Here is a 271,605-nt window from a genome sequence, read left to right as displayed (position 1 = left end):
AAATGAGGAATGGGGGGAGGGCAAGGAATATGGAAGATGAGTGTAGAGAGGTTGGCAGGGGCCACATCCCAGGGGTTCCTGTAGGGCCGGCTAAGACGCATGGACTTTATCCTGAGCCCAGAGAGGACCAATCGAAGGAGGGGCGTGACATGGTCAGAGTTGCTCTTTAGAATAATCATTCTGGCTGCCGTGTGGAAGATGGGTTGGAAGGGGACCAGACGGGATGCATGGAGTTTAGCAGGGGGCTGGGACATCATCCAAGATGAGAGGGCCCAAGGTAAGGTCGTGGAAGAAGGGAGTGGGGATGAAATAAGACAGGAGGTGGCATTGTCAGAATCTGGTGATTGGTTAGAAAACAGAGAGGCTAACGGTAGAGAGATGAGGAATGAAGTGTGACCCCAGGGTGCTGGCTTGGTCCTCGAGTAGATAGTGGGGCCATTACTGAGCTGAACGGGGGGGTGAGGAGTGTGGGGAGCTGGTGAGCTGAGTCTGAGGTGCCTGTGGGGACCCATGGGTGTTGATGAAGGTAGCATCCTCCCTGAAGCTTGGGAGGGCGATGGAGGCACCCTTGAACCCCACAGTCCTTGGAGGCGATCATTTAGGACCTGGTGAGGAAAGAGAGGAAAAGGAAAGTGAGACTAGAACCCCAAGAAGCCCTGAATCTAAGGGACACGCTGAGATCCAGGGCGATAGACTGAGGACCGTGACCCCGTTTCCTTCTTCCTGTGACTCGTGGGCTTCCAAGTCTGGCTTTAGCTACAGTACAGCGGGGCTGGGTGACCCATGAGCTCTGAAAATATTCATCATTGCACCCAAGGACTGGCATAGAGCCTGGAAAATAGAAGGATTCATCTGATGTGGGTTGGAAAAAAATGATTGAATGAATAAGAAGTGTGACTATAAAGAACCAAGACTTTCAAAGCAATATCCCAATATTTATATACAACAATTACATCCCAAATCCTGTTGTTCCCTGCAAAGCGATCTCCTTAATGAACAATTACCTCCATGGAGGAAAAGGCTTTTAAATTATACCAACAAAGGGAGTGGTGGCATAGTGGTTAGGATTCAGGGCTGGTACTGTCATGTGGTCAGGGTTAGATTCCTGGTCAAGAACTGAGCTCTTGTAAACTGCGTGGCATGGCCAAAGTACGAAGAAAAAACAGCTATACCAGAAAGAAAGATAACACATAGAAAAAGATCTATACATTTGACTAAATGAAAGTAAAAAACATGACTTTTAAAATCATTCAAGATTGAAAAAAGTGACAAATTACGGAGAATGACAAGACATACAAAGAGTTGGCTTCCTTACTATGTAAGCATTCTTACATTTTTTCTTTTTTCTCACAAAAAAAGAAAAAGCTAAATATTTCAGTATAAAAAACAGCCAAAGTTATAAATAGGCAACACACAAAAGAACAAATACAATAAACCTATTAAAAAATTCCATCTTATTAATAATTCAAACGTTCATCTTAAAATAAAAAAAGTCTTCACTAACCAACTTGGCAACGAATTTTGAAAGTTTTAAACATATACATACTCTTTGATCCAGAGGTTCTATGCCTAAAAATTTTTATTAAGGAAAAAATCAGAGATGTGCAAAAAATAGATATATAGGGGAGTATTATTGCATCATAATTTTATTAGCAACAAAATTGGCAACAACAAAACAATAAGAGAACATTACAAATAATTTGTGCTTTTGTTTTCAATCTTTTCTATTTTCTACTTTCTGCAGTAAAGATAAATGGCCTTTGCAATTCAGAAAACAAATAAACGCTGCTTTTCTGAAAAAGCAAAAAAGAAGTCACCTTGACTACAAATATTCCTTTGGAAGGCTGCCACTACTCAAAATCTGCCGGAGCCCCCTTGCTAGCAATCTTAAGACCTAATTTCTGAGATGCCTAGGAAATTGATCATATTACTCTGTAGTCATCATTTCATTTTGGATCCATAAAAAAAAAAGCCATGATTCAGTGTCACCGCCCACCTAATTCATCTGCCTCTATATCAAATGACTTTAGGGTCTTGTGAAAAAAGTCATTCTCCCAAAGTATGAAAATGTTCCCTTCTTGAAGAAATTGCAAAGGAATGTTGTTTAGACTTTTGGAATATATATATATTGGAATATATATATATATGCTTATCACGGAGCTTGGCATATGGAGCTCAATAAATAGTAGCAGTTGTTATCCCCATTTTCTTATTTGGCTTTATTTATTTCCGCAGTTGTCTAGGAGGCCAGATTGCTGAGGCCAGATGGGTGAATTCTCCAGCCAATGCTTTTGATAAAATACTGACTCATTCCATCAGGGTTTTTTTTTTGGGGGGGGGGGGGCGCGGACATTCTGTAGCCTCCCACCTTAAAATGTCAAGGTTCCAGGACCCAGAGAAGCAAATGAATAACGTCCAGTTAACTGCCTTAGCAACCTCCGTGGACTGTGCGAATGGGCGTCGTATTGACAGCTCCTTAATGTATGTTAACATGCGGTCTTTGAGATCAGGGGCTGGGTTCGGGGCTGAGCCTTGGCCGGCTCTCCACTGCCGCCTAGGGGCAGGGAGGGGACGTGCTGCCTCTCGGGCCCGGCGGTACCTTCTGGAGAAGAGGAAGGATTGCATAGTGTCACCTCTAGAGGGAGCGCAAGCTTGTCTTCCCCCGACACGAACGCGGGGTCTGGATGAAGATGAGAAGGTAAATGGAATCAAAACCCAGTCCTCGGAGTGTGGCAGACCTCCTTCGTATCCAGGCTCTGCCACTCACTCACAGCTGCGTGACTTGGAGCCGTCGCTCTCCCTCCCTGAGTTTCATCCTCTGTTACAATGGGGATATAACGATATTTCATAGGCGTGTTCGAACTGAGACGGCAAAAATAACCACTTAAAATGAGGTCTGATGCATCGCAGGTGCTCCACAGATGGTGTCTCCAGATTCAAAGCATGTGATTAGTATATACTGCCAGCGCGGTGTAAAGAGATCATTGAAAGAACTGGCTGTGGGAGGAAACCTCTTAGATTTTTCTTTCCTTGGAATTTCAGGATTACACTACTCTCTTCTTCCTACTGAATCCAGTGCTCGGCTTCCGCCCCTGCAGGCAGGCTCTGGCCCCTTGGAATGGAAGACCTGTCCCTGCAGGAGAGAGCAGGAAGGAGCGGGCGGAGTGGGTGAGTCAGGGCAGCGGCTCCGCCCAGAGTCAGAAGATCCAGGATCTGAGTGTGGGGCTGGAAAAAGGGAACCAGGGAGGCCACATAGCTTTCCTTCTGCACACCCGGCCTGATGCGGGGAGTAGCTGGCAGTGCTGAGAAGGGGTCTGGGATTGCCTTCCAGAACCAGTGTTGGCTGTGGACGAGAAACTTGAGGGCAGGTATCTGCCAAGTGCTCGTCAGCCAGGGTTCCTGGACCAGGGCTGATCTGTAGGCTGTTTGAAACCGGTCTTCTGACAAGGCAAGAACTGAAATTGAGAGTTAAGTGTTCAAGAAAAATTTGTAGTAACTGGACAGAGTAACTTTATTGAATCTCATTGAATCTATTGAGTTTGCTGAATCTAGTAATAAAATATTCAGGCTCTTCTTTGCATGTTTTTCTTATTTTTTTCTAGTAATTCACTTTTATCGTATTTTATCAAATTATCAGTCCGTGATCGATGCAAAGAGGGAAGAAAGGAAGTGGTCCTTCAGCAGAGAGACTTTGAGAAGCACTTACTGTGAGCTGCTGGCAAAAGGAGTCGTCGTTTCTGCTCCTTAACTGACCAGGGAGCTTATTAGAACCGGAGACAACAAAGTCACGAGGATCAGTTACTGCTGACATTTCTGCAACTCTCCCTCAGGAACCTGTAGCCGTGAGGGGTGGTGGAGAGTCCAGAAGCTTGAGGTCCTGACTGCCTTTTGCCTCAGATAATGGTCCAGAAACCAGATACTCCCGTTTGCTTTTTTTTTTTTTTTTTTGCCTTTTGTTCTCCCAAAGGTTGATTTGTTTTTGGGAAAACCGAGGCAGCTCCACAAATACGACATATGTTCTCACAGAAAGTTTCCAAGGTGGGATGGTTGACACGGACACTCCAGGTTCCCGTGGAGACTCTGCGGAGGGTGTTTGCAGGCGTCCTGAGTGGCTGGCCCAGGGATGTGCCCTGAGCAAATGACATGATGCACGTGTGGAGGGCTGCCAGCTGGCTCAGTCCTAAGGGTACGTTTACCTCCTCTGTTCAACCTAACTGTAGATTTGGGCGATCCAATTTGTGTAGCAGCTGAGCACTATAGGGAATGACAATTCCCAGGAAATCACTTATATGGAAATCATGAAACAAGGAGCTTATGGGAGGGGAAAGCAAAGAAAAGCCAAATGCTTAGCAGAAAATTGTGATCGTGTAGGCAGTTGATGCACGGGATGGGTGAGTGGGTAGATGACGGCCCTGCCCCTCACCTGGGAGCTCTTTCTGGTCCCCCAGAAGCAAGAGCATCTTGCCTGCAGCCAAGGCTTCGCACACACCCCCAGAGGCTCCATCCTCAGGGGGTGGGGGACCAGTAGTGGTAGAGGCCACCTGTTGTGGTCCAGAGCCTGGGAGGGAATCGGACAGACCTGGGTTCAAACCCCAATCACTGCTTACTAACTGTGCCGTCATGGGCAGGTTGCCTCACCTTCGAGATACGCAGTTTCCGCATCTTTGACTTGGGATGGCATTGGGATCCTCTCAGGGTCCTCGGGATCTAAGCTGACAAACCCCGAGGGACAGTCACCGAGGGCTCACCGGCCTGTAGCCCCTGCACGTTCTCATCGGGTGGGGTCTGAAGAGCTGACCTGGGCCGAATGTGAGAGGCCGTGTGGGCCAGCTCTCCTATATTTTCAGAGGGGGTCCCTGAGGCAGAGAGAGGGGCATGGAGTTGCCTGAGGTTAACATGCCAGGACTGGGCTCAGACCCAGATTTCTTGACTTTCCAGCTTACTAAAACAGAAACAAACCAAAAAACCCCCTCAGAACTGCTTTGTCATCCAAGTTCAAAAGTGCTCTAAAGCTGAAATGGCTTCCTACTTCTTAGCTTACTTTTGTGAGTAGCTTGGGTCCTAGTTCAAGCCCTAGTAGGGGTTCAGATCAGAATCCTGGCTTCCTGGAATACCAGTGCCTCCTGGGAGCGAAGCTCTCCTTAGGGGAGAGGGTGCCTGGCATAACAAGCTTGCATGTGTGCATGCTCAGTCGTGTCCAACTCTTTGCGACCCCATGGACTGTAGCCCAGGCTCCTCTGTCTGTGGGATTCTCCAGGCAAGAGTACTGGAGTGGGTCGCCATTTCCTCCTCCAATAACAAGCTTGGCTGGTCAGCAAATTCTTGTCTTCAGATGGGGCTATGTACACGCATGGTGGTTCCCCCATCACTCTGGCTGGACCCCAGACACTCCTCTCAAGGTCCTTGCACAAGAGGATTGTAAGTGACCTGTTTTACTACAATTCTATGATGTTTGGTGTGTGATCAGCACCCTCTGTGACAATTTCTAACAGAGGGTGGCAGGAAGGGAGGGGAGACGCGTTCACTCCACTTGGCTGCTACACGCAGGGCAGCTCTTACCACCTGGAGATTTCGGTCGTGGCAGGAGATGGTGCTGTGAAGAGACACGGAGACAGGGCAGGCGGAAGCCTGTTACGTGCAGGTGAGTCTGTTCGAGTTGCAATTGACACAGCTAGTTGTCTATCCAGTGCCATCTCCTCTTTGCCGAATGAACCACCATCTTGTTCAAAGAGGCAATGAACTTGACCCGAATGACGGATTGCTGATAAGTCCATACCCTACTTAAGGAATGACTATGTGCCCTAGTCTGGCCAATGTGCCCTAGACGGCAATCTACTGTAGATACTTCTGAGAAAGTATACAGAATATAAGCATTGAGGGAGGGGAGAGGTGACTTGTCCTCTTTCTTCTTCCTGCCTGAAATGTGATTTGATGGCTGGAGCTGCAGCAGCCATTTATTTACAATCTCCATTAGGTAGTTCAGGCAAAAGAAAAGAAAACGAACACTCTCCTATTTGTTTATGCCACAAAGGTCAGGTTTTCTGTTCCTTGGGGGCACCAAACATTCCAAACTTGATAAGTGAACACAGGAAAAGAAGACCTGCTTCAGAGTCCAAAGGATGTTGGACTTGAGAGGAAAGCAGATCCTACAGAGAGTTCTGTTGTTCTATATAGTAGTTTGGGTTATAGCATGGTACTTAGGTAAAGAATTCTGAAGCAAGAAAGATTAAGAGGCATGGTTATTGGAAAGGAAACAACAAATATGTGATCATTTGCAGATACTGTAATTGTGTATGTGAAAAATTCTAAAGGATTTACACACAAATGATTAAATAAATAAATGAATTTAGCAAGGTCTCTGGATATACAGCCAACGTATAAAAATAATCTTATGTCTAAACACTAGCAACAAGCAAATGAAAAAAGAAATTTAAAGAATCTCTTCATAAAAGCATAAAAGACGTCAAATACCTAGAAATAAATTGAATGAAACATGTGTAATACCTTAAACCCTACAAAACATTATTGAAGGGGAAAAAAATCTTAAAAAAAGAAAGGATGTTTCATTGGAAAGACTCATTATTGTGAAGATGACAATTCCTACCACATTTGTTTGTAATTTTAATGAAGCCCAGGGAGGACAAAAAGAAAGCCTAACAAGTATTTTGGTAATTATTGACAAGCTTGGCAAAGAGCTAAAAATAGCCAAAGCAATTGTGAAGAAGAATAAAGCTGTCTTCAGTATTATAGCTTTTTGTTACATTCAGGTGCACACGCATGTCAAGTCCCTTCAGCTGTGTCCGACTCTTTGCGGCCCCGTGGACTGTAGCCCACCAGGCCCCTCTGTCCATGGGATTCTCCAGGCAAGAACACTGCAGTGGGTTGCCATGCCCTCCTCCAGGGGATCGTCCCGACCCAGGGATCAAACCCAGGTCTCTTAGGTCTCCAGCACTGGCGGGCAGGTTCTTTACCACTTGTGCCATCTGGGAACCATCAGATGTAAAAAAACCACAAAAGATGATGGTGGTTAGGACTCGAGGACAGACAGGCTGACAGAAGGAGAGAGAGGCAAGTACCTGAGTGAATCTCACAGTTATGGAGGACGAAGGAAGATAAACATGAAAGGTTACATATCGTGAACGTAGTTGGAAACGGGCAAAGCGATTCATGGTATTAAATGAGGATTGTAGTACCTAGGCAGCAGGAAGCGGGTGGGGCTGAGCAGGCAGGCACTTCTGGGGTCTGATCGTATTGTTTCTTCTATACGATGTTCACCAGTTAAAATATTAGAGCGTGGCCTCTGGATTCAGATTGGTCAGCCTGTTATCATCTGTGTCCTTGGAGAAGTTACCTCGGGTCAGTGTCTCGGTTTCTTCACATGTAAATTAGAATGAAGAAAGGCAAATGAGTTAATATCTATAAAACTCTTAACACTATCTCTGGCAAATAGTAAGACTGGCTATTACTGGGACTTCCCTCATGGTCCAATGGCTAAGACTCCATGCTCCCAGTGCAGGGGGGCCCAGGTTCGATCCCTGCTCAAGGAACTAGATCCCACATGCCACAACGAATACCTGGTGCAGCTAAACAAATATTTTTTCAAAAAGATTGGCCACTATTATTTCAAACGAGAGTGGAACTCAGGACTGGTGATAGCTAGGGGAAGAACTGGTAAAGGTTAATGTTTCGTCTTCCCTGGTAGCTCAGGTGATAAGGAATCCACCTGCAATGCAGGAGACCAGGGTTCGATCCCTGGGTTGGAAAGTTTCCCTGAAGAAGGGAATGGCTACCCACCCCGGTATTCTTGCTTAGAGAATTCCATGAACAGAGGAGCCTGGTGGACTACAGTCCATGGGGTCACAAACAGTCAGACAGGACTAAGCGACTAACACTTCCACTTTGTAGCCAAAATGATAAAAAAAAATCAAGACGGTCCCTCGGACTATTTGCTTGCCTACTTGCTACCTAAAGTGTTTCCAAATCAAGATGAATCTGAGCCAACAAAGAGCTGGAAATCCACGGTGGGGTCCAGTTATTCCCTAGCTTGTTGGCTATCTCTGAACTTTGAAGGAAGAGGTTTCCTCATTAGTGTGCAAGTTTAAGAAAAAAAAAAAAGAATTCAATGTCTTTGCTCATTAATTTGTCAGTCAGCTGAAAGCCTGCGCTTGAAGACTGCTCCCAGCTTTTTGCTTACAGTTGTCGTCCCAAGATATTCCGGTTGTCAGCTGCCAAAGGGCAGACTCGGGGTTCCTGATAATTCTGGGTCTCTGCTGGTAGATAGGCTGGCAAGCCTTCACCTTGTCTTTCTCCTGGCCATCTGCCTGTAAGCCTCATCGCTCATTATAGAAGAAAAGCTTTTGTCCTCCCGTGAAAGGGTTTCCAGGCTTCAGCAATCAGAAGGGGAGGTAGACAGTCCTGTATCCTGGGAGTCACCTTGGTGGAGGGCAGAGAACCAGGGTGTGCCCTGCGGGGAAGAACACAAAATAAGAACTAGTAATGGTCCTGCTCTTTAGAACAAAAACCTGCCAGCTGGTTCAAAATGTCACCTGATATATATACATGTATATATATTTTTTTATGATAGGAAATTAAATGACCACACCTGCCGTTGTTTCTGCATGAAACCTTTAGAACAGAGGACTTGTCTTTCCAGATGCCCCGGGCAAATTAAAACAGCAGAAAGCTCTGATGAAAGACTGAAGGCAGAGGCTCCACACAACCTCACTCTCTCTGTTACTGGTGCCCTTCAAAGCCGAGTATTTTCATCCATTTCTCCCTCTGGGGCCCCGAAGGATGGATGGCAAAGCCAGCCCCTTTCCTGGTTGGATAGCAGGCACTCAAGAGAGATGGATGAAGGTCCAAGGAGCAGCTGGGCTCCGAGTCTCCTAGGCTTAGCAGGAATGGATAATTATTACGCTGCAGAGTCGGGGAAAGAATATTTCCTTCTTTGTTTAAAGGCCAAAGTAGGCAGTGATCTATGAGGCCTGGCTTCACAGAGTAAGAAGGAAGATACAAAGTGGATAAGAGCAAGGGTGGGGTTTAAACCTGCAAAACACAGCTCTGTCACTTACTAGCTATGTGACCTTGGGGCTTGTGAACGTGAAACTCCTCTCCTATTCAGAGGGTCCCAGAGTACCTATTTCACGGGGTGCTGGTGAGGATTAAATGAGATAACGCGTGGAGAGTACCTAGCCTGGAGTCTGGCGCCTGGTAGGCCCTCGATAAATGATAGCCGTTATTTGTTATTACTCATGTCAAGTGGTACCACTCGTGGCTTCTGAAATTACAGTCCATCTCTTTTGACATCCCTTCTCTATTGGAGTGTTCCAAACAAATTTTGTGGTTGGAATGTTCGTCTGTCTCCGGTGGTCTGGCGTTCTAGTTCATCAGGCCGCGGATGTCTGTACCTTGGAGACCTTTTGCCTGGATAATTGGTAAGAAATTGAGTTAGGGGCTGAGGTCCTTTTCTCAGGCTGACCAGGCCCGCTTCTCATCTCAGGGGCCGGGCAGCCTGGCTTTTGTCTCCATCCTCAGGAAACTGTCAGCGTGGGTGTGAGTTGAGCTCAGGCCTCAGCTGCCGCTGATGCCTTTTGGAGGGTTGCCAGCCGGAGAGGGGGTGGCCCATGCCCACGTTTGTCTGCTTCTGTGCCCGCAGCTGGGAGAACCAGGGCAGGGCGCTGGCTGCCAGACCGTCCGCTGCTCGAGCCCCTTGCCAGGCCCACTTGGTGCCAGCCAGCTCCAGATTCTGCCTCCAGCCTTAGGATAACTTTTTAGGCCTTATTTCTGGGGTTCCCCCCAATAATGACAATATTAGTAACATCGGTTACCATACTGTGTACTTGTCTCACAAGATACATGGCTTGCATTTGCAGAAACACGGATGGACCTGGAGATGATCCTCCTAAGTGAAATAAGTCAGGAAAAGAAAGATAAACACTGTACAGTATCACTAGTACACAGGATCTAAAGTACGACCCAAATGAACTTATCTGTGAAACAGAAACAGGCTCACAGACGTAGAGAATGGACCTGTGGTTTCCAGGGGGACAGAGGTAGGGAAGGGAAGGATTGGGAATTGGGGAATTAGCAGATGAAATGAGCATATGCAGGATGGATCAACCGCACACTCCTACTGCATAGCACGGGGAACTATATTGAATATCCTGTGATAAACCATAATGGAAAAGAATATAAAAAAGAGTATGTGTGTGTGTGTGTGTGTGTAACTGAATCACTTTGCCGTACAGTAAGAATTAACACAACGTTGTAAATCAACTATACATCAATTTAAAAAAAAAGGAAGACACTTGGCTCAGCCATTTATTAGCTCTGTAAATTCAAACTATATGACTGTTGCTGAAGCTGGTGGTTCTCAAACTTTGCGAGAGAGTAGAATCACCTGGGGGAGCCAACCAACCCTGGGTTTTTCCCAGCTTCCCTTGAAGCTGGGGTAGCCATGTGACCCAGTTTTGGCCAATGAGATGAAAGGGTAAAGTTTTTGATTTTCTGGCTCAGAGGAACAGATGGGGCTCGTGCCATCCCTTCTCCCTTGAATGTGGGATGTAACGTGTGGTGTTGCAACCATCTCGAGCCCACAGAGAAAGGCCGAGGGAACTGCACAGATGCTGGCCCTGACAGTGTTGGGCTGATGAGTTAATGCCAGCAGCCACCCACTTCCAGACTTCTCATTTTGTGAGAATAAACCCTCGTTATTTTAAGCCACTGTTAGTTGGATTTTCTGTAACTTTCATCATAGCTATTATTTTAATATACTCTCATCATCCAGGGATCATAAATGATGACATCCCAGCATGCATCTTTTCAGATCTTTTCTGATGCCTATGCAGCAGAAAAATATTTTGAGAGATAAATATTTCATTTCCTCCTAACACACGCTACTTTGTACCTTGTGTTCTGCACCCACCATTTGGACATTTTCCAGGCATTACCCATGAGGGACAATAAATAGTTTAGAAAAACAAAAAGCCCAAATCTTGGCTACTCTGAGGGTGACTTGAAAACTTAAGAGCAGAGACAAAAGCTTAGAAGCCAGAGTACATTTGATTCAGAAGAGCCAGGATTTTGACAGAAAACAAAAAACTTATCTTCAGATTTGCAATAGCCTGACTTTATATATGAAAGAAAAACCTGGGAGCTTCAGAGCACAGTGCTTGGAAGATAAGCCCCAGAATGGAGAAGAATGCAGGTCTGAAGAAAGAGAGACCAGGTAGAATATCTGGAGAGAAAAGGGAACCTGGGAAGGCTGAAAAGAGAGCTGAGCCTTGCCTCAGTTCTGAGGAGGGGCTCAGAGCTCTGCCCCACACCCAAGACTGGCCATGTGCCTTAGGAATCCTGAGTAAGTTTAGCGAGAACAGGAAAACAGGAGGCACTTGAGCTTCTCCCCCTAGGATATGAGTCCATTAAAGTTTCTCCATGTCAAACCTGGTGCCTTGAGAGGCAAAGTAGCCATTGCTTGAGTGGAGGTGGTGAGACACAGGGCATCCTTTCAGATGTGGGAAAGCATCTAAGAATCCCCCCCTCCATGGGCCCCTGTGAAGGATACCAAACGGGCTGAAAATAAATTGGGACCAGGAAGACCAGGGGGTGCATCCATTTCTCGACTAACAATTAGGACCAGACCAGAGACTTAAGTAGCAGATGCCAGAGCTTAGTGATGGGGACCAGAAAAGATGACCTGCAGAGGCCAAGGGAAAGACAGAGAGAAGGGTGGGACCAGATGTCACTTCTCTGGATTCCAGAAGAGCACATCTGTCTACAGAAGAGCTAGAGAAGCAGGGGAGGAGGAAGAAATGGAGAGGATCTTGAACCGATCATCTTAAATTAGGAAGTGTCAGAGTTACTCTGAGTTATAAGATTAAGTTTTCTATAATCAGCAAGAATGTAGGATAGTAGGATTAGTTGGGTTTTTAGGAATAAAGTTTGTTTTTGAGGGGTGGGGCTCCCAAGTATATATTCTGTAAATTTCAGCTCACCACCATTCATACAGTGAAGAATCTGCCTGCAATGCAGGAAACCTGGGTTTGATCCCTCCATCAGGAAGATCCCCTGGAGAAGGAAAAGGCAACCCATTCCAATATTTTTGCTTGGAGAATCCCCATGGACAGAGGAGCCTGGCAGGCTACAGTCCAGAGGGTCACAAAGAGTTGGACATGACTGAGTGACTGAGTACCATGCATACATTTATAACATATATTCAATTTTTCTCAATATGGAAGAATATTGAACATGCTGCTTTGTCAGTTTCTGTTCTCCCAATATATTGTGAACATTTTTCTATGCCTACAAATATTAATTTGAAAAAGTGATACTTAAAACTTTTTCTGAAAATTTTGAGAATCTGAAAAGAATTATGCACCCAGTAAAATCATATGCAAAAATGTTTGTCTGTCTGTCTGTATTTGTTTATTTATTTGAAATATTTATTTGGCTGTGCCAGATCTTATTTGTGACAACAGGACCTTTGATCTTCGTTGCAGTGTGTGGGATCTTTAGTTGAGGCATGCAGGATCTAGTATTGATGTATTTAAGGGTACTTGTTTAAGAATGCATATTTAACAATCCTTTGCCTGCTACAAAATTTTCAGTCCTTGAATAGTATATACTATAGTCACTCTGCTATCTATTCCATCAGCCTCATATTGTTGCACATTGAGACTCCAGTTTTCCTCTATTATAGGTGCTCTTTATGATAAATTCCTAGAAGTAGAATTTCCAGTTATGTTAGGAATGTTTCCACTGCATAGACCAGAAAACTCAAATAACAATGGTTTGTTTTTCTCCACAGTATAAAATATTCAGAGGAAATGGCCTGGAGTCAACTCAATAATGCCATCAAGGATATCATACTCATCAATAATGCCATCAAGGACGAATACTTTTGCTCTCTTTCTGCTCTGCTCTGCTTTACTTTTTGGTTTGTCACCTCATGGCTACAAAATGGCTGTTGCAGCACCAGACATCATATCCTTCTTTAAGGCAGGATAAAGAGAGGAAAAGGTAACACTTTTTATCAGCAAAGTCGATTATTGCTTAAGTCTACATAGCCAGAGCTAGATAACATGTCTATAGGTCTCTAAGGGAGGCTGAAAAAGTAAATATTCCACTTGCCCAGACTTTTTTAGTGGAAGCAGTTAAGGGAGAAGAATGTCAGTGGTGGATCTTAGGTTAATCGGTATGCCACACAGGGACTAAGTCTGAACATTTTAAAGGAATTGATCTACAGAGGCAACATACTTGAAAAGGTTTTATAAACCAACCAAATATTCTGTGCAAATGTAAGGTATATAATTTACTAGAAATGATGCTGTGTTTTCCCAGTAGATTGAATATGTAGTATTATTGCTAATCTCCGGGCAGCTGCCTTTCTAATTGGCCACCTCTGTTCAGAAATAAACTGTTAAAAGCTCTTTCTTATAGAAACAGCTTTTCCATCCCCAGTGACCAAATTACTTGTTTAGACCCTGTTTTGATACTTCAGTCATCTCCTGCTGAGGTGTCAGGGAAACGACTGTAGGCATGGGGTCCAAAGACCTGACTTGATTTCTGAGTTTTGCTTTCTGACCACAAGAAAGCCATTTCCCATCCCCCCGCCCCACCCCCCAGGCCTTGGATTCCTTATCTATAGGACATGAATAATAATTTCTACTTTACAGCATTGCTAGTGGGGCAAGGTGCCGTTCTGAGTAGGAATATAAATTTTGGTTACCTTTTTTTTTTAGCACTCATTCTCTCTCTCTCTCTTTTTTTAAAATTGTGTATTTATTGTTGGCTGCACTGGGTCTTCGTTGCTGTGCTCAGGTTTTCTCTAGCTCTGATGGGTGGGGCTCCTCTCAAGCTGCGGTGCTCGGGGGCTTCTCATCGCAGTGGCTTCTCTTGCTGCTGAGCATAGGCTCGAAGGCAGAGCTCCGTTACGGCACAACAGGTACAATCTTCCCGGACCAGGGATCAAACCCACATCCCCTGAATTGGCAGGCAGACTCTTAACCACTGGACCCCCAGGGAAGTCCTGCACTCAGTCTTGCTGGCCATTTCCAGACCTGTTGAATCAAGGTCTGAGGTTTGCTGGTAAACTCTCCAGGGGGAGAAAATTAACTTGATTTGTAGTGTTTGGTGATAGGCACGGCAGATTTCAAACTATCAACGGTTTAGCAACTAGCTACAAAATTTCCAGATATTTAACAAATCCTCCTGTTAGCTGGGACAAGCCAGCTCTAGCACATCCTTGGCCCAGAGCAGACAGTCAGCCACTTTGTAGCCAGCTGTGCTGGCTGGGCCATAATCAGCATTGGATCCACCTGGCAAGGGTGGTTGGCTTTCCCAGTGGCTCAGTGGTAAAGAATCCACTTGCAATGCAGGAGACACAGGAGACTCAGGTTTAATCCCTGGGTCTTGGAGATCCCCTAGAGTAGACAATGGCAAACCACTCCAGTATTCTTGCCTAGAGAATCCCATGGACAGAGGAGCCTGGCGGGCTACAGTCTGTGGGGTCACAGAGAGTCAGACACAACTGAAGAGTCAGCACGCACACAGGGCAGGTGTAGTGATCCGCTCTCGTATGTTCTCCCTGTCTCCAATATCTCTCTGCACATATACCTCTGGATTTTTGAAAGATGTCTATAAACTCCAGAGGGAGTTTAAATGCAAGGTGCTTGAAGAATTTATTTCTAGTAGTGAATAGTTCTAGGCCTGCAAAGAAAGGACCCGAGTTACACAGGGAGAAAAGCTATTGAAAACTCTCTCACTCTTTCTCCTCTTCCTGTTTATTTTTGTCTGGAATCAGGTCTCAGTCGATTTCACATCATCTCCACCCCTATGTGGCATTCGTTTGGTTGATAAGCGACAGAACCCCAAGTCAAACTGATTTAAGAAAGGAGGAAAGTTTATGGGCTCACATCAACATGATACTCGGCATTACGCTGGCTTCAGCAAGGCTAAATCCAGCTTCTCAAACCATGTAACCAGGACCTCAGCAAGGCTTTCTCCAGATGACAAAATGGCCATCAGGAATTTGAGTTTAGCAACCCTGTGTAAGGAGAGCACGTCTTTCCTGGTGCAGCCTGTCACATTCCCAGGAGTTGCTGATTTGCCCAGTTGGGGTCGTGTGCCCGTTGCTGAGCCATCCATAGTCAACAGAGAATGCAGTGCTTTCAATGGAAGGCTGGAGCCTCGTACTCACTCCTGGAGCTGGAGTTGCGGTCTGCCCGTCTGAAACCACATGGGCGGGACTTCCCTGGTGGCCCAGTGGTTAAAAGTCTGCCTTGTGACATGGAGGACAATCCCTGGTTGGGGAACTAAGATCCCACATGCTGCAGAGCAGCTAGACCCACTGTGCTTTAACTACTGAGCCCGTGCGCTCTGAAGCCTGCTTGCCAAAACTAGAGAGCCCGTGGGCCTCAACGAAAAACCCCGCATGCCGTAAATAAGATCGGATGCAGCCAAAACAATCAATCAATCAAGAAGCCACATGGACTAGGAATGCTGGGAGGTGGGTCATCCAAAGAACAGTGGGATTCCACTAACAGAAGAAGAAGGATCAGTATTTGGTAGGTCAAAATACCAAATGTCCACAACAATTCTGGTGTGCTTCCTGTTACCCTGGGGAGATCTGTGTGGCATTAAAGACAGAAATGACAAATATAGCTAAACATCCCTGGGCTTCATCAGCCTGTGATTCCCAAGGAGGTCATATTAACACTAATATTCATAATTTTTTTTTCATTAAAAAAGAACAGATGGAGAAATGTACCGTGTTCATGGATTGAAAGACTCTATTGTGAAAATGGCTATACTACCCAAAGCAATCTATAGATTCAATGCAATCCCTATCAAGCTACCAACGGTATTTTTCACAGAACTAGAACAAATAATTTCACAATTTGTATGGAAATACAAAAAACCTTGAATAGCCAAAACAATCTTGAGAAAGAAGAATGGAACTGGAGGAATCAACCTGCCTGACTTCAGGCTCTACTACAAAGCCACAGTCATCAAGACAGTATGGTACTGGCACAAAGACAGAAATATAGATCAATGGAACAGAATTGAAAGCCCAGAGATAAATCCATGAACCTATGGACACCTTATCTTCAACAAAGGAGGCAAGGATATACAATGGGAAAAAGACAAATTCTTTAACAAGTGGTGCTGGGAAAACTGGTCAACCACTTGTAAAAGAATGAAACTAGAACACCTCCTAACACCATACACAAAAATAAACTCAAAATGGATTAAAGATCTAAATGTAAGACCAGAAACTATAAAACTCTTAGAGGAGAACATAGGCAAAACATTTTCTGACATAAATCACAGCAGGATCCTCTACGACCCACCTCCCAGAATATTGGAAATAAAAGCAAAAATAAACAAATGGAACCTAATTAAACTTAAAAGTTTTTGCACAACAAAGGAAACAATAAGCAAGGTGAAAAGACAGCCCTCAGAATGGGAGAAAATAATTGCAAACGAAGCAATAAAGGATTAATCTCAAAAATATACAAGCAACTCCTGCAGCTCAATTCCAGAAAAATAAATGATCCAATCAAAAAATGGGCCAAAGAACTAAACAGACATTTCTCCAAAGAAGACATACAGATGGCTAACAAACACATGAAAAGATGCTCAACATCACTCATTATTAGAGAAATGCAAATCAAAACCACAATGAGGTACCATTACACACCAGTCAGGATGGCTGCTATCCAAAAGTCTACAAGCAATAAATGCTGGAGAGGGTGTGGAGAAAAGGGAACCCTCTTACACTGTTGGTGGGAATGCAAACTAGTACAGCCGCTATGGAGAACAGTGTGGAGATTCCTTAAAAAACTGGAAATAGAACTGCCATATGACCCAGCAATCCCACTCCTAGGCATACACACCGAGGAAACTAGATCTGAAAGAGACACGTGCACCCCAGTGTTCATCGCAGCACTGTTTATAATAGCCAGGACATGGGAGCAACCTAGATGCCCATCAGCAGACGAATGGATAAGGAAGCTGTGGTACATATACACCATGGAATATTACTCAGCCGTTAAAAAGAATTCATTTGAATCAGTTCTAATGAGATGGATGAAACTGGAGCCCATTATACAGAGTGAAGTAAGCCAGAAAGATAAAGACCAACACAGTATACTAACGCATATATATGGAATTTAAAAAGATGGTAACAATAACCCAATATGCAAAACAGAAAAAGAGACACAGATGTACAGAACAGACTTTCAGACTCAGTGGAAGAAGGCAAAGGTGGGATGTTCAGACAGAATAGCATTGAAACAAGTATACTATCAAGGGTGAAACAGACCACCAGCCCAGGTTGGATGCATGAGCCAAGTGCTCGGGCCTGGTGCACTGGGAAGACCCAGAGGGATGGGATGGGGAGGGAGGCGCGACGGGGGATCGGGATGGGGAACACATGTAAATCCATGCCTGATTCATGTCAGTGTATGGCAAAAATCACTACAATATTGTAAAGTAATTAGCCTCCAACTAATAAAAATAAATGGAAAAAAACCCTACTTTATTTATTTATATTCTTTATTTTACTAAAAAAATTTTTTTTTTAATTAGAGGATAATTGCTTTACAAGGTTGTGTTGGTTCCTGCTGTCCAACAACATGAATCAGCCACACGTAAACACACACTCCCTCCCTCTCGAATCTCGTTCCCCACCCCTACCCCCCATCCTACCCCTTTAGGTTGTCACAGAGCACCAGGCTGGGCTCCCGGTGAAAAAAACTGCTTTTAAAGGCGGCCTCTATGATAATTCAGAGCGTCTCTCTGGGTGGATTCACCTGGCCTCATGAATCAGTCTGGGGTACTTACTGCTCCAGCAAAGTGGTCCATCCAGGGCCCTGCTGATCACTGCGGCCTCCAGGGCTGTCAGGATAAAAGGGCGTGGGCCCTGCGCCTGGAGCCCCAGCCTAGGGGGCAGCTGAGCTGAACCACAGCTTTGTATATGAAACAGGGACTACAGACCCGGTATTTTACATGTGGCTTCTCCTTTAATCCTCTCAACAGCTCTTTTGTTGTTCAGTCGCTCAGTCGTGTCTGACTCTTTGTGACCCCACGGACTGCAGCACACCAGGCCTCCCTGTCTATCACCAACTCCCGGAGCTCGCTCAAACTCATGTCCATTGAGTCGGCGAACCCAACCAACCATCTCATCCTCTGTTGTCCCCTTCTCCTCCTGCCCTCAATCTTTCCCAGCATCAGGGTCAGGGAATCTGACTTTGAAGGTCAGCGGGATTCAATTACAGAGCTTCCACAGGACTGTGCAGAGACTGGGAGGGCACAAACAAAACCTTGTGTGATCCAGGACCCAGGAGAAAGGACCGGTGACCCTGCAAGAGACTGAGCCAGACTTGCCTGTGAGTGTGTGGGAGTCTCCGGCGGAGGCGTGGGTCGACAGTGGGTCAACAGCCCTTGGAGGTGTGTATTGTCTCATCCTGCCCTTGATGATAAAGCTGGAGACGAAAAGTCGTGTTCAGACTAAGTTCACAGGGCAGGGAGTCAGGATTGGATGATCAGGTGTTTTGATTTTCACTCTCTCACTCTTTCTCCTCTTCCTGTTTATTTCTGTCCAGAATCAAGTCTCGGTCAATTTCACATCATCTCCACCCCGAAAACAGCGCTCCCCTCCCAAGGGAAGCTTAATTAAGTTGGTTGAATGTAAGAATCTGTCCTTGTCCCTCAGAGACCACTGGTCTGAATGGGTGAGTTAATCCGTGTAGAGCCGGGTCATGGGGTGAGCTGCATCCTCCAAAATTCACGTGTCCAAGTCCTGACTCCAAGGCCGCATGAAGTGAAGGTGTTTGGAGATAGGATCCGAGAAGAGGTAATGGAATTAAAATCAGGTCTTGTGTATGGGCCCTAATCTAATACAATATAACTGGTGTCCTTATGGGAAGAGATTAAGATCCAGACCTGCACAGAGGGAAGAGCAGCTGAGGACAAGGTGACAAGACAGCCATCTACAAGCCAAGTGGAGAGGCTTCCGGAGAAGCCAACCTTGCAAACACCTTGCTGTTGCACTTGTTTTAGCTTCCAGAATTATCAGAAAGTACCTTTCTATTGTTCGAGGCACCCGGTACTTTGTTATGGCAGCCTAGCAAACTAATAAAGCCAAGAGTATCTTTGAAGAAAAGAGAAATCAGAATTAAACACTGCTGAGATGGGTGGTGAATGTCTTCTTTTTTTTTTATTAAAAAAATAAAATTGTCTAGGACTTCCCTGGTGGTACAGTGGATAAGAATCCACCTGCTAGTGCAGGGGACACGGGTTCAATCCCTGGTCTGGGAAGATCCCACGTGCTAATGAGTAACTAAGCTCGTGGGCCTGTGGCTCACAAGAGAAGCCTCTGCAACCAAGAGTAGACTCCGCCCCCCCTGCTCCCCAATACAACTAGAGAAAGTCCTCTCACTAAGCAACAAAGACTCAGCGCCGCCAAAATAAAAATAAATTAATTAAAAAAAATTGTCTGGGTAATAACACACCCACAGGCAAAATGCATAAAGTCTCCTTCCTACCTCTGTCCCTCCCTTAAGCCACCTGGTTTCCCTTCTGGAAGGCGAATGGTTACCAATCGCATATTTCCTCCCAGAGTTATTCATTCTGTCTCTCTCCACACACAGGCACAAATGTATATTTAAACAATTTTTTGTTTTGCACCTTGTTTTGCACACTGTTTTGCACCTTGGTTTCTTTGTTTAATAAAACATGCTAAAGATCCTGCAAGAATGACTTTAACCAAGCATGTCGGGAAAGTCAGAGAAATACCCTGCTGAATCACCAGCGTGATTAAAAACTAAAAGCAACACATTAAAACAGCGCTGCCACCCTGTCAGATATTTTAAGCCTGCCACCTTCTGCAGAGGCGGGAGGGAGGCCCCAGAAGCTTCGGAGAGGGAAACTGACCGAACCATTAGCGGCTGGAGTGGAGCCTGGCTTGTTGGGGGAGGGCAAACCTTTGGTTATTCGCTCCCGCCTCAGGCATCCTCTCTGCCCTTCTCTCCCCCAACACACATCAAAGTAGGTCAACCGGAGAGATGCTGCCTCGAGCGGGCGGGAGAATGGTCCTGCTGAGTGGGAGGGCCCGCTTCTGGGCCCATATTGGGATGCCATCTGTAATCGTAGACTCTCGGAGCTGCGAGAGATCTTAAAGATCGTCTGTCTAATTCCTTCGGTTTACAGATGGGGAAGCTGAGCCCAGAGTGAAAAAAGAACTTTGCTAAGGTGGGGATGGAGCAGGGCAGAAAGCCAAAGTCCTGCACCTTTCACAGCTCAGTCCGGACCTGCGGTCCCCAACCTCTTTGGCAGCAGGGACCCTTTTTGTGGAAGACAATGTTTTCCCTGGACTGGTGGGGGTGGAGATGGTTTTGGGATGATTCAAGCATGTTATATTTATTGTGCACTTTATTTCTATTATTACTGCATCAGCTCCACCTCAGATCGTCAGGCATTAGGTCCCGGAGGTGGGGGACCTCTGAACCGTAGATGACACATGAGTGGTACTCCCTGTGGTTGTGCAGTGCAGACTGGGAGACCACACATGGGACGTGGCAGGCAGTGACGAGCTAAATGAAATTGTGCTTGTCTAGGTGAAAATTAAATGTTGGTTATTGTTATCATTATCATTCTTATCGTCATCATGAAGAACCAACTGTCTTGTTTCTAGAAGCAAAAAGGAATAGGAGAACTGAGAAGAAAAGTCATCTTTTCATGTTTCTTTTCTATTATAAAGGCTTAACAAGCATTCAGAATAGAAAGCCTTGAAAGCTCATAATAAAAACAAACCAAGTAGCAAAAATAATACAATTCCACCAACCGGAAATAGCCTCTTTTGACATATGGTGTATGGTTTTGCAGATCTTTTATTCCTACCCGCTTTTTAGCTTACAAATACATTGGGGGAACAATTTCCCCCGTCAATAAATGTTCATCTACAATGTCAGCTTCAGGGACAGGACTACAGCCTAGTGGTAAATAACATGGACTCTGGATCTAAGTGGTCTGTGTTCAGTATCAGCTCTACCCCTTACTAGCTGTGTGACCTTTGGCAATATAATTAATTTCTCTGTGCTTGAGTTTTTTCATCTGTAAAATGGAGCTAATAATAATAATATCTACCTTGTACAGGGTGTTTTCCATAATAGTGTTCTTAGATCAGCCTGTTTTGTGAAAATACTATAGTTTACAAAGCTGGTCCCCTATTGTTGGCCCTTTAGATGGTTTCCAATTTTTCCCTGTCCTAAATAATGTGGCCACAAATATTCTCAAGCATGTTTCTTTGAGCACATCTATGGTTATTTTTATTAAATTCACAGAAATGGAATTGCCAATGTATATGGGGCTTCCCTGGTAGCTCAGGTGATAAAGAATCTGCCTGCAATGCAGGAGACCCAGATTCCATCCCTGGGTCAGGAAGATCCCCTGGAGAAGGGAATGGTAACCCACTTCAGTACTCTTGCCTGGAGAATCCCATGGACAGAGGAGCCTGGCAGGTTACAGTCCAAGGAGTCGCAAAGAGTTGGACACGACTGAGTGACTAACAATTTCTTTTTTTTCCCCACCAGGGGATATATTTGCCAAATTATCCAGAGTTTGTGCCAACTTACAGTTTGGCAGCATTTGGAAGGACTAAAGAGCAGCGTGAGACCCTGGGGTTCTAGAAACAGGACAGGGGTCTGTGGGGACACAACTTAGGACATGTGATTTATTTATTTATTTTTAAATTTATTTGGCTGTACCGGATTTTAATTGCTGCATGCAAGATCTCCGTTGCAGGATCTTTTAGTTGTGGCATGTGGTCTCTAGTTCCCTGACCAGGGATTGAGCCCCAGTCCCCACTGGAAGCGCAGAGTCTTAACCACTGGGCCTCCAGGGAAGTCCCTGAGACATGCGCTTTAGTTGTCAGTAGACCCATGCAGTTCACTGGAGAGGCCAAGTCTGCTCGTGCAGCCTAATACCGTGCTTCCCACCTTCAGGGTTTTTTCCATATCGAAGAAGGTATATACCTTAATATGTTTAATATTGAAAAGAAACTTACTTTAAAGACACCATTTACTTTAAAAGAGAACTTTTGTTGTTCAGTGGCTAACTCATGTCTGACTGTTTGTGATGCCATGGACTTCAGCATGCCAGGCTTTTCTGACCCTCACTATCTCCCAGTTTGTTCAAATTCGGGTCCATTGAGTTGGCGATGCCATCCAACCATCTCATCTTCTGTCGCCCCCTTCTCCTCCTGCCCTCCATCTTTCCCAGCATCAGGGTCTTTCCAATGAGTCGGCTCTTTACATCAGGTGGCCAACAGTATCGGAGCTTCAATAAAAGAGAATTGTAAATGCCTATAAATGTAAAATCAGAATCACTCAAGTAAAAAATAACTGTAAAAATAAACATAACAGAAGCAAAATATTATTGAATTGTAGCTAGAAGCTTTTGCCTGGGAGGGCTCTGACTCCAGGCCCTGCTCTTGGCATCTTTGGAGGGGGATTAGCAAATTAGTAGGAGCCAGAGAGGTGTTAAGACATTAGCTCCAAGCTGACACTTTCTGTTTGGTATAGTCAGAAAGATCAAGACAGCATTGAAAAGCGATTTTAGTGGGAGTAGACGGGACATTGATTTTATGTTGAAGGGCCTGGGAAGTTACCTTCTAAAATTGCCCTGTAACCATTTTCTTCAGTTTAGGAAACATGAGCCAGAAGTGCTTCACCAAGGACCAACTTCCCAGGTGTGAAAGAACTCTTTCCTGCACACATCCATCCTATCAACCAGGTGTTACAAGTACTTATTGACTCTGTTTTACAGATGATAAAACTAAGGCATAGAAAGGTTAAGTAACACAGTCAGGATTGCTATAGCTAATGGCCAGCAGGGCTGGCATTTGGAATTCAGGTATTCTGGCTCCAGTGTTTAAGCTCCTAAATATCACATGATACTGGCAATGGCTGAACCTATGACTAGTTACCAGTTACATCGCCATTTGCATCTCATTCTCAGAGAGGAGAATGTTTAGACAGCAGGACTCACCTTGGACCCCTTTAGCCCTGCTTTAACTGGCTTCTCACCTTGTTAGACTGAGCTCTGACTTGACTCTGAACTTTCCTTGTTACCTGGCCTGATGATGGGGACTCTGCTATCCTCCCCTGGCACTGATGGCTCTAGGCCTTTTTGCACCAGGGACACTTGGGTCTAGAAGTGAATGTTACATTGGCATGCATGGTGTGGGGGCTACAGTGTAGAGAGGAGTTACTTTGCCAGGGGCTGCAGAGTGAGCTCTTGTGAAGCCTGAGCTAGAACCCTGATCTGCTGAGTCCTATGTGCTCCACCACATCCTGCATGTTTCTTAACTACAGAAACAATTTGTCTTCGTAACACTGGTTTCTTACTTGCTTTTCCCAGCAATCTTGGGAGACAGGTAAGTGTTGCTGTGAATGATTTGTAAATTGGGGAACTGAGGCCATGTCCAGATAAGAGCTAGTTCTGTATACCAGAGGAAATTCTATCAGAGAGGGGCATGGGATGAGAACCCAGTCCTGTCTGGCTTTAAGTTCAGATCTCTTCCTATTAATACAAATGACCCATCACCACCTCTGTCTCTCCAGTTTCCCAGGTCCTCTCTCTCATTTCCTAAGACTTTTCATCTTGTCTCTTTTCTTGTAAGGATGGTGGTGCCAAAATATGGGTGATTCATACTGAAGTGTGAATGACTATACCTAGGTCATATGTTTCTCCATCTGGGTGTGTTTGCACTTACAGAGATTGCTCTCTACTGCAACGGAGGGTTTTATTCCTGTATTTGTAATCTACTGCTATGTAACAAATTACCCTAAGACTGGTGGCGTGATGTTAATACAAGAGCAGTCATTTATTATCTCTCACAAGCTCTGCGTGTCAGAAACCCAGACAGGGCAGACAGGAGAGATCTTGACTCTGTTCCACAACGTCTTGGTCCTCAGCTGCGAGACTCAAAGGGTGGGGGCGGAATGAAGACATTCACTTATGCGTCTGTGGTTGGAGCTGGCTGCAGGCTGGAAACACCCCTCATGGCCTCTCCATGTGTCCTAAACTTCCTCTCAACGTGGTAACTGAGTTCCCAGGGTAAGTAACCCAAAAAGAGAGTCAGACAGAATTCACAGCCTTTTTTTTTCTTTTCATATAATAAAAAATATATGTATATTATTTTGGCTGCACCCAAATATTACCTTGACTACTGCTCATTTGTGGCATGTGGAATCCTTCCTTGTAGCAAATTGGATCGAGTTCCCTGACCAGGGATTGAACCCAGGCCTCCTGCCTTGGGAGAGCAGAGTCTTAGCCACTGGCCCACCAGAGAAGTCCCTGAACTCCTTGCCTTTTATAATCTAGCCTTGCAGTTCATGCAGTGTCGTTTCTGCCTAATCCCACTGGTTGAGGCTGTACCCAAGGTCCATTCACTTCCCAGTGCAGGCATGTCAGCGTCATATTATGAGAAGGGCATGTGGGATGGGGCACGTATCGGTGTAGCATCTTTGGAAAATGCAGTCTGTCGCAACTCTCTGTCGCTGGGATCTCAAGCACAAGTCTGTGGGAACAGCTCTTAGGCACTTGGTGGGGAGGGTCGCTCGCTGTGTTTCCCATCAGACTCCCTTGCTCTTGGGGTTCTCTTTGCTCTAGCTTCCTGCATTCCAAATTCTGCTTTGCTTTGCTCTGCATTTATACTGCAGTTAGTTTGTGATACGTTATTTCTTAAAAGGTTCAGACAGCCCTCTCCACTGATAGGCAGGGGCGTGATCCTGTCCGCCAAGAGGAACTGACATTGAAAATAGAGAGGAATAAAAATGCTGATGCAATTCTGTGCCATTGGATGGAGCCCAGCCAACAACGACTATAAAGTTTCCTCTCTGGAGTAAAGGCCTTCCCTGGTCCCAAAGGAGGAATTTAAAGGCTGAAGGTGGGCTGAGCTTTAGGTAAGGGATCATGTATACTGAGTGTGCTCGTGTGCATGTTCAGTTGTGTCCAACTCTTTGTGACCCCATGGACTGTATAGCCTGTTAGGTTCCTCTGTCCATTCTCCAGACAAGAATGCTGGGGTGGATTGACATTTCCTTCTCCAGGGGATCTTCCTGATCCAGGGTTCTAACCCACGTCTCCTGCAGCTCCTGCATTGGCAGATGGGTTCTTCTACCCCTGAGGGTGGAGGGTATCAAGATCTGTCCAGCAAAGTGGTAGCAGTTCCAGAATTCCTAATTTGGGGTGGGAGGTGTTTTGGGGCAGCAATCTGTTTAGCAGAAAGGTTTGGAAGTTCCATTTGCATAACATTTTACAGATATTTGAGAGAGCATCAGTTGTCTATTTCAAGGGTTTGGAAGGTGAGCTGTCTTAGTTTGAATTTGACCGCAAGCAGACTCTGAGATAGATTCAAGAATGTAGAAGTGAAACAAACAAGGGGAGGAGGGCAATCAAAAGCATGTTTTCAAGCCAGCTACCACTGTGGGTGAATGGAGCTGAGTTTGCTAGGGAAACCACAGGAGTAAGTGCAAAACTCTCATCTCCAGAGGTATCCCACCCAAGACGGGACAGAACTGGGGTACTGATATTCCAGTTGCCATCAGGGCTGCTCTTGTAGAGCAGGGTTTAATTCCATCCTGCTGTTGGGAGCCGACCAGACTTTCAAGGCTTTCGAGAAAGGCTATAATCAAAGAGATGCAGGAACTGGCGGTGGAAAGGCAGCTGGTACACACCCAAGTGGAAAGGATTACAGGCATGACATTGACAATGTACCCTGCAGGGAAGGCGAACACCCAGCATTAAGAGGGTTCTGGGAGGTAAGACTTTCAGTATTAAACTAACAAGCTCCCAGACAAACAAGGATGAAGGGGTCACTCTAGCTCTGTGTGTGTGTGTGTGTGTGTGCGCGCGCGCGTGTGTGTGCGTGTTCAGTTGTGTCCAAGTCTTTCTGATCCCATGGACTGTAGCCCACCAGGCTCCTCTGTCCATGGGATTTCCCAGGCAAGAACAATGGATTGGATTGCCATTTCTTTCTCCAGGGGATCTTCCCGACCCAGGGATCCTACCCACATCTCCTGCATTGGCAGGTGGATTCTTTACCATTGCACCACCTGGAAAGCCCCACCCTAGCTTTGAGGGCAAAGAAAAACAAGGAACCCATCACCCAAAACTACTGTCTGGAGAGAAAGGATCAGCAAATGATTTACAAGTGATAAAACTGTTCTGGAATTAGGCAGTAGTGACGGTTGTACAATTATGTGAATATTCTAAAACCCACTGAATTGTACACGTAGGGTGAATTTTATGGTGTGGGCAACCTACAAAAACCCTTTGAGCCTCTGTGTTCTCTTTATGAGAAAGGAATGATAATATTATCAATTCCTATCTCAGGGGGTTGTTGTGAGGCTTCAGTGAGATAGTGCTTCAGACACTCCTGTTGAGATCCTTTGTATTCTTTACTCTGCTTGTTGGTATAGACAAGCCCAGGGGAAAAGCAGGTGTTAGGGCTGAGCTGATTGAGAATTTCTCAGAGGGCAGCAGCATCAGTTTGGAGAGAAGAGCTTATTTCAACGGCCCCTCTAGGCTGGAGGGAGGAGAGTTTTGGCTGAATTTCAAGCATTCGCTCTCACTCACTCAGCACAGTCAGAGGCTGCCTCCCGGGTGGAATTCTGTACTGCCGTAATCGCCTGTCTGGCTTTCTGCCTCAAATCCTTCTCATACCCACAGCTGAGATCTCTGTCACCCCCCGTGGCCTCAGCATCACCCAGACTTCAGATAGAATCTAAGGAGACTGAGGCAGAGCAGGAGCATCATCATTAACCAATGAAATAGCCTTTCCACAGCTTACATTTATCGTGTATTGGCTACACAGCGGGTATCATCCTGGGCTTCTCTGGTGCCTCAGACAGTAAAGAATCCAACTGCAATGCAGGAGACCTGGGTTTGATCCCTGGATCGGGAAGATCCCCTGGAGAAGGGAATGGTTACTCAGTCCAGGATTCTTGCCTGGAGAATTCCATGGACAGAGGAGCCTGGTGGGCTACAGTCCATGGGGTCACAAAGACTTGGACGTGACAAAACAATGAAGACTTACAGGTATTATGCTTAGAACTTCACCTGTGCTGTCTCGTTTCATCCCCCCTGATAAACTTACAGGGAGGTCTTACTATGATCCTCATTTTACCAATGAAGAAACTGAAGTCTCAGAAAGTCATATAAATCGCCAAACCCCTTGCCCCTGCCCGCCCCTGAGCCTTAACCGTCTGGATCGGGATTGGACAGCTGATCCAAGCTGGTGACTCATTCTCTCTCCCAGAAAATTTGGGGATTGGATTTGGATCCTTGCTAGTGTCCTTTGGCCACTCAAAACGACGACATATAAGCTAAGGAGTTGAAGGGGAGGTGCTTAATAGTCATGTATGTCTGTTTAGTCGCTAAGGCATGTCTGACTCTTTTGTGACCCCATGGGCTGCAGCCCACCAGGCGCCTCTGTACACGGGATTTCCTAGGCAAGAATGCTGGAGTGGGTTGTCATTTCCTTCTCCACCTTAACGGTCATATGTGCACACAAAGGTGGGAAAGAATGAGGCAGACATGCAAAAAGACACAGAGATGAAGGGGCTTTTGGAGAAAGAGAAAGTGAGAGAGAGAGAAGTGCTTTCTAGATTAACCAACTATACTTCTTTCCTGTGTTAGTCAGGACTCTAGGAAGTCAGTGATAGAGGTCTGACTCCTTCTGACTTAAATGAAATCTATTGACTCTAGGAATAACACTGGCCCCAGCAATGGCTGGATTGGGGGATCCTGTTTTCTTTTTGCTGATCTTTATTTCTTATAAAGAAACTGCATTTACTTGTGAATTAAAGAGAAGATATAGAAAAGAAATCCACGACACTGTAGGGAGCTCACGTAAGAGGAGACATTTTAAAATATGATAAACATGTTAATTTTTTTTGGCCGTGCCCCACGGCATGGGGGATCTGCGCCCCCTGCATTGGAAGCACTGAGTCTTAACCACTGGACCACCAGGGAAGACCCAAAACATGCCACCCTTTGATGAATAAAATATACACACAATTTTCCGTTGAATAGTTTCTTGACTGTGGTTTGTGCTGAATTATCACAAACTTTTGAGCTGTAGAATCCAACCTTATTCCCAAGAAGACTACATAAAATGTGATATTTTCCTGCCCCCTTGTTAATTAAAGAACTAATCATGTTACAATGCTTACCAGGTGTGACATATTGATTTTGCTTTAAAAATACTTTCCAGGGAGCTGATTATGAAAACATAAGGAGGATAATGTGCTTCTTTCAATACTGAACCCAATTAATTTTGGTGACTCATAAATGCTAGGGTGAAAAATTAGAATACTAAAGCTCCATTTGTTTAAGAAAGGAACTATTTTCCATGTACTCAGTAGACTTTCAGTTGTCTTGAACATAAATTTCTCTCTCAAGTTAGGTTTGATAATTCACTGAAACTAAAGGAAAGCTCATCCCCAAGTGTTATTGAAAGTATATCCAACTATCAGGTGACAGACTGCTGGCTGAAGAAGAATTGATCACCCTGTAAGGAAAGAGAGGCAATGTCTTTGTGGCCCCATGGACTACACAGTCCATGGAATTCTCCAGGCCAGAATACGGAGTGGGTAGCCTGTCCTTCTCCAGGGGATCTCCCCAACCCAGGGATCAAACCCAGGCCTCCTGCATTGCAGGCAGATTCTTTACCAGCTGAGCCACTAGGGAAGCCCAAGAATACTAGAGTGGGTAGCCCATGCCTTCTCCAGCAGATCTTCCTGACCCAGGAATCGAACTGGGGTCTCCTGCATTATAAGCGGATTCTTTACCAGCTGAGTTACCAGGGAAGCCCAATGATTATCGTAACTAATACTTATTGAACCCTTTCATGGATGGACCACACAATTTGTTGAATTTTTCACAATACTGTGAGGCAGGTAATTTTTTTTGACAATTTTGTTTTTTTGGGGTGTGGATCATTTTTAAAGTCTTTGTTGAATTTGGTACAATATTACTAACGTTCTTTTTTTTTTTTTTGGCTTCAAGGCATGTGGTATCTTATCTCCTTGACCTGGGATTCAATCCTCATCTGCTGCATTGGAAGGTGAAATCTTAACCACTGGACTGCCAGGGAAGTCCTCTGAAGCAGATATTTAATTCCCATTATACAGAAGGGGAAAATAAGGCTTAGAGAGGTTTAGTGAGTTGAGAAGTTCTTCCAGATGGTAAGTAATAGACATGACACCCTAATCTAAGTCTATTTGGAGAGCTGTGATCTTTAAAAATCCACTACTAAATTCTAACATGTCAAGGGGAGATTGTAAGATACAATCTCCAATGCTTACATGAGGAAAGCAAAGTTTCAGACGATTCCTGGTCCAGTGTGGTTTCTAATGCACCAAATGCCTTTTACTGAAACGGGCCCACATCTATAAAGCTGGTGAAATTGATCTGTTTGTAACGCATAGGTGATTCCCTATTGGTATGACTCTGAGAGCCCTGGGAAGACTTTGTTTTCTCCAAGATAAGATTTCCCCTCCATTAGATGATCTGTGAGGTCCTACCATTAATTCCTCCAACTTAAGCCATTCTCATGTTTTTCTTAAAATGCAGTTGCTCAAGCATTCCAGTGCCAGTGTGTGCACCCTTTCGTGAGAGCGGATTTTAACTGGAGAGAGGGAAACAGGAGAGAGAAGAGGAGCCAACTGACGTGAGTCCTGGGACAAGAGAAAGAAGAATGAAGAAAAACATGAAAAAAAGGGAGGTGGGGTCTGAGGATCTGGATGGCAAATCTCTCTAACTACTGTGCTAAAGAACTGCTTTTGGCTAAAGGGGGACACTTAGGGTTCATGATACATTTTTGTTTTGAATGGGGATAAAGACGACATTGAGCAGATCTGCTTTCTCACACTAAAGTCACTTACAGATATAACACGAATGTGGAGCACAGCTTCAAAGAGCTGGAATCGGAGACTTCGTTGTTCTTGTGACCTTGAGCAAGTCATTCCACCCTGCTGCCACCTGGCTTTAGTTTTAAGACTTGCTGTCAGGTGGGGCAAGTGAGCAAGGGTCAAAACTGAGAATTGTTTTGGCTGCTGAGTAGACATATTTTTGAAGCATTTGGAATCTCTTCTGTGTTCCTCCAATAGCTTCTCCACTCTGCATAGGGTTCAAACAAGGTTGACATTCAGTTCAGTTCAGTTCAGTCACTCAGTCGTGTCTGACTCTTTTCGACCCCATGGACTGCGGCACGCCAGGCCGTCTTGTCCATCACCAACTCCCGGAGTTTACTCAAACTCATATCCATTGAGTCAGTGATGCCATCCAGCCATCTCACCTCCATTAAGCATTAAGCATGCTCAGTCACTCAGTTGTGTCCAACTCTTCATGACCCCGTGGACTGTAGCCCATCAGGCTACTCTGTCCATGGGATTTTCCAGGCAACAATACTGGACTGGGTTGCCATTTTGTCCTTCTAGAGAGTTCTCAATTCCCAGCAGCTCCTCTGGTTCATTTCCCTCTCCTGCTTTGTGGTCATTAGTGGAGCAGACTCGGTTGTCCTTCAAGTTCTTATTTGGCCAGAGAAGCCTCTGCTAAGGTCCTTTTCCTGGAAGGGTCCTTTCTCACCCCTGGGTGAAGCAGCAGGAGAAAGAAACAGTTTATGTAATGGTGTGATTGCACGAATGCCTCAAACTCATTTTTTCTCCAATTACCACATTTTCTGACAGCTAGTTTGGAAGTTGTTAACCAAAAAAATTTTTTTCCAGCCAGAGAGCTTCCAGTTAGAGATCCAAGTTTATCAGAGCATAACTTTAAAGAACACATTGAAAGAGAAATTCAGGTTTTAAGAGCGAGACAATGAGTGCTTTTTCATGGATGACACAGAGTGGGAAGAGGATGACTCTAAGAAACCTAGTAAAAGATATTGGTGTTCGGTTGCTCAGTCATGTCTTTCCCTCTGCGACCCCATGGACTACCGCATGCCTGGGTTCCCTGTCCTTCACTGTCTCTTGGAGTTTGCTCAAATTCATGTCTGTGAGTCAACGATGCCATCCAACCATCTCATCCTCTGTCACCCCCTTCTCCTCCTGCCCTCAATCTTTCCCAGCATCAGGGTCTTTCCAATGAGTCGGCTCTTTGCATTAGGTGGCCAAAGTATTGGAACTTCAGCTTCAGCGTCAGTCCTTCCAATGAATATTCAGGGTTGATTTCCTTTAGGATTGACTGGCTTGATCTCCTAGCAGTCCAAGAGACTTTCAAGAGTCTTCTCCAGCACCGCAGTTCAAAAGCATCAATTCTTCGGTGCTCAGCTTTCTTTATGGTCATTTCCCACATCTGTACATGACTACTGGAAAAACCATAGCCTTGACTAGATGGACCTTTGTCAGCAAAGTGATGTCTCTGCTTTTTAAAACGCTGTCTAGGTTTGTCATTGGTAACTTGGCTGCTAAATTCCTTGAACATTTAATTTGTTAAATATATGCTGCTTCTCAAAGGACTGGATGAAGAGACTCCTTCAGGAGAGCCTGCTGTGGGAAGCAGGGGTGACTGAAAGGCCTCACTGTTCTCCCCTGGACCCATAATTGCATTTTGCTGAGGCCACATTTTCCCTAGACTGTTTCGAGGCAATAGCTGAGCAGGTGGGGGGGGGTCAATATTGGACCAATACTCTATTGGGCAACTTTGGCTTGGTGACTCCCCATAGGGCTGGCCCAAACGTTCTTAGAACTGTGCTGTAGTCAGAGACATTCCTAACCAGTCCTCTCTCCTTCCCTGTCTATTTTCATAGGTCAGACCTGCACTGCAGTCCAGGCTCTTCCTGCCCTACTCCTGCTCACTCCCCACTATCCTCCATGGGGGTTTCCCTAAGGAATCCCTTCTATGTCTAATCCCACTTGGTATTCGCTTTTCAAAAGATGAACTAACATAAATAATAAAAAGGGTTGCCGGTAAGTCTTGTATTTTACCTTAGAATTTCTATCCACCATAAAGACTATTGTTCTTTAATTCAGTTTCTTTCTTTCTTTCTTTTTAATCTCCAAGAGAAAGACTAATTGACTTGGCTTGAGCCAGGTAAATCAATGAACTGTGGTCAAGAGAGTGAGTCATGTGGACACATGGCAGTCATGTGGATGGATCAAAGGGGAAATTCCCAAGAAAAGGTTGGAGGAGAAGATACCAGATGGTAATACGATAAAAAATTTCCCCAGGGTCTTGAAGGCATTGCACGTTTTCAGAACTCTTTGGAAAATCCAAAATCAGAACTCTTTGGCAAAAGGTTTGGAAAGAAGCATTTGTAAACCTAATCAGCTGGTGTCTTAAGGGTGCTGACTGTCAACACAGAGAGACGCTTTATGGAAAATGCCAAGAGGAGAACAGCATCTTTAAGTCTGGGCCAAGGGCCCTGGGATGGGTGTGGGAAGGGGTTAGAGGCAAATTTGTATCTTCTTCCCAATTCCACTAGCCTTATCTGGGTTCCCCTTGCGCAGGGGCAGCGATGGAGGTACTTAACAACTATAACGGCTATTCAGATAACAAATAATTTAGGAACCCTGAGGTCTAAATGCCAGGGGAGACACAAGATACAAAAATCTAGAAGGAGCCAGAGGCAGGGATCGAAACCTGGGAATGGAGCCAGGGGTTCAGACCTGGGAGGCAGATAGATCAGAGAGCATTGTGGGATTGCCTGACTTGTCAACCGCCATTTATAGCTTGCTTTTAAGGTCTGGCAGGAATATGAGGAGTGGGTGGGATGGCCTTATTGAAAAGTCCTGGGGTAGAAAGGCCGACACACAGGGTAAAATGCACATGTTGAATTCTTACCATGAGCTGAGTTGAGCCACAACGACAGATTAGTGTCCATGGAGCCTTAATGGAATTTTCCAGGAGAACTCAGGGCCAGAGAGCACCGTGTAGGTCAACAGAAATCTGTAATTCTTGGATATCAGAGGCTTTGAGAAATAAAGAAAATAACTATAGAAAGGGATTTGGGGTATTTGGATCTTCTGAGATAAAGGGAGGTGACTTTGTGACAGTCAGTGGAGTGCAGACACAGCCCGACAGCAAACAAGTTGAAGGAGTCAGAGATCTAACACTCTGTACTTATCCTGATTCTGCCCAACCACGAAGCTGTCACACCCACTCTCCTCTGAGCACACGCCAAGTGCCCTTCTTGCATCTACTGTATGCCAGACACTGCCCTGAGCATTTTTTGTGTATTTCCTCTTTGAACCTCAGAAAATCTGTGATCGTTCCCATTTCACAGAGGAGAAAACTGAAGGTCGTAGGATGAAGTCAACTGCCAAAGCCACACAGCTAGCACAAAACAGATCTGGACCTTGACTACCAAGCTCAAGTCCAGAATGAGCAGCCTACTATATTCCCCCTCCACCCTCGGTTTTATAACTCTCTCAGTTATCAGCTTTATTACTCATTTCCCCACATAAGCCTTTGATGCCCACAGTGGTCCTTTCAACTAGTACCCAGAGTCTTATTGAGTATTATTTTAAAATAGTTTTTGTTTGTCCCCCTCCCCCCTTTTTTTTAGCTCAGTCTTTTTTTTTTTTTTAACTGGGTAATATAGCCAAATGGTACAAAATTTAGAGACACAAACGAGCATACAAGTGTTATTTCCCCAGTCATTTGTATTTTCTTTCTTTCATGTCTATTACCACCTTCGCTATAGAATTGTTTTTTTCCTTATTGATATGTATTATAGAAGCTTCTAATATATGAAGGGAACTAGTCCTATGCTTGTGGTATGAATTGCTAGTATTTTTCCCAGTTTATCTTTTGCCTTTTGAAAATGTGAAGGTTTTCTCCATCGAGAAACATTGTGGCAGTCAAATCTGTCAATTTTTAAATTTTATGACTGGGATATGCCATTCTCACACAGCTATACCTCACCCCAAGATTATAAAACAAAATTCCCTTCGTTTTCTTCTATTACTGTTCTGGGTTTGATCCGTCTGAAAACTTTTTGCTGTAATGAGATATGGATTCAATTTAAGTTTTTCATAATAACAAGCCAGTTATTCCAACAATGTTTACTGAATAACCTTTGTTCCTCACTGATTTGAAATGCCACATTTATTCTGTGCTAGATCTCTCAATATATTTAGGTTTACTTCTGAGCTATATGTTATGGATATGCTTGTCTCTTGATGCAAGTACCACACTGTTTAAATTACTGCAGCTTAATATCATGTTTTAATAGCTGGGAGACTCAGTCCCTTTCTTTCTACTCTTCCTTTCAGAATTCTCCTGCCTATTCCTGATTGTTTGTTTTTCCATGTGAATTTCAGAATTCATCTCTCTAGTTCTCCCCATGTCTAGCACCCACCTCAAAAGCTGTTGGTTTTTTTTCCTATTGGAATTGCACTAAATTTACAGATTAATTTAGGTAGAAATGACTTCTTTATGAGTTGAGTCTTCCTATTCAAGAAAAAGTTGTAACTTTCTGGGACTTTCCTGGTAGTCCAGTGGTTGAGAGTCTGCTTTGCAGTGCAGGGGACCTGGGTTCAATTCCTGGTCCAGGAACTAAGACCTCACAGGCCACAGAGCAATTAAGCCTGTGTGCCATAACTACGGAGCCCAAGCATCACAATGAAAGATCCCACATGACACAACTAAGATGCCACGAGCCACAACTAAGACCCAATACAATCAGATAAATGAATAAATATATGTTTTTTACAAGATATAACTTTCTTTTTTAAGTGTGCTCTTTGATGTCCCTCGGGAATGTTAATTTTTCAAATAGAATTTGCATGTGTCTTGTTAAGTTAATGAATGGATCAATTCAGTTCAGTTCAGTCACTCAGTTGCTCAGTCGTGTCTGACTCTTTGCGACCCCATGGAATGCAGCATGCCAGGCCTCCCTGTCTATCACCAACTCCCGGAGTCCACCGAAACCCATGTCCATTGAGTCGGTGATGCCATCCAACCATCTCATCCTCTGTCGTCCCCTTTTCCTCCTGCCTTCAATCTTTCCCAGCATAGGGTCTTTTCAAATGAGTCAGTTCTTCACATGAGGTGGCCAAAGTACTGAAGTTTCAGCTTCAGCATCAGTCCTTCCAATGAATAGTCAGGACTGATTTCCTTTAAGATGGACTGATTGGATCTCCTTGCAGTCCAAGGGACTCTGAAGAGTCTTCTCCAACACCACAGTTCAAAAGCATCAATTCTTCAGCGCTCAGCTTTCTTTATAGTCCAACCCTCACATCCATGCATACCCATGAGGCTCAGTGGTAAAGAATTCACCTGCCAAGCAGGAGATGTGGGTTCGATCCCTGGGTCGGGAAGATCCTTGAGAGAAGGAAATGGCAACCCACTCCAGTATTATTGCCTGGGAAATCCCCTGGACAGAGGAGACTGGTGAGCTATGGTCTGAGCCACTAAACAGGAACAGTGGTAGTCTGGCTTTTGAGCTAGGCTTTTGGCTTTTGAGCTAGGCCTTAAAAGGTGAGGAACAGTTAACCAGTTTGGCAAGGGTGGCAGAGGGTACTAGGACCTATGTATGGGCTTTACCTGAGAGCCACTGGTGGGGGCTGGGCCTGGCTCTTGCCCAGGGCAGGGTGTCAGGGGAGGGGTGGTGGTGGCAGTTAACCTTCCCAGGAGCAGAGCTCACCAATCGGGAATGGGATAAACGCCCTAATCCTCACCCACCTAGTGGGACAGCTCCAAAAGGTGTTCTACGATACTGCTCAGTGGATTGGGCACCGGTTGCCCAAAGGGGAACTTGCTCCCTAACACACATCTTCTCTGCTTCCTTGCCTCTCTGTCCTACTTGTCCATGTCCCCACTGGATCCCTTCCTGGGATCGCCTCTTCAGCAAACTGCGTGCTTGCGTGCTAAGGCGCTTCCGTCGTGTCTGACTGTGATCCCATGGACCGTAGCCCTTCAGGGTCCTCTGTCCATGGGATTCTCCAGGCATGAATACTGGAGTGGGTTGTCATTTGTGCTCAAATCCTAACGTCATGGTGTGCATCTGGGCAACTAACCCCATACAGCAAAGGATGGGCAGAGTGCATTACTGGAAGGAAGAATGGTGTCAGCAAAGGCACAGAGGTATGGCAAAGCATGACTTGTCTGGGGACCAGAAAGAGGTTAAATACTGGATGGCTGAGGAGTCGCTCAAGGAAGCTCAAGGGAGATGAGCTTGTCAGGCAGTGTGGAGAAACATGGGTGCCCGGGGAACCCCAGTGGCTTGACCCTTTGTGGAGAAAGGATGGTGGGATTAAAATGAAATGTTGTAGAAGTTCAGGGGATGATTTGGTGGTGGGCGGGGGCACTGCCTGGGGGCTTCCCGGGGGCTCAGAGGTAAGGAATCCGTTTACAATGCAAGAGAGTCTGCCTGCAACGCAGCAGGAGACGCAGTTTCGATCTCTGGGTCAAGAAGATTCTCCTGGAGAAGGAAATGGCAACCCACTCCAGTATTCTAGCCTGGGAAATCCCATGGACAGAGGAGCCCGGCGGGCTACAGTGCAGGGGGTCGCTAGGAGTCAGACACGACTGAAGCGACTAAGCCACCAGCACCCGGGCACTGCCTGGGGAGCAGGGAGGAAGAAGACCCTGCCCTCCTCTTCCTCTCCTCTCTCTGACGCTTTTGCCCGGGGCTCGGGGCTCCCAGCACCAGCTCTGGGGCTCAGCACACTCCACCCCACGTGAGCGAGCCCCCTGCCTTCCTGGAGAGATGCTGGCCGCCTCCCCCACCTGCGGCGCCGAGCGGTCGCCGGGGCAGCAGCGCAGGTACCGGAGGTGGGCGGGGCGCCGCCTGCAGCCCCCACGCGCCGCCGCCGTTTCCAGGCCTGGGACGGCTGTCTGTCCCCAGCGGCGGCACAGACGGAATTTTCCTTTCTGCAGCTGCGCCTCCCCGCCGCCGGCCCCACTCTCTGAATGCCGGGCTCATCCGAGGCCTCCTGCTCAGGCGGTCATTGATATTCTCATCCTGTTGCTGGCTCCTGTCAATGCAGGATGGAAGAACCGGGAAGGGCTCCCAGAGAGGCTGGGGGACCAGGTGCCTTTCCTGTCTGCGTGGACGCAGGGACAGGCGTTTCGGGCGAGCAGGTGGTCATAAGCAGACCTGTGCCTTGTTCTCTTATCCTTTTGTCTTTCCTTTTTCTTTCTTTCCCCCTTCCCTTCCCCCTAGGCTCTGAACTAGGCATCCCGGATTCAGAAATGACTCAGTTGGAACCTTTGCCCTCACAAAGCTCCCAGTTGAATGAGGGAAACAGAACATGATGACCCAATACTTACCGTTTTGTGTGCTGAGTACTGTGATTGAATTATTTATGTATTTCAAATATTTGTTGAATGATGAAAGGAAAAAATTGAATGAATGTTAGGGCATGGAGGAGGGAGGTGTAGTCAGGGAGGTGTCTTTATGGAGACAGTGGTGTCTGAGCTCATTGGGAAGGGCTGGTTATAATCACTAACTCTTGCTAACTGCCGGGTACCTCACTAGGCCCTTTTAGCTGGCATCCTCATGACAAAACTGTGAGGCAGACAATCCTACTTTACAGAGGAAGAAAACCCCAGAGAGGTTGGATAAATTGTCTGAAATCATAAAGGATTCCAGAACAGCTCCGTCTTCTGCAAAGCCTGTGGTTTTCCACCAGGCCCAGGGAAGCATATCCCAAACAGAGGGAACAGCTTGAGCACAGGCTTGGGGGGCATACTATATATGACACGGGAGCTTATTCTCTGAAACCCTTGGCTGTCACGCTCTCTGATATACTTGAGCACTTTCCAAAGCACTCACTGTGGCTTGTAGGAAAAGCAATTGGCAGGTGAGTGTTCAACACTTCCTCCTAGAGTTGGGAATTCGAGTCTGAATCTCAGCTCTTCTGTGACGGGCTGTGTGACCTTGGGGAAGTCCCTTCCCCTCTCTGAGCCTCTTTTCCACCATTTCTTTAAATGACTCTGTGATTCTTACCCTGAAGAGTTGTAAAAATTCAAGGCAATATGTGAAGGCTTGAATTACAATCTATCCGTTCAAGGTGACTTTGGGATACCCAGGACTGGCTCTTGATGAAGGGTTTGGCTGAATCACCAGGCAAGGGGACTTTTAGATAATTGGATAGGGAATGCCTTCCATCTTCTAAGAAATGAGGGTGCTGGCAGACAGCCTGCTGCTAGCCTGCTTCAAATGGACCAGATGCTATTTTGGAGATGAGAAAAGACTTTCTCTTGACAGTGGCAGTGTAGAGAGAAGATAAAAACCAAGAAATGGAAATACTGACTGACTCCTGATCAGGAATGGGAGACATGCAAGCCAGCCAGGTGTCTCCAGCCCTTGAGAGGGCCTCTAGTCCTGGCAGCATCCTGCAGATGTTCAGGGTAAAAGGGAGGGGATGGAGAGAGAATGCTGATGGACTCTCAGGCTGAATCATACTCATGAAAACGACAGTCACATGTTTGACCTTGGACTATGACTGTTTTTCTCCAACCCTGGAGTTGGTTGTTTTCAAGAGAAGAAGAAATGGGGCCATCTGCTCAGAGCTGGCCCTGGCACTGAGGAACCTTTCCTTGGGGACACACATGCAGGAACTCACACAATGTGGTGTCAGGGTGGGGGTGGGAAACGTCCTTCTCAATGTACAGATATTTACATTAAGGAGTGAAGCCATTAATGCCTCATGCCATCTCACCAGTAAAGAAGAGGATGTCTTTTTTTCTTTCTGGCCCAAATCCTAAGGTTCTCGGCAGACATATTATAACCATACTTTCAAAATAAAATCTTCACAGAGTCTATGAATCGCATCCTGACCTCTTCAAGAAATGGAAGACTAAAAAAAAAAATTGACTCCAGAATATTACATACCTATTAAGTTATTAAGTGGTAAGCCACAGATTCAATTATTAGTCTGTTTCCAAATTGGAACATAAGTTTCATTACACTCTTTTTTTTTTTTTAAGAAATAATTGCAAAAAAAAAGAGATAATTGCTATCATGAACATGTCCTTACCATGTGCCAGACACTGTATTGGGCACAATTTATATATGATCTCTTAATTTTCTTCAGTAACTCAGCAAAGAATGATTAACCCCACTTTACAGATAAATAAACTGAGTCTCATTACAGAAATTGCAGGAGGCTGCCTGGCTAGTAGGTGGCTGAGGCAAAGGATAAATTGCTTGGGTCTGACACTAAGGATCTAATTGATCCTCAGTCTAGGAGTGATGGAGCAGGATGGGGAGTCAAGAACTGCCCACTGTTTCTATAAACAGCTCATTTACAGGCCTCTTGTAAATATCTCGTCCTACAGCCTGGAAGGCACCACCTTGAAGAGGAACTGTACCAGAGGTAGAGAGAGGGGGTTGCCTCCTGCATGGGCTTGGTACAGAAGGCTCAGCTCTGATCCCTGGGATGGGGTTAAATGCTAAGTGGAAGGGATGCTCTTTTACTTATCTGTGAAGTGGTGTGCAGATGCTGCTACAAAACAACCTCTGATGAATTCTCTGAGTTTCCCAGGCAGGGAAAACCCACTCTGTGCTGCTCCTGCATGCATGACAGAAATGTTCCTCTATCACCATGGCAACAGCCAATACACCCGCATCCCACAAGAGGCCAGAGCTGCTCTGTGGGGAGCTGTGGTCCAAGCTTGGTGGGAGTAGGAGTGGGGTGTACGGGGGGGAGGGGTGTCTCATCAGCTAGATTTTTCTTGTTCCTGGAGCAGGAATGTTTATACAGGATTCTGAGCCTCCTATGTCTGCAGAAATTTGGGCAAAGGGAGATAGATGGCAGGGAAGCTGAGGAGAGTCCAACAGGCCTATTATTTTTTCTATGGCTTCCAATAAATGTGTTTATCAGGCAAGCTGCTGATGAATGCCACCCTTCTAAAGATGCCTGTCAATACGCCCTAATGCAGAATCTCATGGGCCTTGCACAAAAGCAGACATGACTTATACCTTTGTAACTTTTTAGTTCTAAGAGGTCACGTTGGTTGGCGTACCCTCTCTGAAGTCTAATTGCTTCATTGGCAAAAGGGGGATATTTAACACCTCCATTATGAGAGGTTAAATGAGATGACACATGGGCAGTTTCTGGTATCCGGTCAGCATCTAATCAGTTGCAGTTATTATTATGTCCCCAATACTGTCAGAGAAATGGAGACTTGGCGAGGGGACCATTTCTGACTCCCTTAAGTCAGGGGCAGACTTGGAATTAGAATTCATGCCACCTGCGTTGCTTCTGGGTGTCCCAGCTTCTCTCTCTTCCTAAAGCCATCTGCCAGCGTTTAGCTTCTGTCCCTGTGTTCCCCAGCTCAGCATGGTGATGTCAGGTGCTCACTTCCCCCTGTGGGGCCCCGCCCAGAGAATCTCACAGCACCGGACCTTAGGGATCACTCAGCTTAGCTCCCTCTCCTTCATCTTTTCCAGGCCAGGAAATAGAAGCCTGGAGACAGAAGTGAAGTTCCTTCTTCAAGGTCATCCAGAAAGGCAGAAGTCATTAATTAGAGTGCTTGTTACCTTTATTTTGGCAGCTATAATTCAGTCCGGGAGTAGCTGCAGAGGTGAATCTTGTGCTGTCTATGAATTCCCTTAGGTATGCAATGTGGTGATACGTGTGTATGAGAAGAGGTCTTATTTTGCATTTTAGTTGTGCTAGTGGCAAGTTCTATGATTCCCCCGGCATCAGAAATATTAATAGCTAACATTTGCACAGCGCTTTACAGCTGATAAAATACACTCACATACTTGATCTTATTTAGGCCTCCAAATAGCCCTTCAAGGTCGTTGTGATAATTATTGCCATTCTTTTACAGATCAGGAAACTGAGGCTGAGAGTGACTTCTTCAGAAGGACACAGCTACAACAAGGCAGGTTTAGGAGTTGAACTTATGTTTGTGAGATTCCTAAATACAGCAAAGTGGCCCAGGCGATGTGCCACCTTCAGAGAATTAAAAAATGGGGACATAGCTGTCTTCTGTGCCGGGGTGGAGGAGAAGGGCATCCACAGGGCTGATGGTCACGAAGGCCTACCGGAATGCAGATGACAAACCCTCAGTTCAATCAGGTTCTCCAAATGACAGGTCACAAGATAGTATGGGAGGCAATCAGGATGCCTCTTCCAGTAAAGCTTTGTCACCTTCAGAGTGTCCCCATGTTATCTCATGAGAGGCCCAAGGAAGACCTGTTCCTTCCGGTTTACATAAGAGGCCCAGGTTGCTGAGCAGCTTGTTGAAAACTGCAAAGCCAGTGAGTGAGTGAGAGAGTCAGGACAAGGACCTATTATACTTTCTGAACCCAAACTCTACCTCGCCTTAGGGCAGCTGGGTCTGAATGGGGTCCCAGATCCAAAGGCATGAGGGAGGGACAAGGATAATATCTACGTTTCAACAAACTTCTGTTTGGGAGGAACCGAGACAGTGCACCAAGGTTTGCCTTTAAGCTCTGTTTTTTGAGCTCTGCCTACAAAACGCTCCTGTAGCCAGCCTGGCTGCCTGTGAGCCTTCTCCACTGCACTGTTGCTCAAGGGAAAGAGAGAAATCCAAGAGGCGGTAAAGCATTTAAATTGGTTCCTGATTTTAGCAGGATTCTTTTCATCTGCCGTCACCAGATGTTTGCTTGTGTTTACAATTCAGTGGGAAGATAAAGATTACACAGGGAAGGACCTCAAAGAGTCCCAGGCTTCCAGGCTTGGAAGAGACATCCAAGATTCTGACAGTTGGTTTAGTCAATCCCTGAATGATTAAGAAAGATGGGGGAGACACCCCCACCTCCCGCCTTCCTCACCAATTGCCCTGGGAGAAATGCCGTCCCCCCGCAGATGAGGAATGGTGCTAGTTGGTTTCAGAGGAAGATAGGTAGAAAAGGGCCTAAGCGCACCAGAATTTTCTATTTTACAGCATTTCCTAATCCTGCTCCTCCTTCAGTTCCAGACAAAAGACATTGGTGCCTCAGATGGTCAAGAGTCTGCCTATCAATACTGGAGACCTGAGTTCAATTCCTGGGTTGGGAAGATCCCCTGGAGAAGGAAATGGCAACCCACTCCAGTATGCCTGCCTGGAGAATCCTGTGGACAGAGGAGCCTGGTGGGCTCCAATCCATGGGGTTGCGAAGAGTCAAGACACGACTGAGCGACTAACACACAAGATAGATGAAGAGCACTATGTTCTCCTTGCATCTGGATCCGGTAAGGATAAGGGAAAACTTTGAATTACAGCTCATGAAAAACCCCAGCCCATTTATAATGCAGCATCTTTGCACGCTGCAACGACACTTCTTGGCAAGGACTCAGAGGAACACAGAAGATGTTGGTTTAAGCAAATGTGATTTATAGTTGTGCCAGCAAATGATAATCTTCTGACCTTATTCACCTGATTAATAACCTCCCATGCCCAATCATAAGAAAATAGTCTGTTCTTCTGCAAGAGTAATATCTTATAAAAACCAACCAGAAGATAATTGTGAATGAGTGGAATGTTTGATAAATATTTTTACTGGTCTTGTGAGCCTCCATTGTATCAGTGAAGAACTCTCTAGGTAAGCAATTCTCTGGGAACATTTTGATCTAACAACCAAGACTTGGAGACTTCCTGTGTGTTGGATATTATATCAGGCTTTGCAGATCATTCTAAGAGAACTAGGAGACAGAATTCCTTACTGGGATTGCCATCTAAAGAAGTAGCTGGATAGGGACTTTGCTGGTGGTCCAGTGGCTAAGACTCTGTGCTCTGAATGCAGGGGGCCTGGATTCAATCCCTGCTCAGGGAACTAGATCCCACATGCCTCACCTATGAGTTTATATGCCACAGCTAAAGATTCTGCATGCCACAAAGAAGACAGAAGATCCCATGTGCCACAGACCTGGCACAGCCAAACAATAAATAAAGATATTAAAAAATTTTTTAAATAGCTGGATAGACAGTAACAAAATAAATATATGCATAACTACAGCCCCTCAGAGCACTCTACAGACATTTGAGTGCATTCCACATGCCAGGTGCTATTCTAAGGCTTAAGGAGTATAATGTTAATACGGGGAAGATCTTTGCCACCAAGGAATAGATCTCTACATTCTTATGACTTACCCAGTGCATCATCCCTGACTTTGCTCTTGTCATTGCCTCTGTCTTGATTGTCTCCTCCAGTCTGTCCTGGTTATCTAAATTCTACCCATTTTATAAGCCCTCCCCTGTGAATCTTTTCTACCCCAGAGATCTCTTCTTCCTCTGGCTCCTTTGACACTCACTGCCTGCTCCACTTTCTGGTCACACACAGTTGTTGTTGTTGTTGAGTTGCTAGGTCATGTCCAACTATTTGCAACCCCGTGGACTGCAGCACACCAGGCTTCCCTGTACTTCACCATCTCCTGGAGTTTGTTCAAAGGTATGTCCATTGAGGTGGTGATGCCATCCAACCATTTTATCCTCTGTTATCCCCTTCTCCTTATGCTCTCAGTCTTTCCCAGCATCAGGGTCTTTTCCAGTGAGTTGGCTCTTCACATCAGGTGATCAGTTTTGAAGCTTCGGCATCAGTCCTTCGAATGAATATTGAAAGGTCACACACAGACTTCTCTGCTATGGTTAGTTATGTGTTCACCTGTTTCAAAGTTTTCTTATGGGCTGAACTTGTATTTTTTTCATCCTTGAATCTCCTCTACCCTCCAGTGCCTAGCATCATGATTTGTGTGTATCAGTTTCTCAAAACATGTTTGTTAACTGGTTGATTTTTCAATATTATACATGCACTACAAGCTTAATGGTTAGGGGGAATTACTTAGTGAAATATGAAAAGAAAGATAATCCATTCATCAAAAAAAAAAAAAAAAAAAAGTGATGCAGTGTCTGAAATCCCATGATTAGAGATTCATGCCTTTGAAAAGATTCCCCTCATTTTCTAAAACAGTACTTCTAGGAAGGACAATATACTAATCAAAGTTTATTTACTTAACATATTAATGACTTACTAGTTTTATTCTGCAATAGACTCAAGAACTAAGTTGGGTACAGTTGGATTGTAAAAGAGCAGAGTCCTTGCTATGTATCAGGCAGTGTTCTTGATGCTGGGGTCTAAAGATGACCACAACCCAATCCTATCCTTGAGATGCTTATACTCTAGTCACCAGAATATTTTGTTATCATTTCTTCAGGGACTCTGATGAATGAAACACAGCTCAACGTGGGGACTGAGGAAAGGCTTCCTGGAGGAGTCATCAAGGTGCATTCCTCCAGGACTTCGCTGTCTGCATGCTTTCCCCACTTCTCTGCTGGTAAACTCTTACAGATGTCATCACAAATGTCACCTCTTCTGGGAAGCCATCCCTAAGCCTAGAAGGCAGAATGAGTCCCTTGTTGTATTACAGCGTTTCTCACATCTTTATGTGGTGATTGATCCTCCCTACTCTCCCCGCTAGCCCACATGGACAATGAACTGACAAACAGGGGCCACTTCCTAATCACGTCATTAGGGAGATGGGTGAAAGTCGCTCAGTCATGTCTGGCTCTTTGGGACCCCAAGGACTATACTGTCCATAGAATTCTCCAGGCCAGAATACTGGATTGGGTAGCCTATCCCTTTTCCAGCAGATCTTCCCGACCCAGGAATCAAACCCAGGTCTTCCATATTGCAGGTGGATTCTTTAGCAACTGAGCTATCAGGAAAGCCAGGGAGGAGATGGGAAAACCGCTGTATTACTACAGTTGACCGAAGATCTCTCAGGCATCACTGGGTCTCTGGCTCAGGGCTGGATGTGCACCTCCAGCTCCCAAGCTGAGTGCCAGCTGGGATGTAGGAAGCAAGGACTGCCTGCCAACATTAGCACCAAGCTGCTCAGTGATTCCATTCAGTCCAGTACATACTTAACTTACTGAGTGCTGAGTTCCAATAAGAATAAGAATCCGGCCACCACTCCTGAAATATTTACTGTGTGCCAGGTGCTTTACATACATGATCTCCCTGGCTCTGTGTAACACTTTTGTAAAGCGTGATCTCCTTTTACTAGCTGAGGAAAATAGACTGCGAGGTCTGATTTTGCCGAAGGTCACACATCACTCAGAGTGGTCTGAATGTAATGTGCACCTGCCGTGCCCTGCTCCAATTCAATGTGGGGATTAAGTATATCTCCTGAGAGATGAAAACAAAGGTCTGGGGGTGGGGGGCATACAAGATTTAGGGAGCGTCCACAGGAAGGCACTAATCAGAAAGACTTCATGGAGGTCAAGGCAGATCTGGCCAATAAATGAGCTGGAAAAAAGACATTGATCTTAAACAGGTGACTTTCTTGGTACAACACAGGATGTACGAATATCTGTTAGCAAGGATAGAGAAGGGGTGGGGGAGTCTTAGATGTCTCACTTTGGGGGGAATAGATCTGGGGGGAGGGGGACCTCCAGCCTCTCAAGTTTCCTCTCTCTTATGGAAGAGAAGGAGGAGAGGATAGGTGCTCTGAGGTGAGGCATCTCTAAGGTGCAGATGCTGAAAGTGCGTCTCACACACCCTTCTAAGACAGGTGCAGAGAGCCTATCCCCCACCCCCTTACTCCCCAGAGTGGAGGAGATGTCCCTTGGCTTCCTCACCAGGTCTTGTCACCTTAGGGTGTGTGTGTGGGGGTGACTTTCTCTCCCAGCACTGAGCAAGGGATAGTGTGTGTGTGTGTGTGTGTGTGTGTGTGTGTGTTACTGGGGGCGGATTATTCCTTTCTCCCTCACCTGGGGGTTGGGGAGATGGCACTTTCTCCCTGCTTTGGGAAGGGAGGTAGTTCTTGTGTGTGTGTGTGTGTGTGTGTGTGTGTGTGTGTGTGTGTGCGCGTGTCCGCGCGCGAGAGAGGAATGGCTCCTCTTTCACCTCAGGGTGGGGAAGCTGACATTTCTCTTCGCTCCCAATGGGGACAGTTTCCCTCGCCTCCATCTCGGGTGGAACACGGATCTTTTCTCCCCCAGTCAAAAAAGGGGTAGGGGCTCTCGGCTCCCCTTACCCACTTCTTGGGGAGCAAGACTGGCTTCCACGCCCTCCCCACAGAGCCACGCCCAGGTCGCAGGAGCCCTGGCACTCCGCGAACCTTGAGTCTCCAGACCCCGCAGACTCGGAGTCCCCAGACCCCGCAGACCCGAGGCTCCCAGCCCGCAGCAATTGGCGGCGAGTCGGGGGCGGTGCCGGCTCTGCGGAGAGGGGCGGGGCGATCCGTGGCCCCGCCCCGGCCCCGCCCGCTTCCTGGCGCTGAGCCTCGCACCGCCCCGCCCGCCTGGCCCAGTCCTCCGCGGCTGTCTGCTGGGCTCGCGCGCCGCGGACTGAGCTTGGGCCACCTCAGCCACCTCAGCCTCTCGCCGCCGCCTGCGTCTCGCCCTCTGCGCCGCCCGGCCCCGCCGCCCCGCGCGCCCCCAGCCTCTCAGCCAGATGATGAACTTCCTGCGGCGCCGGCTGTCGGACAGCAGCTTCATCGCCAACCTGCCCAATGGCTACATGACCGACCTGCAGCGGCCGGAGCCCCAACAGCCACCGCCGCCGCCCCCCGGCCCGGGCGCGGCCTCGGCCTCGTCGGCGCCCCCAGCCGCCTCACCCGGCCCGGAGCGGAGGCCGCCGCCCGCCCAGGCGACCGCGCCGCATCCCGCGCCGCAGCCGGCCCCGGCGCCGTCGGTGGGCAGCAGCTTCTTCAGCTCGCTGTCCCAGGCGGTGAAGCAGACCGCAGCCTCGGCCGGCCTGGTGGACGCGCCCGCGCCCGCGCCCGCCGCTGCCAGGAAGGCCAAGGTGCTGCTGGTCGTCGACGAGCCGCACACCGACTGGTAGGTGCCCGGCCGCCGCCGCTGCCGCCAGGGGCTCGGGGCTGGGGGCGCGGGGGTCGCGCGGAAGCTGCTCCGGGGCCCAGGGAGGTGTCACAGCGACGAAAACCAGGGTCTGGGGTCCCGCGGTGAGGAGAGGTCCTGCGAGCGCGCGTGTGTAGGGGCGGGGGAGGCACTGATCAGCCTCGAAAGGTGAAGTCTGAGGTAAAACAGCCCCTCAGTTGACTCAAATCCCTCATAATATGCTGGAGCTACTTTATCCAGTAGAGAAGAGTCGTAGGAAGTAGTTGGTTTTTTTTTTTTTTTTCTTTCTGAGGGGTCGCGGAGGGGACAGACTTTTCTGCCTCTGTACATCAAAAGCTGAGGTGAAAAGGGTCCCAAAGCCCCGGAGGGACATTTAAGGCCAATAAAATGGGTTCTGCTTTATGGGGGGGGGGGGGGAGTCAGGAATTAAAATAGGTATTTTGAGGGGCAGGGAGGTGAGGTGGAGAGGGCAAAGGTATTTTTTTCACCTGGTCGGTTGAAGGCTGATGTCAGTATTGACATCAAGGTTGACCAGATCACAGATGTGGGAGCCCAGGTGTACACGGACCTGTACAGCATGGGGAAGTCGTTTGAGAATAGTACGGTTCTTGTATTTTGTGCAGCCCCAGGTGTATGTGTGTGAGGGGGAGTCGGGATATGTGGATTAATCAAATCGTTTCTGGAAGGGGGTATGTGTTTTGGGGTGGAAGTGATAGTGGCTTTTTCCAGTCGAAAGGATGATGACCGAGGTAAAATATTCTGAATCATTAAAGGATCACTAATGAAAAAAGATCTGCCTTGCTGCTGTAGATGGGGAACTTAAATTTTTTCGTTTTCTTTTTTTCTTTCCTTTTTTTAAAAAGGGATATTCCAACTTGGAATGGTGAAGGTTGGGGGAATATGTGACCTCTGGTTGATAAAAGCATGAATGAGGTCTATTTAAGACAAATTGGTTAAAAGAGGTTCTAATTTATGGAGGAGGAAATTGACCCAGGGGCGCATGGTTGGGGTAGGAGGTATAGTGAAATTGACTGGTGAGGGTCTTGAAGAAATGAAAAGGTGAGAGAAAGGGGTTGCTTTTTCTTGTGGACCATGGAAAGGGTTTTGTTTTGTTTTGTTTTTCTGGCTTGTTTGTTGGTGGTTTTTCCTTTCCTCACTAGAGTTGGGGTTGGAGATTAGACCTAAGTCCTCCCAAGAGGCAGGCACAGAGGGACCACGGAGCTATTTATCTCCATTTCCTCTTCTGACTGCTTCTCTGGTTTTCTCTATCATTTTCCTACTGGGAGACCTACAGGGAGAGATTGCTGGCGTGGGGGTAATGAAAGTGAGATGTAGATGTGGAGATGCCGTCCTGCTGGCCTGTAAATACGACCATTCTGAATAGTCACTTGGGTGACTTGTGTAGTTGGCTTTTTCTTAGGACAGCAGAGTAGAAAATCTAAAGGGACCTTGGTAAGGAAACGACAAAGGCACAGGAAGAGTGTAATGGGGAAGGTAAGAGAGTGTACGACGGTGCCATTGGCAGTCCCCTAGGCGAATTACTCTAACTCAGTTCAAAATCAACAAGTGCTTAATAAGTGGGAAGGAAAGGTAACTAAGCTTTTTGAGCATTGTTATATGACAAACCCTGTGCTAGTTGTTCGAACAGATCTCTTGTCAAATTTTTACCACCAAATTGAGGCTTAGAGAAAGTAAGTAATGTGTTCACATTCAAATGGTAGGACTATAGACCTATTTGACTCCATTATTGCCACTCCATTATATTACCTCCTATTATTATTATTTTATTAGTAGTAATATTATTAGCTCCCTCTAGGGGCTAGGCAGTGTACCCACAGGGTACTCAGACTCTAATTTGAGAGACAAAACGAAAACAAAACAGTTAACAAAAAGGAATCTAGAATAATTAGCTGAGACTAGTGTTTCAGACATTTAATAGATGTAATGATTAGTGAGAGTTAAAGTTATTGGAGAAAGCTTCACAAAGGATGAGCCTTGAAGAAAGGCCAGGAAAAGGAGGGGAGAAACGAGAATGAAATCACTGCTTCATTTTTTATGCAAGAATCTGATCCTCCTGTACATGCTTCTGCTCTCCTACCCTGTTGAAGGCATTTGTTTTGGGTCTAATTACCAGTTAGGTACCCACAGGTAGGAAGATACTCATTTGTATGGGTATGTGTTTACAACTGCTTCACTGGCTTGAGATTTGAAACTCTCCTAGGAAGACTACCTGCCTGGCATGAACCACAAAATTTACCTTGCCCTGGAGACTAGACTTCTGATGAAAGTAATAGAGGCCATTTTCCTATGGACTGACTCCCAAAGGTTTTCTCTGAAGTAATAACGTGGATTTATTAAAACTCGTAAACCCAGTTTGAGTCTAGCGTCTGACAACAGTTCTGTGCTTCTGTGTTTCTGTGCTTAACAGCAGTTCTCAGACTTGCAGAGTCTGTCTTCTTTAAGGTGTCTGTTTGTTAAAAACATCTCAGTTAAATATTGCTGAGTGGTTTTATTGAAAGGTTTCTATGAATTAAGAAGCAGATGTCTATTTATGACAAGCTCAGTGACTTTAAAAGGTGTTTTTTGTTCTAAAGGTTGATTTTAGTAAATTTGTCTCACAGTTTAAGCTGCCTACATAGTATTCTGTGAGCAGGTGTCATACATGCCTGATACTATTTTCTTGGTGCTTGAATAGGAAGTCAAAGTATATATAGCCTCCCAGTAAAATTTAAGAATTTTGGTCCTATTTGAATTATGGAGTTTTAACAAGTATTTCAATAATTGGAAATCTAAAGGGGGGCTTAGAATAGGCAGCCCTGATACACAACCGATTCTTTTGAATTTCTGTAGCATAATTGTGGGCAATGGAATTTGGGGATCTTATCACTAACCAGGTTGATGGGAAAATTGGAGGGTGTTTCTCTCTCTCTTTTTTTGGGGGGGATTTGAAATGTGTTTTCATTGGGTTCCTGAGGCCTTGAGATTAATTGCACATTAAAGAATCATTGAAAAATGTTTCTATTCCACTAAAAAGTGATATCAAGCTCATTATATACCTTTTTAGTTAATTATTACTATAATTATAATATATAATAATAATTTTATTTTATGAAACTACTATTATATAATAATAACTGTATTAATATATAATAATATATATGTATATTGTGTGTGTATACACACACACACACGCCTGAAAATGCGTGTCTTCTTTCACAGTTTGTACCTGAATTTGAAGGCCAGTTAAGATTGCATTTTAATGACCTTTGTGCTTAAACAAGGAACAAGCATCCATTTGTATATATTGTTTTTTCTGTGTTTTATATTCTCACTGGTTATGAGGTAAGTTTTCTCTCAGATTCTTCCCTGCCTCTGTTCCTGTGAGCCTAATTCCAGTGACCAAGTGCTTTTTCAACTTCAAATGTCTTAGTGTTTGAAAATCAGAATGGTATAGATGTTCTAGGGAGTATCTAGAGACTGCGGATTGGTAAATCCACAGATGTTTATTGAACAACTCTGTATAGGGTATATATGCTAAGAAAAATGAGACATAGTATCTCTCTTCTAAGATCTTTCTGTCTGGGTGAATAGACAAGATAAATACATTTTAAAAAGTTTCCAGAAACTTCCCCTCCTATTAGAACTATGGTCCTTGGATCAACAGAGTTGGCTTCAACAGGAGCTTTTCTTTTTTTTTTTTTTTTTTTTTTAATTTATTAAGGGATCATTTTACTACCTCTACTTTTGTCTTTGTTGTTGTTTTTAATTTTTTTAATTATGAAAGCATGATAACACATTTACAGGAGACTTGGAAAATACAGAAGGTTACATATAGTTCCACTATGTATTACAATTATTTTTTTAAGTAGATAAATTAAGATTTTAGTTGAAGTTTCAGTATCAAACACTCAAAAATTAATAGACTGAATATATAGATAAATAGAAGGATATAGTAGACCTGAAAAGTTAAATTGGTTTAACATAATTTGATGTGTACAACTTTTACACAACAACAGAATTTGTAGGAACTACAATTTCTATTAAGTTCCCATAGACTGTAAACTGGGAGACACTGGAACATATCCAGGAATATAAAACAAGGTGCAAAAGTTTCATGGTCTAAGTGTATTAAAATCATATGGAGTCTGTTCTCTTTATCACTATGGAATTATGTTAGAAATCAGTATCAAGAGATTTGAAAATAATCCACATATTTTCAAGCAAAATGTGACATTTACCAAGAAAGATCTTCAACTTAGCCATCAAATGTCTCAATAAAAAAACTGAAAAAAATAGGGTAAGTGCAAAGAATAAAGGAGTTACATGAGAAATTAATATCAAAATGAGAAGTTAGTATTAAAGATACTTTAAACAAAATCCCATGTATTTGGAAATTAAATGTCTACTTTTAAATGATGGGTGTATCTAAGAAGCCATAACAAGGAAAATTAGAAACTATTTGTAATAGAATAAAAATGAAAAGAGAATTTATCAGAATTTGTTGCATGCAACTGAAGCTGCTCAAAGCAATTGAATACAATATGGAGGCTTGAATAGGGTATGAAAACAAATAATGGACACTAGCATAAAATTTTGTGAAATTTGAACAAAATGTATACTTGAGTTAATAATACTGTATCATTTTTTAATTTCCTGGATTTTTTTTTTTCAGCATAGTATTTCTTTATATTCTCAGAATTGGATTGGAAGTTTCAAGCCTCATTTGAATTTTTTTCAATCACTAAGATAATAAATTTTCTCTACTTTTATCAGTAATGCTAGATGCCAAAATACATAAAACTATATCAAAGTTTTACATGAATATAAATTAGAAATCTAGCATTCTATTCATACTAAGTAAAACAAGTGGAATCAAAATGTCATAAATTGTTTTAGCTAGGCAAAAATTCATAAATTTTCTAAAATATATATATTATACATTATATAGACTTCCCTGATGGTTCAGATGGTAAAGAACCCGCTTGGCAATGCAGGAGACATAGAGACATGGATTTGATCCCTGTGTCAGGAGGATCCCCTGGAGAAGGAAATAGCAACCCACTCCAGTATTCTTGCCTAGAGAATCCCATGGACAGAGAAGCCTTGCAGGCTACAGTCTCTGGAGTTGCAGAGTCGTGCACGACTGAGCGACTAACACACACACTCACACACATGCATTATATATACATACACACACACACACACACACACACACAACCTCTACTTTTAATATACTTTGGGCATTAGGACTTGCTTATTCTTTAATACACAGCAATATTAATTAAAAGGCACAAATAGACAATGGTTAGGCAATGAACTTGTCTGAAGACTGATGGGCACAGAACCCTTCTTAAGCAGGAGCTTTTTGAACTACAGATTATCAGGTCCCACTTGACGCCTACAGAATCATAATTTGCATTTGAATAAGATCTCCAGGTGATTCACAAGCACATTAAATTTAGGATACACTGAATTAAAGGTTATGTGATTAGTGCTAAAGTGTGGTAAAGCACCAACTACTGTCCTTTTTTGAGCCACTGCTATATGTCATGTGTGGTGCCACGTTCTTTACAGATATCGTTTAATCTCTACCACAACAGTGTATTGTATTGTGGATGTTTGAAAGAGGGAGAGATGGATGTGGGCTAGAATGGAAATAGTGAGATTTGAACTGAGCTGTAAAGAATTTAAATCAAAAGAGACAAGTTGGCTCAGTCCAGACAGTGGATGGCATAAGCAAAGTGCTCCAGTAGAAAAGATGGAGACCATCATGAGACCAGCTTGATGTGTGGTCTGGGAAGCACGTGTTTCCATTCCTCTCTGGTCAGTCTTTGGGCATTTCATTAAGAATAGGGAAATTCAAAGTACAGTAGCCTGGACCAGTGCTTATGTGTAGTTCGAGAGAAATATTTGAATTGAAACTTGGGGTGGGAAGCTCAAGTGAGGTCTGAGGCTTCTCTCTGCCAAATGTTTTATCAATACGTCCTATTTCTAATACAAACATACCAATTTCATAGAATTTCACTGTTCATAGCAACAGTAGCCTATAGCTTAGAATCCTAGGTTGTTAGAGCTGTTATATCATCAGATTATTTTATAAATGAGGGAAATGTGGATCTGAAGAGGCAAAGTGGCTTGTTCAAGTTTACCGAGAACTAGGATCTAGAATTTCTAAGTCTTTCTTCTAAGCCCAGAGAAATGGAATGGTTTGCCCAAGGTCAAACAAGAAGTTAGTGAGAGAATGGAGACCAGAATTCTCATCTTCTGACTCTTTAGTTACTCTATCAGTAGATTCCTTAAATTTAACCCCTTTACTCTGTGAAAATTCTGTTGTGTCTGCTTCTTTTAAAGAGTTATTGTGGAGTTGTGAATGCTTCAAAAGGAACCACATGAGCATAATATTGCACTAAATCTCCACCAGTAATTTCACTATCTTATTTGTGTTATTGTTGTTTCAGCAAAGGTCATGGTAAAATGATTGAAGGAGACTCTTAGAGCCTACTCATCAAACTTCAACAGTATAGTAAAGTTAGTAGGACTGTGGTATTAGGATGACCTTGCTCCCAGGGACGCATTTTTACCTTAGTGTCCCTATCTGCCTCAGACTGTTTACTGTCTTTCTGTACCCAAGTTCAGAATGGAGGACAAAATAGCAAGTTTCCCAGAATCTCATACCTTCCCCTCAAATTTACAGAACAGTTAACTGCGATGTGTTCAGTTCACTTGAACATCTAAACATAAGCCAGGTGCTGGGGATGTAAGATTAAGTTGGGCCTAGGCCTTGTCCACTGAGATCTTCCAGTCCAAAAGGGGAGAGGACAGACATTTAAATAGGATTTTAGTATAGCATGGTAATTAGTATGCATAAGATGCTGTAGGAACACAGAAGAATGATGTTGTGGTTAGAAGTGTTTGTACCACTGCTCATTTGTGCCACTACTGAGCCTGATGGAGAAGGAAACAGCACCCAACTCCAGTATTTTTGCCTGGGAAATCCCATGGACAGAGGAGCCTGGCAGGCTACAGTCCTTGGAGTCGCACAGGGTCGGACACGACTGAGTGATTGAGCAGCACTGAGCCTCCGCTCCAGAGCCTAGAAGCCCCGACGACTGAAGTCCTAGGGCCTGTGCTCAGCAAGAAGAGAAGCCTCCACAGTGAGAGTCCTGTGCACCGCAACTAGAGAGGAACCCCCCGCTCAATGCAATTAGAGAAAGGCCCAGGCACCAACGAAGACCCAGGACAGCAAGTAAAGACATAAATAAAAATTATGTTAAAACATGTGCCACTGTTACTCTTAGTTACACCACGTCGCGTCTTTGGAGTTTGATTCTCTAAACTCTTGTCAAATGAGAGCACTGAAACAGACATCCTCTAAGATCCTTTACGGCACATTAGTTCCATGTTACAGTTTTCGTGCATTTTTCTTTCAAAGACTTTGGCTCTGTGATTTGTTCTATGTGGTAAATGCTTTGCAAGTTTTGAAAGAGGAGGCCTAGGTCAGTATATGGCTCACATGTCCTTGGATGAAAAGCTCATCTTCAGGTACCGTCCTTTCAGTACCCCTCTCTTACAGCCTTGCTGTCGTGTGGTAGCCCCCCAAAAAGGGATTGATCCTGTAATGCCCACTGTGTGTTTGCTCCTCAGAAGTGGGCACTTGTGGTTGAATTTCTCTCTCCCTGATAGATGAGGAACATTTGAATACATACGTTGGAGTGTTGGCTACCCGCGTTTATTTCTTCATCCCTGCTGGGTGCCCCGTCTTGCACAGTTTGCACATACCCATTGTCTCATTTTGTCTTCATGATGATGAACAAACAGGCTCATAAAAGTAGTTGCTTGCCAAATATTAAATAGCTATTCAGCTCTCCAGCTCGCCGTTTTTTGATGTGCATGAACACCCCATGCGTGCTCTTCCTTCCTTCCTGGAGAACAGCTATTAGGCTCTCTGCCTCTTCTGCTCTCTCAGCCTGGGCATGAAGATATCTTTCTTTTTTCTTTCTGTCTAAGACCTTTCTTCCATTCCACTCCTCCCAAGCCCAGCTTTAATCCCTTTCTAGGACATCGTGTGTATCTAGTTCTCGTTTAGGGGACCTACCAACTTTATGAAGTAACTTGAGCCTGATTTAACCCTACAGAAGGAGGCTTGGGCTTTGTGGGAGTAAACTGGAAATGCCCTCTCTCTATTGTGGGCTTGAATCCTTGGAGGGGCCCTAATATTAATAATAACACAGCTAAGACTGTGTTTTCTTTTATACCTCCAAGTTTTAGTGATATAGAATGAGTCTTCTGTTGTTGGACCCTGTGATGTGCCTCTTGGCACACCTATGGATATAATTCCCTCTTCAGTCCTATCGCATCCTGAGGCATAGCTGATGATGAGAATTTAAGTTCTGTAGAGTCCTGTGTTTACTAACATTTTAACTCCTGGGGAAAAGGGAAGCAATGAAAGATTGATCTGCTAATCAGTTAGCGAAGAGCTACTAAGTCCAGTGTGTTAGTTTCCATGAAGACTACAAAATAAGTGAAAAACTTAGAGTCAGATAAATTATATAATGCATGCTTTCACTTTTGAGAACTTGTACAGAATCTTAGGGAAGACAAAATTAGCATTGTATAGTGGAAAGATCATTGCAAACATTTAAAATATCTGGATTCACATCTCTCCCCTGCCATGTAACTTTTTGTTTCACTTTTGTTTCAGGCAGTTTAACTGTTGAAGCCTCCTTTTCTATTTCATAAATTAGAGATTAGAGCTAAATCATTTATCTTCAGAGTCCTTTAGAAATTTGATTGCTAAAGGTTATATTGTTTGATGGTATAAAGAGTTGTTCAGAGAAGGAAGAAATCACTGTGGTCTGGTAAAGTCACAAAATACGTTGCAGAAGGGCTAGGTCTGAGCTAGGCTTTGAAGGCTGAGTGAGATATTCATAAGGAAGGAGAGAGGCATTACAGTTAAAAGGAAGAGAAAGAAAAATTACAGCAGCAGTAATGCGTAAAATGTGTGTAAGAGAACTTTAGGCTAGTCAGCATTCACGTTTCAGGACAGGGAAAAGAGGAAGGAAGGTTTGGATAAGCGGGGTGAAATGATGACAGGAGAAATGATGACAATAATATCTAATGATGACAATAATATCTAAAAAGAACCCCTATCACATTGTATAGGGGTTCTTTTATACAGAAGGTTGTTTTTGAGATGGCTTATTTGTAGACACTTTATACTTTGAGGACTGTGACATCCATGTCTCATTTAATCCTCCATACAGTAGTATTTGGGCTTTCGAGGTGGTGTGTGTGTGTGTACATATGGAGCTTCCCAGGTGGCTCAGTGGTAAAGAATCCCCTGCCAATGCAGGAGATGTGGGTTTGATCCCTGGGTTGGGAAGATCCCCAGGAGAAGGAAATGACACCCCACTCCAGTATTCTTGACTGGGAAATCCCATGTACAGAGGAGCCTGGCAGGCTACAATCTGTGGGGTTGCAAAGAGTCAGACATGACGTAACGACTAAACAGCAGCAGTATATGCACATCTGCTATTTATTTATTATTTCTGATTGCACTGTGGGTCACGCAGAATCTTAGTTTCCCAACTAGTCATTGAACCCGTGCCCCCTGCACTGGGAGCACAGATTTCTTAACCTCTGGACCACCAGGGAAATCTCAAGGTGTTCTAAGTAGATGTATTAACTCATTTACTAAGTTATAAAACAGATTACTGTTGTTAATCTAATTTTACAAATGAGGAAACTCATGGTGAATTTGAGATTTGAACCCAGGTAGTTCAACTCTTAAGACTATGTTCTGCAATCACTAGATAACAATGTTCCAAATTTCTCCTTGGCACCGAACACGTTGGTATTTCTTTTCCTCAGTGTCACAGACATGTGTTTTATGTTGAGTGATGTCTTGTTCTCTGTGAACTTCAGTTTCTTCAACTATAAAGAGGAAATAAAGTATATTTCAAAGGGTTCTTGTGAGAATCCGTTGACATAAACTCACAAAAATGCTTAATGTGACTAGGACCTGGGAAATATTCAATAAATGTTCCATCATGACAAGCAGATTTTCATAGCAGCTTTGAGGCAGCAGCTTACATATGAGTATTTATAGGAGCCTTCAAGTCAAGTAAAATCATTTGTAGACAGGTTTCTATGACACTAAAAATAATTTTGAAAAATAGGACAAACCTAAATGAATATTCCTTCATTTTGGTTGGAGTAGTTTGTTGCACATACTTGAGAAAATACTGATTACTAATATTTTGAAACAGTCTTGGGCTAAGTAGTTTTTGAGATGGCTCAGTTGTAGAAATTATACTTTGAGGACTGTTACATCCATTTTCTCATTTAATCCTCCATACAGTAGTTTTGGGGCTTCCTAGACAGCACTAGTGGTAAAGAACTCACCTGTCAATGCAGGAGATGTAACAGACACAGGTTTGATCCCTGGGTCAGGAAGATTCCCCTGGAGGAGGGCATGGCTACCCACTCCAGTATTCTTGCCTGGTGAATCCCATGGACAGAGGAGCCTGGTGTATTAGCATCCTTGGGGTTGTAAAGAGCTGGTTGGACACAACTTAGCGTGGGTTCATGGTAGTATTTGTGGGGCAATAATTAATGCTATTTTAATTTACCTATGAAAGAAGGAAGGTTACCCAAGGTCAAATAGCCAGGAAGTGATACAGTCAGGACTACCACCCAGGTCTCTGTCTTTGAATCTTGTGTATTTTTTCTGTGGGCTTCCTAGACTGAGTTGCAGGTGCCCTAGAGCTAGCTGGTTAACTAATTTAGTTAGAAACTTGTTTTAAATGAACAATATTATTAGTTATTCCAGCCATTTGTTAAACTTTGTATGCCGTGAGTATTTAGATTAATGATTTTCCTTTAGTGCTACCTTGGAGTTCTCTTGCAGAAACTGTTATATTTGACACACAAAAAAACAGTGAAACAGTGCCATGAAAGATGGTCACAGGAAGGTTGGAGCTGGTATTTATCTTCTCTGGCGAGGCTGGAGCCAAAAGGCCTCAAGAAGCGCCATGATGTTCTGGATAGCTTTGGAGATTTGTAGTCAGAAGGTCTGGGTTTAATTTAATGATAGCAATAGACTCATGCTATTCTCTGAGTCTCAGTTTCTTCATCCTTAAAACTGAAGTCATAAAACCTGCTCTGCTTTCTTCATAGGATTGTTGTGAGGTCAGATTTCAAACAGTAGCATCCACAACAGATTTAAATATGTACATATTGAAAATGTAGCCACAGGTGGGCCTAAGAGTAGATATGAGGAAGAATTCCACACTTAATTTCCTTCTAAGTATTGTCATGGGATTCCCAGGTGGCCAAGTGGTAAAGAATCCACTTGCCAGTGAAGGAGGACATAGGTTTGATCCCTGGGTCAGGAAGATCCCCTAGAGAAGGAAATGGCAACCCACTCCAGCATTCTTTCCTGGAGAATCCCATGGACAGAGGAGCCTGGTGAATTACAGTCCATGGGTGTGGAAACAGTTGAACACAACTGAGTGACAGAGCACACAAAAAGTATTGTCATGGGCAATTTTTCTATTTTATTAGGAGTAAGCATTTAGGGGGAAAAATAGTTTTTTCCCAAGTATCAGGGCTGCTGATTCTAATTAGAACTGTGGAAACTGGTTAATTTTGTTTTTTCACTTTTCTGTGCCTTCCCTCTCCACCGATGCCTTTCATTCTTTGTCCATGGCCTCCTGTGGCCTAGGACCCATTCCAGAGGTGAACATATTTTCTAAAACAAATTTGGGAATGAGGTCTTGTTTTTCAGTAAGAAAATAGTCTGAGAGATGTTTAGATGCTGAAATAGGGAAATTGGGGGGAAATTTGGGTCTTCCCTGGTGGCTCAGATGGTAAAGAATCTGCCTGCAGTGCAGGAGACCAGGATTCAATCTCTGGGCTGGGAAGATCCCCTGGAAGGGGGCATGGCAACCCACTCTAATATTCTTGCCTGGAGAATCCCATGGACAGAGGAGCCTGGCAGGCTACAGTCCATGGGTCACAAAGAGTAGGACATGACTGAGCGACTAAAACATTTTGGAGGTTGAAGACAATGGTGTTTGCTGATAGGAACCTCTTTGAAATCCATAGATTCCTGGCCAAGTTGTTGTTGGCCTCCTTATATCTGAGCTTTTCATTTTCAGTAGGCTGAGTTAATCTTTGTTCAGTATGAGTTGTCAGTGGCTATTGACAATCCCTTTTTACAGGTTTTTGCATTTTCATAGAAAGAGCTGGAAAATAGAAAAATCTTCTGTAACCCTAAGTAATGAACAGTGCAATTTTAGCATTAAGATAGGAAGAAAATGAGAATCATACTTTATTGCCACCCACTCACATGAAAAGTCTTCTCTTTAAAAGAAAAGATTATCATGACTTGGCAAAGAGGAGTGAGATCAATTTTCCTGTAGCCCCTGAATGACTTACACAGTCAGATCAGGCTGAAAAATGTACTGACCTTAACTTTCACCCTGGAAGGAAATTGTAGCATTTGTGATTCTGTAATAAAGCCATATATTTAAGTAAAAATTTATAACGTATTACATACTTCAACTTGCATGTATCGTCTCATTTAATTGTCACCTTAACCGTGTGAGATTAGTTGGTATGGTTGCCTATTTTGATTAGGAAACCAGTGCTCAGAGAGAGTGTGGTTTATTTAAAGTTACAACATGAAACAAGTAGAGCTGTATCTAAAATCTAGATTCTTCTTTCTCAGCACCCTTCTCTCCTTGCTCAGTGTCCCTTTCTCCATGCAGCTAAACTTTCTGAGCTCTGCATTAGTCAGTAACGATGCTCTTGCCTCAAAGCACCAAGGACAGATGAAAGATTGCCTAAGCTGAAAAGAGCCTGTATGGTCTGTGACAGGTGCTGCGTAGGTTGGTTGAAGAATAACTTAAAGATTGTCTCCTTTCCCTACGTGTTTTTTGTTAATGCTTATAATACTCTGATGACTTAGAGTCCTTCTGGTGCCTCTGGTATATTTCAGACTGCTTTTAAGTTGTCAGGAAAGAGAATGTTCACTCCAGAGCTCAATTCCTTTAAAGCTTCTTATTTTCCTTTTGTACCTGGGTATTTATTTCTTAGCCAGAGCTACACCCACTCTTCCTCACCTCAATTCCAGCTGGAGTCATACATAAGGTTCTGCGAGTCAAGAGCAGCGAATTTGGAGGCAAAGAATATGAAGCTCCTGTCCCTTCTGACTCTGCCTTTTCCCTGAATATCCGCAACATCCTGCTGCTGTGTCCACTTAGCAGAACCCTCTGCCTTTCTCTAGACCCTTCAACAGCAAAGGTCTGGGCAGTGACTTTGAGGGAAGAGAGACTTTCCAGAGATGCTTCAGTGAGATGATTTGGTTTTCCCCATAGTTAGAGCTTAAAAACAGGCATAGAGACCAGCCTTTTGTTTGTTTTTGACCTCCTGCTTTCGGGATCTTAGATTTCCTGGGTTCCCCACTGTGAAAGCATGAAGCCCAAACCACTGGACCACCAGGGAATTTCCACCTTGTCTTCGTTTTTAATTATCCACCTCTTCACCCCTTCTTGGGGATTAGTTCGAGGTTTCCTGTTTATCTCATTAATTCTTTCATGAAATAAGGAACTAGTGCTATAATGCTGAACACAAGTGACCTTGTCCTGTCTTCACAAAGCTTATAGTTTATTTGGGAAAGTAGTCAATTAAACAAGCAGTGTAATAAAGTATGCTTTATTATTATATCAACACGATTAAGTGAAGTTTTAAATAGAACATGTTTCTATCATAATTTCACCATAGCAATAGAGTAGCTGTTACATTTTTATATTCTCTTCCAATATTTGTCTAAATACAAGCATATTTTTACAGAATTGTGATTATTATTTAGCTGTAATTTCATATTTTGTTTTTCCCTTATAAATAATTTTTATATATTGTTACATAGTCTTAATAATTATATATATTTTAAGAACTGTTGTATCATAAATTATTCAGTTATGTTTCTATTAGAGAACTGTGTTGACTTCCAATTTTTCAACATTATTACATAGTAATGCCATAGGCATTTTCATTTTTCAGGATATGAACTATTTTATCGAATATTATGATAATACGACTCAGCATTGGCTCTCTTGGCTCAAATCTCAATGTAAAACACAGCTAGTTGCCAGAATTAATGCAAATTGCAGGACACATTGATCACTGACACTTTGAATGCCCCTGAGGGCCTGGGGCTATGCCTTGTGAGTGTTGCTTAAAAAAAAGAAAGATTATGATGATGCTATATGTAGCTTTTGGTAGATTTTGCTATATTGTTTCCTATAAAAGGTTTTTCCAGTTTGCAGTCCATCAACTAAATTCACCTCACTTTTCTGCAGTTTTGAATAGTTTATCAAATATTTCTATGAGTACAGATGAGTTGAATGTTTTCCCTAATGTTTGTTGATAAATATGTGAAACAATTGCTCTGGGATTTTTGGCATTTTACTGGTTGATTTGCTAACTTGATGGTTTGATTTTGAATGGGACATTCATTGTCAATGAAGAGAAATGGATAACAGTGGTAGAATGTCTTCTGGGGATTTGCTCTAATTGACAAAAAACTTCTATGATTGTAGCATTAAGAGTCAGATTGTTTGAGCTAGAATCAGTACTCTGTGTAGACCTGATACCTGTGGGGTCTACAGTGGACTGTGAGCTCCTTCAAGGCAAGACCTATGTTTTATTCTTTGCCTCAGAATTTAGCAGCCTGGCCAATGCTGCTGCTGCTAAGTCACTTCAGTTGTGTCCGACTCTGTGCGACCCCATCCCTGGGATTCTCCAGGCGAGAACACTGGAGTGGGTTGCCATTTCCTTCTCCAATGCATAAAAGTGAAAAGTGAAAGTGAAGTCAGTCGCTCAGTCATGTCTGACTCTTCGCGACCCCATGGACTGCAGCCTACGAGGTTCCTCTGTCCATGGGATTTTCCAGGCAAGAGTACTGGAGTGGGGTGCCATTGCCTTCTCCAATACGAGGCCTCAAAAAAAAAAAAAAAACTGTTGAAGGAATATGAATATCTTGGGATAGTCTCCTTGGGATAGAATGTCAATATCATTCTCACATCCTTACCGTTAAAATTCATTCTTTGGATCTCAAAGACTTTCTAATCTTGGATGCCTCTAGGAATTTATGAATACCTATAGGAGGATGAGTGTGGCGCTCTCAGGAACATATTGGAGATTATAACCACAATACAAGAGCAACACTCTGAAGAGGTGGAATAAAAAACAGATACTATGATGCAGGTGTAGAGAGGGAGTGAGAGAGATGCTGAGAAAAGTAGTAGGCAGTTATCAGGAATAAACCTCATTTATTGCAGAGAACCCCAGGAATATGAGAACAGGAAGGTAACGTTGGTGATAACCTGAACTTTGGTGTCCATATGTATAAATGCAGATGAGAATATTTGCTTTCCAGGTTTGTTGTGCCACTTTATTTAAATAAAGTAGGTTATAAAAGTGCTTTGTAAACTCTGAAGTGCTATGTGAATAAAAAATCATTGTTATCATGTAGGAAGCCATCATGTAGGAAACCAAGGAGTAGAGGGATAAAGTTACTTTTATTTTTTGCCAGGAACTAGATTTCATCTTCATATTTTGCAGTCAGTCTTCATCATTTGAAGATGAAATGGAAGTTTCTAAAGTATTATCTGCACACACCCCCACCCCTCGCCAAATATAATAGTGAGAAAGAATGGAGGATGGGGTTGGGTAACTTTAGGGACTGAAAAGACTTTGTTAAGCTTTTTGTCAAATGCTTTTAACCAAATGATTAGTTTCTTTGTGCCCAAGTCCTTTTCCTAGAGCATGAAGCATAGCAAAAGAGGAGGATAAAACAACCTGAGCATGGCTGTGTTCAAAGGTGGTAAGTGATTTGACTGAGGCAGTGGGTTAAGATGTGGAGGAATCATGAGCTGATCCTAGATTAGTAGATTAGGATCCAGCAAGGAGAACCTTGAATACAATGCCTAGACGTGGTCAGTAGAGAACAGTGAAGGTTTTGGAACAGGAGAGTAATTCAGTCAGTACTGTGCTTAGGAAGGTTTTTCTGGGATGCCTGCTTAGTTGCTCAGTCGTGTCTGACTCTTTATTGCCCCATGGACTGTAGCCTACCAGGCTCCTCTGATCATAGGATTTTCCAGGCAAAAATACTGGAGTGAGTTGCCATTTCCTACTCCAGGGGATCTTCCCAACCCAGGGATCAAACCCGCGTCTCTTGCATATCCTGTCTCCTGCACTAGCAGGCAGATTCTTTACTGATGTACTACCTGGGAAGCCCATTTATCTGGGGATGGTGTAGAAAATGGGGAGGAGGAAGAACTTGTGCAGGGCTGGAGACCAATTTGGTTCATGCTTTGGTTGTCCATCTGTGAGACACTGAAGGCTTCTAAAAGGACTATGGTAGTGGAAAAGGGGTCAACAAAGGATGTCAGAGAATGTAGTCCCAAGCTGAAGGAACTCTGGGACATTATGACCTTGAACCTGTTATCTCTCCCAGAGATTTGTTTCCCCTGTAAACTTTTTTGAAAATTGAAGTATAAAAATACATGAATAAAAAAAATTTTTTTAAAAATACATGAATAGTAATAGTTCAGTGAGTTTTTACAGAGTATAAAGTCTGAGCCAAGTCAAGATATACAACATAACCTCTAAGCCTCTGTAAGCCTCAGTCCTGGCTCAGACAGTAAAGAATCTGCCTGCAGTGTGGGAGACCTGGGTTCAATCCCTGTATTGGTAAGATCCCCTGGAGAAGGGAATGGTAACCCACTCCAGTATTCTTGCCTGGAGAATTCCATGGGCAGAGGAGCCTGGCGGGCTACAGTCCACAGGGTCACAAAGAGTCAGACATGACTGAGCGACTAACACTTTCACTTTAAAGTCTTTATAACCCCTTCAGTCATTACTTCTGCCTCCCCAACAGGTAACCACTATTTTGACTTCCTTCACTATATGTTAATGTTGCCTGATTTTGAGCTTCCTATAAATAGGATCAGGCAGTACTAACTCTTTTGTCTGGCTTCTTTTGTTTGACATTATGTTTTTGAGATTTCTCTGTTTTCTGGTATGGAACATTAGTTCATTCTTTTTTAGTGCTCATTTGTATTTCATTGTATGACTATATCACAATTTATTTATCCATTCTGCTATTGATGGACATGTAAGTTGTTCCCAGTTTGAGGCTGAATAATTAATTTATTCAAGTTATGAATCATATTGCTATGAGAAATTCCTTTACGTGTCTTCTGATAAATGTAAGCTCTTCTTTCCTACCCAAGAGTGTAATCTGCTGGGTTATAGGGCATATGCAAATTCAGCTTCAGTTCAGTTCAGTTCAGTCACTCAGTCGTGTCCAACTCTTTGTGACCCCATGAATCGCAACACACCAGGCCTCCCTGTCCATCAGCAACTCCTGTGTCTTGGTCAACTTGGGGTGCTGCAGTACATACCACAGGCTGGTTTAATGAGCAGTTATTTCTTTCTCACAGTTGTGAGGCTAGGTTGCCAGCATGACCAAGTTCTTTTGAAAGTCCTTTTCTTGGCTTGTTGATGCCACCTGCTTGCTTTATCTTCGCATGGTAGAGAAACAGCTCTGATCTCATCAGCTCCTTATGAGGGAACCAATTCTGGTGGGGCTCCACTCTTATGAGTTCTTCTAAACCCAATTACCCCCCAAATGCTCCAAAACTCCACTCCAACAGGGGCTCCACTCTTATGAGTTCATCTAAACCTAATTACCCCCCAAATGCCCCACTTCCAAATACCGTCACACTGGGGATTGGGGCTTCAACATAGGGGTTGTGGCAAGGGACACAAACATTCAGTCCATAATAACTCAGTATTGTAATATTTTAAGGGGTTTCCCAGGTGGTGCTAGTGGTAAAGAACCTGCCTGACAGTGTAAGAGATGTAAGAGACGTGGGTTCGATTCCTGGGTCAGGAAGATATAGTGGAGGAGGGCTTGGCAATTCACTCCAGTGTTCTTGCCTGGAGGATCCCATGGACAAAGGAGCCTGGTGGGCTACAGTCCGTAGGGTCGCACAGAGTTGGACACGACTGAAGTGACTTAGCAGCAGCAGAAGTGACTTAACACGCATGCACGTAGTATTTTAAATGTCAAAGGCTTAAATTATAAGAAACTTGAACAGAGAGGGCTGAACCTAGCATAAAGGAAGAAAGGGACTGCAGTCCTCCCTTTGCATCCTCAGGGGATTGGTTCCAGAACCCCTTTCCCTACAAATCTATGAATACTCAAGTCCCTTGTATAATAATGGTGAAGTATTTTCCATACAAACTATGCCCGTTCTCTCATATACCTTAAATCATCTCTGGATTACTTATAATACCTTGAATACTGGAGTGAGTTGCCATGCCATTCTCTAGAGGATCTTCCCAACCCAGGGATTGAACCTGGGTCTCCTGCATTGCAGGCGGATTCTTTGCCATCTGTGCTACCAGGGAAGTCGAATACAATGTAAGTGCTATGTAAATAGCTGTTGCATGGCAAATTCAAATTTTGCCTTTTGGGGGAACTTTCTGGAGTTTTTTTCCCCAAATGTTTTTAAACCCCAGTTGGTTGAATCTGTGGATGCAGTATCTCAGGTACAGAGAGCCGACTGTGCTGGTTATTGAAGGCCTGCCACATACCAGATACTGCCTCAGTGCTTTTACTTACATTGTCTCATTTATCAAGATAACTTGCACGTACACTGTGAGCTCAGTGTTATTGCATTGATGTTACAGGCCAGAAAACAGACTCACAGGTCAGGGAGCTCATAATTACTTCCAGAATCCAACCTAGATCTGCTTGAATCAAACAGTCACATCACATAAAACTGCAGTTTGTCAGTGAGGTGTTTTCGGTTTTTTGGTGTGTAAAGGGGGCTCTTCCTGATGACCCCGAAGTCCCCTCATATACATAGTCCCCTCTGAGACTTAGACTTAGCTGACCCTATAAACAACAGCCTCCCAGCCAGGCACCCACCCCCCCCGCCTTGTGCCCTCTCTGCTTACCCGATGAATCTCTTAGCAGCCAGTCATTAAGACTGTCTCAGGGTAGTTATTATCCTGACACATCCTCCAGCTAGGAATTTTTAATGCTAGCCGAGCCTCTTATTTCTCTCTCTCTCACCAGTTTTCTTCATGTAGCTTTCCCCCTCCCAAGACTAGGAAGACAGACATGACATGTAATAGAAAGAGCTAGAAGGCAGGAGACCTAGTACGAAGTACTAATACTACTAAATACTAATACTGACCCTAATACTAAATTGTATGCTCTTGAATGTCACCTGTTCTTGATCTAGGTTTTCTAATTTATTAGAAAGGAGATTGGATTGTGGTTGGTGGTTACATGGGTCATCCTCAGGGCTTACTGTGGGAAGACTCAAGCAGAAGATACTTTGAATCCTCTGTATATGATTGTAAACAGAGCAACTCTGGTTTTACTTTTGTTGTTGTGTATATATTGAGCTTCCCCCTGAGATTTTAGTTAAGGTGGAAGATGATATGAAAGTACATGCTTGAAATCCACTAGACCAGATGATATCTATCAAGTCAGTGTATCACTTTGTGAAAACTTTATGAAAGATTATGAGTGGCAAAACTGAAATAAGCAAAATTTTCACCCTTCACACACACACACACACACACACACACACACACACACACTTACAAGCCTTCATGCTCTTCTCTGATCACTGTAAGGGAGTGGGGCAGATATAATGAGTTTTGCCCAGGGTGGTAGGTGGTGGAAGGATTAACCAAAGAGGAGGCATCTGAGCTGGACTTAAAGGAAGAGCAGAGCTTCACTAGGTGGATTAGGAGACTGGAGAGAGAAGCCATTTCAGGCAGAGAAGTGAGGCAGGAAGGCATGGAAAAGCACTGCTCTTTTAGAAGCATTGTGTTCTTGGCGTAGAGGTTGTATATGATGGAAAGAGAAAGGAGGAGGAAAGCCAGGTGACGAGGCCTCTTTGTCAAGGGACTTGAACATTTGAGGACTAATGAAGTGTGGATGTCATTTGAATTAGCACTCTTAATTCATCTGGGGCTCCTTTAGTCTCAAGACCCCTGCTCCAACAGCAGTGGTTTTGCATGGTAGCTATGGCAATGGTGATGCTCACATACTCAGAAGTGAGTTTGATTAGAGGCAACCTTGCTGATCTGCATTAATTTCTTCTTAATTGGCTAGGAGTACTGGGCATATATGTGTCGTAATTGTATAAAACGAAAGGATAGGTGTGGGGGAGGCTCTGCTTGTGGGCAGCGACTTTCTGCACTGTAATAAACTCAGTAGTGTCTTTACCATTTACATTCATCATCAAGAGTGGAAGTGGCAAGATTGTCATTTTACCTCCTGTGTGAAAAACTAGAGTCAGGCTAGTGGCTCAGACTTCACAGCTCTTCTCCATAATGGATCTCCTATTCTGTCCCTGGAAACATATGTTTATTTGTAATGCACTCCATTTGTGGTAATTGGAGCACCATGCCTTTTCATTCTCCTGTCAGACGCCTGTCTTCCTGCTTGGAGAGCCTCAGAGCCTGATATAATGAGCCTGTGAATTGCATTAAATCGGGAATCAGGTTTCTGATTAAACATGTAGGAGGGGCATCTCACCCACTTGCCCCTTTTTCTCATTTATGACCTTGAGATGTCCCTAAATCTCATATGAATCCTATCCTGGTTGAGGACAGATTTCAGATTGGGACACATATCTGCGCAGTTGGAGGCAGTGTCAGCTTCATCCATTTTACAGAACAATGAGGTGGAGTGAGCTGATAGGAGCTGAAAGGTTACATGGATTAGCCACTTTACATATATTGTCTCACTGACTGCTTACACCTAAAAAGAGGGGTTACCAACATTTTGCATATAGACAGGTAGTTAAGTAACTTCCCCAAAGTTGTATATAGCTGCAAAGTGATAAGTGAAGATTTGAATCTTTGTCTGAATTCAAAACTCTTTTTTTTTTTTTTTTTCCCCATTTCATGACTCTGAAAGCAGAATGGTTGTGCTAATAGAGTCCTAGGAATTTTGTAGCTCAATGGAAAAATTTAAGGGAGGAGGCTTTAGGCATTAGAGCCAGAGGGGCGGCTTTGGAAAATCAACACTAAAAGCTAATCAAAAGAGTAGCCTTTATAAAATATAGAGAGTAAAGAATTATAAACTGTTCTATTACTTTCCTCACTTTGGGAATGAAGCACATTATGCTGTGGCCAGTGATAAGTTTAGACGATATCCAAGTGTGAGGCAGAGTACAGAGCAAGAGATTGATATGATATGTAGCTGGGACTTAAAAACAACCGAGATACAATTTGCATACCATACAATTCACCTTTATAAAGTGTGCAATTCGTTGGTCTTAGTGTACTTATGAGATTGTATAACCGTCACCACTGTCTAATTCCACAGTCTTCATCACTCCAAAAAGAAAATGACCTGTACCCATTGGCAGTCATTCCCTTCCCCTTGCTCCCTTTCCCCAGGCTCAGGCAACTGATTATCTACTTTTTGTCTCTATGAATTTGCCTGTTCTAGACATTTGATGTAAATGTCTAAAACTAGACAATATGTGACCTTTTCTTCTTCTGTGTCTAGCTTCTTTCACCTAACATTATGTTTTCAAGGTTTATCCACATTGCAGAATGGACATAAAAAGGAACTAAGTAAATAGCACTTAGTAGTACTTAGTTCCTTTTTATAGAATTTTATTCCTCTTTTCCTTTTTGTAAAATTCCATTGTATGGATGTACCATATTTTATTTACCCATTCATCAGTCAATGGATATTTGGATTGTTCCCACTTCTGTGCTATTGTGATAATGCTGCTATACACATTTGTGTATGAGTTGTTATGAACATGTTTTCACTTTTCTTATGTGTATTCCCAGACGTGGAATAGGAGTGACTCTATGTTTAACTTTCTGAGGGACTGCCAAACTGTTTTCCAGAGCTGCTGTGCTGTTTTACATTGCCATCAGTAATGTGTGATGGTTCCATTTTTTCCCACATCCTCAACAACATTGTTATTGTTCCTTTAAAAATTCTTATTCTAACCATCTCAGTGTGTGTTAAAGTGGTATCTCATTGTGTTTTTTATTTGCATTTCCCTAATGATTAATGATGATGAGCATCTTTTCATGTGATTATTGACTATTTGTATATCTTATTTGGATAAGTATCTATTCAAATATTTTCTCATTTTTAATTGGATTAATTGGGTTGGTTTGTCCTTTTGTTGGTAAGTTGTAAGAGTTTTCTTTATATGTTCTAGTCATAAGTAACCTTACCAGAATATGATTTGTAAATATTTTCTCACACTTAGTGCATTATCTTTTTACTTTTGATAGGGTTTTTTGAAGCACAATCCAAATTTTAAAATTTTGATGAAGTTAAGTTTATCTATTTTTTCTTTTGTTGCTTGTACTTTTGATATATGTCTAGGAAATCATTGCCCAGTTCAAAGTCACCTGTTTTCTTCTTAGCTTTATAGTTTTACCTCTTACATTTAGGCCTTTGATTCATTTTGAATTAGTTTTTATAGATGAATTAGTTTTTATAGAATTTAGTTTTATAAAAACTATAGTTTTTATAGTTTTAAGATACCTTTTATACTTTAAAAGGTAGGAGTCCTACTTCATTCTTATACATATGGATATCTATATTTCTCAGCACATTCATTGAAAAGACTCCTCTCTCCTCATTGAATTGTTTCAACACCCAGTTCACTATAGAATTATGGATTCAGTTTTGGATTTTCAGTTCTCTTCCATTGATGAGATGGATTCCAGTGATCTGCTGTCTATCCTTATACAACTATCACACTGCCCACACAGCAGTGGCCTTGATGTAAGCTTTGAAATTGGAAAGTATGAGTCCTCCAACTTTGTTCTTTTATAAGACTTTTGGCTATTCTTGGTTCATTGAATTTTCTTATGGATTTTAGGATCAGTTTCTCAATTTTTAAAACTTGTTATTTATTTTTGGCTGTGTCACACAGCTTGTGGGGTCTTAGTTCTCTGACCAGGGGTTGAACCTGGACCCCAGCAGTGAAAGTGCTGAGTCCTAACCACTGGATTTCCAGGGTTTCTTTTAAAAAGGCATTTGGAATTTGAAATTTTGATAGGGTTTATGTTGAATCTGTAGATCTATTTGAAGAATCTTGACATCTATTAAGTCTTCTAATCCATAAATACTGTTGATTTTCCACTATTTAGATCTTCTTTAATTATTCTGTAGTTTTCAGTGTATCAGTCTTGTAATTCTTTTTAAACATTTGTTACCAATAATTTTATTCTTTTTGATGCTATTATGAATGGAGTTGTCTTCTTGATTTAACTTTTAAGTATTCATTACTGGTGTATGGGAATACAACTAATTTTTTTTATATTGGTTCTGAATCGTGCAACCTTGTTAAACTCATTTATTAGCTATAATAGAATGTATACATATATTCCTTAGAATTTGTTGTGTATAAGATCATGTCATCTGCAGACAGAGGTAGTTTTACCTCTTCCTTTTCAATCTGGATGTCTATGATTTCTTTTTCTTGTCTGATTGTCCTGGCTGGAATCATACAATGCTAAGTGGAGAGAGCAGACATCTTTGTCTTATTCCTGACCATTGAGGGGAAACTTTCAGTCTTTCACCATTAGTATAAAGTTAACTGTAGTTTTTTTCATAGATGCCTTTTATTAGCTTGAGGAATTTCCTTTTGATCCCTGGGTTGCTGAGGGGTTTTTTTGTTTTGAAAACATACTGGGATTTGTTAAATACTTTGACTGTGTCTGTGATCATGTGGTTTTTGTCCTTTGTCATTATTGTGTATTATATTGATATTTATATGTTGAATCAACCTTGCATTGCTGGGATAAATCTCAGTCATCATGTATAATCCTGTTTTTTCCTCTTGAGTGTTTTTTTTCTTTATTGAGTTCTAGTTGATGTATCGGAGAAGGCAGTGGCACCCCACTCCAGTACTCTTGCCTGGAAAATCCCATGGATGGAGGAACCTGGTAGGCTGCAGTCCATGGGGTCGCATAGAGTTGGACACGACCGAAGCGACTTAGCAGCAGTTGATGTATAATATTATATATGTTTCAGATATACAACATAGCAATTCACATTTTTTAAGTTATATTCTATTTATAGTTGTTATAAAATATTGGCTAATATATAATTATTTTTATATACTGGTAGATTTGGTTTGTTAGCATATTGTTTATAGCTGGAGCTTTTTGCAAAGTGTTTTTAGTAGATCTGATGTTGTACAGAGAGAAATAGAAGGTGCCTCACATTTCACCAACTGCTGTGTGCTGCCACCATGCTAAAAGACTTACTTGTCTTTCTCTTATTTAGACTTCTAGGCTGTATTGTCCCTGTCTTGAAGATGAGAAAACAAAGAGCCAAAAAAAATTTTTTTTGGCTCAGCGTTTATCTTCTCTTAAATAGGGATTGATACTGCAAGGAAAAGGAGTAAGACAGAGCCAGATAGCCAAAAAAGCAGCAGAATTTTTGAAGATGTATCATAAATTATAAAGCTAGCTTTATGTATGTAATAACAGAACTGAACCTGTCATGGATATAATCGTAAGCTAGACATCTCATGTAAGGTAAAGGGTAGGGGATAGAAAGAAACACAATTTTTTCTTGGCTGTATGACTACCCTTTTTTGATATTAGATACGGTCAGGCCTTAACCCTTAAGCCTCAGTTTTAAAGAAGACATAGTTTCCTGCCCTTAAGTATTAATAGTTAGTTTTCTAGTGTGGATGACATGTAAGCTGTTCAGGGAAGTTCTGGGTCACTAGCGATGCCCGCATTAACCAAGTGGGCACTGGGGTTGGGGGAGCCTGGAATATTTATGGAATGATTAAGTATAAAATATGCTGATTTGGGACACAGATTGGTGATTTGGGAGATTTGTGTCTGTGTTTGGCAGCAGAGATTCTCAGTTGGATTCCCATGAGTTAAGATTTCATGAGGATTCAACTTCCAAAGATGATTGGAATTTGATGAGGGATTGCCTGGCAAGTGTGTAGCTTGCAGACAGAAAAGACAGTAAAAGTAGATGTCAGAGTGGGAAAGGACATCTTTGGACTAGCAAATTAATCTAGTTCTGATGAACAGGAGAGGAGATTGATAAACACTGCATTCTGCATAGTGATTACTTCTGATGAAAGCCAGGGTAAGGCAGGAGGGTTGGATAGAGAGCTTTAATGATATTGGTAAGTTCTGTTTCTTAAAACAACTGGTAGATCCATGAGTGTTCTTTTTATTAGTAGACTTTATAATAACTTTATCATGTTTTAAAATATATCCAATATTTATTTCAGAAAAGGAGGAGATGAAAAATGATGGAGGAATAAAGGATGGAGAATCAAGTCCCAGCAGGGAACTAATAATGCTAGGCAGTCTTTGCTTAATATCTGTCATGTTGTAGTCATCTTGCCCATTTGGAGTTATTAGGGGATGTATGTTTCTCTCTTTTCTTCCATGACTTATAACTGAAAGGTAATTTCTTAGAGCTAAGCTTTGGGAGGAAGAGAAGAAAATGAAGCTGTGAAACAGATTTTGTTTCTCCTTCTCAGGGGAGAAAGTGGAGGGTGTGGAAGTGGGAGCTCGTGTGTCCAGGCACCAAACTTGGCAGACAACTCCGTCAGAACAGATGGAGCGAGGATTTCATCGCCTGACAGACTGACTCAGACCTGCCTCCCTGCAGCCAGCCACTACTGGGTATGCTGGGTATGGCTTGAATCTCTGTCAAAAGCGGCAGGATGGTGTTATTTCTCCTTCAACTCTAACAGTGGCATACTCTAACCTTCCCGGATGAAGAGCTGCCCAGGACCCGGCAGACCCCATGTTTGGTCAAGGAACTGGTATATCTGACCTCTGTTGTTTGCGGGGACAGTGGCTTTGGTGGAAGGGGCATTTCTTAGACTGAAGTGTTTAAGCAGAGGCTATAACTCGCAGTGGATGACTTTCCCAATCCATGCTGCTATAGGGAAGATTTTTACATTGAATTAGACCGCCTGTGTGTCCTCTGAGCTTTTTTTCTCCCCGGAGATAATGAGAAATGTGAAGTGGAAGCTCTTATGTAGTCCATGATTGGTTTAGTGAGGTCAGCATGGGAAAAAAAACCTTGGGAAAGACTTAGAATTATCACCTAAGAAGTAAGCAGCTTTCCAGAAGTGACAGATCTTGTTGCCAGTCACGATTTTAGCAACCAGTGAAGATGAACATGTGCTGGATTAGGGCCACAGCCTTTTAGTTAGTGTCCTTGCCTTTAGTCTCTCCCCTGCCAGTTTAGATTGCAAATGCTGCCAGGCTTTTTTTCCTAAAAGCCGACTTTCATCATGGCACTTTCCATTCAGGTTTCTCCAATAGCTGCCGCTCTGCATCAAGTCTAGGCTTACTGTCTACCTTTGAAAGTAAAAGTGTGAGTCTGTCAGTTGTGTCCAACTCTTTGCGACCCCATGGACTGTAGCTCACCAGACTCCTCTGTCCATGGAATTCTCCAGGCAAGAATACTGGAATGGGTTGCCATTTCCTTCTCCAGGGCATCTTCCCAACCCAGGGATTGAATCCACATCTCCCGAATTGTGGGTAGATTCTTTACTCTTTGAGCTACCTGGGGAAGCCTTTGAGATGTGTTATATCTGGCCGCCTTATCTATCTAAAACCTACCAACCTGTCCTGTAAGTCTTAGCTCAGTTTCCTCCTCCTTCAGGCTAACATTGATCACTGTCTTCTGTGTTCTAACAAACACATATAGTAGTTTCTAAACAATGTAGCGATAAATTGTTTCATAATGCTTATTTGTATATGAGTGTTGGACTGAGAGCTCTTTGAAGCTATGGACCATGTTTCCTTCTCTTTCCCATGGTATTTAAGATGGTACCTGGCACTTATCAGTACATTTTGTTAAATTATTGAACACTGAAATTTTTGTAATAACTAGTATCTGTATATTAATAATTTTAGAGTTCACAAGTGCTTTCACATTTATTATTTCATTTAATTCTCCCAGAAATTTTATGATATTCCCATTTAGAGATGAAGAGATTGACTCTTAAAGAGTTGATACAATTTTTCCAAGATCTCATAGTTGCTAACTGGTAGACAGAACTGGAGTCCAAGTTTTTACTTCTGTTGAAAATACCAACTTGCCTCAGGTTTTCTTAGAATCCCAGTTTTCTTTAAGGGATTTGTAGATATTGTTATTCAATACCATGGAAATATACTGGGAGCGCAATGAGAAAGTACTATCTTACTGTGAACTAGACAGTTATAGAAGATGTTATGTTTCAGACTCAAACAGATCTGAGGAGGAAAGGTATAGTGAATTGAACAGGGCCCCTCTAAAATTCATATCCACACTTCACCTCAGAATTTGACCTTTTTGGGAAGTAAAGTCTTTGCAGAAGTTAAGGACCTTGAGATGAAATCATCCTAGATGTAGGGTGGGCTCTGACGCCAATGACTGGAGCCCTCATAAGGAGAAGAGTGCACAGAGAGGAACAGGAGGGGAAGGCCCTGTGGAGACAGAAGCAGAGGCTGAAGCCAGGCAGCTGCACGCCAGGGAATATGAGGGTTCCTGATAGCCGCTCGATGCTGGACGAAGTGAGGAGCTGATGGTCCCCTACAACTTCCAGGGGAAACATAGCCCTGCCATCACCTTGATTTTAGGCTTAGCCTCCAAGAACTGTGGAGAATAAATTTTGCTTGTTTTCAACCATTATGTTTGTGCTAATTTGTTATAGCAGCCTTAGGAAACTAATACAGAAGGGAAGAAAAAATAATATTTACTGAAAGTTTCTTATATATCAGGCTAGCTCAAGGTACTATAATATGTTATTTTACTTTATCTTTCAACAACTTTATGTCGGTAGGGTGATTTATCCGTATTTTATGGTCAGGAAAATAAGACTCAGAAAGGTAAAATAGAAAGCTCATGTTTTAAAAATATTCTGTCATTCTGTTTTCAGCTGCATACTTTTCCTTTTTCTGTTGATTACCTGAGGAGCTTATTTTGTGGTCCTCACAGTGCCAGGGCACTGAATTGTGATGGTCTATCCTTATTAGATTGGTCAAAGATGTGAATGGTGGGTTAATCAAACGAGGGCTGAAAGTCTCATATGACCTTTCTTCTGGGCCTGACTTTCAACCTCACTCTCCCAACTTCCTTACCTACATATTCACACAGCCTTCATGAATCTTTCTTAGGTTCCTCTTTACCTAATATTCTCTGTTTCTCTCCCTCTCTTTTTCATCTGAAACTCCATAGCAGCTTATCTATTGAATTTTATTATACTTATCATTGTCTATCTTTTATCATGTGATTTCTGCCTGTCTAACGCTCCCAGGTGTATTGTTGGTTTCTTAAGATGAGGATCTTGTCTCGTTCATTTTTATATCTTCCATGTTACCTATTGGGAATCCTTAGTTGTAACATCTGTCAATTAATGATGAGTTGAATTTTGCTTTCCTCTTCTTCCTCTTCCCCAGTTTTCAGGTCCCAGTGCCGACCTTTGGAAGGCAAAGTCCGTCTTTGGTTTCTTTCTCTTCCTCTCAGTGACATCACTGTTCTGTGTGCACCTCCTCCCGCTCTGCGCCTTGCTGTCCTCTGGCTGCCACTTCATTCTGTTGTGAGGTGTTGCTGTGCTGTGTTCCAAATCACTTTATAAGAGGCCTGCCATAGCACTTTCACAGTGTTACGGTCATGTTAGGTGTCTGCCTCCCAAACTACAAACTCCTCAAATGGAAAAGAACTTTCCTTGCTCATTCTAGTACCCAAATGCCTAGCCCTTTGCTTCACATTCATTAAGTGTTGATTGAGTGAGTAAATTAAAAGTGTTTTACTTCATAGGATGTCTGTATTTTTCTAGGAAAACTGGTAACCTGTTTTCCAAATCTGGAAATTTGGAAATTTCCAAATCTTCCAAATTTGGTTGAATTTGGTAGTAGAATTTTTAAAAAAATATTAACAAATGTTGAGGTAGAGGTCTGAGTTGGGAGCCTTTTGATTCCCCAAGTATTCAACCTTATAGCTTACTTTCTGTTTTATATGGCTAGTCTTGCCAGGTATAGATGCGAGGTAGATCATAAGGCCAAGGTCATCTTGAAAAGTGATGCCAAAACCCTCCATATGGAGCAGAAGTGTTTCCTGGAGAGTTTTGTGAAGCCGTCCTTTCATGAAAACAGCTTTTAAGAAGCAAAGCAAAGTATTTTAAGCTTCAAATAATCCAAGGCTTAGAGGTGATTGAGATTCTCTTTTATAGTTTCTTCCCCCAGGGGAGTTGCATAGTATGAGTGAAAGAACACCGAACTGGGAGTCACAGTGCAAGTTCTACTCCCAGATATGACTGTAATTAGTTAAATGGTTATAGTGGACTCTTGTGGGTTTTGGCTTCTTTTAAATACCAGTGTCCAGGTTTTCCATCTCCTCCCTAGAACTCACACCTTATGCTTTGGACATATCCCGCTTCACCCCTGGCTCCAAGGATACACATGTGACTCATGCCTTGCTAATAAGAGGATTGCATTTTTTCTGATGATGCAAATTGACTTAGGAATGGGCAGCAGTCTCAGTTTGGATCTATGACTGACTTTTTTAAAAAATTTATTTATTTTTTACTTGAAGGATAATTGCTTTACAGAATTTTGTTGTTTTGTGTCAAACCTAAACATGAATCAGCCATAGGTATACACATATCCCCTCCCTTTTGAACCTCCCTCCCGTCTCCCTCCCCATCCCACCCCTCTAGGTTGATACAGAGCCCCTCTTTCAGTTTTCCGAGCCATACAGCAGATTCCAGTTGGTTATCTATTTTACATATGGTAATGGAAGTTTCCATGTTACTCTTTCCATACATCTCACCCTCTCCTCCCCTCTCCCCATGTCCGTAAGTCTATTCTCTATGTCTGTTTCTCCATTGCTGCCCTGTAAATAAATTCTTCAGTACCATTTTTCTAGATTCCATATATATGCATTAGAATACAATATTTATCTTTCTCTTTCTGACTTACTTCACTCTGTATAATAGGTTCAAGGTTCATCCACTTCATTAGAACTGACTCAAATGTGTTCCTTTTTATGGCTGAGTAATATTCCATTGTGTATATGTACCACAGCTACTTTATCCATTCATCTGTCAGTGGACATCTAGGTTGCGTCCATGTTCTAGCTGTTGTAAATAGTGCTGCAGTGAACAATGGGATACATGTGTCTTTTTCAATTTTAGTTTCCTCAGGGTATATGCCTAGGAGTGGGATTCCTGGGTCATATGGTGGTTTTATTCCTAGTTTTTTAAGGAATCTCCATACCATCTTCCATAGTGGCTGTATCAATTTACATTCCCACCAACAGTGCAAGAGGGTTACCTTTTCTCCACACTCTTTGCAGCATTTATTGTTTGTAGACTTTTTGACGATGGCCATTCTGACTGGTGTGAAGTGATATCTCATTGTAGTTTTGATTTGCATTTTTCTAATAATGAGCCATGTTGAACATCTTTTCATGTGTTTGTTAGCCATCTGTATGTCTTCTTTGGAGAAATGTCTGTTTAGGTATTTTTTCAACTTTTTGATTGGATTGTTTGTTTTTCTGGTATTGAATTGTATGAGCTGCTTGTATATTTTGAAAATTAATCTTTTGTCAGTTGTTTCATTTGCTATTATTTTCTCCCATTCTGAGGGTAGTCTTTTCACCTCACTTACAGTTTCCTTTGCTGTGAAGAACCTTTTAAGTTTAATCAGGTCCCACTTGTTTGCTTTTGTTTTTATTTCCATTATTCTAGGAGGTGGGTCATAGAGGATCTTGCTTTGATTTATGTCATCAAGTGTTCTGCCTATGTTTTCCTCTAAGAGTTTTACAGTTTTGGGTCTTACATTTAGGTCTTTAACCCATTTTGAGTTTATCTTTGTGTATGGTGTTAGGAAGTGTTCAAATTTCATTCTTTTATGTGTAGCTGTCCAGTTTTCCCAGCACTATTTATTGAAGAGGCTGTCTTTGCCCAGTTGTATATTCTTGCCTCCTTTGTCAAAAATAAGGTACCCATAGGTGCATGGGTTAATTTCTGGGCTTTCTATCTTGTTCCATTGGTCTATATTGCTGTTTTTGTGCCAGTACCATACTCTCTGGATGACTGTAGCTCTGTAATATAATCTGAAGTCAGGAAGGTTGATTCTTCCAGCTCCATTTCCAGCTCCATTCTTCTTTCTCAGGACTGTTTTGGCTATTTGGGGTCTTTTGTGTTTCCATATGAACTGTGACATTTTTTGTTCTAGTTCTGTGAAAAATGCCATTGGTAATTTGATAGGGATTGCATCGAATCTGTAGATTGCATTTGGTAGTATCGTCATTTTCACAATATTGATTTTTCCTACCCAGGAGCACATCTGTTTATATTGTCTTTGATTTCTCTCATTAGTGCCTTATAATTTTCTTTGTACAGTTCTTTTGTCTCCATAGGTAAGTTTATTCCTAGATATTTAATTCTTTTTGTTGCAATGATGAATGGGATTGATTCCTTAATTTCTGTTTCTGATTTTTCATTCTTAGTATATAGAAATGCAAGTGATTTCTGTGTATTGATTTTGTATCCTGCAACTTTGCTAAATTCACTGATTAGTTCTAGTCATTTTCTGATACTATCTTTAGGATTTTCTATGTACAGTATCATGTATGACTGACTTTTGATCAATTTTTTCTTTTTTACAGAAGGCATGTATTCTTTTTATATTGGATATGAACCTGGGAAGATGTAAGATTGGGGTCCTCAGGAGAAGTTCTGCCTGGGAATGAAACCAAAACAGAGATGAAGAGCAACCAGGTCCTTTGAACCCCTAAAGCCTGTTGAACTCAAAACCTGGATGTTTCATATATGTAAATTAGTAAAAAAAATTTTTTGCCTAATTTACTTTTGCAAGTCATCTGAAATGGTGACTTTTGACAAACTTTTTTGAGCCTCTATTTTAGCACCTTTAAAATGAGTAGACGGGGCTCATTAAGAGATAGATTTCCTTTTATGTTGATAGCTGTTTGAAATAAAACAGATTTTTTCCACACTGGAGTTACACAGATTGGGAGTCTAGGTGTTCCCGGTACTACTAAATTGTGTTTCCCTGTAGTTAAATCTGGCCACTGATGTTTCAGGGAGTTCATAAAGTTGTAGCCTTGTCACTGATTAGATCTGTGAACTTGACCACATCTTTTAGCCTCTGAGGTTTAATTTCCTCTTTTAGGATGTGATGCTGAATGGTGTCTTGTTAAACTCACAAAGTCAAATGGTAGAATGAAATCAGAGGGTCAGAAGAGAAGTGTAATTTTGACTGTAAGGATAGGTAGGGTTCAGATGAGGAGAGGAAAGGTAAGGCATGAACATGAATGATGTGAGCAAAGGCAAAAAAGAGTGAGTCAAAGTCTGTAAGTCAAATTTATTCAGATTTCTCATGGAATATTGTGTTTCATTCTGTCTTTCCCACTACATGAATAATTAGAGTACTGAAAGATTTTAAATAAGATCTTTGTGGGAAAGTAAAGGCTTCCAGAAATATGACCGAGAATTTAGTAACTGTCTGTAGTTATCTTGCTCTGTGGTTGAAACAGTTTGAACAACTGTTTTCTGTTCTTTCAGAGGAGAGGACTAGAGGAATTAGTGTGAGATATTTGCAATCTAATGAAGACATTTGTTTAAACATTATAACCCCTCAAAATAGGAGGAATCTTTGTCTTGAGTCATGGTCCTCTAGTTTTATATGGAGGCACTGAGGTTTCCAGAGGTGCAGTTTGCATCCCCTATAAGTCTGCATCCCCTATAAGAACCATGTGGTCGTGGTTCTTGTTGTAAACTACAGATATATCTGCTGTTGAGGAATAAGCACAATACCTGTGAATAAGTTTTATATATTTTATTAGGCATTAGGCTTACAGAATCATGGAACTTTAGAGCTGAAAGAGATAGAATAATAAAGCAAGTATTTATTGAGTACTAATTGTGTGCTACCCACTGCCCTGATTTCTTTACATATATTAAAGATCTTCCTCGACTTATGATGGAGTTACATTTTTATAAACCTATTGTAAGTTGAGAATATTGTAAGCTGAAAAAACACTTAATACAACTGACCTCCTGAATCACATCACAGCTTAGCCTGGTGGTATTTTAATCATTAAGTCGTGTCCAGCTTTCTGCGAGCTATGGACTGTAGCCCACCAAACTCCTCTGTCCACGGGATTTCCCAGGCAAGAATACTGGAGTGAGTTGCCATTTTCTTCTCTAGGGTATCTTCCCAGCCCAGGAATTAAACCTGTGTCTCCTGCATTGCAGGCCGTCTCCTGCATCGTATGCAGATTCTTTACCGACTGAGCCCCCAGGTGGCACCAGTGAGATGAAGTTTCAATCCCTGGGTCAGGAAGATCCCCTGGAGGAGAAAATGCACTCTACTCCAGTATCCTTCCTGGGAGAATCCCATGGACAGAAGAACCTGGTGGGCTACAGTCCATAGGGTCTCAAAGAGTCAGACATGACTGAGTGTCTGAGTGTAGCAAAGACAAAAATAGCACAAATCGACCGTATCGTAAGCTGAAAATGCCCTTAATACACCTAACCTCCTGAACATCACAGCTTAGCCAAGGCTACTTTAAATGTTCCCAGAACACTTATATTTGCCTACAGTTGGGCAAAATCAAGTGTTGAATCTCTCATAAATACTATACTGAAAGTGAAAACAGAATGGTAGTCTAGGTACAGAAAAGTTGTAAGTGCATCATTTGTTTACCCTTGTGTTCGTGTGGCTCTCAGGTTTTGGGGAGTTGTGGCCCAGTGGTGCTGCCCAGCATCATGGGAGAGTGCCCTACCACCCGTCGCTAGCCTGGGAAAAGATCAAAATTCAAAATTTGATGTATGGTTTGATGAATGTGTATTGCTCTTGCACCATTGTAAAATTAAAAAATTGGAAGTCAAACCATCATAATTTGGGGACAATCTGTGTGTTTAATTCTCACAGGTACCCTATAAAATAGGTACAGCTCTCACTCCTATTTTTAAAAATTGAAGTATAGTTGACTTACAATGTTTCAGGTGTATAAATCATTCCTACTTTATGAGTGAGGAGATTGAAAGATTAACAGGTTAAGAAATGTACCTCTAGATCATACAACTAAGAAGTGGCAGAGCCAGAATAATTAAAAATCTGTAGTTGTATACCTTTAAGTTTCTGTGGTCTGGGGGTTTCCAGCCTGGGCTCCTGGTGTTTGGTCGTCTAGAGTCACAGTCCCCTTCCCTTCCAGGGTCATTGCACTGCACCACCACCAGGGGGCAGTACTTGTGGTATAACAAAATCTGTGCTAAAAATGAAATTTAGAGGGAGTTTACTACGTTTAGTATTTTAGTGTTTTTTTAAATATTAACTTCAGTGGCTGCTTAATGACTGAGATGTGATTATAATAAATTAGGACTGTCAGCCTTTTAAGATTTTTCTGATGCAATAAAAGAGTAGATAAAAAGCAAAATGCATAAATTAATTTTCCTTTTGCTGCAAATAAGAATTTTGTATTTAAAGTGATTTAAAATGAGATGCTAAGAATGAATGAGGAGAAATATATTTCAGGTTTTTTTCCTGGGTTAAAAAAGTAAGTGGTGGCGCTATTTCTCTATTTGAATGTGTGGTTTGTTTTTGTTTTTTCTTGTCCTTTGAGGATTACATTGCTTAGAGAGACCACCACTACTAATAACAGCTGAGTAATGCTTTATATTTCACAGAGCACTTTCACTTGTGTTATTGTACATGTTAGTCTTTCCATCTTTTGTGTTCCCATAGACCTCTGCGTAGAGACCTGCACTGTGCTTTATGTGTTATTTACTCCCCACCCAACTGTAGTCTCCAGAAGTGTTTCCAGAGAACTGATCTGTGGGTCCTGTGGAGTTAGTTAGTATTTCCATGTTGAGTGGTAGGGAGCTCAGAGCTGCCTCCCAGAACTGTATGAACTTTGGATCTGTTGGAGTTAAGAAAAAAGTTAAAAATCAGTTTGCTTAGAAATAAAAATGAAGCTTCTATTTCAAGCATAATGTAGCAGTAAAAAAAGCATAGAACTTGGAGTCAGAAGACTTGAATCTGAATTCCTTCCCCTATTTACTAGACATTCATTCATGCTTAAAGCACCCTTGTACTTCTTCTTTATAGTACTTAATGTAATTATAATCAAATAATTATTTGTTTAATGATTATATTTTCTACTAGCATATAAATTTAATCAGGAAAGAGACTGCCGTATTCTTCAAAATTACATTCTCTGCACCTAGCACAGCAACTGATACAGTTTAGGTGCTTAATAAATATTTGTTGAATGAGTAAATGAATGAAAATCCAGTAAATTAGGACAAGGGGGATTAAAATTGGCTTGACGGGATCTGAGGAGTTGGAAGTTTTTTAACTGAGGATGTTTTATTTAAAATTGAGACTTGAAGGGTGAAGGGGAGTTGGCAAGGCAAGTAATGAGGAAAATGTTCTGAGGGAAAAAACATCTGGGAAGGGGAAAGAGCCTGGTTAATTTGAAGAAACACGTCCCTGTGTGATTGGAATGTAGAAGGGGCGGGAGGAGTGGTGTGAAGTGAGCCGGGAGTACACAGAGGCAGGAGCATGCAGAGGCTTATGGGCTTTGCTAAGGCTTTTGCACTTGAGTCTAATAGAAATGGGATGCTGTCAGAGTTTTGGTAGAGGAGAGCCATGATTAGGTGTCCCTTCTGAAATGGCTGTCCTAGCAATTGTCTACTGGGGACTGGGTTGGAGGAGGGGGAATGTGGGTCCTGGGAAACCATTAGCAGTCTCTCACAGAAGCCCACGAGGGAGGTGATGGTGGCCTGGGCAAAGACGGTGGCAGTGGGGATGGAAGGGGGTGGAACAGTATAGTGCTTGCTAGATAGGATTATCAGGTCTTGGTGACTAACTGGATGTGAGGTGGAGAAGAGGGAGGTAGCAAGGTGTGTCTAATAGGTTTCTGATGAGGCAGCCGAGTGGATGGGGTGCTGTTTACTGAGAGGTGAGGAACCCTGGAGGAGCCTGAAGTAACAGGTTTTAGAGTGGGAGGAGGAGTGTTATTTTAGACATGTTTTTGACACCTGTTTCAAGTGCCTACGAGACATCCAAGTAGAGGATGACTATGGGCAGTCAGGCATATGGATTTGAATTTCAGGAATGCATATGGTATTCTATGACTATGAGAACAGAAAGAACCACCTTATTCTTTTTTTCATGACTGCGTGTTTAAGTCCTAAGGTACCAATTATGTGGCATAATTATCTTAAGGAAAATGTACATAATATGGAGAGAAAGGAGTAATTGTTTTTTGCCCAGATTGTTTTTTTATTGAGGTATAGTTGATTTACAATTTAGTATTAGTTTTAGGTGTTATGACAGGTGTGATCAGAGCAAGGTGATTGTTATACATATATTTTCTTTTCCAGATTATTTTTCATTACAGGTTATTACAAAATATTGAATACAGTTCCACCCTGAATGCGCACCCCCCCCCCCATCATCTAATCTCATAAGGTCAGCAGGGTGGGGCCTACTTGATTGAGAGAGAAGAGTAGTTTAAAATGTGAATTTTCTTTAAGAGAAAGGGGAAATGAGGTCCCCCTAACAGGTGGTTTTGGTCTTAGATTAGAGGAGGTCCACCCGATTTATTATTTTAACAGAAGGGATGGAGGAGAATGTACAGAGGGATGGAGGGGAAGATACAGAAAGCTGTGTAGACTGAATGGTGTGAAGTTGAGGACGTATCCATCTGGTGGATTCTATTTTCTTTGTTAAGTAGGAGGCTAGGTCATCTACTGAGATGGCAGAAGGGAGAAGCAAGGGATGCTATTTGAAGCGAATGAATAAGATTGGAAGTCACCATTGTCTTTTGACCAGACAAACATGTGATTTATTGGCAGTTGAAGACTTTGTTGAGGTCCTTTCTGCCCTGTTATATGTGGGTGTTTTGGCATTCCTCAGCAACTTGGGGACATATTTGGAGAAGGTGGGCAATTGAGCTTATCAAGGGGTTTTGAAGTTTTACCAGGTAGAGAGGATGAAAGGCAAAGGAAATATAGGCTATTGAAATACTGGTCATGGAATTCAAGTTGAGTGGAGAGGCAGAAGATGATAGGAAAGGAGCACTGGGGTGAGAGAGTGGCACTCAAATTTTAGTGTGCATCAGAATCATTTGGAGGATTTGTTAAGACATAAGTTGCATTCATTTGTAAAACAGGAGGATAAGTTCTGATGCCTTTTTCATTTGATTGTTGTAGAGTATAAGGAGGCAGCATGTGAACATTCTCTTTAATTTGAAGAGAGCTATTAACATGCTTTTTTTTTGCAGTAAGGCATTCAGATTTAAGGTGGGTCAATAAATTAGCAAGTAATTCTTGGTATAAGGATACTTTCATTTCCTAGGTACCTGATTACATACAGGTGGCATACTTTGTGTATTCCAGCCTTTTGCTCTGACTACAGGCAAAGTGCCATTATTTGTCTCTAGTGGATCAAGCATTTTCTGTGATCCCTAATGAAAGATTTAACCTCTCTGTGCCTTTTTAAAATGAGGCTATCAATGTTTGCATTGTTTTGCTTCCCCATGAGGAGAGTATGAGATTTTATTAATTTTTTTTAAATAAAAACTTTTTTTTGTACTTTTGACACGTTTTCACATATAATAAAAGTCTTCATTTTAGTTATAGAATCTGGTGATTTATTATAATGGTGATGATGGCTAACATTTATTGAGCATTAATTGTGTGCCAGTCACTGTCCCAGTTACACAGTAAACAGGACAATCCAAGGAAGTGCTTGCTTAGTGTTTTTATATGTTTCACTTAATCCTTTCAGTAGTCTTAGGAAGGTTTACACTACATTTCCTCTATTTTACAAATAACTTAAGTAAGGCTTAGGTAAGTAATAGGCCCAAGTCATGCAGCATCTACGTGATGGCTAGGGTTCAAATCCAAGGTTGTCCAATTCCATATCCCTGTTTATAATCACTAGATTAGAATTGCAGCAGCCAACATAGTAGTGTCTTCTATTGCTTGTTGAGTCAGCTGGCTTGTTAATTTTGCAATCACGTGCAGTCTTAAGCACCAGGAGCTTGTGTGTCTTTCTTTTGAGTTCTATTTAAGATGGGATTGTCAGGGTTTATGAATATGCAGATGAGCCTGGAGGCACTTGAAGTTAAGAAATGTTCACGGCCCCATCTTTATCATTTATTCAACAAAAACTTATTGGAAACTTAGGATTTGTAAGGACATTGTGCTAAGTATATTCTAAGGAAGACAGTCTGAATTCTTACTGGTTAAGCATAACTTAGGGATTTTAACATTGGGGCTCAAAAGAGAAGCAGAGATATATTGTGGGAAGAAGATTAGATTGAAGCTTGAGAGATCTAGGTTCTAGTCTGGTACCAGAGTGCTATAGATGGGTTGGGGGTTTTATCGGAAATGGTACAGTACTTCCTGTGAAGTGGCTAGAACTTGCTGAATGAAAACCATGGATTGGAACTAATTTTGTTTTACAGTTCTGTGATATTTTCTGTTATGAAATTCTTCTCTTTTGTTTATTCATATATCCATTGGGCCCATTGGGCAGTGTGTATGTTTGTTCCACACCTCTGCCTAGGTGGCTGATCAATTTGGAAACATGCTTGTGTGCAGAGGACTGGAGGGCAGATATAAGCCAGAGGTAGAATCAGTACCCTGGAGAGCTCCAAGTGGGCATGTGTTCCGAAAACAAACCAGTTCTTAGGCTGTCAAAGATTGTAATTCTCTGCAAGAACCTTAGAATGTTAACAGATGCTGAAGTTACGCCCTTCATAATATAGATTCCTTGAAAATGATGGCTCCAGTTTGGACTTATTTCATAGGTTTGTAGACTTGGAAAGATCTTTGGGATCATCTCACTAGCGTCTTAATTTTAGATACAGAGAAAACAGAGACCCAGAATGAGAATAGCAAAAGAATAGTGGTCTGGACAAGAATCCAATCTCTTGACTCACAGGCCAGTGCTTCATGTGTGGGGATGGGTCCACCTGTCTTTAAGTGTCCTCTTAATAAAAGCAGTTTGGATTATAAGAATAAAAGAAGTAGTAAATCTTACACAGTATTTATAGCAAGAACTTACAGTTTTCTGAGTGAACCAGGGTTTAAGATGACCTCATAGGACTGTGGCAAAGGGATATATAGTATCAGTTTCTTTAGATACTCTTGGCATCTTTCAGTGGAGAATATTCTTTTTTATTATTGGAACATAAACAGAGGGTATTGTGCTGAGAGGTGAATTGCTGCATTGTTCTACATCTCTGGAAGAGGCACAGGCTCTGATAATTTCTTCTGCAGAGCTGCTACCGGTCTTCTAGTGTAGGGTGGTTGTGGTCTGTTCTTCACATTGCTGTTGCCCTAGTAAGTTTTCTTAGTACAAACAGATACCCAAATGTCAGAGCTGAAGGATCTTACCTAAGGTCTACCTCCTTTATTTTATGGAGTACTTTCAGTTCTGAGCTATTCTCCAACTTTAACTGTATCTCAGGGGCTCTGAAACTGAATACTCAGGCTTGTTCTTACATTAACCTACTTGGAAATGGCTTACCAGAGATCTTTTCTGAACCAGGGGAATATACCTTAAATAGGTCAGTTGCAGAGAACCTCTTTTGAAGCACACTCTGGAACAGCATCTGGCCTGAGGTGTTAGGGTAGCATGTCTTCAGGCAAAAACTTTCTCAGAGACTCATTTGACTTCTCCATGAAAGAAGCTTTTTCGTCCACTGTATGTTTTCTTGTTAAGTCCACTCTGTACTTCCCATATGGGTTACTGCCTCTGGGCTGGCTTTCTGCTGCTTTCCTCTTCCATTCTGTTTCTTTATGTTGTACTTTTTAATGATGGTAATTCTTTGCCTTTGACAGGTGTTTCAGTTTTAAAATTGTTGACACATCCTTATTTAGCCCTCACACCAATTATATGAAATATATATTATACACATTTTAGTATATAGATTTAGCAAATATTTATGAATGTTAGCTACATACTAGACATTGTGCGAGACTCTCATATGTACTATTTTTAAAAGTGTCAAGTTATATCCACATTTTAGGAAAGAGAAACTAGAAGCTCAAAGAAATTAAGTAACTTTGATTCCATTCTTTTTTCTTTCTTTCTTTCTTTTTTATACCTATTACCTGATTAGAATTGCTCTTAGCACTTACGAGATGTAAAAGACATGTTTGCTGTTCTCTGGAACTCATGCGGTGTCTTGAGGGAGTCAAGATTTGTAAAGATAGTGTAGACTTTAATCAAGAAGTTAAGAGTTAATTGTTGGTTATACTTCCAAGAAAAAAAATTAAGTTGATCTGTTAGAAGAGAGCAAGAAAAATCAGAGTGGACCAAAGAAACAAATACAATTTACTGATGAGAAGATAGAACCTAAATTGAGGGATCTGGAGCCATTATAGGTTCTTGATCTGTGGATAAGATGAGAAAGAGTTAGGTTAGGAATGTTAAACTAACTAGAGGGATTAGTGGGAAAAGAGATTAGAGGCTGAAACACAAACTAGGAAATTGTTTTAATCTAGATTACCCATAGGGGCCAGGCCTGGCCATGTCTTTGAAGTTATAAGAGAAAAGATAATTTTTTTTTAATACAAAGGATCATAGCATTTCTGAAATTCTTAGCTTTATCCCTGCAGTTAACCTTCAAAGAAGTGGTAATTTAGTGACTTTGAACTCAGATCCCTCTTCTCTTCCTTTGACCCCAAAATGCCGTTTTGAACTTGCTAATACGCTCTTCTCCCATCTCCTGTGTGGAGATCTCCCTCCCAGAACCCTCTGTTCTGTTTCAATCTGTATTGTTTGCTATCTAGGCCTATTGCATCCTGGGACTTTGTTTTTTCTTTCAGTACTTTCCTGGGGCTGAGACGCTATTTTATGGATTCAACTTTTTTTCTTTACTTTTATATCTTCATTCTTCAGGAGCACATATTCCAGGAGGTTTTAAGAAAGAGTGCCTAAGAGATGAGTCTTCTGAGAGTTGCATGTTCAAAAAGATTGTTATTCTACTCATACATTTGGCTTACAGTTTTGTCGAATACAGAATTCTAGATTGAAAATAGTAATTTTCTCCCAAATTTAGAAAATTATTGCTTCTTTCTTGACGGCATCTCATTTTACTTTGAGAAGTTTAATACTGATAGGCAAGAAGATTAAGAATACTGATAGGTTAAGAAGGCACAATTGAAAATTGTAAAGCTCAATGATTGAACTTTTGGTGATTTAGATTTCTGTATCAAAGAATTTAAGGATATGTGTGGAACATTTATAAAAATTAATATGAATAAGTCATAGAGAACACATAACATTTCAGAAATAGAAATTATGATGAATGATCTTTGACTATAACTTAAGAAAATCAGAAGTTAATACAAAAAACATAAATTTTTAAGTTCTTTATGTATGTTGAAAATTTAAAAGCCTATAGCTAACCTACTGTATAGCACAGGATAAATCTAATCTGTTCAATATTCTGTAATAACCTAAATGGGAAAAGAATTTGAAAAAGAATAGATACATGTATATATATAACTGAATCACTTTGCTGTACATGTGAAACTAACACAGCATTGTGGGGGTTTTTTGACATTTAAAAAAATTATCAATTAAATTCACATTTTAAGTGCTTCACATTTCTATGTGTGCAGACTGTAACTTTTTTTTTTCAGTTCATATGCAGAAGATATTTACCCATTACCCTTATGACACCATTGAATATATTATTGATTTAGAAACAAAGATTTCAGTAGAATTTTAGTTCTGAACACTATGGGGAAAATGTATTTTCTTTGGAATTATCCATTATTAACACGTTGTTAATCAACTGTATTCCAATGTAAAGTAAAAAAATTTTGAAAGGCATATTGCCAAATAAGTAACACAAATTTAAGATGCCTAGAACTGAATGAAAATGAAGACATTGCATAGCAATATTTGAGGGATAAAGCAAAGGTAGAGTTTTGAAGAAAATTTATATTTTAAGTACATAAATTAGGTAAGAAATCTTTAAAATGAATGAACTATTTTATGAAGTTAGGAAATGAGGAAAATAAGCTGAAAGGAACAAAGAAGCACATAAAAAATAATGGATTTCCATACATCCAGAAAAGACCTGTTGAGATTTTATGATTGTAATGACTCTATGGACCAGTTTTGGAAGAAATGACATCTTTGCAATTATGAGTCTTCTAGTTCATAAACATGATGTATCCCACCATTTATTTGTTGCTTCTGTAACTTCTCTAAATTTCATTTTGTGGTTTTTCAGTGTGCAAGACTTTTGCATATTTCATTGCCTTTATCCCTGGGTGTTTGGTGGTTTTTTTATGCTGTTATAAATGGCATTCTTCTTTGAAATTCATTTTTTTATTTATTGACTGCTGGCACATAGAAACAAGTAAATTTTTGCAAAAAAAAAAAAAGACAAAACTAGAATATTATCATTTTGCAACTCCTAGCGAATTAATGTATCTAGGTATTGACCAATATCAGCAGTTCAGTTCAGTTCAGTTGCTTAGTCATGTCGGACTCTTTGCGACCCCATGAACTGCAACACTCCAGGCTTCCCTGTCCATCACCAACTCCCAGAGTTTACTCAAACTCATGTCCATTGAATCAGTGATGCCATCCAACCATCTCATCCTCTGTTGTCCCTTTCTCCTCCCGCTTTCAATCTTTCCCAGTATCAGGGTCTTTTCCAGTGAGTCGACTCTTCGCATCAAGTGGTCAAAGTATTGGAGCTTCTATACATTCTATACATGTTTTCTGTGATCTGAACTAATGAGCAAGAGGATTAGTGAAGGAAAGAAGGGAGCTGTATAAGAAAAAGATTTTTTTTTTTACTACTTTATGCTGGTCTCTGTGCTAGGGCATTTCACAGATAGTATCTTAATATTCAAGACCCACTATCTCTGTTTTACTGAGTCTTACAGAGGTTAAATAACTTGATCATTATAGTGAGTTGGCAGAGTAGAAATTAAAGCCCAAATGTGACCTGGTTCCAAAGTACAGATTATTTCTGCTTTCCCCTTGACTGATATTGGCAAGCAGAAATGTGGGGTGTACACTGATTTCTCTCTAAATTCATTCTCTGTTGTATTGGCCCTTCAATTAGTATTTCGTGTATATGAAAAATTTTGTGGAAACATGTATGCTAAATTCTCTTTCTCCAACTGATCAATACAGAAAGACCCATTTATTATTCATTCTAACAGAAAAAAATGATAGTTCTAAGAAGATATCGTAAGATATGAAAATACAGTATTACCTTTAAATATCCTTTTTTTAGGGGAATTATTTTTCTAGTGAAACATGGAAAAAAGATAGGAATGAGTTACAAATATAGTCTAGTAGCTGAACAGTACCAGAACAGTCTTATACATATAAAAGTATATGTGTTGGGAGAGATATTGTTTTTAATATTTTGTGTTGATTTTAGCCCTAAACACTGTATAAACTTGGATTAGACTTGCCAATAGATTGACAAAAATTTAAAACTGTTATTTTTCTGACTCCAGCTTGATTTTCTAAAGTGTATTTTGTATTTAATTTTGACCTAGACTTATTTCTCTTGGCATTTTATCTGTTGATAACTTTATTTGTACTCTTAGTTCACAGGAAACTGATCTCTTCTACTTTTCCTCTCCCACGTTGCCGTTATTGTTTAGTTGCTCAGTCGTGTCCAACTCTTTGTGACCCCATGGGATGTAGTCCGCCAGGCTCCTCTGTCAGTGGGATTTCCCAGGCAGGAACACTGGAGTGGGTTGCCATGCCTCCTCCAGGGGGTCTTCCCACCAGAGGCTCAGACCTGCATGTGCTGCGTTGGCAGGCAGATTCTTTGCCACCGAGCCCCCAGAGACGCCCTTTCTATTCCCTTATCTTGCCTTTGTAGTTACTATAAGTCAATCAGAGGAGATTTTGTGAAATGCTTAAAACAAGCATATAAATTGAGCTGGTTTTAATTTTAAAGGGATGTTAAAACTAAAAATAATTATATAAATATACCTGAAATACATTGATGGTTTTAATCATTTTAGAGCATGGTTTCTCAAAGTGTGATACTCTTCCTGCCTGCATCAAAAGCCCCAGAATGCTTATGATTGTACAAGCATACTCCATAGGTCCCTCTCCAATCCTTCTGAATCAGGATCTCTGCATTTCTGAATGAGTGCACGCGTTTAGAATTTGATTTTCATCCTTTTTTCAATTTCCATATCTCTTACCTATAATATCTTTAATGACATATAGATATCAATAGACCATCTGCAGGTTGACTTGGTAGATTTGTGATGTAAGTGGCAGATAATGAGAGCATAAATACATTTTCTTTCCAACAAATTAATGATCTCTTTAATGATAATATATGATTCTGAATGATTCCCACCTGCATTATCAAAGATATTAAATTAAAATGTTATTAGGCTCTGTGTATATATAGACTAAAAAAGGAATCAAGACTCAGAATTTCTTTTTCCAGAACGAATGTCAGCTATTGCAGTCATTATTAACCTTTGTATGTCTGTGTGGCTTAAGATAACAGTAATTTACTTCTTTTCCTGACAAGCAGTTGTTCCCTTTCTGTTTAAATATGTCAGAGGCAGGAAGCTCTTTCCTGAAGCAAACTGTTCCTTGCAGTGAAGGACAATTTGCCTCTATTATTTCCACTTATTCTAGGATCAGTTCTTCTGATAATGATTAAGCTCTAGCCTGTCAAAGTGGACCCAGTGAATGAGTCAAGATAAAAGTATTGGGGAAGGGAATACGAAGGCAGTGCTGAAACAGGAAGAGAGGCCTGGGCAGAGAAAAGCCCAGAAAGGAACATGGGCACTGGAGATCTGCTTGATCATTCCACTGTCCCTGACCTAGTTAACAGATTCTCTTGGGGTGTCATAAGGTACTGAGAATGGCTTCCAGAAGGAGCACTCACCTTTATTATCTCCCACCCCACCCCGCACCCTGAGAGTCCCTTCTCGTTTCAGTTCCATGCTGGTTCCAGCTACTTTCTCATCTTATAAAACGATTCTCTAATGGTAGCACTTGAGCCCTAAGTCACCATCAGATGGATGAGAAGGCATATTTAAATCTGTCTCTCTGGCTACATGCATCTCAAGTATGATGTTTCCAGGTGGTTCCTTAAGAGGACAATTGATTAAACCATATGGATGAAAATGCAAGCAGCAGGTGTCAGTTCCCACATACAAAGAGCTTAGAAGTCATCACACCCATCCTTACACAAGAAACAACTGAGCAAAATGAAAATTGGTAACTTTTCTTGGACAGTGGGAAATCAGTAATAAGTAACTTTTCTTATCAGAGAGCTGAGATTGCTGCCCCAAAGTATGGAGAGACTTATCCAGAAAAGCAGTTGAGATCTGCTTACTTGGGGCAAAAGCTTCCGCAGTCATGAACTGGTAGGAACACCTAGATGGTAATTTAGATGAATTGCTGCAGGCTCAGTGCAGGCTAGCTGGAGAGTGAGAAACTCCAGGGGCCACAATCTTAGAGATGTCCCACATTTTCATAGGTTTTACACCCAAGAACCTTATCAGGTTCTCACTGTGAAGAGCCAAGAAAGACCCCATCTTGATTCTGGCAAGAAGAGGAGAGTAACTATTATGAAATGTACCTGGAGCCTTCTCTGTAACAAAGGTCTGCTTTCCAGGGGAAAAGACTTGGCCAGAGCCCTATTCCACTTGTGGAAAGGACATTTCTCTGACTCCAGCCCCTCATGTCTTATTGTCTCACCTAAGTGAAGAGAGGAGAAAGAAGTTGAGAAACACTGGTGAAGGTCATAGTCCAGGGACAGAATCCCACTAAAAGACTGAGATATACTCACAAAGACTATAGAACTCTTCCTTCTCCCTTATCTTACCAGCCCATTAATAGGACTCTGATATAATAACTGGATTACAGCCAACAGTCTAGTAGTATTAGATAGTCGGTGACGTTTACACAACCTTCTGAATACACTACTGCTGCTGTGCTGCTGCTGCTGCTAAGTCACTTCAGTCGTGTCCGACTCTGTGCGACCCCAGAGACGGCAGCCCACCAGGCTCCCTTGTCCCCAGGATTCTCCAGGCAAGAACACTGGAGTGGGTTGCCATTTCCTTCTCCAATGCGTGAAAGTTAAAACTGAGAAAGTGAAGTTGCTCAGCTGTGTTCGACTCTTAGCAACCCCGTGGACCGCAGCCTACCAGGCTCCTCCATCCATGGGATTCTCCAGGCAAGAGTACTGGACTGGGTTGCCATTGCCTTCTCCTCTGAATACACTAGAACTTTCTAAATCGTACACCTTAACATGTGAATTTTATCTTATGTGAATCATATTTCAGTAAACTAAGGAAAAGAAATCTGAATAATGTTTGTACTTTAGTTAATAATAATGAATAAAAGAATTTATTAATCTTGATAAGTGTATCATACAAATGTAAGATGTTAATAGACAAAGCTAGGCTTGGGGGTTTTGAGAACTCTCAATCTAAAATTGTCCTAAAAAATAGAGTTGGTTTTAAAACAGGAAAGCAGCTGTTTCAATATCACAAGTGAAAACAAAATCTCACTTATGAAAGCAGGAATAGTTGGAATCAGTTGTTTTTGAAAAAAGAAAAAGATTTAGAGGTAGAGAAAACCTAATCACACTGCAAAGGATGGATTGAAGATGTTCACCAAAACTCTTGGGGCCATTTGTAGAAAATCCAGCTGATTCTTATGCAAACTGAATATCTTATTGGCATAACTACTGAGTTTTTCAGCCCAAACATTTCCCTCTCTCCCCCCAACAACATTTGTATACTTACATCAAAATGTTTATAGCATGTTGGATATGGAAATAAATATGCCGGAGCCCTGATGTCACAGGGTGATGTGGTAGTGACATTTGGAAGGTAAAGCACTATATTCTGTTTCCAGAATCTCTTCACCAGTTTTGTGAAATTCGTCTCTCTAGGGGAGAAAAGACAGATGCAAATTGTAGCAGGGGAAAGGGAAAGAACAGATCCATGTCAAAATGTACTTCAAGTTGTGTTCTGTGATAAAAAAGGGAATGTTGTTCCTTTATTGTTTGGACTGTCTGATCTTCCCTTGTGAAATTCTTTCCATCCTCCAAGACCGTGTCTTCTATGAAACCTCTGTTTCTCTCTAGTCCTTATTATGTCTCTGTTGAATTGCTCTGACTACAATTGATGTCACTACTTTTGCCCTTAAGTACTTATATATAGTCTGATTATTTAGGACATCACATATCATGTATGACATGTTTCCTTTTTGTGAGAATCTCTGGGAGGAAGTTCATTTTAGTTCTGACTGTGAGATGTTGGGCTTCACAGGTGGTGCTAGTGGTAAAGAACCTGCTTGCCAATACAGGAGACACGGGAGATCAGGGTTTGATCCCTGGGTTGGGAAGATCCCCTGGGGAAGGGCATAGCAACCCACTCCAGTATTCTTGCCTGGAGAATCCCATGGACAGAGGAGCCTGGCAGACTACAGTCCATAACATCGAGAAGAGTAGGACACGACTGAGGTGACTTAGCATGCACGTGAGATGTAGCTAGGTTGTATGCGTGTGCTTAGTCACTCATTCGTGTCCAACTCTTTGTAACCCTATGAACTGTAGCCTGTCAGACTCCTCTGTCCATGGAATTCTTCAGGTAAGAATACTGGAGTGGGTAGCCATTCCCTTCTCCAGGGGAATCTTCAAACTCAAAAAGAGATTTTCCTTGCCTTAACACCATCAGTAATTTATTTTGCATTCTCCTCTATTGTATGTATATTAGGAAGCACTCATAAATCCTTTGTAAAAGGGTTTAAACATTAAAATTACTTGTGAGTGTGTGGTTATTATAGCTGGTATGGTGAGAACAGTAATTAGAAAGTCAGTAGACTTGGGTTCTCAGTGATCTGGGACATTAACTAGTTATTTGCATTTCCTAGCTTCCATTTTGCCACTTGCAATATGAAAGAATACTATCTTATACAATTTCTAGGGACATTTTTGATATAAAATTCGTGGGACTTCCCTGGTGGTCCGCTGGTTAAGAATCTGCCTTCCAGTGCAGGGGACGTGGGTTCCATCCCTGGTTGAGGAACTAAGATCCCACATGCCGCAGGGCAACTAAGCCTGCCCATCACAATTTAGACAGTCCATGTGCTACAGTGAAGATCCTGTGTGCTGCAACTTAGATCCAACCCACAGCCAAGTAAATAAACAAACAAATAAATAAACATTAAAAATAAATATCTATGTCAGTCTCATCCCACTACGTGAAATTCTCTGACAGCAGCAACTGTCCTTCGTCTCTTGTATCTCGCAGAGCGTCTTACATAACGCAGAGTACCTGTTGGGATATTAATAAAAAAAAAAAGTTTAATTAAACATTTTTCCAGGCACTATTCCTGTGTATGGAGTCATGGTTATATTTTCAAGTTGATACCCCACTCATTTTTACTAACAGATGAGGAGGTTCATTTATTTCACAGGATACTGCAGAGTGCAGACTTCTATGCTGCAGGCGTTGTGAACTGTTTGCACATACCCTGGGGCTTTCTTCAGGGCAAGTAAGTGGCTGCACTTGTGACAATATCATCGATGTTCCATTTGGCCCATTTATCAAAACTGAGATACTGTAACCTCTGTAGTAGACATTAATGTCAGGCTTTTTGGGAAGAGATAGCAAGTCTCTTCTATCTCTCTAAGATCCAAAGGTCTTATCATTGTTGAAAGGCAGATAGGAGGACATGTAAGAGAGCTGAACTTAGAGTTCTAAGTTCTGGTTCTGACTCTGCCTTTGATTTTTATTTTTGAAACAATAAAGTTGGTTTTTAAAAATATAATCCCAAAATTATTGGTCCCAAATAATTTTACACAGAATTTTTTTTTCTTTTTTACTTTCTTTTAAACTTTGGAAAACCACTATACGTCTCAGGTCTTTAGACTCTTCATCTTCACACTGAGGAGTTGGACAAGATGATTCTTGCAGTCCTTTCCCAGAGCGAACATTTCAGAACTTGTATGGCTTAAGTGCTTGAAGATGATAGGCTTTGCCTGAAACCCCTGATGGGTGATAAAAGTTCACAGTCACACTCATAGCTTGAGCCTAGAGCACTGAGGGAATCCAGATATTCTCCTTGATAATTTGTATAATTGCCTCTAGTGCTTGAGGCACTATTACCTCCCAGATAGATTCACTCAGGTATTTTGCAACAGTACACAGGAAGGTTTGTATGGAATCACGCAATTGCAGCCTAAGTTCTGTTTTTCATGTCTGAAAGTACTACCCTAGTGCTTAATTGATAGTTACCTGGCCTTGGAGTTCTAGATTGGACGTCTTTTTCCCTCAGAATGTTGAAGGCATTATCTTCTAGATTCTAGTATTGTTCCTGAGAAGTTCAAAGCCACTTTGATTCCTCATCTTTATTCCTGGTCTTTTCTGTGTGATCTGTTCCCATCGCTCTTTCCTGAAAGCTTTAAGTAGTTTCTTTTTGGCCTGCTCTTCTGAAATTTATAATGTTGAACCTTCATGAGAATCTATTTTCCTTCTTTGTGCTGGGCTCTCTGGAGCACTTTCAGTTAGGAAAACAAGTCCTTTGATCTTGAATTCATTCTCTTGGATTACTTCTTTGTTCATTTCCAACCTGTATTTTTCTCATCTCTCTTTCCGGAGCTACTATTATTTGGATGTTGAACTTTCTGAACCAATCAGCTAATTTTCTTCTCTTCTGTTTTCCATCTTTCAGTTTTTAAAAAATGTATCTTTCAGAAGGTCTCCTCAACTTTTCTTCCAACCTTCCTACCTTTTATTGGGCAATATTTTATTTTTCTCTTAAAAAAACTTCCCATTTAAATCATACATTCAGTGGTTTCTAGTATTTCCACAGAGCTGTACAGCCAACACTATTTGCTCTTAGAATATATTCTTTCTCATCACCCCTAAAAGAAACTCTGTCCCCATTAGTATCCATCCTATCTCCCCTCACCTTCAGTTATAGACAGTCACTGATGTAGTAACTAAGGCTGAAGTCACATAACTAGGTAGTCAAAGAGCCAGGACTAAAATACAGGTCTGATGCTCTAAGTTCATGCTGTTCTCATTATGCTGTGGTGCCTTCCAAGGTGAGAAAAAGCAGGCTCATAGGAAGTTAATGAAGTAATGCCCGTGTGAGGTAATAAGTGCCTATGATACCACAGCTCTTGAATTTTCTTGATGCTGATTTCAGATAGTCTCCTTGTCCCATGAGCCATGAAATGTTTGGCAAAATCCAGTGTTTGGGCATGTAAAATATATTTCTCAGGTTGATTTTTGAACCTAGAAGTAATTTTTTTTTTTTATTCAGACCATGTGTACCAATATTTTTTTATTACTATAACATGATCACCTTGAGAAGTGAGGCTAAAGGAAAAATGATTTCCAGGGAATAATGCTAAGGTGCCAGACACTGTGCCAAGTATTTTACCTATGTTGATTAATCCTCACAAGAATCCTATTGGGGAGGTATTATTTCCTGCCAAGACTAAGAAAGGTTTAATAACGTATCTAAATATCACATGGCTCCTTAGTAGTAGAGCTGTACTTTGAACCTTCATCTCTGCCATTACAAGGTCCTTGAACATCCCCTTACACTGCTCTGGAAGCAAACTGGCATCACCCTTATAGCCCAGGGAGAGACGAATTCAGTCCCAGGAATATTCATGTAGGAATAACCTTCAAACATGGTTACAGATTTAAAACAAAATCAGCTTAAAATGTTTTAGGGTTTTTTACCATCTTAATTGTGGTGGAAGAAAAATGTTCAACTATAAGAATATGAAGGTTGATAGTTTAGAGGAAAGATAATTAAATTTTTAAATAGTGTGAAGAAAGTAAGTAGCATCATCTGTTAGTGTGTTTTCACTGATGAGAGGATTTATCACATCTGGATTTTAGAGCATTTTTAGTCAATAAACAGCAAAGTTTAGTCAAAGGTTAATCTGCACTGTTAGCTTGGTAGTACTTGGCATATAAATGCTTAATAAATGCTCATTGAATAAACAAATGAAAAGCTGCCTTTTATTTAAGCACATTTAAGTCTTTTGTAATGCAGTGCTGTGAGCATGTCCGTAATATCAAATCACAAAAAGAACTTCTTGAAAGGAAAATGGAATAAGTAATGTTACCTTCTGTTGGTTTTGTAAGGAATGGGCTATTGTTCCAGATATTTTTCATTTCTACAATAAAAATACAGCTGAAAGATGATTTGCTTTTTTAGCATTCCTCATTTTAGTGCATGATTTTAACCTTGACCTTACTAGCATGGGAGATGAATGCAATTGCTTCTTGACAGGAAAGTGATGACAAACCTAGACAGTGTGTTGAAAAGCAGACATTACTCTGCCAAAAAAGATATGTATGGTCAAGGCTATGGTGTTCCCAGTGGTCATGTACGGTTGTGAGAACTGGACCGTAAAGAAGGCAGACACTAAAGAATTGATGCCTTTGGACTGTGATGCTGGAGAAGACTCCTGAAAGTCCCTTGGACAGCAAGGAGATCAAATCAGTCACTCTTAAGGGAGATCAACTCTGAATATTCACTGGAAGGACTAATGTTGAAGCTGAAGCTCCAGTATTTTGGTTATCTGATGTGTACAGACGACTCATTGAATAAGTCCCTGATGCTGGAAAAGATTGAGGGCAGAAGGAGAAGAGGGCATCAGAAGATTAGATGCCTGGATGGTATCACCAATGCAATGAACATTAACTTGGGCAAACTCCGGGAGATGGTGAGGGACAGGGAGGCCTGGCATGCCATAGTCCATGGGGTTGCAAAAAACTGGACACAACTGGGTGACTGAACAATAACATTTTAGGCATATTATCTGATCGTTCATTTTAGATATTTGAACTTCTAGCTTCTTCCCTTAATTTACCTTTTTTGTTGTTGTTATCAATGCAAATCACAGAAAGAATACATGAGGAGACAATTTAGTAATGATCAGTCCCTTATAAGGCTTCCCAGGTGGTGTGAGTGGTAAACAATCTCCCTGCCAATGCGGGAGACATAAAAGGCATGGGTTTGATCCCTGGGTCAGGAAGATCCCCTGGAGAAAACAATGTCAACCCTCTCCAGTATTCTTGCCTGGAAAATTCCATGGACAAAGGAGTCTGGTGGGCTGCAGTCCATGGGGTTGCAAAGAGTCGGACATGACATGACTGAGCACACATACCATCCTTTGTAATAGACTCAAAGAATGTATTTTGTACATTTCTGAGTTAGGAAAGATTCTGCAATTGATAATTTGTAACAGTGCTCAAAAATTAAGAGAGTGAGAATTTCAGATTTTTTTTTCTCAATAGCCATCTGAGCCATCCTTCTGCCTCCAAATATGCCCCTCTCCCACCAGTCTTCTGCTTTATCCTGTATCAAAATGGTTGCCCTATTACCTAAATGGATTGATTTGTAATGTATTTTCCACCTATTTATATGCTACGTATTACTTAAGGCCCAACACAAACATTATTTCCTCTAGTGAGCTTTCCTATGGCTCATGCTGTTCTCTCCTTGTTTGCTTCTTGGTTTGTCATTAACTTCAGCATTTGTTTTCAGGTGTAGAACTGAAGGTCCAAGGTGCAGAAACTAATGAAGGGAGGAAAAGGCTCCACCTCTGTGTCAGGAGTCCCTTAGACCACCCTCAGGTTTGGTGACTTTCTAGGAGGGAAGATTCTCAGGCCTCAGCATATAGTCATCCTCACAGCTAAGATTTATCATAGCAACAGGATACAAAGCAATGTCGGCGAAGGGAAAAGATGCACAAGACGAAGCGTGGAGAAAACTGTGTAAGCTTCCAGGAGTCCTCCTTGGTGGAGCCACACAGGATATACTTCATTCCTCCAGCACCAGTTGTGACAAGCAGAAATGCTGTCTTCCAGGAAAGCTCGCTAGAGACTCAGTACCCCAAGTTTTCCCTCGGGCTGGTCACCTAGGCACCTTCTGCTTAGCATATACGTAATTCTAGGCCCTACAAGGGAAGAATGGGCTTCCCTGGTGGTTCAGTGGTAAAGAATCCGCCTGCCAGTGCAGGAGATGCAGGTTCAATCCCTGGGTTGGGAAGAAAAGATATATCCATTGCTGCTCTACAAATCTGGGGACTTTTAGAGTCCCATAATATATGTTATTTTATAGGTTCTTTGTTCCATGTGTTAGTCCCTTATTACACTGGAGAATAGCACTGGATTAGAAATCAGAAGACCTGAATTTTGACTGACTTACTGCTGGATTATGGGTATTATTTCTGCTATATATTTACTTCTGTCAAAATAATGAAATCTCAAGATTTAGTGGAAACTTAACAGTGGTCTAGCCTCTATAATTTGCCCATGATTTGACATCTCAGCTTGCTGTTTATTGGAATAGAGGACTTGACCCTCAAATAAATGTAAGGCAGCAGCTTATGGGGAACTAGGGAGAGAGATTGTTGAGCCAGAATTTGAGGTGACCAGAATAATCTTTTATGTTTCTTGATCAGTACCAAAGAACCATTGGTACTCTGAGAATAGCTCTATATTTTTCCTTTCCCTTCATTTTCATTACTTTTCTCACCAGGGGCGCTATGTGACTCTCCTTCTCCAGGATCTGTTTGCCATCCTGATGACCTTCTCTCCTTCAGGGACCCTTTTGGCTTTGAACTTATCACTTATCCCCTTGGGGCTCCTGTGTCTTCATTAGTAAAATAAAGCCAAAGAAATCTTTAACTTTCTTTCCAGCTCTAATATTCTATGGTGCCATTGTCCAGAAGCTTTGCTAAATGGTGAGCAAATTATATATCACCATTTCATTGTCATAGAAGCCAAATTGGTTTATTGAACAGGCTCCTGGATAATTAAAACTTACTAATTCAGGCCCCAAATGTACTGAATATATTAGTATTAGTGGTCTCTGTGGGTTTTTAATCCAAGGAAACTTTAGATATAGGGATGCTCTTGGTTGCTGCTGTCAACTGAGAGATGCAAGCTAGGAAAATGTGGTTGACGTCATTAGCCCCTTTTGACAGTGTAATATTATTCTCAGAGCACACCACAGCATATGAGTTATTTTTGTCTCCTGTGGGTCAGAATCTGGGGCTTGTTCCTATTCCCTGGGAAGGTGGGCAGATGGTTTAATGATGGCTTTGCCCGCCAGGACATTTGATCTTAATAATGGGCTCAAATTTTCCTTTGTTCCATTGGGAACTTAAATTGTTTCAAGGAAACTTAGTAGTAAAATACTTTGATGTGGGGAAAAATAAGTACCTCTTGCTGAAATCAGTTTGCTCTCATCATTGATCCTGATTGTGTTTTTCTTATTTCCACATCAGTAACTTTATTTTCTGAATGTCCTGCCCCTCTTTGCTGATATCCTTAATATACATCCTTCCTGTCCTAATAGACCTTTCCAGAAGCCCACTTCCATCCCCTTCCCCCCAACTGCCCTTTCCCCTTTCTCTGAAATTTTATAAGAAGACTCTGCTATGCAATGTAATGCTTAGTTATCTACTGTCTTATATTATTATCTCATTGTTTTATGTTTGTTTATTTTGTCTCCTTAAAATATTTGCTTAAAGCAAGGAGCAGTCCTTGTTCAGCTCTGTAATCCTAATATTGCTGAATTTGCCCCAGAAAAAAAAATGTATAGAAGAAGGAGTAAAAGACAGTAAAGGAACTTAATATTTATTGAACTGATACCCAGTACTAGGCATATGTAACTTATAGTTTATTTAAAATTTTAAAATAATAGCCTAAAGATGAGAAGTATTAGGTCCATTTTACTCCTGAAGAGACTTGGCCTCAGAGAGGTTGAGTAGTAGGGTCAGAGGTAGTGTGGAGTATTTAGTCTTGAATCCCTCTTTCTCTGCCATTTACTGTCACAATAAGTTTCTTAACCATTCTCAGCTTCAGTTTCAAGATGGGGATAATACCTGCTCTACTGGGTATTTGTGACCCTTAATGAGAAAGATAATGTAGATGAAGAGTCTTTGAATGTTCAACCCATAGACAGTCTGTAAATGAGACATATGTGAAAGTAGAATGAACAGGACTTCCTATTGGATTGATTATGGTACACAGGCAGAGAAAAAAAATGAAACATGACTCCCAGGTATCTGTCTTGAACTACTGAGAAGATAATGATATAATTTGCAGAGAATTTGACACACTAGAAGAAAAACACGTGTGGAAGGGGAATACAGAGGTTAATTTCGAGATCTTGAACAGGCAATTGAAATGCAATTCTAGAGCTCAGAGGGGAGATCTGAGACAAAGATCCAATGTAAAATCTCGGAGCCACTGGCCCACATGTGGTAACTGAAGCTCTTAGGTGGAAGGGAGGGAACAGCAATAGATGACCTGAATTCTGAAGAACTTCAACATTTAAAGGTAAGTAGAGGGTAACTCAGCAGAGATGACCGAAAAAAGGCAGCCAGATAGGTTGAAGAATCAGGAAAGTACAGTGTCACTGAAGTCAAGGGGAAATTTGTCAAGAAATTTGTCTGTACATGAAGTCGTCTCTTTCTCACCTCCCATTTACTCGTCAGCTCAGTACAGTCTGGTTGCACCTTCCCCTTCAACTGCACTGAAAAGACGCCTTTAAAAGGACAAATACAGCTGGACAAATACAGTGGGCATTTCTCTGTCCTCATTGAAATTGCTGTCAGCAACATTCAGCACAACTGGCCACTCCCTCTTTCCTTCTCCTACCTCAGTGGCTGTTCTTTTTTAGTACCTTTCCTCGTTATTCCCACTCTACCTGATCCCTAAATGTTGGGATTCTTCAGGGCTCAAAGCTGAGTCTGTATCTCTTTTCTCTCTGTTAATGATTTTCTTAGGTTATCTCAAGAAATGCTGTAGATTTTATACTGTCTTGATCTTGTAACTTTCAAATTTTTATTTCTGGTAATATCTGTCCTTTGAGTTTTAATTATCTGCATGAATCTCCACTTAATGTCTTATATTCATCACCAAAAACAGGGCCCTTAAATGTTTTCCCTTTGAAACCTGTCTCCTCCTCAACTCTTTCCCCCATCTTAATAAATAATATAAGTCTAACCATTCAAGCTGTAACTTTTGGATGAGCTTTGACTCCTTTCCCCTCATTCTTCACATCTAAGAAAAGTGAAAGAAAAAGTGAAAGAAAAAGTGAAAGTGTTACTCAGTTATGTTCAACTCTTTGCAACCCCATGGACTGGAGCGCACCAGGCCCCTCTGTCCACAGAATTCTCCAGGCAAGAATACTGGAGCAGGTTTCCATTTCCTTCTCCAGGAGATCTTCCAACCCAGGGATCAAACTTGCATCTCCTACACTGCAGGCAGATTCTTTACCGTCTGAACTAGCAGGGAAGCCCCTTTACTTTTCACTTTCAGCCTGACACCAAATCAAATATTTTCTGTCTCCAGGATTTCTCATATCATCTCATTTCACTTTGGTTCAGGTCGCCATCTGTTTTTCCTTAGACTTTTGAAGTAGCTTCCTATCTACTCGTCCTGCTTCTTTTTTGTCTTCTTGTAATGCTTTTTCCATACAGCAGGGAAAGAGAACTCTTAAAAAATATAAATTTGATAGAGCATGTATGGGTTAAAGATGAAATTAATCACTTCCACATTAAAGGGCAGATTCTTTTTGGCTCCTTCAGAATCCTGCACAGGTCAGAGGGTGGATTGAAAGAGAACCCAGGTGTCCAGAGAATCAGTCCAGAGCACCAGAAGGACGTTCTCACTAATCTGATTCCAAGTGATGTTTTCTCAAATTTAAATAAAAAGAAATCATATGGTTTTTCTGTTTATTCTGTTAACTCTAAGACTTTTCATTAGATTTGTTTGATAAATTCAGTTGTGACCATCAGCTTCTGCTTTCATCGGAGAACTCAGTGCCTTTGACGAGATTGGTTTTTATTGCCAGTGGAGTGGTAACTTCTTTACTGAGAATCAGTTCAAAAACATTTTATCAGTACTTCTCTGTATTATATTTTAAGTGTACAAAGATGAAAAGGTATAATATCTGTCCTGAAAGATTTGCAGTCTAGTAAAGGAGACAGGATGAGATGGTTAGATAGCATCACCAACTCAATGGACATGAATTTGAACACTGGGAAATAGTGGAGGACAGAGGAGCCTGGCATGCTGCAGTCCATGAGCTTACAGAGTCAGATATGACTTAATGACCGAACAACAACAGCAACAAAGGAAACAGGATACATTAAATATAAGCTATAATAAATGGATGGATATAAAGAGGACTATAGGAAGAGGGGCAGGGATGACTGATATTGTTCATTGCTAGATGGGGTGAGGAGGACCTAACAGAAGAGTTGATATTTGAACTAGATCATAAAGAATGAATCAGAGTTTGCCATAATAGGAAGAGGGTATTTAGGAACAGAACATGACCACAGATTTTAGAATACGTCAGAGGATGACGTGGAAATGTCTCATAAAATTGCACAGTGACTCTAGATTCAAGAGGAAAGAAATTATGCACCAGAAGATAGTGTGAGGAAACAGGAATAAAGAAAGTGAAGAGTGGGTCAAGTTAAAGAAGAATTGCCTAAGTCAGGAAGGAAATTAAGACTTGCCTCAGTGAGAATGATGGAGTAAAGACCTCTGACAGTCCTCTCCATAAAAGCAATGAGAGTACTGGCAAAGATTGCCAGAATCAACTTAGTCAGAACTATGGATATGAACTAAAGGCTTGTGGCAATGCAGACAGCATTTAAAAAATGGCTAAATCTCAATAAGAACAAAAAATCTTGTGGTGTTGTAACTTGCCCTATTCAAGTCCTCACGCCTCAGCTCCACTGTAGCCTTGAAAACCAGTAGCCTACAATCACCATTAAAACCAGTAGACTGTCAGCCACTGGATAGGTAGAATGAGGATGGAGTTCCTTTGAAGCCACATTGCCAGAGAATTGTCATTATTTGACTTGTCTTATGGTTCCCTGTAAGACTTCACTTGCAAGGCTTGACTGACTGGAAAATTGCCCATATACTGACTGATATATTTAAAATTGATAACATAACAAAGTCCTACTGTGTAGCACAGGGAACTCTGCTCAATGGTATGTGGCAACGTGGATGGGAGGGGAGTTTGGGGGAGAATGGATGTGTGTATATGTATGGCTGAGTCCCTTTGCTGTCCACCTGAAACTATCACAACATCGTTAATCAGCTATTCTCCACTATAAAAGAAAAAGTAAGAAAATACTTTTTTAAAACTTCCTGAATGAAAAAATACAGAGTGCAGGCACTTGTTCATCAAAAGCACTAAACAAACAAATGGGGGAGAAAAACAGCAGCGGAAACAACAACTAACCTGAATACCTGAGAGATCCTGATCTCCAGAGTTGCCACATTATATTATTTACAATGTCTGCTTTTCAAAAAAACTTGCAAGATATGCAAATAAGCAGAAAAATATGGCCCATACATGGAGGAAAAAAAAGATACTCAGTAGAAACTGTCTCTGAAGACTCTGATTGTGGGACATTTAATAGACAAGCCCTTTAGTTAGCTATGTTAAATATGTTTAAATAATTTAAGCAAATGGTATATAAAGAATTAAAGGAAAATATGAGTATGATGTCTCCCCAGGTAGAGAATAATAAAAAGATAGAAAATCTGTGTGCATGTATGTATGTATGTGTACACATATAAAGAAATTCTACAGTACTAAAACAGAAATGCAGAATTCACTAGAGAGATTCAATAGTACATCTAGGCAGGCAGAAAATCAGTGAACTTGAAGATTGGTCAACTGAAATTATATACAATCTGGGGAACTGAAATAAAAAACAAAAGAAAAACAGAACCTCAGAGTCTTCTGACACATCAACAAGCAATATAAACATAATAGGAGTTCTTAAAGGTGAAAGAAAATGGAAAGAATATTTGAAGAAATAAAGCCAGGAAAAAGAAAGACCGTCTGGAGAAATAAAGCCAGAAAACTTCTCAAATTTGATGAAATACATGATTTTATATATTAAAGAAGCTCAAAAAATTCCAAGTGTAGGATAAGCTCAAAAGAGATCCATACCTAGACACATCATAATTCAGTTTTGTTGAAAGCTAAACCCGAAGACAGTCTGAAAGTGGCAAAAGAGAAGTGCCTCATATCATTTATAAGGAACCTTTAAAAAGATTATCAGCTTATTTTTCATCAGAAATGATGAAGGCAGTGGCAGAAGGCAATGGGATGACACATTCAAAATACTAAAAAAAACTGTCAATCAAGAACTCAATATCCAACAACTTTATTCTTAAAAAATGGGGAAAATATGATATTCCCAGATAAACAAAAGTGAGAGAATTAATTGCTGACAATAGTTATAAGTTTCCCAGGTGACACAGTGGTAAAGAATCTGTCTGCCAAGCAGGAGATATGGGTTCGATTGCTAGTTAGGGAAGATCCCCTGGAGATGGAAATGGCAACCTACTGCAGTATTCTTGCTGGAAAAATCCCATGGACAGAGGAGCATGGTAAGCTACAGTCCATGGGGTTTCAAAGAGCTGGACATGACTGAGAGACTGCATGCATGCGTGCGCATGCGCCCGCACGCACGCGCACGCGTACACACACACGGTTCTTAGGAGAAAATATAGATGTCGGTCTTTGTGACCTTGAATTGGACAATGGGGATTTTTTGCTTCTGTTTTTAGATACTGTGTCAGAAGAATAAGCAATAAAAGAAAAAAACTGATAAATTTCATCAAGGTTAAGAATGTTTGTGTTTCACAGGACACTATCAATAAAGTGAAAACACAAACCACAAAATGGGACAAAATATTTACAAATTACTTATCTGATAAGCATCTAATCAATAGAAAATGAAAAGAACTTGTAAAATTCAAAAATGAAAAGGCAATGAAAAAAATGGTCAAAGGGTTTGAATAGACGGTTCTCTAAAGAACATGAATACATGACCAATAAGTAGATGAAAAGTCTCATGAGGACATAGTCCTGAAGGAGTGAAGAGCACTGAGGGAACAGGTGAGATTTTAGATGGCCTGTTAAATTGGTTGAAAATGAAGCCATAAAGAAGGTGAAGAAGCTCTTTTTGTGCTGATAACAGAACAATTTCTAAGATCTTTTTAAATTAAAAAGAGATGAAGTACAAAGTGTATACAGTCTGTTACTATTTGCATAAAAGAAGAAAAATTATAAATTCAGTTACCTACATAAGTATGAACTTTCCTAGTGACTCGGATGGTAAAGAATCTGCCTGCAGTGCAGGAGACCCTGGTTCGATCCCTGGATCAGCAATATCAAGCCAGTCAATCCAAAGAAAATCAACCGTGAATATTCATTAGAAGGATTGATGCTGAAGCTGAAGCTTCAATACTTTGGCCACCTGATGCAAAGAGCCGACTCATTGGAAAAGACCCCAATGCTAGGAAAGATCAAGGGCAGGAGGAGAAGAGAGTGACAGAGGGATAAGATGGTTGGATGGCATCACTGACTCAACAGACATGAGTTTGAGAAAACCTCCGGGATATAGTGAAGGACAGGGAAGCCTAGTACACTGCAGTCCATGGGGTCGTGCAAAGTCAGACACGACTTCGCAACTAAACAACAACAGCATAAGTATAGAATGTCTCTGGAAAGAGGCAAAGAAGCTGAAAACATTGGTTGCCTTTAGGGACAGGAGCGGGGTAGAAGGGACAGTGGTGGGGTATGTGGAAGACTTTTTACTGTGATGTCAGCATGGTACAGCAGATTTTAAAGATTCTTCCGATTATGTAACTAGGTCCTTGATAAACTACAGTTAAACTATCATTTTTAATCATTGCTAAGCCCTCAGAAACATAAAGGAAGTCTCTAAAGTTCCCTCATTCATATCCCTCCATGAATTAAAAAAAAAAAAAGAAAAAGAAAGTGAGTCCAAAATGAATTGGGAAAAAGAAAAAAGAGCGGTGGAATGAAATTAGAAATCAACAGCAAGAAGAAAACTGGAAAAATCACAAATCTGTGGAGACTTAGAAACATGCTGTTAAATAACTTGACTCAGCAAAGAAATCAAGGGAGAAATTAAAAAATTATCTGAAGATAAAATATGACATACCAAAAATTATGGAATACAGCAAAAGTGATAACTAAGAGGAAAGTTTATAGCAATAGAGGTCAATCTCAAGAAATAAGAAAAATTTCCAATAAATAATCTAATCTTACACCTAAGGGAACTAGTAAGGAAGAAACAAGCAAAGATAAACGTTAGTAGAAGGAAGAAAATAATAAAGATCAGAGCAGAAATAAATGAAATAAGAGAATAAAAGACAGTAGAAAAGCTCAGTGAAACTAAAAGCTGGTTCTTTGAAAAAATCAACGAGATTGACGAACCATTGGCAAAATTAACTAAGAAAAAGTAGAGGACCCTGACAAATCAGAAGTGAAAGAGAAGAAATAACAATATACACCACAGAAATAGAATTATAAGGGAATATTATTAACAGCTATACACCCACAAATTGGGCAATATACAAGAAATGGACAAATTCTTAGACTCATACAACTTTCTAAGACCTAATCAGGAAGAAGTAGAAAATCTGAAGACCACTCACTAGTACAGAGATTGAAACAGTAATCAAAAAGCCCCCCAAAAACTAAAGTCCAGGACCAGATTGCTTCCCAGGTGAATTCTACCACACATTCAAAGAACATTTAATACCTATCCTTCTCAAACTGTCCAAAAAATTAAAGAGAAGGGAACAATTCCTAACTCAGGAAGGAAGGAAGGAAGGAAGAAAACCACTGTCTTACACCATACACAATTAACTCAAAATGGATCAAAGACTTGAATGAAAGACCTGAAACCATAAACCTCCTAAAGGCAGTATGCTCTTTGACATTGCTTTTAGCAATACCACTCTAGGTATGTCTCCTCAAGCTAGAGAAACAAAAGCAAAAGTAAACAAATGGGATTACCTCAAACTGAAAAGCTTTTGCACTGCAGAAAAAACCATCAGTCAAGGACAACCTACCAGATTGGAGAAGATATTTGCAAATGATATATCTGATAAGAGATTAATACCTCCAAATATACAGAATTCATACTCAATGACAAAAAAACAACCCAACTTAAAAATGGACAGAAAAGATGAATAGATGTTTTTCCAAAGAAGATATACATATCTCCAATAGGCACATGAAAAGATACTAAACATCACTAAGAACTAGAGAAGAGAGGTGAGCAAATAAATGAATAAACTTTGCTCTATAAGTCTAAATGAACATTTTATAAGAATTGTGTATAATTCTGGAATTTTAAAAAGACAATAAAAATCCCAGACAGCAATAGCATGTGGATCTAAATGGGAACATTTGAAGTAACAGGCTTCCCTGGTGGCTCAGCAATAAAGAACCCACCTGCCAATTCAGGAGACGCAGGCTGGATCACTGGGTCGGGAACATACCCTGGAGGAGGAAACGGCAACTCACTCTAGTGTTCTTGTCTGGAAAACCCCATGGACAGAGGAGCCTGATGGGCTACAGCCCATGGGGTCACACACACACACACACACACACACACACACACACAAGTACTGCTCTGGTTGGTTGAATCCTCAGATGTGGAACCACACACACACACACACACACACACACACACACACACACAAGTACTGCTCTGGTTGGTTGAATCCTCAGATGTGGAACCACACACACACACACACACACACACACACACACACAAGTACTGCTCTGGTTGGTTGAATCCTCAGATGTGGAACCACACACACACACACACACAAGTACTGCTCTGGTTGGTTGAATCCTCAGATGTGGAACCACACACACACACACACACACACACACACAAGTACTGCTCTGGTTGGTTGAATCCTCAGATGTGGAACCTTCGATTCGGTCTGGAAGGCTGACAGTATTATTTAAAGATTTTCCCCTGAGCTGGGGAGTTGGAGGGATTGATGCTCTTACCTCCCACACTGTTCTACAGTCAACTATACATCCTTCTTAAAGCACATATGAAACATTTTTTCAAAACAAAACAAAACTTGAAACAACTAAGAAGGAAGAGATTGGTGATGCAGGTGCAATTTAGTCGCTCAGTCCTGTCTGACTCTTTGCGACCCCATGGACTGCAGCACTCCAGGCTTCCCTGTCCATCACCAACTCTGGGAGCTTACTCAAACTCATATCCATTGAGTCAGTGATGCCATCCAATCATCTCGTCCTCGTCCTCTCTTGTCCCCTTCTGCTTTCAATCTTTCCCAGCATCAGGGTCTTTTCTAATGAGTTGTCATCAGGTGGCCAAAGTATTGGAGCTTTAAGTCCTTCCAATGACTATTCAGGGTTGATTTCCTTGAGGACTGACTGGTTTGATCTCCTTGTAATACAGATAAGATGAGCTTTTGAAGATTTTCCTTTTGAATCTTTATTTTGAGCATTTCTAGCACTAAGTGAGCACAATACATGTAATCACTGGTTCTAAAGCCTTGCTCATCCCTGTGAAACTCATCTATATTTTAAATTTGCAGACACTGCTGTGAATTGAGAGGGAACTGCTTGTGTCTTTGACAACATAATTGAATTGTATGAGCAATCTGATTTCCTCTGTTCATCAAGCTTAAATTAGGAGAATGCCAACTCATGCAGCAGCTGCAGTGTTAGACAACAGCTTTGCATCCAGCAACTAGAATGAGAGGAATAGAGATTTTCGAATTCTGGGTATACAGCCCTTCCTTCAGCATTCTTGCTTCCTGAATTGTGACTTCTTTGCTTATGCAAAAGCCCAGTAAAGTAACTTTTTACCTTTCCAGTATACCCCATCCCCAGGTAGCCAGAAGTAATCTCCACCTCTTCTGAGTCACTGCAGTCTTTTATCTATGCACAGTGTCTGGCACAAAGTGGTCAGCTAACAAGTATTTGAAAGAGAAAATAGAAGGGAAAGAGGGAGAAAGATGATCTGTGCTTTCTAGGAGGAGCTTTTGTTGCAGGTAGCCCAGGAGAGGAAAGGAAACCTGACTTGGCAGAAAAGAGGCTTGCTCTAGGGCAAATCTTGTGCTTCCTGAAGAAGGGAAAAGCATCAGAAGCTTCTAGTGAAACAGTCCATAATATTCTCCAAGACCTTTAGCTATAGAATCATATGGCTACACTTAGGAGTTTTTTCTCAAGATTTCTGGAGAACACATGGGCTCTTATAGTACAAGGAAACTTTTCTAGCCTGGTTTGACGGGAGACTATATATTACTATTATTATTATAGCAGGGGTGGCTCAGATGGTATAGTCCGCCTGCAGTGCAGGAGGCCCGGATTCAATCCCTGGATCAGGGAGATCCCCTGGAGAAGGAAATGGAAACCCACTCCAGCATTCTTGCCTGGAAAAGTCCATGGACAGAGGAGCTTCTGGTGGGCTACAGTCCATGGGGTTGGAAAGAGTCATACATAACTGAATAACTAACACACATGCACACACAGTTATGTATTATTTTTCCAGGCCCATCTTACCATTTTAGCAGATGCTCTGAACTCACACAGTTCCTACGGTAATGGTTTGTTGTGTTAATTTCCTGTTGCTTTGTAACGTCCATGTATTAGTTCACAGTTCTGTAGGTCAGTAGTCTGACAGGGTAGCTAGGTTCTCTGCTTAGGGTATTAAAAGGTCAAAATCAAAGTGTCTGGCTGGGCTGAGTTCTGGTCCGGAGAAATCTGCTTTTTTTCTCATTCTTGTTGGCAGAATTCAGTTCCTTGGGGTCGTAGGCCTTAGAGCTCCTTGTTTCCTTGCCGACTGTTAGCCACAGGCCACTCTCAGCTCCTAGTGTCTGCTTGCATTTCTTAACATGTGGCCTTCTCAATCTTACTCCAGCAGTGGCACATCAAATCCTAACTGTGTTTCAAATCTCTGACTTCTTCTGCCACCAACTGGAGAAAACTGCTTTCAGAGGGCATGTGTGGTTAGATTAGGTTCACCAGAATAAATTCCCTATATTAAAGTCAGTTGTGCCATGTAAGAACCTGCTCATGGAAATAAAATCCATCATATTCCCCAAGAATCCTGGGAAAGCTGGGTCCATCTTAGAATTCTGCCTACCACATTCATATGTGTTTTATCTCGTTTATTAGGTCCTAAGAGTCTTGAGGACAAGTTAATGCCTTGCACATAATAATGCTTAGTAAATACTGATATTCACATCAGCAGTAACTAAACATTAATATTAGAAGTTGTGTATGAGATTTATAATCTTATTCATGTTTAAATCCCTAGTATCTGACATAGTGTATGATTTAACTATATGGCTCAGATGATAAAGCATCTGCCTGCAATTCAGGAGACCTGGGTTTAAAAGCACATTCCTAGGTGGGGAAGATCCCCTGGAGAAGTGAATGGCAACCCACTCCAGTATTCTTGCCTGGAAAATCCCATGAACAGAAGAGCCTGGTGAGCTAGAGTCAATGGGGTCGCAAGAATCGAATACAGCTGAGCAACCAACACTTTTAGCATTTTAGCAAATATTTAGATGAGGTAATGAAAGAATGAATAACTAATTGTGTAATTCAGGGCTATGAAAACTTCTGGTTTTTATGTAGCATGATATATTTTCCTAAAATCATGTGTAATCCAGTTTGTTATATTTTTGTAGTTTTAATGAATTGATAGAGTACAGATAGTCTTCTAGTTACTGATATTTTTAATTACTATTTTAAAAGCAAAACTTTACAGATTTCTCTTTCACATAAATATCTTCTATATATTTTTCCTGATAAAGTGATGAGCACTGGAATAGGAAATGCAAGTTAGATTTAGATTTTGACCCTACCACTAACTAGAAATAGGTAGGGAGTGTGTGCGTATGTTCTAAGTGTGGGGACAATTTGGCCTGGATAATCTTTTACGTTCCACTGTCCACTTCTACTATTGCATATACTATTCAAACATAATAGTTCGCATAACTCTGTGCCTTAAACATTTCAATTTCAGATGCCCAGCAAAAGTATTCCAAGTAAAGAAAGAAATACTTGGAGTTAGATATCAGAGGGATTAACAATTTCCTTCCAGCATCCAGATGGCTGCCAAAAGTAGGCTCCAAGGTTTCAATTATCTTTGGAATTGAAAGTCTATTACCTGGGACTCTCTAAATGTAAATGTTTTCCTTCCTGCTTGAGTAGCTTTCTAATCTATAGTTTTGAGTGATGGGTATTATTGTTGCAATTTAATGACATTAGCTCAGCCCTTATTGATTATCTGTTTAAAAAATGGATTAGTGGATACTTATGCTATCAGAGAGCTTATCTGTATAATGATGTCACTGTAATCAGACTGGGTAATGTAATTTTCTGCTTAGGTCAGTTGTTAATCCTCATCCAGAGAGGTCATTCCCATTTGAGATGACTCATGTGGAGGCTTCTGGAACACAGCACTGTATTTCAGAGAATACCATGTCAGGAGGGAAAATATGGCTTTTTCATCATCTCTGCTTTTTCAGTGCAGGATGGGTCTTAAGCCAGCATTTCCTAAAATCATTTAGCTACAGAACAGCTTCCACCCAACACTTAATAAATTTCACAGAACACAGCTTGGGAAAGTCTGATTTTTTATAATCTAAGACTCTAAGACTAACTGTGGGGAGCATTATAGAGCGCTTTTTTAGAAGTAGCTTTAGATGTCATTTGGTTGAACTACCATATTACAGGGCTTCCCTAGTGGCTCAGATGGTAAAGAATCCACCTGCAATGCAGGAAACCTGGGTTTGATCCTTGGTTTGGGAAGATCCACTAGAGGCAGGCATGGCAACCCACCGCAGTATTCTTGCCTGTAGAATCCCGTGGACAGAGGAGCCTGGCAGGCTACAGTCCATGGGGTCGTAAAGAGTTGGACACGACTGAACGACTAAGCACAGCACACAGCGCCGTATTACAACTGGAGAATCTGAGTTTCTGGAGGATTGAAGAGACTTACCCAAGAAAATTGGTGGCAACACTTGGATGAAAGCAGTCCAAGCGTCTTGTCTCTGTTTCTGAGCTTTTCTTACTATGATGCATTTCTTAACAAACTGATAAGCCCAGCAACTGTGAGCCATAACCCCTTTGTTGCTAAAGATGACCACACCTTTAACATTGATTGGACTTCAGTTTGGGGGTAGGATTGGGAAGAGGGCTTTGACTAAAAGAATGTACTGAAGTTTTTGTGTTTTAAAGAATGTCACAAGGGACTTTCTTGGTGGTCCGGTGGTAATGAATTCACCGCACAATACAGGGGATGTGGGTTCCATCCCTGGCCAGGGAACTAAGAGCCCACATGGTGCAGCGCAGCTAATCCCTCGGGCCACAACTGCTGAACCTGACACTGCAAGAAAGATCCCTCATGCTGCAACTGGGACCCGAGGCAGCCAAATAACTAAATAAATATAGTTTTTAAATGTTACTCCTCTAAAAAAAAAGAATTGCCATTCTTAAAAAAAATGTTATGAAATAGCTCTTTTCAACTCTAGTTTCATTCTTTTTATGTGCACAGCCCTTGTTTTAAATAAAACCTTCTTATCTTCCCTTCTCCACTCAGGAGTAAACTGTTATTAAGCTATCAGACTCCAGCCATCTTCTTTTCTAACTTCTGCACTATAGCACTGCATGTTATGAGTGGAAACTTGCATTCTTCATACTCTAGCATTTGGGGTTTTTGTTGTTGTTGTTGTTAGTTTGTTTGCTTAGGTGTTTGTTTTTTTTTTTAAGATATAATCCATTTAGAAACCAACATTCCCAGAGCTTTTCCTGACCATCTACTTAAAAGAGAGAGAGAGGAAATAGATGCAAAGTGTCGGGAGAGAGATTTTATGGAGAAAATGCAAATACCTATTTCTAATATTGAGCTGTTCAACTGAAAAAAACTATAGAGAACCAATGAGGTTTGCAGGTTGCTCCTGCTTATAGCCTGTTATTCCATCCCTAAATAGCTTTACATGTTGAAGATTTTTCATTCTCTTTTTCTCTTATCAGAAAGTGCCATTATCAGAAATTAAGGGAGTATTTTATAGGATTGGAGTAGGATGGAGGCAGGATAGGAACAAAACTGGGGGTCTGAGAACTTGGAGAATTGTTAGGCAGGGAACCTGCACAGAAGATTCAGTTGCCAGAGGCACAGTCCTGAAAAGTTACTGGGTCTTTGAAGTCACCATGCTTTCTGGTTTTGAACTATCCACCTTGGACAAGGTATTTAATCTCCCTAGGCTTTTATCTGATCTCTCAAATGAAGATAATACTACCTATCTTCAGGATTATGAAGATTACAGAAATCAAAGTACAAGTGTTTATTATATCAATAGTATTACATTCTATTTTATACTCATCAAACCAGTTAGAGTTTACAGAGGATGAGATGGCTGGATGGCGTCCCCAACTCGATGGGCATGAGTTTGAGTAAACTCCGGGAGCTGGTGATGGACAGGGAGGCCTAGCGTGCTGCGATTCATGGGGTCGCAAAGAGTCGGACATGACTGAGCAACTGAACTGAACTGAACTGAACTTGGGAAATAAGATTGAGAAAGTTTTTTACTTTCTCCTTTTTACTTGAGATTTTTATGATAATTATATAGTATCAGAAAATCAATAAATATACTTTTGCTTTAATGTAAAAGGAAATATATGAAGTGCCTGATATTTGCCCAATGGTAAATTAGTTCTCTTTTCATCTCTCCAATCCTTCCTTCCCCGTGGCCAAACGTCTTGATCTTTTTTCCTGGTACTGTCTTTTTTCTCTGTAAGGAAGAGAATAAGACCCAATAATACGGGCAACTCACCTCCAGGGTTTGAGGTACATATGAGATGAGAAGGGTCAATTCTGCCTATCTGAGTGTTCTGTAAGAGGTCACAAAGTGTATAGATTAAAGACTCAACCTTGGGAAAGATTCAGATATGAATTTGTATCCTGGCTCCTATCATTTACTACCTGAGCAAGCTAAGGCAAGTTATCTTGATGAAACTTCTGTTTTTCCTTTTCCCAGGCAAGAATACTGGAGTGAGTTGCCATTTCCTTCTCCAGAGGATCTTCCCAACCCAGGGATCAAACATGCATCTCCTGTGTTGGCAGGCAGATTCTTTTAGCGCTGAGCCACCAGGAAAGCAATAATTATAACACTTACCTAATAAGTTGTGGTGTGTATATACTTAGCATAGTATTTGACACATTATGCTGCCCAAATAGATGTTAGTTGCCATTGTTATTATCATCATCCCATCCAGGTCTCCTTCATGTCCTTCAGTTCAGTTCAGTTCAATCGCTCAGTCATGTCTGACTCTTTGCAACCCCATGAATCACAGCACGCCAGGCCTCCCTGTCCGTCACCAGCTCCTGGAGTTTACTCAGACTCATGCCCGTTGAGTTGGTGATGCCATCCAGCCATCTCATCCTCTGTCATCCCCTTCTCCTCCTGCCCCCAAGCCCTCCCAGCATCAGGGTCTTTTCCAATGAGTCAACTCTTCGCATGAGGTGGCCAAAGTACTGGAGTTTCAGCCTCAGCACCAGTCCTTCCAATGAACACCCAGGACTGATCTCCTTTAGGATGGACTGGTTGGATCTCCTTGCAGTTCAAGGGACTCTCAAGAGTCTTCATAGTTCACACATAGTTTGAACACCATAGTTCAAAAGCGTCAATTTTTCAGTACTCAGCTTTCTTCACAGTTCAACTCTCACATCCATACATGACCACTGGAAAAACCATAGCCTTGACCAGATGGACCTTTGTTGGCAAAGTAATGTCTCTGCTTTTAATATGCTATCTAGGTTGGTCATAACTTTCCTTCTAAGGAGTAAGCATCTTTTAGCCCTTTCATGTCCTTAGACAACCCTAAATGAACTTTTAAAGAACTGGTAATTCCTCAGCAGCCCTATAGACTACCTCAGAGAAAGTCATCTTCCTCTTTTAGTACGTCTTCTTTTTTCTGATCTTCATCTTCATCTTAAATGGGACTTCTAACTCAAAAGCTTTGAATTTGCTTTTGGTGTCAGTTTATTGCCCACTTTACCAGTCTACCAAGTTGTCCTAGTTAGTGGGCTTTTCTTTTTTTTTTTAAGAAAGAGAAATCTGGAACTTTTTAGCCATGATTCACTGCATTGAGTCATTTGTCTCTGGGATATTGACTACTGTTCGTATTGAAGAATCAGAGAATCCTTGATATTTACAATATTGTTCATCATTGCCACTATCTAACTACAGGACATTTTCACCACCTCAAAAGGAAACCCTGTACCATTAAGCATTTGCTTTACATTTCCCCATTTCCTAACCCTCACAACCATTAACCTGTTTTCTATGAATTTGCTTATTTCAGATATTTAATATAAATGAAATCCTCCAGTGTGGTCTTTTGTGTCTAACTTGTTTCACTTAGCATGTTTTCAAGGTTCATTCATATTGTAGTATGTATTGGTACTTCATTATTTTTTATCACTGAATAATATTCCGTTGTTTGGATATAGCACATTTTATTTATTCATTCATTGGTTGATGAACTTTGGGGCTGTTACCATCTTTTTCCAGTTGAAATAGTGCTGCTATGACATTCCTGTAAAATATTTGTTTAAATACCTGTTTGCAATTCTTTTGGGTGTATACCAAGCAGTAGAATTACTGAGTCATATGGTAACTCTACGTTAAATTTGCGAGGAACTGTCAAACTGTTTTCCAAAGTGGCAGCACTGTTTTACATTTCTACCAGTAATGTATAGAGTTTCCATATCTCCACAAGCTTGCCAACACTTACTGTCTGTCTTTTTTTATTACAGCCATCCTAGTGGGTATGAAAAGGTATCTCAAAGTGGTTTCGATTTTCATTGCCCTAATGGCTAATGATGTTGAAAATCTTTTCATATACTTGTTGGCCCTTTATATGTCTTCTTTGGAGAAATGTCTATTCAAGTCCTTTGCCCTTAAAAAATGGGCTGTCTTTTCGTTGTTGTGTTGCAAGAGTTCTTTTTATAATCTTGCCCTAGGCCCTTATCAGATATATGATTTGCAGATATTCTCTCTCATTCTGTGGGTTGTCTTTTTACTTTCTTGATGATGTCCTTTGATGCACAAAAGGTCTTCATGAAGTCTTTTTTTTTTTTTTTTTTTTTTGGTTACTTATGCTTTTGGTGCATATCTAAAAAAATATTGCCTAACCCAAGGTCATGAAGATTTATCCCTCTGTATCTCTTAAAAGAAAAGTTTAAGAGGTTTATAGCATTCTATCTTACACTAAGGCTATGATCCATTTTGAGTTAGTTTTGAATACAATTGTGAGGTAAAGGTTCAACTGTACTCTTTTACATGGGGATATCCAGTTGTCTCAGCACCATTTATTGGAAAGGCTACTCTAGTCTTGTCTAACTCAATGAAAGTATGAGGCATGCTGTGTAGGGCCACCCAAGACGGACGGGTCATGGCAGAGAGTTCTGACAAAATGTGGTCCACTGGAGAAGGGAATGGCAAACCACTTCAGTATTCTTGCCTTGAGAACCCCATGAAAACTATGAAAAGGCAAAAAGATAGGACACTGAAAGATGACTCCCCAGGTTGGTAGGTACCCAATACGCTACTGGAGAAGTGTGGAAAAATAACTAAGAAAGAAAAAGAATTAACAGAAAAAGGATTAAGAGACGGAACCAAAGCAAAGACAATGTCCAGCTATGGATGTGACTGGTGATGGAAATAAAGTCCGATGCTGTAAAGAACAATATTGCATAGGAACCTGGGATGTCAGGTCCATGAATCAAAGTAAATGAGAAGTGGTCAAACAGGAGATGGCAAGAATGAACACTGGCATTTTAGGAATCGGTGAACTAAAATGGACTGGAATGGGCAAATTTAACTCAGATGACCATTATATCTACTACTGTGGGCAAGAATCCCTTAAAAGAAATGGAGTAGCCCTCATAGTCAACAAATGAGTCAGAAATGCAGTTCTTGGGTGCAATCTCAAAAATGACAAAATGATCTCTGTTTGTTTTCAAGGCAAACCGTTCAATATCACAGTAATCCACGTATGCCCGAACCAGTAATACTGAAAAAGTTGTATGGTTCAATGAAGACCTACAAGACTTTCTAGAACTAACACCCAAAAAAGATGTCCTTTTCATTACAGGGGACTGGAATGCAAAAGTAGTAAGTCAAGAGATACCTGGAGTAGCAGGCAAATTTGGCCTTGGAGTACAGAATGAAGCAGGGCAAAGGCTAATAGACTCTTGCCAAGAGAACACACCGGTCATAACAAATACCCTCTTCCAACAACACAAGGGAAAACTCTAAACCTGGACATCACCAGATGGTCAACACTGAAATCAGTTGATTATATTCTTTGCACCCAAAGATGGGGAAACTCTCTACAGTTAGCAAAAACAAGACCAGGAGCTGACTGTGGCTCAGATCATGAACTCCTTACTGCCATTTTCAGACTTAAATTGAAGAAAGTAGGTAAAACCACTAGACCATCCAGATATGACCTAAATCAAATCCCTTGCCATTATACAGTGGAAGTGACAAATAGATTCAAGGGATTAGATCTGATAGACAGAGTGCCTGAAGAACTATGGACGGAGGTTTGTGACATTGTACAGGAGGCAGTGATCAAGACCATCCCCAAGAAAAAGAAATGCAAAAGGCAAAATGGTTGTCTGAGGAGACTTTACAAATAGCTGAGAAAAGGAGAGAAGCTAAAGGCAAAAGAGAAAAGGAAAGATATACCAAACTGAATGCAGAGGCTCAAAGAATAGCGAGGAGAGATAAGAAAGCCTTCTAAAGTGATCAATGCAAAGAATTAGAGGAAATCAATACAATGGGAAAGACTAGAGATCTCTTCAAGAAAATTAGAGATACCAAGGGAACATTTCATGCAAAAATGGGCACAATAACGGACAGAAATAGTACGGACCTAACAGAAGCAGAAGATATTAGGAAGAGGTGGCAAGAATACACAGAAGATCTGTACAAAAAAGAGCTTCATGACCAAGATAATCACAACGGTGTGATCACTCACCTAGAGCCAGACATCCTGGAGTGTGAAGTCAAGTGGGCCTTAGAAGCATCCCTATGAACAAAGCTAGTGGAGGTGATGGAATTCCAGTTGAGCTATTTCAAATCCTAAAAGATGATGCTATGAAAGTGCTGCACTCAATATGTCAGCAAATTTGGAAAACTCAGCAGTGGCCACAGGACTAGAAAAGGTTTCATTCCAATCGCAAAGAAAGACAATGCCAAAGAATGTTCAAACTACCACATACTTGTACTCATCTCACACACTAGCAAAGTAATGCTCAAAATTCTCCAAGCCAGGCTTCAACAGTATCTGAACTGTGAACTTCCAGATGTTCAAGTTGGATTTAGAAAAGACAGAGGAACCAGAGATCAAATTGCCAACATCTGCTGGATCATTGAAAAAGCAAGAGAGTTCCAGAAAAACATCTACTACCTCTTTATTGACTACGCCAAAGCATTTGACTGTGTGGATCACAACGATCTGTGGAAAATTTTTCAAGAGATGGGAATATCAAACCACCTTACCTGACTCCTGAGAGATCTGTATGCAGGTCAAGAAGCAACAGTTAGAACTGGACATGTAACAACAGACCGGTTCCAACTTGGGAAAGGAGTACGTCAAGGCTGTATGTTGTCACCCTGCTTATTTAGCTTATATGCAGAATACATCATGCAAAATGCTGGGCTGGAGGAAGCACAAGCTGGAATCAAGATTGCCGGGAGAAATATCAATAACCTCAGATATGCAGATGACACCACCCTTATGGCAGAAAGCAAAGAACTAAAGAGCCTCTTGATGAAAGTGAAAGAGGAGAGTGAAAAAGTTTGCTTAAAACTCCACATTCAGAAAACTAAGATCATGGCATCCGGTCCCATCACTTCATGGCAAATAGATAGGGAAACAGTGGAAACAGTGACAGATATTATTTTGGGGGGCTCCAAAATCTCTGCAGATGACAACTGCAGTCATGAAATTAAAAGACGCTTGCTCCTTGGAAGAAAAGCTATGAGAAACCTAGATAGCATATTAAAAAGCAGAGACGTTACTTTGCCAACAAAGGTCTATCTAGTCAAAGCTATGGTTTTTCCAGTAGTCATGTATAGATGTGAGAGTTGGATCATAAAGAAGGCTGAGCCCCAGAGAATTGATGCTCTTGAACTGTGGTGTTGGAGAAGACTCTTGGGAGTCCCTAGGACTGCAAGGAGATCCAGCCAGTCAATCCCAAAGGAAATTAGTCCTGAATATTCATTGGAAAGACTGATGCTGAAGTTAAAATTCCAATAGTTTGGCCACCTGATGCGAAGATCTGACTCATTGGAAAAGACCCATTGAAGCTTCAGTGTCACCCAAGAATTTTCTGTAGAGTGAATATATTTCCTGGTAGTTACATGAAATCAATGCAGTTAGTTACAACCACATGCCCCTTTTCTACCTTCATGGATATGTAAAAGGACTCACTTAAAATGTACCAATGCCATGATTTCTCCTTGCTCACAAGCTTCCAAATATAGCATCACTGGACCCAGGTTTTATTCCTAGGGAAAACTACAAAACACATTCTTTCAGTAATGATTACTAAGTCATTCAGCATATATTTTTTGAGTGACAGCTTTGGATTCCATGTTGAGAAAGGTGGATTTAGTCCCTAAGTTATATCTTACCAAGGTGCAATCTTTAGGAAAAGGACTCTCCTGTTTTGTTTAAATCTCATCTCAAAATCTACAAAGAAATGCTGGTAATTACTAAAGATGTGCTGCTCTGGATTTTGTACCATTCAGTGCTGACTCTGCAAGTTCTCATCATTCATTGTTTACAAAGGCCCTGAGAGACAGAGAACTATTTCCTAGCCCACCCTCCCTGAAAAACATCAGGGACTGGAATCAGCAGCACTCTGGATGATATAAGCAGATAGTGCCAGAATCTGTTATATAACCTGCTAAAAACTCTGCCTTGAGGTTGCAGTTAGTCAAAGCTAAATCCTCTCCTGCTTATCTGTTTTCTGCCTTTTGCCCTTCTTTAAAAGGACTGAGCTTCCTGCCCAGCAATCTATAGCATCTTCTCCAGAGGCAAGCTTCAGCCTTCCTGCAGTGTGTTGGGAAACAGGGATTCCCACCCAGCTCTTCCTATCTTGGCCCTCTGTACCACATTTTAAGTGTTAGTGTTAGTTGCTCAGTTGTGTCTGACTCTTTGTGACCCCATGGACTGTAGTCCGCCAGGCTCCTCTGTCCATGGGATTCTCCAGGCAAGAATACTGGTGGGTTGCCGTTTGCTTCTCCAGGGGATCTTCCTGAGCCAGGGGCAGAACCCGGGTCTCCCGCGCTGCAGGCGGATTCCTCACCCTCTGAGTCACTTTGCTTAGTCTCAGTCCTGAGCTCCTGCTGACGATGGGCGTTAGATAGCATTGTGGCTTCAGACATGGACGTGGCACGGGTAGTACATTCAAAGAGCATAGTCTGGTTAAGGAGATGGGAGCATGCAGAGGAAGAACTAAACAGCGAGAAAGAGCATTAAGTATCAGACAAGTGAATATTGTGCAGTGACAGGTAGCACAAAGTAATGGAGACAGCAGTGACTTTACAGTTGGAAGACCCAAGTTCAAAGGCTCCGTTTTATGTACATGACCAAATGAACCTTTTCTTGACTTAGTTTACTCATCTATAAAGTGGAGAGAATGATCTTTACTCTGTCTAAATCTCTAGGTGGTTGTAAATGTTGAGTAAGATATTGTATGAGAAGCTTTGGGAAATGCAAATTAAAAAGCAAGGTGGAAAGTGATCTTATCTCATTTTACGGTAGACGAAACTGGCATAGAGATGAAAAACCTTGCTGAAAGTCTCACATGCTTCTATGAAACAGCACTCCATTATTTAAGCACAAAATAGAATGACTTTCTTCATTTGTCTCCCCCGCTCGTAGACTTTGTCCACTGCAAGAACTCTAAGTAACCCATATGCTGTTGGCACCAAATAAAGCGTGTTTTGGTAGAGTGAGGAAGTTTAGGGGTCCATATTTTATCCTAAAGATATTGGTCAAAGAGAAATACTGTCACCTTCTTTGTTGGGTATGGCAAAGGTTTAAATCAACACTATCCAGTAGAAATATAATGCAGATGACAAATGTGAGCCTTATGTAAAATTTTAACTTTTCTAGTAGCCACAGTAAATGGGGAAACAGAGACCCAGAGAACTGAAGCAACTTGCCTAATCCACACAACAAGCTAGTGACAGAATCTGGACTAGAACCCAGCTTTCCTTTCCAGGTCAGTGTTCATTCAGTCACAGTTTACTGTGGAGAGCCCCATTTCACAAGGGGAGAAAACAGTAACAATGAGTCTTTTATTATATTCTCCTTGATGAGACCTGACAGGGTCCACCTCTTCTTCTCCACTAGTAAATCGGGTTGGCCCCCCTCTTGTTATTGTCTTTCTCTAGAACCCAGGCTGGGGCTTGCCTTAGCCTTTGTTCTGTTCCCAGTTTTTGCAGTGCCAAGAAGGATGGGGAGAGAGCGGATTCAGGCAGGTCACGGTGGCACAGATGTTTCCTGGTCTTTCCGAGGGAGCTGAATGCCATGGCCAGGTGTGTCTTTCAGGGCCTTCCAAGTCCTTGGAGGTGGTAGGTGTTTATAACCGCAATTTCCTGATTAGCTTCTGTTTGTCACAGGCCTCTAGCCACTACCTGAGGGAGTACATTTAAGCCTCTACTCTGGGAGTCATTAATCATTCAGAGCTCTCTGTAGTTTGGCCATAATCTACTTCTGTATTCTTATTTCCCAGTGTCCCCTTCATGCATCTTGTGTTTTCTCCCAGAGTACTGTTTTCTTCCTTCCCTCCTCATCTTCACCTATTAAAATATTTCTCATCTCTCCATCAAGTTGTAACACCACTTCAAGAAGCCTTCAACCTTATGCTCCCTCCTTCCATCGTATTACTTCTTAGCCCCGTCTCCCACCATTTCCTGCCTCATATTTTGTATGCAGGAACTTTGCAACCTGTTATTTTCTACTTCCTTTCCTTTGCTAATGCTGTCCATTTGCCTAGAATCCCTACCTTAATTTTTATCTCACTTTTGCCTAGCTGAGTCCCCTGATGCTGGAAAAGATTGAAGGGAGAAGGAGAAGGGGATGACAGAGGATGAGATGATTGGTTGGTATCACCAACTCAATGGACATGAGTTTGAGCAGACTCCAGGAAATGGTGAAGGACAGGGAAGCCTGGCATGCTGCAGTTCATGGGGTCACAGAGAGTCGGACATGACTGAGTGACTGAAAAACAACCAAAGTCCCATTTAAATTTAGGACAGGCTATCAGGCATCACCTCTTCCAGGGTGACTTCCCCGACCCTCCACGCTGAGTGCGGCTACTCACACAGTAGAATCTACCTGTCTCTATCTTTGTACTTACATGCTACATTTCATCTATCTGTACCTGACTCCCACACTAGACAGTGTTCCAATGGAGATATCTGTGCTTTACATTTTCTATCTCTGGCAACTAGCAGCATCCCACTAACAACAGATACTTAATAAATGTTTATGGAATAGGTGAACCAATAACCTTTAAACTATAATATGATCTTTAAACTTTTAAAGGTTTAAAAGCTTAAACCTTTAAACTTTATAATGGTTTGAAATATCCCAGGTAACTTAGTGGTAAAGAACCTGCCTGCCAGTGCAGGAGACACAGGAGATACGGATTCAACCCCTGGATCAGGAATATCCCCTGGAGAAGGGCATCGAAACCCACTCCAATATTCTTGCCTGGAGAATTCCATGGACAGAGGAGCCTGGCAGGCTATAGTTCATAGGGTCGCAGAGTCAGACATGACTGAAGTGACTTAACATGCACTTTATTTTGGGGGGTAACTGTTTGTCTATCACTAGATTATATGTTGTGCGAGGGTAAGAAAAGTGATTGAATCTTATTCTTCTTTTTGTCCATCACAGGGCCTTATTCACAATGAATACATTAGTTAGGTTTCTGTGGAGAAACAGATCCAAAAGGAGATATATAGATGTGTAGATTGATTTTAAGGAATTGGTTCATGTGGTTGTAGGAGCTGGCAAGGCAGAATCTGTGGGGCAAGCTACAGGCTAGGAACTTGGGCAAGAGTTGATTTTGCAGACTTAAATTTGAAATCTGTAGAGCAGGCCAGCAGGCTGGAAACTCAGGCAAGATTTTTCTGTTAACTCTTGAGGCAGAATTCCTTCTCTGGGAAACCTGGGTTTTTGCTTTTAAGACTTTTAACTGATTGGGTGAGTTCCACACACATCAAGTATAATCTCCTTTGCTTAAAGTCAACTGATTGTGGATTTTAATCACATCTACCCACCTAAACTAGTGTTTGACCAAACAGCAGGGCACAAGAGCCTAGCCAAGTTGACACATAAAAATTTCATCATCAGGTAAGTGACCAGTAAATGTTTGCTGAATTGAAGTCTGCTTTTCAACTTCTTATCTGAAGCTCAGAAAAACAGAATAATCTTAATTCTGTTTCCAGCAGTAATTTGAACTCAAACCCCCAAATCTTCTACCACTAAACTCCTAACAGCTCTGAATAAAAAGTAACAGCATTCTAATACAGAGCTGAACTTGCAGGAAAGTAAGGGACTCTCCAGGGGCTGGAAATGAAGACAAACTGAGTAGTAAGCGTGTCAGATGATGTTGTATCAGGCCTCTTGAGATATCTGTGTTGGTAACCTTGGAACTTGGATTTAAATACACACACAGAAAGAGAAAATGAAGACTTGAGTCTTCATAAGACAAGCATTAAAGCTGAAACCCACAAGTGAGATGGGACTTTCAGTAACATGGTGGTTAGAAAAAAAAAATCTCCTTAATACATAGACACAAGAAAGTTGTCTTTCTCAGCCTAGTCTCTGAGAAGAAAAAAAGTCTCTCTTAGAATTCAAAATGATAGGTCTGTCTGAAGTTGGGTTCAGAGTTTATATTTCTACTACCTGTGTGATATGGATCCTGAAAGTTGATTAATTAACACAAAAAGTATACTCAGCCAGTGATATACTCTGAGGTACCTAGCAGAATAAAACAAAAAACCCTCTTAAGGTGATAAAAGATCTAAAACTATAAGATGATTTTTTAATATGTAAAACTAACATATTTAAATAATTAAGAACAAATAAAAAATTAAAAATATGAGTTTAGAAATGGATACCATGAATAATGGGGCTTCCCAGGTGACTCAGATGGTAAAGAATCTGCCTGCAATGCAAGAGATCTGAGTTTGATCCCTGGGTTGAGACGATACCCTCGATAAGGGAATGGCAACCCACTCTAGTATTCATGTTTAGAGAACCCCATGGACCACAGGAGCTTGGTGGGCTATAGTCCGTGAGGTCACAAAGAGTCAGACATGACTAAGCAACTAATACACACACACCATGAATAATATAAGGTAGATATGACAAATAGAGTTTAAACAGGAGATTCAGTTCAGTTCAGTTCAGTTCAGTTGCTCAGTCGTGTCCGACTCTTTGTGACCCCATGAATCACAGCACGCCAGGCCTCCCTGTCCATCACCAGCTCCCGGAGTTTACTCAAACTCATGTCCATTGAGTTGGTGATGCCATCCAGCCATCTCATCCTCTGTCATCCCCTTCTCCTCCTACCCCAAGCCCTCCCAGCATCAGGGTCTTTTCCAATGAGTCAACTCTTCGCATGAGGTGGCCAAAGTACTGGAGTTTCAGCCTCAGCATCAGTCCTTCCAATGAACACCCAGGACTGATCTCCTTTAGGATGGACTGGTTGGATCTCCTTGCAGTTCAAGGGACTCTCAAGAGTCTTCTCCAACACCATAGTTCAAAAGCATCAATTTTTCGGCACTCAGCTTTCTTCACAGTCCAACTCTCACATCCATACATGACCACTGGAAGAACCATAGCCTTGACCAGACAGACCTTTGTTGGCAAAGTAATGTCTCTACTTTTTAATATGCTATCCAGGTTGATCATAACTTTCCTTCCAAGGAGTAAGCATCTTTTAATTTCATGGCTGCAGTCACCATTTGCAGTGATTTTGGAGCCCCCAAAAATAAAGTCTGACACTGTTTCCACTGTCTCCCCATCTATTTCCCATGAGGTGATGGGATCAGATGCCATGATCTTAGTTTTCTGAATATTGAGCTTTAAGCCAACTTTTTCACTCTCCTCTTTCACTTTCATCAAGAGGCTTTTTAGTTCCTCTTCACTTTCTGCCATAAGGGTGGTGTCATCTGCATTTCTGAGGTTATTGATATTTCTCCTGGCAATCTTGATTCCAGCTTGTGCTTCCTCCAGCCCAGCGTTTCTCATGATGTACTCTGCATAGAAGTTAAATAAGCAGGGTGACAATATACAGCCTTGACGTACTCCTTTTCCTATTTGGAACCAGTCTGTTGTTCCATGTCCAGTTCTAACTGTTGCTTGCTGACCTGCATACAGGTTTCTCAAGAGGCAGGTCAGGTGGTCTAGTATTCCCATCTCTTTCAGAATTTTCCACAGTTTTTTGTGATCCACACAGTCAAAGGGTTTCGTGTAGTAAATAAAGCAGAAATAGATGTTTTTCTGGAACTCTCTTGCTTTTTCAGTGATCCATCGGATATTGGCAATTTGATCTCTGGTTCCTCTACCTTTTCTAAAACCAGCTTGAACATCTGGAAGTTCTCAGTTCACGTATTGCTGAAGCCTGGCTTGGAGAATTTTGAGCATTACTTTACTAGCGTGTGAGATGAGTATACTTGTGTAATAGTTTGAGCATTCTTTGGGATTGCCTGTCTTAGGGATTGGAATGAAAACTGACCTTTTTCAGTCCTGTGGCCACTGCTGAGTTTTCCAAATTTGCTGGCATATTGAGTGCAGCACTTTCACAGCATCATCTTTTAGGATTTGGAATAGCTCAACTGGAATTCCATCACCTCCACTAGCTTTGTTCATAGTGATGCTTTCTAAGGCCCACTTGACTTCACACTCCAGGATATCTGGCTCTAGGTGAGTGATCACACCATTGTGATTATCTGGGTCGTGAAGATCTTTTTTGTACAGTTCTTCTATGTATTCTTGCCACCTCTTCTTAATATCTTCTGCTTCTGTTTAGACAGTGCTAAAGAGAAAAACTGGTAAACTGGAAGATAAGATAGAAACTACCCACAATGCCTCTCAAGGAGAAAAAGAAAAGAAAAAATGAAAGCAAAGTTAAGAGACATGGAGGATAGAATGAGATGTAATACATGTTTAATAATAGTTCTAGAAAGAGAGAATAGAGAGAATGGAAAAGAGGCAATACTCAGAGGTAATGGTTGAAATTTTTCCAAAACTGATGAAAGACCTCAGTTAGTAAGCACATTGAGTTCCAAAGGATAAATCAAAATAAAGCCAATTCTAGACATATTGTGGTGAAACTGCATGGCAGTGAAGATTAAAAGTAGGTATTAAGAACATCCAAAAATAAAAGAGATATCCTATAGGAAATCACAATTTAGCCAAGAACAGTGGCAAAATAAACAAAAGAATAATGCCCTCAGAAGCTGCGAGAAAAAAGAAATCCCATCCCATCTAGAATTTTCCATCTAGTTAGACCTTTGTTCAAGAGTGAGGGTAAAATAGAGACAATTTTAGACAAATAAAGACATCAAATTTACATCTCAGAGATAATTTCTAAAAGGACTAATAAAAATGGATATTCTTCATGAAGCAGGAAATTGAGGACTTCCCTGCTGATGCAGTGGCTAAGTCTCCACACTTTTAATGCAGGGGGTCTGGGTTCGATCCCTGGTCAGGGAACTAGATCCCACATGCGTTGCATCCATCAGTGAAGATCAAAGATGGCAAGTGCCACAGCCAAAGACCTGGCACAGTCAAATAAGTAAAGGAACAAATAAATAAATCTTTAAACAAAAGAAGAAGCAGGAAATTGAGGAAATTGAACACAAAAGGAAGTAGTGACATGAAAAACACAATAGAGACTAGAGAAATAGGTAAAGTGAAAGAAAGTGAAAGTGAAAGTCACTCAGTCATGTCTGACTCTTTGCGGCCAATACTGGAGTGAGTAGCCTTTTCCTTCTCCAGGGGATCTTCCCAACCCAGGGATTGAACCCAGGTCTCCTGCATTGCAGGCAGATTCTTTACCAACTGAGCTATCAGGGAAACCCAGAGAAATAAGTATACATGTGAGTAAATCTAAAACAGACAAAAACAGAAAAAATGACAATACAGGATAACAACAAAAATAATGATTAATTTAGAGAGCATGAAAATAAGGTGAAATTAAAGTATCAGGCAATAATACATGACAGGGAGTAAAGGGAGTAAAGAGAAAAGAACTGTGATCAGACTTGAAATATACTAAAACTTGGGAAGACAGTAAAGCCACTGATTAAATTTAAACTTGATGAATAAAATGTGCATGTTAAAAAAAAAAAAGTTGGTGGTAACCACACCAAGGATAGAAATAAAATGTGTAATCGCCAGACAATTAAGGGAAAAAGACTTGCACAAAGGACCCCATATAACAGAAAGATGAACTTTGCATAATTTATAATAACATCAGAATAACCTAAGTGTCCATCATTGTGAAAAAGAATAAGTAAATTGTGATATAGTCAAACAATGAAAATAAATGAGCCAAGGTATTATGCATTACCATGAAAACATGTCATAATTATAAGGTTAACTGGAAAAAGGCAACTTATAGGCAGATATAGAATAGCATAACTTATATAAGGTCCTCAAATAAATGTTGTCCCATCAGCTGCCTGAAAAGGAAAACAAAACAAAAGAAACTTGAAAAATAGTAATTTTTCTGTTGACCCCTTGTTATGAACATTATAGTGTAGATTCTTGCATTGGGATGGGAGGTGGGGTTTGATGGCCAGTTTTATGCTTCCTACACATAAATAATAGAGAGACAGACTTTTAAGTCTTTAAGTCATTCAAGTGAACATAGACACATATCAGAACTGTTGACACCAAGAGGGAAACTACTTTTAGCCTCAGGATTTCCTCTTTATCTTGGAAAAAGTCCCCAAAGTATAATACAAAATCAAGAACCTGGGAAATAACATTTAAGTAGATATCTCTCTTCCAGAGTATGTGTCTTAAGGTTTCTGTTTCATCATTCCCAAGATTCCAAATTGTTAGCTTCACAGGTCTTCAGAGGACCCTTTCCTGGTTATTGGTAAACCAGGAGGCAAGGAACTGGCTCCATCCTACCTTTCAACCTTATCCTCACAGCCCTTCTGCTGTATGTATATCCTGATTACACCATCATAACGCCACCACTTAGCAGAGCTTTGTGAATTACACTTTCATGCTGCAATACTTTTGTTTAAGTCACTTTTCTTTTTGAGGTGTCCTTTCCATGTCACAAATTGAAATTCTACCAACTCCCAGACTATCAGAGCCTAAAAATGCCTTTAGAAACTGTGTGGTTAAAGGAGGGGCTAGAGGAGGGAAGGGGATCGAGAGGTACCAACTAGTAGGCGTAAAATAAATAAGATATAAACTATAACATGTATAACTTTAAATAGAATATAATCTATTAAAATATTGAATCACTGTGTTGTACACCCAAAACTAATATAACATTGTAAATCAACTATATTTCAACTTAAAAAAAGAAAGAAATCATGTGGTTAAATTTTATCAATTGCATATGAAGAAAATGCAATTCAGATGAATTCCTAAGCTACACAAAATTTCTGTTATTCACCCTGTAATAAAAATTTATCACTTCTTTCTCTGTACTATAACAAAAACAGAAAATCACATATGTGGAATGTCTGGGACTTTATTTGTCCTAAGTTAGCAATTGAAGTTTAAGTATTATAATTCTAAAATAGCACAAGAAATTTTTTATTTTTAATTGTGGTAAAGTACACATAATATAAAATTTACCATCTTAACCATTTTTAATGTACAGTTTAGTACTGTGAAGTATATTCATGTTGTTATGCAACCAACTTCCAGAACTCTTTCATCTTGCAAAACAAAATCTTTATATCCATCAATCATCAAGTCCCCACTGAGCATAAGAAATTATAAAGAGATGTTTCATCCTGTAAGATGTGATAAAAGAAATAAAAGAGCTTTAACATATGTATGTCTTAACTAAAAAGCAAAACTGAAAGTTTAGTTTCAAGAGCTGTAGATTTTTCTCTTGAATGCCACTATGGGAAAAAAGAAGAGGATTAATACTTATAATGGTTGAATATTAGTGAGAAGGTTACTAACCTGTACCTAAAGATGTTAGTTGTCTCTACTATCCTGTATTCATTTTCCATTTTTTTAGGCTATATTTTTATTACAAAAATCATACTTCCCAAGAAGCCATTTAAAAATAGTAATAGAAATTGTTACTCTTAATTGCTTTTATTACAAATTTTTATTTTGAAACTAAAATAGAAAAGCATGCATGAAAATCTAAATCCTCTTTAAAGCATTTAAAAATCTAAATTCTCTTTTTATGGTTTTTAAAGCAATTCCATATTTTAGAAGTAGTGTGAAATAATGATTAAGATCTGCTGTGGAGTCAGTTTGCCTGATCTCAAATCCTGAATCCAACTATTTAGTAGTTGTATATCCTTGAACAAGTTAATTACTCTCTGTGCCTTGGTTATCTTATCTGTAAGATTAGGAGATAATGCTAACTGTCTTATATAACTGATATGAGGATTAATTGAATAAGGTGAGTAAAGTCACTAGTCAGTAATTAGTGCTTCAGTTCAGTTCAGTTCAGTCACTCAGTCATGTCAGACTCTTTGCGACCCCGTGAACTGTGCAGCACACTAGGCTTCCCTGTCCATCACCAACTCCTGGAGCTTGCTCTGACTCACGTCCATCGAGTTGGTGATGCCATCCAACCATCTCATCCTCTGTTGTCCCCTTCTTCTCATGCTTTCAATCTTTTCCAGCATCAAGGTCTTTTCCAATGAGTCAGTTCTTCATATCAGGTGGACAAAGTATTGGAGCTTAGCTGGTATCAATTTTACTGTAGTTGATATAATTCTGATACTTGGACTTTGGGATAAATAATCTCTTGTACTTTTGTTAACACTGTTTTAACTCTGTGGCAGAGCTGGGTCAAGTCTGGGTCTGTAGTCTTTCATTCTCCTACCCTTCACCCACTGCTTTGCATACTGCTGGAAAAATAGTAGGTACCCATGCTGGTAAATCTTCGTTAAATGAATAAATGATAAAAATATTTTTAAAGGTTTATAGAGTATATTTCATTATAAAAACTGGATGGTGGACTCTATTTCAAAGGAATGTATGGAGATACTAAGGATAAAATTATTGGTTTTTAAAACTATCCTTTGGGTTTGTTGAATGTGAGGGCCATATATCCTCAGTGACTCATTAGAGGTGGTTGAAAGGATGGACAAATTCACTGCAGAGGAGAGAGCCAGGACAGTACCTTTGTATTAATACTTCCATACGAAGGCATGAGCTCCTGTCCAAATCCACTCTGAGCTAAACTTGGTATATAACAAAAAGAGCTCTGTTGAGAAGAGATCAGGTTTCCCATAGGGTTCCCACTCATGACCTTGGCCCACCTCTTCCCTTAAGCCTCCGTTTTTTCACCTATAAAATTGAGAAGGTAGCATCTAAGGTCCGTTTCTCCATTCAAAACACATTTGGTTCCATGTTACTAAACTCTGATGCACCTGGGAGCCCGTGGCATGTGTCTTCCAGGATAGTGACAGTTCTTCTCCAAGTCTGCCAAAATTCAGTCATCAGTGCCCATTCTGGTGAATAGTATCTCCCCCTGAATTGGTGCCAGTTGGAAAATTGTAGAATGGAATGTGCCACCTGGGTTTGAATTTGGAAATCCAAAGTGCTGTTGCCCTGAGGTACGAGGATGTTTCTGCCCAGCCACTGTGGTGAGTAGGCTGATAATACCAGTCGTGGCAGTTTGCACTTGGACTGGGAAAAGAGGGTCAAGTCTCCTTTACTAGTGAGAGCAGAATAAGAAGAAAGCTGTGTTCTTATTCTGGTGTATGAACTGTACACTGGTGATGTAGTATCACAAACAGAATTAATGCATCAGCAAAGTGATAAAAATAAAAAGTTTATTATGCTTCTGTGATGCTTGAAGTAAAAGTGAAAGTGTTAGTCGCTCAGTTGTGTCTGACTCTTTGCGACCCCATGGACTGTAGCCGACCAGCTTCCTCTGTCTGTGGGGTTTCCCAGGCAGGACTGCTGGAGTGGGTTCCCATTTCCTTCTTCAGGGAATCTTCCGAACCCAGGGATCAAACCTGGATTTCCCGTGTGTCCTACATTGGCAGGCGGATTCTTTACCATCTGAGCCACCAGGGAAGCCCTCTGTAATGCTTAGCTGTTTATATTCTTTATTGTACTTGATCTCACAAGCACTTGGAATGGAAATCAAGTCCTCGAATCCTATAATATCCTATAAATGACCATATTTCTGTCTATATTTATAAATGCCTGATCAGCATTCAGTGAATTCATTTTGTTGAAATACTCTTCATTTCAAAGGACTCACCCAGGCACATTGTTTAACCCAGGGATTTTTACAAAAAAAAAGGGAAGAAAAGGATGTAAAATGTGTGAATGGGTGCTGTGCTAGCTACTTAACATATTCATTAATTCTTTCAGCAAACATTATTGGGCGCCTAACATGTACCAGGGGTTATAATAGAGCTGGACATATGCCTGACACTGCAGTTATCACATCAGCAGACCTCTGCTCTCAGAAAAGTTACATTCTGGTTGGGGAGGTGAGTGATAGGTAGTCAAGGTGATTTTAAAATAAAGAGAATATCTGTGACGAGGAACTAGGGAGCCTTTTGATGAAGGTGAAAGAGGAAACTGGGAAAGCTGGCTTAAAACTCGACACTCAAAAGCTAAGATCATGGCATCCAGTCCCATCACTTCTTGGCAAATTGGTAGGGAAAAATGTAAACAGTGATAGACTTTATTTTCTTGGGCTCCAAAATCACTGCAGATGGTGACTGCAGCCATGAAATTAAAAGATGCTTGCTCCTTGGAAGGAAAGCTATGACAAACCTAGACAGCATATTAAAAAGTAGAGACATCACTTGTATGTCTAGTCAAAGCTATGGTTTTTCCAGTAGTCATGTATAGATGTGAGAGTTGGACCATAAAGAAGGCTGAGCCCCAGAGAATTGATGTTTTTGAACTGTGGTGTTGGAGAAGACTCTTGAGAGTCCCTTGGACTGCAAGGAGATCAAACCAGTCAATCCTAAAGGAAATCAGTTCTGAATATTCATTGGAAGGACTGATGCTGAAGCTGAAACTCCAATAGTTTGGCCACCTGATGCGAAGAACTGACTCATTGGAAAAGATGCTGATGCTGGGAAAGATTGAAGACAGAAGGAGAAGATGGTGGCAGAGGATGAGATGGTTGGATGGCATCACTGACTCAATGGACATGAGTTTGAGCAAACTCCAGGAGATAGTGAAGGACAGGGAAGCCTGGCGTGCTGCAGTCCATGGGGTCTCAAAGAGTCGGATATGACTTAGCAACTGAAAAACAACAACAAAACAAGCTTTAGGATACATGGTATAATAATTCATAAAATTTGTACCAGAAAAGAAAATGGAAGCCTCTCCATCCAATTTTCTTAAGTCAAGGATAACCTTGACAATAGTTTTTATCAGAGCAGTGAGACAATGATATTTGTCTCAGTGCACTTAAAAATCTAGATGCATTCACCCTTTGTAATATATTAACTAATTGCATCCAGTTAGGTATTAAAAAGCACAATAAAGTAATATTTATTCCTGGACCCAAGGTAGAAAGTCTATGATTGCTTCACAGATGAACACTCCCAAACATTTATGGTAGTGATAATACAAATTCCACAAAAATTCTTATTTCCCAACTCCCTCCATGAAGCCAGAATTAATACTCTGACACCAAAGACACCACAAAAAATAGAAAACCACAAACCAAAATCCTCAATAAACATAGCTGCAACAATTCTTAACAGCATTTTAGCAAATTGGATTTCATGATACATAAAAAGGATCATGCGTCATAACCCAATGCAGTTCCTCCCAGAACTCAAGTTTCATGTAACATTTGAATATCAATCAGTGTGACTCACCATACAGCAAATGTATGACAAAACCCACTGAAATGTTGTAAAGTGACTGGCCTCCAACTAATAAAATAATATTTAAAAAAAAAAAAAAAAAAAAAAAAGCAAATGTAAAAAGAAAAACACAGCCTTTGAGATTACCTTCTTCTTCTCTTTCTACTTTTTCTCCTCCTCTTCCTTCCTCTTCCTCTTCCCGTTCTTCTTTGTTTTCTTTGGCAGAAACTCCTAGCAGATTTTACAATACAGTATTGCTTACTCTCATGCTGTTCATCAGCTCTCCAAAACTCATTCACCTTGCATAATTGGAACTTTGAACTCTTTGATTGACATCTCTTCATTCCCCCCATACTCCAAGCCCCTGACAACCACCATTCTATCCTCTGCTTATCAGTGTGACTATTTTAGATTCTACATGTGAGAGCATGCAGTGTTTATCTTTCTGTGTCTGCCTCATTTCACTTAGCATAATGTACTCCACGTTCATCCACGTTGCTGCAAATGGCAGTATTTCCCTTTTTAAAAAAAATGGCTGGATCATCATATGTGTATATCACACTTTCTTTACCCATTTGTTTGTCGGTGGGCATTTTGTTTGCTTCCACATACTGGATACTATGAGGAAAGGGTGATCTTTAAATGGACCAACACACAGAAGTGGTAGTTTGACAGCAGGTTGCTGGGAAGCAGCGCGTGAATGGCAGGTTGACCTACTAGTACATTCAGAGTCTGAGTTCAGTGTCTGAACGATAGCAGGACAGGGCACCTGCATATGTTTGTGCAGGGTGTTGACAAGGGCATCTGACCAAGGAGACAAGGAGGGCTGAAGCACAACCCCACATTCTACCTGCCAAGCTGCGTACCCTGAAGCAGGAGTGTCCAACTGGAGGAAGGAATGAGTTTTTCTAATTCACGCAAACTCTGGGGCCATCTTGCAGGAGGGAAACAGCGAGAGATTAGTTTAGCATAGAAGAATGGGGCCAGATCACGGAGGACTTGTCTGTGTATCTGGAAATGGATGGCTTTGATGGTAGTGGTGATCGAGGGTATAATTTTTGACCCGACACTGGAGTTAAACACGGGTATTTGTCAAGGCTGGGATCCCTGTTTTTCTGGTATAAAAACAATCACATCTTTCAAAATTATATTTGCTTGAAGTTTTCTCCAGAGCATACATTAGTACCGACCTACTTTAATATCAAATCAGCCTGATTTAATTTTATAAGCCAGTCAGGACTGTGCTATGACTCCAAAGCATTCTGTTCTGTAGCTCCACTGTAATTACAGACAAATGCGTCTAATCTTTCCGTCACGTGTTGTCCTGAGTTACAGGATTCTGTTCCTCCCCCACCACCAGTGTTTGATAATCTTGTTATCTTGTGATACTGCATCATTTAATTATCCCCCAAAATAGAGATCTTCAGAAAATCTGCTCAGAGAAAATGATTTTCTGTTCCCAACTGGTTACAGCTGGTGTGTTTACTCAGGAATTAGTCATTTTCAGAACTTTGCTTTTTTTCCTGAAGGGATCTCATCTGCCATCTAAGTTGGTTAAAGCCCTCCTGCACATCTCTGGGGGGAATTTTATAAACTCCAGAGAAGAACTCAGTAGGTGTCCTCAGAGATCTACAAGCCGAGGATTCTTGTCAGACTGAGCATGGTTTTTCTCTCTCTGCTATTAACCTCCAAATGTCTAGCTGTATTCATTTCAATAACTCCATAAACATCTCCTGAGCATCTATGGTGTGTCCAAGAGTCGACAGGCATTGAGGCCACAAAAATGAGTGGAGCACAGTTCCCATGGCTGTCCAGTGGGTTTCCCTGGCAGTCCAGTGGTTAAGATTCCATGTTTCCACCCCAGGGGGCACGGGTTTGATCCCTGGCCAGAGCACTAAGATCCTGAATGCTGTGCTGCATGGCCAGTATAAATAAATCTTGGGCTTCCCAAGTGGCACTAGTGGTAGAGAACCTACCTGCCAATGCAGGAGATCTGAGAGTCTCGGGTTCCATCCCTGGGTCGTGAAGATCCCTTGGAGGAGGGCATGGCAACCCTTGCCAGTATTCTTGCCTGAAGAATCTCATGGACAGAGGAGCTTGGCGGGCCATAGTCCATAGGGTTGCAAAGAGTTGGATATGACTGAAGCTACTTAGCATGCACAGTTCCCATATAAAGGAATATATAGTTTCTAAACTCGATCATCCGAAGTGCTGAAATTTAATTTTATTAGCTCTGCCTCCTACTAACTGCTGCTTTTAAACAAGTCACTTCATTTATGATCTTCATTTTCCTACAAAACCAATAACATTGAAATGAGTTCCTGTAAGGCATGAAATATTGGGAGATTACTTTGGTTGTCTGGGATAAATGATGCGTATAGTATGACATCTCTCAATGTCTCTTTCCCTCCTTTAGACCCTTCTGTCCCCTTTGGACCTTTACCTTTACAGACTGAAGAAGATTCATTCTATCAGCCCTTCCTAAAACCAGAGACTTTTCATTTTGTTTTCTTTTTCTCTGGGCCATTTCTGCTTCCCTCATGTCATTTGTGTTTAGACAAGTGGATCTGATATGCTGTATCACAAGTATGAACGTACTGTGACTTGTACAAGATGAAGTCAGTGTAAAAGAAATCCTTTATGCTGAGTTTCCAATAAATTTTCTAATCACGGTGAACATTTTTTTCACCTTTCAGTCTCTCAGTCTTGCTGTGTTTTTCTCTTATGTCTCATAGAACCAGTGTCTTTTTTTTTTTTTTTTAGGACCAGTGCCTTAAGGAAATAGTTTTCTGTTATTTCAGGTTCTTTCTTGAATCGTGGCTGAACACTCATGATCCCCTGATAAAATCATTTTCCACTGAATATGTTTTCTTACACTTAGTCACATTAAAACTCCTCTGCCACTTTACTGCCCACATCCACATCTTCTTTCACTTTATCCCTAATCAACTTGGCATTTTAATCCCTGGAAGAGCTGAATGCCGTCTGCAAACTTGGCATTGCATTCTTTTCCAGATCATTTATATGATTGTTAACTAAGACACCATGCAGCTTGCTTTCCATCTAGGAAGTTGCAGAGATTTTGATTTAACTACTTAATCACTGAGTTAACAATAATACCAAGGACCAGGTGCAGAACATTGCCTTTGTCCAGAAAACTATTCACTTTTTCCTATTTGCTTCTTATTCCTAAACCAATTATCCATAACGGACATTTTTCCATGTACTAAAAATGTTTTATGACTTACGAATTAGATTACAAATCCAAATTGGATTTAAGAACCCCTTTACCAACTAAGTGACTTCCCTGGCAGCTCAGATGGTAAAGCGTCTGCCTACAGTGCAGGAGACCCTGGTTCAATCTCTGGGTCCAGAAAATCTCCTGGAGAAGGAAATGGCAACCCACTTCAGTATTCTTGCCCACAAATCCCATGGACGGAGGAACCTAGTAGGCTACAGTCCATGGGGTCACAGAGTCGGACACGACTGAGTGACTTTACCTTCTTTACTTTCTTTACCAACTAAGTCTTGCCTATTTTACTTCTCATATATGTCTTTGTTCCAGAACATCTGTATGAGGTGTCTGTCCTATACCACTTTCTGTCACATAATTAAATCCTATTTCTTAACATCAGTGTCATTTGCCAGCTGGCCTCTAAGTTCCTAGGCCTAATCGATCAGATGCTCCATTGAGTTGCCTGATGAGTGTTGTGCAGTAGCTGTTGGTTTGCCGTGTACCAGGAAGACAGCAAATCTTGACATCTCATTACTGCAGCTGCTTCCCAAGTGACCTGGAGCCCTGACTGGCTCCCTCCCATCTCTTCTGCGTCCCAGACAATGTGACCTCTCAGATCATAGGCACATCTGATCCTGTCACCTCTGCTGAAAAGCTTTGGCAGTGTCTTGGGAGACAGTTGGGAAAACTTGAATATAGACTCAGAAAAGACACTTAATATTCAAGTTTTCCCAACTTTCTCCCAAGACTCTGCCAAAGATTGTAAGCAGAGAGGTGACACAATCAGATGTGTGTAAGATCTGAGTTGTCTCGGAGACCCCGGTTCGATTCCTGGGTCGGGAAAATCCCCTAGTAAAAGGATAGGCTACCCACTCAAGCATTCTTGGGCTTCTCTGGTGGCTCAGACCATAAAGAATATACCTGCAATGAAGGAGACCAGAGTTCGATCTCTGGGTTGGAAAGATCCCCTGGAGGAAGAAATGGCAATCCGCTCCAGTATTCTTGCCTGGAGAATCCCCATGGACAGAGGTGGGCTACAGTCCATGGGGTTGCAAAGAGACAGGTACAACTGAGCTACGAAGCACAAAGATGCTTTAAATAATGATTGTTATTTAAAAAGTTGTTACCCTAAGATAGGCAAATCTATTTACAAAAAGTAAATTAGGTGTTCAGAGACTGGGGAGTGGGGAAGGGGTGAGGGATGGACAGTTACTGCCTAATGGCAGCAGAGTTTCTATTTTGGATGATGAAAACGTTTTGGAAATAGTGATTTTGGTTGCACAACAGTGAATGCACTCAGTGCCACTAATTGTACACTTGAAAATGGTTAAGATGGCAAATTTTGTTATATATATATTTTGCCACAGGAAAAAAAAGTTTTTAAGCCATTACCAGTTAGAGATATTACTTAATACTTTGCAAGAAAAATAACATGATATTTGGGATTTGTCTTAAACCACTCAGAGAGTTCCCTGGTGGTCCAGTGGTCAAGACTCCAAACTTCCACTGCAGAGAGCGTGGGTTCGATCCCTGATCTGGGAACTAAGATCCCACCTGCTGCACTGCACAGACAAAATACTAAGAACAAACAAAGGACACTCAAACAGCAGTCCCAACAACAACAGTGAAGGTGATAAATGAAAAACGTTGGCCAAATGTTAGTTACTGAGGATAGAATTTTCCATAATAAAAAATTTTTAAAAAGATCTTTTGGAGGCTAGCTCCTACATCCTAACTTCTCAGCCTGAAGCCTGAAATCTTTTGATGGCCTTCCCTTTTTCAGGAGCCTCAGCTCTTGCTGTTCAGCCTGCCTGCCTGCCCTGCCCCCAGGCAGCTGGGCGCTGCAGAGCTCCGTGCGCAGGCAACCACTGTGCTCTCTGCTTCTTGTGTGGCAAATTCCTCCTCATTCTTCAAGGCTCAGCTGCATCCTGGAGCCTTCCCAGGCTCCTCCAGGCAAAGAGAACTCCCTCCGTTGGGTTCCCACGGCGCCTTGTCTGCACCCCTGGGATGGCTTGCTTATGCCCCACATTATCATCTTTTATTCATGCTTCTGTTCTCCACTAACCTGCAAGCTTCATGAAAATAGAGGAAACTTTCTTTGCACTGTACATCTTCCTGAGCTATGTGAAGCTTTCATTGCTGTTGTTTTAGTTGTGTACATTAAATATTTTTAAAGGAAAAGATTGAAAGGTGGGGATGTGAATATTCACTATAAATCTTAAAAGTTGGAAGGTTCCTTAGAGGTTTACCCATAAGAATATTGGTCTCTTTCTAGACTGTGCTTTCTCTACTTGGCAACTACTGGCGCATTTTTACATTTCCAGTACCTACCACTGGGTGCTCAGTACATTGTTGCTGAGTTTACTCACAGATCACATCCTCTCTTTCTACAGATGGCAGAAAGCCAGCTCTCTAGCTTGGGGTGTGTGGACACACACTTTTTAGAAGAAATGGTGAATTTTCAGGTATGGTTTGTCAGAGCAGCAAATAAGCTGTCGCTGGGCCAGTGGAGTTGGCTCAGTGGGTGGCTGTGCTGGGAGCCAGGCGTGTCTGCAGTACACGTGCTGCCAGGGGGTGGCGGCAGGCGCTCGCAGACTCTCTGAGACGGCAGGCCTGATGCACCCTTTGAGTGTAGGGTGGGAGGTGGCCTCCTCTACTCTCCCTAGTTTATTTTCTAACTTCCTGATGCCTTGAGGTGCTTGGCCAAAAGAATAGGGCCCAAGTTGGAGACAATCAGAGCCAGAAACTAAGCATCTTGTTAGAGGTAAATGTCTAGATCAGCGCTAGGCACTACTGGTACACTGTTTGTTTTAGTCACTCAGTCGTGTCCTGCTTTCTTGCGAGCCCATGGACTATAGCGCGTCAGGCTCCTCTGTCCGTGGGGTTTCCCAGGCAAGAATGCTGGAGAGTGTTGCCATTTCCTTCTCCAGGGCATCTTCCTGACCCAGAGATAGAACCCGTGTCCCCTGCAGTGACAGGCAGATTCTTTACCACTGAGCCACCTGGGAAGCCCCTAGGTACTTCGTTAGTGCTCTCATCTTCTAGCTTGAAGTTTTGATCCCTGTAAGAACTTTAGGCACCCTGGGGGGATTTACACTCCAGGCTGTTTTTTAGGTCCTTTAGTTCCAGTGTGGATGGAAACTGAGAACAGATTTTCATGTGGGGAAGAAGAGAGAAGAGAGAACATGACACCCTGGGATGTACACTTTCGAGAAGAAAGGAGAAAATGGCTGGACCTGCGGAGACACAGTCCACTCAGTCCTGAGGCGGCCTATTCTGACTTTCTACATCTCTCCAGACAACACCATCACTCCTAACATCTCCAGTGAAGAAACAAGCCCTGATTGTGAATAAGGACACAGCTCAGGGAAAGAGTTGAAAATCTTTAGATAAGATGATTCTATTTGTACAGGCCTTAACTCAGAGCACATAATACAACAAAAGAACATAATCAATATTTAAAATCCAAGATGATGAAAAATCCAGGCTTGTATGCATATGCCTTGCTTTGAAGTATTGCTCCATAATCTAGTGGTCTGAGGCTGGAGTTGGGGAGTGATGCCACAGGTTATTAGATAACTGAGTTTGAAAGGTAACATCATATGATGAGGCCATGAGCCAAATATCATGAGTAGATGATAAATGAGACGAAAGTTCAGATGAGAAAGAATCCTGTTAGCTATGGTGAGACAGCAATAAAACCTGGTATGTGAATGTTGCGTTTTGGCAATAGTCAATCCTAAAAGAAACCAACTCTGAGTATTCACTGGAAGTACTGATGCTGAAGCTGAAGCTCCAATACTTCGGCCAACTGATGTGAAGAGCCAACTCATTGGAAAAGACCCTGATGTGAAAGATTGAGGGCAGGAGGAAAAGGGGGCAACAGAAAATGAGATGGTTGGATAGCATCAACTCAATGGACATGAGTTTGAGCAAACTCCAGGAGAGAGTGAAGGACAGGGAAACCTGGCTTGCTGCAGTCCATGAGGTCTCAAAGAGTCGGACATGACAGAGTGACTAAACAGCAACAACTTTATAATCGCATGATATTTCAGAGTTTCCAGAACACTTTCATGTCATTTTCATCTGGCTTCATTAAATCTTCACAACAGCCTAGTATTATTAAATGAGGTAAAACACATAGAATACTTGGGGCTTCTTAGAATAGTGGTTAGTACGTAGTGAATGTTTACTATTATTATGAAAATCATTATTAGCCCTATTTTATACTTGACAAGTCTGAGGCTCAGAGAGGCTGTTACTTGCCCAAAGTCACACAGCTGAGAAGTGGTAGAACTAGGCCTGAAGTCAGCTCCTGTTTCTAGACCTTTCTCCATTTTCCCATGTGCAAAAAAATTTAATCTGGGCTTGCCAAGGTTGGGCCAAGTTTTGAGGTGGCCTTAGCGAAATCATCTCTGATGAGGTTTCCTCAGCCTCATGAGCCCTAGTTGGCTGGTGAATTCCTGAGAGTGTTCTGTGCCTTGAGTAAGAAGAGTTAAATCTAGAAGCCTCTACTCATTTTAGCAGTGAGGGGAGATGGTTCATTGCCTTGTCGCTCAAGGAAGCTGCAGGCCGTTAAACTCACATAGATCCTCAGCTGGTAGACTTGTTAAGAAAATGTGACAATAGGGGGAAATTGACAACCCAGGCACCATAGATATTTTTAGTCTGTGCTTCAAGGATGTACATCTTGGTTTCTGTTTAGATTGAGCACGAGGGAGTGAATTTGGATTGATTTGACAAGACTGGCATTCAGAAGGTCCTTACTGAGACCCTTCTCTGTGCCCCAACCTAAGCAAGTGACTGAGGGGAGTAACTAAGGGAGGTGAAGTTATTTCCCAGATGTTCAAACACTGTGGAGAGTGGTATAATCTTTTTCTTGGGTGGGAGGCAGTGTGCTGACATCAGTAAAAATTCTGTCTATTCCTTGCACCAGCACTTCTACAATTAATTATCCTTCTAATGTACAATGGGGTGACTGCAGTTAACAGTACTGTATCATATACTTGAAATTTGCTAAGAGAGTGGATCTGAAGTGTTCTCAGTGCACACGCATGGACACACACACGCACACACACAAGGTAATAATGTGAGGTGATGGGTGTGGTAGTTAACTCAACTGTGGTTACCCCATTTCACAAAGTAGACATATGTCAAGTCAACACAGTGGACACTGAAAATATTACAATTTTATTTGTCAATTATTCCTTAGTAAAGCTGGAAAAAATAATCTTGTGAGTATATTTTTAATTGTAAGCCATTGTAGCTCTGTTTGTAATAGCAAAAACAGTCCAAACACTGGAAATGGAATTTAATGCAACTATTGTAAAGAAAGAGTCTTATCAATATGAGCTGAAAGCATATCACTAAGATATGTTTTTTTTTAATTGAAGTAGAACTGACTTACAATATTAGTTTCATGCTTGCAACATATTAATTCAGTATTTTTTTATTATACTCTATACAAAGTTATTATAAGGTAGTAAATGGAAAGATATCCCACATTCATAGATTGGAAAAATTAATGTTTTAAAATATATATGCTAACCTAAGGACTGATATATTTTTAAGTGCAATAAAAAAATTATGGGGCAAGAAAGAAGAATGTATATAGCATGATGCCATGTGTATGTTTGAAGCATATATGAAGGCGGGTATATGCACACATTTTCCCCACACTGGAAGGATATAGTTTTAACGGGTGATGAGGGATATGTGTGATAAGGGGAACAGGAGGGGAAAAATGTATTTTTCATCTTATACTTTTAAGTTCTTTTGAAAATAGATAGAGTTTTTGGTTTAGCCATCTGACATTTTTTTCCCCTCATTTAAGCCACTTGCCAGAAGTCACAGAACCAAAAAGGTGTACAGCTGAGATTCCCACCCGAACTAGCACACTCTTTCCTAACAGTGCTTTCTTAGGATCAGAAAGTAATTCTGTCACTTGTTTGTAAATTACAAAAAATTTTCCATGAAGACAGCTGGGAGAATGTGGTCATTCTCAAGAAGGCTCTGCGCTCTGTTGCCTGCCACCTTGGCCTCTGTTCTATGGGACATGGCACAGCCAGGAGAGGTCAGTGACCTGGAGCCAGGAAACACAAACCAAGATTTCCAACGGGGCAAATTTCCTTCAGGAAAAGACATTGAGATCATTGGAGAGGTGGGGGTGAGGAGAAGGCATGAAAACAGGGTCATTAGCCAACTTGGTCAACGGGCAGGTGCAGGAAGTGGCAGATAAACACAGTCAGAATCTATAATTATTCTTCAGTATCAGTGTTCAAAACCCACAAAATAAATGAGTGAATTAAAAAACTTGGCAGCGTCTAAGTGCCTAGATATAAACTCCTAGTGTTAGGCTTAACTCCTATGAACTTCTCTTTGATTTCGAGCATACTATTTAGCTGCTCTGGCTTTCTTTCCCCATTAGTCAAATGGACAGCACAGTCTATCCTGGCCACTTCACAGAGTTGTAAGGAACAAATAAGGCAAGAGATGTGCTTTGAAAATGCAAGACATCATACGAAAGGAAAGGTTGTTGTTGATGCCTCTGGGACATACCTCACAGAAGGAGACCTCCTTTCTCATTAAGCTTTTCTTTTTTCTTTTTTTTTTAATGGATCCCAAATTCTGTGACCGATTTTTTTCAAGTTGTTTCCATTAAAAAGTACTGATTTTTAAAAACTAATAACTTAAAACTGCCACACATAAAACAAATGGTCCACAAAACATGTATTCTCCTTTCCTGCTGAAGGGTTTACAATGCATTGTTATATGATTAACCCATCTTTTACTAGTAAACTGAAACGACCAACTGAGACGAGCAGGTCTGAGACCGTTCTCCCACCACTGGTTAAGACTGGGGTGGCAGGTATTTAGAGACAGGAAGCTGGGAGGAAGCATCCGGAAAGCATTGCTGGTAGCAAGGTAGACACACCTCACCAACACAAACGAGAAACCTCATGGGATCATTTTATTCCAGTTCCTTCTGTTTTGAGTCGTGGACAAAGACCTACGGAGTCCACAAGATCCCCAGAGTAGTGATAGTGCAGTGCGTAGACTATTACTTAAAGCCACACATAAGATGGAACCATGAAAGGGACTGGATATGCTACATGCCCTTTGCCTGAGGGGCTTGCTGAGTTATGGGTGCTGAACAGGACTCTGGAAGCAAGCTGATGAAGCACAGTAAGGAACTGGGACAGAGGTAGGGAGATGAACTTCGGTGATCCAGCTCTAGGATGGCTGAGTGCCTCAAAGGAGCAATTTGAGGGTAGCCCGGGACTTGGACAGGACAAATGACAGCTTCCTGGAACAGACTGTTCCAGGACCAGAGAGGAAAGGAAATAGCCTGGCCCCATCCTGGGCAGTTCACAGGAGCTAGGGCGGGAAGTATTTGAAATGCAGCTAGTGCTCACATCAAGTGCCTTTTCAGTGGAGGAAGGAAAATGGGAGAAGAAACTTGTGACATAGCATACACATCAAGTCAGTTTTCGTCATGGTGGGAATGAAGATGGCAAGAATGAGGAAGACAGTGCTGTGCAGAGCCGACAACTCTGGGCTCAGACTAGGGCGTGATTATTGCTTCTGTCACTCACTTGCTGTATGACCTTGAATATGCCAGTTTTCCCTCTGCGTCTCGGTTTTCTTATCTCAAAAATGAATGCCCTTCTCCCCATCTCATAAGTAGTTATGAGAGTTAAATGAGATGTTCTTGAAAGCAACTAACACATAATTCCTAGAATATGATTCCCAGTAAATGTTAGTTTATACCTTTGTTTTGGAGAGGGACTTTAGAAACCCTCCAGTGAGACATGCTGATTTGAAATTTCAAGCACTGGGAAAGCAAGGCCAACCTAGGTACTGTGTGGAAAGGCCGTTTTGACAGATGGAGAAGCAGCCTAAAAAGTCAGACAAGAAACTCTCATGAGAGGAAGGGTAGGTGAAGGGCAAAGTAACACTGGCTATAAATACAAGCACAGACACTGTCCCCTTACCAGCAGCTGTACTGTGAGTTCCTCCGGCTTGTGACAAAATGGGAAGACAGTAAGCACGGTCTGTCTAGGCTTGACTCATTCCCATAACTGCTCTGAAACACAGGAGAGGTCTTGTGTTCAATTATAGTAGTTTTCCTAAGCCTCTCCCGCCACTGCCGCCCCCTACCCTCCGCCCCCCACTATTTTTCTGGTATAGTTAACTCTCTACATTCATTGACTGTCCTTTCATCCTTGTTTTGTTGGTTATATTTGCTTTTTAAATTATCAATTGCCTCAAATCCTTTCTGGAAGTATGGGTATGAAGCAGTAAAATAGTTTTAGTTTCTTCAGAAACTAAAATCCCGAGGGTGGAAACCAGCTAGAAAACCAGAGTGACACGCAGGATGGGGAAAGATAGGGAACTACGGAGAGGTATAAATTGGCCTAGTTTTTGGCAGGAGTCACGTCAGGGAGATCCTCCTTCTGGACTTCTTTTCTGGCCAAAACATGACAGCGGCTGTTTCCATAAAAGCACAAAGCCTGGGAGTGAAAGGCCTTTTGGTTTATTTTATAGAAGAAAGGCCATGGTTTGCCCGAGGCTCTCTCATGGTGATCTGGTAGCAGACTAAGGTCTAACACTGACCCAGGTCTCTTGACTCTCATTCTGGGATTCTGTGTGCCGTGTCCTCCTCATCTTTGTGAGAGTGAATTTCTGATGACAAACACCTGTACAAAACTAATAGGTGTGGGTTTTTGTTTTTTTTTTTCTTTTTCTTTTTTTCCAGGGCCAAGTGCTTTCGGGGCAAAAAAGTCCTTGGAGATTATGATATCAAAGTGGAACAGGTAACCACCTGGGAGCCCAGGATTGCACCTGCATCATCATGGGGCCCTCTTGACACTCTGGAGTGCACCATCTGGTGCTGCCAAGTGGAAAGATCAGGGTTCATCACTAGCTTCTAGGCTCTGTACGTCCTCCCCCTACCCTTTCCAGGACGTCTCCCTCTCTGAGACCTGGTCTTGAAGGCTGCATCTTTCGACTCCCCTGAGTTCTCTTCGTGGCTCTGGGGTCTGTAGGGAGGCAAGCAGTGAGGCTCTCAGGGCCTCTGGGGGTGCAGGGTCCTTGGGCTGAGGGACGCTGTAGAGGAATGTCTTCCGAGGACATGGCCACACCTCGGTAGATGCATGTCTGCCACTCAGTTGTGCAGCCTCCAGTGAGGCCTCCTCTGTGCCTAAGGCTGCACTTCAGAGAGAACTTAGCAAAGAACACCTCCTGGTTTTAATGCAGTGAAGTCCTGAAAGGCTCAGTTTTTCTCTTCCCGTACCCTTTGCTCCATGAATAAATAGAGATTCGGTCTGTTTGAGTGGGGGAGGGGGGATGTCCACTTTACACAGGGCATGTATTTTCTATGTAACGATAGAAACTACTCATCATTCCTTACACAGTGTGCTGGGATTTACTGATTTACTGTTTCTATCCATTGCTGCATTCAGTTCTTAGAATAACTTGTTAGGCAAGGTTGATTAAAATTATTTCCATCTTATAGATGGGAGAAACTGTCCACCCAGAGAGAATAAGTAACTTGCCTGAACATCTTATGCATCTCATTGAGCCAGAGCAGCACCGAAACCCGATTTCCTAAGTGAAGACTTAGTGCTTTTATGTTGAGACTGAGAAAGGGCACGTTTGCCTCAGTTTGCGTTCCTGCTATGCAGAGAGGCAGCAGAAAAGATGCTGGGTGGGGAGTCGGAAGCCCTGAGTTTTGCTCCCGTCTCGGTCAACAGTAAGCTTTGTTTGTCCAGAAAAGTCCTGTAACTGCTCCTTTGGTAAATAAGGATAATTATTTCTGCCTCTCCTGCCTCATAGAGTGGCTATGAGAGTAGATGGGATCAGTTTGGGAAAATGCTTTGCAAACTGTAAATACATGTTTGGTGGAAAAGATGCTGCTGCTGCTGCTTTATGGGGGTGCCTCTCAGAATCAGGACTGTGGGGCTTACTCCCCTGCTGCTGATTTTATTTAGTTATGTTCTATCATAGTAAGAAACACATAAGGTGAAATCCACGCTCTTAATCCCCTCCTGTTATTTCCCAGGCGGAATTTTCGGAGCTCAACCTGGTGGCCCATGCAGATGGTACCTACGCCGTGGATATGCAGGTGCTCCGGAATGGCACAAAGGTGGTCCGGTAAGGTCCTTTCTGTCCTCGGGGTCACTGCCACCGTCTCTGGCGTGCCACGTGTAGTGTACAGACCTTGATGACATGTGTTGTGTGGCGGTGGTGGAAGGAGGCAGAGAAAGCTGGCTCTGGCCCTTGGAGATGTCTTAGTTCCTTGGTGAAGGAAGCTCTGTGGACTCAGAGCTCACTTTGCAGCCACTGGATGATTCCTGTCAGAGGTGTTGCAGGACTCTGGCCCCACCCCAGCCAGTGTAGCTCTGGACTTTTATCTGTCAGTGTATTTCCCCTGGAAAACACGATTCCATTGCCTTTGAAGAAAAGAGCCGGGGGGAGGTTAAAAGCCTCTGCTGTGGCCCAGCCTCCCATTATGCATGGATTTGCTTCCGTTCACTCAGTGAGTTGGCAGCAGAGCCCTGTGTTCTATGTGAGTTCTCTTAGCACCCTTCCCAGGGTTCTATCCTCCAAATTTCTGGGAACTCCTAAGTCTGATAGGAAAGCCTGGGCCAGAAGGGACATTGTGAGTGGGAGAAAATTTGCAACTACAAAGCACTTACACTGCAGGTGGGGTGCTAGGTGACATGTAGATGTCATCAATTGTAACACAACAATTCTCTGTGGGAGGTGATGAAAATTCCAGATGAGGGAGCATGGTTTCCACATTGTTATTCTTTCCCAGGACTCAGGGTGGCTTCAGGGTTCCAGACATCAGGGTCTTGCTCCAGGAAGAGCCTTCACTTCACCCTTTTCCCTTTCTCAACCTGCATTGCCCTGACTCCGAGGCCGCCAGCGTCCAACAGGACCTGGTCCATGACAGGGAAGACAGAGTCAGGTGTCTGGAGCCGAATGTCAGGGAGTGTGGCTTATCCATCCTGGAGACTGAGCACAGAAAGGAGCTGCCCACCCTTGGTCGGGGAGCACGCAGGACGCTCCTTCTAGAGACAGTGGTGGGCTCCCCCAGCTGCAGATGGAGCAGGTCATGGGGATCCGTGGCGACAAGAGGGCCCACGTCAGGGTGCTGGGAGGGATGCGGCAAAAACGAGGCGGGCCCCTCCCGTCAGCAGTGTGGGGACTCGGGGCTGACCGCAAGCCTAAAGCTCAGTTTCAGTAACCGGGATGTAAGGCTTGGTCTCAGGCGTATAGACGGAGCCAGTTTCCCAGAACTTGGGCGCAAGGAGGTCGGAGCACACACCAGCTGACTTGATGGTCACTCTCCTGAGTGACTGAGTGGGGGTCCTCCCACCTCTACTTTGGAAGACTGATCTCTGAGCCCAGGTAGGGCTGGAGCAGTAGGTGGAAATTGACTGGGTCTCAGGGCAGAGAACCAGGTCCATCACTGTACATGTGTGAAATGGCCGAGGCCTGGAGCCTTGAGGGGAGATGCTGCCGCAGAACTGGCTGTCTGGGAAGGTGAGGTTCCTCAGGAATCAGGGCATGAAGTCGGGGCCCTGATCCTATGGAGCTCTGCTGTCTGGAGGTGAAACACAGGGAGCCTTTCCGTGCCCGGGAACATACTGTACTCTCAGCTTCCTGTAGCCAGTTGCTCAACCTCAGCTCTGTGGAAACATTTGTGCCCCTCCCTAAATCTGCTTTGGAGGAATAACACTAGGGTGTTTGGCATCTGTTCTCAGTGAGCCTGGACCCTGGTTCACCTGGGGAGCTGCTAGGGGCCCGGCATCTTTAAGGAACAGCTTGAGGAGTCAGAGCAGGACGCTGAGGTCAGGGATCTTTGGAGCAGGGCAGTGAAATCAGCCAAGTGTGGTGTCTTCCGAGTCTGCTGGAACCCTCTCGGGGTGCCAACTCCAGAGCCACAGGAGCTTCCACTCTCATCCACAGGGATACAGAAAATTCTTGTTGACTTAAGGTGTGGCAGTCTAAAAGTGTTTCTTCCCTCCTCCGCAACGGCTTCTGCACCTTAGAAAAAGACAGTGCTTAACCCAGAGGAATTGTTCAGTCGCTCAGTCATGTCCGACTCTTTGTGACCGCATGGACTGCAGCACGCCAGGCTCACCTGTCCTTCACCATTTCCCGGAGTTTGCTCAAACTCATGTCCTTTGAGTCAGTGATGGCATCCAACCATTTCATCCTCTGTCACCCTCTCCTCCTCCCACACTCAATCTTTCATAGCATCAGGGTCTTTTCCAGAGGAAAAGAATTTCAGAAATCTGTTCAAATCTCCTTTGAGACGTGCCTACATAATACCGCATTTCCTAGTCCGTAAGAAAACAGTCATAACAAAATGAGGGTCTTAGCTCAGGTAACCCCTTCCCTGTCTTGGGCTTTGGAGATGGGAGACAAGAGGATATGTGTCCTGAGGTTCTGGTTGGTGGCAAACTTGCTTCTACATTCTTTCCAGGTCCTTCCGGCCAGACTTTGTGCTCATCCGGCAGCATGCGTTCGGCATGGCAGAGAATGAGGACTTCCGCCACCTGATCATTGGCATGCAGTATGCAGGCCTCCCCAGCATCAACTCCCTGGAGTCCATTTACAACTTCTGTGACAAGCCATGGGTGGTGAGTGAATCCCCCTTCCCTCAGGTAAAAGGGCAGCATTCTGATCCTCTGTCTCCGGGTCCCCAGAAGGACCTCTGTTGATCCAGACACCGTGAGGGGCCAGCTGAGAGGGTATGGGAGGAGCTTCAGCTGGGGCACGGGGTGGGGCCGCCTCTCACAGTAAGACTTTGTTGTCATGGGCTGGGCTGCCTCTGCTGCAGAAAGGACCTTTGGGCTCACAGCAGAGTCACACAAATATTCTGTGAAGGAGCCCTTCCAGGTCTGCAGCCATCAGGTATAGCAATAAAAACACCTAATTCTTGCCTCTGAAAGATCTAACCATTGGAAAGGCCTGAGGCCACTGGGGACCAAGGGGATGGTGCACCTCAGAGGGATGTTAGTGTCAGAGTCCTACCAAGTGTCTCAGCAACCTTCAAATGAGATTCATCCATACACGTACCAAATCAGACACTTTTATGCTCTGCACGTGCCCTCTGAGATAATTGGCTCTCACTCCTTCATGGCAGAGATGTGACCATTTTCTGAAAGAAGGTAAGGAGTATAAGACCACTTACTATGTGATGCCAGCTTCGGAGATTTTCTTACATGAACTTCATTTAATCCTCATAATAGCTTTACAAGGAAGGTGTTATTATTATCATTATTATCACTTTTTACAGAGAAATGAGACCCAGAGAGGATTCAGTAACTCACCAAAGTTTCAGAGCCAGGATTTCTCTGACACCATCCCTCGCATAAGCGGGGTTACCATGTGAGGAAGAAGCTGGTCTGGTGGTCTCTTCCTGGGCTAGTCTGGAAATCTTGGAGGCAGTGGAAGCATCTGAGCAGAGAGAAGAGTGCAGCTGGGAGAGGAAGCGGCCTGAGATGGTTCTAGGCTGCTCCAGCTTCCCCTCTGACCGCCGAGGAGATCCAGCTCCTAGAACTCTGCCGCTCCAGGCTGCTCCTCTCAGAAGGAAACACCTGCCCCTAGTCACATCCTTCTCTTCTTGTTTTTCGAGGGTTATTTCAGCTCTCACACACTGGCTTGCCAAGGGTCATGGCACTGGTGGCTGATTGTGGAGTTCGCAGACCCCAAGCTTCTCCCGCTCAGGGAGCTGGAGCGGGGGTGTTTTCTTTTTTTAACCAGAAGGACCCGTCACCTCTACTCTTTCACCTGAACTCAGTCCTCCTATTTCCTTGGGAGCCGGGGAGACCTGGCAGTGTGAGAGGAAGACCAGTGAGCAAGGAGTCGAAAGATCTGAGAGCTGCTGTAGCGGCCCCTTGCTCAGCCTTTCTCTCTGTCTGGCCTGAGGGCTTGCAGTCCGAGAGTTCTGCAGAAACCAGCTTCAGGACTTGTGTGATTTGAATGGGTTGCTGATCACAGGAGAGCGCATATGAGGGCTTCAACAAGCTTCCCCTTAGTCACACGGCCTTCCACACTGCACTCATGCCCTAGCCCTTTCCTCCCTCACCCCTTCAATACTTACTAGAATTTGGCTCCCTCATAGCCACACAGGGTGGTTCTGCTAGTATCAGCTTTTTTTCTGGGCAATCTCGCTAATCAGCCTCCTGACTAAACCAGTCTGTGCTCTGGTTTCTTTGTCTGTAAACTAGGAGTGGAGGCTTCCCCAGTGGCTCCGTGATAAAAGAATCTGCCTGCCAATGCAGGAGATGCAGGTTTGATCCCTGGGTTGGGAAGATCCCCTAGAGAAGGAAATACAACCCACTCCAGTATCCTTGCCTGGAAAATCCCATGGACAGAGGCGCCTGGTGGGTTACAGTCCATGGGGTCACAAAGAGTCAGACACGACTCAGCTCAGAGCGGCTGAGCATGAGGATGAAACGAGGAGTAATCGCAGTACCTGCCCCCAGTCTGCCAGCCTGGTGTCACAGCCCCCAGTGTTGGGGATCTGAAAGAAACTTATTCCGTGCTGCATGTTCCAGAACTGTGCCAGCGGCCAGGGAGGGGCGGGTCAGAAAGCCTGGGCTGGGGCTTTGCCCCTCCTGGGATCTGGGATCTGGTGAGGGTTCACATTCTCACCTGTTCACAGTCCCAGCACATTGCCGTTGGCATTGCAGGGGAATAGCAGGGCTCCCTGGCCACACACCAAGTTCTCCGTTCATTTTCACTAAGCAGCTGCCACACTAATGGCATTTTATATATTGTTCTTTGCCTGTTCATGGGGATGAACAAATCTGGTGACTGTGACGGGGACTTCCCTCTGAGACTTTGGTGTGTGTTTTCTAAGTGTCTCTACTGTGGCTGCTCCTGGCGTGAGGAGAGGCCTCAGCCGTGTTGGGAAGGTTCCACCTTGTCTCTGAGCACATCCGCTATTTCATAGATTGCCCGTGGCAGGCACATGGGGAGTTTGGAAGCAGAAGCAAGACCTATCAGTGAAAGTAGCAAGAATGCCAGGGAGAGCAAGAGTGCCGCCTGCCATCTTGCTGCAGATTTATCTGAAAATCCTGTCACTCTATGTGGGTTTTTTTAGAGGCAAATGCACAAGAGTGTAATTGAAGCACTTTATTTCCAGGAGGGATCAGGGTAACATATTAAATTCAGACTGATCTTGAAATCCCATTTCATCTGAGAAATCTTTCCTGATACATTGGATAAATGGTTATGCTGAGCATTATCTTCCTATTCATTGCCAATACCACCCCCAGCTCCAAATGCACTCTTTTGTCTATGTGGAGAGGAAATAACCCTTATCAGGTATTACTTTTGTTTAATTGGTGACTGTATGCTGTGACTGAGGCCGAGTTTCCAAGGAGGCAGGCAGGAGTCAGATGCCAGGCCTAGCAGTCTGAGCAGAGGGACTACAGAAGGTGGAGGCGGGCAGCGTGAGCCCCCGGGACCCAGCTAGTGCATGGGAACTGGCCGCCACCTTAGTCTTGAGTGTGCCAGGGCTCTGGGAGCCTGCCGGGGGCCTTCTTGGCATCAGCGTGGAGTCTGTGTAACTCTCCCACATGCTGGGAAGATAGGGCCCCACATGCCTTGGTGCTGCGCCACGGCGTGGGCTGCAGCAGGACAGAGGTTGTGAGGCAGAGCTGGCATCAGCTGGCTGGGGAGGCTGGAGGGCCTCGGGAGCTCAGGCAGGTATCCAGACGCCGAGAAGGAGTCCAGTCATTCCAAGCGGCCAGCCAGGACCTAAAGGTCAGATGAGGTCGCGGAGGGAGTTGGAGAATGCAGGAAAGGTCTGAGGGGTGGTCTTGGCAGTCAGAGAACATGGAAGAACCAGAGAACACCAGCAAGGATGGCCGGGTACAGTGACGAGCGCACTGGGCGGGGAGGGGCCTGGGCCCTGTCCCAGCACAGCCCCGACTCCAGGCACGATGTGGGAGCCTGTGCTCCCCTTTGCTGCTCCGGCCTTGGTCTCCTCATCTGTAAGATGAGATGTCTGGTCTAGAGACTCTCTGAAGTCTCTTCCAATAATAAAATCTTAGGGCCTTGGGGGTCCATCAGTCATACTTGCAGCCCCAGAGGAGGCCTCGAGATCTAGAGCCACCAACTGCGTGTCACTGAGGAAAGTGACCCAGAAACTCCAATGTTTCTCAGCATTTCAAAAATAACAGATTCTATCTCTACTCACAAAAGGACCACAGCCAATGATCACTAAACAGCAGTCTCATCATGGAGTTTAGGAGGAAATATAATGAAAAGATTTTTTTTTTTAGTGTGGTTAAAAAGTTTGAAGAACTGATCAAATTCAGTTGTCTATTTTATACATGAAGAAAATGAGGCCTGGAGAGGAGACATCATTTGTCCAAGGACACCTAGCAAGTTCAAGGCAGAACAAGAAGAATCAGAAGACTCTGGTTTTCTAACAACCAAGCTCTGGCTTTTATTGTCTCCCCGTACCAACACACGTGCTAACATCACTGATTGAAAACAGGAACTGGGTTTTTGAAAAATGTTCTATCTTTCCCTTCTTTAGTAAACAGAAGGTCGGTTTGATCTGGCAACTCTTCCTTCCAGCAGTTCCAGGTATCAGTGGCTTAGAGCGTGAACCCAGTAGCACGAGAGAGAAGACGCTGGATCACTGCCGCTGCCAGTGCTTTGGGGTGGGTGTGTGTGGAGGTGGGGAATGAGTGTGAACGGATTGAACTGGAAAGTTTCCTGTGGGAAGAGCATGGTCTCTTTAGAGCCTGAAAGGCAGCTACATGAAGGAGAAGGAAGAGTTACGGGTTAGGACTAAAGGGGTCTGGCTATGAATCTGGCTTAACTGCTGTGTGACCTTGACTGAGCAACCTCTCTGGGCCTCAGTTTCTCCACTTATAAAGTAGCGGGGTGGGCAGGGGACACCAGGGGCGCTACATGTTTGCCAAAGGCAGACCCTGACATTTCAGTATGTGCGCTTCACCCCTTCTCCCTGGAGCTGTTCACAGGTGAAGGGTCCGGTGAGGTCAGTGCTTAGATGAGCAGTAAGTCCAGAAGACGGGGTCTGTCTTTGCTGCATTCCATGATTCCACCCTCCCTTTCTTTTCCTTGGCATTTGAATTTCCCAGACTGGACCCCTTGTTCCCCCATCCAGCTTCATCACTTTCCATCTCTAGGGATGATGGTGTTTAGAGTTACAGAGACCAAAATTTCAACCCCAGCTGTCCCTTTTTTTGCAGCACTGTGGCTTTAGGCAGTCACCTACCCTTCCTGAGCCTCATGTGTAAAATAAGGATGATAAAGAACCCTAGCTCATCAGTTTGATATGAGGATTAAATGAAATATCATTAACACTGGGTAGGCACTGAATGAATACTAGCTCACTCTCTCCCTTCCTCAACAGAAGCATCTGTTCCTGGAGAATAGAGGGTGGGACACCTCTTTCATATCCTCAGAGCACTTTGTACAAAGCCCTCAGTGGAGCAGATGCTCAATAAATATTTGTTCAATGGATCGCCATTTTGTCTGTTCCAGAAGCTGTCTGGGTAAACTGAAACCTTTGTTTCTCTTTTGCAGTTTGCCCAGCTGGTGGCCATCTACAAGACACTGGGAGGAGAAAAGTTCCCGCTCATTGAGCAGACTTACTACCCCAACCACAAAGAAATGGTAGGTGACTGAGAGGGGGCATCAGTCTCTGCTGCCTGCGCTCCGAGCTTAGCCGTGTGGGCCTCTGAGGAGGGCCTCAGCCTCTCAACCCCAGAGACTCTACTGAGGTTGAACTGCAGACCTGCTTTGTGAGGCCACAGACAGCCCTCTGTCTCTAAAACTTGGAGACAGAATAGGAAAGAGCAGAAACAGGGGCATTTTATCAAAAGCTGAGAGTAACAACCTAGATGGATCAATAGTCAGAAGATCCTGCTGCTTGCGATTCTAGCCACCAGTCACAGACGGTTATTCCCTCACTACGTGTCAGCATCCCAATCCGAAAGGAGAGTGGGCTTAACAATTCCTGGCCAGGATAGCTAACATGGCACTTGCATGATTTCAGTGAGATTCTTTAAGCAAATAGTCTGTGAGGAGTGTGGAGTGCTCCTCAGATGTAAGCTATTGTTCCTGATATTATTCACCAGACACTTCCTCAAAATTCAGATAAGACAAGGGTTTCACTCTGCCTTCTCTGAGGCCATCCCAGGATGGCAGAAGGAGCAGAACGATGGGATAGACGGTTTGTACAGAGGCTGCCTCTAATGTTTTCCCCCATTCTTCTTCTCTGGCCCCACGTTCTCTGCCCCAGGCCTGCATGGTCAGTGGGTAAGCCTACTTAACCCACCAGTGGAGACTCTCTGCCTTAGCTTTCCAAGTCTTTTGCTCCAGGACAGAGATCTCCAGAAGGAATCTCCGTTTGCACCATTTCTGTGGAACCTTCTTCCGGTGTTTTGTGCATGCCTCAGCTTATCAGCAAGCTGTATAGAACCTTGGGGCCTTGGGAAGAGCTACCTTCTCCATCTTTGCCAGAGCTTCCCCGGGAGAGGCCCTGGAACTTTAAGCACTTGTCCCTGATAAATCCTTAAGACCCGCATCAAGACAAGTCAGGAAGGCTTGTAGAGGCAGAGGAACCCTCAGGGGCTGTGCTTGTAGATTTCAGGGTGTCCAAGAGGACTGAGCAGAAGGCCGGGCGGGGGTGGTTCTCAAAGCAGGCTGACCACTTGAAGAACTGTAACACTTGCAAAGTATATTCCTCACCTACCATCCTTTCCCGCAAGGGCCCTTGTGTTCTTTTTGTCCTGTCCTCTAGCCTAAAATGTGCCCTCAAGAGAGGACACCCACCCCCCACCGCCAAGATCTCTGTGAGGTTTCAAAAGCTAAGGGGGAATTTCAACTCTAAAAGAGAAAGGCTTTTTTTTTTTTTTTAAGCTTAAGAAAGGTTTTGAAGTAGTAATGAAAGCATTAGTAATCTAGTAGAGGAGGACTTTCTAAAGGAGACAGAGGAGAAGCCTTTTGGACAGCAGTTGAAGACATTAAGTATAGTCAACCTGGAGAGACAATACCCAAGTTTATTCTTGTCTTGGTAACTGGGCCAGGCCCTGTGCCAAGAATGGTATAGAGGGGATTACATTGTAGGCTTCACACTGAATGACTCCTTGTCCCCCTTTGTCACTCCCCTAAACAGGTGAAAGCGTGTCAGAGGATCAGAATGAGTTGAGACTGGAGGAGTAGATGAAACACAGCCAGAGGATGTTGTTCTTTTCACTTCTCCAAGTCAGCCTGTTTATGATACTGTCACCCACCTTGGTCTTACATCGCACAAGGCCACCCCATCTCATACGTATAGCAGTCATCATTTCTCCCCTGTCAGAACAGTTAAGATAAAAAGAAAACACACTTATCTGGGGAGAAAAAGGAATAGTCCTAGCTTTGAAAGCAGAAACTAAGCCAGAATCAGTAACAAATACCAGCTCAACTAGAAGGTTCAGAGGCAAGGATGAAGAGCTGAGGGTGGGAGAGAAAAGTCCTGCTACTTTCCCTAGCCCTTGGCCCACGTGTTCTGGACTGGGGTCCCGGACACAAGCTGCCTCACGCCCCATCCCTGCCCTCATGCTGGCCACACCGTCCGCCTGATAACTTCCCCTTGTCTGGCATCCATGAAGCAGGTGGGGACAGCCAGCGCCCTGCCAGGAAGGGAAAGGGCTTGGTCTTCGGGACTCTCAAAGGGTTGTGGTGATCCCTCCTAGGGCTGGATGATGTCAACAAACTCCTTCCTGAGGGGCAAGCGTCCCTGGTACCAGCTGCAGGTGCCATCCACATGCTTCATGCAGACATAATGCTGGGCCTGGTACCCGTAGAGCTTCCGTTCCAACAGCCAGTCTGTCCAGAGGCACTGGTTGGGAGCCGAGAGGGCGCAGGGCGCCATGTGGCAGGTGGTGATCTAGAGCCAGAGCCACACAGCATCCCGGTGAGTAGGGCGGCCTTTCTCCATCCTCGCCATTCAGACTGCTACCTGTTCTTACAGCCTCGCTCAAGTGCCCCCTGGCTTACAAGGTCCTTCCAAGTCTCCACATTTCTCCCTTAGTTGTCTTTCCCCTGTACTCTCCACACACAGTATTGCCTCCCAAAAGCCCCAAGGCCCTTACTCTACCACTGGCCTAAGCAAGTCACTTCACTCCCTACAGCATGAATTTCTTCACCATAAAATGGAAATCTTAACTCTTCACAAATTTGCTTTAAAGACTAAATATCTTAAATAAATTAAGCATCACAGGTCCTGACAAAAAGAGTAGACTCTCTTTAAGTGGTAGTGTATTGTCCCAGCCTGTCTTATATGACGGCTGCCTTCTCAGTCAGAATGCAAGCACCTTGAGTTCAGGGGCTGCAGGCCTTGTTGCTTTCCCACCCCCAACTTTGATCGATGCCTGATCCATCACAGACCTCTAGGACAGCAAGTGAATAGGTCACGTGCGCGGGAAGGAGGGAGTACACGAAGGATGAGGCTGCATGGCCCTTCACCCACCCCCGAAGAGCTTGGAAACGAACAGTCCTTACTTGGCAGCCACAGTTCAGATGGTAGTGGTGATTTAGACTCTCTCTCTGCAGAAAGGATAGGTTCTCCCAGGGCTCGATGTAGTTGCACAAATGGACAAAGACTTTCCCATCACTGAGGATCTGACCTTAAAGGGGAGATAGAGGAGAGCCGACATGAGGAGTTTGCTTGTGGAGCTCCAGGAGTTCTTGAAGAGGCGCAGAATCACAGCCTCCTCAGTATCTTGTGGTGGAAGTGGTGACATGGGGCTCAGTGCAGGAAGAAAAACCTCTACTGTCTTTATATCAAAGCCATTACCAGATGATGTTTGTATGAGTGAGAGTTGTAGGGCAAAGGCCTTTCCATTTGCATGGTGCGGACAGAGGGATGTGGACTTGGCAGAAATCCCTTCTTTTCTATCATTTACTAGTGTGTGACCATAAGAAAGCCATGTAACTTCTCAGTTGAAAGATAAGAATAATAAGGTTATTGTCAAGATGAAATGAGAGAATGTCTGTGAAGTTCCCAGCACAGCTGTGGACCCACAGAAGGTGTTTGATACATAGTAGGTCTCTTCCTTTTCAACCTTTTCCCACCTTTGTCCTGCTCCAGTGCTATCTTGGTGAGTCTCCCCCCTTCTCCTTCTTTACATATCACACTCATTCCTATTTTCCAGAGACCCTTGTGAGTACCACCTTGTCCGCAAAGCCACCCCTGGCCGTCCCAGCCCTCACCGCTCTTAGAGCTTGAGTCAGTCAGCCATCTACTGGCTGAGCAGCTACTGTGGCCTGGTACCAGGGATACGGGAAACAAACAGGACAGGATTTCTGCCCCTCAGGAGCTAAAAGCTAGTAGGGAAGACAAATTGTTGCTTTTGTTCAGGTGCTCAGTCGTGTCCAATTCTTTGCGGCCCCATGGACTGCAGCACGCCAGGCTTCCCTGTCCTTCACTATCTCCCAGAGTCTGCTCAAACTCAAGTCCATTGAGTCGGTGATGCCGTCCAACATCTCATCCTCTGTCGTCCCCTTCTCCTCCTGCCCTCAATCTTTCCCAGCATCAGGGTCTTTCCCAGTGAGTCAGCTCTTCGCGTCAGGTGGCCAAAGCAGTTGGAGCATCAGCTTCAGCATCAGTCCTTCCCGTGAATATGCAAGGTTGACAACCAAGTAGAAAATGATACTGTTGTATGATTCTATACAGGATGTGGTATAAGAACAAAGGAAACACAGTTATCTCTGTCTGTGGAAGGGGTGGGGGCAAGAAGGGTGTCTAAGCTGATGCTTGTGTTGGGCGTTGAAAGGATGGGTAGGAGTTCAGCTGCCAGACGAGTTGGGGAGGGATTTCTGGACACTGGGACAGAAGGGCACAGCCCTGCAGAATACCTTTTGCACCTGCAAGTGGTTTAAGCTCCAGGGGAAATGAGGGGCTGGGAACGGCCACTGAGTAGTGACAGGAGGCAAGGCTGGGGAGGTCAGCTGGGTCTGGTCACAGAGGGTATTGGGCAGAAGGGCTGCATCTTCTCCTGCAGACCATGGGCACCACGGATGAGTTTTCAGTAGGCCTACGCTTTGTCATTTAACCCCACCTTCAGGTGGACTTGACCTCCGTGAGGCAGCCAGCGTGTGTCTGCATCCCTGATGCACTACAGCCCCTCGCAGAGGGCAGGTGCTCAGGGAGGAGGTGGCTCCGTCAGCTGGGCCTGGGACCTGGAGGGCTCAGGGGCCTGCCCTGCCCCTGCTCTCCCATCCAGAGGTGCCCGGGTCAGCACAGTTCCACATCCTCAGACCTGGGGGGCCCCGACCTGCGTGGCCTCCAACACCTGTGACTTCTTAGACTTGAACTGTGAGGGAGCTCTTTGAGGACTGTGGCTGTTAGTGCATCTCCACTTGCCTGCCCCAGGCCAGGCAGTGAGGAGGTGGTCGCTCATTGCTGAAGGGATGGACAGAGAATGGAATTCCTCCTTCCGTTCTCCCCACCTGCTGTGTTTTTCTTTTCCAGGCCTTCTTTCTAAATATATTTTATCCTTTAGGGAAAATTTAGATCCCACTTACACAATGAAGGCTTCCCTAGTGGCTCAGATGGTAAAGAATCTGCCTGTAATGTGGGAGACCTGGGTTTAGTCCCTGGGTTGGGAAGATCCCCTGGTGAAGGAAAATGGCAACCCACTCCAGTATCCTTGCCTTGGAGAATCCCATGGACAGAGGAGCCTGAGGGGCTACAGTCTGTGGGGTTCCAAAGAGTCAGACACAACTGAGCGACTCCACTTTTACTTTCACTTTACACAGTGAGGCTTCCCTGTCTACAGCCACACAGATACCCTCCCTGAACAACAAAATAATTCAGTATTGCATTCATTCAGTTATGGATTGGATTCTTGTGAGGTGCTTTAACTATTCTGTCCCAGTCGGTGCTACATGAGGAGATCTGCTGGGCCCAAGGTCTGGGAGACAGAGTCGTATTAGAATCAAGGCTGCTGTTAGGGCCTGTGCTTTACTGCACTTCCAGAAAAAGGCTTTGGGTGTGAGTCAGGCACGAACCAAGGGTGTGAGCCATCGCGGCCGCCTAAAGCTGATGCTGTTGTAGGCTACAGCGACTATCATGTGTGTGTTGTGTGTATGTGGGGGTGAGGTTGCCAATGCACAGTCCTCCTTTATTCTGTGTGACTAAGACCTCCCCTGCAGTGTGGTCCCTGGTTCAGGGTCCAGTGCCGGGGAGGGACGGGGACAGGCTCTATCCCGCTGAAAGTGGCCAGGACAGGAAGGGGTCTGGGGACCACGGCCAGCAGAACCTGGAGCTAGAGTGCATGTATCTACTGTCCTCAGGCCTCTGAAGGGCCATCCTGGAACAGAGGGCAGAGCTGAACCCACCAGGGGCAGTTTCAGAGCAGCAGAATTTGGCTCAAGATACCAAAAACCTTAGGCTTCCCAGATGGCTCAGTGGTAAAGAATCCGCCTGCTAATGCAGAAGGTGCAAGAGACGCGGGTTCGATCCCTGGATCAGGAAGATTCCCTGGAGGAGGAAATGGCAACCCGCTCCAGTATCCTTGCCTGGGAAATCCCATGGACAGAGGAGCCTGGCAGGTTACCGTCCATGGGGTCGCAAAAGAGTCGGACATGACTGAGCATGCATGCACCAAAAATCTTACATCACTTAAAGCTGTTTGGAAATGGAACCAGCTGCCCTAGGCTGGAACAGCAGCCTGTGAACTAGGAAGGCAGTGGCACTCACAGGGAGGTTACCAAGGCTTCTCCCAACTCAGGCTACCTCTTAGCAACGCAGCTGTTTTGTGCCCAAGAAAATGCCACCTGGCTCAGCTTGCTACCCAAGGTCAGCTGGGCTCCTCCTTGCCTGCGTGCCCAGGGCAGAGACTCATAGGGCTGCTGCTGGTCTTTAGCTTACCAGTCAGGAGATACTGCTTCTGGCTGTTAGCTTCCAGTTTCACCCCACAGAGGGAGGAATCAAAAGGCGTATAAATATACTGAATATCATTGACTTTCTCAAACCCTTTGAACATCTGAAAGGCAATTATGAAAGAGCAGTATTGAGTCAGTGAGTGTACTTTATATCTTAACAGGAAAAACTTTTTCTTAATCTAAAAATGTTAAGTGAAAGTCTAGTTCAGGACTCGTTGCACACAGATGACACAACTGGGTCTCATCTCCCTAGAAATAATTAAACCTTGGTTTCTTCCAGTGAGAAGGGAGGCGCCTCTAGCAGCCCCATGCACAAGCACTGAGGGCCTCTCCTGCACTGTCCTCTGGCTCCGATGGCCTGTCCCCTACACATCATCCACTCCAGTATCTGTACTCCTAGCATCACTGAGCCAGGCCGCCCGAACCACCAGCCCCCAGCCCCACCCCACCCCCCAGATCACAGCCCCCAATTCCTCCTAACAGCCCAAGGGGGTGACGCCCTGTCCTGCCCCCATGTACCTTTATCTGTTTGATTTCATACCGGATCATTTTTTGAGGGTCAGCAGGGTCTGCGCTGGCAGGAACTACCTTCTCACTGGAGATCTTGGCCCGGATAGCTGCACAGGAAGAGAAAAGAGGGGACCTTCAGCAGCCTGTGGGAGCGATCCTCCTGGGATCTGGGTGACCTGTGGCCCCCTGGAGAATTCTGCAGAGGGGTTCTGGGTTTAGGTCTCAGTAGGTTTCGAGGAAGATGCTGCATGTGAGGGATACTCCTCTCTAATTTCTGGAAGTAACAAACTCCTCGGGCCTCCCAGGTCCTTGAGGCTCTCCACTCTGCCTGCCGGCCTGGGGAGTCGAGTTCTCCGCAGCCCAGAGTGCAGTGGGGTGGAGACGGGCAGGGCGGAGGAGCCACTTGAGGGCAGTCAGTGTGTAGTCATCACTGCTGTAGCCCAGGACCTCAGAGAGAGCCCAACCAAGCTGACGTTGGCAAATGTTTATTGAATTAATAAATATCCTCACTGTGCACAGAGGTAGTTCATCTCTTTGTCATTCGGATATTAATCAAAACCTGTTTCCTCCATGCCTGGTCTAACACTGGGTCCTAGGCCCACAGGCACGATTAAGGACAGGACCCCCACCCTGCAGAACTCTTGGTCTAGTGGAGAACACTCTTACAAAGACCAACAGCACAGCACAGGAGGAGCACAGAGATGTTGGAGATGCTGTGGTAGCACCAGGGGTCAGGAAGCCTTCAGAGAAGAGGAGACCCCCTGGTTTTGAAGGATGAATAGGAGTTTGCCAGGAAGCTAAGGGTTTTTGAGGAAGGGCATTCCAGGCAGAGAGAAAGGGTAAAGGGTGAGTGTTGGAGTGGCGCGGTGGTGACAACCTCAGTTATAGGCTTGGATACAGAGGGATGTTTGTCATGAAAGCCCAACCCCCTGAACCCCCTCCCCCCAACCCCCCTAACCAGTGGATCAGAATAATCACTGGATAGTTCCTGAGACTTGTTCAGTGACATCCCATAACTGCAGTAGGTAGGGGATTGGGGATCACTGTGGAGCCTTTACACTGTCTTTGTGCTCATTCTCTCAGTTGTAGCTGACTCTTTGCAACCCCATAGACTGTAGCCCACCAGGCTCCTCCATGGGATTTCCTAGGCGAGAGTATCAGACTGGGTTGCCATGCCCTTCTCCAGGGGATCTTCCCGACCCAGGGATCGAACCCTTGTCTCTCGAGTCTCCTGCATTGGCAGGCGGGTTCTTTCCTACTCCTCCTCCTGGGAAGTCCTACACTGTCTTTTATTCTCTGGCAAGTCAGCGGGTCTCTGCGCTTGCAGGGTTGCTATGGCGCCGGCCCGGCCCAACCCACCGGCCGCAGCAGGAGGCAACTGGGGCGGGATTTGAGCTCCACCCCTTCCCCCCCGGACTCCAGGTCTGCTGCGCGGCCCCACCTCGACCCCACACACCCTGACCCACAGCTGGGGCCCTCGAGAGCTCCCCGGACTCACCGAGCGCCGAGTGGCAGACGTGCTGCTGGGGGTGCGCGGGGGCGCAGCTGCACGCCTCGCCCAGCCCCGGCGGCCGCAGCAGCGCCAGCAACCGCAGCAGCAGCGCCCAGCTCGGCACGGGCCGGGGGCTCCGGGGCATGTCTCCGTAGGGCTGCGACTGAGCCTGCGGGGACTGTCAGACCACAGTGCCCCTCCACGGCTTCTCCAGAGCGCGGCGCGCCCCTCGCCCCCGGCTTTATGAGGTGGACCCAGAGCCAATCCCGCCCCGATGGGCTCCGCCCTCCCTTGGCTGCAGGCCACCCTGGGGCTGCCGACCCGCGGCCCTCCTGGCCGGCAGGCTTGGTAAGACGCAGGGGAAAGCCGCGAGAGTCCCCGGTGCTGTTTCCGGGCCTGAGCCCTCTCGAAGTAGAGGGAAGGCACCGGGAAAGGGTATGGCGCCAGGACAGAAGGACAGGGCAAGGGAGACAGATGCATAGGGGTGCAGAGCCCAAGGGGCTGTGACTCAGGCAGAAGGGACGAGCGTGCGGAGAGGCTCAAACAGAAAGAGAGGCACAGCAGTCAGAAAGAGGCAGACAGAATTACAACAGGCGAGAGAGACTGCGGCAGAGAAGGCCGGACCTCTTGCTGAGCGGCACACTGGGAATGAGACAAACTCCTCAGGGCTTCTTTCAGCTGCAGGAAGTGTTTTCAATGCCCTATTTATGAGGCTCCAAAGCAACAGCAAACAGTAATGGAACAGGACAGGGAAAGTTGGGGGGGTGGGGGGTTGTGTGTCTTGGCTCTGTCGGCTGGGGGGTGGGGAGAGACAGCCGAGAAAGCAGCCGGTGCCTTAGAAACCCTTTCCCATTCCTGGAGCTCATGCAGATGGCGTAAGGACAGTGCTCTTTGAGGGGCTCAGAGCATGGGGTAGCCCATCACTCAGGGCAAACCTGGGCCCTCAAAGCCCTTTCTCTGCTATTGGCCACCCTGATTTCCTGTCTCAGGGCCCTACTCAGCGGAGAGACTGCGTCTTGTTATAGAGGGTGGTGCAGCTTTGAAAACAAGTGAGGCACTCGGAGCGTGGGGAGCCCTCATAGTGAGTAGAGAGAGACCCGCAGGGTGGTTGTAGGATGTTTCCACACAGTCTTCCACCAGACAGTAGGAGGCTGGGTGCAGATTCTGTCCCTCAGGAGCTTCACAGCCTTGCCTCTCTGGGCCTCACTCACTTCTCCATAAAGTACGGTGAACTGAACTTGAAGCTCCTTGCCCCAGCCTCAGCTGGCCTCAGCCTGGAGTGCTGAAATCCTCACGTCAGGCACTCCCAGTATCTGGTCACACTCAGGATTGCCACGGGAATCTGACTTTTCATCAGAGTCAATAGTATATCCTCTGAAAGACAACTTTTCGTCTTGATGTGGTCATGATGTTTGAAAAGAACGCTGCTGAGAGAGAACTGAGCCTGACTAAGAAAGGATGAGGTTTGGCGTCCAGGTTGGTTCTTCATGCAAACCCAGCCAGGATAAAATCTGATGTGTGATTGGACAGGATCTTGACAGCGTCCCGTTCGGCCTCTTCGCTTGGCAGATGTGAAGGCTGAGGCCCAAGGAGGCAAACGAACTTGCGGAGAGACTGGGATGCAGGTCTCCTGAGGTCTGGTCCCCTCTACCATGTTACTTCTCCCATGGCCACTTTGTAACAGCTTGAAATCCTGCCTTTAGGGGGTGACTTTTCTTCATGTAAGTCTTTGTGGTTCCTCTAGTTAAAATATGACTATCTCAAGGTAGTGGTGAAGGACAGGGAAGCCTGGCGTGCCACCACCATGGGGTCGCAGAGCCAGACACGACTGAGTGACTGAACAACAAGGTCGCATTTACCCTCTTAAGCATCTTTCTTTCTTATGTTAGCTATCTTCCAACCCAAACTGGGCAGAAATCTGCCTTTGCATTCTGAGCTGTGTTCAGTGGTGAGTTTGAGGTGTTGCTGAGCAAGGAAGAGAGTGTGAGAGGGGAGAAAAGCCAGGTTCAGTGCAGGAAAGCTGGACCCATGAAGGTTGAAGCAATGAGTCTTAAAGATGCAGAGAGTACCAAACAGAAGAACAGGCTCCTTGTAGTTCTCCCACTCATATGCTGTGACCTTAGGCCAGTCACTGTCACTCTGTAAATTTTTTAATTTCTGATGCAAATAGGTTGCACTGGTTCTTTAAAGAGTGCTTCCAAGGGTGTCCCCAAGAAAAATATTTGTAGGATTCCCCAGAGAGACAGATACACTGTGACCAATTCATTCCTTTCTCCTCTGCTTTCAGCTGACTCTGCCCACGTTCCCTGTGGTGGTGAAGATCGGCCACGCTCACTCGGGCATGGGCAAGGTGAGGCCAGGGCCGCTGTGCTCTGGGGGTGAGGCCACAGCAGGAGCTTTTCCAGAAGCCCGGTTGTGGACTGTTCTTCTGCCTCAGTTGCTGATGTATTCTCGCTGGGGCGAAGATGATATGGCCCCTCTGAACCCACGAGTGTTACCCAGGCCTCTTGCAGCAAGCAGAGTGCAGGCCACCGGACTGTCCCTGTGCTCTTTGCCGCAGATGTGGCTCCCGAGCCCTGGGAAGGGAAGCTCAAGAGTGGGGGCCTCCTAGGGAGATGTGGCACCCAGGTTTGCCTCTGGGTGTGAGCATCGCGATGAGCCTGGGGGCCGAGGGCTCTTGTGACTCTCAGTGTGAGTGTGTGTGTGTGCATGCGCGTGCATCTCCCTTTCTCCTTCTCCGCCTTTCTCCACCATTAGGTCAAAGTGGAAAACCACTACGACTTCCAGGACATTGCCAGCGTGGTGGCCCTCACCCAGACCTACGCCACCGCAGAGCCTTTCATTGATGCCAAGTATGACATCCGGGTCCAGAAGATAGGCACCAACTACAAGGCTTACATGTGAGTGGGGTGGGGCCCCCCAGATGCCCGTCCCTGTCTCCTCAGCTCAGGGACAATGCTCAGCCTCCAGGCAGCAGCCAGCTCTCAGTTTCGCCTCTCCTGGCCCCACGAGGCAGAGAACACAGGGAGGGCGCCATTCACATAAGGGAGTCTGGGCCTGGCTTCCTTTCAAGGCAGAGGAGGGGTTCCCGAACTAAGATGAGACAGAAACTGAATATTTACTTTCATTAGCCTCTAAGTGAAACCTGATGCTCTCCTCAATTGTGAGCAGATTGGAGTAGCTGCAGTAGTAGACAGACGTGTGGTTTGTCACCAGCGGTGACCACAGAGGTTTTTGCATCACATATGCTTGTGACAGATATCTCTAAATACCAATTAATTTTATCATTACTTATGATACTTAGACTTGCTGCTACATTCGTATCTGTAAATACATTTGTTATTTACAAAAAAAGATATTTTTACACTAATCAGAGATTTATTGTTTTTGATAACTTTTTTTGATAATTATTTTAAATAATTGAGTTCTTTTGTTGTTCTGTGTATTTTATTTCACACCTATAACTCTTCACTATTTCATACATCAAAAGGAATCTGTAGGCTTCACGAGGCTGCCAGAGCACAGAAAAAGCTAAGAAGCTGTAAATATGTAGCCGTGTAGACACTCCAGAACGTGAAAAGCATAGTGGTTTTGAGAATAGGTGACTGTTCCATGTAACTGGGTCCATTTGCCAAAATGAGAAGGGAAAGGCTTCCTGCAATAGAATTCAGAAAAAGAAAAGATTTCAAGACTACCTGATCTTCTGAAATATACATCCAAACACAAATGGCTTACAAGTCCAATTTTAGAAATAGTAACTTTCACATTTTCCCTGATAGCTCAGTTGGTAAAGAACCCACCCTGCAATGCAGGAGACCCCAGTTCGATCCCTGGGTTGGGAAGATCCCATGGAGAAGGGATAGGCTACCCACTCCAGTATTTTTGGGCTTTCCCTGTGGCTCAGTTGGTAAAGAACCCGCCCTGCAATGCAGGAGACCTGGGTTCAATCCCTGGTTTGGGAACATCCCCTGGAGAAAGGAAAGGCTACCCACTGCAATATTCTGGCCTGGAGAATTCCTTGGACTGTATAGACCATGGGGGTCACAAAGAGCCGGACGCAACTGAGCGACTTTCACTTCAACTTCACACTTTAAAAAGATTTTAAGGTAGTATTTTTCTTCACAAAGAAAACATCACAATCTATGAATGTGACCTTTGCCACTCTGGACTTGAGCTCACATCAGGGTAGAGCAGCTTCCTTCCCCTTTATCCACCTATTTTCATTTTTTTTCCCTTTTCTTTCTTTTTAGGGTTTATACTCCCTGCCCCTCGAGTGAGTTAGGAGCCCCGTCCCTGTGCGCCCTCTTGTAACCCCTCGCACACCTCTAGCTGAGCACTCTTCGCACATGGGCGTTTCTACTGCGCTCCTCTGAGCTCTCTGGGTGGTAATGACAGAGTAATTGCTGCAACCCTGCTTCCTTGTGCAGCAGCAGACTTGTAGGAGGCGCCCAATAAGTATGCAGAGAAGAGCCCTGTGGGGAACTGAGGCACAGAATCCTTTTTACCTTTATTGACCAGATTCCTACTTTCTAAGTTCATCATTTTTTTATTTAAAGCTATCCTGCTTCAGGAAGGAATTTAGGGTTGCTTTAAAATTACACACAATATAGGACTTCCCTGATGGTCTAGTGGTTAGGACTCTGCACTCTCACTGCTGAGGGCCCGGGTTCCGTCCCTGGTCGGAGAACTAAGATCCCAAGTGCTGTGCACAGCCAAGCAAATAAATAAATAAAATCAAGAAGTGTGCACAATATAAGACAGGAAGATGTGGGTTCAATCCCTGGATCAGGAAGATCCCCTGGAGGAAGAAATGGCAACCCACTCCAGTATTCTTGCCTGGAAAATCCCATGGACAGAGGAGCCTGATGGGGTACAGTTCATGGGGTCACAAAGAGTCGGACACGACTTAGCACAGTTTAAAAGACCATTATAAAAAGTAGCTAAAAGTAGTAGGAAAATCCATGATTTTGGCACTGATGAAAGCAGATTTTCTATCCTTTAATTTTAAAATCCCATAAATAAAAAAGCATCGACGATAGTGGAGCAAGAGTGTCTTGATCCTTAAAAGGAGGCACCACATTTTTAAAGATTGGGGTTTCTGAAAACAACTTAAATGGAGCATAGGAAAAGAGAAGCCCCAACGATTGATGAGGGGTAAGTGACCAGAGCAGCTTTAGAAAATATTCGCTTAACTTTTTTACTTGTGAGGGACTGTTGGTTGTTTGGGTGAATGTTTAGGTTCTCTCAGCTCCTCTTCCCCAAACTTTTGGCCATCTTCTTGCTCTCAGAAGAAGGAGCTGACCCGACAGTAGCCAAGGTAAAGTTTGAGATTCTTCCCGTCTCCCCAAGCCCTCACCTGGAGACGAGGAGCCGTCGAGGGTTGGTGGGAAGAGTGCACCACCCCTGCTGCTGTCTGTCAGTCAGCAATAAGGGGGGGGGGGGGTCCCTCTGTGGAGGTCGGATGGCCTGTGAGTCCTGAGTGGCCATTGAGCTGTCCCTGAATAGCTTCTCAGGTTCCCCTCTGCTCTCATGTGCCCCAGGTGGCCATCATGGATCTGTGCCTGGCATCCCATTGTCAGAGAAAGGTGTGAAGTATAAGGGACTTTGCTATTACTCACTCGGAAGTTTCTGACACCCTATTATGTACCATGGCCTTGTGCTGCGGACAAGGAAGTGAGGGACTTGGCCCAGCCTGGTCACAGGAGCACACCTATGAACCACCAGTGCTAGGAAGACAGCATTATTTTTATTCTGATCTGTCTTTGTGTTTCTGTTCACGTAGAGCAAGCCACTCAACTGTGAGTTGTTCATCTTTTCTGAACTAGGCAGTGGGGTGTAGGGGAAGGCGAAACCCAATGAGGGAACCAAGAGTCCTGGGCTTGTTGTTTAGTCATTGAGTTGCGTTCGACTCTGCGACTCCAGGAACTGCTGCACACCAGGCTTCCCTGTCCTTCACTATCTCCTGGAATTTGCTCAGACTTATGTCCATTGAGTTGTTGATGCCATCCAAGCATCTCATCCTCTGCTGCCCATTTCTCCTCTTGCCCTCAATCTTTCCCAGTATCAGGGTCTTTTCCAATGAGTTGACCCTTTGCATCAGGTGGTCAAAGGATTGGAGCTTCAGTTTCAGCACCAGTCCTTCCAGTGACTATTCTGGGTTGATTTCTTTTAGGATTGGCTGATTTGATCTCCTTGCAGTCCAAGGGACTCTCAAGAGCCTTCTCCAGCACCACAGTTGGAAAGCACCAATTCTTTGGCACTCAGCCTTCTTTATGGTCCAACTCTGACATCCATACATGACTCGATCCATACATACATGCCTTGATGTACAGACCTTTGTCAGCAAAGTAATGTCTCTGCTTTTTTGATATGCTGTCTAGGTTTGTCATAGCTTTTCTTCCAAGGAGAAAGCATCTTTTAATTTCATGGCTGCAGTCACCATCCACAGTGATTTTGGAGCCCAAGAGAAGAAAATCTGTCACTGTTTCCACTTTTCCCCATCTATTTGCCATAAAGTGATGGAGCTGGATGCCATGACCTTAGTTTTTCCAATGTTGAATTTTAAGCCAGCTTTTTCACTCTCTTCTTTCATCCTCATCAAGAGGCTCTTTAGTTCCTCTTCATTTTCTGCCATTAGAGTGGTATCATCAGCATATCTGAGGTTGTTGATATTTCTCCCGGCAATCTTGATTCCAGCTTATGATTCATCCAGCCCGGCATTTCACATGATATACTCTGCTTGTAAATTAAATAAACATGGTGACATACAGCCTTGACGTACTCCTTTCTCAATTTGGAACCAGTCTGTTGTTCCATGTCCAATTTTAACTGTTGCTTCTTGACCTGCATACAGGCTTCTCAGAAGACAGATAAGGTGGTCTGGTATTCCTGTCTCTTTAAGAATTTCCTACAGTTTGTTGTGATCCACACAGTCAAAGGCTTTAGCGTAGCCAATAATGTAGAAGTAGATGTTTTTCTGGAATTCCCTTGCTTTTTCTATGATCCAGCAGATGTTGGCAATTTGGTCTCTGGTTCCTCTGCCTTTTCTAAATCCAGCTTGTACATCTGAAAGTTCATGTTCTGCTGAAGCCTAGCTTGAAGGATTTTGAACATTACCTTGCTAGCATGTGAACCTAGTTTGACTAGATATAAAATCTTGGACGAGTCAGCAAACCTTTCTGAGTCTCAATCTCCTCGTCTGTAAAGTGGGGGCAAAAATCGCAGCCTACTCACACCAGAGAATTTTCAGTGAGGCTCTGGTGAGGGATTTGGAATGGAGCAGCCTTGGAAGGGAATCGGCACTGTACAGATGTGAGGCGTTGTCACTGCTGTAAGGGTCGGCTCTCTGGGCTGGTGCAGGGCTCTGAAGAACCTGCCATGTGTCTTGGTTTCCCAGCATCTGGTATTGGATCTCCAGGGAGGATACTCCTGAGAACTGCTGAGCAGAGAATCACATCATCAGTCTCCAGTGATAGTGAGTGACAAGGCCAGCATGTGGTAGCGAGTGACTGGGCTCTGTCAGTGGGTGAGCGTGGCTTTTTTGTCCCTGGGCTATCCCCTTCCTCTTGACTGTGTCTCAGTGAAGACTAATTTACAGTTTACTTAAAACCTGTATCATTTGGTCCTCATGACAACCCTGTGTTTACAAAAGGATAAGGAAGGCTCAGAGAGGTGAGGTGATTCACCCAAGGTCACCCAGCCAGTCAAGAGCAAATCCAGAACCAGAAACCAGGTCAATTGCCTCCTCCTTAGTCCAAGACTAATTGACTCTATCTAACTTGTGGTCGCAGATGGAGGATGCAGAGGGCACAAAAGAGAAGGCTTGGGGACTTGACTCCATGAGCTCCATGTGAGGGATGAGGCAACTTAAGCCTGAAGAGGTCAGCCAGCTTGTCCAGAGCCACAGTGCTGATACTGTAGGCCCTCAGTGTTAACTGTTGAAAGAATAAGTGAGCTAGTAAGGAAGCCATGGGAAGATACTCACTGGAGTCTTGAGGGTATTTCCAGGACCAATAGAATTCAGCTTGTGCATACCAAGTCAGCCCAGATAGATGCCAAGTGGGTAGGCTGATGGGAATACTAGACACAATATATTTTTTTCTGTATTAATCTGTATTTTATTTATTTTTTTAAATTTATTTTTATTAGTTGGAGGCTAATTACTTTACAATATGGAAGTGGTTTTTGCCATACATTGGCATGAATCAGCCATGGATTTACATGTGTTCCCCATCCTGATCCCCTTCCCACCTCCCTCCCCATCCCATCCCTCTGGGTCTTCCCAGTGCACCAGCCCTGAGCACTTGTCTCATACATCCAACCTGGGCTGGCGATCTGTTTCACACTTGATAATATACATGTTTCAATGCTATTCTCTCAGATCATCCCACCCTCGCCTTCTCCCACAGAGTCCAAAAGTCTGTTCTATACATCTGTGTCTCACTAGACACAATTTGTTGTTATTGTTTAGTTGCTCAGTTGTGTCTGACTCTTTGCAACCCCATGGCTTCCCTATCCTTCAGTATCTCCTGGAGTTTGCTCAAACTTGTCCATTGAGTCAGTGATGCCATCCAACCGTGTCATCCTCTGCCACCCTCTTGTCCTCCTGCCCTCAATCTTTCCCAGCACCAGGGTCTTTTCCAATGAGTCAACTGTTCTCATCAGGTGGCCAAAGTACAAGACACAATATATATCTTCAAGTGGTTAATAGATTTGTGGACAGAAGACTTAGCTCAGATAACTAAAGTAAAAAGTAGACACAGGATTTGAAGAGAGGTGGACGCAAAATCCTCTAGGAATTGTAAGGAGAGCAAGCGCTCATCAGGTTGAAAAGATCAGGGAAGACTCCAGGGCGTCAGGGCAACCTAGGCCGGACTCTTGTAGAAAGGAGGAGAGCATTGTGGGTTGGGGGTTTGGCAGCAGAAGCCAGGCTCTCGGCTCAGCAGACAGGCCCCCAGGCTCTTGATGGGAGAGGCAGGTGGGGACAGCGACCATGAGCCGTCAGCACAGTGCAGTTCACTGACCCGTCTTGGCGGGGCCTTGTTGCAGGAGGACGTCGATCTCAGGGAACTGGAAGACAAACACTGGCTCCGCAATGCTGGAGCAGATCGCCATGTCAGACCGGTGAGCGAGGGGAGGGGGGCAACTCCCCTGTCGTGAGGGCGGCTTCTGGAGAAGAGGAGGTGTAAGAAACAAGTCCTGCCCGAAGGGAGCCTCTAATCTGGCCAGACAGATGGAACACAAAGGCCCAAATCCCAGTTAAGAAGATCAGGCAGGACTGGAGATATGATGGAGAATGGTGGAGATAAAGACTGGACTTGCCATAGACGCTCCAGGGCAGGAGGAGTTACTGTGGGCTGAACAGCTGAGGGAGGCTGCCTAGAGTAGGTGAGACCTGCTCTAAGCTTGGCAAGGCGGAGAGGGTCTAGAGAGCAAAGCAAGAGGGCAATGTGCTTGGTTGATGGGAGGAGGGCTGGGGGGTGCAGCCAGGAGGATCGAGGCAGCCAGGATGGCATGACCACAAGCGGGCTAGTGGGAGCCAGTACCCCAGCCTCAGGACACCCCCCCGCCCCATTGCAGGTACAGGCTGTGGGCAGACACCTGCTCTGAGATGTTCGGCGGCCTGGACATCTGTGCCGTCAAAGCTGTGCACGGCAAAGACGGGAGAGACTATATTTTTGAGGTAAGTCTGGCCCAAAGAGTATGTCAGTAAGAGACGAGCCCCAGGGCTGGAGGCCAAGCTCTTGGCTTGAGAGCTGCATGGGAGCGCAGACTGCAGTTAGGTCAGAGTCTCCTGAGCCGCGGGAAGGTTCCCTGGTGACACAGCTGGGGAGTGTGCAGAGCCAAACAGCTGCCAGTGCAGCTGTGGTTTCTAACCAGCGGGGCTGACCCACGCCACCGGTGAGAGATGCCAGACCCGGGCTCCGGGGTCCTAGCCGGCCGCTCCTCTGGGAAGCCTTCAGTCGTTTTGCCGTTCTTAGTCTCCGGAAGCTGGCCTTGGGAATCACTGGGTCCAGTCTGCTCTGCCAGTGCGAGAGTGGAGGCCCGATGCCACAGCAAAGCCACAGTGAGTCGGTGTCTCAGCTTGGCTAGCGCTCAGGTCTCCTGGGCGCAGGAGGTTCTTCTTAGCCCTTCTCTGAACCCTGGAGACACTTGACTCCGTCTGGGCCTCTGGCACAACCTCGTTGACCCTTTTCCCACGTTAAAGGGAGAGTCAGAGGCTATAGGTGTCCTTCACACACGTTCCCGTCCAGTCTTCCCGGGAGCAGAAAAGGCTCCTTGCCAGGTGTCGGTGGTATTTGCAGAGGATTCATGTCTGAAGCCCAAAGTGGGCTTCAGAATCTACTCCGTGGCCTGCTCAGCATGTAACTTCTAGGTGGTCATACCACCCTCCTCTTGATGGGCCTTGGTTTTCTTATCCCTGAATGAGAGAGTTGAACTGTGGAGTCTGTGATCCTGGGCAGGCAGACACTTCCTAAAGGAGGAAAACATTGATCTGGACCTTGAGGTACAGGAGGCATTGGCTCAGTGGTGAAAGTGAAGGCATCCCAGGTCATGAGCAAAGGCAGGAAGCCAGTCGTTTAATGGGCAGAGTCTCAGTGGGGACAGAGGTTGTGTGGGAGAAGAGTCACAGAGGAGAGAACTGCCTTCTCCTCCCCGGAGTTAAGGGCGTGGCCTTGCATGTCCCTGCTCCCCTGCCTGCCAGCCTCAGAGCCTGAGGCTGGACTACCTGCCTGCCCTCTCCCTCTGCCCACCACCCTCAGTCACCAGACTGAAGTCCTGCTGAGCCCTGACCCGCATGCAGTCTGGGGAGGCCCAAGACCCAGGCTGCAGGAGAAGGGAATTGGAGGCATGCCAGCTGAAGACACAAGCACCCACTTCACCCCAGCCTACCTCTGCTGGCTTAAGTCCTGCTCGTTCTGAAAGACGGTCCCAGGCCGTGGGCGTGTCCTTTCCTAACCGGGTTCCCTTCCCCCACCAGGTCATGGACTGTAGTATGCCGCTGATTGGGGAGCACCAGGCGGAGGACAGACAGCTCATCACTGAGCTGGTCGTCAGCAAGATGAACCAGCTGCTGTCGAGGACCCCTGTCCTCTCTCCTCAGAGACCCTTGACCACCCAGCAGCCACAGGTAAGCAGGAAGGAGACACAAGGGCAGCCACAGACCCTTGCCTAGCCCGCTGCGGCAGACAGCAGTGGCTCTCGGACGGAGCAGAGGTCAGATACCCACAGGCCTGGGTGGACTCTCTGGAGTCTTTTCCTTCTCCCTCGCTTTCCCTTCCCTCCCCTCTGAGATTATCTTCCCTCACCCCTTATAGAAACCTCCTCATTAGCAATCTGCAGGATCAGATTGTATAACTGTCCAGAGATGGAGTATCAGATCCCTCCCCTCTGAACTTGAGGACTCCAGGAAACTAGACCCTGTTCCCCTGGGACTTGTAACCTGGGAGGTCTCTGAGGAAGGGCTGGGTCAGGTCTCTCACTAGCTGTTCAGTGCCTGAGGGGTCTGTCACATTTGTAGAGAAAGAAGGGTGTTTCTGAGACAGCTGCTGGTCTGGAGAGGGGGAGAGTCTGGTGCCTCATTCTGGGAGAGAGAGAGTGACAGGTCGAACTCAGATGAGAACTCTGCTTTCCTCCCTAGGGGAGATGAGGCAGCTTCCTAGTTGCCTGTGGTGTGTGACTCAGGTCAGTCACATCCACAACGACAGTACTCCAGCCACAGGTCTAGTGGGAGATCCACACTGAAGCTTTTGTGGAACCTCAGGCCCTGTGGCTCTAGAATGGGCCAAAGAAAGGCAGGGACCCTGGGCCTGAGGGCCTTTAGTCTATCTAGGATGTAGCTCATTTTTCAAAAATATTGCTAAACTCTTCCCTCCACTGTGTAATAGAGTTGTAACAACTTGGAACAGTGAATCCAAGAACTGAGTCCTAGTCTAGCTCCAAATGGCTGTGTGACTTTGGGGGGAAGTTACCCTTTCTAGGGTTCAGGTTTTATTACTTGTAAATGAAAATCTCTCAGCGATCTTGCTTTCAAGATCCTACTTCAGACATTTAAGGAGGTGGAATCGAACTCAGAATGTGGGCTTTGATGCAAGAACTCTCCAAGTTTGACAGTTTACTGGCTTTGTGACCTTGAACAAGGACTGTATCTCTGACTCAGGAGAGATTTGAACAATAGCACCTGTATTTTAGGATTGTTACAAGGATCAAATGAAGTAAAGAACATAAACTATGGCATAGCATATCATAAATGCTCCATAAAGGTTACCTGTGTTACTACATAAGTACGCAGCCTCTGGGTGTAGGTTCCCTCCAGTCTTTGGCTTTGAGATCATCTCTCCCTTTTCTAAAGATCAGTGTTTTGCTGGGATTATGCTGTAATCAGGAACCAAGTAATTGGATTCTTGAAATCGTATGGTAAGAAAGAAGAAAAAGAGGGGTAAGAAAGTATAAACTTGTCTGGATTATTTAGTATAGAAGCAAATTACCCCCACATTTATCTTCTCATCATTTGAATATCACAGAATCATAGCATAGAAACAAGTTTACAGTCATAACAATGGAGCTGAACCCTCAGGAAAGGATTGCATTTTAGTCAGTGTTTCATACGCTGGTCAAGAAGGCCAGAATTATGATGCATAAGAAGTGTTTCTGTAGAAAATGACTAAAATAAAACAGCATGGCAAGCGGTAAGTCAGTACCCTCTCTCAATCTGTCTCCTCCACCCTTTCTCCACCCCCATTAATACAAGATGATATCTAAATACCTTTTGAACTTTAAAGATCTCTCTGAGTAGAATTCTCCTTCCATCTTGACTGATGCTGGATAGATGAGAGCTTATGGGGTAACTTATGTCTGTGCTGTCTTTGTGCCCAAGTTGAGAGTAGCCCCGTGAGGCGGGCTGTTGCCACAGATTAACTCTTGTGTGTGTTACACACCTTCTGTGGGGCTTCGCTGGTGGCTCAGATGGTAAAGAATCTGCCTGCAGTGGAGGAGATCAGGGTTCAGTCCCTGGGTCAGGAAGATCCCACGGAGAAGGGAATGGCTATCCGCTCCAGTATTCTTGCCTGGAGAAGCCCGTGGACAGAGGAGCCTGGCGGGCATCCATCTACATGGATGGCAGAGTCAGACACACTGAGCCACTGACACTTTCACTTCTTAGATAGCTCACGCTGTGGGGGCCTCTAAACAAGTGCAAAAATCTGTTCCTGTGCTTCAGGAATACAGTCACCAGATAATTATGTAGGGTAATGAGGGAAGCCTACCTTAGTTGCTTGTTAGAGCTACAAGCCCATTGTTTAAATATTGTGCTTAACTAGAGGTGATAGAAAGATTTTCCTGGTTGAAATAACATCAGGCCTGCAGTAGGTTTTATGATTTAGTAAATCTGATGGCATCAAGGTGTCTTCTGGTCCTAGCTGTCTCTGTGGTGGGCTTGGCAGATGGTTGCTCATTCCTGCTCTATAGGAAGAGTGACAAGAGTCCCCTTTCCCCCAACCCCCTGAGAAATAGAGAGCATCTGGTAGCTGCTTAAAGAATTTATGACAGAGTAAGACAGCCAATGTTGCCCAGGCAATATAAACAAACGTGGGCTGCTCTGGGACCCTGTGAGGGCCCCTTCAGGACTTTATAAACGTGTGCGCACTCTCTTGGCTCCTACAGGAGAATCGTTCTGACCGGACTGAAGGCTATGCCGAGGGTCAGGAGACCTGAGTTCAGCCTGTCCTTGCCACTGACTCATGAGGTCGCCTTGGGTAGACTCCCTTTTCTTTCTCCGCCTCAGCATCTGTGTGTAAAAGGAAGGGTTGAACCAAGAAATTCACGAAGATCTTTTCTAGCACTAAATTTTAATTATTTGAAAATTATAAAATTTCAGTAACAAAGAAAGACTTTCCCCCCTAAAAAAGTGTTTTCACCCAATGAAAGCATTGATTCTTCTTTCATGTGATTCCCTTGCTTTGTGAACATTAAATACTTCAACTTAAATATTTTAAAGAGAAAGCCCTCAGACTCAAGGCAGGAAACCTGGTAAGGAGTGAGCTTCCCTAAACACAGGGAGGCCTGTAAAAAGTCCTTGCAGCAAAGCCCTTGTGGCTTCAGGGTAAGTTTTTCCCCACTGAGCTTCACAGTTGAAGTTACAACAGGATATTGCAGAAAGCACAGTGTGCTGGGAGTCAGGACACTCAGGGGCCAGCCCCCCTGTGCCGGGATGTCACATGACTATGGGTGAGTCCCTTCCCACCTCTGGACCTGCTTCCTCACCTGTATAATGGAACTGGGAGAGACGATCTTTAGATCCTTTCTTTAGATTCCCTTTCTGAGGTCACATGAAACCTGAGGTCAGCCCAACGGCGAAATCTGAAGGCAAGTCCTCCACAGATTACCCTTACTCCTGCCACGAGCAGAAAGTTCAGACACTTCCCCAGAGCACCCTCAGGTTCGAGGATTCTCTGGAAGTACTCACAGAACTTCCTGAAAGCCGCTGTGCTCCCAGCTGCATCATGGGAAAGGACACAGATCCAAAAATAAAGGCCCAGGAAGGCTGCACAGGGCAGAGTTTGGGAGCGTCCCAAACCCAAGCTGCTCTTGTCCTCAGGATGTGTCAGTCTCTGGCCTTGTCCCTGATCCGGCCGGGGAGTGTTGCCAACCGGGGAAGCTCCCCTGAATTCCAGTGTCCAGGGGTTTTGTTTGGGGTTTCATTTCATAAGCTTGCTGGATTGATTGATCAGCTCCTTGAACTCTGGCGTCTCCAACTGTCCCCTCCCTGGAGGTCAGTCTAATACCACAGGGCCTGAGGGGTCCACCCTGAGTCACCTCATTATCATGCACCATCAGGGGTGGTCTGAGGGGGCCCCCACCTTGAATAACAAAGACACTGCTGTCACTCAGGAAATTCCAAAGAGTGCAGAGGCTACTTCCCAACGCAGGGAGGGGTATTGTGAATAAGGGCCAGATCTTTCTTTGGGCAAGGCCAAATTCTTTACTGCATACATAATTAAATTAATTTAGCAAATGTCTCTCAAATACTTTCAAGCCTTATTTGTCTGTGTTTTCTCTGACCAGCATAGGCCTAGCCTATTAATTAAATTAAATTAAATTAAAATTAATTAATAGACTTGGGGTGACAGGGATAAATGCAACATCTTCGTACCATCCTAGCTCATGCCCACCACGCCCTTACCACACTGGTACAGGCCTTTGTGTTAACTGCGTCCTCTCTCTGACAAATTCTTTCTGTATTTTTGCGTGACTGGCTCCTTTGTGATCATATAACTAATTCTTCCTCAACTGCTGTGTCTCAGGTCTGGCAGAGGCATCCTGGCTACACTAAAGGAGCGGTGTAGGTGTGGTCTGCCCAGTACAGTCAGTCTGTACAAAAACCAAATCTGTCTGCTTTTTTATTATCACTACATGGTAGCCATTCTATATAAATAACAGTGATAAACCACTCCCACTTACTTCTCCCTTGATCTGCCAGTGCAATACATATTTGTTGGACGAATTCCCGGTTGTAATAAGTGTCTTTAACAGCCCTAGCAGCACACTGGACTTGGGGTGGAGATCTGAATGAATTTGGTTGAGTCCAAATGGAAGAGATGTAAATCAAAGCGAGTTTACCTGGGCCTCAGCCAGGGCTTTGAATGGCAATCTGAGCCCATGGGTGCTGCCACTAACTCTGGTCGGCTCCTCACCATCAGGCTCCCCAGTCCTGGCCTCATTCTTCTGTGGCTCTGGCAGCTCAGGCTGCGGGAGTCTCTGGCCTGTGTCACAAGCCCCAGATGCTGCTTCTTGCCCATATTCTAGGTCAAGATCAGGACAGACTTCAGTTCAGTTCAGTTGCTCGGTCGTGTCTGACTCTTCTGACCCCATGGACTGCAGCACACCAGGCTTCCCTGTCCATCACCAACTCCCGGAGCTTGCTCAAATTCATCTCCATCAAGTCAGTGATGCCATCCAACCATTTCATCCTCTGTCATCCTCTTACTTATGACTAGCCGTTGCCGACCTTTCTCCCTTTCTCCCTCTCTCTCCTTGCCTACAGCTCCCTCATTAGAGCTTTGGTTTGTTTCTGTGACTCTAAAAGAAAGCCTGAAGGAGGTTAGGGGTGGGGGAGGTGAGCAGAGGGCCTCCCTTACCTTGTCAGCCAGCCGCCTCAGTGGAGTAATTGTAAGAAGCAGAGAGCAAAGTCATGGGGCTGGGCCCAGGCCAGCTGCCAGGCCCAGTTCAGAGGAATAGGGACAGGGGTGTGAGAGGCACGAAGTCGCTGAGAGCAGGAGTGAGTGGCAAACCCTTATCATCTTGGCCTCGCCCTGGCTGGCCTGCCAGCTTCAGGGCTGCCCTGAGAGACCCTCCACTTGGAGTGCCGTTCTCAAGGTGGCAGTGACACCTGGTGGCCAGTGCCGGCCAAAGCCTCCAGGCTACGTGCCTGCAGAGCCTCCCCCTCAGGCCTGCCCTCCTATCCCCTTCTCACTCCCTGTCCTGGCTCCTGTCGTCTGGAATCTGAGCTGGGCCTCATCACATCCTGGGTCTCTGGAGGGGGTCTGCTCCTCCAGGAGCAGGAGCAGGTCTCCTCCGGGGAGACCCCAGGAACCACAGGGCAGAACTGCAGGTGGACGGAGCATTCAGGTCACGCCCGCAGAGGAGGTGTCCTGGGCTCTTATTCGTGTGTCTAGTTGTTGTCATTTCCTATCACAGGGCTCTGCTTTTTATTCCCCAATAAAACCTTTCAGAGCCAAAGGGCTGAATTGCTCATGAAGGGTTTTCAGAAACCCACCCCTGGTCTTTCTATCTGGCTGTGAGTTAGAACCCTGAGGGTCTAAGATGCTAAGATTCAGCCTTTGGAAACATGAACGCACATAATGTGTCCAGGAAGAACATGAGGCTCTTCCTCAATCTTGAGCTGATCACAGCACACCTCCAATGTCGCTTCCCATCCGAGAGTCACAGCGTAACAAGGCAGGTGCTCAGAGGAGAGAGGCCCAGAGGTTGGTGCATTTGGCAGAGCCGTTCTATGAGCAGAAGTTAAAAGGGCTGCCGTGAAGCAGCCAAAGTCTCAAGGAGCCTGTGACTCCATATCTTCAGCTCTCTGACAGCTGTCATGGGGTGGATCCGGTGCCAAAGGCAAGCTTATTGGAAGACATGAGTAAAGTCTCTGATGCTGAGAGGGGAAATGGCTGCTTGGGGAAGCGGTACATGGCTGCCACATCACTGCTGATGTCCAAGCCACTCCTCAGGCACATGGTGAAAGGCTGGGCTGGAGGCTAGGGCTGTTGGAACAGGCAGCTCTTAACAATCTCCTTGCAGGTCTGAGATACTGTGATTCAGGCCGTGCGCTAGCCAGAGACCTGGAAAAGCAGTGATGAGTGTCCCAAATTGAAGGACTGGGGCCCGATAACCTCTGGCCTTGGGCTTCTGGCGGGGCATTATGCAAGTCCTTTTTCACTGATTCTCTGGCCCAGAGAGATACTCAGAAACGTTTCCAGCTAGGTTTTTCCAGCTGCAAAGGGCTCTGAAGTCTCTCAAGTACAAGGAGACCCGAGATTCAGAAGGGGTCCAAGATTGGAATCTAAAGGGCCAGGCAGTTAGGGAGGAGACGCAATTCAGACCCCAAACACAGGCCTCAGAGGGCTTCACTCAGCTCAGAAAAAGTAAATTTCAGGCAAAGAAAGGCCTTCCTGCTTCCCACAGTTGGACCGCTTTAGGGAATTTTTTCCCCAGTGAGTGTAAGCTGAAAATGTGAGTTTTGAGGCAGGTTCATATAAAGTCACTAGTGATCAGATCCCTTAACAGACTATTCAGGGAAACTGACTATTTTGGGGCTGTCTTAACTTGTAAGGGACATCTTTAATCACTTGTCGCTGACATTCTGACCTCGGGTGACCCAGCCCTCGGGGCCCCCTTAGGTCTCATGGACCACCCCACGGGACCTTTCTGGTGTCCATAGGAAATCACTGATCATGGGAGAGCTGCAGTCCAGGACATGCCCCTGCCCTTAGAGCAGCAGCTCCCCTCACTCGAGGAGGAGGAGCAGGTCCCCGGGTGCCTTTTGTAACCTCTCAGCAGAGGGAAGGTGGGCTCTCGGGACAGCAGGAGTGATCCTAGAAAGGTCCCAAGGTGCCTGGAAACATGCTGTCCCCTTTGCTCTGGCTGAACCTACAACCTCTCAACCACATTCCTTCCCGCTGCCTCATTCCCCCTGGGGTCCTGGACCGGGGGAGCAGGGCCTGGGGAGCCGATCAGAATAGCTCGGTGATGTGTCCGGCGAGGAGCTTGGCCTGACCTCTTTCCTGGGGCAGACCCTGAGACCCTTTCCCAATTTCCTGTCTCAGATATGCTGAGCAAGCACAGGCTTTCCTCTGTGGTGGGGGCAGCTGGACTCTGGCCAGCGGCCCTTAAGAGTTGAGTCACTCAGTGTCTTTCCTTCCTCAGCTCTCCAGCCTCTGGGACCTCCGATGGGAGCTCCTCTCTCACAGCTTGTCTGCTGAAGCTGCAGGCTGGCGCATGAAGGGTGCCTTTGGCACAACCCCACAAATCCTTCTCCTTGGACTTGGTTTCTCTCCCAGACGAGTGATTTCCTTTCCAGTCAGCTCAGGAGCTAACATTTACAGTTTTTGAAATGACTTTACTGCATCTTCAGGGACCTTGCTGGAACACGTCAGTGATACACAGAGGGTAGCCCAGCCCCGAGTCCACACCCTACCCTGCCCACCCTGAGCTACTGTGCACTGCTTAATGCAGCTGACAGAAAACCGCCCGGCAGTGTCTTCTCCACTGATGCGTGAAATCCTACCATTAAAGCTTCACTCCTCTGGACTGATAATTTATTAGTATTCAAATAATAGTAATGATGCTCAGATCATTACTTTACCTGGCACTTTGCGGTTTACAAAGCACAGCCATTATTCTGAGCCTCATCGCCTTTCCGTGAGATGCTTTGAGCTGGTGTTTCTGTCTCTGTTTTACATAACAGCAGAGAGAGTGCAAACGATCTGGTCAAGGTCACATAGCTTTTGGGCAGGAGAGCTGGGTCTTCTGGCCCCCAGTTCCACAGACGCTCTGCAGTGCCTGGCACCATGCCCTTTGGATGCACCCCCAGAGCTCAGGGACGGTGAGAAGGGAGGGAGCTGGCCCTGGGGACCCTTGCCCTCCTCCTCCTCACCCCACGTGGAGCCTCCCAACCTGGGAGTGCCTCCACACTTCACCAGCTGCCTCTTGCTGTCCCCTCTGTGGCTTCCCTGGTCACCGGCACTGGTGGCCTCAGCAGAGCGGGACCCGAGCCCAGTCGGCTTAGATGGGGAGCAGCAGCCCGCTCTTCTCAAACCCTGTAGCCTTGGCTTCTTGCTGGGCTCGAGACCCCACAGCTGAGAAAGGCTTGGCTCATACCTCAGAAAAGCGCAGAAGGGACCTAACTGGTAGCTCAGAGTCTGCAGAAGTCGCTGCCAGCCTGCAACTACAGAACCCCACCTCCACCCTGCCACCGTCCCCCAACCCCGCTCCTCAGACACGAATTTGTCCAGGCCCTTTCGAACACTGCTGCCAGGAGGCTCACTCCTGCCCACACCAGCCCTTGACCTTGATCAAATTCATGTCTGAGTGACTTTGAGCTTCTACCTGGTCCTCAGGGTTTCCCCAGTTACCGTATTTACTCCTTTAGACTTGGCTCATTTGGGAAACTGAGACTCAAGAGATTAAGTAACTTGCCCAAAGTCACATGAGGGGAGATGTCATTTCACATTTCTCACCATCCTGTCTGCCCCGCGTACCCATTTTATTACGCTGGTGTCCACCTTTAAAAGAGGCACGCAGATCTGGTGATCACTGCTCTGTCATGAGGCCTGTCTATCCAAAGAGCAGTGCACTGGTGACCCCCCTTGCTGGGACACTGATGCACCCCCAGCTGCAGCGCTGCCCGCTGACACCCCCTGAGCGGCTTGTCCCTCCGTGAGCCCGAGCTTGTTTGGACTTTTCCTTGTGCTGCTGCATGGCCCTCTGTTCTCCTCCTCTGTGTGCAGCTGGGCACGAGCACTGGACCGCGCATTCTTACCTGTTTGAGTCAACCCAGCTTCCTGAGGGAAACGCTGCTGCGCAGTCTGGCCCCGGGTTCCTGCTGTGGGCTGGCCACGGGCCAGGCTTTGGCAGTGACGCCAGAGTGGCCAGACTTCTGTGGAATTCGGCATCCCAGGCGGCTCTTGGTGACTGGAGACAGATTCCATGGTAGCCAAACCCCACAGGGAGCAGGCCCTCAGCCCCAGCAGACAGAAGGCTTGTGGGTGGGGCCAGAGAGTCTCAGCCTGGCAAGGGCCGGTCCTGGGGGACTCTCCTCCCCCCTCCCGCCACCCCTGGGAAGTCTTCAGTCCACAAGCTCCAGGGGGTGGGGGCCAGAGAAGCTCCCCAGGCGCCAGACAAGGGTAGCCCAGGCACATTCCCAGGCTCCAGCGTGAAGGACAGCTCCTGGGAGTTCTTCCGCTGCAGCCTTTGGAAGGGAACTTGTGGGCTCAGGTCACCGTTGGGGGTCTCAGTCATATAATTCTCAGGCTACAGAGAGGAGAGGCAGGGCCAGGCTTCGTGGTGAAACCCTAACCCCTGGCAGCTCCTGCTGTGAGTTTTACCATCAGAGCTTAATCTAATCTGTGGGAGTTTTTGTTTTTCCTGGAATCATATGTTCTCAGAGTTGGAAGGTGAAGCATAGTGTTCATCTAACCTATCTCGTATTTCATAGAGGTGTACTCCCTACTGTATCTCTGTCAGGTAATTCTGTAGCCTCTGCATGAACACACCCACCCTCCCAAGATACCCCTTCCACTGTTTTTGCGATAGGAAGTCCTCCCTGCCGCCGACAGTCTGCCTTTCAGAGCTTTTGCCCATGGGCCCTGGTTCTGCCCTTGTGCCGTGTGGTCTTCTATAACCTGCTCTGAAAATAGCACTTCTCTGGGAGGAGAGCGTCTTAAGCTGCGCCGCGTGGAGTCTGAGGTGTCTCCCGGGCAGCTGTCAGGGGAACAAGCTGAGGCCCTGGGGGAGGGGACCAGCAAGAGCCAGTCTAGGGGCTCCACAAACTGCATGAGTTTCTCTGTCTTTCATCTGAGTATCCATCTCAGGCTGGGAAAGATCAAAGGCAGGAGAAGAAGGGAATGACAGAGGACTAGATGGTTGGATGGCATCACCAACTCAATGGACATGAGTTTGAGCAAACTCCGGGAGATGGTGAAGGACAGGGAAGCCTGGCGCACTGCAGTCCAGGGGTTGCAAAGAGTTGGACACAACTGAGTGACTAAAGAACAACACTCCATCTCAGGCAGTGAGACCGTGACACCAGGGGCATGTCAGGGAGCTCAGAGGAGACTACCGTCACAGCTGAGTCGAGTTCCCCGAAGCCCAGGAACAGGAGGACACCGAAGCGGGTATTCCATGATGAGAGTGAGACCTGAGAGATGACAGAGCTTCAGAAGGAAGGACCAACTGATATCACTATTACCATCATCCGTAGTGTCTTATATAGGACCTGCCAGGGACAGATACTTGTAGATATCTCAATAGATAAATGTGTAGGTAGTAGATAGATAGGTGGATAATATCCCTTTATATCATGGGAACCATTTGAAGAAAGATAGGTGCAGAGGGGGAAAATAATTTGCCCAAGGTCACAAAGCTAGTAAGTGGGAGATTTAGATTTAAACCCATCTTCCTAACCCCAAGGCCCAAATTCCACTCTGCTGCCCAGTCTTAAAGACTTACTGTCGGAGACCCAATGGAGTGTGTGTGTGTGTGTGTGTGTGTGTGTGTGCGCGCGCGCGCGCGCACGTGTGTACGTGTGTGTGCGCGTGCGCGTACGTGTGTACGTGTGTGTGTGCGCTCTCGCGTACGTGTGTGTGTGCGCGTGTGCGTACGTGTGTATGTGTGTGTGTGTGTGTGTGTGTGTGTGTGCTGGGCGGTAGGGTTGACAGGCCGCTCGGCTGAGAAAGCAGCCCTGGCGTCCTGTGTGTCCGTTACCACACACCATCCTATAGTCTCCTCTTCCAGTTGGCAGCCAGGCCAGGGGAAGGAAGAGCTCACGATGGGAAAGAACTCTGGGGCCTGAAGTGTCACTAACTTGACTGGATTATGCAGTCTTGATGGAGACCATTTCTGCTTCTGTGAAGATGGTTTTGAATTTCCCTTATGCACCGAGCGGGCAGGCCCAGGTGGGAGGCCTCATATTCTAATTCTCTAACCTGAGCATTTTCAGAGCTGTTCATCCGAGCTGGTCCCACATATGGGGTGGTTTGACATCTATGGTTTAACGACATCTTTCTCTTGAAAGACTCACACCTACTTCATTTTGGACTTTCCTGTTGCCGCACGGCTGTTTATCTAATAAGCAGTCAGGAAGGACCTCTCATGTGCTCTGTCCTGTGCCTGCTGACATTGGTAGAATGACGGCAGTCTTCATTTCCAAAATAGTCCCAATCTTAACTATTTTACTTTTTAAATAAATAGTTACCACATCAGGCCATACATCCCAGTTTTTCTTTGGAAAAAATAGGCACTGTAATGGTTAGGAATTCATGAGAAGGTGAAGACTCACCATCCTTGCTGTCAAGGATCTGGCGATAGAAACATCATCCCAGTCTTCAAGATGATAACAAGACAGTCTATTAAGTGCTGTTATAGGATTTCAGAGGGGAGACCACAATCAAAAGGGGCAATCAGAAGAGAGATGTCACAAATGGGGTATAATTTGACTCAGACCTTCAGGATGTGTGGGATTGGATTGGCTGAAAAGGAGAGAAGGTATTTCTGGAGGGTACTTATCATAAAAGCTAGAGTGGCCTAGACTAGAGAACAAGCAGTGAAGGGTCAGGCTGGAAGGAGCAGGCATGTTTAGAACATGAGGGACAGAGGCTCAAGGGGCCTGTCCAGCCATGCTGAAGCAAGTTTCTGGTGTCATCCTGAAGAATGCAGACATCATCCTGTGGGCGATGGGAAGAGGAGGTTAGACTGCCTGGGCTCGAGTGCCAGCTGCCTCTGTATTACCTGACTTAGCTGGGCCTCAGCTTCCTTATCTAAAAATTAGGGATGTTGATACCTCAGAGAGCTGCTGTGAGACTTAAGGGAAATACTGCATAAAATTGCCCATCGTGTTGCCTGGCACGTGTATAGTGTTAGCTGTAAATTATTTAGAGCAGTGAAAATGTTACTTGCTCAGTTGTGTCTGACTCTTTGCAACCCCATGAACTGTAGCCTGCCGGGCTCCTCTGTCCAGGGAGTTCTCCAGGTGAGAATACAGGAGAGGGTAGCCATTTCTTTTTCTAGGGGATCTTCCTGACCCAGGGATAGAACCCAGGTCTTCTGCATTGCAGGAGGATTCTTAATCATCTGAGCCACAAGGGAAGCCCATTTAGAGCAGTAAAGTGATACAGTTAGAGAAGGAGTTTAGGAGGGTAATAGGTATCCAGAAGATGGATTGGAAAGGAGACTAAAGAACTGAGAGACTATTCTAGTAGTCTAAACAAGAAATGATACAGGCCTGACCAGAGTTGGTCAGGAGGAAAGAGTGAATCTTGGATGCCAAGACGGAGAGCCTGGTGGGTCTTGATGGCTGACTAGAAGGTGTGGGCTCTAGCTGGCTTCGGGATTTCAGGGTCAGGGGTGAGACCCCCCTTGAAAGCCCCACGCAAGAAGGGAAAGGGAAGTGTGGGCGTTCTTGCTGTGATCTGTAAGAGGTCGGGATTGTGGACAGAATGGGCACCCTCTGGTGCAGTGGCACCAAAGACATTTCAGAGGCCCTCCTGCCTCCTCCTGCCTGAAATCCTCTTGGTAGAACAGCTGTAGGCAGTGCTCTCATTGAAAGACCGTGACCCTGGCAAGAGTGGCCCTTTTGCTGTCCCAGCAGCGGAGCTGAAAACAGGCCTGCAGCAGCAGGAAGGGAGATAGAAGGCCAGATCAGGGGCCCATGGGAATGGGGAACAGTTTTAATGTGGGAGTAGGGCTGGGGGGGCCTGTCACAAGGGAGAGGAGCACTGAAAGAGGAAGTGGGGTGCTGAGGACTTGCAGGGCCTCTCCCGGCCTCGCCTCCAAAGCTCCCGCTGTGGCATCACCGTCTGCACACTTGGCAGCCCCCCGCCTCGTGGAGCGTCTCCCCTGAGCTGAATTCAGGCTCCACATGCTCCCTGCCTTCAGTGCAAATGGTAGATGAACTGAAGTCACAGGCGTCTCTGCTCCTGTTGGGGCATAATCAGAATCACAGCTGGGAGGAGAGGAAGCCTGGGAGTGGAGCCATGGTGCTGGATAAAATGCAATTATGCTGTTAGAGAGGGAAAAACAGCCTGGCCTTGAGCACTTTTACAAACATTAAGGTCTTATTCCTTCCCTCTGGGTAAGGAGGGTCCTGGGAAACAAAAGACGGCCCCCCTCCTTCAGGTCCCTCCCCGCGGGAGTTCCAGCCCAGCCCAGAGTGGCTCTGACCCCTGAGTCAGCCAACTCAAGGCTTAAGCCTGTCACCTGGCCCAGCCCCCGCTGGTGCTGGGGCTGATCCTTCCCCCAGAAGCCGGCCTGTGAGCCCCAGGGTAGCTGGCCCTCAGGCAGCCCCCAGAGAAGAAGCCAGATGCTCTTGGAAGTTTCTAGAAAGGGTCTAGAAGGAAGGGAAAGGAAAAGAGGGTAAGGGTCTCAGACACTGCCCGCCAGAGTGGTTCTCAGCCCCAGATTGCCTTCACTTAGGTCCCAGCAATACCCCAGAGGCTGAGAACCCCCTTGAGGTGTTTGCAGAACAGCTGAAGCCCTTGGGCCAGATCCCAGTGGATCCCACTGCAGCCCCGCCACAGAGCCACAGGGTTTCTCTTGGGAATCTGCCTGGAGTTTCGTTTTTTATCTCTTTTGCATTTTTGTCTTCCAGAGTGGAACACTTAAGGATCCGGACTCGAGCAAGACCCCGCCTCAGCGGCCAGCCCCCCAAGGTTGTTTACAGTATATTCTCGACTGTAATGGCATTGCAGTAGGGCCTAAACAGGTCCAAGCTTCTTAAAGCGATGGGTAGTTAATGTTTTTTCAAAGCAGAAATTTTAAGCCAAAAACAAACAAGGAAAGAAAGGAAAGCGGGGAGGGACGCAGCAGACCCTCCCACTGGTGCCGTTTCTGCGTTCTTTCAATGCTGACTGGACTCTGTTCTTCCTATGCAGTGTCAGCGCCTCTGTCTGGTTGTTCACCTGTTCGTGCTTGTAACGCTCACTTAACGTTTCTCTGTATAACTTGTGAATCCAGGGCTGTTTGTCAACAGTGTACAAAAGAATTGTGCCTCTCCCAAGTTCAGTGCGACTATCCTCTGGGTGGTTTGATAGTATTTTCTTTTTTAAGTATTACACAGTGTGGGGCGCAGTAGGACTGGGGGTGGGGTGGGGTGGACAGGGGAGAAACAGAGACCACAAGATCAAACCTGACTCCCCTCCTTCTCCCCCCCGGACTCAGATAAACCGCCCCACTCGCCCGACCCCCTGCTTACCTCCATGAGTGAGCTTGGGATCTGCAGTGCTTTTTGCTTCCTTTCTGCATGACTCGGGTAAATAGCTAGAAGTTTAAGAGATTTCCAAGGTCTCATTCCCATCGCTTCATCCGTTGAATCCGAAGGCGTCTCTCTTTTTCTCCATTTGCTAAACTTTGGTGCATTTGAGTTTCTGTGAATAGGCTGGCCGTGCCCGTGGAGCTCTTGTGTTTTCTAGTGATGACATAAACTATAAAGAACAAGCTTATCTCCAGGGATGTGTTCTGTATTCGACATCCCAGTGTACCTTTCGTTTTATTATTAACTAATTAGCTATGAGATTAGACAAAAAACAAATGGGGCCGCTGATGTGCAATATCAAAATGACTTTGTGAGTATTTTTTCTGTGTTCATCTCAGTCCCCCCGAATTGTTTCTGAATTGGCCATCTGTGCGCTTCTGTGGAACCGAGGCTGCTTCGTTTTCCCCAAAGCTTGACCCGTGTACAGAGGTGATTCCTTAGCGATTTGGGAGCTGCTGGAAGTCTGGGAAGGACTCGATCGCGCTGCCCTTGGCCTCTCTCAAGGCATGGCAACATGGGAGCGAATCGGAACTGTCCTGTTTCCCACGAGTGGGTACACTGCCCCCTGAACTCTGAGGTGGGCACCTGCTTTAGTTTTCAGCTGTTGCAGGAGCCCTCCTCAGTCCAGAGACTGACTGTCTCAGATTTTAGCCCGCGTGTGTCTGGGGCTGGGGCTCTGGGAGAGCCGTCCGCCGTCTCATGCTCTCTCCTCCGACACGCAGCTCCTGGGCAAGGCGGAGGCAGTTCCCACTCAAGGCCTCGGGTCAGTACCCCCTCTTGCCGTCTCCTGGCCAGGCCGGGACGGGGCACCAAGCGACCTCCTCTAGGGCCGTGGGCTGAGGGGCTTCACATTTTAGAAGTGCTTTGAGCTCTGCTTTCGCATCCCCGCCCCACTGCTGTCACGACACGTCACCTCTCTGGATGGCCAGGCCTGGGGACTCGCTGGTGACGGTGGTGTGTAACATGATTCCTGCGTCCAGGGCTTCGGGCCCTGCTTCCTGTCTTGGCTGCGGGCAGAGTCTGAGCTGCAAGGAGATGCACTGAGTGTAAATGTTCTCGGCTGCGATTCCGCCCTGAGCTGACGTGGATGCCGACCGTAGTGTGTGCTGTAAATAGACACGTGTATTATATGCAGTTCTGCATGCCCAGGCGGGTTGCCTAGAGAATCAGGTCCTTAAAATACCTCCCAATCTGACGAAATGATAGAAAGGAGTAGAGAGACATTTTCCCAGAACGGAGGAATACATTTTATTTTTTTAATTTTGTTTCTGTCCAAGCAGTGAGCTGATGATGGTGTTGCTTCTTTGCATGTGGTCAGTGTGAACATCCAGGTGCTTTTCATGTGACATTCGTGAGCCACAAACACAAAGTTGCCGTTTGAATTCAGTGGGACTGCAGGGCAGTGTTGGCCACAGTCTTGTCAGGTGGGAGAGAGGAGAGCTAGGGCTCCCTCCCGCTGTCAGACACGAGCTGACTGCGCACCCTGACTGTCCTGAGCCCTCGGGCAGCATGCTAAGGACAGCTCTGTGGCCTGAGGCGTCCGTATCACAGTGAAAGAGTGCCGTTCAGGTGTTTTGTGCCCGTTTCTTTTCTTGATGTTGTCCCCCTTTTTTTGTACCAATCCAGCTGGGAGAACCTCATTTAACGCTGGAAGTGTGATTTCAGTACCTCTTTTTTGTGACTCTTGTACAGCTTAATGTGCAATAAAGGAAAAGTTTTATCTGTCTTCAGTGTTAAGTTGTAGTTTCTGGCTGTTCAAGCATCTTTGTACAGGCGGGAAAGCTCTCAGGTGTCTGGTCCAAGAGACTGAGCTCTCGACCTGTGGTACTTGACAAGAAAATGCTGATACGAACGATGCCAAACTTTGGGAAAGGCGTTAAACGGGTTCACATGAAATGATCTGCTAATCTGTCGTCTTTACTAGTTATCTGATTTGAACCTAGAGCTTCTTCAACGTGCTAAATTCCATTTATTTATTTACTTGTTTATCTATATGTAACTAACCCTGGTATGAATTGGTCATTGATGATAAAGTGGAATCCATACCATGTAGAGGGGAAACCGGCTTACAATCATGGATGTACAGTGGTATAGACGTGTGGTTCTGCCTCTCCTGAGGCCGCAGGTGTCCCTGTGTTTCTAGAAAACTAAGTTACAAGTCTTAGCTGTCCATTGAGTTTCTGTAAGCTCACTCCTTCCAGCGGGCACATGAACAGGTCCTCTGGGACTGAGACTAAGAAATGAGATCTCCAGGTTGCCAGATGTTTTCTGTCTCATTCTGGGAGAAAGGGGATCTTGGTCCTTTTCTGGGGGGGGGGGGTGCATTTCTTTGCCAAATGGTGCCCACAACATCTCCAGGAGAGAATGGGACTTGATTTTTGGAGAATTTCACCATACACACCTGGGAGGGACAGGAACCCCTAAGGATGGTACTAAGAGGCAGAAGAATTGCCTAGACATGGAAGGTCCTAGTCATGGGTGTGAGTTAACGCTAAAAGAAAGCTCTGTTTGGGGGTGTTGCAACCAGACACCCAGCCATGGAGTGGGTTGGGACTAAGGCCAACTCTAAAAAATCACAGTGTAAGTCAGTGATGGTTGTAAAGCACAGAACACTTTCTGAAGAACGTTCTTGTCCATTGTCATCTTTGATACACTACCCTCTTGAAAGATAAGTAAGACTGGGTCTTAATTGTTCACAGTTTTCTGGTTGGAAACACTGAAGTCCAGAGAAGTCAGCTGACTTGCTGAGGGACCCGCTGATAGACTGTGTCCGGGGCTTTCTGACCCCCAGGCCAGGACTCTTTCCACCACTCTTTCCACGCTGTGTGTGCCCTGTGGAACGTGAGCCCTCCTGGTACCCCATGGGCCAGGTTGGTCCGCGCCTGACGAAGCTCTGGGGGAGAGGGGTGGTCCCTGTGTGTGACCCGGGGGCGTTCTGTAGCAGAGCTCACCCCCGAAGGGGCCGCTCACCCCCTGCTTTCTGCCCGGTGCTCCCACTTCCGCTGTGCCCGCGTTGTTGTGAGTCTGAGGAGGCGCATGTAGAGCCGTGTCCTTGGGGTAACCAGGGACTTGCTTCTTGTGACAGAGTTTATCCTCTGGTAATGAAATAACCACACCCTTCGAGATGTAAATTCTAATAAGGAAACCCTTTGATATGGTTAAATTATGAAGTTTTTCTTGTACTGAACCTAGGGGGCCCTGGGCAACCCCAAGGAATGCAACCCCCAGGCAAGGTGCTGCCTCCACGCCGGCTCCCCCCGGGACCATCAGTGCCACCTTCCTCTTCCTCCTCCTCCTCCTCCTCTTCTTCCTCCTCCTCGGCTCCTCCTCGGCCGGGCGGCCCCACCACCCACGGAGATGCACCCTCCAGCAGCAGCTCCCTGGCAGAGGCCCAGCCACCCCCGGCCGCTCCACCGCAGAAGCCCCAGCCTCACCCACAGCTCAAGTAAGAGACAGCTCAGCCGCTCCCCGCCTCCCCTCTTCCTGGGGCTCCAGAGCTGCTAGGAAGCACCTTCAGTCAGACCTCCTCCAACAGACACTTTTGTGGGGGTTTTGGGGGGTTTGGGTTTCGGTGGGGTTTTTTTTTTGTTTTGTTTTTTTGTTTTGTTTTTTTTTTTTTTGCGGGGGGCATGGTCGAGTTGGCTGGGGAGGGTAAGAAAGAGGGAAGTGAAAGTCTAAGGTCTAGCTAGAAACCCAAACCCTCCCCTTTCTTCCTGGGGAGTGACAGACAATTAAGTCAGTTACTACCCCTCTCCCATTCTTGTACTAACTTAGGGTTTGCATTTTGGGTTTGTTTTTTTTTTAATCCTCTTTCCCACTCTTTCCATTCCTTTTCTCTCTGTGTGTATGTGTCTCTCTCTTCTTAAAAAAAAAAGTTCTCTTTTCTGCCTCTGACTCACAGTTCAGGGTATGTCAATCAGCAAGGCTGCCCAGAAGGAAAAGGGGGAAGTAGTTATATCCATCTCAACTTTTTACCTTCAGCTTGGTCAGAAGGAGGTTGGTTTCTGGTGTGGTCATCAAAGGAGAGGCCCCAGATACAGACCCTGAGGGACTCCATCCTCGTGGGTTCCCTCATTCCCAACAGTGACCCAGAGGCTCCCACCACACTGTCCGGCCTCAGAAAACAGAACTGGGGGCCCCTGGGAAACAGTGCAGCTGCATATGGGAAGGGGAGCACCAGAGGACTCAGCCCCTCCTCCCCTAGACCCAGGATGTGTTTCTCCAACAGCCCAGACGCAGATCTCTGTCATCACTGTCAGCTCAGACCCCACCGCCCCGGGGAGTGGAGGCGGTCCATGAGTGCATCTCAGTAAAGAGATGAGACTCTTGGGGACGGAGGATAGGGGCTGCAGAGCCTGGGGCTCCGATGAGCTACTCAGAGACAGTCGAGTCAGCACAGAGACGGGAAAACCCTGCTCAGAGCTCTGCATTTCTTTGTTGAGGCCCTTCTGCTCATCAGTGACAGAGCCGGGTGAGGGCTCTGGTGGTCAATGACCGCTCCCTCTGAGTCTTTCAGTCCTGTACGATGGGCGGGCCATCCCCCAGTCCAGCTCCCCAGACCTGGACACGGGCACTTTCCACGTCTCGCCTGCCTCACAGCCTCCCTTCAACCTAGTCGTGTTCTGTTTGCAGGCCTTTTAATCTCTCCCTCCTCCTCTTGAGCTGACTCCGGCCCCAGTCTGAGGGCAGATCTCTGGGTTTGTCACTGCCCCTGGGCTGAGCCAGACAAGTGGGAGGCTGGTCCTGGTGCCCTCGGCCCGTGTGTGCAGAGGAGTCCCTGCTGCTGGCATGTTGGGGCTCATCCCCACCCAGTGAAAGGCAGGGCGCCCGTCCAGTCACCACGGGAGAAGAGATAGGCTCACACTTATGTAGAAGGGGGTTTCTGGGGCAGGGCCCGAGTTCGGGGGAGGGCTGGGATTGTGAGACGCCGGGAGAGGAGTTCTGGAGGCAGAGGTGAGCAGGAAAGAGACAAGCTCAAGTCAGGAAGGAGAGCAGATGGACCACATGTCCCCTCCTAAGTGCTGGGCCTGGCCTCCCTTCTACCTTGAGGCCTTCACAGCCTTTCTCTCTGAATCACTAGTGTCTCGGGGGGAGATTGGTCCCTAAAATGTGTGCAATTTGGGCTTTTTTTTTCCTGAGAAAACTATCCAGTAACCTCGTGTGGGCCTGATATCTAGTTCTGTGACCCCTGGACGCCCTGAACCTCACAGCTCTCCCCCGAGGAAGCCTGTGAGGGCCATTATGTCCACTGGAAGGGCAGTCCATGGAGCCGATAGAGTTTGTGCCAAGTCCAGAGGTCCTTTAGGAATCAGAGAAAGAAAAGCAAAGTAGAAAGAGCTGAGAAGGCCTAGAGATAAATATTACCAGACATCAATAGAACACAATTAAGAAAGCAGGAGAGGCACGTGGCTTCCCAAGGTCAAGAGTGGGTGAGGGCTGGAACCAAGACTCTGACCCAGGTCTTCCGAGATCGGCTCCACTCGCTCCCCGAGGCGGTGGGAGAGGGAGCACGCGAGTCCCCTGGCCCCTGTCCCTGCATTTCATCCGAGAGAGGGCGAGGGCGTGAGGTTCCTGGCTTGGTCCCCACCCAGTTGGTGCTTCAGCGTTAAGGAAAAGAAAGGACCTCAAGCCCCCTCTTCTCCCTGCCTCCCCCGCGGCCCCGTCCTTGCCTGCTCCAGCAGCGCTGCAGGGGAAGAGAAGGTGGGGGCCACCCAGCGCTGGGAGCCCTCCCCACGCTGGCTCTCTCCTCTGACACCCGGTCTCCCTGGGGCGGGAGCGCGCGCTCCAGGTGTCATGTCCCCGTGTCACCATCCCGCCCTTCCTCGCCTGGAACAGCACCATCTCACATTCTCTCTGGTTTTTATCTTCTTCAAGCAAGTCGCAGTCCCTGACCAATGCCTTCAGCTTCTCTGAGTCCTCCTTCTTCCGCTCTTCAGCCAGTGAGGATGAAGCCAAAGCAGAGACCATCCGGAGCTTGAGGAAGTCCTTTGCCAGCCTCTTTTCAGATTAGCTCTGCAGACACACAGGGGGCCCCCGGCCCAACCGGGAAAGGCGTCCAAGACACTCGCCAGCAGCCGTCGGCCACGCGGGATGGTGATGTCCCGTGACCTTGACGTGCGTGGCCCCCCCCTCCGCTCCGTTGTGCTCAGTGACGTGGTACAGCTCAGCAAAGGAGCCAGGTGAAGGTCTCAGGGCAGGGTGCCTAACCAGCAGCGGGCACCTGGCGTCAGAGAGGGTCGAGCCCCCTCCCCGTAGTCGTGAGAGTCTCCTCTGAGGTCCCCGTTTGCCGTGACTTTAGTGGCCTTACTGTGATAGCGCCGTCATGTCTTACTCTCCCTTGTGAAACCAGGGTGCCCTTCACCGAGCTCAGATGCAGTGCTAAGCATGCCCCTCCCCCACTGTAGTCAGGGCTGCCCACTTGGGAAGGAGAATGTTCTTACCCTCCCCCCAGTGTTCTAGGCTGTACGTGTTAGGGACTCACCCACACCTGGATCCCTTGTCACACCTATTTAGCTGTTGGAGACACCCCTGCCCAACACACGTGGTTCTTCAACTTCTGTGGTGGTGAAGCACCTGTGGTCTGCCGACTCCAGTGATCAAGGACCTTCGGTCCCCCAGCCCCCCCGCCATCACCACCCCTCCGGCAGGGTCCTCCCGAGCAGACCGTGGTGGTCTTGAGCTCCTCTGAAGCCGTGCTGTAGACAATGCATGCCAGTACGCCAAGTTTTGTGTTCCTCTCCAAATAAATGTTAAGACTTGTGGTGTAATAAAAGCAGAAGCATTCACCAGCATTTGATTCAGCCCTGAGGTCTTCCCTAGGCCGCCCTGTTGACTGAGACACCGTTGGTGAGGCCCGCGCGCGAGTGTGCATGAGTGGAGGGCAGAGAAAGGGTGAAGCTGTCAGTGTGTATGTGACTGTCTCTGCATGTGGTTGAGGACATGACTCCCTCAGACACTCCCTAGGCTGCACTTCCTGACATCGGCCGGGGCGAACCTCGTCCTCCAGGACGGCTGGACCTGCTTCAGTAACTCGGCTGTCCCACCAGTTGTACGGAATGTAGACCCTTCCTGTCAACAATAAGCATGGCCCCCTTGCTTCTGTAGCAGCCAGCCCGAGCCACTTGTCAGGTCTATCCGTTTCCTCAGCTCCAGCCCACACGGAGGTGCCGATGAGGCAGGACAGACCCGCTCTGGTGAGTGCGGTCCCCCAGCCCCCAGCGTCCTGAAGAAGTCTGCGCTGGAGGGATTTCGGTCTGGCTTCCTCATGACTCTTGGGTGCTCAGGAGTGTGCTCCCCCGACCACAAGGGCTGTGAGGATGCACACTGCGTCTACCCTGATCCCAACATCTTACCTAAATAATGTCCTGTACACGATGCTCACCCCACCAACCACTCAACCAGATAACACCCGTCCTGACGCTGCGGCCTCGCTAACTTCTCAGCACCTTCTCTAAACAGTAGGCGCTGAGAGGTCCAAGGATGAAGTCGTCTGGTGCCTGGGTCTCCCTCCGAACTAAGCCCAGGCTCCCAGGGTTCAAGGATCTAGAACTGTGCCTCTTCTTTCTTTTTTTAAAATCTGTTTGTTTACTGGGGCTTCTCTGGCGACTCAGACAGTAAAGAATCTGCCTGCAATGAAGGAGACCTAGGTTCGATCCTTGTGTGGGGAAGATCCCCTGGAGATGGGAATGGCTATTTACTCCAGTGTTCTTGCCTGGGAAATCCCATGGGGACAGAGGAGCCTGGTGGGCTATAGTCCATGGGGTCACAGCTGATCGACTAACATGCACATTTGTGTATTTAATTAAAAAAAAAAATTTTTTTTTGGCCATGCCACACTACATGTGGGATCTTAGTTCCTTGACCAGATATTGAACCTGCACCCCCTGCAGAGGAGGTTCAGAATCTTAACCCTGATGTCCTTCTGCTGACTTCTCACATTTAAAAAACAGCACGTAGAACCTCCACTCAGTGACACCTGGGGGACAGCCCTTTTCCCACTGCAATGCACATGACCGGGGTGCAGACAGCCAACAAAACAAACCAAAGGAGGGTGGGAGGGCAAGACCTGAGCTCAAGGGAACTGATCTTCATGGTTGCTTCCATTTCCAACCCAGAGTCTCCTACTTGCTGTCACTTCTATCCCCATCCCCTGTTCCAAATGTGTTTTAATACAATGAATCTGTTTCATTAAAAAGTATTTATTGAGCATTTCTTTTGAGCCTGAACACTGTGATGGATTCAAGGAAATATTTACTAATATATCCACAGTGGCTGCTAAGTTCTGGGCACAATCCTAAGCACTCAACATTTATCAATTCATTTGTTCCTTGCAATGTGATAGATGCTTATTGTTTTACAGATGAGGAAATAAAAGCAAATCAAGAGTCAATAACTTGCCCAAGGTCACCCAGCTCGTCTGTGGTAGAGCTGGGCTTTGAACCCAAGGAGCAGAGCCCCATGGCCTTGCTTACTTTGTGACATTATTTTTATTTAATCTAGCAGAAGCCGCAAGGTACAATTTTATTGAACTGTACATAATGTGATAACAAAATTAGAAATGTCCACAAAAATTCTTCACATCCATACCTGCCTCCTTCCTTTGGCTTCTGTCTCTCCCTTGGCCCCAGGGAAAGGAGGGGTGGGAGAAGGTTAGGGTACTTGTTACCAGTGTTGACCCCTTGTCCTAGAACCATGAGTAACATACACAATGCATCTTATTCTGATCAAATATAACTCTGGTTCTTAAAAAATTACTCATTCTTCCACATGTGATGTCAGAGCAAAAGCCACAAGTGGCTTATTTAGAAAATGAGTCAGCCTGGAACTGCTGGGGTGTCAGAAGGGGGAGGCATTTACCAGAGGTCACACAGCTTCCTAGTCCAAAGGACACATGGATCCTATCCAGCCCTTGGTAACGGGGTGGGGCCAAAGGTGGGGGAGTTCCATTCAGAAACAGCAATCTTGATGTATAAAAAGATAAACCCAGAGAATGGGAAATTTGCTACTCTCAGCAGTCAGTAGATATTTAATGAATACCGTGATAAAAAATTATCTACAGCTTGCATCTCCAAAGGTTGGAGACAGTCCTCCATAGATGTTGAAACCTTTGGTTTGTCAGCCAGCTCTGACCACTGTGACACCTTCGCCGCAGCTGATGGGGATTCCCTACCCACATCCTCACCCCAGATGAACAGCGATAGATGCTTCATCCCTCCCCTCATGGAATCTCCACCTCCTTGGGTCAAGACAGATTCGGTTCTGTTCACCATTATTTGTTCACAACCCTTTATTGTGTCCTTACTAAGCTCGATGAATTCTTTGAGTTAAGCAAGGCTTCTGCCCTCACAAAAGTTATAGCCCAGGAGGGGAGGTAGCATATAAACAAATATAAAGTGGAAAACAGTAAGTGCCATGAGGCTAAGGCAGTCAGAATGTTAGTCTGGAAGACTGTTAGGCTTGAGAGCATTGGTGAGGATGTGAGAAACAAGCATATCGCAAGCAGGAACGTATGTTGGCACCAGCACTTTGAGGAACCATTTGGCAATACCTAATCCATAAACCCCCTGGCTCAGCAATTCCATTTCTGGACATTCATTCTAGAGAATCTCTTGCACATGTAGTCAAAGGAGGCAAGCTAAAGAATATTAGTGTCAGCACTGTTAGTGAAAAAATGGAAACAGCCGTCTGCCTGCTGTGACGGAATTAAAACATAAATTGTTTTATTCTTGCATTGGAGAACTATATAGGAGATAGGCAAAAAGGTTTGAGGAATTCAGATAAAATATGGAAGGGAAGTGGAAAAGATGAGCCAAGGGAGTGTAACACGGACAACCGCCATACATGTGGTTGGAGGGGCGCGTCCTCCTAGCCAGGCGGTCAGAGGAGGTGGCACTCAGGGGAGTCGTGAGCAACCCACAGGGCTGGGAGGCCTGCTGGGAACAGGGGGAGCGCACGAAACTCAGGCACTGAGTGTTTCAGCGGGAAGTTTCATCTAGTTCTGTCCTCTTCACTTTACAGATGAGAAAACACAAGACAACTTACGGAGCTTGCCGAGGTCAGGAAGGAAGTTAGTAATAGAAGCAAGTGAGGCTGAGTCCCAGATGTCCGATGGGCCGGCCGCTCGGGACACACACTGTCCTTGGTGAGATGAGTGGGTCTCTTTCACTTCCAGGGACTTCTAGCAAGGGTGGAGCTCCCGGGAGTGTTTCCCAGGGGCTGGGAAGAAATGGGAGAGTCAGTGTTGGGCAGTGGAAGGAGTTCTCAATTTACATCTGAGTTTAAATCCTTGCTTGGCTAGTTGTTAGCTAATTGACTTTTGTCAGCTTTTCCGTGCCTTGGTTTCCTGATCTATGAGAATAATCCTATCTTTCTGAGGAGGTTAAGAGTTAAATGAGGGAGTTCACCTAAAGTCTGTTTCTATCACTGGTCAGCATGTGAGAGAATCATAAGATATCCACTCCGTCTCACCCAGAGAAGAGCAGCATAAGCTCCAACCTCCCCCCGCCTTGGTCAGGACTCCATTGAGAACTGCTGCACAAACGCCAGCCATGCCCTTCTTCCTCTCCTGTAACCAGTTGGACCCCAAGAGCACTGTCAGCCCATCCGATGCCTTTTCCTGGGGCTGTGGCTCTTCCAGGTTGAGTTGGTGAAATTGAGTTGAGGGTAGACACCTGGGGAGGCAGAAGCTGCCGCCTAAACATCCCGCTAGTAACGAACACAAACACACACACAGGCCAGAAACCACTGCAGCTACAGAAATGACTGCATAGACCCCCCATGACTCTAATGGACCAATTTTTTGTTTGTTTGGTTGGGTTTTTTTTTGGACTAATTTTTAAACACTCATACCATATGATCCTCCCTACAGTGGTGTGGTTTCCCTCAACCAGCTCCTTTGGGGAGGCTGAACATTTGTTCCAACAAACCTGCTGCTTATGCTCAGAAAATAATTGCCCTCAGATCTGTAACCCTCAGAGAGCCTCCCTGACTCAACAGACACAAGTCTGAGCAAACTCCAGGAGACAGTGAAGGACGGGGGAGCCTAGCGTGCTGCAATCCACGGTGTCTCAAAAAGTCGGATACGATTTAGCTAGCAGCCGAACAGCAACGACTGTAGCCCTCAGACTGGAACTTCTGTAACTCTTGGAAGACCCAGAGTTCTTTGCCTCAGAACCTAGAAATTCCCACGCCAACTGTTCTGTGCGTTGTGCACTTTGGCAGGTCCTCAACACACCCCCAAAATGATCAAGAATCACTGTTTAGAGACTGATTTTTTACTTTAAAAAAACACTTAAAGTTATTTTGTACTCAGCTCTCATGATTAAGCTAGATAACATGTAAGGTTCAAAACACAAGGTGACTATAAATTAGTGAGATCATTTTTTTTGTGTATGGCTTGTAAACTGGTTTCAAAGCAAATGAATCCCAGAGAAGGAGTCTCGTAGGTTTTGAATAGTTTCTCTTTGAAAGAAATGTCAAGTCCCATCAAGATTATAAGATCAATAAGATTCTGAAAGAGAGGAGATACATTTCAACAGGCAAATTCTGTTGTCTGTTTAAAACAGCCTTCTTACCATCTTAATTCTCAGGTCACAGACTACATTCAGAATAATGTTTTCCTCCTCAAATAATTGTGATCATTCTCCCTTACATCTGTGGAGTATTTTGCAGTTTATGTAGCACTTTGGACTTTAAAGGCACTTTACAGTTTATAAAGCACCGATTCATCTCTCAACTTGTTCGACTTTTCACAACAGCCCCCTGAGCCTACTCCTCATTATAAGTGACTTCCGAGTGTCTGAGCTTTGGGCTCAGGCTCCAATAATGCTCTTCCTCCTACCTGTCTCCTTGGACTTCAAAGCCTGTTGTTTGTAAACGTGGGGAAATCATGCAATTCATTCTCTCGGGTGGACCCTGCTCTTCTTCAGCACCCTCTCCCTGTCTGAGAACTTGCTTTCCATGTAGCCTCACACACACACACACACACACACACACACACACACACACACACACACACACGCATGCACATTTGTGCTTGTCCCCTGGTCTCTATTTTCAGAGTCTTCTCTTCTCCTGTTTCATGGTCTGTACTCCCCAATGTGTCGCTTTATCGGGGAAATAACTGGAGCGAGAGGGGAGGAGGGAACACCAGACAACTGTTGATGGGACGCTGCCCCACATGTAACTGAATGTCCCCCAGGGAGCACCACCTCTCTGGGAATTTTCGTCCACCTCCGTATCCGCACACATCTCTTTTGATAAGAATTCCCACCCTCCAGTTGACTCCTCGGGGCAGCTCCCAGCAGAAAGCCACAGCCATCCCAGTGAATCAGGGACAATCATCAGTGACGGCCTAACCAACCCTAACTACTCTAGATCCAGTTCTGGGGAAAGGGAGATTAGCTCTATCAAATTACTGATGGGAAAGTTGGCTTTGGACCTCTTGAATCCACTCTGGAGCTCATCACTAGTGACAGAGAATTGCAAGACTGGACCCAAAGGAGCCCCGTGGGCAGTTCACACAAGCCTCACCTGTCAACATGCTGAAGACCCTCAAACTCTCCCTGAGGTCTAAGCGGCTTGGCGAGTGGACTGGAATGACAATAAATAAATAAATGTGTCTTTATTTGTCCTCGGAGCCTCACTAGGCTAATGCAATACAATGCCTGGGATCTAGTGATACTTTTAATTTGGATATTTAATACCAAAACAGTGATTTTTCTCAATATATTTCAATATTAGTCGGGAAAAGTCAGTAGACTATTTCTGCTTAAAGACTATTGCTTTGTTCTGTCCCCACAGCTATTTTATTCACACCTTATTGTGACAGCTCCCTAATTGGGTTTCCTAGCTTCTATCTCTTGCCTATTTATGCCAATTTTCTTTTTAAAAATCTCTGATCACCAAAAAATCTTTCAGTGGATCTCCAGGCTTAGAGAGGAGAGCCTAAATTCCTTACTTTGGGATGTAAGGGCCCCTAGAGCCTAGCCTCACTTTTTCCAGGGAAGCAGTATGTGTAGTGGTTAGGGGTTTGGACTTCTGGGTCAGACAAACCTGGTTCCGCTGCTTGTTAGCTGTGTGACCTTGGGCAAATGACTATATACTTCTCTAAACCTTAGTTTCCTAACTAGCAACTATTTTAGTTATAACACCTCATGTTTGTTGAGAGGATTAAGTGAGATAAATACATGGAAAGTGCTCTGTGCAGGTACCTCAAATACTGATATATAAGGAAGATCCTAATCATATTATTTATCACCATCATTACTTTTCAACCTTACCGTTCCCTGTTTAGTTGTAGCTGATGTGAAATTCACTGTTCTTGCTTGTTTTCTTTCTCCACACATATGCTCACTTTATCATTTTCAGCTGTCCTCGGCCCCTTAAAAATTCTATTCCTGGGACTTCCCTGGCAGTCCAGTGGCTAAGATTTCACACTTCCACTGCAGGGGCTGAGGGTTTGATCCCTGGTCTGAGAACTAAGGTCCCATATGCTGCAAGACGTGACCAAAAATATAAACAAAATTCCTTTCCTTAAACTCATTGCCCACCCAAATTACGTATATCCTTCAAAGCCCAGCTGAAATATCACTTACTCCTTGAAGCACTTTTGGCCCAACTTGCTGTCTCCCCAGGATGCTCTCTCCTCTAAACTCTTACCACACATATATTGCCTCTACTACTTACATAAAATTTTTGCAAGTTCACACAATTCTATTAAAATATACACCTATTTTGTCTCTTTGTTCTATTTCTAATTTTGATGACTTTTATATTGAATTACTTGCCTTTTTTTTTTCTACCAAAAAACTTGCTTTAGGCTCTTCTGAACAGCACGTTTTTCCCCCAACATTTTAGTTTGAAAATCTAGAACTACACAGAAAGTTGAAGTAACTGTGTAGTAACTGAATACTCTTATAGTCACTACCTTATCGACAATTAACTTTGTATTATGCTTACTTTATCCCATTTCTATCCATCCTTCTATGCATCCAACAATGCATCTCACATTTTTAATGCATTTCACAGTAGGTAGGAAACATCCGTGCCCTTCACAAATCATGATACAAATTAGTTCTATCTGGTATGGATTTGGAGATGATTTAATTTATCCCCTCATTTTATAGATAAAAAACCTAAAGCCCTAAGATATGAAACAATTACTCTAACATCAGTCAGTCAATCAACAAACATATACTGATCATCTACTGTGTGCCTAGTATTCTGCAAGGTCCTGGGAACATAGAAATGAATAAAACAGATAAAGGCTTTGACATTATGGAGCTTACAGCTTAAGGGGGAAGATAGATGTTGAATCAGTTCAGTTCAGTTCAGTCACTCAGTCGTGTCTGACTCTTTGCAATCCCATGAATCGCAGCACTCCAGGCCTCCCTGTCCATCACAAACTCCCGGAGTTTACTCAAACAATGATGATGTTTGAATAGATAGTTATAAATGGTTAACTAATAAAGTACATGGGGATTCAGCTAAGTGGTGGGTTAGAAAAAGGATTCTGAGAGGAGTCATTACTTACTGTTCTGATCTTCAGACCCTCACTGTGGGTAATTTCCAAAAACTTTCATGTATAATAAGAGACCCCTCACAAAGTCCTTCAGAAGAGATCAGGTGCTGTAGGTAGTTGAAGGTGAAGCTTTCATGGACAAGAAGACTCTCAGGGCCATGGAGGCGTCAGCCGGAGCCCGCTCAGTAAAGCTACGATGTGGAAACACTGCCCTCCCAGAGCTCAGGTCAGACTGCAGGGAGGACATGAATTCAGGCAGAGGGACCCTCGACTCTCAGGAAGCCCCATGTACGGTGGGCTCAAAGAATTACCAGTGTAAGGATTTCAGAGTGGCCTCCTGAGCTGGACTTGGTACCTATTCTTAGAGTTGCAGCTTCTCAGTAGACTGAGTACATGTGAGTGAAACATGACTTTTCCTTGGGAAATTTCTAGAAGATTCCCTCCCATTGAATGGTTTAAAGATTTCAGTTTCTCTTCCACATTTGTTCTACTGGGATCTATTTTACTGTTCTAAGGTAAAGAAATGGGTCCATTGACTGTCTCAAGACAAGGATGTAAGGCAGAGGTTTATCAAGGATTGGTGTCTCATATTTGCACTTCTGAAGCCAGTTGGCCCTAAGCTAAGTTCATAGATTAATTGAGGATACACCTCATAGGATCCTTTTTTCTAAAACTGCCATTTCCAAGAACATCATTATATCTGAAGGTACTTGGTTTCTTGTCTTTTCCTTCTTGTTTCTTTTTTAAAAATTTATTTTACATTTGTAAGTAGACCACATGTTGTTGTTTAGTCGCTCAGTCATGTCCGACTCTTTGTGACCCCATGGACTGCAGCATGCCAGGCTTCCGTGCCTTCACTGTCTCCCGGAGTTTGCTCAAACTCATGTCCATCGAGTCAGTGATGCCAGTGATGCCATCCGACCATCTCACCCTCTGTTGCCCCCTTCTCTTCTGTAGATAATCCTAAAAACTTGCTGAGTGAATGGTTATCATCAAGAGATAGTGATGTTTTGTATTATTGTTCCCAATTATTATTTATTAGTTATTATTCCCAATTATTATTACCCCAGAGTGACCTCTGAATTCCTCCTGTGGGACACCCAGTGTCTGAAAAAATCCAGTTTATCACTGGTCTAGGTCAACCCTACTGCCCAGTGTACAACATCTCTGATGACTGTTCACCCAGCCTGTCTTCAAATATAAGAGTTTAGACTTCCTGTTTAGTGGAATCTGAGCTAAGGATATATTATAGCCATCATCAAAATATCGAAGTAGAAGCTGCTGATATCAAGATCTCTCTGGGATACCCAGGACAGGATCCTTCAGGCAACAGTCAGTATGCATGTGGGTCAAAGCACTCAGGGTAACAGGGTAGAGACGCAGTGTCAACCTCTGGGACAAATCCAGCTTTCTCCAGCCCAGGGGAGGCAGGCAGGAGGAGTCCTACCAAGCGTTCCTTGGAAAACGGGGTTGGGCTCTTTGGCAGCATCTTTATTCCTCACAATTGCTTTAAGCCTCGGGGCTGCTGGCTGTTTGAAATAGCATTTTAATTAAAACATTTACCCTAAGTGACAGGATCAATCTAATGAAAGGTTGCAAAGACTACACGCAGAGTATTAAAAACGTGTTTCATATTGCCGTTTGGCCACTAAGGCCCTCTCAGGCCTCTTCTGTTTTGAAGTCCAAGGCTTCAATAGATGCGGTCTCCTAGGATCACAAAATACATGTCTCTTTCCCTCCATAAAAGGGAGCTTCTTAACAACCAATAAACCTTTAGAGGTGGCACTGTGGGAAGAGGGCTTCCTCATATCAGGTTCCACATCTGAATGAACTGAGAAGTACTATACGTGACGGGTAATCGTGGATAAGCACGAATGGGAAACTGGACTTCCTACTGGTCCAGAGCCTCTTGGTGTACCCACCGGAGGGCTAAGCCAGAGTTCCCACTCCACCTTAGTCAGGTGTTAGGGTCTTCCAAACACCTAGTACCTAACAAACAAACCCTCAAAGCCCAGGCTTGTGAGAGAGAAGGGTGGAGAGAAAGGCAGAACTCTATGTGAAAGGAAGTAATTCATTTTAAAATATACTGTATTTAAATACAATATTCAAGTGAGCATAGGGTTCCACACTCTGCCGTGAGGAAGGGTGTGGCTGCTACAGACCAAACTGGGAAGAAGCAGAGAATCAAAGCTGGGTTTTGGTAGAGGTGTCCCAGCCCACGGGTAAAAGGCCAGCAAGGAGCCGGCCGGGAGACTTCACATACAGAACACAAAGCGAAGCAGCGTTTCTGACAAAACACTTGGTGAACCCTCCGAGCAAGAGAACTCAGGCAGTCACATAGAACTCCGAAACACAGCACAAAACCTAGCAATCAATCTCTTTGCTTCTGAATTATGCTGACAGTGGCGGCATTCTTCCAAATACAAACGATCGGTTATTGTAAGGTAGCAACAAAGCGCTGGCATGCGTGGTTTCGGGTTGTCAGTGTGTGAATAGGAGTCAGTTGGGTCCCTGTTGCATAATTCCCATTGCTGGAGATAAACCATATCTGCAGTTTCTGTCCCCAACTGATCAAGAGGTGAAGTGTCTTGAGTGGGATGGAGGTCTTGACACTGGCTGGTGGTCCTGAGAGCAGGGGGCTCTGAGTGGTAACGGTGAGAATCGTATTCCATTCCATTCCACTTTTGCTGCTTCCACTTTATTCTAAACTCACGTCCTTCAAGAATTTTTCTGGAGACTTCCCTGGTGTTCCCGTGGTTTAGACTTCACTTCCAATGCAGGAGATGAGGGTTCAATCCCTGATCAAGGAGCTAAGATTTCATATGCCTCAGGGCCAAACAACCAAAACGTAAGGTAGAAGTAATGTTGTAACAAATTCAATAAAGACTTTACAGTTGGTCCACATCCAAAAAAAAAAAAATCTTTCTACTTGCTGGCATTCAGTCTAAATATGAGGCACAGAATGAGGACATTTGCTTTCTGCTTGAGAGCCAGAAAAATCTTTCAGAGAGAAACATCCACTTAAAAACCAGAATTTTAAAATCTAATTTCCATGTATATGTAGAATAATTAAACCTTGAAATTGGAAAGGATTTCAGAGGGTATCTAGCCTAAACTCACCTATCACCAACCCGGCATGGAGCAGTGTATAAGACTAGCAAAGTACAAACAGATATAGACAGAGAGGGAGACAGACTAGAGAGAGCCCAGGCTTCAGGGCCCCCTCCTATTTAATGTATGCTTAGTCACATCCGACTCTCTGCGACCCCATGGACTGTATAACCTGCCAGGTTCCTCTGTCCATGGGATTCCCCAGGTAAAAATACGGGAGTGGGTAGCCATTCCCTTCTCCAGGGGATCTTCGCAGCCCAAGGATCAAACCCAGGTTTCCTGCGTGGCAGAAGGATTCATTCCCACCTGAACCTCCGGGGAGCCTAACGTGGTGTGTGTGCTTGGTCGCTCTGTCACGTCTGACTCTTATTTAATGACAAACATCGAGGGCACACCCACTAAAGCTGAGTTTAAGACAAGGGTGAATACAATCACCACTATTGTTTAACCTGGTATTGGTGTGTTTGTTAGTCAATGCTGTTAGAAAAGAGAAAGCAACCAAAGGCGTAACAATTGGAAAAGAAGCATAAAATTATTTCTTTGGGGAAAAATCCAAGAGACTTGATGGAAAACTGCAAATATTTAGAGAGTTTAGTTAAGAAGCAGGAAATTGTGTCTCCCCACTGCCCACCGCCCCAATACACACACATATTTAACATGGCACACTTCTGTTTACTCTGTTACTCTGTTTACTCTTTGTTTTATTCCACTAGTCTATTTTTTAATTTGTAGTCCAGTGCCACATCATTTTAATTACTTTAACTTTATAATATGTTTTGATGGTGTTAGGAAAATCCCAGTCTTGTTTTCCTTTTCAAAGTCATCTTGACTATTTTTTTCTTGCATTTTTTTCCTATTCAATGTGAAACTTAGGGCCAAATGTCAGGTTCCATTAAAAAGTTTTTTGATGTTGTGATTGAGAAGGCCTTGAATTTGCACATACATCTGTAGGAGAAGTGACATCTCTATGATAGAAGGCTTCCCACTGTGTAGCATACATTCCCTCTAAGCAAGGCCTTCCCTGACCACCCTGTTTTAAATTGCATCCCTTCTTTTTTTTAAAACTGTATTAAAAATAATAAATTTTTTTATTATTTTATGGTTGATTTACAATGTTGTATTAATTTCCTCAGTACAGTAGTGACTCAGTTATATATATACTATAATAGATATATTATTTTTCATATTCTTTTCCATTATGATTTTTTCATGAGATACTGAATATAGTTCCCTGTGCTATACGGTAGGACCTTGGTGTTTATCCATCATATATATAATATTTGCCTCTGCTAATCCCAACCTCCTAACCCTTCCCTCTTCTACCCACCTGCTCCCCTTTGGCAAGGAACAAGCCTGTTCTCTATGTCTGTGAGTCTGTTTTTGTTTCAAAGATGTGTTGATTTGTATAATATTTTAGATTCCACATGTAAGTGATATCATATGGTATTTATGTCTTTCTCTTTCTGACTTACTTTGCTTATGTACAGTAATCTCTAGTTCAAGCCACGTTGCTGAAAACAACATTATTTCACTCTTTTTATGGCTGAGTAATATTCCCTTGTACATATAGAGTATGTGATAGGTATGTATGTATCTTTATCCATTCATCTGTCAGTGAACACTGAGGTTGCTTCCATGTCTTGACTGTTCTAAATAGTGCTGTTATGAACATAGGTACATTCATTTTTTTAACCTCCTTAGGTAGGTTTATTCCTATGTATTTTATCATAAATCTCTGGAGGTCTGTTTCTAAAATCTCTATTATATTTTATCAGTATATCCTTTTGTAAATATACCATGTTGTCTGAATTATTGTAGCTTTATAGTGAACCTTGTTATGAAGGAGCTTTACCCTCCAGCATTTGTCTACATCAGAACTATTCTTACTATTCTTCACCTTGTCAATTTCCACAAAAAGCTTTCTTTTTAATTAGAATTGTATCAACTACAGAAGAATTGACATGTTTATAACACTGAGCCCACCAACCCGTGAGCATGGTATATCCCTCTATTATTTAGGTCTTCTCTAATTCCTCTATGTAAAGTTTTGGACTTTTCTGTGTAGGCTCTTCCACATATTTTGCTAGTTTTTCTTCCTGGATATTTGACTTTTTTCATGTTATAAATATATATTTATAAATACATATTAAAATAATCATTTAAAATTTCGTTGTCTATTTTATTTCTGGTGTAGAGAAATACAATGGATATTTTTGTATTGTATGCTGATCTGCTGCTGCTGCTGCTAAGTCACTTCAGTCGTGTCCGATTCTGTGTGATCTCATAGACAGCAGCCCACCAGGCTCCCCCGTCCCTGGGATTCTCCAGGCAAGAACACTGGAGTGGGTTGCCATTTCCTTCTCCAATATGTGAAAATGAAAAGTGAAAGTGAAGTCGCTCAGTCGTGTCCGACTCTTAGCGCAGCCTACCAGGCTCCTCCATCCATGGGATTTTCCAGGCAAGAGTACTGGAGTGGGGTGCCATTGCCTTCTCCGGTATGCTGATCTAGTATCTAGCAATTTAGTGGTTTGTCTGTAGATTATTTTGGATTCTGCATGTGCAGTCGTGTCATTTGTGGATGATGACAGTTTCATTTCTTTTATTCCAATCCTTATATCTTTTTTTTCTTTCTGGACTTATTATGTAGCTAGGACTTCCAGTTTGTTGACTGACATGTGATAGCAGATATTCTTGTGTTGTTCCTATTTTAAGAGAAAGGCTTTCAATATTTCTCTATTAAATATATTTGCTATGTCTTTTCTTATTTGGTTGGTTGTGTGCATGCTAAGTTGCTTCACTCATGTCTGACTCTTTGTGACCCTATGGACTATAGCCCGCCAGGCTCCTCTGTCCATGGGATTCTTCAGGCAATAATACTGGAGTGGGTTGCCATTTCCTTCTCCAGGGGATCTTCCCGACCCAGGGATTGAACCCAGGTGTCCCGCATTGCAGGCAGATTCTTTATCATCTGAGTCACCTGGGATCTAGATTCTAGATAAACAGATTTTAAATTCAGTAGGTCTTTGTAGATAAGGATGTGATCAAGGAATCTGGGTTTTACAACCAGTCCTCTAAAGATTCTGCTGGTAGCCAGGTTTGAAAACTACTCTCTTAGGCAAGTCTTGGGAGTTTGAATTTTACATGCTGAATTTTAAAAAGCCACAGCTAACTTTCTACTCACATCCATGTTCCTTTACAATAACAATCAGAATTTATATTCTCTCTATATTTTTTCCAAAGGACTTTTATGTGATTTCATCATTTGACCCTCACAAGTTCTATATTGTCCATGAAGTCTAAAGTAAATAGGAAAGAAAAACTAATTTTTTTGTATTCCTTCCAAGTACTGTGCCAAGTGGTTTAACTTGACTCATCTCATGTACTTTTTACAACAGACCTTCATAAAGTATTCTTGCCCTCAAAGACCTTACTTATGCTTCTTGCCAGAGGACTTGTAACTAATAAGTACCGAATTGGAATTTAAGGCAGTGAAATGGTTGGGAGTTTGGGCTCCAGGATCACTATACTTGGGTTCATTTCCTGGTTTTGTCAGTTGTAAGCTGTGTATACTTGGGCAAAGTTACTTAAGCTTTACCATCCTCAGTGTCCTCATCTATACATGGGTAATAATAATAATACCTACTTCACAGATTTATTTATTATGAAGATTCAATAAAACATACAAAGAGCTTAGTACACTGCCAGGCACCTGGTAAACCCTCATAAATGCTAATAGTGTTTATTATTATTATATTTTACTCCAAAGCCCACACTTACTCCATCATGCCAATATCTCCATAAAGGAATGTGATGAAGAAAAAAAAAATACATAATACCCAGTGACTCATTATTTATTAATTTTACCTCTAAAGTCCTAAATTACATAACTTCCTATTCAGTAAGAATTTCATAGATATACTTCACAAATTTCCAATCGATAGCATCTGAGCTAACATGTTTGATGCTTTGTCTTACATGGTTGTATGTAGTTTCGTGGTGAATGTTCTGCCCCCTTTCATGCCCCCACCAGCTGAATTCGCATTATTTCTGTAAGCTTTTGGAAGCTAGAACTAAGTTTTGCCCCTATGTAGTACTATGAAATCATTAAAGGATGTGATGTATCACAGTTTGGTTTGTACAATAATTATCTATAAACCTATCTATCTTAAAAGACATCCCAGCGCTAGGCCGTATCTGATTCAACTTTGTATTTCCTCGGTGTTTAGTAAAACAGTGTATTGTTTTAAATAAATATGACTATTAGCTGAATGTTACTATGATCTACTATAATTTTTAAAAAACTTTTAGAAATAAACTTTATTGAGGTATAGTTACACACAATAAAATCTACTCATTTTTAAAAGATACACAGAGTGATGAGGTTTGGCAAATGTATACTCTCGTGTAACTCTCCCCCGGTCAAGGTAGGGAACATTTCTATCACCCCAAAACCTCCCTCATGTCCTTTGCAGTCAATTCCTGCTACCACCCACCCCCAGGCTATAGGCAATCCCTGATCTGGTTTCTCTCACTAAAGATTTGTTTTATCTGCTCTAGAATTCCATTAAATGGAATCACGTAGCGAACACTCTTTTGTATCTGATTCCCTTTGCTTTTTATGTTTTTGAAATCATTCATGTTGCATATACCAGTTTACTCCTTTCTGAGTCATAGTTCTGAGTGGTTTATCCACTCATCTGTTGATGGACATTTGAGCTCTTTAGTTTGGGAGTTTTATAAGTGAAAGTGCTGTAAGCATCCATTTGCAAGTTTTTGTGTGGTTTCTGTTTTTACTTTTCTTGAGGAGTATCTAGGAATGAAATTTCTGGGTCAGATGGTAAGAATACATTGACTTTATAGAAGACTGACAGATAGTTTTCCAAAGTGGTTGAACTATATTACACTCCCTCCAGCAATGTATAGCAGTCCTAGGTGTTCTATTCTTGCTAAAACTTGATAGTATGTCTTTTTCGTTTTAGCTGTTCCGGAGTATATAGTGGGATTTCCTGGTGGCTCAGAGGGTAAAGAGTCTGACTGCAATGTGGGAGACCTGAGTTCAATCCCTGGGTCAGGAAAATCCCCTGGAGAAAAAAAATGACAACCCACTCCAGTACTCTTGCCTGGAAAATCCCATGGACAGAGAAGCCTGGTGGGCTACAGTATCCTTGCCTGGAAAATCCCATGAATGGAGGAGGAGGCCGGAGGGCTACAGCCCATAGGGTCACAAAGAGGCAGACAGGACTGAGCAACTTCACTTTCACATTCAGAGTGTATGGGCTTCCCTTGTGGCTCAGCTGGTAAAGAATCCGCCTGCAATGCCTGAAACCTGGGTTCAATCCCTGGGTTGGGAAGATCCCTTGGAGAAGGGAAAGGCTACGCACTCCAGTATCCTGGCCTGGAGAATTCCATGAACTGTGTAGTCCATGGGGTCCAAGAAAGTGAAAGTGAAAGTTGCTCAGTCATGTCCTACCAGGCTCCTCCGTCCATGGGATTTTCCAGGCAAGAATACTGGAGTGCCTTTTTGTGGTGTTAAGTTGCATTTCCCTAGTGCCTATATTAAGTATCTCTTGTATATCCTTTTTTTGTGAAGTATCTATTCAAATATTTTGCCCACTTAAAAATAAGTTTCTTTGTCTTCATAGTATGTATAGCTTCTTTATATTTTCTGCATATAAGTCTCTTGTCAGTTAAATGTTTTTTCTTCCATTCTGTGACTTTTTTTTCATTTTCTTAGTGGTATTCTTCTAAGAGTAGATTGCAATTTTGATGAAACCAAATTCATATTTATTTTTCTCTTACTGTTGGTTCTTTTTGCATCTTATAGAAGAGATCTTTGCTTATTCTAAAGTTTTGAAGATTTTTCTCCTAAATGTTTTTCTAGAGTTTTACAATATTTGATTTTACATATAGGTTTATGATGCATTTCAAGCTAGCTTTGTGAGATGAAGGTGGAGGTTTGTTTCTTTCCAGTTCTTCCAGGACCATTGGTTGAGAAGACTTTTCTATCCCCATTGAATTACCTTGAAATATTTTGTTGAAAATTAATTAAATTATTTATGAATGGGCTTCCTAGGTGGCACAGTGGTAAAGTATCTACCTGCAAGTGCAAGAGATGCCAGTTTGATCTCTGGGTCAGGAAGATCCCCTGGAGAAGAAAACGGCAACCCGCTCTAGTATTCTTGCCTGGGAAATTCCATGGACAGAGGGCCCTCGAGGGCTACAGTTCATGCAGTCGCAGAGTTGTACATAGCTTAGCAACTAAGTAACAACAACATATATAAACACACACATATATTTTTTATTGTGCTTTGTAGATACTATATTGTGTTTTGTTTTGTTTTACAAATGGAAGGTTTGTGGTGGCCTTGCATGGAACAAGACTATTGGAGCCATTTTTCCGATAGTGTTTGCTCACTTTGTGTCTGTGTCATACTGTGGCAATACTCGAAATATTTCAAACTCTCTACCAGCAAAAATGATTATGACTCACTAAACCTCAGATAATGGTCACCATTTTCTAGCAGTAAATTATTAATATTTTAAAATTAAGGTAGATATATATTTTTTGTAGACATAAAGTTATTATACACTTAACAGACTATAGCATAGTATAAACATAACTTTTGTATGCACTGGGAAACTGAAACATTTTTGTGACTCACTTTACTGCATTTTACTTTACCTTTTTGATGGTCTAGAACCAAACTCACAATCTCTCCGAGGTCTGCCTGTACGAACAATAGAATATTATTCAGTCACAAAAAGAAATGGAGTTCTGAGACTCTATGTCATCCATTTCCACATGAATGAAACTTGAAAACATTGTGAAAAAGAGCCAGATACAAAGGGACAAGGATCGTGTGATCCCACTTACTCGAAATAGCTGGACTAGGCAAACTCATAGAGACCAAAGTAGAATAGAAAAAGCCATGGACTGAGGGGTGAATGACAGGAAATGATTTCTCTTATTGAAGTGTAGTTGATTTACAATATCATGTTAGTTTCAGGTATGCAGATAAGTGACTTAGTTACATCTATGTCTATTTCAGATTATTTCCATTGTAGGTTATTATAAGATATTGAATATAGTTCCCTGTACCGTACAGTAAATCCTTGTTGCTTATCTATTTTATGTATGGTAGTTTGTATTTGTTAATCCCATGCTCCTGATTTACCCCTCCCCTTCCCTTCCCCTTTAACCAAGTTTGTTTTCTATGTCTGTGAATCTGTTTCGGTTTTGCGTATAGATTCATTTGTATTATTTTTTAGAGTCCACATATAAGTGATATCGTATATTTGTATTTCTCTTTCTGACCTAATTTTTCTTAGTATGATATTTCCTAGGTCCATCCATGTTGCTACAAATGGTTCATTCTTTTTTATGCCTAAGTAATATTCCATTGTATTAATATATACCACATCTCCTTAAGCCAGTCATGTATTGATGGATGCTTGGGTTGTTTCCATGTCTTATATGCTGCTTTGAACCTTGGGGCGCATGTATCTTTTCAAATTAGAGTTTTCATATTTTCTGGATGTATGGTCAGAAATGGGATTGCTAGATCATATGGTAGCTCTATTTTAGTTTATTAAAGACCTTCCATATTGTTTTCCAAAGTGGCTGCACCAACTTACCTTCGCACCCACAGTGTAGGAGGATTGCCTTTTCTCCACATCCTCTTCAGCATTTATTATTTTAATGATGGCCATTCTGACTGGTGTCAGGTAGTACCTCATTGTAGTTTTGATTTGCATTTCTCTAATAAGTAGCAATGTAGAGCATCTTTTCATGTGCCTGTTGGCCATCTGTATGTCTTCTGTGGAGAGATGTCTATTTAGGTCTTCTGCTCATCTTTTTATTTTTTTTTTTTATTGAGTTGTATGCACAGTTTGTATGTTTTGGAATTAAGCCCTTGTCAGTTGCATCATTTGCAAATACTTTCTCCCATTCCATAGGTTGTTTTTCTGTTTTGCTATGCTAAAACTTTAAAGTTTTCTTTGGCCCCATTTGTTTATTTTTGCTCTTATTTCTTTTGCCTTGGGAGACTGATTTAAGAAAATATTGATCTGATTTATGTCCAGGAATGCTGTTTTGCCTACGTTCTCTTCTAGGAGTTTTATGGTATCAAGTCTTTTATTTAGATGTTTAAACCATTTTGAGTCTATTTTTTTATATGGTGTGAGAGAAGGTAGTCTAATTTCATTTATTAACATGCAACTGTCCAACTTTCCCAACATCACTTACTGAAGAGACCGTCTTTTCTTCACTGTATATTCTTATTTCCTTTGTTGTAGATTAATTAACCATAGGTATGTGGGTTTATTTCTGGGCTCTCTATTGTATTCCATTAATCTGTATGCCTGTTTTTGTGCCAATACCATACTATTTTGATTACTGTAGCTTTGTAGTAGTATGTGAACTCTGAGAGTATTATGCCAGGTAGTTCTTATTTCATGGGCATGGAGTTTCTGTTTTAGATGATAAAATTATTTTGGAAATAGATAGTGGTGATGTTTGCACAACATTGTGGGTATAATTGATGCTGCTGAACTTAAAATGGTTAAAAAGACAAATTTATGTTCATATATATATATATATATATATATACACATTATAGATCGATATATATAGGCCCAATAAAAAATTCAAAAATATTCCATTCCTCCCTCCTGCCTTTGTATACTTTTAAAATTCTGTACATTATCAACACTCAATACCTTGTTATTTTCCCCTCAAATAGTAAATTATTTTTTGAAAGAAATAAAAAAGAAAAAATCTTTTCTATTTGCCCACACCTTTGTTATGTCTGAGACTCACCATTCCTTTGTCTAGATCCAGATTTCCCTCTGATATTGTTAGCCTTCATCCTGAAGTGCTTCCTCTAGAACTTTTTGCAGTGCTGGGTTGCTGCTGCTGATTTCTCCCAGAGTCTGTTTGCTTCACAATGTCATTATTTCACCTTTAGTTTTTAAGAATATTTTCACTTGGAATATTGGAAATTTTTCTTCAGCATTTAAAAATCATCTAGTTTGCATGGCTTTTGAAAGCAAGTTAAAAGTCATTACTATCTTTGTTCCCTCTGAATTAGAATGTGTCTTTTTCCCTCTGTCTACTTTTAAGATTTTCCGTTTATAACTTGTTTTCAGCAATTTGATTATGAAGTGCCTGGATGTAGTTTTCCTTGTATTTCTTTTGCTTGGAATTCATTGAGTATCTTTGACTCATGGGTTCATAGGTTGGTTTTACTTTGTTTTTAATTTGAGGGAAAAGAGAAAGTGTTAGTCACTCAGTCATGTCTGACTCTGACTCTTTGTGACAACACGGACTGTGGCCCTCAAAGCTGCTCTGTCCTTGGAATTCTCCAGGCACGAATACTGGAGTGGACTGTCATTCCCTTCTCAAAGGGATCTTCCTGACTCAGGGATCAAACCCAGATCTCCTGCATTGCTGGCAGATTCTTCACCATCTGAGTCACCAGGGAAGCCCAATTTGAGGGAAATTTGGCCTTCATTTCTCCATTTTTTTTTTCCTTCCTCTTCGCCTTCATGGACTTTAATTACATTCATGTTTGACCACTTAATCTTGTCACACAAGTCACAAAGGCTCTGTCTATCTTTTTCCAAATCTTTTTTTCTTCTATATCTAGTCTTCATAGTTTCTTATATCTATGGCTTCAAGTTCTCTGATCTTCCTTCACATGTTCTTAATTACTATTAATCTCATCCAGGGACTTTTTCATTTCAGATATTGTACTTTTCATGTCACATCTGACTCCAGATATTGTATTTTTCAGTTCTAGACTGCCTATTCAGTCCTTGTATACATCTTTAATTTCATCCTTCATTGTGTTCATGTTTTTATTCAAACCATTGAATATTTGTGTTAGCTTTCAAAGTTCTTGTCTGATATTTCCACCATCTCTGTCATTTTTAGAACTGTCTTTGCTGACTAATTTTTAATCATGCCTATGGATCACATTTCCTGTTTCTTCACAAGTCTAACAACTTTTTCTTGGATATTGGATATTGTGATGTTTTGTGTTGATTGAATTTTGCTATCTTCCTTCAAAGAGTGTTATGGGCTTTTGGCAGGCAGTTAAAATACCTAGAGATGAATTTGGCCTTTCCAAGGCTCGCTTTTTAAGTTTTGTTATGTATGTATGGAACAACCTTAATCTATAGTTAATTTAGCCTTATTTTTAGAGAAAGAGAAGTTGCTCAGTTGTGTCCGACTCTTTGCGGCCCCATGGACTATAGCTGACCAGGCTCCTTAATCCATGGGATTTTCCAGACAAGAATACTGGAGTGGGTTGCCATTTCCTTCTCCAGGGGCTCTTCGTGGTCCAGGGATCGAACCCGGGTCTCCCGCACTGCAGGCAGACCGTTTACCATCTGAGCCACCAGGGAAGCCCCAACAGCCTTATTTCTAAGCTCTGGTTGTTTGGGGGTGCGTACTGAGTGATCTAGGTGCTTAGAGGGTCCGCACTTGAATGTCTTCTAGCATCGTGTGACCTTTGTGTGACCTCTGTGAACGGTGATCCCTGCTGCTCGCGTTTTCCCTGGTAATTGTTATACATCATTGTTGTTAGCCCTGCTCTGTGGCCTCATTCTATGCATGCTCTTATTCAGGCTCACACAGCTTCTGGAGCTTTTTCTCACTGAGGCTCCCACTTCACCATCTTCAGCCTCCCAGAACCCCAGTCTGTCTCCTCACTTAGTAAGACCTACATGTTCTGCTTATGTTCCCTTCCCTATACTGAAGTCCAGAAAGTGCAGTGGCAGAAAGCTGGGGTGAGCATAGAACTCACCTCTTTTGTTTCTCTTCTCCTGAGGATAGCAGTTCTATGCTATAGTCTAATGTCTGGAAAACAATTGTTTCATAAATTTTGTTCAGTTTTTCAGTTGTCTAGTGGAAGGGCAAGTCTGGTACTAGTTATTCCATCATGGCTGGAAGCAGAACTCCAATCTGCATTTCAGTCTCATGGAAAAATAATAGCTTATAACTGTGTTCCTGCTCAAGGTTAAATAGGGATGAGTGAAATATAGTAAAATAAATCACCAATTGTGTAATCAGATCTCCTATAGCTTGGAGAAACTTTAACTTTTCACTTTAAAGAAGAATACTTTAAGTTATATTGCCAGTTTAATTTAAGGTCCATTCTTTCTCCCAGGCCATGCATATTTCTAGAAATTATCCCTTCACAACCGACCTTTAGTTGATCTCCAAAACAAAAGAAATCTACCTCCAATGACACTAGCCATCTTCTGTGATTCCCTTCAACATAAAACTAGGAAAACTTGAGTATATTCCGTATGAGCCTTCAGTCACTGAGGTGCAAATAATTATCTCCAATTTGCTTCAATGTTACTGGAATTAAGTCATCCAACCATATTCTTGAGGTCAAGTATAGTAACATTTGTATACGATTTCAAAAAGAAAATAAAATCTTTCTTTATAAGATATGAATGTGTAAGATCTGCTTTTGAAATTATTTCCAATTTTGCTGAGTTAGTTGGCAAAGCGGTTGCCAGGGTATAATGTGTTACACTTTTCACACTGTGAATCAGTGTGTGTGCTAGAAATGCTATATAAGCCTAAAGGCTTATCTGAGGACAAAGGACAATGAGGGGAGGAGAGAGACAGAGAATGGATCCATTTTGAGGTGCTAAAGATTAGAAGACTCCTCAGATCACTAGGAGATAGGAGCACTTCCATCCATGTTTACTGCACCAGCCTTCAGAGTAACCAAGACGCGGAAACAACCTACACGTCCTTCCATGGACTCGTGGATGAAGACGATGTGCCATGTGCATATAATGAAATACCATTCAGCCCCCCAAATGAGGGAAATATGAGGCAACACGGATGGACCTTGAGGACATCATGCTAAGTGAAGTAAGCCAGTCGCAGAAAGACAAATACCTCATGGTTCCACTCATGAAAAATCTAATAGTCAAATTCATAGAATCAAAGAGTAGAATGGTGGTTGCCAGAGGCTCGAGGTGGGGGAAACGGGGAGTTACTAATCAATGGGCTAAACAAGACAAATATGTTCTAGAGATCTATACAGCCTTGTACCTAGAATCAACAGAGCTGTATTGTATGCTGAAAAATTTAAACGGGTAGATCTCATGTTAAGTTCTTACGACCATGTGCGTGCTCAGTTGCTCAGTCGTGTCTGACTCTTTGCGACCCCATCGACTGTAGCCCACCAGGCTCCTCTGTCCATGGGATTTTCCAGGCAAGAATATTGGAGTGGGTTGCCATTCCCTACTGCCATAAGAATTAAATTTAAAAAAAAAAAAAAAAGGATTGCTGATTGTGTTCATGATATGAAGATCTTACAAGAATGTTAAAAAATCAAGGTTAAAAAAAAATGAAGTCCAGTTCTTTAATGACTTTCAGGTTTTTAGCACATGCCTAGTGCTTTGACTTTATGAATGGAAAAAGGTGGCATGTATCCACTGGCTTAATCTAAGGTGTCAACAATCCCTCTCTGAAGCTATTGAAATAAGAGGAGTGCCCACAATTACTAAAGATCTTCCGGTGATAAAAGAGAAATTGCATAAACTCCTGGCTCCATGCATCAGAATGATTCAGCGTTTCATTAAAAAAAAAAAAAATAGTACTTTCATTGACTTTCCAGTTAGGTTAATTTTCAGGAATACTTTCTCCTCATATTTAACAGTTGAAATGCAATAACTGCTCACTGCCCCCAGGTCGCAGGCACACAGCCTCTGAAAGCTGGTCCGAAATCTGCTTTTACTGTGTCTTCTTTATACGACAGGAAAGAGACTGGCTGAATGGCTGAGGCAGAGCAGAATTCTACCTGCTGGCAGGAAATTTTCTTAAGCCACGTTAGCAAGGAAAAGATGACTGATGAGGCAAAGAGCATGCTCCAAACTTGCAATCGACCTGAAAGAATCAGTACGTGGCCTCGTGCTTATCAAGTGCTCTCCCTAGGGGACCTGATTAAGGAAGGAAAGAAATAGGATACAGAGCCACTGCCACAGGCGTGCAGTGGGAACATCTACCTAACTAAGCTCTTGTTGAAGCCATGCCTAGTAAGCTTCAGATCCTTCAGAGAAGGGGGTGGAGTCTGGACAGCCGTGAGTAAGCAGTCACGCTTTTAAACCATCAACTATTCTGGAAGGAAATTGTTCTGAAATTTGTTTTGGCTTTATAAACAAAGTGTAAGGAATACCGCTTTCTTGATGATCTGATCATCAGAGTGATGGGCTGTGTGATAGGATGATGTCATCAGGCGTAGTGAGACACTAGGATCCGTTTTCACTACAACAGTAACTGATTCTGGATGCCTTGCCCTTTAAGTTGTTGTTGTTTGTTTTTTTTTTCCCTCCCTTGTGTCATTTTTCTTTGTCTCCTACCTCACAGGTACATTGTCAGTGGTCACAACGTCCTGTTATCAAGATGTTTTTGATTCTCCTCTGCATGTGTTATTTCTCATCAAATGTGGACGTAGATGATGTATTGCCAGTTTTCTCATGCAGAGACTCCTGTGAATCAGGTTCGTTATCTGTGGTGCATAGACTTGGTGATCTTTAGTGCAGGCCCCAAGTCCTCCTTCCCCCAGGTCAGGACTATATTCCCCAGTAGCTGACGCACTGGCTGTTGAAAGCTTACAGTTGAGTTTCTCTCTGGGCATTGCCCTCAGCCCCAGGCAGCTGCTTCACCCAAGGTTACGCTCTCTCCCAGGTGCAGCTTACATCCAGTGACCAGTTCATGGGCTTGTACAAAGACCCAATCTTCTCGTTTTGACTTGAGCCAGTTTTGAAAGGCCACCCCAGCTCCAGAACTTTTGGCAGGATTGGCGGAAACCTTCGTTGCAGCTTCTTCACAGCTCGACTTCTCATACCCAGTCCTGCTTCCCTCACTGCCTTCCAGGGCTTGCTGCTGAGGGGATCCTCAACAACCCTCCTGCAGACAGATCTCTACCTCCAGCTGGAACCTCCCAGGGAGCCTCCACCAAGACAGCTGGGAGTGCGCTCAACCCTGCTGGTGCCCTTCACAGCAGGGGCACATGGGTGCCTTAGTATCCGTCTTCTCTCTTGCCCCGTTTTGCTCCCAGTACTTGATTTCCATGTTTTCCATAGAATTTCTTCTTTGTGTGCAGATTTTGAAGCTGACTAGTGGAGGTTATGAAAATGAGGTTTCCAAATATATTAGATTATAGGTTAACATTTATTCAGAGAACCACCTTTATTGAAGAGGTCTCTGCGGGTAGACTACGAAGTATCAAGGATTTTTTTTTTTAATGTTATTTCGTTTCTTCAATGTTACAAACGTTTATTTTGATCATCCTCTATGTTTTCTTAACTCTTTTAAACCAAAGTTGATGATTCAAAACTAAAGATTATTTATGGACACATATTTTCCTACTGTTGCTGTTTGTTGTTCAGACACTAAGTCATGTCTAACTCTTTTGTGACCTCATGGACTGCAGCACGCCAAGCTTCCTTTTCCTTCGCTATCTCCAGAAGTTTGCTCAAACTCATGTCCAATGAGTTGGTGATGCCATCCAACCATCTTATCCTCTGTTGTCCCCTTCTCTTCCTGCCCTCAGTCTTTCCCAGAATCAGGGTCTTTTCCAATGAGTTGTCTCCTTGCATTTCCTGCTGTGACTTTCTTCAAATTCTCTAGCTCTCATGTTCTTGCTGGTAACATTTAGACAAGTACTATATACTTTCATTCTTTTCTTTGATTTAGGATCTCTGTTCTATTGTTTTGACAGTTTGCTCTAATTATCTCCCTACCCATTAATTTTTTTAATTGAGGTATAATTGACAATCCTACCCCTGGATTGATTCTACCTGGAAGTTTCTACTTTTATTTAAATAGCCTGTTTAACCAAGTGGAATTCAGAGACTGGAAAAGCCATTGACAAAATCCTAAGTATGCTAATATAGTACAGATTTTTATTTACTTAAATCATGTATAAACAGAAATGTGTTACTGATCAAACCTGGCATCCTCTAAATTGATGTCCCCTGTTTTACAGACTAATAGACACGGAAGGACCTCAGAGATCATGTAATGCAAGCGCCTATTTCTGTGGAGGCCCAGGGGTGAGGCGACGAGGCCTGGAACACACAGTTAGATCCCTTGTCTGTCAGTTCAGAGATCTTACTTCTTCACCACAGTTACCGCTGAATTCCTTTTCCTTTCTCTCTAACTTCCTCCATGAACCCAGGACATTTTCTTGACTCAGTACTTTAGAGACCACAGTTATTTTAACTTCATTACCCTTTCAACCTCAAGAGGGTTTCTGGCATTCCTGCTTCCTAATTCAGTTATGCAATCCATCAGCAGAATTTAACCAACACAAATTAGTTGGGGTGAGAAAATATTTAGGCACTTTCATCCAATACTAGGGCTTTTTGTTTTTTAAAAAATAACTTTATGAGACTTTTTTTCCCCCCCTTTTAATCTGTGCCTGTTGACTCAAAGAACCAAGGACCCCAAGTGGACCATCTGTATGGCCTGCTAAAATACCAAAGACTGGGTGGTTTATTAAAAACAGAAATTTATTTTGCAGTGTTAAGAGGATGGAAGTCCAAATCATGGCATTGGAAGACTCAGTGTCTGGTGAAGGCCTGCATCCTGGCTTATAGACAAAACCTCTTCACTATGTTCTCACATGGTGGGCAGGAGCAAGTAAGCTTTCTTTGGCCACTTTTTAAAGGGCACTAGTCCACTTTTTAGTAGATTTCCAGCCTGTTAATCACCTCCCAGAGATCCCACCTCCTAATACCATGACCTTGGGGATTAGGTTTCAATATATGAATTTTGGAGGGACACAAGCATTCAGACCATAGCAGATATGACTAATACAAAAGTCAGTGTTATGAGCTGTATGATGTCCCCTCAAAATTCATATGTTGAAAACCTAAGCCTCAACACCTCAGAATATGACTGTATCTTGAGATAAGTTCATTAAAGAGGTAACTACATTAAGATAGAGATGAGACTTTTTTGGAAGCTGTGAAAGAAAGTGAGAAGTGAGAAGTTTTAGTCGCTCAGTCGTGTCCGACTCTTTGTGACCCCATGCACTGTAGCCCGCCAGGCTCCTCTGTCCATGGGATTTCCCAGGCAAGAATGCTGCAGTGATGAGTTGCCCTTTCCTTCTCCAGAGGATCTTCCCCACCCAGGGATTGAACCCAGGTCTCCTTCATTGCAGGCATATTCTTTACCATCTGAGCCATCAGGGAAGCCCTTTATAAGCTCTACTTGAACCCTATGTACTAAAATAATCAGAAAATGTGCAAGTTCCTTTTACAAAGCGCCTTACTTACTATGCTTCTTTGTGTGAGTTTTAGCATCACTTATGGAAGAATGAGACTCTTATTCTGATCAAAAAGTACGTGCAAATTAGTTCACACCCCGTACACTTAGTCTGCCCCTGAAATAAATTGGTTAGCTAAACGAGTAACAAATAAATTATTCAATGATATAAATATTCGTCATGGAAAGGCAGGGTGAGCTTTCAACTTGAATAAGAGTCTTAGAATTACTCTAGAGAGATAAGAGTGGTGCCGAGTGGAAGGAGCAAGGACTCTAATTTTATTTCACAAATATTTTCCTTTCCTATCTCTGGTCTTTGTCAGTCTCTCTAGAGTCACCAAGGGAGACAGGCAATTAATAGTTTCTTGCAGTAAATCATTTTGCTGAGAAATCCTGCATAGCAGGTATTGCCTGACTTAGTTGAGAATGATAAACTAGCAATGTTGTTATTCAAGTTAGAAGGACCTGAAGGAGCATGAAGACTACCTGCTGTGTTGCTGTCACGGTATCTCTTTAAAAGAGTGATAAAGAACTTCAGTTTTGGGTGGGAGGTGGCTTGCAACTTTTTTTTTTTTTTTTGGCCTTCAGCATAACATGAAGAATTAGAACTTTCCAAAGCCTTCAATTTGAGTTAAACTATCCAGTAAAGAAGCCGAACCCGGTCTTGACCTTATCTATAATTTCGTCCTCTAGCAATATCTCCAAAGATACAAGAGGACTACAAAGGTTTCAGTTACAGAAACATCTCCCAGTTCCCTGGCCCTCTCACGGAGTTTTCTCACAAGCCTGATGTGGGCGGATCTGATCTTGCTTCTTATATTTGCCCAGAATGAATGGACCACGCCAGAATGAACCAGGTCCCTACCACAGGTTTGGCAGGTGCTGGTTCCTAAGGGCAGCGCACCCATGAGGTGTTCGCGTTTAGAAATCCTTGACTCTCCCACACCATCACCATGACTGCCACCGCCATCACCACCACCATCCCCATCAAACCACCAATCTCCTGGCGTTCTTTACTGAGGCCCTGAGATTCAGGCCGAGACCTGCTTCCTTACAAAAGACTTGTTTCCTTCCTATCTGACATAGCCCAGGTAGCAATCACATTTCATAATGTTTTTCTCCTTTTGTTCTCAGGTTTTCTAAGCCGGCTCCCCGCAGCGCACATCAATAGTGGAACACCTGGGGCGGACTGGCTCCCAGACCGTCGGGAGGGACTTGCCAACCAGCTTGCTCAGGATGTCTCCGTAGTGGAAATTCTGGGACTGGGGCCTGTTTGGAAATACCAGAGATAACTCAGCTCAGTTCAGTTCAGTCGCTCAGTCGTGTCCAACTCTTTGCGACCCCATGAGCCGCAGCACGCCAGGCCTCCCTGTCCATCACCAACTCCCGGAGTCCACTCAAACCCATGTCCATTGAGTCGGTGATGCCATCCAACCATCTCATCTGGAGACCCCCCCAAAAAAAGTAGCATCGGTGCTTCCTATTAGAACAAGACAGAAAAGCACACATATCATTTTAAAGGAGCTGAGCTTTGGACTGGTCGTGAGAGGAGATGGTGGGGAAGAGCCCCCTTCTTACTGAGCGTATTTTGGCTCGTTTCGTCGCTCATAATTGGAAAAAGCTCTGTTGCCCTCCTTCTGCCGAGGTGTTCCCTGCATAACTTGGGTTCCAGTAAAAGCACCAAATGCACACAGTATAAGAAGTCCTTCCGTCGCTCTATCTTTTCAATCACAAAGTATGTTGATTCATTTAAGTCCAGACTTTCTGCTGGCACCACCTTGACCTCCGCTGGCCTGCCTTGGCCTCTCACGACCAGCTCCATAAAAGCCACAGGTGAGTCAGCTGAAACGGGAAGGAGTAGAGAGGTGTGTTTCTGGCTCCTCCACTCAAGACTCTGAGCAATGAAGGACTGCAAACAAAGTCTTTCAACCTGAAACTCTCAAGGGTAGGGTGTGGGAAAGTGTGCGGCCCAGTGCATGTTGGGCAGGTCGGACATGTGTACTTTCCTTCCATTTAATGATTAGAAAGGAATTAACTCTCCCCGCCGCACTGCAGGCCAGCTCCCACACTCTCCTCATGGAAAATGCCACAGGGACAACACCAAGCTTCAAAACCCTTGTGTTTTCTGGCCAAGGATAAAGGGCTCCCTCTCTCCTACACTGATTTCCGCCCCCGCGCCCCCAGTTTCTCATTGTTCTGAAAATGTTTGTAATTTAATTGTTAAACACAAGAAAGCTTTTTAGTAATATTTGGCTCCTCTGGTTGATTCTGTAGAAAGACTTTTTCACACGTTGATGTCAAGCACCCGTGCACATGTTGGGCGGTGGTCCGCTAACAGCCCGGAGCCTTGGTCTGCCTCCACGCCAGGCTGCAGTGGCAGAGCCCGCTCCTTCCTGCTACACGCCAACATTCCTCATAGCTGGGAGAAGTTATCTGCAGGCCAGCCGAGAAGACAACATCGCTCCTCTCATACCTCCGTGGAATGTGGCCCGGTAAGAAATAAGAATTGTTCATTCGAAGCCTGGGGAGTTTGATGGTCTGCCTCTCATGAAGGGTCAGCAAATATTTTTTCAGGAATCCTGAATTATTTTCCTTGATGTGAGAGCTTAAAAATCTAGAAAAACATTATGAAATGTGATTTCTATCTACTTGGCAACGAGTGAGGGGATGGTGTTATGTTTAAACACACACACACACACACACACACACACACACACACACAAAACACACTCTGTGGAGACAGGTCTTAACCTGTATGTTGGAACCCCTGCTTAAATCTCAGGAGACAAAGGCAGCGAGACAGTATAGAATAGGGGTTTGAGCATGTGGACCTGAGTCAGGCTGCCCAGGTTCACAGCCTCACTCCATTCCTTACCAAGCAGGAGACTCTGAGCAAGTTGCTTCATTTCTGTGTGCTGTGGTTCCCCCATCTGCAAATGGGGGACCAGAGTAGTCCCTACCTCATGGAGCCGTTATGAGGATTAAATTAATGTTGGTAAAGTTGCTCACAGCATGCCTGGCACATATAGTAAGCTCTAGAGGTGTTTGTTAAATAAACGAAATAAAGATGCATGTCACAGCCGTGTTAGTCAGATCAGGGCGCCGTGACTGCACCACAGGACGGGCGGCTTAAACAACAGACATTTATCGTCTCACAGTTAGAGGCTGGAAGTCCAAGATGAAGGTGGCCTCAGGGTTGGTTCCCCGTGAGGGCTGACCATGATGGAAACATCTGTTCCAGGCCTCTCTTGTTGGCTTGTAAGTGGCTGACTTCTCCCTGAGTCTTCCCTCTTGTACACATCTGTGTCCAAATTTACCCTTCTTCTAAAGAATATTTATGTATTTATCATTTACTTGTTTGCAAATAAAAATTTAGTTGCGGCACGTGGGATCTTCATTGCATCACCTGGGGTACTTCGTTGCGGTGTAGGGACTCCGTAGTTGCAGCAGATGGGCTTAGTTGCTCCACACATGTGGGATCTTAGTTCCACGACCAGAGATCAAACCTGCGTCCCATTCATTACATGGCAGATTCTTAAGTACTGGTCCACCAGGGAAGTCCCCAGATTTATACTTCTTTATAAGAACATCTGTGATACTGGATAAGGGCCCAGCCTAATGACCTCATTTTAACTTAATCAGGTCTGTAGAGATGCTGTTATCAAATGCGGGCACAATCTGAAGTGCTGCGGGTTCGAACTTCAACATGTGAACGGGGGGATGACACCCAATTCAGCCTGTAGCAACAGCAGTTTCAACGGGGGCGCCTCGTCCCCAGAGGCACCGCTTGGAGTGGAAGCAGCCACGTGTAACAGCAGCTGCCAAATCACATGGAAGGGCGGGTCTTTTATTTGCATGTTTTCCTTTAAGTCTGTTGTCTTCATCAATCAAATTCTTATTCAACACTATGCTTAAGCCTCTGCCTCTCCTCCAGACTTAATGAGTTCAATAAGCCCATGCTAATTCTTCAGAGTAGCACAGTTCTTAAATGTTGTTTGGCTTATTCAATTGGTCCAAAGTCCATTTTCATGTCCTGTTGGGTTCTCCCTAGTCCCAGGGTCCTTCACTAAAATCTGTCAATATTTATTCGACTTTGATGGTGTGCTCATAATCCTTCATCTTTCCATAAACTCAACACTTTTTATGAATAATTTAAAAATTTTGTTTCCAAATCTTCTTCATGACATGCCTTCATGGGTGAAATACAGAATGCTCCATAACACGCCATGCATGCAATGACTGTAGCTTATGAAAGACTGGATTTGTATTAATATCCACCAGGTCAGAAAATATCTCATGTTCTGAACAGGGAAGAAAACCCAGAGAAATATCACAGGGTCAATCGATTTTAGACACAGTAGTGAAGATAAAAATCCAAGAATAACTTAGGATAAGTTGAAAGGAAATCGTGAAAAATTAATACTTCCCCAAACCTGGGATAAGGAGAAGGAGGCGGCAGAGGATGAGTTAAGTTAGATAGCATCACCCAACTCAATGGACATGAATTTGAGCAAACTCTGGAAGCTAGTGGAGGACAGAGGAGCCTGGTGCGCTACAGTCATGGTGTTGCAAAAAGTTAGACATGACTTAGCGACTGAATAACAACAACAAAGCTGGGATGTCATTCACTAGGTTTTGAGTTTCTTAAGAGCAGTACCACCATCTTACACTGCTCCCTCTCTCACTCTTCTTAAGCCTCCATGGTGACTAACAGAATCCTGGACATATATAAGAGCTCAATGGATATTTGTGTGTTAAAAGCCTTGATTGAGGCTAAGGTTTAAAAGAGACAATATTAGCATTTATCTGTAGGAAATTCATTACATGCCAAAGGCAGTACAACTGGAAAATATATACAGAGTCATAAAAGGAGTTCAGAAGTGGAGGCTTTTTTCTTAAGATATTGTTTACTCCAAGGGGAAGAAAAAAAATCCAAAACAGTCTCATACAAGTGAGTAACTATCTACTTGATTTAAGATAATAATTTAACCCTCCCACTTTAAACATAAGGAGAGAGAACAAGAAATTGCACACCTTAGGAGGACATTCATCTCGACCAAGTCACTCAGTTTACGGATGTATAGAGGACTCAGCGATATTAACTTCTCCACGATCATACAGTGAACTGGACACTAACCTGATTTCCATATGTTATGCTTCCTGCCTTTTTCCTGTTGATTTATTTAGTAAATAAATAATGTAAAATATACTTCAGTTTCCTGATGTGTACCATTCAGGAAGAGGCAAAGGAACTGCTGGAAATGAAAACACGTGCGATAGCCAAGAGGTGGAAGCACCCATCGACTGGTGAATGAATGGAGAGACCAGATGTGGTCCATACACACGACAAAACATTATCCATCCCCAAGAAGGGGGGTGGTCCTGACACATGCCGCAACGTGGACACTAAGTGAAGTGAAGTGGACTCGTCTCCAAGCAGCGAAATCTCTAGGAGTCCACTTCTGTGAGGTCCCTAGAGTCGTCAGATTCACAGAAAAAGAAGGCAGCATGGTGGTTGCCAGGGACTGAGGGGAAGAGGCGCAGGGACTTGTTCTTTAACGGTCGCAGTTTCAGTTCTGCCAGATGAAGATGTTCTGGAAGTTGGTTGCACATCATTGTCAATATACATAATGCCAGTGAACCGGACACTTAGAAGTGGTTAAGAGGGTAAATTTTCTGTCGTATGGTTGTTTTTTTTTTTAAACCACATTTAAGAGGAAAAAGAGCAAATGAAAAGGAAAGATGAGACAAACACAAAATGATGAGAGAGAAAAAGACAAAGAGGGTGCAATGCAAAAAAAAAAAAAAAAAGCAAAGATCAACACAGCATTTCCCAGCCACAGAGCTCCTCACCACCCACCCGCTAGCCCACAAAGCCAGCCTCTCCACTGATTCTTAGTTCTGCTTAACTGTGCTAACCAAGATCACTCTGCTGTTCATACCAGCAATGCCTGCTCTGCTGGCAAACTCCTGATCCCAATTTCTACACACACACACACACACACACACACACACACCATGGCAGGCCCAAACACGCCTTCATTCTGCAGTCCTCGCCTCCCCAGAGCTGACTAAGTCCCCAAACTTAAAATCTTTGTCATCCTGTCTGTCAAGCTGGCCAAGAGTCAGAACTAAACCAAACTGTGAAGATAAAATTCATTTCAGGATCCCCTTCCCCTCCTTCCTCTCCTTTCTTTGGTTGCTCAGGGGCCCATGCACTTCCCAGGCAGACAAGATGCTCTCACTGTGGTCAACCAGAAGTTCCTGAGTCAGTCCCCGCCCCCTGTTTTGCATACCTTTCTCTCCACGGCCCATGCACCATCTCCTTCCCTCCATCTCTACCCCACCCCACATCTTACTCCCCACTAGGGTCCCCATCACCTGTACATGCTCTCCGAATTTGCTCTTAGGCAGTGATCATGCTAGAAATAGAATCAGACCATAAAAGTCACACTTTGGCAGCATGGAGGGATACTTTCACCACCAGACACATTGACCGCCGAGTGTCAGTTTCTACTTTGGCTCAGCCGCTTCATTGTTTCCAGAGCTATTTGTAATCGCCCTCTGCGCTTCCCCAGTACCATACTGGACACCTTCTGACCTGGGGGCGGGGGGCTCATCTTCTGGGGTCATATCTTTTTGCTTTTTCATACTATTCATGAGATGCTCACAGCAAGATTACTCTAGTAGCTTGCCATTCCCTCCTCCAGCCTCCAGCGGATCTTCCCGACCCAGGACTTGAAGCAGGGTCCCCTGCCTTGCAGGTGGATTCTTGACCAACTGAGCTATCAGGGTAGCCTATCCAGTGGAGCACGTTTTGTCAAAACTCTGTACTCTGATCATTCATCTTGAGTGGCCTGCACAGCATGGCTCATAGCTTCATTGAGCTGATGTGAGCCACTTCACCGTGACAAGGCTGTGATGTCTGAAGCGGGGAGAGATACTAGTGCATTAATATGTGATGATCTTTTAGGGAATATTTGCTCTGTTTTAGGTTATAATTCAAATGTCTGTGTCTTTAATGGTGGCACTTTAGCTGTGAGAGACAGTCCTTTGGGAACATGATTTTAGGGTGTTTACTGACTTGGCTGTCTCAAAATTCCTGTTTGCTCACATGGCCAATTCTGAAGAATCCTCACTGGGAGACTTTGAAGCAGTTAAAATATAATTCTTAAATTCCTGGTAAATAAAATTTCAGCCTCTTCCTCATAGACTTTTCTTGCAAACCTGCTCGCTGCTGTTGCATAGGATACAAATTCTTATTTGAGCACCACCTTTTAAAATTTCTTGTTGGTTCTGTTGGAGAAGCTAGCGAGCAGGGATATATGATTAAAAAAAAAATTCCTAAGGTGGAAAAGAAATGGTTACAGATATTATGGAGTTATCGTCTCCTTATTTCACTAAAGGCCAACTTGGCAGAAAGGATTTTTTTGAACTCTGTGTTTCTATTATGATGGAGTACACGTGGATTCTGGAGGTGCACCCTTGAAAAGAAACTCTTCTCTGAAAAGCATTTCAATGAATGTCACATATATCCTTCTAAATACCAGAAGAAGGTCAGGCCCTGTGGTCAATATATGGCTGGCATTATGATTGACAAGGAGATTCCCTAGTCACTGTGAATGCAGTAATGTGAAGATTTGTGGCTCCTTGTATGTCACTTTTTCTATTTTTGCCACACTGCACAGCATGCAGGATCTTAGTTCCCTGACCAGAGATCAAACCCCATGCCCCTTGCAGTGGAAGCGTGGAGTCTTAACCACTGGACCACCAGGGAAGTCCCTCCCTATATGTTTTTTGGATGATAGCTCATCTTTTATTCTCTAGTGAGACATCCAAATATCTGCCTGTCAGGCTTCATCCTAAATGAATGGCCTTTCTGTTCTCACTCACCGTGAGTTGTAAGAAGGAAAGATCAGATAATGTTCACTATTTTTGGTTGCACTTGGCTTAAGAGTCCCCTCCTCCCATTTTTCCCTTTATTTCTCTTGAAGTGTCATGCCAAATAAAGCAAGACTGTCTCCCCTAGCATATTTAAAGCCACCCCCATGTTCCTAGCACCAGGATCAAGCAGGAGAAAGTTCAAAATGAGCATTCATTTTCGCAGGAAGGTAAGTAGAAATAAACCATCTCTCTAACACAGAGTGCCATCAAGAAAGAAAAATTTGTAATCACCAATAAAGCAGTGAAGCCACACCACCATCTAGCTAGCATGGTGCCTAGTAGTTAGAATATCTTCAAAAGGCAATCCTGTTCTATAAGGAGAAGTGAAGTGAAAGTGTTAGTCACTAAATCCTGTCCAACTCTTTGTGTCCCCATGAACTGCAGCCCACCAGGCTCCTCTCTCCCTGGGATTCTCCAGGCAAGAATACTGGAGCGGGTTGCCATTTCCTTCTCCAGGGGATCTTCCTAACCAGGGACTGAACTCAGGTCTTCTGCATTGCAGGCAGGTTCTTTACCATCTGACCCACCAGGGAAGCCCTCTCTGTGGAGAGGGGTTGTGCTATTTGTGGGTAATCCAATAAAGCTTCCAGTAATTCTGCTTTTTTCTGCTCTCATTTAGTTTTTTCCTTTGCTTATCATTTGGGATGATGACTCATATTTACTATTGGGCAGTTACCTTCGACTATTCAGCTTTTATTTTAGACTTGAGGCATACTGCACCCTTTCCAATGGCATAGAATTCCTTTTCCACGGAACATGTTATGGCAAATCCTAAAGAAAATCCAGAAACCTAAATAAGTCTTATTTATAAACCAGTTACTTCCTTTCATCTCCCAAAAAGGTGTTTATTTTTCTTTTAAACACATTTTAAAAAAAGAAAGAAATACCATAGCCTTCTCAAGGGCTAAAATCTTAGTTTGCCTCTATTTCAAATATTTCTTTATCCCACTTAAATTCCAATATTTTTTTTTTTAACAAATTAAGCAAAACCTGGTTATTAGCGGCCAGGAAAGAAAGGTGTTTCTTCTTGCTGTTACTGTTCAGTCAGTAAGTCGTGTCCGACTCTTTGCAACCCTGTAGACTGCAGCACGCCAGGCTTCCCTGTCCTTCCTTCTTCTAGGATCCCTCAAATGTTATTAAGTTTGGCTTGGGATAAGACCCTGGGCTTTCCTGGTGGCTCAATGGTAAAGAATCTGCCTGCAATGCAGGAGCCTCGGCAATGCAAATTTGATCCCTGGATCCGGAAGATCCCTGGAGGTGGGCAACCCACTCCAGTATTCTCCTTTTGGACAGAGGAGCCTGGCAGGCTACAGTCCATAGAGTTGGACAGACCGAAGTGACTTAGCATGCAGGGGTGGAACCCTAGAGCAATTTAATTAATTTTCTTCTGCTGAAACCAGTGTTTTAAAAGGAGGGGTAAAACAAAAAGATTTTCAGATGTCAGGCATTAGAATGTCAACGTTTGCACTATGCTTTATAATTGTCGTCATCATCACATTGAAAAATACTTATTAAGCTATTGAGTGTGTATGGTGCTGTGGTAAGCAGAGTATAAAGAGAACTATGTCGAGATAATTCCCATTTTTCTGGATGGAAAGGGAAGCTGAGACCATGACAGAAAATGAAGAATATAGATTGGTTCCAGTGAATAAGGCAGTGTGAAGATTAAAAAGAACAGGCTTTTTGTTTGTTTGTTTTCACAGTTAAATTTATTAAAAAGCAAAGCAACCATACAAAATTATAGAAGTAGGAAAAATATTTAATTTTATAGATCAGAAAACCCTGCAAGAGAAAGGCGGAGCGACTTGCCCACAGCTACAGAAACTTAAAGACACACTCAGGATGACAACAACCTAGTCATCCAGTTTTAAAAAATGTTCATCTGGTTATGAATTTGGCTGTGTTGGGCCTTAGCTGCTGCATGCAGGATCTTCTTTGCATGGCACTGTTTCCTTGTAGCACATGGACTCCCTAGTCATGGTGTGTGGGCTTAGTAGTCGTGGTGCTCAGGCATAGTTGCTCTGAGGCATGTGGGATCTTAGTTCCCTGACCAGGGATCAAACCCATGCCCCCTGCACTGCAAGACACATTCTTAGCTACTGGACCACCAGGAGAGTCCCCTCTATCGAAATTTAATGTTCTTTTCATTGCACTGTTTTGTCACGATGTTTTCAGTAAGTTGTTTATAGATGTTATCTCAGCAAACATTCAACACTTTAAGGTTAGAAGCTACAGGATTACTTTATGAGAACCAGGAAAAGATCAGAGGCAAGCCAAGAGCATGTCTGGGGGACAGAAAAGTATTGAGAGAGGGTGATGCACGCCCCTCTCATGCAGGACGGGAGCACCACAGCAGAGAGCACAGTGCTGGGGAACGTGACGCCTGGGCCCTGCCTCCCGTTAGCTCCAGGACCCAGAATCAGGGACTTAACATCTTCCTTCCTTCCTGAGGAGGGCTTCCCAGGTGGCTCAGACAGTAAAGAATCCGCCTGCAATGCAGGAGACCCGGGTTCAGTCCCTGGGTCAGGAAGATCCCCTAGAGAAGGAAATGGCAACTCACTCCAATATTCTTGCCTGGAGAATCCCATGGACAGAGGAGCCTGGCGGGCTACAGTCCACGGGGTCGCAAAGAGTCGGACATGACTGAGGAACTGATACTCCTTGATGGAGAAGGCGAAGGAGTTCAGCTGAATTCCCTCTGAAGTGTCCTTTCCTGCTGGCACGTGTTGCGATTTCATTATTTGATGGGCACCAAACCACAGGTAGTTCTGGAAAGAGAATCCTGTATTGTTATGGAAGAATGGTAAGCTTCCCACAGGGTCACACGTGAAACATTGTCATCCAGAGCCGAGAAGAATGTTCCCTCTCACTAAAGACCTCAGAAACTCAGAAAAGCAGGCAGCGCTTTGGTTTGTTTCCATCTCCATTACTTCTTTATCACATAGGAGGATTTGGTTAGGGACTTCTTTTCACTTAGATGTTAGAACTATGAGAGGTAGCTTTTTGTTGCTGTTGACTCTAGATCCATATCTATGTATGTATTCATATATATTAAAAGCTTTAGGAGTTACTGATAAAAGGAAGCATTTCTTTCTTTTTCACTCGTTTGTTTAAATTCTCTCCTCTTAAGTTTCAAATGTGGAATAGTAGGTGAGTTTAGGAAAATGTTCCTCCAGGGACTGGGTGCTCCTCATTCTCGAATCTCCTGGGGAAATACTGTGGTCTGAGAGGATACTCATTCTTGCTCTGACTTCAGTTCAACCCCCAAAAAGACAACTAGGTCACACCTGGTTTCTGTTATGTTTAAAAACTCAGCCACCAGTTTGTCCGCTTGAGACCAAACTGATCACTAAAATAAACATAACCAACCCATCCTGACCCAGGTTTAGAAACCCCAGGGTACAAATCTTTTTTTTCTTTTTTTTGATGTGCTAAACCACAGTCAAACTTGTGCATATGATTATAAGAGTTGCAATCATAACTCATTTCAGCAAAAAGCCAAGCTAACTTAAGACAGATTTAAATAAAGTCATGACTCTGCACATCCCATTTCCTCAGCCCTGAGATCAAGAGCAATGCACATCCAGTCATACCACCCAAGCATCAGGGACACAACCTGCAAGTTTCTGTGAAATGTCTGTGTTTGGCGTTATGTCACTTGTTATGTTTTGTCTGCATGGTACTGGGTGTCTGGATGTTTGGAAACATCCAGATCATGGACCTGAAAACTTTCATTTTGACGGGCTATTTGGCATTATAGCCAAGAAGCACTTCCAATCAATAACATTGACATCATCAGCCTTTGACAAAGCATATGCTTTGTTTTATTTCAGATTGACACGAGAGAGTAAAAAACCCCATAACCATAACATTTTAACTCAGTTTTGCATGTTGGCGTCCACCTGCTGTTAATACAAACTGTAAAGCAGTTAAAATGCCTCTCAAGTTTTTAGAACATTCTCACTCCTTGCCTGCTTGCTTGCCTGTCTTTTCTTTTTTTTTTTTTGCATTAAAAATTTGATCTTTGCCTTATTGGAACTATGAAGAAATCTAAATCTGAATAGCCCTTTTTATAATACACAGTCATTGTTTGTACTTGCAAAATTGGATTAAGAAATCACTGGTGTTCTTACACATGTCTTTTTGCCAAAGAAAATTCAACTTATTTCTGCCTAGCCGTGAAATTTCCACCAACCAGAGTAAGTGATTTTGTACCACCCACACTCTTCTCCTTGGCGTCCCCACTTCCCTAGGGAAATATCAGCTTGAAACCCATAGAACATGTAGAAACTCCTCTTGTGCCCTGCTCTGTTACACCTGTCCTGCAGGTGAAATAATTTCCCAGCTTGTGCTACATTATGGGGTCTAGCACCTAATCTGTAAAAATCAAATAAACATCTTTCCTATGTTTCCACCTTTCCATCCTGTTCTTTATCCAAAATTAAAGACAACAACTTTCTCTTGATCAGAACCCCTCTCTCTGTACTTCTTTTTCTTACACTTAGGTATCAAACTCCACTTGGGTGCTAATTATTCTCTTGAGCACAAGCATAGGTGGTTCAGTGGTAAATGCAGAAGATGCGGGTTCAATCCCTGGATCGAGAAGATCCCCTGGAGAAGGGCTTGGCAACCCAGTCCAGTATTCTTACCTAGGGAATCCCGTGGACAGAGGAGCCTGGTGGGTTACGGTCCATGGTGTTACAAAAGAGTCAGACACGACTTAGCCACTAACCAACAACAAAAACAACACGGATGATTAGAAGTTCCTTCTTCAGTTTTGCCGCAAATACTTGATTTATTCAAAACCCAAAACTTTTCTTTTCCGAAAACCAACACACATACACATACACATACACACACACCCCACCCCACATTAATTGTTGTTGTCATGTTGCTCAGTTATGTCTGACTCTCTGCAACTCCATGGACTGCAGCACACGAGGCAGGCTTCCCTGTCCTTCACCATCTCCCAGAGTTTGCTTAAACTCAAGTCCATTGAGTCGGTGATGCCATCCAACCATCTCGTCCTCTGTGGTCCCCTTTTCCTCCTGCCTTCAGTCTTTCCCAGCTTCAGCATCTTTTCCAATGAGTCAGCTCTTCAGGTGGCCGAAGTATTGGAGCTTCAGCTTCAGCATCAGTCCTTCCAATGAATATTCAGGATTGTTTTCCTTTAGGATTGACTGGTTTGATCTCCTTGCAGTCCAAGAGACTCTCAAGAGTCTTCTCCAACACCACAGTTCAAAAGCATCAATTCTTCAGTGCCCAGCCTACTCCATGGTCTAACTCTCACACCCATACATGACCACTGAAAAAACCACAGCTTTGACTAGACGGACCTTTGTTCGCAAAGTAATGTCTCTGCTTTGTAAATATACTGTCTAGGTGTGTCATAGCTTTTCTTTCAAGGAGCAAGCGTTTTAAAATTTCATGGCTGTAGTCACCATCTGCAAGGATTTTGGAGCCCCCCAAAATAAAAAGTCTCTCACTGTTTCCATTGTTTCCCCATCTATTTGCCATGACATGATGATATCAGATGCCATGATCTTAGTTTTCTGAATGTTGAGTTTTAAGCCATTTTCTTCACTATCCTCTCTCACCTTCATCAAGAGGCTCTTTAGTTCCTCTTCACTTTCTGCCATAAAGGTGGCGTCATCTGCCTATCTGAGGTCATTGATATTTCTCCCAGCAATCTTGATTCCAGCTTGTGCTTCATCCAGTCTGGCGTTTCACATGATGTACTCTGCATTTAAGTTAAATAAACAGGGTGACAATATACAGCCTTGACAAACTCCTTTCCCAATTTGGAACCAGTCTGTTGTTCCATGTTTGGTTTTAACTGTTGCTTCTTGACCTGTTGTGATCCACACAGCCAAAGGCTTTAGCATAATCAATAAAGCAGAAGTACATGTTTTTCTGGAATTCTCTTGCTTTTTCTATGATCCGGCAGATTTTGGCAATTTGATCTCTGGTGTCTCTGCCTTTTCTAAATCCAGCTTGAACATCTGGAAGTTCTCGGTTCATGTACTGTTAAAGCCTCTCTTGGAGAATTTTGAGCATTACTTTGCTAGCGTGTGAGATGAGTACAGTTGTGCAGTAGTTTGAACATTCTTTGGCATTGCCTTTCTTTGTGATTGGAATGAAAACTGACCTTTTTGAATGTGATCTTGACCCCACACTAATAGTTTTAAACAATTAACATGAGAATATAACTTTATCATCAGTATAACAATCAAAAGTTTTTAACTGTCAGCTCCTCTTGACTTTACCTATATCCTAGTACTATCAAAAAGGGAAATGCAAAATAAACTTGTAATCATACTGAGCAGAAATCTGGAGTTAAAAGATTTTTTTTGTCTCAACAATGCAAGTATATAAATCAAATAGCATTACAAAGCTTACCGCAAACAAACAACCCATCCCCTCTCCAAACTACAGTTCACTTCCTCACACCACCATCTCTGAGTTCTGCTCCTTAGAACTTCTCAATCTTTCACCTCTTTCTTCTGCTATTTCTCTGTTACTTCCAATATTTCCCCCTGTATTTCAAAATGATTTGCTTATACTGCTTTTTCTTTATCAGTCAACTTGGGCATTATCTCACTTGCCACTATGGAGGCTGTGAATTTAGCATCTTACATTCTCACCAACCCATGTCCATCCCTTTCCTTTATTCCTTTTTTTTTTTTTTTTCATTTTTCTCAGTATAATTTTCTCACAATATTTGGATAGATGAACATTCTGTGTTTACATGTATTATTTCAATGTAAATATTGCTCACAAAATATTCTTTTTTTTTGTACAAAGTTATTTCCCCCTAGAGTTAACAATTGTTCTTTCTTGCTTTTGGTTTTTTTTACTGTCATAGCTTCCCTGGTGGCTCAGAGAGTAAAGAATCTGCCTGCAATGCAGGAGACCTGGGTTTGATTCCTGGGTTGGGAAGAGCCCTTGGAGAAGGAAATAGCAACCCACTCCAGTATTCTTGCCGGGAAAATCCCATGGACAGAGGAGCCTGGCGGGCTCCAGTACATGTGGTCGCAGAGTCGGACATGACCGAGCAACTAATATACTTTCTTCCCAAACTCTGTAAAGAACTGTAGAATTCCTTTCAACACAGTCAGATCATTTATTGGTATTATTCTGGGGCATGGGGTGATACCTTTCTAGAATCCCTCCATCCTCCCCCTCCAGACAGAATTCTGATAGTTGTTCTTTTTGGTCTGTGAACTTGCCGACCTTACCCTCACCATTATCCTGAGAACTGCCCTTCTTTTCCCAGTGGTGTTTCCCAGTTTCCTGGATTTTTTGTCTTCTTTGTCATTGTTTCACTCCATTTCTTTGTAGGAGTTCCATCATCAAGTAACTTGCCAAGGAAAGGTGAGTGGGAGGCAGTTTTTAACAGCTTCCTCTTTGTAAATAACTTCAAGATTACATGACTAAATTTTAATTTTCCCCAGATTCTCCTATTTGTAACATTTTGCCCCATTTGCACACACATACATGCGTGTATGTGTATACATATAATAAAAATATTTTTTCTGAACCACTTAAAACTAAGTTCTGTACATAATGGTCCTTTATCCCTAAATACTTTGATTTATATTTCATAAGAATAAAGATACTATCTTGTATGTTTATAGTTCTGTTGTCAATTTTGGTGAATTTAACACTGACACAATACTTTAACCTGCCATTCAGTTTTGTCAGTTGGTCCAAAGACGTGTTTTATATTATTTTTTCCCCTCTAGTACGGGATCCAGCCTAGGATCAGGCATTGTGTTCAGGAGTCAGGTTTCTTTAGTCTCTTTTAATCTGGAACTTTTCCACAGCCAGTCTTCGTCATTTATGATGGTTTGTTTTGTTTTTTTTAAAGAATAAAGCCCCCCCCCTTTCTTTTATTTTAAATAGAATGCTCCACATTTTGGTTTCCCAGTGTTTCTTCAAAGTGAGATTCAAGTTGTGCATCCCTGGTCAGAAGTACAACATAAGCAATACTGTGTTTTCCAAGTCATCACATCTGGAGATGCCCAATGTCCATTAGTGTCTTCTCACTAATGATGCTAATTTTGGTCACCTGGTCTAGGTGCTATTCAATTTTTTTTCCCCATTGGATAGTTATTTTCTCTCCTGTGGTAAGAAACCTGTGGGAAAACACTTTAAGGCCATGCTAATATCTTCTTCATCATTGAAATTTCCCCCTAGATTTCATAGTCATTGATGACTCTTGTTTGAAACAATGTTTAACAACTGCAAATGATGATTTAACTCCTGCATTTACCCGTCAGCACTAAGCATTCTTCCAAAAGCAAGTGCACTCCCTTCTTTCCCCATCTGACCATCCGTCCTTCTGTCTACCCACCCATCCTCTATCTATCAATCTATCAATCTATCATGCTGCAGTCCATGGGGTGGCAAAGAGTCAGACACAACTCTGCAACTGAACAACAATTAACACTTAATCCTTTCTAATTCAAGTGGAAATGGCTTCTGGATATGAGTTAGGTGCATGTAAGTTTGTTCTGTGATCAAGGAGAAAGACATGATCCTAAAAGATTAGTGTAAGGGAGAAATGTGGTACAGCTGTTCAGGGAAGGGCACAAACCACAACAACAAAAAACTGTATTCTATTTCTTTATATAATATGTAAAACTGCATTTCATAGGCATTGACCCACATAACCTTCATAGGACAGATTTAGAAACAATGGGACAACTTTAAGAAGCCCTAGTAGCCTGATGTTAAGATGATAGATTTTATTTCACCCTCCTTCATGAGGCTTCCCTGATGGCTCAGATGGTAAAGAATCTGCCTGCAGTGCAGGAGACGGGTTCAGTCACTGGTGGGGGAAGATCCCCTGGAGAAGGAAATGACAATCCACTCCAGGATTCTTGCCTGGGAAATCTGGCAGCTATAGTCCATGAAATCGCAAAGAGTCTGACATGACCGAGTGAATAACACTTTCACTTTCTCCTTCATGAAGTTAAGCTGGAGGGAGGATTGTTACTGTCCTGTTGGAAACCTCTGGGGGGTCATCTTGGTAGTTGCTGAAGAATAAAAACTATTTCATTTCAAAACATAAAAAAAAAAAGAAGACCCAGTAATGAAGATTATCTTATGTATATGATACAAATGACCTACACTTCACCATTTAAAATGACAATTCAAATATAATATGGAATACAGGGATAAACGTAATATAAAATTAAATCAGAAAACTACTTTATTTTTGCATATTCAATGACTAATGTCCAACACCTATTATGTGCCAGGCACAATAATAGATGCTTACTTCCTAGATTCTCTTGCTACGTTTTCATGAATATCCTCATTAGAAGAAAATGTGTCTTTGACAGAAATGCAGACAAACCCAAGTTACGGTGATGAAATAGGGAAACAGTGGTTGACTCTATACAGTTAAAAAAAAACAAAACTGGAGAGTGACTAAAATATAATCTGTCTAGGGTGCAGTTTGACTTATCTCAGAGGGATTCACTCAATAAAATATTGCCTAAGCATCTAGGCAGACTACATTTTATAATCCCATGACTAACTTGAAATTAAGCAATCTCACGGAATTAATAGTTTATTTATAAATATTCGTGTGTGTGTGTGTGTGTGTGTAACCACAGCAAATTTTCATGTAAAGTTTATCTTCCCAGGGACATAGTGTAGGGAAAGGAAGACCCATTGTATGGTCCACTAGATTCACAGTAAGAAAGTCCATATATTGTTTAGGATTTTCAACTTTATACTCCATTAAAACTTACAGAGTCTTAGTTGAATCATGTGATACAGGAAGAAAGGGATATTTTTCTTACACGATTTCTTTATAGAATTTGTTGCTGGTAAGGGGTAGAGGGAAGGGACTGGAACCCTCTACTGTGTACTGTTGAATTTAAAAAGGAGGTCATCTATGGCTGACTCATGTTGATGTTAGGCAGAAACCAATACAATTCTGTAAAGCAATTATCCTTCAATTAAAAAATAAGTAAATTTGAAATGTAAAAAAAAGGAGGTCATGATATGTACCATCAAATCCACTCTGTGTTTAAAGTGAGGGCAATATTCATATATTTGAGAGGGTCTACAAGTATTTTCATGGTTAAAAGAGTTTATATGAAATTTGCAGCCTACATCAGGCCAACTGGTGACTATCGTAGTTCCTGACATTTCAAGACTAGTCAAGGCTTGTGCTCAAGATATCATGTGGGTCAAGATAAACACTAATATGCCTCTACTGGGAGTGAAATTTGGTGTAGCCATTTGCGAAGCATTCTAGAGCTTCACATCAGAAAAATACAAAATAAAATAATGCACATCAGTTTGGAAGGTTTAAAATCTGACCATATTAAGTGTTGGCAAGTAGGTGGGAAATTTGATACTGTGCATGCTTGATAGATATGGTGTAACTCCAGAGGATCATTTTCAAAAGCACTGTGTGTAATCAGTCTCTCAGTCCTGTCTGACTCTTTGTGACCCCATGGACTGTAGTCCACCAGGCTCCTTGATCCATGGGATTCTACAGATGAGAATACTGGAGTGGGTTGCTATTCCCTTTTCCGGGGATCTTCCTGACCCAGGGATTGAACCTGTGTCTCCTGAGCCTCCTGCTTTGGCAGACAGATTCTTTACTACTAGTACCACTTGGGACGCTCATGAAGAGCATTGGTAGTGGCTAGTAAAGTTGAAAATAGGCCTTCTCCATGACTCAGATACTGCAGCTTTTCATTTCAATGGACTTCTCTTGTCATTCAGCTGGTAAAGAATCCTCCTGCAATGCAGGAGACCTGGGTTCGATCCCTGGGTTGGGAAGATCCCCTAGAGAAGGGAAAGGCTACCCACTCCAGTATTCTAGCCTGGAGAATTCCATGGACTCCATAGTCCATGGGGTAGCAAAGAGTCGGACATGACTGAGCGACTTTCACTTCATTTCAATTCCTGGTTGAGTACTTATATCATCAAGTATATTTTCTAGAAATGTTTTATCTCCAGAATCTTTGCCTGTCTGAGGCTATCTATTGCCTGTATGTTTCTTGTGTTTATCTGTTGCCCAATGACACTTGGGTGTAGAATTCTTCAGTGAAAAATCCCTTATCACTCAAGACATTTAGATGTTGCTTCACTGTTTTCAGATGAATGTTACTGTAAAGAAGGCTGAAGGCAGCCTGATTCCTTTTCCTTATGTCAGTAGTTTGACCCCTTGTGTAGGAGGCCAGTAAGAACTTTTCTCTGACTTCAGCATCCCACCAGTATTCCTCTTGGTGTTATTTTCTATTTTTTCCCTGAATCCCTTTGATATGCAAATTGCACTAATCATTTAAGAAATGTTTCTCTCCATCACTGAATATATCTTTGACATGGTTTTCCACATGTTCATTCCTTGCTTTTAATTTTTAAAACATCTCTTTGTTCTGGAACTGTGTTGCTTAGTCCTCCATTCTTTTTCTTGACAAATTCCTTTTGGACCTTATTGTGTTATTTTGTTATTTCACTTTCTTCTTCACTTTCTCATGAGTGTGAAGAATACAATATCTAAACATTTCTTCTCTTTCCAGGGTAAGTTTTCTTCCAATTTGGATTCTTTGCTATGTTTGTAAGTTCTCCTTAACTCCAAACCTTGCTTATCTGAGTAATATTTGAATCCAACCCTCAGAACATGAGTTTAAGGACTCATGTTAATGGGTTGTGGTTTTGATCTGTCCTGTGAGAGTAGGAAGGGGTTTGAGAGGGTTGGGACTTGGAACACATGAAGTCTTGGAACTTTGCCCCCACTCTTCCTAATGAGTCTTGTATAAAGAGGTCATTTTCTTGAGTTTCAGGGAGATGGGCTGTCCTTATACTCAAATAGCTAAGGCAGTGAGGTTCTCTTGAGTTTCAGTGATGTTTCCCTGTTCTAGGGTCATCAAGCTCATGTATTTAGAATGAAAGCACTGGCTGTTTTCAACTTTGAGTTTGGTGTACCCTAATGTTCCTCCCTCCCACCCACTATCCAGAGACTTTATTGGCTACTTAGAACAAAACAAAAATATCTCTTTCACTGGTAAATCCTATGAGGACCTTTAAATTAGATTCATGAACTATTTATCTAAGGTCAGACGGAGGAGCTGTAAGTTAGAAGGTCTCCACATTTTGTCATATCTATCTCCAGTCTCCATAATACCACACCTCAGTGAGGTTTTCCAGGATTTTCTCTGACTACCGATAACCCCACTGCGTTTCTCTCAGTTGACAGTCTATTCCCTGTATTCTCCTTTTAACTCAACAAAAGGTGTGTTGTATCTGATGATATTTTCTTGAATTTTGTAGCATAAGACGGAGACCCTTGCATGGGGTCTCCATCAGTTGCATATTCTTTACTCTTTTCACTTCATTTCGTACATTTGACTTAACTTAGGAGAATCTTCTCTTGCGATCTTGCATTTTAATTACCATCTAAAAGTCTTTGCAAGTTCATATTGTGTATATATCTTCCTTGTTGTGAATGTGATTCAGTTAAGTACAGAAGATTATTTGCATTGAAATTCTCTATGGCAGATCAGGTCTTCAAAGTTTTATTTGAGCGTTTCCTTCTTTAAAAAATCTTTTGTGATCATCATTGCTATTTTTACATATTTATTCCTACAAGCAGCCTACAGACCAGAAGAAGATGGAAGAAAGGATCTTTTGAGCAAAATACATTTGACTATTTTTAAGTCTTGAGGAAAGGAGTTAACCATAACAGCATACTTAGAGCAGGTAATTTTGTTTAGGTTAATGAATAGCATTATCTTAAAGGTCCTCTATCTACTATGAGTTTACCTTTAATATAAATAAGTAGATTATGAAGAAAAATGAAGTTTAATAACTTCCAAGATATTAATAAATTAGGTTTTCACAGAATGATTTTTGTTAGATTTTTTTTAACAAGTATATCTTCTACTTAGATTTACCCAATATATGCCATACATTAAAAGGTCATTTGGACATTTATATTAATAGTCTAACACCAAAATGTCTATAGGAAAATTTTAAAGTGGCATTAACAAGCCATTGAAGAGAAAAAATTACAAATAACCATTAAAAATGGTCACCTTATTAGTTATCAAATACATTCAAATTAAAAGAAGATACCTTATTTGCTCATCAGATTCACAAAGATAAAGATTTTATTCTAAGCTTTTGAAGAGTGTAATGAGATACTCTGATATGAATAAAAATGAAAACAATCTTGATGGAAATGTAATTTGAAAGTTCTTAGAAACAAATATTTGAGAATTTAGCATTTTCATCTAGACATTCAGTTGCTAGGACACCATTCCAAGGAAATGACTGGAGAGAATATAAGTATTTGGGTACAAATACTTATTGCATTGTTACTAATAAGAAGGAAAAAACTGAACACAACCTAATGTCAAGTACTAGGAAAATGCCGTAAATAAATGTTACTACTTTTAGATATAATATTAAGTAGTCATTAAAATTGTATTCTGGAAGAATTTGGGAAGAGTACAAGGTATAACATTGAGTGAAAGAAGCAGACCATTCTACTTATGTTAAATCATGACATATTAAACACATGCAATGAACTGGGAAAGATACCAGAATATCCTCAAACTATCTGGGTAAGGGAGGACAGGCTATATTTTTTTTTCTTTAAATTTGATTGTATTTTCCAAATGTTCTTCAGTGAGCACACATTACTTTATAATAGACTTTAAAATATGTATTATATACGCCACATACAATATGTATATATCCACAATGTGTCTCTGGCAGGACAGGGACAGACACATCCCTAAGAAGAACATCTCAGGGCCTTCACATTATGTTCTCTACTTCCTGTACTAATTTTATTGTTTGCCCTTCACAGATCTTTCCCTTCATTTCAGTCATGCTGAGTGCTCTTGCCTAATCTCACTGAACGTGCCATGTTTATCTACAGATGCTGTGTTTTTGTGTGGGGTTTTTTCTTTTTTGTTTTTGGTCATTTTTCGTGTATGCCCTGGGCTTGATTTGAGGAGCAAAGACATTCATTCCTTTGGAGAAATGGCTTGTAAGGTCAAGACAGGGCCTAAAGTGGAGAGGGTCTAGGGGCATTGGGCAGAACATGAAGACAGGAACTCAGGCAGAGGGGGATATGGAGGAACTCCAGCTATCAGAATCAGGTCACCAAGAAACACATTAAATTAGTAACTAGAACTACTTGATGTTGAGCTGTCTGCAGAGATTCCCTGGTAGCTCAGTGGTACAGAACCCACCTGCAATGCAGGAGACCTGGGTTTGAGCCCCGAGTGGGGAAGAGCCCCTGGAGAAGGAAATGGCAACCTACTCCAGGATTCTTGCCTGGGAAATCCCATGGACAGAGGAGCCTGGTGGGCTGCAGTCCAAGGGGCCGTAAAAGAGTCTGACACGACTGAGTGTGGTGCTGGTTTAAAAACCCTTCAATTCCCACACTCAAGGATATGGGAGATGGCCATATTTGTCTAAAACAAAATCAAATTCTAAAGCTAAATTTAAAAATGACTTGCAGTTAGGAAATTCCTGGTGGTCCAGTGGTTAGGACTTGGCACTTTCACTGCCAGGGTCTGGGAACTAAGTTAGGGAACTAAGGTCCTGCTGCAAGGCCAGAAAAAAAAAGACAGACTCAAAATTATTGTCATCATTTATTTTCATGAGAAGGCATGGTGGAGAATTTAGTATACCCCTAATCCTTACTGAATAATCATCTTGTTCAACCTCTGGCAAGCTTCACCTAAATATAAGCCTCCCAAGCTCTCTCATATTGTGGAGCACGTGGAAAAGAGTGAGAAGGGAATGGCACTCCACTCCAGTATTCTTGCCTGGAGAATTCCATGGACAGAGGAGCCTGGCGGTCTACAGTTCATGGCGTTGCAGAGGATCGGGCACTACTGAACGACTTCCACTCCACTTCTCTTCACTTCAGGGCTGAATCCAAGAGGACACTTGTGAATGAAAACGGTTGGTCAGCCTTGTGTCTCTGTGGGCCCCAGGCCCTGCCCAGCTCCCCCCAGGGCTGAAACGATCACTATCTCTGCACACCCGAAACACATTCCCTGCACACCAGCTCTGATCTACATCGCTTAGCCAGAGGTTCATCTCTCCTGTTTAGAAATGCCCCCAGGAGAAGAGATCCTACCCCTCTTCCAGAGGTAAATTTTTCCTTTTGGCTATCTCCTCAGATTTCCCTATTTGAACAGCAGTCAGAGATCCCTTATTTCAAATCCCGTGCTCCTCTAGGCCACCATATCATTGACGGGCCTTATTTTAGGTGTACACTCACGAGTGCATTCTTTAAAGAAGCCGTTTCCTACCGTGCTCTCTTTTGCAAACCACCCTCCGTAACGCATCCCTCACTCAGTGACCAGGCTCTGACCTGTCCTTTCACAGATTGCTTAATAAATATCTTTACTATCAGGGGTGAGCAAAACTCTACATGCAGATACAGAAGTAAATCAGTTAGCAATCAGCCGACAGGTAATGTTTCTCGGGTTTGGTGTGGGGTTTGGGGAGAGAACAAGGAACAAAAAGAAGAGAAGACATGATGGGTTTGTGTAGACCACTATCTTCTGGTGTTTTCCTATTCATTAGAAACAGGCTTATTTCCAAGTTTCTTATTCTCTGCTAAAGGACTAGGCTGAAATTGTTCTGCCTAACTCTGCTGACTGTATTTCAAAGGAACAATGGGTGTGGTCAAAGACATTACATAGAAGCACTGACAGCTTATTTTTTAAGGGACTAATTTAAATACTATCTATTTCAAACTGCTTGGGTTTAATTTCTTTCCACCAAGGCCAGGAGAATGACCAAATAGCCTTTGAATTTTAAACATGCCAGTCAATAACTAAACTAGTTCCTACCATGATTGGTTAGTGGGAAGTGGTATGCTAGACTCTAGATTCACTGTTGTTTTTTTTCTGTCACTCTCCTTCCCCAGTGTAGTAATATCTGTGTATAATATCTGTATAATCACGTCTTCTTGCCTTCTACCAAATGCTTCCTTCAGATGAGTCCCTTACACTCAAAAGTTGTACCCGCTGCCCCTCCCTTAGTTTCTATTTTCTTTATAAATAATACTTAATCCTAATAGTAACAGTGCCCACCTTAGAAGAGTTTCAAAAAGAGGATTTGGGCAAACAACTTACTCTATGGACCTTGAGGAACATCTAGACCTAGGATACTCAGAGCTTTCTCATCATAACTTTTTTAACAGAAACAAGTGATAAATGGGATCTGTTTTTGTTTTTTGTTTTTTTTTCCCTTTCCCAATGCATATAAACCATGTTATTTGCCATAGGTTTACAGAACGGGATGTGGAGGCAGGCTTTTATGAAGCTGTTTTCGTTCATCTTAGTCAACATGCTTGCAATTTGGGTACCTGCCAGCAGGTTAGAGGTGGAGCCTCGTGTCATGGCTTTATACGGCACCTGGCGAGGTCTTCCCAGCCCTGTGGATGACTGAGAGCGGGGACGGCGCACTGCCTAGTCGGCCTTGTTCTCGCTGTTGTAAAAATAGCTCCGTGATACGCAGCAACTCCACTGCCAAGGTGTTTAGCCAAGAGAAATGAAAACATATGTCTACATAAAAACCTGGGTACGATGTTCATATCAACATTATTCATAGTGGCCAAAAAAGGAAAGCAACCCAAATGTCCCTCAACTGACAGATGGGTCAGCAGAGTGTGTGAGTCCATGCAATAAACAGACCACTACTCAGCAACAAAGGGCAACACGATGCTGACACGCACGGCTACATGGACATGCTCCAAAACATGCTCAGCGAAAGAGGACAGTCTCAAAGCACCACGATTCCATTTGTATGAGATGCCCAGCACAGGCAAATCCATAGAGACGGAAAGTAGATTAGGTTGCCGTGGCCTTGGGGAGGGGCTAGGAGAGAGAAAGGGGAATGACCGTTGATGGGTATGAGTTTCTCTATGGGGTGGTGGAAATGTTTTCAAATTGATTGTGGTGGTGAGGTTTTCGCAACTCTGTAAACATACTGAGAGCTACTGAATTGTGCACTTTAAATAGATGAATCATATGGCATATGAATTATGTCTCCATAAAACTGTTATTAGAATAATAGCTCAGTTATAACTCTCCACCCCTTAAGTGTGGGCTGGGAATAGTGACTTCCTTCCAAAGAGGACAGTACAGAAAGAGGGGAAAAAGAGTCACTTCACAGTGGAGAAACCCAACAAACACCACCTTAGCCTGGGATCGGGGTTGACATGATATGGTCAGAATGGCAAAAGGTAAACCTCTATGGGCTGCTCCCCCAACTCCATAGTCCGAGGCTAAACAGGAGAAAAGCATCAAACAAATACCAACCGAGGGACCTTCTACAGAACACCTGAACAGCACTCCTCGAAACTGTCAAAGTCACTGCAAGCAAGCAAAGTGTGAGAGGCTGGCAGCCAAGCGAAGGGCAAGGAGGCATGACGACGAAATGAAACACAGTGTCCCGGGTGGGACGCTGGGGCAGAAAGAGGACATGCGGTAAAAACTAAGGGAATGTGAATAGAGCACAGACTTTGATGACAATATATGCGATACTGGCCCATCACCCGTGGCAAAGGCTCCGTGCTAATGTATACTGTCCATAGCAAAGGAGGCTGGGTGTTACCTAACTTCCTCTTGGCTCAGCTTCTTCGCAAAAGTGAGGATAATCGTCGTACCCACCTTATTGGTGTGGGGGAATTTCAGCCATTTTACATACAGTGCTTGAATGCATGCATGTGTGGTAAGTTGCCTCAGTCATGTTCCACTCTTTGTGACCCCGTGGACTGTAGCCCACCAGGCTCCTCTGTCCATGGGATTCTCCAGGCAAGAGTACTGGAAAGGACTGCATGCTCTCCTCCAGGGGATCTTCCAGGCTTAGGGCTCGAACCCATGTCTGTTATGTCTCCTGCATTGGCAGGTGAGGTCTTTACCACTTGCTCCACCTGGGAAGCCCCACGATGCTCGAATAATGCCCGACAAATCGTAAGTGGTCAATAAATACTAGCGGTTATGGTTACTAAAGTCACTCACACTTTCTTGCAGATACTTATTTTAAAATGAGAGAAAGGTTAAGGGAAAAATCGACCTAGTGCAACTTATAAGGCCGACTTTTATAAGAGGCTCAGAAATGCTGCCTTTTATGATTTTTTCAAGCAAATACATGCCTATTTCAGAGGGAGGTGATCTGGAATGGAATATATAAGTACATTTTTCTCTTTAAACCACATATGTTCCAGATGGAACCGAAAGGAAGTGAAATAATAGATAGATATATATCCAGGGGGGAAATATAAAGTCAAGAGATTGTTTTAAATTCAGAATTAGTGATGGAGAAACAAGTGAGAAACTTACTGGTTGTTCTCACAAACCCTCATGCTAGAAATAGAAAAATTATTTTTAATTATAGTTTTTTTCACTGTCACTCATCTTTATCCAGTGGCCATCCACAGGAGTAGTAAAATTTCAATGGGAAACTGCACCAGGGATCTCTAAATATAGAATCAGCAAGGAACTCTAAATACAATTAGTTCCCAAATTAAAAGCACCCAAATACATGTATATGTAAAAGATCAACCATAAAATACTGAATGCTCAGTTAAATTAAATTTCAAATAAACAATACATATTTTTTTAGTATATGTATGTCTCAAATATTACACAGGACATACTTATACTAAATAATTATTTGCTGTTTATATGAATTTAAATTTAACTGAATGTCTCATTTTTATTTATTTATAGGCAGCCCTACCTGAGGATAATTATGCTTTTCAGTGTTCATGATAGTTTCTTTCTAAAATTTTCCTAAGAAACTTGGAAAAAAATTAACAGAAGCCCCTTTGAATATCTCATACATTTCCTAGCTGGTAATGCTGTAAACCATACTAAGTATGCTTTCTTTCTATCAAAGATCACCAACCCACAGACACAAAAATTAGAAGTTACCACAGCTGTATCCATGAAGAAGTAGATATTGTATCAAATCACCAGCTTTCTCATCTAAACTCAGGAAAGGAAATGCTTTAAATAATAGTTTAGAGATTTTTTCACAAGAAAAAGAGAGAAAACATGAATGAATGAAAGAGAAACAGGGAGAAGAGCAGACAGAGACAGAGGGAGGCAAACAGACAGATACAGAAAGAGAAAAAAAAAAAACATGGAAGACAGAGGAGAGGACAAAATGGGGAGGGAGAAGGAAATAGAGGAAGTGAGGCTCGGGGGTTGGGGGGGGCTCTGACATGTGCGTTTGTGTGCAGAGCCTCGGTCTTCATGGAACAGCCGGCAGCACCGCAGGGCTTTTTAGGGTACAGTGGTCCGAATAGCTTGGTCACCGTCTCCCCAAGGACGGGACGCAGTGAAACTGAACGTTGCGGGAGTAGGTATCCTACCTGCCCTGATGCCAAAGAATCCTGAGATGACACTTGTGCAAAGGAAGGAAGGGAGGGAGGGAGGAAAGAAGGAAGGAAGAAAATATTCCCAACTTTCTCTTAAGTTCTTTTTTGTTTTGTTTTTTCCTTCTTAAAAAAAAAAAAAATTGAAGTATAGTTGATTGGCCATGTGTTGGTTTCTGCTGTACTGAAAAGTGATTCAGTTATACATATATATGCATTATTGTTCATTTTCTTTTCCACTGTGGTTTACCACAGGATATTGAGTATAGTTCCCTGTGGCATGCATTAGGACATTGTTGTTTATGCATGCTGTATATAATAATTTGCATCTGCTAATAGACTCTCAATCCATCCCTTCTCCAGCCCCTCTCCCGTGGCAACCAGAAGTCTGTGCTCTATGACTGTGAGTCTGTTTCTGTTTCACAGATAAGTTCACTTGTATCATACTTCAGATTCCTTGTATAAGTGATATCACATATCTCTTTAGCTCTGTGTATTTTTTTTTTTTTTTTTGTCTACCTGGGCAAAAGAGTCCCCCTGGAAGAGGGCATGGTGACACTCCAGTATTCCTCCCTGGAGAATCCCGTGGACAGAGGAGCCTGGCAGGCTGCAGTCCACGGGGTTGGAAGGAGTCGGACACAGATGAAGCAACTTAGCACACACAAGCACACAGCAAAAGGCTCTTTAAAAAAAGGGGGGGGGGGCACTCTGGAGTTTGACTTGGGAATTAAATCTGTCTCTGTCCTTCTCTGTGTCTGTCTTACACACACACACACACACACACACACACACACACACACTTACACAGACACCCCCACCCCCAGTGATTTCACTTTACATGTATGACCCTGACTCAGTTCAGCTTCCTTTCAGCATCCTTGAACCTGGTTCAAGTCCCACAATGAGAAAGAGCTGAGTCACCAGAGATAAAGTATAATTCAAGTAATCCATCTATAAATCATAAAGATTTAGTTGTACTTTAAGTTGTTATCAGGCCTAAAGAATCAGACTTTGAGAAAAGTTTCTGAGCTGCTATAGTTTGGGTCATTCAAAGAATGGAAATTGGTGTAATAGCATTTTACTACCAAGGATAGGATAGGGTGCATATATCTTTTTAAGGAAATACAGACATGGAAATTTTAGAGGAAAATTTCCTTATGTGTCATGGAAATAAGAAATAAGTGTGACCTTGGTTAAAGCATAGACATATCAAAACTCTTTCCTATATGTGCCCTAGTTCTCTAAAGAGAAAATGACTAATATCAAGAAGCAAGGATGGTGAGAGTTGTCTTTGGGGTTGTTTAATTTAGAAAGAAGACTGGACAATAGCCAATAAATTTCTTGGCTTTAAATAAGACCCTGATGACATGTTTCATTTTGATTTCTGAGATTAATTAATTATGGGAAAAATCTTAGAATTTATTTAAAGGGTCACATGGGAAAAGTCATACACCAGTAGAGGGGTTTGGTCTGAGATTGAAGAGTTCCAGGACAGGATGACTGGCAAGTGGAAAATTACTAAGAAACAAATTACGGCTAATGTTTCGGCTTTCCAAATTAGAAAAGAGAGATTATTTTTTATCCCACTGTAGAGATCATTAGAACCTTTACAAGCTTTTGCGGGGAAAGAACTTGGTGTACAAGTTATATCGGTTACAGTGAGAATGGGAAACATTTCTGAATTCTTTGGCATTGGGTCTCAAGTGCCTAGCACAATGCTTGGCATATATATATATATATATATATATATATATATAAACATCAAACACACATATATGTGTTTTGTGTGTAATAAAACAGTGGATTGCATGATCAAACCTTCAAATGGAAGAGCACAAATTCAAAAGAAACTTCAAATTCTGATAAATGGAAGATTAATGAAAAGCTTTAACGAAGAAAGAAATCAGATCCTTTTACTAGACCAGATATAGTTTTAGCAATTGAGATTCCTCAAGCATTGGCCAAGATTATGGCCAAAAGGACTGCAAAAATAAGAGCAGCAGAAGCATCAGAATTTAACTCACTATAACACTTCTGTTGAACTTTAAAACACAAAGGTGATGATTTATTTTTAAGCTCTCCTCTATGTCTGAGAAGAGTTTCACATACTTTGTTTGCTTTTCAATTTTTGTTGTAAACTATAGACCATTTGAGGGATTTTTCTACATGAAATAAATCCCTAAAAACACTTTTTTTTAAAAGAAAAATATGGAATCCAACCAAAGATCTCATCTAGAGACCTCAGTTTTAGCTGGTCTTCTCTGCAACTGTCTTTCCTCGTTTGTCTGAGGTTTTCTGCAAAGATAATAAAAATATGACCAAGTCACATGTCCAGTCATATACTCCTTCTTTCTCAACTTCCCTCTTTATCTCATGCTTCTCTGGTGCTGGAATTCTTTTACAACTTCTGATTATTTTTAAAAAGCAGTATTAATAGTTCATCCCTAAAAATGTTATTAATAGTCTGTTCTATATATTACTTTTGTCAAAAAACTCCTTAACTATCATTTAATTTTTTTTCCACCAAATGTTATCCTTGCTTAATCTGCTTGTAACTCCAGACTTCGCAGCTTTCCACATACATTGCTTCACATTTTCCTATGAAAAGATCACTTTTTTTTTTTTTAGAATTGCCATTCTAGAAACATTTTTCTTACAAGAACTTCTGCTGAAACTAAATTCATCCTGCCAAAAGCATCTGTTTAGGTAAACAAATCCCCAAATGATGTTTTCTGTTTGGTACCATTTGCAGTATTGAGGAAAATAATTAATCAAGTAATTTTTTAAAACTATGTAAATAGCATAGTTTGATTCAAAATCATGAAGTTTTCAACTATAGCACTGAGTTATATTCTGCAGTATCTATTCTTCCATGTGAAAACTGCTCAGCATAATCAAACTCTGAAAAAAAAACTTATCACTAGTAATTGCTATCCCACAAATTTATCACATTCATGCCAAGAGTAAAACTTTCACTTTTGTGCTGAGTAGTAAGTGGAAAAGTGGGCTTTAATTCTTCCCTAATTTAGGACGACTATTTATTCAGTAGCTACATTTTTTTGGCGCTGTGTGGGGATACAGGTGCAGTTCCTTTCCAGATTTCACATTGTCTGGAATGTTCCATGTTTTGATCCAAAATATACTTTATGTTCCACAAATGAGAGGAAGAGCTTGGAGGCCTGGATTATTTTTATAAAAGTAAGTTTGTAACTTGTAAAAAGTGACTTAAGAAAACTCAGTGCTTCACATATTTTATTCACATTTTCTTGATCAATAGGACACTCTTCTCCCTGTTTCTCCATATGTTACTAAATAAGAAAGTTACATATGAATTTCTGAAAAGTTCAGGAAATAGCAGGCAAAGAAAAATCACCAGTATTCCATACCCTAGAGATAAGACCTTTTAACAACTTGAGGTATTTGTCTTCAGGTTGTCAGTCGATTTTAAATTTTATGCAAGTTTTGCATCTGAATTTTAAATAATACATTGCATGCCTTTCCTTTACAACTTCCTAAGATGGGAAAACAGTTTTATTAGCTACTCTCTCTCCTCAAAAAAAGACTTGGATGTGCTTATGTGAAATCGGGAGAGAGATTCAGAAATAGAAATATCTGTTGTGACATAATGGAGGGAAGACCACCAAAGGGAGTTAGCCTAAAGACCACGTGTGCAAGCTGATGAGCCCTGAATACATCACACAAAGCTTACGTGCTTTGACTACCCGCAGGTTGAAGATACTTACATAAATTTTACCCTGTGAGCCCCTTTAAATCTTTTCCAGTTGGCATTTTTGTCGTTTGCTTGAGGTTGTTTGTTGCTTTGTTAGTTTGTTTTGTCTGAATGATTATGGGCTTGGAAGTGTTCAGTAATATTAGGTTATAAGAAATATTCTTTTGGTATCAATATCCTAGGTTTAAACATTGAACACTAATTGTTTCATATTTTCAAATAACTTTTTGGTCTGAATAAATTATGGCACATCAATTCTTTCCCCTAAAATACAGTCACCAAGTAAAAGCAATCAAAGTCCGAGATATTTTACCTTATGATGTATTTAGCGTTCATTAAGCTATTGATTATATTTCAATATTTAACTAATCATTTCTGAAGACAAACATTTACCTCCTTTCAAAAATAAATGAACAAACACGAAGTCTTACTTAGGATTTAAACTGGGTGGCCTGAAGCTTGTCATTTCTTTCTAAGACAGAACATTTAGGGTAGGTGCTGAACTAACATGTTTGTGACTTCTATTGGCATGCAAAATAGAATGCTTTGGTGTTTCTTTGGTTTGGTTTTTGACAATCAATTTCCTGCACGGAGAGTCTGGTCTTAGAATTTTTCATCAGTTTTCAATTCAAGTTATTAAAATGGCAGCATGTGTCACCCTTGTTCTGTTGTTTGTTAACTAAACATTAGCTAATTCTTTAAACTGGAAGTTTCTGGGGAGATGATCCAGAGATAGAAGATGACCATTGCCAAATATAATGGGATACACTGCAATGACATTTTCATAAGTAACTTGTAAATCCGTATACTGGCATTTCCCAATACATACTACTTGATCTCTCAGGCCACTGGCTTCAGAAATTACACTCTCCCACAAGACAAAAAATAATGTCACAAAGGTGAAGTCTAAGATACATATTGACAATGAAGGGCCGCAACACACAGTGGGCAAAAGTCCTAACAAACTTGAAAAATATTTAACCGAACAATAATGGAGCAGTGCCAAATGCTAAAAGTCACCAGAGATAATTTTAATTGTTGTAGATATAATGGTGTTCAATGACAGCTGTTTGGGAACAAAAAGGTTATTTCCTGCAAATTTCAGTAAGTTTTCTCCTAAAATAAACTCTCATTGATTGTTAAAATTACCAATTGTCCTTAATGGCAAATGGACACCCAAATTGGCTAATAACTCTGAATATGGAGTCACTGCTACATGTTGATTTGTAAACACTATCTGGAGGAAAAATTAAAAAGACATCATTCAACCCAGGGTTATTTCTCCCTATGGAGATATTACAGGACTCTTATGTAAGAGAAGTAGTTGAAAAAAATGTCTAAAGCAAAAAGCACTTACGAACTGATGTTGCAACTTTCCCAGTAAACACAGCTTCCTCTCTCCTTTCCCCTGTCTTTTTTTGGAAATGACAAGAATAAGCTTTCGAAAAACTGAATTTTGCCAAATTATAAATTAAATATAGTAATCATTTAACAAAAGAAACCTAATATATTAGTCAATAAAAATGCATTTTGTGAGCTGGCCTAATAGTACTAGAACAAACTCCTTTAGATGATGTGTTTTATTTATGCATTACAAGTCTATTTTTTAGTTTATCTGACATGAGGTTATAATTTAACACATGTTTAGTGGTCCAATGCTATTTTTTCTTCTTCTAAATTTTAAAAGTTTGACAGCTAACTTGAGTAAAAGTAATGTGGGAAAATATGAAGAGGCCACAGTTCTTTTTCTTAAATCCAGAGAAATAGTCATTGAGTTCGTTAATTGCTAATTCATTTTATTTTTTCTAATTAAGGAAACAAATGCATATTTACTATTTTTTAAATTGGAAAGTTCAGAAAAAAATAAAGACTGACAATCACCTTGAACTCATCACACCACCTAGCAATAACCACTGTTAAAACATACTTATTTTTCTCTAGGCATTTTTCTATTCATGCATATGTAAATGTTTTTTTTAAACAAGATGTACACAGCATTTTTTTTTTAAGATTTTAGTTATCAGTTCAACAATGATGAGAAAAGAACTGAAATATTTAAAAAGAACCCCTTAGATACTATTAGAATTACCATTACTATTACATATGTAAGAATTTTTTAAATTTTATTTCATTCTGTTTCTGCATCATGGGACCCACAGTTTTCAATTGTAGCTTGTTAGGTAATATTCTAGTATTTTATGCCTAAGGATGCCTTTTAAGAATACTTTGGGGCTTCCCTGGTGACTCAGTGGTAAAGAATTCGCCTGCCGATGCAGGAGACATGGGTTCGATCTCTGATCCAGGCAGATCCTGCGTGCCACAGGATCTGTACGCCACAACTACTGAGTCTGTGCTCCAGAGGCTGGGAGCCACAGATACTGAGCCCAATGACCCAGAGCTTGTGCCCCAACAAGAGAAGCCACTGCGGTGAAAAGCCCGGGCACCCCAGCTAGAGAGCAGCCCCCGCTCGCCACAACTAAAGAAGAAAAGCCCTTGCAGCCATGAAGACGCAGCACAGCCAAAGATAAATGCATAAAATTATATATATGTATACACATGTAATACTTTGTTTTGAACAAAATACTGATGTATAGTCTTTTATGCATCAAAATAGTACATTAAATCTATGTTCTTAAAAGACGGAAAAGTTAAGAGGAAATTCCTATGACGTTTAGTTTTCTCAAACAAGACATGAAACATGGAAGTAATTGAATATAATCACTCCTGTTTGCCCATCAAAGGTTTTAGAACTTAGGCATGTTAGTTCACTCTCTTGTAAGACAAATTTAAAAATGTATTCCATGGTGACTTTAAATAGAATAGATACATATGTTCTGACATGAAAGGCCTTCTTGGGTAAGAAAATTCACAACACAATGCATTCCAAATAATTTAGGCTAAACAACTATTAAAGTATGTGTGCTAAAGCCCATATGGAGTTCTATACCTGTGAAAATGCACAGGACACCTAATTCTGGGAAGGGAAGTGGAAGTGGGGAGGAAGTAACGGGGAACTTTTACAGTTTACTCTAGATATTTCTGTATCCCCTTCAACAAAAATAAATTCCTGCACTACCGGTGTAGTTATTTTTAAATGGAAGAAATTAGGGTGACCCAACATCATTTCACCATTTTCACCGGCCTTTCATGACTCTGAATTCTTGTCACTTGTGCAACCAGCAAATCTCTCCGAAGAAAGTTGAAAGCTCCCGGAGGAGATGCAGGCACAGTACTGTGCATTTTCCCCCATGGCCCTGCCACAGGAGCCTCAGCACAGGAAGTCCTAGTATGTCTAAAGGTATAAATAATGACCTAGACTATGACTTCTTTAATTTTTATTTTATACTGAAGTATAGTTGATTAACAGTGTTGTGTTAGTTTCAAATGTATAGCAGAGTGATTCAGGGATGTGTACACATGTAGCTGTTCTTTTCTCATTTAGGTTATTAGAGCATAGAGCAGAGTTCCCGATGTTGTACAGTAGGTTCCTTGTTATCTATTTTTTCTTAAAACAATAGTCTTCATTTTTACACAAACCACAGTTCCCCAAAGAGTAAGTTGGAGCTAGAAAATCCATTCCGAGTATAAAAGTGTTAATGTTAGTCGCTCAGTCGAGTCCGACTCCTTGCGACATCATGGACCGTAGCCCGCCAGGCTCCTCTGTCCCTGGGGTTTCCCAGGCAAGAATACTGGAGTGGGTTGCCATCCCCTTCTCCAAGGTTATCTTTTTTAAATACAGCAATGTATACATGTCAGTCCCAAACTCCCAATCTCCCTCTCCCTCTACTCTTCCCCTCTAGTAACTGTAAGTTCATCCTCTATGATTCAGAAGGACAGAGGAGCCTGGCGGGCTACAGTCCATGAGGTTGCAAAGAGTTGAACACGACTAAAGTGACTTACCACGTTTGCAGAGCAACAAAACTATGATCTTTTGAAGGGAAATCTACAAAGAACTCTGGAGGGTCTCAGTAGGGAATTCATTATGAGTCCTTTATAAACTAAACATGTGGAATTTTACTGCCCTTTCGAGTATAATCTAGTACAGTTAGCTCAGACAGGAAAGAATCTACCTGCAATGCAGGACACGCTGGTTCGATCCCTGGCTTGGGTAGATTCTCTGGAGAAGAGAATGGCAAACCACTCCAGAACTCTTGCCTGGAGAATTCCACAGAGAGAGGAGCCTGGCGGGCCACAGTCCATGAGATCACAAAGAGTCAAACACGAGTGAGCAACTAACACTTCCAGTGTAATTACTAGAAGTTCAGTTTAGATGAAGTTTACCCACACACGGCATAATTTTTTTTGAAATCAAGATTTGGGAGAAACTAAACTAGTCAGTTCTAGTACCAGTAGGATCACCTAGGAGCTCTGCAATGGGCACCCTTTTTTTTTTTTTATGAAGAAAAGAACTCCAAGCATTTCACCAGAGCATAGCAGCTGATGGAAGGAAAGAAAATGCTAGATTTTATCGTGTGACCGTAGGAAGGGACTGTGTAAATAGGGCCTATCTCTGACTGTTAGTATTGACCTTGAGCATAGATAGGTAGAACCAACTTTGATATGGTGAGTAAAGTTGTGAATTGTAATGAAATAAGAAATTCAGTCTACTTTATCGTGAATGATATTAATTACATTTTAATGGATTCCAGAGTGAGAAAAAACTGGATGGACACCCACTGAAGGTGATTTCATAAAGCGTACTGATACAGCACCAAACAGCTCCAGCTATTTAAACTGACAGCCTCTCCCCAGATCTCTTCTGATTAGAAATACATCAACACTTCATTCTAGAGATGACTCCTTCTCACTAGCGCTGGTCCTCAGCTTATCATCATGGGCAAACCTGCCTAATTCTAAAAACAAAAACACAAACCACTTTGTTTAGACCCAGCTTCTCCTTTGTAATCTCTATCCTCTTTCCCTCAGTGACAAATGTCTCTAAAGAGTTGCCCATATTCATTATCTCCGGTTTTTCACCACCATTGGATGCCAGCAGTGGCTGAGAGATTGGACCCAAAGCCAGGTGCAGCTGACTTATTGTCCATCTGTTGCAGACAAGTTGCCTGTCTCTGGTCAAGGCCTTCCAGTGCCTCACTGACTCAGCTGTAATATGAAGATGATGCGGTAATAGCTCAGAGAGCTGCAGTAAAAATGAAACAGCGGGATACCTTACAACACTTGGAACATAGTAGGTGCTCAGTAAATGTTCCTGACCAACACGGTTTCTGCCTCCGTCTCCTCCTTCACCAAAGTCACCAGGTTCATCTTAACTGACAGCTCTATGCCATCTGGCAGTATCGTCTTCCCTCTTCCTTTGACCTTCATTGTACCAGGCCGTTTTCATTTTTCCTTCTACCCCGCCAGTGGCTCCTTCTCAGATTCCCTCTAACCCTTACAAGTTCATCACCTGCAGAGATTTCTCTTCAGCCTCCTTTTCTTGCTCCCCCTGGCAACCCAGGCACATCAAAGGCTTCAACTGCTGGCGTACGATGACAACTCCATTGAATTTCCATCTGAGAATCCCTTCCAAAGTTACAGGCATGGGGTGCCGATCATCCGTGGACATCTTCCCTGGATCCCATCCTATAACCAACACTGAAAACTCAGTGTCTCTCAAACTCAGCCTATTAATTGCTCAACTTAGAGCAAATCTTTTTCTTCTGTTTTTCTTTTTAAAGGTCTTGGACTCTACCTCCTAAATATATTTATTATTAATATGGCTGCATTGTACTCATCCTTCAAGATTAAGCTCAGGTATGACATCCATGTACCACTTCCCTTCCCAGCCTTTCTGTGTTCCCTCCAGAATCATGTAACCCCTCTTTCATTGTACTTACCCATTGTACTCTACTTTTCTTTAACTTTCTGCCTCCTCTACAGGACAATAAGCTCCCTAAAAGCAGGATGTTTCTCTTCCAGCTAACACTGTGCATGGCAAAGAGGATGTGGCCAAGAGGACGTATGGTGAACCTATACCAGCCTCCCCATTGCACCCGCACCCCTTCAGCTTGGTCAATTCCTCTGCTGTCTCAGGCACACGATCCACAGTTTAGAGTTTAGTAAAATTATGAGAGGAGGCTCAATGACCTTACAACTTCCAAAACAGTAAAATTTGTTCCTCGATAAGTAAGAGTTAATTATACACTAGAGTTCAAGGGATCCTTGCCAAGTCAATAAATTACTTGGTGTTTACTGAATACCAACTGTTTCCCCCATACACTGAATATGTTTACTATTTCCATTGCTCACATTTCTCACTGAGGGTAACTGAAATAAAACTTTTTTTTTTTTTTTCGTGAGAAGGAAGAGATTCTTTCAGTAAGATATCATCTTAAATGATGGCCCTCAAATACTTGAAAAGGGAGTTCTTCTGTCTTCACTGGGACTTGGACTCTGTAATTCACACAACAGCGTGTGTGTGTGTGAGTGTGCAAATGAGCTCAGTCGCATCCGACTTTTTGCGACTCCACAATAGAGAGAACATTAAAAATGTGGCCTCGTATTTGAGTTCTAACACGACTTTTCAGTTTACTGCTTCTGACCTGTTCATTATGGCAGCGGTTCTCAAACTCTTAATGTGCGGAAGAAGCACGCCCGTGTCAAGGAAGGAAAGATGCGGGACTGGGACTGATGATGAGAATTTGGCATTATTCAAAACCTTTCCATTTCTTTATGAAAAAAATTCTGTCCCTGTGTAGTTAAAAATAAAACTTAAAATAATCACCTGAGAGGCTTTGCTAAATTTGATTCAGGAGCTCAAGCAGGTGGTACTAATTAGTCTAGGAATCCTGGATTCCACCTTTCCAGGACTGGAAACAAACAAGCACAAAAACATTAACTATTTGATGTTCCGCCAGATTTGAGAACCACCGATCCTTGATTTTCATGTAGAAACACTTCAAATATTCATGAAAGTTAACAGTAAATACTCTTTCATAAACAAACAGGCAAAGTAGACAAAAAAACTGTTGAAGACAATTGGCAGCTACAAATATTTAACACTAAAACAATGGTTAGTTTGCCAGAGTTGTGGGATTTATCTTAGAAGTAGTCATTAATTATAGCACATTTTTTACATTAGCTTCCCTTCTTTCTCTAATGGTAGAATTAAGGACCTATTAAATTCTAGGATTATTTGTCAGTGTTTAGGTATCACAAATATGTTTAGATATCACAAACAAAATTGCTCTTACTCATCAATTCATCTACTAATATTTATCGAGTACCTACTATATGCTAAGTATATAAGTACTTTCTATGTAAATTTAGTACCATGATTTGGGGGTTCTTCCTGTCTAGAATAGACTGTTATTTTGAACATAATAATAACTCAATAAATGTGCATTGACTCACTGATTAAATTTAGGGTAGAAAATACTATTATTTGAGCTCTTTTGAAATCTCTACAAGAATGCCTTCAGAAAAGTTGCATTGTTAGAACAAATCAGTATCAGGAAATCCTCTTAGTAGTGATGGTATCAAATATAAAAACTGCATTGGAGGATCATAATGTAAAGTTGAACAATACACCAAATCCTTTTTAAACAAAAAAGGCAAGTTTAAAGGAACCGTATAACATATTTAAAATAGAAATGTACTTTTTAAGCTTAATCAGATAATTTTCAACCCAGCTTGTAAAGAGAGGGCCAAAGAGTATTTGCTTCTAGAAAATAATCCCACTACAGCATTAGAGTAAAATGAAGTGCTTGACTTTTTTATTTTATCGAATTTTTTAAATTGAAGTATAGTTGATTTATAATGTTGGGTTAATTTCTGCTGTACAGAAAAGTGATTCATTTATACATGTATATTGTTTTTTAAATATTCTTTCCCCACTGTGATTCATCATAGTGTACTGAATATATCCACAGTTTCCCATGCTATATAGTAGGAACTTGTTTACCCATTTTATATGTAATAGGTTATATCTCCTAACCCCAAACTCCCAATCCACCCCTCCCTCACCCTCCCTCCCCCATGGCAAACAGCAGTCTGTTCTCTATGTCTGTGAGTCTATTTCTGTTTCACAGATTCATTGGTGTCATAGTTTAGATTCCACATATAAGTGATATTATATGGTAGTTGTCTTTCTCTTTCTGACTTATGAAGTGCTTGATTTTTAATCCAAGATAGTAGACTAAGCACATGTATTTACCAACCGTCCCGATTCCAAAAGCCCAGGCAAAGTCACCTTTACGTGAATTAGAAGAAAGTCTTCTCTTTCAGGTAGAATGAGTGCATGGCTGGGACATCAGACCCTCTGTGTCCACTTGGCCCGCCCCTATGGTCAGAGCTAGAACCTGAATGGCAGTCTGCTGCAGCCCTGGAATAAGAGAATAAGAGGACAGCAAAACAAGGTAGGTGGTTGGAGAAAAGAAAACACATGCTGGGTGTTATTTGGTACGGGAAGGATATAATTAACCATCTTTTCCTCTCCATTCTTCTTTTAGTTGAGATATAATCCACAGACCATAAAATTCATCCTTTTCAATGTACAATTCAGTAGGTTTTAGTATATGGAACAGAGTTGTGCAACCATCACCACTACCTGGAACATTTCATCACCCCTCCCCAAAGAAACCGTGCTCATGAATAATCAGTCCTGATTTTCTCCATGCCCCCTTAAATCCCTTGGCAACAGCTAATCTTTCTGGCACCATGGACTTGTTTATTCTGGACATTTCATATAAATGGAATCATATGATATGAAGTCTTTTGCGACTGACTTCTCACTTAGCATAACGCTTTTGAGGCTTATACTTCTATTATCAGCACTTTGTTCCTTTTTAAGGCTGAATACTATTCCATTGTAGGACTTGATTCTGTTTATCCATTTGTCAACTGATGGACATCTGGATGGTTTCCACTTTTTGACCACTATGAACAATGCTACTATGAACATTGGTATACAGGTGGCTTGACTTTTTACAGGAAGCTTATATTCTGTAATTTTTTAAAAAATAATTAAAAAGAAAAAGTCACAATTTACATAAAGGTCCAGAGCTGTGATTTCTATTTTCTATTTTGTTTTTCCTCTTAGATTTAAATATCCTTCCATTATTTTGTTGTATTGACTTCTATTGCCCCTATATTACAATTGTTATTGATTTTTGTGGGTTTGTAAATATTTTATTGGTTTTATACAACATTGCCTCTTTTAAGCATGCTACATGATAGATTTAAAACTTGGAGGTGGAGGGAATGTCTAATCAGTCTAGTATTAAATATAGTAATTGAAAAATCATAATGAGAATTATGTTCTGTAGAACCAGACTAAATATTGCCCTAAATGCTAATAATTCTATTTCTGTCATTAATAAATGATGCAATTCATCTAGGCCACTGCAATTCCACTTGGCAGGAGAACAGTTAAAGAGGTCAACTAAATTCACCTTCTTAAATCCCCGTACAGGGAAGAATCAATTTCTTACTACCACAGGAATAAAAAAAATGTTTCTAAATTCTGCATTCTAGGTGAAGGTATGCAGAAACTGACTTACTGAAATTTTGAGAGAATAAATGGATAATTATAGGAGATTAAAATCAGAAAACTACTTTTGGAAGAAAAAAAAATCCGTGTACCCATATCACAATGGTAGGAAGAGTGGCTGCCAGATACAATGTCAGTAAACAAAGTATTCAGTTCAGTTCAGTAGCTCAGTCATGTCCAACTCTTTGCGATGCCATGGACTGCAGCAGGCCAGGCCTCCCTGTCCATCACCAACTCCCGGAGTTTACTCAAACTCATGTCCATTGAGTTGGTGATGCCATCCAACCATCTCATCCTCTGTCGTCCCCTTCTCTTCCCGCCTTCAATCTTTCCCAGCATCAGGGTCTTTTCAAATGAGTCAGTTCTTCACATCAGGCCAAAGTATTGGAGTTGTAGCTTCAGCATCAGTCCTTCCAATGAATATTCAGGACTGATTTCCTTTAGGATGGACTGATTGGATCTCCTTGCAGTCCAAGGGACTCTCAAGAGTCTTCTCCAACACCACAGTTCAAAAGCATCAATTCTTCAGTGCTCAGCTTTCTTTATAGTCCAACTCTTACATCCATACATGACTACTGGAAAAACCATAGCCTTGACTAGACGGACCTTTGTTGACAAAGTAATGTCTCTGCTTTTTAATATGCTGTCTAGGTTAGTCACAACTTTTCTTCCAAGGAGCAAGCGTCTTTTAATTTCTTGGCTGCAGTCACCATCTGCAGTGATTTTGGAGCCCCCCAAAATAAAGTATGTCACCGTTTCCACTGTTTCCCCATCTATTTGCCATGGAGTGATGGGACCAGATGCCATGATCTTAGTTTTCTGAACGTTGAGTTTTAACAAAGTATTACCTACTGTAAAGCATACATATCCCCCAACGCCCTCCCTACCCGTTCCCACTCATGTACAAAAGTTCCTAAACATATAAAGGCGATTCATGATCAATCTACCAGTTACTCATTTAAAAGGCAGTAGAAATGCAAAACACAAGCGTACTGCAGGCCAAAGTGTCATCTCCAGAGAGTGGGTCCACGTGTCCTGTCTCAGATGCGTGAGAAGCGCTCCCTGTAGGTGTCAGTGCCAGGACTGGAGAAAGTTGTGGGGATGGCCAGGGCAGCAAGAAGTCTACTGCTAGCTTAGTTCACATCTTTGTACCTTAAGGCATTTCAGAAATAGGCCCCTGCATGCCTGAAAACCTCTTCTGTAAAAAGGGATAAGGGAAATTATGTGACAGGACTGTCTCCATGGAAACAGAGTCGCTGAACTCAGGATAATCAGAAGCCTCGCTCCTCAGGCTTTGGTTCAAACATCCCCACCCCCAGTTTGATGCTGTGTATCAGCAGTAGGAGTTGTTTGGATCAAGAGAAAAGTTGGCACATGGGTCCAAATATTCAAATTAAAATTATGTTCATAAAGACAGAAAGGCTTGTGGCTACCTAGGTAAGGCTCAATTCAATAGTTGAGTTGGAGATATCCTGAGGGATATCATTTACGTAAATGATATCCTCAATTTTGTAGACATGAATGATGAAAATACAGCCTCTAAAGGTGACTGAATTTATGGCATTACTATTTTTTCAATAATAAAAACATTTACCATATGTTAGGCATACCATAAGCCAAGGTTACAATAGCAAATTAAAAAAAAAAACACAACAAAAAAACAGCCTTAGGGGCGGTATGGGAAATCTCTGTACCTTTCTCTTAATTTTACTGTGAACTTGAGGCTGGTCTGAAATAAAAGTCTCTACAAAAAGAAATTGCTGCTTTCATGGGATTCATGTTCCAGAATGGCAAAACAGACAATAAATAAATGCTAAAAATATAATTTCAGGTAGCAATACATGTAGAAAGAAAAATAAAACTGTTAGAATAAAGAACCATAGTGATGGAGGATCTCTTGACAAAGTGACATTTGAATTATTTGCTTAATAGTAGGCTTAGGTTTGCAAGTTAAACACTCGGCAATCAATCATTCAACAAACACTGATGGCCCACTTATTTGGTTTCAAGCCATGTAGGGCAACAGTTTCTGGGTGTAAAAAAATCAATAAACCATGGCTTCTGCTGTCAAAGTGCTTACATCTTAGTAAGGGAAGACAGATACATCACAGACACACAAGTGTTGGGATTTTGTTTATGTTTTTTTGTTCTGGTGGTTCTGTTGTTAGCAACTGAAATACCGTAACTGTCTTTTCCCAAGTCCGAGCTCCTTGCCCATTTCTCAGCCTGGACACAGCATTTACATCCTCAGGTCCCGAAACGCCAGAGTAAGCAGATGGCAGCCCTCTGAGCTGTGAGCACATTTTGCAACTTGCCCATGATGGACATGAAGAGTTGTGAAAATATTAGCAGAGAAATTTTTCTGATAAATTGAAAATCTACCAGAGGTAACTGTTTGAACCAACTTTTAAATGATGATATTTCTTTGAGGGGTTTTAGAATGGTACAGAAGAAGGAGGCAGGTAAAGTACAGAGAGATGGAACAGGATTAGCCATAGGATGAAACCAGGTTATGGGTGCAAGGGGGATTCACTGCACTATTCTGCCTACTTCTATATTTGTCTAATGTTTTCCATCATAAAAAGGCTTTTTTGTTTTGTTTTGTTTTGCTTTTTGTTTTATTTGACAAAGCCTAGGACCTGTAAGCTCCATGCATGTCCTGAGAAAACCATTCTTATACAGATAACTGGGATTCACAGCTGTTTCAAAATCTACTTATTTCAGCTAGTGATTTTTTTACATGCAAGAAAGATAGTAGAGTATCCATGTAGGCTGATGACTAATGATGAAGGTGTATATGAAAAAATCCTCAGTTTAGCATCCAAACTGTGTACTAATGCAAGTGACTAACAGAAAAACAAACAAAAAAACCCAACAGTCTAATTGCTTTCACCTGGTTGATAAGCCACATTCACTGAGTTCCTACTAGGAGCCTGACTTGATATTTTCTCAACTATGTCACTGATGAGATTAAGAGAATATATTTCCATTTTCTAGATGAGGAAACTAAGCCTGAGAGGGTGGGTCTCTTGCTCTAGGCCACAGCGAGCAGAGATAAAGGTTAGGGCTCTTTCCGTCCTACCCTTACTTCATGGAAACGAAACTCTTGAAATGAGAAGACAAATAGAAGGTAGGACAATTCTCCTGAACTGAAAACCCTGCTTGGCATTCTCTTCTTCCTAATAGCTGACTACTTCTTACCTCTTGATATTTACAGGGCAATCTGAAAGGCAAAATATATCAATTCCTGGGGATGGGGGAGGAATGAAGAAAAACTGAGAAAGCAGGGCAAACCTCATTTTTATTATTCTCTGAATAGCAAAAGTATTTTTTGAACGATTAAAAGATGTTTTAAACAATTAAAACTTTAACATCTAAATAATCTAACTCAAAACTATTGAAACCACCAAATGGAATTTCCTTGAAATTAAATATTATTATTACAAATTATGAGAGATAAAACATTTTCAAAACTAGGAGTCATCAAAGAAATGGCCTTAAAATTATATCTGTTTCAATCTTTTCAAATTATCTAAAAGAAAACTGTAAATTGGGGTATTAAGAGAAAATAAAATACAAAGTTGTGTATATTTTCCATTTTTAAAATTTTGAACCAATAGCTGCATTATATTGTAACCTAATAATTTATATATAATCAAGCATTTATTAAAATATTCTGGCAAAATTCTTTTTTATCTATAGGCAATCACTCCAAACAGAAATAGAATCTGGTTTAAGCAGAGATGTATAGTGAAAGAATCAGGCCATCAAAAACCAGAAGAAATGGATTGCAAGCCTGGCTTTGGTACTTAAGACCTCAGAAAAGGAGCAAGTCATTTGGTGAGAGGCAAGATAAGAGAAGACAGAATAGCAAGAGAAGGAGAAAAGGACCTTAATAAAATTCAAGTAAAACTGAGAGATTGCAGGTAAAATTTCATAACTAGATTTAAAAATCATGTGTATAAACACAACAGTCATTCACAAAGTAGGTGTGTGTGTATGTGTGTGTTTAACTTGTTCAACATGTTGAACTGGTTATAATTTTTTTTTTTTTTGGTTATAATTTTTTTAAATTTTAAATTAAGATCTTATAAATCTCCTGGGAATTTATGGTGTCTAGAGTCTGAGAAATGGTTATTGCAGATAGAGGAGGAGCCAACATCAGAGACATGACGGCACACGGCTGCTGTAAAGAAGTGACCCTCCTCCCACAGTGGACGACTAGAAATGTAGCATATTAATTTTCCTAACCTCAGTCTGCAACATGGCGAAATGTTCTTCACTACTGATGCCAACACTGTTTTGCTAAATGCCTAGAAAATAACATTTTGTCATGATTTCAAAAATAATATACCAGTATTTAAAAATATCTGAGGACTGAGAAGAAAAAACAAAACAAAACAAAAAAAGTCGAGGTCTGTCAGTAGGGGTAGTTTAAGTACAGTTGGAATAAACTGGAAATCGATTCAGTTAAGGCCAACTCCCATGACTAGACCTGTACTTCCTTCCCAATACAATAAACATAGTATGTAATTATGAACCTGGGAACAAAGTTCCCCTAGTTAGAAGAAAAGCAAATAGGCCTGCAAATCTCAAGTGAGATAAACAACTGAGCATTAACTGCAAAAAAAATAAATAAATAAAACAAGTGCCCTAGGACCAAACCTCAGTATTTGGAATAAGCCCTCGTAGCTGGGGAAAGTGAAACAAGGCACAATCTTTCATTTCTAGAAATTACATATGGATAGAACTGCATGTGTGCACTGCTGCAGGGCAGAGACCACGTGTTATTTATCATACTATCCCCAGAATTTAGCAGAGGACCTGGCACAAAGTCAGCACTCAGTAAATGTCTGTGGAATGAAAGAATTCTGCAGCTATAGTTTATACATTGTTTGTCCAAGTTTTGAAAATGTAGCCCCAAACACAGTAAGAAAACAAATCTTACATCAACTGCTGGTACACACAAACACACACACATAATCCAATGAAGCAACACTTTAGGAGAGAAAGCTGATAGTTTCTATTCTGTTCTGTATTATTTGACTTATAAAAAAGTATTTGTTTATGACACACTAGCTGATTTCATAATCCACTAATAAATCAAGACCAGTAGTTTAAAAAACACACTTAAGCTATTTCTCTTTCTATTGCTTAACTTCTTACATTTTTAGGCTTCACGAAGTATAGGTCACTTTTTTAAAATCACATTTTTCATTGAAGTATAGTTAATTTACAATGTTGTGTTGAAAATTTCAAGAATATAGCAAAGTGATTTGGTTATACATTTATATCTTCTTTTTCAGATGCTTTTCTATTGTAGGCTTAAGATATTGAGTATAGTTCCCTGTGCTATACAGTAGGTCCTTGTTATTAACCTATTTTATATAGAGTAGAAAAATCACTTAAAAAAATCTGGAAGGAAATTTAGAAAGTATTCAGATCAACTATAAAAAATGTTGCACCAGTTATGAGCTCAGGTAGGGAGGTAGGTTTAATCACTAAGTTGTGTCCAATTCTTGCGACACCATGGACTGCAGCCCACTAGGCTACTCTGTCCATGAGATTCTCCAGGCAAGAATTCTGGAATGGGTTGCCATTTCCTTCTCTAGGGGATCTTCCCCAACCAGGGATGGAACCTGGTTCTCCTGCATTGCAGACAGACTCTTTATCAAAGCCACCAGGGAAGTTATGAGCTTACTATGATGGAATTCCATCCAGTCAATATTGTTTAATTATGAGTATTTCTCCACCAGAAGCAGATTGGTCCTACCTCACACCATACAAAAAATTTCACTCAAAATTATGTTGCAGACCTAAAAGTAAGAATTAAAACTATAAATCTGTGGCTACCAGATGGGGGGTGGTGGTTAAACGAGAGTCAAAAGGTACAAATTTTCAGTTATAAAATAATTTAAGTCTACTAGGGATGATGGATATTCACTAAACTTATACTGTGATGATCATTTCATGATGCATGTAAGTCAGATCATGCTATACACCTTGAAGTTATACAGTGCTGTATGTCAATTATATCTCAGTAAGACTGGAAGAAAAATAATTTAGTACTAGAGATGTAATACACAAAATGATGACTATAGTTGACATTGCTGTATGATACTAAGAAAGTCATTAAGAGTTTAAAGCCTAAGAGTTCTCACCACAATGAGAAACATTTTCTTCTGTTTTTAAGGTCTCTATATGAATGTTACCTAAACCTATTGTAATCAGTTCACAACATACCATAAATCAAGCCATCATGCTGTACACTTTAAACTTATATAGTGATAAATGTCTATTATTTCTCAATACAAGTGGTGGAAAACTGTCAATAAACTAAAAATCACTGAGTTGTACATTTAAATTAATTATTTTTTTAAATTTTTTAAAAATTAGATTATTTAAATGTCAGATTCTGCAAATTATATTTCAACTTTTTTTTTTTTTTTTTAAGCAGACTGGCAGTCTGCAGCGATCAAGAAGGTGGACGCATGCAGCACTTCGATGCCTGAGTATAGAATGCTGAGCCGGTGTCAAGCTGTCTACCTACCTTGGCAGGCAAGGAAGTAAGGTTTTTCGGTGATGGTCTTGTTTTAAGCCCCTCTAGAGCTATGATTCTTCAACTTTCTATTATATGGGCCAGGCAGAGGACATGGATCTGTTGAATTAAACTCTGAACGTTCTCCAAGATGATAAACATCCTCACAATATTTTACTTGTAACTGCAAACAAGGACCAGCTTCCCTAGAGGAAAAAGAACCGGCCAAATTAAGACGCTAAGAGGGTGGAGAGCATCGTGGGCAAGTAATTGATAACACTTCTTGAAATCACGGGCTCTATTCTCTCCCCAAGGACTGCCAGACTCAGAACAGGGTGTGCTTTTCAGCAAATGGGATTGGAAACAGACAAGGTAAGGAAGGCCTCATGTCCAGAAGACCAGAGGCTTTCTAGTTGGCCATATCTCAGCCCCGCTTTGGACAGGTTCACGGGAGAGGCAGGAAACGAAGGCGCCCAGAGCCCACCGGGTCCATGCCCAAACTGCGCCCCACTCTCCCAACCTGAGAGCCCCGGGCCCCGCCCCACCCGCACCCCCACCCACACACACCACGTGTCCGGCTCCCTCGGCGTCAGAAGCACTGCTAAAAGAATTTCAAAAATTCGGTCAATGAGTTTAAGGAATACTTTGAATTTTTACAATTAAAACGTTGTCACTTTAAGTGAAGCACGAATACCAGCGGGAAATACGAAATGCGAAAGGGTTGAGTGGGGTGGGGGTCGGGGAGCGGGGAGCTGAAAGTGTGCAGCGTCATTGGGCAGGGGGATTAAAAAAAAAACAGGTGATCCTTAGTACGTTCTCATTTCTTTCTTTCCTTTTTAAATTTTGACTTAAGAGGATGTTACTGAAAAGAACTTGAGGAGAAACAAAAAAACCCCCGCAGACCACCGTGCGAACGCGAGACCCGCGGGCCCGGAGAGGGGGCGGCTCGGGAGCCCCACACCCCGTC

General features: G+C 43.1%; 2 protein-coding genes across 3 annotated transcripts; one reads left to right on the top strand and one right to left on the bottom strand.

Annotated features, from left to right (window-relative positions):
- The first annotated feature begins 46,372 nt into the window (after positions 1-46,372).
- Positions 46,373-196,377, top strand: SYN2 (synapsin II). The gene is made up of 13 exons (XM_065933958.1): positions 46,373-46,758; positions 146,894-146,951; positions 148,199-148,290; positions 150,635-150,791; positions 155,728-155,817; positions 166,368-166,430; positions 166,838-166,980; positions 173,129-173,203; positions 173,660-173,762; positions 175,062-175,211; positions 188,949-189,009; positions 192,804-193,056; positions 195,486-196,377. The coding sequence occupies exons 1-13, from the start codon at positions 46,373-46,375 to the stop codon at positions 195,619-195,621; spliced, it is 1,767 nt and encodes a 588-aa protein (XP_065790030.1). The 3' UTR covers positions 195,622-196,377.
- Positions 153,294-164,590, bottom strand: TIMP4 (TIMP metallopeptidase inhibitor 4). 2 transcript variants are annotated; one of them, XM_065933961.1, is made up of 5 exons: positions 164,087-164,590; positions 162,598-162,695; positions 162,065-162,179; positions 158,692-158,816; positions 153,294-153,921 (listed from the first exon to the last, which is right to left on the bottom strand). In XM_065933961.1, exons 1-5 carry the CDS (start codon positions 164,223-164,225, stop codon positions 153,898-153,900), a joined length of 501 nt encoding a protein of 166 aa, XP_065790033.1. In that variant the 5' UTR covers positions 164,226-164,590; the 3' UTR covers positions 153,294-153,897. The 2 variants fall into 2 exon arrangements, with proteins under 2 accessions (XP_065790033.1, XP_065790032.1); XM_065933960.1 differs by having other exon boundaries at positions 153,294-158,077; positions 164,087-164,578.
- Positions 196,378-271,605: the final 75,228 nt, after the last annotated feature.

The sequence above is a fragment of the Muntiacus reevesi genome, chromosome 4 (genome assembly GCF_963930625.1).
Source record: "Muntiacus reevesi chromosome 4, mMunRee1.1, whole genome shotgun sequence".
Classification (NCBI taxonomy): domain Eukaryota; kingdom Metazoa; phylum Chordata; class Mammalia; order Artiodactyla; family Cervidae; genus Muntiacus; species Muntiacus reevesi.
Note: the sequence above shows the minus strand (reverse complement) of the source record. Positions and strands in the feature narration are given on the sequence as shown.

Coding starts and splice junctions, on each gene's coding strand:
- SYN2 (XM_065933958.1), top strand. CDS start 46,373: ATGATGAACTTCCTGCGGCGCCGGCTGTCGGACAGCAGCTTCATCGCC. Junction 155,818..166,367: donor ACCCCAACCACAAAGAAATG/GTAGGTGACTGA, acceptor CTCTGCTTTCAG/CTGACTCTGCCCACGTTCCC. Junction 173,204..173,659: donor CAGATCGCCATGTCAGACCG/GTGAGCGAGGGG, acceptor GCCCCATTGCAG/GTACAGGCTGTGGGCAGACA.
- TIMP4 (XM_065933960.1), bottom strand. CDS start 164,225: ATGCCCCGGAGCCCCCGGCCCGTGCCGAGCTGGGCGCTGCTGCTGCGG. Junction 162,696..164,086: donor CGTCTGCCACTCGGCGCTCG/GTGAGTCCGGGG, acceptor CTTCCTGTGCAG/CTATCCGGGCCAAGATCTCC. Junction 158,817..162,064: donor GAAGCAGTATCTCCTGACTG/GTAAGCTAAAGA, acceptor CTCCCCTTTAAG/GTCAGATCCTCAGTGATGGG.